We start from the raw sequence: 234,686 nt of genomic DNA on the forward strand, positions 1-234,686 counted from the left end.
AAAGTGATGTGGAGGGATAATACGCGAAAATGAACACTCATCCTCATCTGGTGTTGGGAGCCCCAAAGAAAATCCATTATTAAGAAGGGTATGAATTTGATAGACATGTGTGTTTACAAAATACAAAATATTCTACTTCCTCCATCCGCCTTTCTGCTCAAATTTCTACCTTATTATTAGAATTGGATTCAACGTACAACGCGCCTTATACGGGCCTTATTTTGGGGTGAAAGAGAGAGCTTTTCTCACTTGAGCGCGCAAAGAGACGAGGTGTTGAGCTAAATTGAAACAATACACCTTCCCACACCTCCCCTGCTAAAGGGCCCAACATCCTTAGAAACTCCCTTTGAAACTCCACCCCGTCACACACCCCTTCCTTTACTAAGGGTGGATGATGTAGAAGAGCGGAAAAGTGAATTTGTGTCGCGATCGATACACTTTGAAAAATCCAATCATGTGCAAGAGCTTGTCTCAAGAATCCCTCCATGTCTTCACATTGTCATCCCCACATGGGATGGGGTTCTATGCTTTTATAATAGAATCAAGCTCTGCCTATACCCCTACCTCTCCCCCACTATGTGTACGTGAATGTGGATGAAAATTAATGTAAAACATCTCCCACAGAGTTTATTCAATGGACGTCAATGCATGTCGTGGAAATTGATTTACAAAATACACAAAAGACGAAAAGCTTCGTGTGAAATGCATTTTATGTTCTTCTATATATTTTTTTAATTCAACTTTCCCAGCAATTTCTCATAGAAAACTGTCTCTCCTTCAACACGAAGTTGTGCTCTTAACAGTGTGTACCTCTTGGTTATTTGCTTTCTAAGAATTGTGGAAAGAAGAGCTTTATTTACGAGTAGAATTCTAAGAAATTTGAAAATTTTACAATACATATTGAGAAAAGGAACTAATTCATTTCTCTATGAAAAAAAAATCCTCAATCGAGGATGGAATTAGAAACTTTTTATTTCCTCAGACAAGAATAAAAAAAAATCAGGTAAAGAATTCTAAAATTTAGATCTCTTTTTTCCAACAAATTTTTCCCACTTTAAGCTATAATTCGTCCGTTTTATCCGTACAATTTAGAGCTTTTCTAAAAGTTTTTAAACGGTAAGTTTGTATGAAGAAAACTCAAAGTAGGATTGAAAGAGAAAAAAAGTCTTCTACGCAATCCCCCCGTACGCACAGCAGCAATAAAAGTTAGCCACAACACAACTTGAAGTTTTCTTCATAAAACTTGTGTTTCTTTTAGCGGTAGAAATACCACCATCATCCCCTATATAGTAAAGTATGTGGGAAATAGAAAAAGACGCAAAAGTTTCACTGGATATCACCCCCAAAAGAACATTTCTCGGTGAATGGGGTGGAATGCTGCAGTCCGTGTGAGGAAAAAAAGTTCGACGACGGCGAAAAAAAATTAATGGTTAACAATATATCGGTGAGTTCCTTTTACAAGTGCACTGTGTGGAGAACAAATGGTTTTAAACAAGATAAATGGTGCGTTAAATGGATTCAAAATTGCTTGTAGATCCATACATTGTGTTCCTTCGTGCATTTTAGTCCTACCCACTTTGGCAGATGGGTTAAGAGCTGGTGAAGCATGAAAAATGATTCACAAGTCTCCAAAACTTTTGTCCATTTGAGCGTAATAAAAATCTCATGTCCCTAAAGTGGACCTGAGTGTAGACAAGGACCTTCTAGTTTTTTTCCTCTTGCCCCCTGTACAAAGCACCGAAATTGCATCGATTTCCCAGGAATATTTTTTGGGTGGAAAAGTTTTGGGGGTTTGTATGTCTTTCTCTCGGGAAAATCGGTGAAGTGTGTTTTTCCTCTCTGTCAAAGTCATTCTGTCAATATTTTTGCTGGAGAGATGAAAAAGAAAAAAAAATCTGTCGATTTTGCGTCCCTTTTGGTTGGGAGAAAAATCCATGGGCGACAACACCAAAACACCACCCCATGAAAAACAAAAAAAAAGGCAAAAAGTCACACGATGAAAGCTTTCCCCAGAACATTTGGAGAGAAAGGAGGAAGCTTTTCCGAGGAAAATCTTGTGGAATCAAAACAGATGTTGCATTTTGGGGATACATGATTTACTGATGTGGAAATTGCCCTGATTTCCCTTTTGCCCCCTCCCCATTCCTCCCGAATAGCAAAGATTGATTTTGAATATGTGATTTCCCCAATTTCCCCCACACCTGTTATGCTTTCTCCCATATTCTGGAGCTGTAAATGAGAAGTTATTATTCAATATATCAATTGTTTTTCACATGAATCTGTTTTATTGCAAAATAAAATTATTTTTAAAAGAACTTTTAAAATATGAATCTCATTTACGAACGATGACCTAGTTAATTAATGTTTTCGTGGAATTAATTTGGACAACTATTATGTATCGCATAATGTGGTTCAAAGCACATTGGTCGCTTGTATAGAATATTTAAAATCATACGTGCCGTAGGATGAAACGTTCTCACATATTGCAAATTATTTGTTTGTTTTCCCACTCGGTTTTGCTTCAAAATATCCGGAAGGCATCACATCAAGATGTACAAAATATCCCCAAAATTGCAGAATTAAATTTTAAAAACGTTGAGAGAGTTTAAATAATTACTAACGGCTTTTGCGTTTAAATTAAAAGCTTTACGATTAACATCTGACCTTTATATACTAGCAAATAATTACTAATAATTAAATATATTTTCTTTATAAACTTTAATAATTATTTTTAAGGTTCTTAATATGTTTGACGTTACTTTTCTGACGTTTGAATTTTTTTTTCATTAAGATAATTTCCCAAACAATTACTTATTTCACTTCTCTTCAATTTTTTACAAAAAAAAATTATAGGAAAAACAGACAAAAACATTCATAAAATGTGTCCCAATTACCTTGAAACCACCCCAAACCTAACTTAATGTATACAACACACATCACATTCCCGGAAGCTTTTCTTCTTCCACAATTGCGTGAATGGAGCGAGGGAGGACGATGATGAAACTGATACTTGAGTAAACTGTTTCAATTTTCCACCAAGCCCCCCACACACCCATTTATGGTACCATCAAAATTTCCTTATAATTTATGTGTGAACTGTGCAAATAGTCACAGAGCTTTTGTGCTTTTGTTGACAATACCATTGATGTTTCTCATGTGATACACTCCACACTGATACGATTTAACTCTACCTCGTGTTTTGCAAAACAAGCTGAAAAGCGATATGGGCACACACAACCAATTTCCCATTTAGAGTAAAATGCACATAGTTACCATGTAGGTAGTTCAAAGTCATGATGAAAATGATATCTTTTCCGGGAAAATATCCCTTTGGAAGCATTTTGAATTTATTCTTGGAAATTTCGTAATATCAATATTATGTGTTTTCTATGCTATTTTAGCTTTTCTAACGCTTTCTGTGCTATTTCATAATTTTATTAGGGAAATTTTAAATTATTGTAACAGTAATCTGTGTGATTTAATTCATAATAATAAATTGGAAAGGAGTCTGTTTGCATCTTTTGAGCAAAATAAGCTTTGTAAAGCTCCTGCCTCACCAATCTCACCTAGATGGATACCTACAATTTATTGGTACTTTGTGATATTCTTTTGAATGATTTTTCTTCGTCATTTTGATGGCACATGTATCCATGGGAAAGCGATAGATTCATTTGATGGGTGTGAGGGAAAAGTTTCAAGATACAATTATGCCTATATATGATGGCAATTAGAGGAAATTGTTGGCTTATCTGCAACTCGTAGGGGGGTACTGTTGAAGGGTCTCTCTCCTGTTTCGGGCTCATTAGACACACAAAAGAAACTTCAAGTCAACACCACCCACTCGTCTGCTCGAATGGAAAAACGAGCCTCTGAATACTGATGAGTCAATGAGACGATGAGAGGTGACTTCTTGAGTACTTTCAGCATCTATTTTTGGAGGCACTCCCTATTTGGGCTCTCTCTGGGTGCTCTGAACACCCCGTTTAGGCATTGCTTAATGACCCTCTAATTCTCAAACATGCGGAAAACAAGCTATTAATTAATGAGACGAAAGTAACGAATATTGGAGGAGTTTCACCCGAAAATGTCATTACTTGCTGATCAAGTGTTGGAGAGAATTCCATCAAAAGTGAGCCCCTTTGCTTGTCTCCCCTCTCCCCCATCCCACCATCAAGTTCTTCACCAAACAGAGATTCATCCCTCATTCATCCCCTCAGTGAATTTGAGCTTCTGGGGGAGGGTTTTTCCTTTTGCCCATAGAATGGTAACTCTTAGTCAATTAAGTGGAATATAATCCCATTGATGATGCAAGGAAAAGTCGATTGAGACGTTACGGCAAAATACACCCACACCGCCAATCCATCAACATCACTCATATCTCTATCCAATCCACCACATGGATCCTCAACAAATAGACTAGGAGAGACCATTTTTGGTGGGAAATCAACCACGAAAATGATAACCAATGCGGAGGTGGATGATTGATCTCGCATGAAGAATTTATTTGCAAAATAACATTTCCAAAATATATTGCAAGTCTTCCAACATGTCGATTCAATCGAATTTCCTTGGTATAGCTTTCGAATGGAGCGTCTAATATTCTCGTCCCTTACGCTTCGATGGAGCACGAGAATTCTTTCATAAAAGTTCCTTTTAATATTAGCTGGACGTACAAGGAATTCTTCAATCAATGCACCATGAAAGCTCATCTTAACTTTTCACTTCTAAAGTTTCAAGAATTTTTTTTAAAAAGGTAATTGGAGGAAGAATTTTCAAACTAAGGGTAAAATTCACTGGTCAGACAGTCTTAAGATTCCATAGAAAGGCTTAAGATTTTAAACTAAAGATTTCTAAAAAAAAATCAAGTTTTTTAAAGATTTCATAAGTTTTTCTTTAAGCAAAAATTAGCATTTCTTAAGTTGGACAGAATCGAGCTAAAGGCTTATTTATCGAAGATTTTTCCTGATCGTGCTCTGGCATCTAAATTCGTGAAAAGTTCGAGAAATATTTAGCCCGATTCAGCCTGAAGAATACTTCAAAAACTTTAGGCCTTTCTTAAGAAATTCTTAAGAAAGCTTAAGAAATTTTAACTTTTCCTTCAGAAAATTTCAAAAAATTTATGAAAATTAAAATAAAAACTTAAGAGATTTTAAGACTGACTAGTAAATTTCACCCTAAGAGATGGTGAAAAAAATATAATTTTCCTGTATTATTATTGATTAGAATTAAGCTTTTATTTAGTTTTCAAAACAAATTTTTGTCCTCATTCAGGCTTTTTGTTCCTGCAAAGTTTCCAAAAATGTATTTAAACATCTATTTTATTATTTTCTGCAATTTAATAAGTTTTCTTACATTTTCGAAATCAATAAAAAATTTAAGCATGAATAATGTACAATATTTTTTGTTTTTAAAATCTTTATATACCTAAAACTTTTCCTTTTGAAATATATTTTATTTTAAAAACAATAAAATATAGTATAGAGTACTCACATTAAAACAAATTATTCTCAATGGAACTTTTTGTGCGCATAAAAGGAATAAAACAAAGTACAAAATAAATAGAAAAAGGGATGTGTAAGAGGAGATAAAAAATCATAAAGTGTCTTTGACAGTGCATAGACTGGACAATATGGTGGTTTCATTAAAAATTTTCAACTGAGTTCTCGTTTTTTTTTTGTTTGAAGGTGGAAAGGTAAATGTAAATGTTGTGCGGAAAGGTGAATTTCATTAAAGAGAGCCACAATTGCTCTCGCAAGTTGTAATATTTTATTTATAAATGAGTTTTCCGTACTACTGAGGACTTTTTTCCACATCCACCCCTGTGTTACTTAATGACGAAAATGGTTATTGTGAGGCATATTAAAATGAGAAATTAAATAACAAAGAAGAATTATGCAATGTGCGGAGATGAATTGCTGACATATTTTACTGAATTCTACAAAAAAAAAAAAGATTTTAGGAGTTTTATGTGTAGGAGGAATGTCTCATGTCGAACCTTTTCTACTTAACTTTGTCTATGACCCTTAAGAAGAATTGGATGAAGGAATTTGACTCAAGACTAAAGCTATTTATAGAGAAATATTTCTGAGAAAAAGCTTATTGAATCTTTTCCTCTAAGAAAATATTTTTTAAATAACAAACTCCCAATTGTCGCATTTGAGTCATCTTTTCTTTAAGATTCATGCAGAAGCTTGAGAGATCAGTGCTAAAATTTTAGAGTATAAATATGTACTTTACACTCGATCCCAATTCCTTTAATCTTTTGCATCCATATACCACAGTATTTGCTTTGAGTATTAGATGAGAGAGAATACTGCAAATTTATCACAAGAGATGGAAGTTTCCGAAGCAAATTTCATCTTCCACTCCAGAGAATGACAAGAATATTTGCTGCACCTCGGTGTACCCATTAAAACTTGGATGTTTATTCAAAATTTATATCACCCCCTAAATTCAAAACTTACCCCAAGCGAACTCCTTTCAATTTCATTTTCACTTCAACCAACTTAAGCACTTGAACATAGACATATTTTTGATCCCCAAACGATGAGTCAATCAATTTTCAATTTAACCCCTCGGCTCTCCTCCTAAATTCACTTTGGGACATACAAAGTGGATGAGACACTTTCAACTTGCAACATGAATTTTGTTGCTTTGTAACTTTAGGATTACCTCCAATGTGAATTAATTGATTTATATTCTGTCCTAAAACAATATACATATGAAATGGATGTTGAAGTACGTCAAAGGGTTAAAAGTTTTTTTTTTTGTATAAAAGAATTAAAATTCTGGGAATTTACTTTCATAATGAAAAATTGATACAATAAATAAATGAAAGAAGTTTATTCACTTTTATTGAGGTTATATGAAATAAAATTTTAGAGAGTCAAAAGCATTTAAAAAAAAAACAAAAAAAATCTGTTCTCCTCTAAAATTCACTCATATTCCGAATAATCACAATTATCATAAATATTCTATTGAAAAAAATTAAGCAATAAATCACCCTTCAATTTATCGCATTATAGTTGAGATTCTCTTATGAAGAATTCTCTAAAAAATCGTGAGTAAAGAAAGTTTTCCTGAGAATTTTACAAGAATACATAGCCATGAAAAAACTTCTCTCGCATTTTCATCTCCTCCATGGGGAGAATCCTTATAAAATTTAATTTGATTTATTCTGCAAAATCACGAACAGGGTGAAAAGAGCACTCAATCAATCACATTGGACAAGGCAAATTAAGTTCATTGCTGTCTTCGAGATCATCCACTTTGCCATGTCTGCTGAACTGACGTGTGGCAATAAATGAAATTGGGGGTGTGTGTGGGGAGCAACAATGTTTAGATGAAATGATTAAAATTTCACGATGAAAATTGGCAGAGTGGCTTTTTTCCCTTTGCGCGAGACCATCATAGAGGGTCGTTTCGTGTGAAAAATTCATACATCCAACGCATGAAATTTCCACAAACGGCACACCCACTGCGGGGGTTCAACGTGGTGGGTTTTCCACCCACCCCCTCCTCCCAGCCACATAGTAAAAGAGACGGGAAAATTTCACCCTTAGTCGTGCGCGCTCCTCTTGTGCTGGGGAGTGAAGCTTATTATCTCGAGGAGCGTTATCATTTATCAATTCCGCCATGCTTTTGCCGTCGTGCAGAGTGTAGCATATTGTGATTCTTCACGACAATATAAATCCTTCCTGCATGAGAGTCGTTAACTAAGAAAGTTGCTGTAGTACTTATTTTTCCATGTTATAGCGAAATGTTGCCAATGAGACGATCCACATACATATATACACAAAATTCCTCTGCAGGGTTAGTTCTCTTCATTCTACTCCTCAGTGGTTGAAGGAAAGAAGAAGAAAAAAAGCGCGGGCAAAGAAAACGATACGGCGTGCAAAAGGGATGATATGAACCAACCATCCCTGTAGCTGGAGAGACATGAAGGAAAAATTCTCATTTTGGGTGAAGTCGTAAATTGATGATATGCGATATGATGGAGGAATCGATACGGCGCACTTGGAAATGATTGGAATGGTCACAATGAATGGGGTGGTGGTGAATTGCCATGGCAGATAAATTTCTGATTTCATTGCGTCACCCCTTGGGTCAAAGGGCAAATATTTTGTGGAGCTTTGTGTGTTAGAAATGCGTGGGGGGTGATAGAGTTGCCCCCCAGAGTCATGTACACTAATTCACAGGGTGGAAACTTTTATCTCAAGTACATAACACCCCGGCCCTTTAGTTCCATACATAAGATTGCCCATCGACGGGCAAAAGGGCATCCACCAATTTCATTTTCCCCAATTGGAGTGACACTTTGCGACAAGTTTTATTCTAAAATTCTTCCCCTTTATCTACCACAATAACGTACCCTCATTACATTCCTCTTTGAAGGAAATGTAACCCATTCCTGAGACAACTTCAATTCAATGACCTTTAGAATAGCATCTCAAGAGACGCAATTCAAAGTCATATAAGGGAAGATAGAGAAGAGAAATTGAATTGATGGTTAAAAAAATTTCATTACTATGCAAATATAAACAGAAGATTGCCTGATGATGAAGCTAAATATTTGATTTTAAGATTAAAAATTATTTTTATACGAATTAATATAAATGGCTCTTTTTGGACACCGTAAAACTTATTTTTGTCTTGAATTTAATTTTTTTTTCATAATTAAGATCTTTTAGGCTTTTTAATCGCTTTTCTACTTGAATTTAATTCTTTTTATTCTTAAATTAAATAATTTCAGGCTTAAAATTAGTCCTTTTTCTTCTTGAATTTAGTCCCTTTTCTGCTTGAATTTAGTATTCTTTTTAGGCTTGAATTTAATACTTTTTATTCTTGAATTAGCCCTTTAAGGCTTAAATTTAATTGCTTTTCTGCTTGAATTTAGTATATCTACTAGGCTGGAATTTAATCCTTTTTGGGGTTTGGTACTGATTCTTTTTGAGATTGAAAACTAGATAATTTTTTTTAGACTTGAATTGCGTGCCCTTCAGGCTTGAATTTAGAACTTTTAGGTTTGATTTGAGTCCCTATTATGCTTGAATAAATAATTTTTTAGGCATAAATATAGTCCTTTTCAGGGTTAATTTTAGTAATTTTTAGGCTTGAATTGAGTTTCATAAGCTTTCGCTTCTCATTATAAGCCTTTTCGTGACTAAAAACCAAAAGGGGTTTATCAGCGGAATATTTTTGATCTTTTTTCGCGAATCATTCTTGAAAGAAATTCCCCAAAAAAAATTTTCATTTTAAGCGTTATCAACAATATACCCTGAAAAGCAATCAATACAGAATGTTTAAAAGGAAATTTACTGAGGAATTTTCATAAAGTTTGAACTTGAGAGAAAGGAGGTTGTACAATTTAAATAGAAAATTGCAATTCATGGAATTTATATGTATGTATATGCACGGAGAAGGGGTTGAAGTATCCTCAATGTTCACTTGCATTGCTGAATGACTATTGAAATATGTTTTGTTATGCAGTACAAAGTTTGAGCGCTCCATGGCATCCATTCACATTTTGCCGCGACAAGTGAAAAGTTAGTCCAAAACGTTATATCTGCAACAGATATGAATATTCGTCGTTCCCTTTTGCAAGTTGCAATATGACCACACGGACATGTCCTCCAGTTCAAAGTCTCTCATGAGATTGCACTGTGAGGTCCCATTGTTGTGATACATTGTCAATTGCAACTCCACCATCAAATTGTTTCGAGAATGGTGAAATCTCTGGGGTAGTGGGTAGAAGCATAAGGGCAGCGTAGAGGGAGGTGTACGGAAGCAGAGGAAATATGATGAAAGTATCCCCATCTAAATGATTCTGTCAGGATCCAGCGACTCTCCTCCAAGTTGAATTCAAAATCACTCTCACCATCCTAGAATGTCAACCACCATCCCCATATGACTTTCCCAGGAAATTTAATCATTTCGTGCCTCAGGAGCTTTCGATGCTGTCTCAGCAATGGAATAAAAATATTGATATTCAGAATTATGTTATTGAAAGGAAAAATGCTTCAGTGCAATTAAGTATATGAAAATTTTTTAAAGAAAAATATTTTTCAGATAAAAAATATTCAAAAATTTTAATGAAATTATTTTCTTTTGACTCATAAAAAAATAAGTTTCTGTCATTCTCATTGTGGGTACTCCTGGACTGATTGTAGCAGAAGAAAGAAAGTCATTTATGTGAATCTTTTCATTTTTTTTATGCTTTTCTTTATTTTTCAATGAACTTTCCGTTAAAGTATTGCAATCAGGTTGAATTATTCCCACAAAATAATTATAAATGAAATATAAATGAATAAGAAGAAGAATGTGGATCTTAAAGAAGAGTACTGATTGGCTCATTAATTTAGGCAAAGCATTTTTATTGGCTATACGGAAAGTGTGGAATATAAATGAAATTTCGATGACTTTTACCTCCTTCCTCAGGTCTTTGACACTTAATCTAATAGTTTATTTATTTATCAATGCTTTATGAGTTGGAAAAACATAAATAAAATAACCCGGAGAAATTCAATTGACGATCCAAAGTGCAAAAACGCTTAAGACAATTTTCTCGGATAAAAGTGAAAGTGAATGGTGAGAAATACCCTGAGAGATGTAGCACATGAAAGTTCTTAAGAATGTGTGGATTAAACGCCTAAGTTGATGATTTATGGATGTTTCTTGTTTTGCTAGAGCATTTTGTTTGTTTCCCCGCACGTTATCATCACTACACGTTTTGTTGCTCGCTTTATGTGATTTATAGCCATGGAGACGTGTGAATCTGAAAAATCGACAAAATTTTTCCCCCATCCGATATAGGCTTGCAAAAAGGCCAAAGCACTATTTTTTTTTACCCATACTACCGTAGAAAAAATGCAATATAGAAAGCTTTGCGCGTTTAGCGCATTCTATGAGACAAAAAAAATGAACAAATTAAAGAGAACAAGAAGAATCTTCAACGAAGAATTTCATTAGAAACCAAAATGTGCAATTAAAGGAAATTCTCGTTTGCTCATCAACTCTGAAGTCGGGAAGACTTTAATGAAAACGTTCCATTTGCACTTCAGTCGAATATATATTGTCGATATTGTTAGTTGACTTATCTTTTATCAGCCACAAAGTACAGTGTAATATGTATAGTAAACTGTTTTGAATGCAACAAACCGCAAATAACATAAGAATTTATAATGAAAATAAACTACACGAGAGAAAATTACTTTTCCTGCCATTTTAATAATTTTTAAAAATTAATAAAAGGCAAAAAAGGAGATCATTCATTTTGAGGCTCTGCATTGGAACATACAGGGCAGTCAAAGGGGCGTGGCAAAATCATTACCAAATTTTTTTTGGATAATTCCAAGAGTAATAATTCTTTCTTTTTGATTTTGATTAAATTTCTTTTGATTTTCATTTCTTTCTTTTTTTTTGTTTTCTTGAATGCAGTAAAATGAACCTCAAAAAAAATGAATAAACTCCTTTTTCTCCTTTTAAAATATTTATGTAAATTCTTCATTTGCTTGATGGTATTTGGAATGCTAAGAACGTAGCATTTTCTTAAACACTGCTTACCAAACAAAATTTTTCACCCTATCTTTCAATGATTAAATGAAATTCTACATTTTCCTTTGGTTGGAACATTTTTCAGTGCTGTATGTAGTGTAAGAAATGGATTGAGGTTTTACTTTTTGCGGGGGGTGGAAAAGGGTGAAAATAGCTCATGAGAAGCATTGCGAATTTTCTGCAATGGCGTCTCAACGTTCGTTCTTTACAGCATAATTTATGTCTCTGTGAGCATCAGCTTGCAAAAATGAAGAAAATACTCACGTCTAACATTTTCCGCTTTTTCATCGAGCTCCATTTTTCTCTTCATCTCATTCTAAAGCTCATGCGGGTTGCACCATCCTCGAATTTTGATTCAATTAAGACATTCACCAGAGTTGGTGGGATAGATTGTAAAGCAGAAAAACCAATTGGCGGCGTTGTTGGAGGTTCAATGGGACTTTTCTCCCCATACGGGGAAAAAAGTCGCAAAGAAGAATCGACGATTGACATTTTATTGATTGAAAGGTTCACACAGAGGTACATAGCATCGAAAACTAATTTCACATCGACATCAAAAACGATGATAGAAAATTGGGGAATTTTCGTGAAAGCCCCCATATTGGCTTTACCTTTTGACGCGGATAGTGTGGATATAGCCGCATTGATTAAAAGAACTTTACGTACTTTTGTCAGTTTAATTTTTTTCTCTGCTTTGTCTGTTCTTTCAACGCTTTCAACAAACATTAATCTCTTCGAAATAAAAACTAAAAGTTTCCTTAACCTAATTTTTTGATTTAGCTAAATCTCTTCGCTTTCTTTAGCTAAAAAATATCTCTATTTTTTTCCGAAGAGAATTTTTTTAATTGAGACACAACGCCGCCATCTTAACTAATTTTCTTGAATTTGTATCAAATATTTGTTTTGATCGATAATTTTGCGCTTGAAAACATAAAAAGATACTCATGTGAAACATTGACGCTCATGTTTCACATCTATTGGGTCATACGCTGACGCAAATGCGAAACATTATTTCTCCCTGGAATTAAAAAAAAAATGAAATAAAATAATTTCTTTAAGTTGTCCATGAAGACGTTTTGAGCGATAAATACCTTTTGAGAATATCTAAATAAACATAATGATGAAAACAACAAATATTTCATGTTCTTATGTATTTCATGTGCGCCAAAGGGTTAAACTGAATTCTAAAGAAATAAAAAAAAAAATCTCTAAACCTTCGTGCAAATGCTTCTATTCTCATGAATAAGCAACAACTCAACTTCAGAATTTCCAATAATTCCATGAAAGTTCCAAAGTGCATAAGCTTCATTCGAATCAGAACACGCATTTTTTTGAATAAAATTAGCAACGCATCATACAGAATTCTCTGTAATTCTGCTCTTTATCATGTAAAATGTTAGAATTCCTGCTAACTATTTTAGATCATTAATTAACGAAATATTTCCAATTTATTTACTTCATGAAATATTTACAATAAAGCCCAAAATAAGCATCTTGATGCTCTGGATTAAATCATCTGTAAATATTATTGCAATTTTGCATGTACATACATTAATTGAGAGTTTGCAATTCACTGCAAACCCAACGATATGCATCACTGCAAATTTACTGAGCTTTGATTAAAATCTCGGTGAGAGGGCCATTAATAACTGTGCGAAAGGGGGTGGTACACGGAGCTATTTGCTGCAAAGGTGCAAAACTCCACCAGGTGGGTAACCGCAGAAACATTTGCAACTGTTGTCAAATGAACATGCGGAGATGCTAAAAGTTCGTGCAATAATTCTCGCAAGAAGAAGAAAACTCGGTCTTCTTTGTGGAAAACTCTCTTCTTTGGAATGGTAGTACCTTCGGGGGTGTCTACTGTGCCAAATATTTTCGCCGGTCAACATAGGATTGATTGAAGCATTCATGCATATGCTCTATATACGAATTTAGTGAAGAAATAAGTCAGAGGCGTGGCTTGAAGGAGCTTTAGGGCAAATCTTCCTAGAATTCTTTTCTACAGGAAAATGAAAAGACTTTTTGCATTTATTTCAGTATTTTTGACTCTTAATAATTTTTTTTCGCCCTAATTATATCATGACGTGATATGAAGGAATGTGAATAGTCTCCTTTATTTTATAGTTAAACGTTCTTCAAGCGGTTACCCTTCAAAAAATCTTCGGCACATTGCATCGAATGGGCAATATTTAGCACAAATCACCTTTATTGGAAAACATCTGTAAATTTAAGTACATAGAGTAACACTTCAATGGATTTCGTTGCTCTTTTAGGGGTTTTTGGGGTAATATGTAGCTTTAAAAAGTTTCTTGAGAAAATTGTGCAATTCATTCAAAGTGAAATCATGTGGAAATTCATGGAGAAAACTCTCAACTTCTTTCGAGGTTTTTTTTTTCACTATCAAATTCCCTCCTCAAGAGTAAAAAAAACACCCGCTCGAGGAAATTCAACCCTTTTGCAATCGCATATTCTTTCCAACTAAATAACAGGAGAATTGCTTGGAAAATAGAATGTTGAAAAAGAGGGATATGGGGCAAGAGGTGCGGGGGTCAAAGGGAAAACAAGAGCGAGTCTGCAAAGAAATTAAAGTTGAACATAAAACTATTTCAATTACAGTGACTTTCTTCGCGTGGATCATTTTGCATCATTTCAGCATTTTACTTCGCATTCAGAGACTATGCTATTTTTTGTACAACCCATCCCCTCCCCTTGGCACCCCTTAGAAAAAGAGCACCCAAAAGTTCACAAGAAAAGGACTTAATGGAAAGTTTAAAATGAACTTTCAAATGCCATTTGGTGCATTTTTTTGTGCCCTTCATTCATTTCCATATCGCGCGTTCAGAAGTTTATTAATTGACTTCACAAAGTTAAAAAAAAAAGCTGAATGACATTTTTTTCATGTTTTTAAGGATTGTTTTTACTCATTGAGAAGTTATTTTACCCGTCTCTATTTTTTTTTGTTAAATGCAAGCGCCATTTACTTATTTGAGGAAAATTTAGCGTCGAGCGAGGAAAACTTTTGCATTCACTCTGTGAGGAATACAAAAGATCATGGTGAGTAATTCGCTTCGAATTAATTCAACCATCTATTGCTCCTATTAATTCAATTTGCTTCTATTTGGTTTAATTGTCTTTTTCATTGTTTAACAGAAAATGAAAGAATAAAAACTCTTTTATATAAGTGGAGGTAAATTCAAACTATTCAACTCCAATTTAAGTGATTATTTCGATTATTTTGGAATTGATATTCATGGCATAATTATCACAATTACCATCTCAATCGGATGTAGAAAGCTTTGTCAAATTAATCGAATGAGCTTTGAAAGCTAAACTTTGAGGAAAGTCACAAAGTCTGAAGACAGCAATTAATGCTTGTGAAGATTTGGAGAAATTTCTAGAGATTTTCTGTTTAATTTTCACTAAATCTGTATAATGTTACGGAAACGGATAAAAAATATTAATTTGAATTTACCGCTATAGGAAAGATGGTGAATATGAATGGTGAAAAAAGAAATGTGGGGAAAATTAGAAAAATTGTGTATGAGGAAAATAAGAAGAAAAAAGTGAGTTTTGGTTGTAACAATATCCCCAAATCGTCTTTGTCAGACAGTGTGGTGTCTTTGTTCAAATTCCTGGCATTCCATCACCGGAGATATTGATTTTAAAAGCATAACCATACTTCAGCGTCAAAAGACGCTGTTGCTTGGTTAGGCCTTAAATCTTCTGTTTCTTGATTCAAAGTAGGTACGCATTTCTGGGGTCTCTGCATTAAGGAGAGAGTGGGCATTTATGATTTTCTAATTATTTGTCTACCTGTGTGCTTAAAAAAAAAATTCTACATACCTACACTTTCATTTACAAATTATTTGTATAGAAGTGATTTAAAATTAATTTTATTCTCATGCAGAGTTTTGATGCAAAACAGGTTTTGAATAAAGCCTAGAACTTGAGTACAAGACATTGTAGAATCTGAACAATACCACCTGGTCCTGTATTAAATTCACGGATAATTTATTGTCAATGAATTACCGTGGCTTTTAATTTATTTTACATTTACAGAATGTTATTCAAAATGAAAAGGTAAAGCGAGCACCTGACAAATTCTCTGTGCTACAAACGGTGCATTTGTTTGTGGTTAGAAGTGCTTTTTAGTTGGGGAAGTATTCAGTTAATATGGTTTGTGCAGATGGAACAACCCCAAGTGGTTGTCAACGCATACAAGGGCTCTTCTTTTACCTCCTCCAAGTAGACATAGAGTGAGAGATGAAATTTCTGGACAAGGAAACATTCCAGCCTTTCATGAGTTTATCCACAAAAGGGGTATCCAGCAAAGTGTAGGAGAGGGGTTGTTCCATTTCTCTTCTATGCAAAATATACTTTACATATAACCACCCACTCTCAGATAAATGCACCACACACAAGATGAGTCATCCTCCATGAAGCCACATCCGTTTTAGCATATAAAAGCATTTAGTACAATTTCCTCTGTATATCGCCACAACAAAAGGAATGTAATTCCTTTAATATGCATCCCCCAACTCCTTCGCATCCCATTGTACGATACTTACACCCCTAACACAAATTTTCCTACACCGGATGCACGACATTGTTTGGCGATGAAGATACATTTTGCCAGGAAGCTTTTGAGAGAGCTTTCTTGTTCCTATATAGCACACAAAATAAGTGAGATGCTATCGTTTTCTCTAGTATGTGAGAATACAAATAGTTTATTTAAAACTTTCAAATAGCAATGGAAATAATACATAAATACATCTTCACAGGCACTCTTTAGAGAGGTAAGTAAAAGCTTCTCAAACTAAAATTTCGTTGAGCTTTTTGAGACATTTTTGTTGTTTTAAATTCCGGTGAAAATGAAAAAGCTACACCACTTCTATCTCCTAAAATGAGAAGATATTTTCTGAGGAAATTGAACACATTTTCCTTGGGAAATTTGAACTATTTCACAAGAACTTACGATGTAGAATAAACCAAAAGTAATATGAAGCTTTTGAGAAATAAATTGGAAAGGCTTTTAACTGATTTTAAAGGAATTATTAAAAATTGTTTTCAATTGCTCAGCAAAAAGTCCATTAAGAATGTTGTTAAATAAAAAAAAAGACATTGAAAAAGGATTAAATAACTATAAGGAGTTGAAATTTACAAGTATTGAGTTTACTAAACCATTTTAACGGTTATGGCATTCAAATGAACAATTTTTGATAGTGTTTGTTCAGTTTGAACGTTTGATGTTTATTTCCCATCCTTTTGATGTTTCTTTTCTTACGTTTAACATTCATTTAAACGTAGGGCGCCTCTTCTCTTCCGTCTGACGTTCGTTTTATAGTCGGAAATTTCTGTTGTTACGTTTGATGTTCGTTTTAACGTATCTCGCTTCTTTTCTTATGTTTGACACCCGTTTTAACTTTTGATGTTTTATTTCTTTCGTTTGACATTTCTTTTCTACAAACTGATGCTTCTTTTCCTCGTGTGACATTATTAAACATTTGAAAAACCCTCTTGAAAGTTTGTAAATAAATAAAAAATAATTTCTTTTCACATTTAAAGAAAAACTTAATTTGCCTGAACTCTTTAAGATATTCAGACGCCTAAACATCCTTTCTTAATTTTTATTCGTTCAAAAACCATAAAATATAAAATTTATCTAAAATTCTCCTTTCAAATAATGTAGAATTATATTTTCAAAATAGACAAATAAAGATTTATTTGAATTATTTGAATTATTTATGGTTGTGAACGATAAAATTTCATTAAATGAGAAAATTGTGGTTATACAGAGCAATGTATCCCTGCAGCACCCTCCAGCTGGATCATGCATGAAGCATCCATTCCCTTCCTTTGGAGAGAACAAATAGGGAGAATAGAATGGAAGAAGCTGAAATTATTTTGTGTCAAAATGCACAAAATGGATACAAATCATGAGAATATGTAAAATTTCTCATTGCTAAAATTTCTCTCATACACACACTCCCACCCCTATGCATTCCATATAGCATTTCCCTTCCCATTGCACTCAAAGTTCATCCATAACAGAAAACACTTTGACAAATTGAGCTCTGGTAGCTCCTCCGCCCAACAAAACACCAAAATTGTAATCTACATTGCTACCATTGCCTCCATGTCACACACACACACACACACACACACACCATGCGAAATTCAACCCTTCTACTACAACCCGCCCTTTTAGCTGTGGAAAGCTCAATGTATCAGTCAGAAGTTTCCGGAGAATTCTCAATCTCAAGAGGAGACTTCATCCCCGGACACGTGTGGCACACTCTCATACTAAAATGTGCATTCTGGAGATTGGGTGTACCAGATGGGAATTAAGATGCAAAAGATGCTGCATCGATAAAAACCACGCAACTGTAGCCACAACATAAATATTCATGGTGCAGCATAGAGAAGATAATTTAAGGGACAAGTTACTGTATGCACACAACACATCTAACCACATATTCAGTGTGCAAAAATATCACATCGAGAATGCGAAAAAGCTCTTCAAACTCCAATGAAAAAGCTTCTTTTCTTTGCTCATTTTTTCTTTGAGATTTATTTAATTTTATTATTTCATCGAAAATAGAGAAAGTTTCTACATTCTTTGAAAGACTTTCAGTCATGCAACTCAAACTACATGAAAGATATTTTATTGCAATAAGTTATGAAAGTTACATAAATTGTATGTATATAGTTGTGCTTTGCATTTCTTCTTTGGTTGAAATATTTCAAAATATATATTGTTAAGAAGTTTGTTCATGAATTTATGAAATTATGTATTTTTTTCTTCTGTAGTTCTTCAAACAAAGAGTAAGAGGTGGAAAGCGACTGGTTTTGGCGGAAAGCTCCAAAACTCATGCGAAAGATTAGCTTATATTGATGTAGAAAATTTCTGTAGCGCCTTAAGGGTGAAGATTTTAGAGGATTGGGAATACCTGTTGAAAAGCTAAAATATTTGAATAAAAAGCTTTTGATAATTTAATAATTTGTAGCACAGAAATTTCTTTCCTTCACCTATTTTCAATTTTAAAGGTATTTTAAAAGATTTTTTCTAGATTCGTAGGTTTTTTTTATACGTGAACACACTAAAAAATATTAATGAAATTGAGCCCTTAACAGTGCTTCATAAGAATTTTCCGAATTTCCCTTCTATTAATTTAAATCCCCCAAAGCAATTTCATTATAAATTTATCTTTTATATCCATTTTTAGCTCAATTTCCTATCAATTATCCTCCCCCTGATTGATATCCTGCGGTCTATGGGGATGGCTCCTCGGCACTTGCGGAAAACGCACTTGCGGACTTGGCTGATTTGACGACACTTGCGGACAGAGAAGGCTACCTGGGTACGAAAGGGATTTACCCTAGACATATGCGGACTCCGGAGGGTAGGTAGAATTTTGAGCATCGACAAATTTGCCACTTGCGAACAGTATGCGGCCAGCAAAAGGGGCCTTCTGTATGTGTGTGATCCGAAGGCGCAGTGTGGGTTGTGAAAACTTTAAAAATTAGCTAATCGTTCATTAATTCAAAATTCTTCAAAACGATTTTTCTTTTACGATTTTTAGCTCTCCATGCCCCTGCCCCAAGGGGTGTTTATCTGAATGAAAATCTTCGGATTATTCGCTAAAAATTCGGATGATTCGCCAAGATTCAGATTATTCGCCTAGATTCGATTGATTCGCCAATATTCGGTTTATTTGTTAAGATTCGTCTATATTTTTGATGCACAAATATTACTTTTTAGGCAATAAACTATAGCTTTTAAACATTTCGCGTATTATAGACGTACCTAAATATACCTGTTTAAAGTTTTTAAACTTGGTTTCAAATTTAGAACGATTTTTTAAAAATAAGGGAGGCTCAAATCGTCGTAAAATTCGATTCCCTAAGTTCGGGTTCAAATTGTGCTTAATAGCACACTTTATAAGTCACATATTTGCGTAGTAGAACTGTTTTTTTGGCCTGTAGGCTGTCCAGCTTTTTGTTCTTATAACTATTAGTTTTCAACCAACTATTGAATTTTATAACTATTGAGTTTTGTAACTATGGAGTTTTTCAACTATTGAGTTTTATAACTATTGAGTTTTTATAACTATTGAGTTTTTTAACTATTGAGTTTTTATAACTATGGAGTTTTGTAACTATGGAGTTTTCAGCCAACTATTGAGTTTTATAACTATGGAGTTTTTCAACTATTGAGTTTTCAACCAACTATTGAGTTTTTTAACTATTGAGTTTTTATAACTGTGGAGTTTTGTTACTATGGAGTTTTCAACCAACTATTGAGTTTTTCAACTATTGAGTTTTATAACTATTGAGTTTTTTAACTATTGAGTTTTTATAACTATGGAGTTTTGTAACTATGGAGTTTTCAACCAACTATTGAGTTTTTTAACTATTGAGTTTTTATAACTATTGAGTTTTATAACTATGGAGTTTTTCAACTATTGAGTTTTCAACCAACTATTGAGTTTTTTTAACTATTGAGTTTTTATAACTGTGGAGTTTTGTTACTATGGAGTTTTCAACCAACTATTGAGTTTTTTAACTATTGAGTTTTTATAACTATGGAGTTTTGTAACTATGGAGTTTTCAGCCAACTATTGAGGCACGTTATGATCAAAAGGACTCCGCGAGGTGTTGGACTAAAGGCCTATGTGTGTATATTTGTGTCCATGGCGAGTAAGGCAGTTCATCTCGAAGTCGTGAACAATACATGAAGAGAAGAAGTGTGCCAAAAATTGTATAAAGTAAATTCATTAAAATTGCACAAGTTATTTCCATTAAATTCTGTGTTTTATTAAAAGTTAATTTGGAATTTTCTGCACCGGAAGAAAAGGACAAAATTTTTGATCCTTCAAATCACCAGATAAATTTTCTAATAATTCTGTGTGTCTAATTAAAGGTACGCGGTACGCAAGCCGGCCCAAAGGACCAAGCTCATAATTCATATTTCATTTTCTCATATCTCCCACAAGGTGAGGAAGCATTGTGAGGCATTTTGGAAGCATTGTGAGGCATTGTGGAATCATAAAAAGGGCTAATCAATTTTTATTCCCGTGTCATTGAAGGTAAAATTCCAGATAAATTTTCTAATAATTCTGTGTGTCTAATTAAAGGTACGCGGTACGCAAGCCGGCCCAAGGGACCAAGCTCATAATTCATATTTCATTTTCTCATATCTCCCACAAGGTGAGGAAGCATTGTGAGGCATTTTGGAAGCATTGTGAGGCATTGTGGAAGCATAAAAGGGCTAATCAATTTTTATTCCCGTGTCATTGAAGGTAAAATTCCAAAATGTGTGAGTTTTTATAACTATGGAGTTTTATAACTATTGAGTTTTCAGCCAACTATTGAGTTTTAAAACTATTGAGTTTTTATAACTATTGAGTTTTTTAACTATTGAGTTTTTTAACTAACAGTTATAAGAACAAAAAGCTGGACGGCCTACAGGCCAGAAAAGCAGTTCTACTACGCAAATATGTGACTTGTAAAATGTGCTATTAAGCACAATTTGAACCCGAACTTAGGGAATCGAATTTTACGACGATTTGAGACTCCCTTATTTTTAAAAAATCGTTCTAAATTTGAAACCAAGTTTAAAAACTTCAAACAAATATATTTAGGTACGTCTATAATACGCGAAATGTTTAAAAGCTATAGTTTTTTGCCTAAAAAGTAATATTTGTGCATCAAAAATATAGACGAATCTTAACAAATAAACCGAATATTGGCGAATCAATCGAATCTAGGCGAATAATCTGAATCTTGGCGAATCATCCGAATTTTTAGCGAATAATCCGAAGATTTTCATTCAGATAAACACCCCTTGGGGCAGGGGCATGGAGAGCTAAAAATCGTAAAAGAAAAATCGTTTTGAAGAATTTTGAATTAATGAACGATTAGCTAATTTTTAAAGTTTTCACAACCCACACTGCGCCTTCGGATCACACACATACAGAAGGCCCCTTTTGCTGGCCGCATACTGTTCGCAAGTGGCAAATTTGTCGATGCTCAAAATTCTACCTACCCTCCGGAGTCCGCATATGTCTAGGGTAAATCCCTTTCGTACCCAGGTAGCCTTCTCTGTCCGCAAGTGTCGTCAAAACAGCCAAGTCCGCAAGTGCGTTTTCCGCAAGTGCGTTTTCCGCAAGTGCCGAGGCACCATGGGGATAGGGATTTAAATCTCTCCCTCCTCCAATATAATTTCCTCCATTCAACAAGGAGGGGGGGGGGATGTAAAGCTCTATAAGGAAAAGATATTGACTGCAATCTTTTTCCTATGTTGTGTCTGAATGGAAAATTGATGAAATGCTGACGAAATCATGATTTTCTATTACGATGTCATTTTCGATGACGTGTGCTGGAAAATCGCGAATGTTAACCCCCCTTGAGGGAATATTCTCTCAGCACAGAGATCTCTCTGGGAGTATCATTATCAGTAATCTTGACAGGTCATAAAATTCCAGAAGAACCACTTTATGGCTGCATCCATGGAGCAGAAAAGATTCAAGTTGGGGGACGGAAATTAAAATTTGAGATGAGACAATTTGATTTATTGGTGAGCTTTTGCTACGTGAGCTTTTTCAATGTGAGGGAGAGAATCAAAATCACAGCTAAATTCTTTTAAAGGAAATTCAAAATTTTTCTTTGGGAACATTCGGTCAGGAGAATGTTAAAGGGGATGAATTGATTTAACAGTGTTTTGGGGTAAAGTTTGTCCTTTGAAATTGTTCCTGCATAGACAATCTTCTGCTTCGAATATGGGTTTAGAGATCGTTTGGATATCATCATAATTTTGCAAATAAATCATTTGGCAATTTCCTGTATATTTCGAGCGTATTTTCTCCAATGAAACCACAACTCGACATACTATATAAGGAGATAAATTATTATTCTCTGTGGCCACATCTTTTGCTCTTGTGAAAATTTATTGTCAACAGAGTTTCCAATAATTTGTCAGATGATATCTCAAAATGCGTAAATTCTTCTCGCGTTTTAATATACAATCCACGCATCGTCTCGCATCAAAAAGCAACATTTCATATTAGTTTTGGGGGCGGTGGCAAGAGTTGCGACATGCCACCACTCTGCTGAAAAACTGATATACACCACGACAAAATACAAGATAAATGAATTTACATAAATCTATATCGTGTGGAAGCGAGGGCGAAATAGCAACGACATGTGAAAAAAAAACTTTCATCCACCAGGAGATATTTTTTTATCAGTTCCGGGAAAATTTTCAGCAGCACAGAATATATTTGGAACGTTTATTGTGGGAATATCGATGGTATTTTCCGTAAAAATATTTTCTTTTGATCACTTTTCAACTTCTTTTTTTTATGCGATAAAAATAGTTTGAAAAAATATCAATGTAGTTTATATTGTTTTTTTTTTTGCCATAAATATTGCATATTTCATACAAAAGCTTATTTCTCCACTAAAGCTCAACTGAGCTTTTCTATCTATTCATTTTTTCGGATCTTAAAGCACAATTTATATTATTTTCGTGATCTAAAATTATTTTTGAATTTTTTCTCTGTATATTGTGCTTAATGTTCTTTCATAAAATCAGCTTAGAATGCTTAGAATATATTCTCATACTCTATGGAAAATTTTCTTCTAACTGACCCAATTTTTCCTCGCTTATCTGCACACAAAACAATTTTATTTTTCTCGGAAAAGGGAAATGTTGTGCATCCTTTTTTAGCCTTAAAAAATTATATTTCTTTTTATTTCGTTTACATTAAAATTAAAGAATTTTTCTGCAGAAAACATTGCCTATTTGTGCCATAGAATTGAAGGCCTCTAAAATAAAAATGGGCAATAAAATGTACGAGAGAAGAGGAGACAAATATCACATAGTAACTTCCTTCCAAACCATAAAACAAGGAATGCAGATTCATTCTGATATTACTTTTATTGCTAAATTGTCTCCTTTTTTGACGTCTTTTTTGTGTTAAAGGAAACAAGAAAGGTTAAGGATTCAAGAAGACAAAGTTCTAAAGAAACATTGGAAATAATTATTAAATCCATTTATATGGTCAATTAATTTACATTTGCAATCAAGGCAATATTTGCCATGGTAGATGGAACATAACAATGAGCCTTATGCAACAGTGCATTTGGGTGACTTGAGATGAATCAATGTTGAGCACCCGATTGTATTGCAAAGTGCAAGGCGAGGCGCGGGGGTGGTTTGTGTATGCCTTTGATAATAAATCTGTTTATCAATCGACAGTCACACAGAGAACACATACGGCCGGAATAGTCACGTCAATGACTCGGAACAGGAGGTACAGACAATAGGGGAAGCAATGCATTCCGGATATTAATGTGCAATGTGCATAAATTCACTAATCAAACTAATTATATTCACATTGAACGTGCTCCCTGCACGATTCCGCTTATCTTGTACATGAAGGGCCCTCCTTCAAAGACCCAGCACATCATTTTCATTTACAATCAATTATCTCACCTCAATGTACTCCAGTCATTTGGATTTTCATCACGCCCCCGGTGGCATTTCCACGAAAATTCCACCCACATTTCCACACCTCAAAGGCCTCAAAGGACGATTAAATTGTTATCTATGTAGCACAAATGAAATTATTCAAAAAGTTTCCTCGAGAAAATATCTAAAAGCTCGCCTTTAATCAAATAAAAACACACAGGATATGGATAGAACATTGAAAGCAACAAAACAAGGAGTGGGTGAAGTGGGTTTTCCATCAAAATAAATTTCAACCATTCTCTCCCAAACTTGTCGCAATTTTCTTCGATGGAAAATCACCGAAATATTTCCCCATATATACCCAATCGAAATGGGTGATAAATTTAATGAAGCTGAAAGCCACAAATCTTTGATGAAAATTGCACAGAACTTTTATGATTTCATATAAAAAAAAACCGAAATGTTTGAGCTATTAAATTTTGTACATCCGCTCTGATGTGAACTTTCAGTCACCAACTTCAACATCCACCCACCACCCTCTTTTCAACCCTATTCCATGTAGTCAATGTCGAAACTATTTTGCCTTCTATTGGAACATTATTGGTTTTTGTCAGTGTCTGATGAAAATCTCGGAAAATTTCATCAATAAACGGAAGGAAAACGAACCAAAAGAGATGAAAAAGCTTTCTACACTGATATACAAAGATCTCATATAGATGTATTTGAACAAAATGAGAATCAATTGAATAGTTTAAAAAGAACTATATCAATGGTAAAAAAAGAAACATTTTTTTATGAGAAATTATAAAGACCTGTTTGCTATAAAATTATAAAATTTATAAAAATAGTCAATACAAAGAAGTTTTATAATATTTTGAAAGAATAAAGCTCACTGAAAAGAATTCTTAAACTTTAGCCACATTAGGGAAACTTATAGCCGACTTTCGAAACTGCAATAGCTCTCATTCAAGCCCGGTTTAATTAAAATTATATAAGAATAACAGAAGTTAAGACCAATTTATGATAACAAATGAGGGTTGATGTATTGGCTTAACCCTGGGCTAAATGGCTTGAAAGAATCCCAGCTAAAAACAATAATTTTCACGTTGAATAATTAATTCTTTAATATAACCTACAATTCGCAATTTATAAGATTTTCAAGAATAAGGAATAAAAAGGAATTCTAATATTGAATGAAATGTTGGAACATTTTATTATAAATCATAGCCGAGACACATTATGTGCTATAAAAAAATCTTTTATTTTGATTATCAAATAAAAAAGATAAAAAAAAACATAAGGATCTTAAGATTCTATAATGAATAAAAAAAAACCCTCAAGACAATGAATTCTAATTGTTTAAACATTAAAAACATATCACATTAATATTGTGGTACGTGTCTCGGCTATAAGAACTTTTTTCTATAATGCAAATAAGTTAAATTAAATTAAAAAATGAATAAGATTAGATTATTACGCCCAATAATCCCTTATTATTTGTGGTTAACTTCATGTGCGCAACATTAATGCTAAATTGCAGCATAGATAAAATGCTACAATTGTATTGACCTTTGTGCTCAAATTCCCTCGTTTGCATGATACAAACTATTTACACGGGAGTGATATTGAGTGTGCTTTTGCGGTGGGAAAGCTTCCCAATTGTATGACGATGAAAGCCTCCCCCGCTCCATCATCGTCCGCGCAGCCCACCAAGAGAAGTGCCCCAAACATGCCACTCTGATGCGAAGTTTGGGACGGGGGAAAAAGTATTCATGAATCCATCGTGATTTATGGGTGATTCAACACTGAAAGCAGCATCAATTTGTCATCGTGCAATCATTGATTCATGACGAAAAAGTAGATTGGGCGAGTGTGTTCATAAATAAAACGAACCAATGTTTTTGCCTAAAAGGAAAACATCAAATTACTTTACCCACCATATTTATTTCAGGTAGAATTTTTTCCTTCAATTCCTAAGAAATTCCTACTCGATACGAACATACATATTTGGAACATACGGATACTACCGATAGGATTTTTAATAAATAATATTGTTGAGATAATTAAAAAGTGTCTCGAGATTAAACGGTAGTACAGCATGGAGGAGGTTTTAATATAATATGTAGATTTTATCACACAAGTATTTGTTCACATAAGAGTTATAAGTTCAAAGTTTCATGAAAAATTATTCGAATGAGGAACATTTTGAATTTTTCAAAGACAGAATCCACGAATTCTCTTCATAAAATTTTCATCGAAAGGAGTTTCTCTTAAAGATGATTCTATTCCTTGTCGGTCAAGAGTGTCAAATATCAGAGCTTTTAAAAGTTTTTTAATAAATTTGAAAAGAAATGTGATAATTGCAGTAAAAAAATTTTTCCTTTTTTAGTTTCAAAATCCAACTTTGTAATTATGTTTCCTAGAGCCTAAAGATGAATATAAATTGTTCGAAACGTCGCTGATTGCATAAAAACGTTGCATTTTTCTTGCCCCCTTTTTAACTGCTTTTCCGAGAAATTCTCACCACAAAAGCTCAAACTTTTAAAAGCTTTTGCAAATTTTACAATTGCAAAATATTCCGCAAAATTCACATTTTAAGGAATTTAAGAGAAAAACGGAAAAATTTCAAAATATTCCGTTTAAAGTCAAAATTACATGGGTGGGTGGGAAATGAATGCTGGAGGATATGGTGGCAAAATGACAAAGTATTAAGCAACAATGTTGTCGAAAGCTCGCTCATTTTCACGCATGGTTCACAACTTTACAGCGAAATGGCTCATTTTGGCGTGCCATTTTGGCATGAGGGGCGGTAGAAGATTGAGACCAATAAAATTTTATCTGCAACCCACAAAAGCCTCTTAGCTACGTCATGTGAGTGTGTGGCAAAACTATCAGTGAGAAGCACATGCAGGGTATGGTAGTCTCTGGGTTTTGGTGACGAGGCGCCCCCCCTCCATTTCATTCTCAGGATGAGAAACTGACGCGAGAATTTTATTCAAATAACCAGGCGTCAGAGATTTCTGGGACAATCATAAATTTAAGTGGCACGAGGGGGTGGTGGATTGTGGGAAAAAATATATACGACAGCTGAATGCCATTATTTTGTGTTTCCCGGACTCTGTGCGATATGGCTGGGGGTGGGTGTGGATGGAGTAAAAAGGGTTCCACTGGGAGACACGAAAAGCGAGCGCCACGAGGATGAGATGTCACTTTTTTCCAACTCATATTTTCCACCCCTTTTTTCCAACCCGCCCCTTCTGGGCCTTTTGCACGGGTAAAAGTGCGGAAGGTTGGAGATTGAAAGGTGAGGCGAATTATTTGTGACACTTTTCACCCGATTTGCCCACCTTCCGCGTGAGAGACGCACTACGACGTCCCCAAATGGCGTAGCGAAGGGGAGTGTATCCGTTGCGTTGGAAAAGCTGAAAATGAACATGAGAAGTAGTTTTTCCCATTCTTCTTTCACTCCAACGGCGTCCCCTAATGCGAATTGTATTCGTTAATTAACCACACGGTATACCATTTAATGATATTCTCTCGTGCCATACAACAATTTTCCGTCTGTCGGTCTCGACTGGGGAAGGGGGGAGGGAAGGACGTACTTCTTTGAGTCTTTTCTGTGATATGATTTTAATGGACTCGAATATTTTCTTCCTGCCCCCACACTCGGTGGTATAGCAAAAGAGAGAACACACAAAAAAGGACTCAAGTGGAAAAGTTTGGTACTCTTTTTTCGCCCCCGTTGAACCGCGTACGTGTGGTTAAAGAGGGAAAATGAGTAAAAGGTAGAAATGTGAATAAATTACAAAGAAAAATACCTTTAAAAATTTTGTTCATTAATTTTTTTCTGGTAAAGTAAAACTTTACTTTCAACGGAAGTTTAATCGTGTTCTTTGGACATGAGATGGAGCTTTTTCAGATAGAAATTCGCTTTAAGAAAGTAAATGAAAATTTTAGAGGAAAGAAAATTCAATTACGGTAAAGTTGCCTAATATGGGACTTGTATTTAATAAGTATATTAAATTAATAATAATAATAATTAATGGATTGATCAACTATTGCTCAAATATTGCTCAAATATTGCTCTTCAAATTTTCTATCGATTGATTAATATAATTCTTTCTAGTTCTTTGAATGATAGAAATTTTGAGAAGCAATATTTGGGCAACTGTTGATCAATCCATGATCAATTAAACAATTTCTGTCCAATCATTGATCGATCACTCAATTTTCGGACAATCTTAAATCAATCACTTATTTTTCGCCTACCTTCTGTCATTTTTGTATTGAAGATTTCTAGAAGCTTATAACATTTTCTTCAATATCATCGATTGATCAATATTGACCAAATATTGCTTTTGAAATATTCTATCAATCAAAGAACTAGAAAGAATTCTATCAATCACTGATTGATAGAAAATTTAAAAAGCAATATTTAGTCAATATTTGAACAAAACATGAACAATTTAATGATTAAATTATAATTGACTCAATATTGATAGTATCGTGATTGAGTCAATAAAAATCCACATAAAGCATCAATTATTGAGCCATCATAATTGATCTGATATTGATCAATTAATTGACTGACACAATTGATTTATCAATTATTGGTTAATTATTGATCAATCTGATTGAGCACTTGTTGGCTCAATCAAAATGCACATATACTGGGAACCTTAACAAAAATAAAACCAATTCAATGTGAAAATTCTTGCAGATGTTGAGACAAGAAGAAGATCATTTTGCATATTCTTCAAGCAAAATGGTTTTATTGAAATGAGAATGCTTTATGTAAACTCTACTTAACAGTGAGAAAAGTTCTCACACACCGTGTGATGTTTCCAGGAAAATGTGAAATTGCTCCTGAATTGTGAGCTAGAATGGTTGGGTGAATCGATGTGAATTTTGAGTATTCGTTAGAAATGCGATTTGAATTTATATTGAAAGTGAATAAATGGATGATATATCTCGCAGAAAAGGTGTTATTTATATTCCTTATTCCCCACACCTGGCAGCCAATACCTTCCCACCCCACCACCCATTTTTCCCGCTGACGTGTGTAGTTTGGAAAATGTTATATTGATTTTAACTTTTTTGGTTTATTTTCCTTCATTTTTGTCTGTCTGTGCAAAATAAAATAAAACAAATCTCACACTACTCATAGAACAATCCCACCCCCGACAGAGAGGAAAATATTTTGTTTGATATTTTACATGATAGAATTAGTTGTCCAACTCCCACCCAACATTTTCCTTGTTTACACCATTCAAAGTTGTAGGGTTTTAATTTTAAATAACATAATATAGCACGATAAATTGTTGTTGGAGCGAAAAACATCATATACACTTAATGCATTTTCTACACAACAGCGTGGGAGGGGGTGGTTCTCTTAGCGTGGGTGGGGGATGTAAGTGTATCTGTGGTGAATGCACAATCCCAGCGCATCTTATACTATATACATACACCCTTCATTTGGGCGACCTTAGCCACACAGAGTACAACGTTAGAACCACGTAGAGCCATGGACAAAGCCATATAGCTGGGAATGGGGGGAGGGAAATAAAACAAAAAGAAATAAAAAAGGAGCTCTTCCGTCTTCTCATATAATAACACTCCTTGGCTGAAGCATTAACTTGTATACACACTCCGTTTATGTTCTTACCAAGATGTGAGAATTTCCCCTTACCTTCTTCATGCATTATTACGAGGTATGGGGCGTAAGAAAAAGAAATGTTTTGCAACTTTGACCCTATTTTACTCATTTTACAGCTCCTTCACTGTCATATTTCACTTCCATGCTTGAATGTGACGCAAAATGACACGAAAATTCTTTTTTATGGAGATTACCTCGTAAGAATTCAATTGCAGCACCGCATAACACAGCAAAGAGCCACCAGGGGGGTAAGTTTTACTCCCAAAAACCTTAACTCAAGCACCGTGTAAGGTAATTAATTTATATGGGTGAATTTGTGTGGAGAATAATAACAAGGAAATATAACTAATTGTAAATTAAAATGATATTAAAAACTACAAATTTGCTGAAATTACCGAAATTACAACCAACGTGAATTGAATTTTTTCCACAGAACTTGCAGATAAATTAAAATTAGGAAAAACTTTTTAAAAAAATGAAGCGAAAACATCTCACAAAACTAGACTCAATGTCAGTAAGGACCTTAAAAAAAGAACTGTGAAAGTAAAGTTTATGAACCAAGAAAACATTTGAAAATCGTGAAAATTTGTAAAAAGAAAATCTAGAGCCTATTCTTAAGCGCTTTGTTTAGATAACAATTTTCTAAATTTTGATTTCCCAAAAGTTCAAAATTCAAAAAAAAAAACAATTTTCTTTTAAAAAATCGTTTTTATGTGATTTTTACATGTAAGGCGCCTTTTAATCCTTTCGCAGCTCCACCAATTATAACGTCCGTATGATTTTACATTCAACAGTAGAGATACGTGGCCCAATTCCGACCTCCTAAGGTCCGCGCAGAATGAGAAAAAATGGTATAAAACAAAAAGCAATATTCTTAAATTTGGTACCATGTTAAAGCCCTTTTAATGTTCTTTTGACTCTCATAACTTTCTACATTTAAATGTTTTATCAGTTTTAAATAATAGCGGATTGAAAAAAAGGCATTAAGAGGTCCGAATTGTGCCACGTTCCCCTAAATTCCATCTTAGAACTTGTATGAATTCCACAAGTTTCTTATTTTTCTTGTATAGCTCAAGAAAAATTGCTGATTTCATACAAATATGAACAGATGGAAATTTTGCTTTCAACATATTGCACACTATTGATCCCTTTTAAGGGTTCCCGGAGTTTCCCTATATACTTCTAGGACTCACCTACATATTGGTACCTCCTTACTTGAAAAGCAAATTCAGTTGAAAAAGTTTCCAGGGCAATACACCGAGCAATTCCTCACCTCAAGTGACAGGAGGTGCTGGAAAAAGGTATAAACTATCTGTATCACTATATATAGCATAGCAACATTGTACATAGCATTTTGTTTATACAGCTAAAAGAAGCTGCAATGGGGATTGGATGTAATAAATTCAAGCGAGAGAGTGTGATTGTAATTGGGTATAATAAATTTTTATCAGATTTTCATTTTTTCCACCCCTACTCTCCCGGAAAGTTCTCCCTGTCTGGAGAAAAATTAATGATTGTGACGTGATTGGAACACGCAATGATTTCGCTATACTTATTTCGTTATGAGTGGATGAAATTTCATTTAATAATCCCACCACGCAATAACCTCCTTCAAAAGCTTCGTTGTACGATGCAGCAGTGTCGTTTGGAGAGAGCTTTTTGCTCCACAATGTACCGCCCAGTCCGTGCTTTGGCTAATTACAAAGGGATGTTTGTTTAATTGCTGAGCAGCAACTGTGTCCGCTTGTACAAAAATTTGTGGCAGCTTTCAGTGTGGATGAAAATACTAAAAAAAAACTCCTCCCACGCCCTTTTTTACAAATGACTCTCTATTTCACAAATTGAAGATAATTGTGGGAATTGCTTGGGATACTTCTTAATTGATTCGTTGGCTACATCCGTTGGAACAGATGAAACTCACTCGAAAAAGTTTACCATCCCAAAAAGGAGAATCATTTTCCGCTTTTCACAATTTTTTCTAATTTATTTTCAAGCATCTCCGTTCTTTTTTTTTTGGAAAAGCTCTCGAGTAGTTTTCGCGTGTGTGTGTGGGTGTCGAGTTTGGTTGGAAATTCTGGGGGAAATTTGAACATTTCCGAAACATTTTACCCGGAAAATGTAGTCTCCTGTTTGGAAATTTATTTCAACATTGCCCCTTAAAATTATTTCTCACCCATTTTCCCTCCCAAAGCCAGCTGCTGAGATCGCAAACTTCACCGGAAATGCATCCCCAAAGTATCCCGCATCTTCTCGCCAAAAAGCTCCACGCCAGGCACTATATATAAACATACATGGTGCTATATGAGCTGTGCACTCTTCTTGCAAGATTCACTACGCTCTATTTCCGTGCATAAAGGTTCTTAGGATTTCTCATTGCTTTCTTTCTAGTTTTGTTCAGAGCACTCAATCATTTGGAAAACTATCCTTTTTGCAAGGAGAGATTTCAAGAGAGAAAAAAATGTTGACAATATAGTGTCATCTCCCTGTAATTCTGTCGCAGGAGATTACATTCAAAGAACAGGAAAAATATATCCTTGAAGACTTACATAAATTTCACCAATTTCCTGCTTCAGGAAGACAGTGGAAAACACTCAAAAGAGATTAAAAAAAAACTCTTTTAACAGTAATAACATTGAAAAATACTCTGAATTCTTCTCTAAACTGTCATCTAAGAATTCCATCTACGTCATAATAAATTCTCAAGATATCTTCTAGAAGGGAACTTTCCAAAATTCTCATTGCGTAGAATATCATAAAATATTTGAGATTTTGCAACCCTTCTCTTTATCCCCTTTTGCGCTTTTTCATTTGAATGTATTTCAACAACAACACCCTCATCGCCCTCTTAAGGCACAAACAATCTCTGCGCCGACACACCTGAAAGCTTTCCCAGCAAAATGGTTGGGTGTTTTGCATTTAAAATTCATGACGATATCACAATTTCATTATCATGCCTTATTAGGGCAATTAATCTTAGTTTTCACGACCTATAAAAAGGCTATATAAAAAGTCCGCCTTTTAGAAACTTCCTGCCGACGATGATAAACCCCTTTTCTTTTCTTTTTTTTTAAGCCTTCACCCTGTGCCGGAGAGAAGGGGTATGAGATGATGGAGAAGGTAGCTTTTCTTGAGGGTTAAAAGGTCTTCAGGATTGAGGGGGTGTGTGTGTGTGCGGTATCGTTTAATAAGGGAAATCCACCGGGATTTGAGGGATTATGGAATTTTTGAAATTTTGAGATTCACCCCAATTTGTGTGTGCGACTGATTTTCAACCATCCCCGTCCTGAAACTTCTCTCCACCGTCGGAGAGATCGTCCTTCTCATCACTATGCGGAAATTGTTATGGAAGTCAGTGTCCATAAAAAGGAAATATATTCCCATACCATCCCCTAATGGGATGTGAAAGCATTAAATCTGAACTTGAGAGTCCATTTTTGGAATTAATATATTAAAGACAATACAACGAAGAATACGGGGGAGGATTGTTGAACCAAGAAAAACCTAGAGATATGTCCTGTGATAAAATTGCGGTGGAATCTGCGGGATGAGGGGGGGGGGGAGGTGTGGGTATAAAATGATAAATTAAACATGATTTTCAGTTGGGAGAAATTTGAATTTTTAAAAGGTACTTCTGAATGTGAAGAACGTTTCGTTTATTCATCATTCACGGTCGAGGAGTCAGCCATTCTCTCCCAGTCGTAAGAAAAATTGACTCACCTTGTGGGGGTGTACCGTGTGTGCCACACCACAGAGTTCCAACATCTTCAGGATTTTCCGTGTGGCATATCACCAAAACGAGGGGAACTTCTGGGCTATGTTTCACCCTTCGCGGGAAAACCCCGTTATAAATCACACCTCCAAATCTTTTTCCAACACCGTGAATTTGGTTTGTATTTACCTGCAGAGATTCCCAGAAATTTCCCAGCACCGCAAATAAATTTAATATAACAAAATAAAACTAAATTCACCAGTGGGGCCTCTAACCTCCACACCACGTAATCTATCACGTACACTAAACTTCCCGTATTTGCCTTCTTTCTCATCAAAATGCAAGGAAGCGAAGTAAATGCAGCCAGGCAATTAACATGATGTTCTCCGCAGGTTAAATTAAATTTTAGCGCCATCACTTAAATTACTTAATTAGCAATTTGCACGGAAATTTTGTACCATTTGAGTAACTTTAGTGGGTGATTTTTATAAAGGGTTAAAATGCTTTTAATTAAAAATTTATAATGCTTAATTATGTCTTGATTGATAATTAACATATTTCTACTCTATTTAGTATGTTGCAACTTTATTAATTTTCAATATTTTCAATGTGCATAGAAAGTTTTATAACTGTTTACATTTTATTCATTATTAATCAGTTTTAAAATAGTTTCTGAGTTTCCAACCAAATCAATATACGCGAGGCAAATATAATTTTTTTTAAAAATAACCCTTTCGCGTCCATTAAGTCTATACACTGACCGAGAATTCAATAATTTTTTTTCGCGAATTTAAATAAATTAACCCTTTTGTGTTCACATGAAACATTGAAACATTCGATCTGTTCAACGCGATAATAATTTTGTGAATGCTTTTTAAAAATACATTTTCTTTTGTCTAATTTACGTTTTGTAACTACTACTTCTTCAAAGGAAAACTTTAGATTTTCACTTTAACAACATTTTAATTTTTATTTTCTCTTTCTCACAATTTTAGTCCTTTTCACTACTCAAATTTTATTCACTTTTAATTTTTATAATAATTGACGATTTTCGGGCATCGCGTGGGACAATCACAACTCTGGGGCTTTCAGGCTCTTGGGCCTCCTGTTGCTGCCACTGCTGCTGGTGTTGTTGATGTTGCTGCTGCCGCTACAGCTCAGCGCTGGGCACATACTGAAGTTTTCTCTGTAAATACATAGACAGCACCCGCGGGGCAATTAATATACTTTCTTTTATAAGCGCCCGCGCTGCATATGTAGAGGGGAATTTTTAAAAATTTTCTTTTACCAATTTCAAACGTTACAGTTTTTTCCTCGCATTTCCATATTGGAAAAACAATTAAATTCACTAAAATTCGAGAAAATGAAATGTTTCACGTTTGTGTTAATGTTCCACACAAATGCGAAAGGGTTAAATAGTTTCTTTAAGTTATAAATGCCTTAAATATTCGTAAAAGTTGCAATGAAAAACATTTCGATCAAGAAACGTCCTCTGAGAGCATTTACAGAATAAATTTCATAACACAAAGAACTAATATTTCATACTTTCATACAGATGTGAAAGGGTTAAAGATAAAATTTCAAAAATCTGCAAACAGACTTTCCGTTTTTTTTTCCACTGTGAGATAACTAAGGAAAATCCACAAAAATTTGCCCAAAATTATCAACAATTTAGTCCCTTTAAATTTATGAAACATTCAAGCTAACGTTTCATTCATGTATCACTGAAAATTTTCAATTTCCTCTAGCTTTGATTTTTCAATCCTGAGCTTTCTTTGTTTTTGCTGCTGTGGGCACATTAAAATTCCCCAGCAATTCCCCTTCGTGCCATTTCGTTTGTATTTTATGAAAAATAAATAATAAAATTTCCATATTTGAAACTTATATTTGTTGGCATTTTCATAAAACTTTTCATTTATAAGGATGAGACTATATCGCACTTGTGTGTGTTATGTAAATATTTGAAATTCAAAATTCATCATCTTTTCACAATACTTGCAGCAAGTTCTCTTCATGCGGAATTGTAATTGCAACCCGAAAAGCTCTACGAATGAATTTAATGGGCTCATTCCTCAAAAGTTGTACTGAAAGTGTTAAAGTGGGAATTTTGTGGGGCACTTGCCTTTTATTTTTGTTGCGATGATGCTGTTGCTGTGGCTGCCTGCTGATGATGTTGCCGGGAGGATTCTTCGTCCTTCCGGCTCCTTGGACACTTTTATATTTTTTCTGAAAATAAAGACACACAACGACACGCGCGACCACACAACTTTACAACACGGGGAAGACTCACTCAAGACTGTGGCTGGGGAGTCCGGGAGGTCATGGCACTGCTCATCAACGGCGGAAACGCCGTTGAAGGCGTTTTGGAGAATATTTAAATTTTGCAACCGTAACATACTCCACCAAGCCGACAAAGAAAAAGAAAAAACAATAAAAAGAAAAAGAAAAATCTCTTACCCGTCCTCTATACTACTAACTTAAGAAAAACCAAAACCAAAAATATGAAAGAAAATCTTACTTGGATATGTGTCTATTTAAATAATATTATCTTAATTAATTTTACGGAACATAAAGTTAAATTTTTACTAGTAAATCAAATTAATGAGACTTAAATATAAATTAATCATGTTCAGCAGAATCTTACCATCCGACTTTCTTCCTTGCTCTCAAAAACCCTCGCCAAACCTGTTGTACATCGTCAACCCAAAATTTACACCGCGAAATTGGTACGCAATGGAAACGCCATTTACAATAGTTTTACAATGCTTATGGGTAAAGAGAAAGCCAGAAGGGCAAAGAGAAACCCCATCGACGATTTACGACGCTTCCCAATAACGCAACAATGGCGACTCATCGGTGTCGCAGTCGATAAAGCAAGCCCTTTAAAATCTGACGAGTTATTGTGATCACAAAGTCCAAAGCTTCAAGCTCGATTCATCAGAACATATAATAATTTTTCAAAAATTGCAAATTGTCTCATGATCTACGATTTCTTTATGTTCAACTGCCATAGAAAAAGATAGACGACACATATTGAAATTCATTCTCTCTCCAAGTAAGACTGACCAACTTGCAAATTGCACAAAGGTTGGCCAATTGAGAGGACGAGATTCAGAAATTTCTTACTAGTCTTCTACAAAAAGATCTCATGGACAGTTAAAGTTTTTCACTCGACGAGAAAGTCTCATCTCGAGTTTATGTGGAGTATGATCCCCAATGATGGAACAACATACGGTTGTATTCCCAACATTGAAATGATTTTTTATTTACTTACAAAGAAAATCTATTGATTCTGTCCTTTGAAGTTACCCCTTAAGAAATCGTAAAAGACTATACAAACTTGATCATTCAACTTTTTAATTTTATAGCAAAAGAATTCGGCTTATTAAATATCAAAAATTTAGGTTGCGAATCTCAGCATAATGATTTTAATTGCAAAAATATTTTTTTTAAAAAGTATACATTTATCAACTTTATAGAGGATTATGAAATAAGGAGATTATATACACCCATATCCCCAAAAAGAAAAAAAAAACAGTTAAAAAAAAATATTTTGCCTGTACTCAAGAAAAATAGAGAAAAAGAAACATTTATACATTAACCAGGCTTAATATCTTTACCATGGAAAGTGCCTTTTCTTTTAGTTTGAACATCCTCTAATTCATAAGTTTGACCTTTGCAAGCAATAATTTTACACTTTATCCATGGACAAAATTTAGCTTGTATCCCTTTGGAAGCATCTGACAGAGCAAATGATCTCCGATAGACCGCATCCCCGACATTAAATTTATTAGGACGTGCTCTCAAATTATATCTCTTTCGAGAATTATCATGACTTATTCTTAATCTATTTTTAGCATCGTCCCTTGCTAATTTCAAAGCCTTAAGTCTTTCATCAATGGAGGGTGGATTATTAGCATCTTCGATCGCATATTCCTCACTGTTAACAATCATCTCCTGACCAAAATTTAAGAAATAAGGGGTATACTGAGCAGACTCATGGATAGAGGACCTCATAGCCATACCTATTTCCGCCAAATATTTGGGCCAATCAGAATGCTTCTTTTCGATGTATGCCCTAATTGATGTTATGATTGTTCGATTCGCCCTCTCTGTAGGGTTACTCTGAGGAGAATATGCTGGAGTTAACCACTGCTTTATTCCCAAATCCGCCAAAAAAGACTTGTATGCTGTTGAACTAAAGGCTGGACCGTTGTCGCTAAAAACCACTCGTGGGATGCCAAAAATCGGAAATACGTACGTGGACAAAACTTTAATTACTGTGGTAGTTGTAGCATTTCTTAGTGGATACAGAAGAACAAATTTAGTGCACCTGTCTATGATGACCAACAGTTGACGATATCCCTGAGAACTCTTGGTTAATGGGCCCACAAAATCCATAGCGATATGCTCCCATGGTCGTGAAGCACTCACATGAGATCCCATTGGCGGAGTTAGCGTGATATTTGGAGATTTTACTGCTTTGCACACTTCACATTTCTTAAGATAATTCCTCACATCAGTTCTCATGGACGGCCAATAAAACCTACCGCTTATGCGTCTATAAGTTTTAGCAAATCCAAGATGAGCTGCATTTGGAGAATCGTGATATTTCTGAATAAGATCCTTCACCTCAGAACGACGAACGCAACATTTCCACTTGAAGCTCGTTGTCTTTAATGGACTAACAACTCTACAGTGTTTGAATAAATTGCCGTCTTCTATCTTGAATTCAGGAAACTTATCAGGCTCCTTTTCAACGCCTTGCTTCGTCTCATCGTACCATTTGTCTTCCATCGTCGCTATTGAAGCCACATTTCTAGACAGGGCATCCGGCACTACCAATTCTCGACCAGGTCGGTGGGCAATCTCAAAATCATACTGTTGAAATTCCATGATCCATCTTCCAATACGACCCTTTGCCTCCTTTTGTTTCAAAATATATACCAACGACGAATGATCTGTTTCCAACCGAAACTTCTTATACAAAAGGAAGGGAGCGAACCTGCGTAAGCAAATAAGACAACCGTAAGCTTCTTTCTCAGTCGTATGATAACCCTGTTCAGCGTCAGTAAATTTCTTAGAAACATAACAGATTACCTTCTCTTGACCATCCTCTTCTTGAATCAACATACCTCCAGCACCTACATCACTCGCATCCGACCTAACAATAAAGGGTTTCGAATAATCGGGGAGTTTTAAAATTGGGGCTGTAGTTAGCAATTCCTTTAGCTTACCAAATGCTTCATCCGCCTCTGGAGTCCATATTATTCCTCCAGTTTTTCCTTTTCCTTTTAAAAGATCCGTTAAGGGTTTAGAAAACGTCGCATATGAAGGCAAAAATCGTCGGAACCATCCAATCATTCCCAAAATTTGTCTTAATTGGGTGACGGTACGTGGAACTGGAAGATTGATGATCGCCGAGACCTTAAAATCATTGGTGCCAATACCTTCCGGACTTAAGGTGTATCCAAGATATTCCAATCGATCCGCACAAAATTGAGATTTCTCTACGTTGATAGTTAAGTTGGCCTTACGAAGACGTTCCGAAACTTCCTGCAAAACTTCCAAATGTGATTCAAAATCCATCGTTGCCACAATTATGTCGTCTAGGAAACAAAATACCTTGGGTTCAAGATCCGTGCCAATCACTATATTCATAAGACGCGCCATCGTCATAGGTGAATTCATTAATCCGAAGGGCATCCGCATATAACAATACATCTTCCTCCCCGGAATTGCAAACGCTGTTTTTAATTGCGAATTCTCCTCCAATGGTATTTGTAGAAAGGCGTCACTGAGATCAATCGAACTCAAATACTTAAATGTTTCCAAACGGTTGATTATTCCTTCAATATGTGGTATAGGATATGAATCACGAACAGTCACTTTATTGAGCCAACGTCCATCCAAACATAAACGCACTGCACCGGACTTTTTCACCACAACTTGTACAGGATTAAGCCATGGACTTTCTGGACATTCCCGAAGAACTTTTCTATTCACCAGCCTCTCAATTTCCTTATCCACCAGTGGCATTAAATGGTACGGGACCGGTCTTGCATTACGCCGCACTGGTGCAGAATCTCCTGTGTCAATCTTATGTTGTAACACCTGCGTACATCCGAAGAACTCCGGCGTAGTGACGAGAAATGTATTGATGACCTCATCTAATTTCGCCCTATCTTCCGCACACAATGGTATAAATGACGTAAGAGAGCTTTCCACCTGTAAGGAATTTATCAAGGCTGGCGTAAATCCAAATTTATCCCAAAAATTCATTCCTAGTGTTAATAAATTTCGAATTCCAGGAACAACAAGAACGGTGATTAATTGAGTAATTTCGTTGTATGTAATGGGAATATCTACTGACCCAACACTCCTTTGGCAATTTCCATCGGCGACTGTAATCACTCCTGTAGATGTTCTAGGGATTAATCCTAAATCTGCCAGTAGTTTCTCGGAACCTTCTCCCAACACTGTGCAACTAGCACCGCTATCCATAAGTCCAATGATCTCAATATTAAATATTTTCACCTTTAAATGCGGTCTAGGATCACCTTCAAACTTTTGAAACACCGGAACTTCAATAATTTCATCCACATTTTCTTCACCACACAATATTTGATCCACAGATATAACTTCATTAGGGACACTAACTTCTTCACATTCAATTTCATCACTTTCAAACGTAATATCAATTAAATCATTCACCACACTCACATTATCATTCACATTATTTTCGTGAGGGGAGCTTTCAAAAGCTTCATTTAGTTCTATTAAATTGTTTTCGACTTCGGATGTAGCATTCAATGAGTCGACTGTTCGTTTCCCGAAGCACTACAGTTGGGGCACGTACGGGTTATCACTCCCGGTTTACAGCACTTAAAGCAACATACACGTGGTCGAAACATACATGCACGGATTTTATGCCCAGACTTTTTACAAAATATGCACACTCCACTGGTATTTTCACCTTCATCACCTCGCGAAGATCCTTGCACATTTGTATCACTAGAATCACTCACATTGGCAGAATCACGTGAAGAACTGGCATTCGTTGAATTACTTGCGGCTGAATTTCGACGATTATTCGAGGAACGTTTTGGTATTGCACCACCGTTACCACCGCGAGCACTAGCAGAAATCGCATTCACTTCACGTCGTTCTGTATACGCGTACGATCGGTTGCGTTCCACCAGCTTTAGTTTTTCACAAAGCTCTTCCACACTGTGAATTTCCACAAGTAAAAGTGCATTTCTCAAGCTCGAGTGCAAATTTCGGCGAATTAATCTCACTTTTTCCACTTCTGATAAATCACCTTCTAACTCCTCAAATAAACTCAACATTGCCGCCACAAACACCTCCACATTCTCATTCTGCCCTTGTTTTCTCTCCTCAATTCTTTTGCGCACAGAAAAGTCTGATTCACTATCATAGAAGGCATTTAAAAACCGTACACTGAATTGTTCCCAAGTGCAGTTCAGCAACACATGTGAATATGAATCGTACCACGTCAATGCTCCACCACTCAGCATAAATCTCATGCTCCATTGTACTTCTTCCAGCGAAATTCCTTGTATCATTGCCATCCTTTGAACTTCCTTGAGGAAAATCCGTGCCTTTTTTCCTCTTCTATCTCCTGAAAAGCTCAGATTCCAATCCTTAACATGCAGAGGTTTCAATCGACGACCTCCAACAGAAGAATTCGGAGTGGACTGACGAGGGAGCATAGGGTCCTGTCTCAACATAGGGGGTTCAAAGGAAAGATCTCTTCTGGGACCAACGGAATTTGCTCTCGAAGATGCTATAGGGTGTTCCACAAACGAATTTTGAGCACTGCGTTGTTGAAAATTATCTAATTTTGTACTTAACAAATTCATCATGTTTGCCAAATCTTGAATAATTCCATCGTATCTCTTTAATGCATCGGCATAATTCATTTGATTGCTTGGGGAATGGTTACCCTGTACCTCCAAATGAGGATTAACATTGAGATTATTATTTGAGAAACAAAAAATTGGCTCAACATTCGCAGCAGTTGATGCGCTTGTATATGTGGGTTTTGATGTACCCTTATCATGCACCTCCACCGTCGAATTGGTGGCCATAGAAAAAGTCGCATCACTTTCATTTGGTGGTATTTGAGCACCATTGGATTGGGCAGCGAATAAATTTGGGGATTTTTCATGTGTGAAATTTTGTTTTAAAGCGTTTTTTGCAGCAAGTAACTCTTTTAACACTCTATTTGCACTAATGCGTTTCGGGTCTCTTGCATCAGATGTAAATGTGACTTTATTCTCAATATGTTTTAATTTGGCCAAATAATTATTATATGAGCCCCGAGTCAAAGCATTATTCTTTATATCATCACTGATTTCTTTACACAATTTAATCGCTTGATCACAAACTTCACCAAGATTACCCTCAATAGGTTCAGGCAATCTACCTTCTTGCAATAAAGTAATTAAAAATTCGCGACATTTATCAACTGTCCAATTTGCACAGTCGAAGCCCCTCGCAGTGAGCTCCCAATCCAATTCATCTGGTGCCAAAACTTGCACCATCCAACCCTCCATTTTTCACAAAAATTTTTTTCTACAAGGAAAGGGGAAATAGAAAAAATAAGACAGTGGTCGCTAGTGCCGCTCAAAAAATATCTTCTTCACAAAAACCAAAGGCAAACCGCCCACTCGCCACTCAAAGATAAAAAAAAAATTACGAAAAAAAAAAAATCTTGAAAATCTCATAAAAAGAAAAGAAAATCGCGAATGAGTTTAATTTAAAGTGAAAGCAAATTGAATAAATTTATTTTTAAGAGAAAATGCATCAAAGAAAATCACTGAAATTTTCCCGAAATTTTCAAACACCACGTGTGAGCTTGAAAAAATTGCAAAAAATCACTTAAATTAATCAGAAAAAATTCGAGAAAAATAAATTTAGCGGATTTTATATTGAACTTTAAACTGAACACTAATTAATTTTAATAAAATTAATTTTTTAAGGAAAATTTTAATTTTTAAGTCATGAGAAAAAATCCGCGTGGCGTAGAGCCAAAGTTGGGCGCCAATTTGTTAAAGTGGGAATTTTGTGGGGCACTTGCCTTTTATTTTTGTTGCGATGATGCTGTTGCTGTGGCTGCCTGCTGATGATGTTGCCGGGAGGATTCTTCGTCCTTCCGGCTCCTTGGACACTTTTATATTTTTTCTGAAAATAAAGACACACAACGACACGCGCGACCACACAACTTTACAACACGGGGAAGACTCACTCAAGACTGTGGCTGGGGAGTCCGGGAGGTCATGGCACTGCTCATCAACGGCGGAAACGCCGTTGAAGGCGTTTTGGAGAATATTTAAATTTTGCAACCGTAACAAAAGCTCCCATCTGGATGGGAGGAAGAATGAAAAGTTCTTCAAATAGGGTGTGCAGGAATATTGTGAGGGGTGAGTGCACTTTTGGGGGAATAGAGAGATATTATCTCATGCAGAAATTTCATACATACATATGGAGTAAACATCCCTCCGATAGTATCGGCGTGTTTGTCGTGAGTAAATACAACACTTTCGCACTCTAAGAATGTACATTTTGGGTATAGAGAGAAATATATAATTATGTACTCAAGATGGGAAACTTTTAGCTCAAGTTCCGTTTTGATGGTTTCAGTATACTCCAGGTTTTGGCATTCAGTGTAAGTATGGCAAAGGGAGGGGGTTGTTGGGGGGTTAGGGAGGTTGCCTGTGGCAAAAGGATTGGAAAGTTTTGGCAGAGGTTGAAAGTCGTTAAGTGTAAACTGAGAAAATACATTAGACTGAGGTGGTGCAAGTGTAAGTTTCCGTTAGCAAACACTAAAATCATCAGAATTAAATTATTTTAAACTATTTACCCCCAAACACACTGCAAATTTCACTTAAAATCAAGCAGTATTGCAATTAATTGAATTAATGTCTTTTCCAAATAAAAGTAGATTATATGTCTTTAATTTCATTTAAGAATTAAAAATTGCCGAAAGTGAAGCAATTAAAGTTCAAAAAAATGCTAAATAATTGAACAAAAAATTGCATATAAAAACGTGAAAAGTGCATAAAATTGCACAAATATGGTTAAGTTTTTTCATAACCATGGTATACCTTGAGACGTTCAACTTCAATGTCTGAAAAACATATTAGAATTTCTTGGACCACAACATATTCAAATCCCGCCAAAAAATACAAGAAACGCTCTAACAGCTTAAAATCTATAAAGTACAAAATCGCTCAAAACGACAGAAAGCCTATAAATTGCATAGAATCATTGGAAATTAAAAAAACATTGGAAAAAAATCAAGGAAGCACAAAAAAACTTTTAACAAAACATTAAAATTTCATAAAAATTATCAAAAAAAATCAGCAAACGCTCAATAGTTGAAAATCGACAAAATCGCACAAAAAATGCGAAACAAGTAGAAAAGTTTCAAGAACTTCAATGAAAATTAAGTAAGTAAGAACGTAAGACCTTAAAAAATCGAAAGTTGAGAAAAGTTCTGAGAGAACCTAATGATATTGATTAAAATATTGTGTTACAAAATCTCATTTTTTTTTAACCTTTTTCTACCCCTTAACTTTGAGCTCTTGCATTCATACGCCAACAATGAATTGTAGGGCTTAGAATTTTGGGGCGTTAGACTCACTTAGAATATACTGATAAAAATATTTCATCTAAAACAAAGTTTTCTAATGCTAATTCAGGCTAATTCTACTTTTAATTTCTCAAAGAATTATTCATCAATTTTATGTAGAAAAATAATTTTCTTCAAAACCATATTTAATTGTTCGCGATTTTTCTAATTTTCCTAACATTTTCCAGCCCTAATTGCGAAAAATGCTTGAAATGAATTTAAAATCCGCGAGCTTTTGGCAAAGTTCTCTCTGCCATTCACCCAAAGTATTCACATTGTCACTCAAATGATTCATTGTGTTGGAATTGAAATGTTAGCGTGGAAGTTTTCCACGAAAAAAGCTCCCCTGAAGTGTGAGCTTTCTGCAACAATACAGACCAATCATGGAGTTTTGCTGAAAATTCAATTTATCAATATTTTATTTTGCAAAAGTCTCAAATAAACTCAAGCGACTTCCTGTGTGACTTGATAAATTATTCATTGTAAAATAGGATTTAAATCTGATTGAACGAAGGGGAAAGGGGTGGGGTGGGTGGGTTTGTGCCATGGAAATTAGAGCAACTTTTTGGGGAAAGAGAGAGGGGGTGGGTATACGTAATTAAGGGGTACTTGACACACTTCTCATGACAAGAGTGTATTTGTCGCACCCCAAAGGAATTAATTTGCAGCACAAAATGTTTGTCCAGACACTCAAATGGGTCACACCGAATAAATATTTAACTCGGAGGTACTCCATTTGCAGGAAAGTATCCCAATCAAGAGATGTGTTTACAAACACCATTTTGGAAATGCCCCAACCCTTATTTCTTGCTCTACTCCCCCCGCCCACTATCTTATACATTTAGGGACTATATTTAGGTTTGAGAAGAAAAGAGGAAAAAGACGTGAGAAAATTTCCAAGTCGTTGACAACACATTGAAAGTTTTCTTTACTATCAGACATTCCATAAATCTATTGAGAGTTCTCGCTCATTCCCTCTCTCTTCCACAAATATCACCGCCAAAACTTTCACACAACATCTGCAATTGCACTCTGAACTTTATTGACGAGCCACAGTGGGATCCATACCTTAACTTTCTGAGGGGTAAAATGACTTTTGGAAATTCAACAATGATTATTTTTTGAAAATCTTGAAATTTTTATATCCAAGCGGAAAATCTCAATTTTTCTCTTTTTGTGCTCATAGATTAAAAGTCAGAGGTGTTGTTCTCTCTGAAGGTTTATATTACAATCAATTTCAATAAATTTGATATCATTTTGTATATAATTTATTTTCTTCGGAAAAATCATTTACTGTTACCATTATTTCGATTAATTTATGAGAGAGCGGGGCAAAAAAAGTCACTTAGGGGTTTCGAAAAAGCTCAATATATCATATTTCCTAGCTTAGATAGATCTGAGAATAGGGTTGTAGTGCAAAAAATGTGCTAAAGAAATGAGCTATATACATTTCGCTTTATCTGTTGGGAAAATTTAATAATTTGACCTTTTTTCAAACCCTAAATGACTTTTTTTACTCCACTCTCCTCTATATAAGAGTAAAATTAAAGAAACTTCTGATCATTTAGAAAAATAGTTATAAAAAGGAATTAAATATGTATAGCTGCTTAAACAGGCTTCAAACGGAGCCACGTGTCGTATATTTTTAAGATTTATTTTACTTTAGCAAAATACGAGTTAAATTTACTGTGGAAAAGGGCACAAGAGTTCTCACAGTACACACAGAGAAGTCCCTAAATTCAGATCCAGAGTCCATTGCTCGGAGGAAGTTAAGTTTTACACGCGCTGAAGGTGGTGAAACTTAATCATTTCAGCTGAGTTCCTCAAACACTCATCCCCTTACAGTAGGTACAGGGTGTAGGATAAACGTGGTCAGGGTGCTGAATGTGGTGGAATTTGAAAACGAGTAAATACCGTAAATACCCACTAGGCCATATACATAACATAATATGGAGGTTGAGATACACGAGAAGCCTCCGGGGCATTACTTGATTCAAAATTTTGTATGAAGAGAACAAAGCATCGACGTCCATTGACATGGAAATTATTTGGTAAAAGAAGCATCTCTTCTCTGCACAACCACCCCCCACTCAAAGAATATTTAGATGAGAGATGGGGTATCTTTCTGGCAAAACAAGTGGTCAAAGAGGAGGTTAATTCATATCAACTACAAAGTTGGAGAATTTATTTGAAGAGGAAATCAAATAAATGTTGCCCAAGTGAAAGTTTTTAAGGGAAAATTCAATAATCTCCGTAAGTTAAATATATAGTTTTGTTATATATAGAGAAGTAGATGAAAGTTTGTTAATTTTCTCCACAATATTCCTCTTTGCTTATGAACTTTTCCATAAAAGAGATCATTTTATATTACGGGGCACTTATTTGCCTTTATATGAAAAAGATTTTCCAACAAAGAAATTGATATATTATATATGCAAAAAACATGATGAAGAATAAACTAAAGGGTGGTGTACACAAGAAACTAAGAAAGAGTCTTATGCATAAGACAGAGTAAGTCCCCTAATCAAATTTATCTTTAAGTTATTGTAGGGCATTGCAAAATAAATTAATTAATAAATTAAGACGGTCAATCCATTGATCAATTATTGGTCAATCTCAGGTCAATACTATTTTCTCAATAATTAATTATCTATGCGGATCTATATTTTCTCAATATTGATACTATCAATATTGAGTCAACTACATAAATGTAACTCAATCAATAATTGATCATGGATTGACCAAATACTGTTCTTCAATTTTTGCTCAATTATTGATCAATTATTGCTCAATATTTTCAAAACATACCTAGCAAACAAATTATTGAATCAATAATCATGATTGAACCAAATTGACAACTAATTTAGTCATAATTGAATAATCATCTGATTGATCAATAGATGTTCAACTATGCGGACCTACATTGACTAAATATTAAGCTCAATAATTAATCAATTATTGCGAAAATGTCTTAACTGAAATTTTTTATGCGCTTTCTTTTGATCTGCTCTTTAAACTTGTTATAATTTTCCAAATCATTTTTTTTCCTGAAAAAAATAATTCTGATTTTAACCAATGAAAAAAAAACTTTTGTACATCACATCACTAAATTTATGATACCTTGCATGAGAACATAAATTCAACCCTATAATGTGAATGTCCAACAATCTCTCACACGACATGAGACGAATTCAATTCTCTTCATCGCACATCTTTTGGTATTTTTCATGTGTGGACTCAATTTGAGGATCCACCTCCCGCTTTCTTGTGCCCCTGAAATGTATCAATGTGGGAACAGAAGGCGGATATGATGGCAAAAACATTCTAAATTCTTCGTAATCTTGTGACATATCTGTCCAGCTGGATGATACGTTCCATTTTGGAAGAAAATCATCCCTCCTCTCCTCTTTTTTTGTGTTGCCATATATAGCACAAAGCCACCACATGGGAAGAATTGTGCTTGGGATTCGTATAGTATTTCTTGGAGAAAAGAAGCAGAGATCTTCCAAAGAGAGGAAGCAGGTCTTGTCGGTTGGGGATATTGAATTATGACATTGTTCGCTCCAATGAATTGACTTTCTTCAATCGACTCAACACAAGAACATGGGGGTGGATGCCACTTTCTTCATCCTCTATACTGCACAATTCCCTGTGTTAAACCCTCGCCCTGTGAAAGACGTTATTCAGTTCCCAGTCCTTTCTCAAAAAATTACCTTGCGGAGACATTCACCTGTCGTCCCTCGCTTTTGTGTCGATTTCTAACGACTCCCTTCTTTTTTTTTCACCATGCCAAGCAATAAAATTACTCTCTTAGAATTTTCTTTGCTTTATTATTTACTCTCGAGGAATGCAATAAAAAAATTATAAAAGCTGCAAAAGCTCGCAGAACATTATATTCTCCGGAAGAGCTAACTAATAAAGTACAAGACATGAAAAAAAATTTCTGTATTCTGGGGGAAACTGAGGGATTGCAAAAAAAAAACATCATAGCATTTTGCGTAATATAGATAAGTCTCACAAGACAGAATAATTGACAAGCAAAGATCTTTTCACAAATTCTACTCATTTTGTAGTTTTTTTTTTTTTTGCAGTTTAACTTCTTTTTCACGTCGTATTTTCATTTTTTAAGACAAGATTTGCAATTTAATTTCATTATATAGGTAGGTACCTATATTTTTTTTAAATACTATACAAAAATGATGTAGAAAGTCATTGAAAATTAAATTTTTAGCGTAAATTTTCAGGGAAATTTATATAGAAATTGTACCTAATGGAAAACTCTATTGTTTCTTTTGTTGATTTATCGCATTGAAAAGCATTTCAATGACCCATGAAAATCTTAAAGAAAGATAGAATCAGGAACAAAGAAAAGCATAAAACCCAGTTGACAAAAAAGAATCCAAAAATTTTTTATTCATGTTCAGATATAAGAGATTTAACAAAAAAAATTTTTTTTATGAAATATTTAAATTTTATAATAAAAAAAATGCTTCATATACGGATATTTTATTCACATTTTATGTCTTGTCGAAAAAAAAATGCTTTTATGCTATTGTACATAGTATAACATAGACAATTTTTATTTTTAAATTAAATGATACCAATTATGTGAAAATTAGTAGAAAATATAGAAACAAATTGCAGTAAAATATCGACGAAAAAAATATGACAAAATAAAGTGAGAGAAAAATTTTATTCAAAAAAAAACTCAAAATGCTTTTGCAAGAGGCAAAATGCAGAATGACTCAAATTCCACAAATCAAACTTTTTTCATGTGACATGTCCTTTTTTCAACATTTATTCGGTCAAATTATAAAATGTATCACCAAAAATTCTATTAATATATCAAAATGAATCCAGTATGTACAATTAGAATGATGAAAGCTTTTTCCAGGAAGACTTCAAAATGCTCGGAAAAGTTTCACTTTTTTCCTAATTAAATAAACTACATATATAAAATATATAATTTAGGAATCACTATTTTGAAATAAAAAAAAATGGCAGTGATACTATTACATAGAATTAGGGATGGGGTGGGAACGTGCAGGAGGATAAAGCATATGGAGAGTCTATCCTATGGTGCTGAATGTTTGGCAAAAGTGTCGCTGAACTGGAAAAATGTGTAATTAATTGGTGGACACTTTCATTGGCTTAACGAAGGGTTCAGGCAGCAAATCCCCTGAAAAATAATCAATTCGTCTTGCTGTAGACAAAGATGTTGAGCTTTACGAAAAGGTCTTCTTACATTTGGATTAAGATAGAGTTCAAGGGAAAATTTTTGCAGGCAAATTTTTTTCTATTTCATTCCTTTCCTTTCTTCGAGATATTTTGGTTTATATAACACGAAAGCTCTCCTAAAATAGTGAAGAAATAAATTCTTCTTCACATGCATAAGTTTTTAATGAATGGAAAGCATTTTGAAGTCTCTTTGAGATATTTTCTTATACTTTTTTTTTTAAAGGAAAAGTCATTGAAACAAAAACAACTTAACTCTGTGAGAGCTTTATTCGACTTTATCATGTAAACAACATAATGGAGTGTTTGAATTAATAAAACTGCTTTTTCCTTAATTGCACTTTCATGTTTAATTCATGCAGACAAACTCCCAAAAGTGTGTCTAACACAATTTCAAATGGAAGCATGCCAAAGAAAATAATCCATAAAGTTTTGTTTATGATAACTGAAGTTCTAAAAAAAATCTTCAAATTTCTGATAGAGTTTGGAAATGTTTTTTTTTTATTATTTAAATTTTATTAAAAAATTTATAAAAATTGCTTTTTCATGGCTTATAAGGCCTAATAATAAAACATAAATCTAATTTTTAATGTGTAAAAATTAACTAAAATATCTTCGTTAATCTTTCAGTTAAAAGAAGTTTTAAAAACTTCCAAAAATTTATTAAAATTCCCTTTTACTTTTTGCGTTTATTATACCAAATATGATTGAAATTTTTACGAAGTCTCATTTCAAAATTGTCCAGAAAAGTCAATTATTACCCAAAATTCTCGAATTTACGCGTAAGAAAAATTCTTAAGCTCTTCTTTACACCAAATTTATTCAATTTTTGTGAAGTTAATTTTTTTTTTAAATTTTTATGCACTTAAAGTAAAGAAATTGTCCATCATGGGCTAATCCTGACTAGCCCTTTCTTATTCTTTATAATTTTTCTTATGAAAAAGTTTCTTTAACCCTTTCTTCTGTTTAAATGCCTTTCTTTGATCCCAGTCAAAAAAAAATAGAAAAAAAACTTTAAATATTTCCTTCAAGATAATATATTGTGCATACCTACTACCCTCTTTTGATGCAACTTCTTCCATGAGATTGAAAGCAGCCGGGGAATTTTGTTATTTACCTTATAAACATAAATTGTGTATACATGAAAATATTTACAACATGAGGCACCGCCAGAAAAGCTATGGAAGCAGTAAATTTCAATTATGCAAACTTACCGCTTTGGAACACCTGAAGGAACTTCCTTTAGCAGCACCACGCGTTGTAGCTTTTGCATGAAAATTGCCCACAAATGCAAGTTGATGTGGCTCAGGAGGGCGTGGAAGGGTGGGTTGGGGTGATGGGGGTCAGAAAGTCAATTTCCATTGGCAAGATTGCGGATTTTCTTTGCCACGAAAAATTTAAAAGCACATCCAAAGATGGAATCTCACTACATACATACCATATGTATGCTCTTCTACTCCATCAGGGAGATCTCCCCTGTGGCCGTGCTACCCTTGATACTACCCCATAGCACATACATAGCTTGTTCCTCAACATGGTGACAAATGGCTTTGGCATTGGATGGTGAAGACAAAGAGGAAACAATATTGCTTCTCGCCAATTTGAAAAATCACATCACCACCCCAAACATATATAGCGTTTATTTGGCTAAACATCCCCCCACACCACCGCCCTCCAATCCATTGCAGCGAAATGGAATTTTCTCAGAGAGTTTTCTGCATGCAATAAATTTTATCCAACAGCCATGGCAATAATGCAAACACGGCACTCAAATGGCATTTTAAATCTCTTTCAAATTTCCCCAAATAACTCACAATGTCTTGTGCATGGAGTAAAGTAAAGTGATCCCCGAATGGGGAGCATTTTGTAACATCACTCCCTTAAAATGTATATATTTTGCGAATAACAAACACATCTTTTATTTGCTCGCGGTGGGTGAATGCACAAAACTCTTATCATTGTAAAAACTTCATGTGCGCGCACCCCGAATGATGCAAATCCAAAGCAAATTGCACATGAATATTGTGTGGAATAAAGTTTTCTTTATTGTCCATGGCACGGGGAAAAATTTTAGGGTCTGCAGTATTCAATCCCGGGGGTATTCTGCTCAATCCAAGCTAGAAAGCTCGTAGTTCGTGTATTTGCAGTTGGATGTGTTCCACATTCAATTCCAAAGCTCGTAACGCCAGCCAAGTAGAGGCGTCCATTGCGAGGGTTCGTCCACATGAGAGGACCACCCGAGTCGTACTGTTAAAAATTAAAATAAATTTAAATTTAAAAGTGATCTAAACGTTGAAAACAAAATACTCGTAACGGTCTTATCACATTTAAGCTTTGGATAAGATGGAGTCGAAAGCTCAAGGCTCAAATTGGGCTCTGACGAACATGGAAAGTTTGCAAAATAAATTAACCTCAAGGGCTTTAAAGTTTTTAGCATTCACGTAATCTGGTATTTTTCAATAAAAGGTGCTTATTCGTTTCTATATGGGAAAATTAACATTTCCAGGAAATATTCGGAGAATCAAGAAAGAAAGAAAAAACATCGGCTAAGAAAAACCAGCAAACACTTGCTAAAAACTTTTAAAAAAAATGACATCACTAATTTGATTTATTTCTTTTAATTTATAAAACACTCACGTCAATGTTTCATCATTTAGGTGGTCACTGTGGCCAATTTTACTTTTTAAATAGTCTCAAAATAAAATTTGTTTACTTATTGTGATGTAGGTAATTTCACATACTAGTCGAAAAAAAAATTAAAAAACATTTTCTTTTTGAGAGAAAAGCAAAGTCAACTTTGAGGTTAGAAAATCGGATTCTGTGACGTCAGTCTTTGTATTTTTAATCGTTATAATATGGAGAAAGTTTTTTACACGAGATGTAATAAAATATCGTTTACTCGGCCGAATCACATTTTATAACGGAACAATTAAAAATTATTTATTAGAAACATTTTCTTTAAAACTTCCCTATATTTTGTTAATGAAATAATTTTTTTTCCTTATCCCAAAAATTGATTTAAATTATTTTCATTTAAACGTACTAGATTGGCACATAAGTTAAGAATTTAATGCGCATTTAAAGTTCGATTTGTACCAATCTTTATACGTTAGTTAGTTTCAAATAGATGCAATTCACTTCAACTAATCCAGTGAAAACTTGTAAGCTAAAATGTCTTTTATAGCTTGAAAAAGTAAAGCAATGAAAATCAATGTCTTAAGCAGTGTGGGACTCTTTACGACATTCCACCATCGTGGTGGAGCCAAAAAAAAAGTCAAAATAAAAACTTTTCAAACTTTTCAAAGCACCAAGTTCAAGTTTTATCCAGAACTTCGTCATAAATTAAACTGTAGACGAAAGATAAAAAAAGAGAATATGGTACAGGGAAGTTACTCACCTGGCAGGTATCTCTTCCTGGTGTAAATGTGCACAAATGCGATGCCAGAATATTGGGATTATTGAGCCTCGAAGTGCAAACAGAATTCGCCACAACGTCCAATGTTACCCTCATGAGGCGATTACTTGTCGGCCCACCAAAATCCAACGTTCCCCATCCCGTAGCTTCCACCCGCGCACCCTGTTTTTTGTAGCCCAGAGCAACGGAAAAGATAGAAATCATTTAGTGCAGAATTGCAGAAAAGTCTCTAATTTCATTAATGCACCTCTCCGGTACATTTTGATCGATTTGCTAGGTTTTTTTTTTCCTTTTTTTTCACGATGTGAGAAATGATCAGACTATGATTTCTCGGGTAAAATGGTAATTTATACAGGGCGAGCTTTGCTGGGAGGAAAAGCGTGGAAAAGTGCATTGTACTGAGGTGAGATTTAATTACTAGATGGACTTCGAATGTCCTCATAAGCTATGTATAGTATATAGTACTTTAATGAATTATCTGTTGAAAAAAAAAAGCTTCAGAGAAAGCTCAACAATACCTACCTATTTTTTTAATTTTTTTTTAATAAAAAAGAAATATGTTCAGTTCACAAAAGCTTTAGAGAAAAATTCGTTAATTTAAGACTTTCAAAAAATATATAAAATTTTCCTAGAAAACAACCCCAATTCAATGGTCTGTATTGAACAATTTGGATAGGAAAAAAAAGTTGTCTATGCCAATTGATCCATCGCTAAAGCTCTTCAAAAAATTTTGCTGTGCTGAATAAAAGTTTCACTGTGCGGGGGTGTGTTTGTGAAAGCTTTAGCAGAGAGAGAGCGTGCGATTGAGCGTGGGTTTGTCAATTAACTCACCAGAAAGGTGTTTGTCCGCTGGTCAAAGGGGAGGCAGACTGGCGCCACACCAGGGCTGAAGACAATATTGGTCTGTGGCTGCACCAGGGCGATGTCATTGCGACTGGGATTGGGCGCATAGCTTGGATGAACAATAAATCGTGCGACAGTGAGGAGACGCGTGTGGGGTGTCTCATGCCCAACACTCAAATCATGCTCACCAACAAGGAGTCCAGCATTACGTACAGGAACATTTCTCGTGCAGTGGGCAGCAGTTAGAGCATGTCTGTGAGAAACTGTCGAGTAGGTAGAACATGCGGGAGAAATTTTGAGGAAAAGCATTTGGGAAATGGAAAAGTTTCATATGTAGGTGGGTATAGCTACTAACTTATCGTTGCACCGCAAATCACAGTTCTAATCCGAGAATCCACTAATCCCGCCATCATTGGGAATTCATTTACGCCCGTCTGGGTGCCACCAACAATTCTCGTCTAATTACAAAGTTTTTGTCAGTGAAATTGCAGGAACACCATGCAGGTGATTGGGGGTGAGGGGGAGTGAGAAAGTTTTATTTGTGCACACCTACCGAACGTCTCTGACCACATTGGCATGCCCTTGCTGTGATGGTGCAGAGAAAGCGTCCACCACGAGATGTTCGGGGAGTCCTTAAACCCACAACGAGAGTTCTGCCAAAAGCTTCCTGCGTCACATGGGTATTACCACAGAAGGTATCTGCTCCAGCAAGGGTTGCGAGTCCCTCCCGTGAGATGAGAAGTCGGTCATTCACACAGTTTGTACTCTGAAAATACCCCCAAAAAGTTATCAAAACTAAGGGATAGATTCTAATATAAATCTTTCAAATCTTTCTTCGTCAGTTATAAGATTTTTGGTATTCTGGGAATAATCTTATAAGAATTTGATATTTTTTTTTCTTTAATCGAGTTTTTTTTTTAAGGAAAATTACTTTTCCAGGCATCTTTAAAGTTCTTTGTGGCTGTTTTCTGGAGCAACTAATTCTTTATTTTTTTTTATAGAACGGCAATAGAACGATTTAAAAACTCCATCTGTCAAAATCTTGCAATAAACTTTTAAGGCTTTAGAAAAGAATGAAAAGATTTTCCACAGAATCTACCCCTAAAAGGAATTTATTCAGGTTAGTATGAAGGATGATCCTCTATCGCAGAACAATTTTAACCCATCTCATCTTGTAGAGGAACATAAAAAATAGAAGAATCGCGAGAGAAACTCCCCAATATCCACTGGGATCACATCGAAAAGTGCAGTGAAAGTACATTCCGGGAAAACATAACCTCAATTTGGGAACAACATTTAAATGAATAGGAGGAACTCCATTGTGTTCGACCAGCGTGGCATCGGGACCTCTTGAGCTTCTTTATAACCTTCCCAACCCAATCTGCCTACCCGGATGAAGATTTGAATGATTTTTGCTTCACTTCTGTCTCCACTCCAAGAAGAGAAAAAAAAAACTCAACGACGGGAAGTCCGGAAAGACAGAAGTGAAGCAAAAATCATTCAAATCTTCATCCGGGTAGGCAGGAAAGGTTGGGAAGGTTATAAAGAAGCTCAAGAGGTCCCGATGCCACGCTGGTCGAACACAATGGAGTTCCTCCTATTCATTTAAATGTTGTTCCCAAATTGAGGTTATGTTTTCCCGGAATGTACTTTCACTGCACTTTTCGATGTGATCCCAGTGGATATTGGGGAGTTTCTCTCGCGATTCTTCTATTTTTTATGTTCCCCTACAAGATGAGATGGGTTAAAATTGTTCTGCGATAGAGGATCATCCTTCATACAAGCCTGAATAAACTCCTTTAATTAATTTGCAGAACTATAAAAAAAATTATATATTTAATTCTTCCGCCCACTGAACGGTTTTAATTAATTCAATACAAAAACGTGAAAATTGTAATTCAGAATTAGCTAGAAGGGCTGGAAATTTCATAAAAAATATTAAATTATATGTAACATATAATATTTGATTTGTTTTTGTTTCACAATAATTATTTTATTTAAAAAAAATTGTAATTTACTTAATTCATGATAAATATAATAAAATCCATTGAACCATATTTTAATTATTCAAACTTTATACATTGATTGTGTACATATTATTTATATTTTTAATTTAATTCCCTCAATGTGCTAAAATTCAAAATATAATTAACTCAACTGCAAAACACTGCATTTTCAACCCTGCAGCGGAATACTTTAAATAAGTATTCTGGAAAAAAACAATGTGAAAAAATAACCCATTTTCCGAGAAAAAGAGCTTTCTATGCAAATATTTTTGAGCATAATACGCGGAAGAAAATATTATCGCGAAGATTAAATTCTCAGAAAAAAGAGATTGAAACAAACCAGATTATTTATCGACTTTGGTATATTATTTGAGTAAGACATCTGAAATTTTTATTAATACAAATATTATGTATCACGCAGGTAATTATTGGAATTACCATGTGTAGATAGAATGAGAATTAATCGCAAATTTTGCAATAAATAGAATATTCTTCAATAAGAAAAATTCAAAGACAGAGAACGAGATGATTCATTTAAAAAAAATGAAAACAGTTAACGAAAAAAAACTTTATTAAGTGTCAAATAAATATTCAAAAGCAAAAACCTAAAAAATTTTCCAAATTTTCCTATCAAATAAAATGGAATGAATTTTCTAAAATCATCTTAAAAAATTTACTCTTCATTTGCATCTTTGAATGTTGCGTTAAAAATATATACATATAATACAAAAATAAAAGAAATGAGCAAAATGCTTTAAATAAGATGCGATTAAAGAACATAAAATGCTAAAAAATAATTGCAGAAAAATCCTAGAAAATCTATAAATGTGGAGAACATGTTGATTTAATTTCAAATTATTTTAATCAAAATTTTAATAAATAATTGAATAAATAAATAAATATGTATTGAATGAAATGAATGTATAAATTTCATTTAAAATTTGTGAATTATTCAGACCATTTTTTTAGCTAACAATGGATGAATATTCATTTTAAAAAAAATGTCAATAAATTCCCAATAGTCAGAACAGAATATTCAAAATTATTCGCGAAGGCCACTTTGTGAAAAAGCTTCTCCTGGATAAAAAAAATGTGGAAGAATTTTCATGACAGTTGACCTGAGTTTTTAAGTAAATTAAAATTCTTTAAGCCTCAAAAATTAATCTAGAAGTATCACAACAACACAGAAATGTTAGCTACAGAACATGGACAAAACATTAGTATAATGGGCCTCATTCAGCGACCAAGAAAACGGAAATCTATTAATTTTTTACTGAAATTTCATGATTTCAAGGGAATTTCAAGGATTTCTTGGTCGCTGAATAAGTCCCAATATTTCATGTAGCTCACGATTGGTAGATCAATGATGTTGCACTGAATATGAGCGATCATTCCGGCGGGAGCAATGGCTGTCCATCGGCAATTCTGTGCTCCAGTATATCTATTCGGGAAGCCGGGGGAGAAGACATCATAACTCCTACCGGGAAGAAGGTTCTGCCTGAAATCACATCCCTGCTGACCCCCAACAAGGGTCACAATGACACCCAAAACGACAACTACAAAACAACCAGAAAAAAAAGAATGTAAAATGCATCTCCCTTTTCCAACCCCGCTCAAAAAAAAAATGAGAAAAAGATTCCTCTCGTGTCGATTGCGCGATTTTATTTGCCATTTGGCGCGCCAAAGTGACTCCCAGTTGTAGTGTTCAACACGATATCAAATACCATTATTGTACCATCACCTGATAAGAATTTATTGAAGTGCATTTACCTGCTTGCAAAGTATCTTTCATTTCCTGTGAGACACCTCTCTCGCGGGGTGGGCAACGATGATGATTGAGGGTAACGTTCTTGATGCAAAAAAAAAGAATATCTTTCTTTTCCCAATTTTCTTTTTACCACTTTTCAGTAAGAACCTTCCTTCTCCAACCACTCAACGCGGGATACAACAGAACATGAAAACACTCTCACAGCTTTTTCTTTCGCGCGCATTTCAATCGCAAACGTGTTGTCACACCATTAATTTACTTCTTCTTCGCATGTGATAAGACAATAAATTAATTACAAACACAACTGCCGAAATTATCATGATAATTTTGTGTGCTGAAATTCACAAAATTTGCTCTTCCAAGTCAAAAACACCCAATTGTGAGCTTTTCCCTCCACACAGCCCCGGGGGAGGGTGTTTTTTCATGTGAGATGGAATGAGAAGTATACAGCATAATGTAAGCAACATCCAGCTAAATAAACATCATACATTTGAATGCCAATTGTTGAGCAATTGACGCAATTTCTCTCTGTCAATGGCAGAAATGATAAGAAATTCACGGAACAACTCTCTCTCTGTGTTCTTGACACCCACACACATTTCGTTGCATTTTCCACACACATACTCCTCGCATCCCATTCCTTTCTCCCTTTGAAATGTGCGTGAAAATGTTCACAAACACAAGATAACAAAGGGAAATATAATAGGCAATGTGAAGAGCTTTCCTCTCCTGCTACATAAAGAAGGGCTTCAGTAGGCATTAAGTGAAGGAAAGCTCATGAAAGCTCTATGGAAGAAAGCACAAAGTTTGAGGAGTTTTGGAAGACAAATTGAAATTCATTTTATCTCCATGAAACACATAACTTTTAACACTTCAAAGGATTTTCCTAATAAATGAAAATTTTTGTGTGAAAAACGAAAAAGGAACTTCCAGCTTATTCTTTAAAAGTCCTTCTTTGAAAAGTTATTATAAAGTTTTAAAGTTTTTTTTACCAGGATAGTAAGATGAAAAATTACATAGTTTCCTGCTGCTTCTTCACGCCAAGTATGCATTTCTATTGGATATTATAATTTATGTTTTGAAGTTTTTAATGCTAATCAATAATTCAAGGAAAAATGGTAATTTTATATTCTTTCAAAGAACCTTATAAGTTAGCTAATTATTTCATTATATAACTAGCTAATGAACTAGTTAGCTAACTACAGTCGTGTCTGCGTAGTAGGACCGTCGTCAAAAAAACTTCTCCGCGGTAAAACGGCTTAAGAATAAGGAAAATTGCCTCCAGAGTGGGACAATTAGTATCCTGCTTTTCCAATAGTACTAATTGTCCCACTCTGGAGGCAAATTTCCTTATTCTGAAGCCGTTTTACCGCGGAGAAGTTTTTTTGACGACGGTCCTACTACGCAGACACGACTGTATTTCAATAACTAAGAAAATAACTAAGTTAATTCATCTAACTTATTAGTTGTCTAAATAACTACCTAGTTGATTAGCTAACAAAGAGACTAACTAATTAATTATCTATCTATCTAACTAACTAACTAACTGGAAAGCTATTTTCATAACTTACTAATAATCTAGATAAGTTACAGGCAAAATAACTAATTATCTAGCAAGAAGATTAAATTTTTTCAAATTCTTTTTTTTTATAATGTCACTGAGAGCATGAAAATGAATGAAAAATATTATTTTAGTCGTTACATATAAGTACTTAGTTAATTATTTATCTAGAGCTAGTCAGATAGATCCTACATACTGGATTATCTAGTATCTGACTAGTTCTTGATAAATAATTAACTAAATACTTATAACGACTAAAAAAATTTTTCATTCATTTCTAGGAGATCTGTCACAAAATCAAAAAGAACTTGAAAAATATTTTAAATACCTACATCGAAAAATTTTCAAAAGTCGGAAATCAGTGGGAAAAAATTAAAAGCCACGCCTCCATTGCAAGTCCATAATCTTCTTTTAAAATGCGTCAAGCATATGCTTCAGTGAAGCTACTGAGCAGCAAGAAAAAGCTCAAAATTTGAAAGCTTTGATTTTTTATTGATCCGTCTTCATGCCCAGAAAATATTTTTCAAATGTTTTAATTAAAATTATTATTTTGATGTTGGAATTTCAGGAGCAGTTTCAAGGCCATGTACAGAGCTGCAGTTCGTAGGAAAAGACAGTATTTTCACCGCATGGCATCAAGAGGGCGTCATTGATGGAGCGGCATTGCCAGAAGAACGATGGATTGTAGGATGGGAAGAGTCGTGGGAGTTGATCTATGGTGCAATCAGGTGGAGGCCCATAGCCATCGTGATCTCCATTTCCTCCACCACCACCTCCACCTCCACCGCCACCACCGCCGCCATTACCATTTCCGTTATCAGTACACGGAGGGCACGGGGTGGTCGTTGTTTCCGTTGGACATGGCGGACAGGCGGTTGTTGTTGTTGTAATAGGCGGACAAGGGGGGCATTCGTCTAGTGGGAGGGATCCAACTGATTGAGGATCTCCGAAGAAGACCACAAAAGCCAGCAAAGCCACAAAACCTTTCAAAGTAAAAAAAAAAAGAATTTTATCACGACATTTCGAAGCTTATGCGTATGCTTCATCAGGCACATAATTCTGAGGAATTTTATTTAAATTCAAAACCAAACAACCACAAAAATAACGTTCACTTAATTGATTATTTTAATCACTATCACAAATTATTAAACGAAATAGACGAGGAAAAATTTTCCAAAAATATTCGAAAAGTTTAGCTACAAAACCACCTCACCTTTCATCCTCACTACTTAAGCACCAACCAACAAATAGTGCCTTCTTTCCGGAACTTTTGCCAATTTATACAAAAGCAGTGCAATTAGAATGTCATCGGTCTTCCGCATTGAAAATAAATCTATATCGTCGTCACTCCATCAGATTACAAGAAAATTCAAAGTACTTCTTTTTTCATTAAATAGCGACAAATTCCGAGAATTTCTCCCACGAAATTCAGCATTGAAAGTTCTTCCCAGCATGATGGATGAGCCATGTCGATAAGATATTGGATTTTTTTTGTGTGTATAGATTTTGGTTTTGGGGCGTTTACTTGTGAAAATTGTGAAAAGGTCTTCAACAAATCAGTGCTGAGTTCCAAGAAAACCAAGAAATTGTATAGATATTCGTATTTTCCGTCAAAAATGAGCTTTTTCCACAGAAAATTCTTCTGTGAGGAAATTCCTAAAGATTTTTTTTCCTGGAAAATATTTCAGAACGATTTCCTCTTTAAAGGGAAATTGAACTGAACTAATTAATTAAACAATCTATTGACATTTCTGGCTTTCATATTGAATTGAATTCTTTTTTTTTCCGAGAGGATACAAGAAGTTAGGAGTTTGTTCACTTTTATTTCGCGTTATAATCTCATCAAATCCGCTAAATAAAAGTTTTTAGGTGGACGATAAAATGAAAATTCAAGGAATGTTTCTTAAAGAATACTCAAGAATGTAACAGAACAAAAATGAACAGACTCCTTTGAGCGTAGATTGAAAAATTCGCATGATTTTTTTTTCTTTTCTAATGAATGAATGAATGAATGAATGAATGAATGAATGAATAATGGTTTATTATATCCAAGAGATACATGGTTATCTATAATAGGACTATATATTACATTTTATGTATATAAATTTTAATAGTAAAATTTAAGTAAATAAAAAGTAAAAGTAAAGTTTAAATAAATAGTATAAATTTTAATCTCCAGAAAGAAAGAATAAACTAATTAGGTAATTTCACAATTAGGAATTTCGTTTTAGACTTAAGTTTGAGTATCTAAACAACCCCCAAAATTCAAGTTTTTGCTAAAAATTACATTTAAAAAAAAAGAACAAAGAATTTTCCAACGTTTTTAAAAACATTAAAAGTTAAAGGAAAAATGAAGAAACTATAAAAAAAAAGTATCAGACGTTAGAAAAGATTCGCCAAACGTAATGAAATGTTAAAAGTTGTAAAAGAAACGTTAAACATTGTCTGATTTTTACGATTTTCGTGTTTAAACTTTCCCTATGGAAATTCTAAGCTGCTCCTGTGTTGCTCTTAACAACTAAACTTTATTATAGCCTTTCAACTGAAAAGCTTTGAAATTTCTTTCGGAATCTAATCTTAAAAATTTCCTACATAAATGAAAAGACATGGAAAGTTATTTCTGATCAATTTTTTATTGAGAAGAATAGGCTGTAAGGCAAGAAAAGAAAAATGTAAGTATAAAAGGTATAAAAGAGAAAAATTATTTATATCTCTCCTCTCACTTTTCCTGTATTAATTTGTGTATGGAAAATGCGCAAAATGAGCTCTTATTTTAAACCCCAATTCTTCATTTACTTCAGGCGCTTTTCCTGGCTTTTCCGGAGCTTTTCCAGTAGACAATGCAAACTGAAAAACAAGTATAACTTTTTTTTAAAATCTTCTATTCTCTCTACATTACGAAATTTTTCATTTAGCAGGGATTCTAGGAGTTTCCGGCGGAAAATTTTCACTGATTTTCCAACGGATTTCGTGTCTGTTCAGCTATGCATTTCTACACCGTTGGTCCGATCGCGATGAAATTTGGTACAGAGGCTCCCTATATCAGGCGGTTTCGAGTGGCCGTATTCATTTGCTCCCCGAAGCCTCCCTTTTTAGCGCCCCCATATAAAATTCATGTTTTTTTGACTACTTTTTGAATTTGGCGCCCTTTTTGGTACATTTTGTTGAAGAGAAAATGAGATGGGTGCATTTCACCGCTATCCATCTCCCTCACACATTCAGTTTTTCGTAGTTTTCTCGCGTTTTCCACCGAATTTTCCGGGGAAATTGTGTTTTTTGTGACCAGGAAAACACTTTTGAATTTTTGGCATCAAAAACTCCAAAAGTCACGAAAATCCATTTCCGGGAAAAAAGTGCGTGTAAAATCCCCAACCGTCAAAATTTCTGCCAACCCCTAATTCGACACGAAGGAGCTCCTTGGGGGCCCCGGAGCACCCGTAAGTGCCCAAGGAGTCCCAAAAATGCGGTTTATGCCAACAAATTAAGTGAAAAACAAGGAAATCCCGAATTTTGTCGAAATGCAAAAAAAAAGTTCGTTAAAGTTCAAACTTTATTATTTGAACCAGACACCACAAAACGCAGAGTGAGACGAAAATATTTTTCCTCATGCCATCTCGCTTAATGCTTGGAAAGCCAATGTGTCTCGGATAACTTCCACAGGTTGGAAAGTTCACTGGAAAGCAGACACGTATTTTGACGTTTATTGTGAAATCAAAATAAAATTCATGCTCTATTTTCTCGCGCTTTTTCACCAATTTCCCAAAGGTGTGAAGGAAAATTGTACGTATGAGCGCGAAGGGTGAATGGCGTAGGATCAAATTACAGTGAAGTTTGTAAAATATTTCATTTCTTTCCATTAGAATTGAACGTGTGAAGTTTGCCTGGGTGAGGTCCTGCCAAAGTGGCGCGAAAAGGCGACGGGATGCGTCGATCTCAGGGCTACAGCTACCAACCGCTGCCCCAGAGTGCTCCCTCTACGAGTCACGATGCCCTCGAGGAGGAGAATGAGCGCATGGCGGAGGAGTTGAAGGGAAAAATTGGAGCACTCAAAACCCTCACGATTGACATTGGGAATGAGGTGAGGCATCAGGATCGCCTCCTGGCCGGCATGGATGACGACATGGAGTCTACTTTTGGTGTCCTGAAGAACACCATGGGCCGCGTACTGCGCCTCGGCAAGGGCGGGCATCGAAACTACATGTGCTACATGTTCCTCTTTGTTCTGGGCATCCTCCTGCTCCTCTATGTTGTCCTGAAGTTCAGATGAGGCTCCTCCGCAGCTTGAAATTCCCCCATAGAGGAATAATATGTATATGAAACATTTCCTTCTTTTTTTTGAACCCTCTTCCGGAGGGGGTGGGAGTATTTTAAAGTTTCCTGTTTGAAGCATTTTGGATTGGAAAATAATAAATTGATGGATATTGAAAAGTTTTATGATGTTTCTTTTAATTTTCAGTTTGAAAGACAAATTAGAGGCTGAAAGACTTGAAATTTTGGTTTAAAATAAGATTAAGGGCAAGTTTCCTGCCGACGCTCCTGTAAGGAATTCTTGTCTATAGGCTAACATTGCTAATTAATCAATCCAATCATTTAAGTCTTCTTTCTAATCTTAATAAAGTCCTTTTTCTCTTAAAAAATGAGCCTAATTTCATCAAAATCGATCCATTTAAAAGGAAAATAATTCTTTGAGAACATTTCTTTTATAATTCAAAAAATTCTGAAAAGGGCTCTCAATTGAAAAATCCCAAATAAAAGCCAAGTCTTATGATTTATAAAGCCCATTTTATTAAATATTCTGCATTAAAATTTCTTTACAATTCACAAAATATACATATAAAGCTCCCCCTTAAAGCTATGCGCATTTAATGCTTCGGAATTGTATCGAAAATTGGTAAAGAAATGCAATTCCCATAGTAGAGACATTCATAGATGCCATGCCAGATGCTAAAGGAAGAATCTTCCACGAAATTCTGCATGTGAAGTTGTTGAGCAATATTCAAAAATAACTTTCCTTCATTCATGGCAAATTTATTCCATTTCACATTGAGAAGAGAATCATTCACAGGTGTAGGATTCCTGAAAAAGGAAATTAAAAACAAAGCTAAGTGTCAAAAAAATTAGAAAAGTGAAAGAAAAGGGCAGAAAAACTAAACAAGAGTCCTAAAAGAAAAAAACCACTAAGAATGCTGAAAGTACATTATAAAAAACGTCAAACGTTAGAAAAAAGGATTAGATGTTTGAATAAATGTCAAATCTTGTAAAAGAAATGTCAAAAATTAATCTTCAAACGATAAAAATTACGTCAACCGTTAAAAGAACAACTTCAAACTTCTGAAACGACAAATATTACAAATCATCAAACGTTAGCAAGAGAATCTTATAATTGAAAGAGAAGCGTCAAACGTTAAAGAATATATGAAACGTTAGAAAAAAAACTTCAGGTATTAAAACGAAATTGAAATGTCTAAAGAAGTTAAACCTTAGAAAAGTTTTACCTAGCTTTTGAGACGTCAAACGTTAAAAAGTAATCATATATTGGATCATCTTATATTTCGACAGAATTTTAACCTTAACACTTGGAGGACCCAACATTTGGCACAACGCGGAGGATCAAATTGGTAATAAGTACCAGCTGATAAAATATGCTCAATAATTAATTATTAATCAGTTTAATGAACAAGGATCGAAAGTTTCACTAATTCTCAATCTCCTTCAAGCATTCCTACACCGAATTACTAAATATTTAATTTAGAAAATCGTCACTGAAAAAAAATTACGTAGAATCGATGCAAAATTGCCAATTGAAACGACTTTTTTAGCTACAATTTTACATAATTTATTATTGCGCCTGAATAATCACAAACTTTGATTCTTTAAGTAACTTTTTAATCACTTCCGGCAATAAAATTAGTCCACATTAATGATTTTTACCGAGGAAAAGTGAACAAGAGTACTTTATTTGGGAAATATGGGGAAACATAACCTCAAAACCACGGCAAAAATGTATGGGATTTTGACTGGTACTTATTACCAATTTGATCCTCCGCGTTGGATTCTGACTTTGACCTCAATTATCTTCCAAAGAAAAGACTTTTCTCGAGATTTTCTTTCTGCTATCTTAAAGTAATTAAAATTCCCTACACATAGATGCTAAATTCATCGAGATAAGTCCAATAGATTTTATTCTGTGACAATATTAAGGTTTCAATTGGTACCAATTACCAGTAAAGTCCTCCGAGTGTTAAAAATCCATGTGAAATAAACTGAAATGTATGAAAAAGCAGTCTGCGTAAATATTAGATGACCCAATATTAAAAATTAATGTCAAACGTTTAAAAAGATTTGTCAAATGATATTTTAATCAACAAAAAAATTCAAAACATCTCTTTCAAACGATTTCTGGCTAGGCCTCTGGAAAAATCTAGCGAAGATTTGCTTATAATGTATGAAGAATAAAAATATCCTGCTGAAAATCATCGATGAAGAAATCATGGTGAAGATAAAAAGCTGAAAAATTATGGAAAAAATAGAAAAATTTTAAATAAAGATTTAGCAAAATATTCGCAAAATTATGAGTATTTTCAGAAAACATCTTAAAAGAAATATTCGCGATATTGAGAATGATTCAGTCAAAAAACTCTTATTAAACTTAAAAGATGTTGTAATATTCTGACAGTGTTTTTAAATCGTTCTATTGCCTTTTTATTGCAAGCGAAATAAACGAAATAAATGATTTTTTTCCACAAAACAATCAAAAATATCTCTAAAGATGACTGGAAAAGAAAGTTTTCTTTAAATCCAACAATAAAGAAAGTAAGTATCTTCTAAAAACTTTCACGAAATTCCAAAATTCTTACAACTGATGAATTCAACCCCATTCACGACATTCTAAAAAAATTCTTTAATATAAACTACAATGCCAATAAAATTCACTCTCCAGCTAATCTTTTCAAGCACAACTATCTAACGAAAAGTTATGCCTCTAATGCTTTTTTCTCTCTGTCTTTTTCTAACAAATTTCTAATATTTGTGTAATTAATCTTTTTGCCCCTTTACAAACTTTCTTTTCATCTCAAAAAAAAAAATTTTTTACCTGAATTTAACGAAATTTGACCAGAGTCGCACCATTTGTGTGCCTAAATTTGCATTTTCTTCTGTAATTTCTTTGGCATTGTTGCTGCTTTTGCTTAATCCACCATCATCATTATTTTCCCTGAAGATAAATGGCAAATCATCACCATGGCACTCAGCATTTGGCATTGAGAATTTGTAGAGGAATGTATCGGATTTCGCTGTCTTGGAGTATTCCTCTGCGAATTTCACAACGCCATAAATTAAATCAGCCATCACGAGGATATCCGTTTGATTGGCTTCCGGGAGGGAAAAATTCAAATAATCCATGATGGTGTTGAGTTGCTTTGCATTGGGGTAGGTGTAGTCATACCCCGTGGTGTCCATAAAATTCAAATCGACAAGCTTTAGTGTCTCATGGGATGTGTAGCCAATCATGAGGGGTACATCCATTGGGGGTTTCATTTTCACCACAATCTGCGGAAGTTTCCCCGTTGGGACGAAGCACGGATAGGGCATGCCGAAGAAGGAGATTGTTATCCAAAATGGGAGATTTTTGTACAATTTTGCAGCTGTTAGGATTTCACGGAGGTAGCCTGGGTAGTTGCATGAGATACCCATTTGATTGCATAGTTTCACGAGACATTCCTGCGGGGATGGTGCGTATGCCCAGGGGTTGAGGAAGGATCCACTCATCATTATGGCTGCATGGAAGAGTCCTTCATTTGAGGGGGTGTACAGGTGGTAGGAAACTGCTGCACTTCCTGCACTCCATCCCATAAGGGTGACACGTGTTGCATCCCCACCAAAATGGCCGATGTTGTGTTGAATCCACCGAAGTGCTTCTTGTTGATCCAGCAGCCCAACATTCTCGGGGATTCCTTCGTCCACCCTGTAGAGGAATCCCATTGCCCCAAGGCGATAGTTGAGGGTGACAACTGTGATGTTGCTGGCTACAAATGCATCCGGCACATCAGCATGATCAGTGTAGCCTGATCCGAAGTTAAAGGTACCCCCGTGTATCCACACAAGCACTGCTTTGGGATTTTGTGGATCAATCCATGGTTGTGTGTAGACATTGAGGTAGAGGCAATCATCAGAGCCACCAATTGTTCTCTCCTCAAAATCATACTGCGTACAATTCCCAGCATGTTGAGTGAAATTCCAAAATTTTATCGGATAATCCTCCAAGTTTGCCCCATCGGCTACCTGGAATTCCCGCCATGGTGCAGCTATGGGTCGTGCATAGGGCACCCCGAGGAAGTGGCAGAAGCCACGAGAATAGATCCCCGTTCCCTGAGCTCCATTGTGTGGAATATGAAATTTGCACTCACCCCCACTTGATTGGCATACAACGCAACACCACAGAATTGTGATGATGAGCACTACAACTTGGATTTGCATCACGCGCGACTCTCAAGCTGCAACTGGTGTGTGGATGCTCTGTGTGATGTTTTGCGCGCGCTCTTGAAAATCTCAAGTCAGCTCTGACGGCGGGGTTGCGACCTTACACAACCATCACTTGGGGGGAAGCCGCGGAGAGCTGCGAGTGTGAATTGTGCAAAATGCGACTGCACTGGTGGTGCAATGTCGCGCGTCTCGAACGACATCAACGAAGTCACGAGCAACATCTTCACCACAATCTCCACTCTTCCCGGATCAGGCGGTCAGACGCATCAGAAGACAATGTCCCCGATGAGAAGGAAATCATTGACTCGCGGTGAATTAATCGATTTGAATGCGCTGCCGATAGAGCAGCATAGCAGAAGCATGATGGTGTGGATGTGGATACATAAAATCGCACATAGTTCAATAAATGATGGAATTTAGTTTATGGGATGGTCTTCCTGTTGTCCACAATACCCTTATTAATTGCCCCATATATCCCACATTTTAGATCATTTATTTTCCTCATTTTCCTCATTTTTCTTAGAAGAGTTTTTCATTTATTTTCTCATTGTTTAATTATTTCTTTTATTTTTCTTTTCTTTTTATGCTAAGAACAGGAATTTGTGAAATCTTAAACAATTTTGTTAAAAAAAAAAATTTAAATAAATCATTTTATTATTCAATATTTTCCTAATTTTCCTTATTTTCCTCATTTGCTTTGGAAGAGCTTTATTATTTATTTTCTTTTCGTCAATAAATTATTTTTCATTTTTCTTTTTTTTATGTTAAAAACACAAATCTATAAATTCATTAAAAAAAATGTAAAAAATTAATAAATAAAATATTTTATTTATTTAATATTTTCCTCATTTTCTTTGGAACTTTTCCATTCATTTTCTCTTCATTTAATTATTAATTTTTCACATTTCTTTTTAACCTAAAAACAAGAATTTATGAATTCTTAAAAAAAATGTACAAAATTAATTAAAAAAAAGTTTTATTTATTAATTTTCCAAATATTTTCTTGTATTTTATAATACAAAAGAAACAAATACATTTTCGCGCCTAATCAAAACTGTTTAGAGATGAAAGCATAAGATGTCAACATTAACAGAGAGAGGGAGAGAGAGAGAGAGAGAGATGTCAGAGCGTCGTCTTATGGTTTCCTATTCAATTGGAAATTTAAGTCATCTCCATTTTAAATGCCGCGAATTCCGTACGTTCCTTGAATTTTGTGCGACTTTCTTCACGTTGCTGTGCTTAAGATGGCACAAAGAGATGCCTCTCGCCATGCTGTTCGCCTCATAGAATGTGTGATGGACTCTTTCTTGGTGTTTTGTGTCCCATGGACGTCGGTAGGTCTTTACATGCGATCGCCATTTTGTCGGATTTTGCAGCGTCCTGCGATTGGTTGCTCGGGCATCATCAGCCTCAAATATGAATGGCCCGACCAAGCAAAATGAATGAAAAACGAAGTCACAGCTTCGAACAGGGCATCATAACCACATACCCATAAGTGAAGCTTCGCGCCATTTTTTTCTCTTCTTCTTAACACTTCCCATTAAGACTTCATCTACATTACGCCATTTTTACATACATATGTGTGCACGTTCTGTGATTTCATGGTATGTTAAATTGGAATCTGTGGAATTTGCTCATTGTGACACAATCAAATTCAATATTGATTAGGACAGCAGAACTAGAAGCCACGCTCTTCACCATGCTTTAGTACGCATTCAACAAGTATGGCTACCAATACATACTTTTTGGCGGGAATTTTTAGGTGTGCAAAGGAGAAGGATGGAAAATTGTGACTGGAAATTTTGCGATATGGTTAAAATATTCCCAAATTCTTTCTCTGTCATTTCCATTGTCATCCAAGTGAAATTCCCACATTTCTCACATTTAAACCTTTCAAGATTCCTCGGAATGAACGGGCAGGATAGAAGAGACATCAGCTATTGAAAATACAACATTTCTCCTTCGTACGTACATTCGTTTTGTTTGGGATTTAAAGTGCTTTTGTGGAGCGCTTCTAACGCAGTACACTGCGCCACTAGTGCTCTTCTCAACTTTACGCACCAGGCGTTCAGACTCGGTAAATCCAAGCAAAATGGCCATGATTGTACTTTGTTTAAATAGTATCCGACTTTGGGGTGTTTCTTCTTATTTGGAATCTTTTTGTAATATGGCTTGAGATGGTCTCAATTTTGCTTTCTTTACTCTTTAATTGCCTCCTGACTTCTCCTTGCATCTATTCTCTACCCAATACTGCTGATTGCTTTGGTAAATTGGCAATTGATTGCGTACCTTAACCCTCCGTATACTGTGAGGGGTATGTGACCGACCCCAGAGCTATATTTTTATTAATTACGGCTTAGTTATTAGAGGTATAGAACCAAGTTTCTGAAAATAAGTTCCTTGGTTATCTGAGAAGGTTGTGTAAAAATTTGAGGTCAATCCGATCACCAGAAAAAAAAGTTATTAACAAAAATGTAAGAAGAGGGAATTCAAATATAGGTGTAACGGTCAAATTTATTCCATTTTCTCTTCGCTTTGTCACTCTTTGTCTCTTTCTAGAAGATTCTAACCTCCAAAAACCATTGCAAAAATCATTAAAAAATTCAGTAGGAGTACCAAGGAGTCTATTAAAGCTCAGTTGACAGAATTAATTTGCTTTTATTGCGAAAAATCTATGGGGTCGCTCACCTACCCCAATAGTAATGCGAGTAAGTGTTTTGGTCACAGTATACGAACGGTTAATAAACGAGATGTGAAAGTTTGACAGGATATGAATTGAATGCAGTTTACGCCCTTTTGGTAAGTCTTGCCAACTTTAATATATAGACGAGGTGCTGTAAGTATTTATTAAGTAAAATATCTTTAATTTCTCTTTTCTCTATATAACTACGTCTACCCTCTTTGCTCGCTCACTCCACTACAATCGCTGCAATATTCGACCTCCCTTTTGCTATAGCCTGAAGATTGCTATAAAATTTGACATTAATGTTAAAAACAAGAAGGGCGGAATTTTGAAATTAATATTTCATTTTATTATTGAAACTTTAAATTCTTAACCCTTCGTACGCCATGGAAGATTTTTTTGATCTTGTTTGTGAGCATTGGGTCAAATCACCCAAACTTGCTAATTTTGTCGGATATTTTCCGAACAAACCGCTATGCTAACCTCAAAATGACAACACCAACTACGTCACGTATGTATGGCTTCAAATTGGAGAAAAAATGATTGAAGTTGGAGCTTTCAGCTCCACCACCACTGGGCTCGTGTGGCTTTCAATGAAATCCATTTGAGTGGGGGGAAATACACGCTATCGCGGTGTTATCGCATGTTTTGAAAATAAAACACGCGCCAAATTCTGTAATTGCTCAGCACATTTTTATTTTTCTATTTAATTTTCACATTTTAGAACATTTTTCCCGGGTAAATTTTCTTCACTTCTGCTGTGCTGGTGTAAATTTTGCTATTCAAGAATCCTCTCTTGAAAACCAAGCACGGGTCGTGCTTCAAAACCACCACTGTTCACCATCAAATGCTCCCCGCCCAGCTTTGGGTACAACGCAACGTGTATCCCGACCATACTTCTTCGGTACCTTCTGTGTGACAACGAGGTATCCCAGCATTGCTGGGCTCCCCATCAATATGAAGCATCGAAATGACAAGTATGCGATAAGAAGAATTTCCTCAGCTTGGTATGTGCCAAAACCATCTCGCTCTGGCACTGGCTTCTTTCTGGGCGAAAGCACCACAGCTCATGGCTATGGACGCCTGTTCAGATGCGCGAGTTATTTTCGCCGACGCGAATACTTCGCGGTCGCGATTTGACGGGTTTAATTGCCTCCCTCGCGACAAAATTAGTCATTTCGCGGCTCCATCCACTTGAGAAATTACTGAGAAATCCTTTTCGCGGGGGGATGGATTCCACCACCAAAACACCCATCCTCCATTTTTATTTCAAAATGGGGGTATTCAATCAATGCTACCAACTGTCAGCTACCCTTAAGGGGAAAAATAGAGATTCAGCTCATGGTGCTTGATGAAAAATCTCCATTTTCCTGGCAGTATTGCTCTCTGTGGTCTTACTCCATAGTTCTATGGTTGTTACAGCACCCATAAATGTGAAGAAATAAGTGGAAAGGATAAAAATCTATTAAGGGTTTTTTTTTGACAGTTGGTAACTATGGCGATATGAGGGAAATTATGGCGGCATCACACCCTCTTGTCAGACTATAAAAGCATGGTGTATGATTGCCTGGTCATTAGCGATAATGATGTCCATTAGTTTTGAATTGAAATTGAAGATCATCATCATTTATTGATTGCCATGTTCCCGCGTAAATACCATCCGGCCACTAAATTGGCGTTCTGTGGTCGTTTTGAAAATTTTGTCCCCCGTTGTGTGCCTAACTCCGTGTGGAATTACAATTGTATGGAGTCTCTCCTGTATGATTTTCGCCCGAGAATACGCTCCCAGAGTCGTCATTGATGCGCTGAATGACAATTAAGTTCACCACTACACCAGGCACTCATAAAATCCCGACGAATCCTTAACTGCCAAATGGGCAACATATACGCGGTTAGCCTACGTGCCGAAAACCGCGTAAAATCAACCCCGGTCTGACATTTGAAATCAAAATTTACCAACCAGGCGCACAGAAGTGTCATTTTCGGACATTTTTTTTTACATTTCGAATATAAATATTTAAGCTGAAAGTTTTCTCACTAAAATATATATTTTATTATAGGTTAATTTAGTTAATCTATGTCTCTAAGATGTACCAATGAGACATTCATTAAATTACACTTTGACTTTTTTTTTTTTTAACTTTCTAATGTCTAATCGTCAAATAAAGGGATGGAAGGGACATTTAAATTTCCGCGGGAAATCAAGAAAATATCATTTTCGAACGTACACGCATACATGGGCAAAAAGACAGCTGATTTGACATCTATTTGACACTGACAGAAAATTACTGTCATTGTGTGAGTGTCATCGAGATTTTTTTTATAAAGAGAAAGAAACTTTTGAGCTCCCTTTTTCTGTGTTTTATTCCCTGTAAAAAAAAATCCATAGAGTGCAAAAATAACTAATTAAAGACATTTCAGTGTGGTATCCTCGGAAGCCAAAGATTTTTAAGGTAAAGGACGAATAGTTAGTATAGCTATGTAGTTAATAAATGTGGGGGGAGGGTTGTTGCTCTACTATTGATGCTAGTTTATACATAAAATCTTGATGACTCATGATTTGACCTAACATTGAGTTTTAATTGAAGAAAAAATATCCAATTTTGCAGCATAATGTCGCGAGGATTCAACAATAATTATGGGGCCACAAGTAGTACTCACGTACCCGATGTGGTCTCATTCAGCCCCACGGAATTCATATCATTGTGCGAGAATGTGGCACACAACATTGGGTCCGTCAAGTCCGGGTGGCAGGCACTCGAGAAGACCATCAAGATTATTGGAACACAGAGAGACAATCAACAGACACGGGATAGAGTGTGAGTACATAGAGGACTTATTTTAAATAGGGTAGGATGGCATAATAAAGGTTAACTTTTAACCCTAAGTTTACCACGTATTAATCCTTCAGATCTAGGCCAACTAGATCGCGGATTATTTTCTATTTTCAATTAAATTCAAATTCAAACATTCAAGATCATTTATTTCTTTCAACTTTATATTTTTGAATATTTTTTCGATTCAATCGTTTTCGAAATAAACGAATCATTTATCCTTAAATTAAGAAAAAATATTCTTTTTGCCTTAAAAAAATTCGTTGGAAAAGATTCTGAGTTATTTTTGTACGTTTTCAAGAGTTTAGAATGATTGTAAAATAGAATTTTGTTATTAAGCTGTCCAAAGATTAAAAATCATTCACAATTTTACATTTAATAAACTGATGTAAAATCGTAAAATCTAACTCCAACCTCCCCTAAACTTTGATTTTTCTTTATCACACGTGAATGTTTATGTGATTAAATCAAGGCTAATTACGAAATTATTAATAAAAATGATATCAAACTTTATGACAAATTAATGTTTTTTTTTTGTGATTTAGAAACGCAAAAAAATTAAATTTTTATTTTTTCAATGAAAATTATTTTCTTGATTATTTCATTTTATTTTATGTATTATTTCGCAGAACTTTCCAAAAGGTCGCGTTCTTTGAAAAGAAAAATAAAAATAAATAATTTTCCTCATGTTTCATCCGCTGTCTCGTGAAACAATTTTATGATGTTTCATGTTTAGTGGAACTTCTTTGTTTCTTATGTTTGCGGATTTTTTTTCTTTATGTTTGGAACTGTTTTTCCTAGTTCTGAAAAAAATGAATTCTTCGCATTTATCCATATTGATTTCACGTTTCCCAAAATCCCTGAAACAAATTTTAATTTTTTTCTGTATCTTAACCCTTTCGCATCCTACGTGAAACATAAAAACATTGAAACATGCGCTCTTCTATCGCGATATTTATTCTATGAATGCTCTCAGAGGACATTTTTCAAGAAAAACGTCTTCTTCGACTTCTTTTGCGTGAATTTCATGTATTTCTAACGAGGAAAAACAACTGAATTCATAAAAAATAGGAAAACAAAATGTTTCATATTTGGGTCTACGTATGACCCAAATAACGCAAAAGGGTTAATATATTTTTTTTAACATTTCCTTTATTTTTCTCTCTCGATTTTTTTACAGGCACCAAGTGCAAATGTCAACAAATCAAAAGGTCACAGCTACGAGTAAGGATCTTCAGCGTCTTGCCGCCATTGTGCGTGGTGGGGATAAACAGCAGAAGCTGCAGGTGGAGAAGCTAACGTCGGACTTTAAGATTGTCGTTGAGAAGTATTCAAATAGTCAGCAGCAGATTGCGACAAAAATGAAGGCTTCCCTCCTTATGAATGCCTCCCAAATGGACGACCTGGAGGGTGGTGGCAGTGGTGGTGTGGAGGCGCAACAGCTTCTGCAGGCACAACGGACGCAACAGGCGCAGCTGCAGTTTGAGCAGGAGATCCTCGTTGAGCGTGAGACGCGTGTGCGTGAAATTGAATCCGCTGTGTTGGATGTGAATCAAATAATGCGCGACCTCAATGTTCTGGTGAGTCAGCAGGGTGAGGTGGTGGACACCATTGAGGGGAGCATTGAGAATACGCGGGGGAATGTGGAGGAGGGTACAAGTGAGCTAATGAAGGCGGCTGAGAGTCAGGCAAAGTACCGCAAAAAGGTGCTCATCCTCCTCATAATTGCTGTGATAATAGGCTTAATTGTTACGGGAATCATTGTTGCACGGCTCAAGAGTTAATTTTATTTTTCTTTCCTCTTTTTTTATAATTACTCTTTTTTAAAAAATATATATAATCGTTTTTTTTTGTAATACAATCGCTTCTTTATTTTCCTTCATTGTTCTCCATGGTGAGAGTGTGCGAAAAGAGATAAAATACAAACATAAAAGAAACAAAAAGAGAAAGAAAATTCTTTACATAAACACAATTTTTCTATAAAATGATAAGAAAAAATAAAATTCTTACAAATAGCGAGGGAGCGATGAGAAAACTTAAAATATTATAAAATAATTTATATTTTTATTTGCAAAAAAGAGAAGGAAAGAAAGTTGCATTGTATTTTTTGCGTTTTGTAACAAAATCATTTTCCTTTCTATTGAAAACAAATCATAAAGAAAAAAGTTTTTTTTTTAGAAGAAAAAAAAATGTTCAGAAAAAAAGAAAAAATTCCAAATGAGGAGAAACTCATAAAAATAAAAAAAAACAACATTTAATTATGATAAAAAATGATAATAGGAAGGATAATGAAGTATAATAATTAATTAAAAATGTATTTACGAATATATTTACTCACAATTAAAATATTGATATAGCAAAAGTTTTTTTTTCATTTAATATTTAAATGATTATAAATAATTTCGCAATTAGTGGCGTGGAAGGGCGTTATGTGCGCGTGGGTACGGCTGCGTGCATATTTGGTGGATTCTGGAGCGATTGGCGGCTCTTAATGCGCGTCTGGAGGGTCTGGAGTAATCCACTGAGGACATCATGGTTGGGGATTTTCTTTGCAAAGAGTAGTCGCTTCACGGAGTCATCGTACGTCAAAAGGGCCACCATATTCTGCAGCAGGAAGCCCTGGCAGTACTCCATTAATTTATTTGCATTGTACACCTGCAAAAAAACCAATTAAACATTGATTTGACGCAGAAAATTTTAAGATTTTTTTATAAGCTTAGAAAGATTCATCAAAAAATGAAAATTTTAGTGATTCTTCTGATACTTGGTCAAACTGTTCTTGAGTTCATTAGGCGCGAGGGGGGGGGGTAAAACCCCCAAACCCCCCCCTCCCTCGCTACGCCCCTGAATGACGTCATTATTATGTTTTTCGCGACTTTCAATCCCTTCAATGCATGAAGAGGATCTTCAATGTGATTGAATCCACCGTGATTGAGCATTTGTTGACACAATTAAAATGTTTATTGGCTAATTAAATGCTCTCTTCATGAACTTTATGCTTAATGCGTTGAGAGAACATTTAATTAGCCAGTAAAAAAATTGAATTGGGCCAACATATGCTCAATCATGTTGGAATCAATCAGATTGATTAAATATTGATCAATAATCTTCTAAATTAATTGAATTAGTCAATCGATTAATTAGTTATTGACCGTAAATTGATTAATCTCAGATCAAATCTAATTGCTCAATATTTGATCATTTATGCAACTTAAACTGACTTAATATCGACACTATTTATATGTATATTGAGTCAATTTTAACTCAATCAATTTTTGATCGTGAATTGATCAAATATTTGTCAAATATTGTTCTTCAAAACTCTTCATTACCGGTCGGTCAAATTATGCTCAATTATTGGTCAATCATAAGATTTTTGTCACTGTCACTCATTTTTTTCTATGTGATTTCGGTCAATTAATGATTATAATAGATAGAACACGGGAAAGACCTTATTTTTTTTTTACTTTCTCACTTTATTTATATGTGTGACGTTTCGAGGGCATGGGTTTCTCTCTTCTTCGGGCAATGAAATGGCGGGAAAATAACGTCAAAACAAAAATCTATCAATACACAGAACACAAAGTCTATCGACATCAATTCAATGCAAAATGCAAATAAGTTTTTTCTATTTTTAGTTTTCTCTTTCCTAATAAGCTTCATTAGAAGCTAAATCCACTGTAAAACTTTTTTTAAACAATGAAATTGAGCTATTTATCAGTTCAAACAATGCTCAACTTTTACTCAATCTTCTCTTAATCAGTTGATTGATTGATTGAGTCAACTGATTTTAGTGATTGCTCATTAATTGAGCAATTATTATCTATTAATCAGATTAACCCTTGGATGATTTTGCTGGACAAAGTGGCTAATTCGACTTTTTTCAAGCGCCACAGAATTAAAATCTACTTATCCTTTTGAGAGAAAATCAAGGTTAAAGTTTTGAGGTTAGAAACATCGATCCTCCAAGTGTTAAGGGGGGTCTCTTTTGAGAGCTCGTGAAATTAAATATTTAAATTTTTCTTGGGGTTTTTCTTAAACTCGGTTTTCAAGTGTTGGTGACATTTAAAGACTTATCATTAAAGAGTAAGAAAATCACTTTCCGCCATCTTAGATGCGACGCCATCTTGAGATTTTCCTCAAAACACAAAGGTAGGTTTTTCTCAGGATCTACTGGATGGATTTTGATGGGGTCAAAAGCAAATGAAAGAGGAAATACCAGTGCAAATTTTGATGTACCAGAATTTTGAATTTCCACTCTGGGGCTGAGAAAAGTGGAAAAATGTGACTTTTTTCAGATATTTTTGACTTTTTTCCACTTTTCTCAGCCCCAAAATGGAAATTCAAAATTCTGGTACATGAAAATCTGCACGGGTATGTCTTCTTTCATTTGCTTTTGACCCCATCAAAATCCATCCAGTAGATCCTGAGAAAAACCTACCTTTGTGTTTTAGGGCAGTTCTGCGGAAAAGTCGGAAAATCACAAGATGGCGTCGCACCTAAAATGGCGAAAAGTGATTTTCTTACGCTTCAATAACTAGGCTACAAATGTAACCATCATCGGATATCCAAGTTTAAGAAAAACCCCAAGAAAATGACAACATTAAAAATGTGTAAATTCTAACAGATTTCCCAAGAGACCCCCCTTAAACAAACAATTGGACATTTATCGTCTCAATCAGATTGATCAATAATTGATTATCAATTGAGCAAATTTTCTTTACTGGAATATTCAAATTTATCACATTCGAATTATTCTAACGTTTTTCACATTACGTGTCCAATTTTTTCACTGATTAATACCCCCTTAATGTCCCAAAATCATTTTATCAAACACTTTGTGAATACTCTTCCACCTACCTTTGCGTGAATGTACATCGCCACAACGTTATCAATGTCAATCATTGTTGAGCATTTTGCTTCTGTGTACCGCAGAAGATCGTCCAATTGGAAGAAGCTCGCAGCTGCCATTAGCTCCAAAATATCATCCGGTACAACGTCTAATGTGCTACAACCGCCCGAATAGAGAAACAACATCACCAACTCAAAAATATGGTAGCGAATATCATTTATCTGGACCGTGGGGGTATTCCCTTCAACGAGCTTAGAGCTCAGCATATTCTGGAACCTTGGGGATGCCGTCACCAGAACAATCTTATGGCCATAGAAGATTTTTCCTTCAACTCTGTAAATTCATTTTAATTTTTTTATAAATATCTCAGTGATTTTTAAAGGATGAAATCTCACCTGAATGTAACATCACTCAATTCGGGATTATTGACAAATTTCGGATCGATTCGACTTCCATTCCCAGGTTGCATTACGGGCTCCTTGATGGCTTTTATGGACTCCCAGCCGAAGCATGTGGCAAAAATATCTGCCAGAAGGAGTGTTGTGCCCTCCTTCTACGAAAAAAAATCATTTTTTTTTTAAATATTATCCCAAAATCTTCACAAAAAAAACGTTGAAATTTTAAAAGAAAAAAAAAAAGAAAATCTTACTTTGCTGTAGCGAAAGATATTAAAGAGCAACGGGAGGCATTCTGTGACAAATTGCGAACTGTAGTCATCCGGGCAAACCTGCAGGAAGTCCTGCAAGAGCTGATCAATGACTGCATCGAGACGCAATTCATGTGCCGCTGCAAGGGCATGCATCCAGCAATGAAGTGTCCAAGGAACGCCCAAAGTTCGCAATTCCACTGTGATGTCTGCAAAAACAAAATTAAAAAGTAATTTTCGTGTGAAAACTATTTTTCATTAACACATTTAAGTCTTATTGACGCCCTAAGACGTTTACTTGTATATTCTCATTTTTACGCTGTAAAAAATTGTCTTAAAGCGCTTGCTAAACTCATACCCAGCTTGTAATGATTGTTATACTTTAATTACATTAAATTTTTATAATTAATTAGAGAAAATATGAGGTAATTAAGACAGTTTTTTTTATAAATTTAAATCAGGAGGATTTCTAGAAGTCAGGAAATTTTATCTAAATACTTCATTTTGCTTTATTTTGCCTAGAAATATGAGTTTTCGAGCTCTTACTGAATCCTTCTTTTCTTATAAATATTGATATACAAATGTAGGCCAGCCGGGTAAACAATTTCGACAACTTCAAGAATTTATTACATGTAGTACACAAAAAAGTTCCCAAAGAACATACCGACTCTGAATGTCTCAATAAAATTATTCTGGATTTAAAAAGGAATTTTAGGAATTTATGGACCAGCCGGGTAGTTCTTTTCAAGCTGGCTGTTTTATTACATTTTGCGTAAAATACAATTTTTAGTCTAATAACGATCTACATCTTTTCCTCTTTAACATAAAAAAAATGATTTATTGCAAACTATGGACCAGCCGGGTATTTTTTCGACAGCACTCAGAGTATTTTATTACTTTACACGTAAAATACAATTTTGACGTAAAGTAACGACCCAGAACTTTTCGATAAAAAATTAATATAAAAGAAAAAAATTGTAACAAACTATGAACCAACTGGGTAATTTTATTACACTTGGCGTAAAATACAAATTAAGAGTATAAAAATCTCAAATGTTCTGAAAAGAAAGTCATGATTCATGAATTTATTTTGAACAAACTGTAGACCAGCCGGATTAAACATTATTGACATCATTTTATTACACTTGGCGTAAAAAAATATTTCAGAGTATAATACCGCTCTTTAATGTGATAAAAGAAAATTAAAAAAAAAAACTCACCAAGATGATTATTCTCAGCACTGTGATACATGGCCTCTTGGAGACTCTTAATTTGGGTCTTATTGAGTGCTGGTGCTGCATCAGTCGTGTGATTCCTCTCACCGGCTGTACGTGCTGTACTATCCCCCTCAGCTAGCATCTCCTCGAGCGAGAGAACTTCCCTATTCCCTGGCGATAGGGGGTGTGAGAGCAACTTCCGCAGCGTCACCCTCTGACCATGCGCCGCGGCAACGGATATTGCACTGTAGCACCCACGCTGGGCACTTCCGGAGAAGCACAGGGAGTCCTTTTGCTGCGTCGAGAGGAATGTGTGTGCTCCATGTGCCAGTAGAAGGGCTACAATGTCCAAACATCCAGCCCCACTGGCCACCTGGAGTGGAGTCAGGGTACACTTGTCCTCACTCAGCCTCGCACCACCCTCAACGTGCGCTCCACGTTCAAGCAAAATTCGCACGGCCTGAAAAGCGACATGAAGGGAAAAAATATTCGAAGATTTTGAACGTTCTTCCACTATCGCATTAACTGATAAGACTTGAAAATTGATTGATTGAGATGAATTAAAAAATTAATAAATTGATAAGACGTTAAATGTGATTTAATCTCAAATTATTTGCTTGAGAGAGAAATGATTAGAAAATGATATTGAGCGAAAGGGAGCAGTCGTGGCCGAGCGGTTAAGGCGTCTGACTAGAAATCAGATTCCCTCTGGGAGCGTAGGTTCGAATCCTACCGACTGCGGGTCATTCAATATTTTTTTCTTCGACTATTCCTCTTTGATTGAAGTTTTTTTTTATTTAATTTATTTTTTTTATAATAAGTTTCTCGCGTTCTCAAAAAAAAGTTAAAGATTTTTTTAAATTGATAATTTCAAATAAAATTATTATTCAAATTTTTTTAAATAAATTTATATTTTGAATCAAAAATAATTTGTTATTTCAAACAATTTAAAAAACTTATAAAGAAGTTTTTTCTCCATTTTCCCATATTTTATTGGAAAAATTACCCCATATTGGACTCATTTACCCTACATATTAAAATATCGTGATTTTTCATTTAAATAAAAAAGATTAATTTTACCTGAAAATTCCCTTTGCACGCCGCAAAGGTAACCGCTGTCCAATGCTGCGTTTCCGGATGAATGGCCGGACAGTGACCGGGAACTTCAATATTGGGATCAGCTCCGGTATCGAGGATAGCCTGTAGGGTGGCTTCGTCATTTCTAATGGCGGCAATCATGAGTGGCGTGAGTCCTTGATGATTGAGCGTATCATATCGACTCGATGAGGGCAGCAATGAGCTGGCCTGGAGGAAGAGTTCCGGTCGACCCGTCATGATGAGCCGGAAAGCCAGGGCCAGGGTTGCACGTCGACCACATTCCGTTGGATCTTCCTGCTGTGGTGTGCTGTTGGCACTTCCGGGCACAAGACGCTTCGTGGGTAATTCCTCTTCACCGAGAATTGGTCTCGGTGGGCAGTCAACACCAGGCAGGAGGAGCCGTGCTGCCTGCATAATGTCATCCTTGTCAATTAGCAGGGCATGTCGGTATTCGGCATGACTCGTTGTTACACGCAGCCACTCAACGAGGGGCGGAAGAACAACGTAGGCACGTTCGTAGCACAACTCCTGGACACCATTGGTACCACCTGAGCTTCCCCCGGCTGTGGTTGAGTCACTATGCTCCAGCTGAGAGCAACGCATGAAGTAGAAGAGTGCCTTAAGGGCACCATGAGACAAGCTGACATGATGCAGCTTCTGCTGTGCCCTCAAGACAAGATCCCGCAATTCCTGCAGACTTCCCACGCATGTGGTTAGGAGGCAGGGTTCGAGTGCTTGATTGTGCTGTTGCTGCTGCTGCTGTTGCGTACTATTCACGGATCCAGATCCAATTGACGACTGACTAGCCCATCGGGGCATAGTTAGTGCCCCCGAGGCAATACGCCCGGCATTGAGGTGCGAATAGGGCTGCAGGAGACCCCACAAATCTCCGGAACTTGCAATTGCATGCTCAAGCCCCGTGGCTGTGAGGGGAATTGCCGTATCAGGTGGTAAGCTCTGAATGAGAATCTCCTCGAGGAGATTCTCCATGCCAGCCGTGAGGTAAACAGCTGCATATTCATGCACAAAGCGCCCCAAACGTGCATCCGCCATCCATCGATGGAACCTCCCCACGGGCAATTGCAAACCCGCACGGGAGGATTTGCTCTGTTTCAGTGCCCCATCCCCGGGCACGGCGAACATCGTGGCCGCCCTGAGGCATGCCTTAATGCACGAATCCGCAAGGGCAGGACAGAGGACAATTTTGAACGCCCCCGCAACTTCGTGCTTCGAGCACAGGCCCAGAGCACACGAGAGACGCTGAATTTCCCGCGCAACACGCACAAGAGCACGCTGAAGGAGGTATCCCAACCGCGGAACTGCCTCAATGCTAATCCTCTCAGCATTCTCACGGCATCTCCCAGCACGGATAACACGGAGAATGCAGTGCTGACTCCACGGCGGGTACTGCAGCTCCACAAGACGATTGTGGGAGTCAACCCAGACAAATTCATCAGCACTGGTAACGTTGGTATTCACCGTCTCCAGCGAGGAGTACCGCCCAAGGCGACGTGCTGGCTCTGAACTCTCAGATCCCGCACTCAAACTACTGTACGTGGATGTGCTTGTCTGTGATCGCATTGTTAGCTGCTGAATTGCCTGTTTTATATCCTCCAAGCCACTTCCGCCCCATGGAACTTTAGCCGGTGTTGCTCTATGTCGGGATCTTTGGAAGGGATTTCAAAACAATTCCTCTTAAAGAAAGTTATCAAAAAAAAATCCCTGAAAAGCTTAGAAAACTCAGAAGGAAAACTCACCGAGAGTGATTTGTACTTGCTCTGGATCTCGTACTGCGACTTGTTACCCCAGCCGCTAGTCTATCCTCCGGCAATGGCCCGAGGGTTGCATTGCAATTCCCACCGGGTGAGCTACTTCCATGCCCCGTATCGGACATACTTGCATGTCCCGAGGAGCGATTCTCATCTGATGATGAATGGCACTCAGCCACACGCTGCAAACCACGCAAATCATGAGCATGATGCGTCCGGAGGGCATTTCCCTTTGCCTGCTGTTGCTGTTGATGCTGACTCTGTGCCTGCGTACCCTGCCATTGCTGCTGATTCGCATTCCCGGAAGAGGGGTTTGTGGCTTTAGTTGCCGGACGACTGAGTTGGGGTACTTTGTTGTGACTATCGAGGGCAGAACTCAGCATTGGTGGATGATATTTGACGGGGGTACTCTGAACTGTTAGTTTTGTAGGGCCTACAAGATCAAACATTATTGTTACAAATCTAGGAATTCTAGCAGTTCTAGAAATTCTAGGAAATCTAGGAATTTTCAAAGATCTACAAAACCTAAGAATTCTGATGTTCTTGGAAGTCTAAGAATTCTAAAAGTACTAGAAATTCAAATACTGAAATTCTGTAAAATCTACAAAATCTTGGGGATTTAAAAGTCCCAGGAATTCAAATCTGGAAAATCAAGAATATTATGGAAACCTAGGAATTCTAGAAGGTCATAAAATTCTAGGAAATCTAAGATTTTAGATGATCTAGAAACTTTGGGAATTCCAAAAATTGCAGGAAAACCTAGATTTCTAGAAGTTTTAGTAGGGAATGTAAAAAAAATCTAGGATTTCCAGAAGTTTGAGAAAATATCGGATTCCTATAAGTTTTAGGAAATCTAGGAATTAAAGAAGATCTAGGAACTTAAAACTAGGAATTCTAGGACGTTAGACAATTCTATAAATTCTATGTTTAAGAATCCTTGAAGTTCCAGAAATTCAATTCAAAACAGTTTAGGAAATCTAGGAATTTTCAGAGATCTAGGAAATCCAAGAATTCTATAAGTTTGAGAACTTCAAATCTAGAAATTCGAGAAATTGTAAGAAAACTAAGAATTCCAAAAGTTCTAGGAATTCTAGTTCCAAGAACTTTAGCAATCCCAGAAGCTCATGAAAATTCTACAACTTCTAGGAATTCCAGAGAATCCAAGCTTAAATCCTCAACATCTTACCAGCTAGTGATCTATGAGGAATTGCTTTGCAATTCCCTGATGTCACCTTCCCCGGTCCTGTGTCGCGTTCGGGCACCATAGTGGTCACAACTTTGCTAGCTGCTGCCATTTGAGATTGTCGTGCGGGTCCTGAGATGGCCAGCGTGGTGTCCATGTAGGAATTCCCCCCAACACCATCCTCACGCTTACTTGAGCTGCTGAACTCATTGCTGGCTGGCGTGGAGAGGTCATTGGCAGGAGAAGCTGCAGTCTTTCGGTACTGATCCGCCGTTGGTCGCGAAGCAATCTCCTTCGGGACACGTAGGGCAGGTGATACAATGGCAGGACTCTGTATGGGGACACTGTGTGCTGGGTAGGAGACAGGGGCCGCGCTAGATGATGCAGCACTCCCAGAAGGTCTGAAAAGGAAGCGGCATCATCTTTTCATTTGAACCATTTGAAGAATAAATCGAAAGAAAAACAAAAGACTTCAATGCTATGGAAGAAACGAACCTGATTGATTTTTCAACAAAAATATTTTAGTTTATGTCAATAAATTTAATTTTTTAAACATTTTATTTTAGTTGTGCTTCTTTCTTTGAAAGTGCTTCGATTGGAGCATAACTTTCAAAAACTGTGAAAAATGCTTGACGAAAAATCATAAGGCAAAAAAAATACGAAGAACATAAAAAACATAAGAAACAGAAAAATCCTTAAAAATAAATCAATAATTCAATGCTTAAAATGATAATAAAGTCAAAACGTCGCTAGAAAGCTTAAAAATTTGTCTCAAAGTGGAGTAAGATAGATTTGATTGGATTTATTTCAACACCAATCATGTAGTTTTTATTCAATGAAATGCGCCAAAGTGATTAAAGGTCTTTTGCCATAAGTTTTCCGATATTTCTTGCAATTTTCCCGTACATTACGTAAGAGAAACAAATTTTCATTAACAAAAATTATTTTAAAAAAAAACCTCTTTGCTAATCCCTTGAAAAATTACCTTTTAATTGAGCTTTCCCCGAAAGAAAAATCACCTTTTTTCTCGCTCTAAAATTATGATGACTCTATCCAATGAACTTTTGGAACTTTTTCAGCGTGAGAATCTTTCCTATTTGTCATACAAACATCATTGTGATGCTTGTGCTTCCCATAGCTCTTCTCGAATTGTTAATTTCATTTTGAAAATCATGAATTCGCAATTTTATCTTCATCAAAATCACCAACTTACATTAAATTTTCAATTTTAGCGGAAATAGAGACGATGTTTGAATTATTTTTGAGAGTTTTTTTTACAGCTCGGGCATTCGAGGAATCTTTTTCGTTTTTTTCTTTCTTTCTTTTTTTCATTAAATGAGTTTATTTATTTAAGGGTCTCCTTTCCATTTTGCTCCATTTGAAAGATGAATCTAAAGGACACAGAAGAGATTGCATTGAACGGATATCTTAGAAATATTTTAGAACGGATTAAGAAAATGATTTAAAGGTAAATAGAGGAATGTGGGATAATTTGAGCATTCCATTGATTCTCAGGCTAAAAAAAACGTTAATTTCTCTCTCAAAAATTTGTTGTAACTAAAGATTTGTAGGTTGTTTTTCCTACAAAGGTGTTAAAGATTTTTTAATTGAATAAATGATAAAATTATCCTATGTTTCCATGAACCAGGCTCAATTATCAATTTTTTATTGCAAATGATTTTAAAAAAATATGAGCAGAAAATTAAGAGATTATACTGACCGAAGCTATGAATATATGCTTTATGTCAAAAAAAATTGATAAAGAAATAAAGTAGAAGCATATGCGCATTTTTGATTTGATTTCTTTTACAATCAACTGATCTTTTTCGACTTTTTTTTTGGATTTATCGAAATATGAAATATCCGATTTTTTTTACTTTTCTCAAACATTTTATTTTGAATATTTTTAATGGGTAGAGATATATGAATGAAGCATATGCGTTATAACTTCGAAAAAAATTATTTTTTAACAAAATAAACCAACATATTGTACAAAAAAGGGGTATGTAACTGTCTTTTTTCGTATCTAGAAAATGTTGATGCTATGCATATGCTCTATGCAGTTTATATATTAAAGAGTGAGATAAAATAGATAGGGGCGTGGTCTATTCATTTTCTTGTATAATCATCGTTTCTTAGCTCAGAAAAAAATATTAAAGTTTTCTGGAACATTTTTGAAACTTTAAAAGATTTTCTTTAATGCATCTCAACCACTTTATGAGAAACTCAAAATGAATAAACTCCTTCACTGCACAATCCTTGTAAAATAGTTATCAATTATTTATTTCCATTCACACACAAAGAAACACACAAAAAATGAAATTAATAATAATATAAATTCCTAATAAATGCATCACAATGCGCCACTTCCTTGTATGCATTTTCCACTGATTATGCATTCGCCTAATTAAATGAATTACAACGTGAATTGATGCCTTGTACAGAGTTGGAGTAAATGCCAATTAATTGTGATAAAGTGCAACATATTTATGTTGTGCACCCCTTTGGGAAAATTATTTATGTAAAATGTCTACACAATACCGTGTTCTCCATTCCTGAACGAAGCTCCAGTCGAAGGAATCATCATTGAGGGATTGCACATCGCTCCCGGACGAATTTGTGCTGTTGGCAATACTCTTCACCAGTCTCGTGGCTTCCTCGTAATTTTCTTCTATTTTAATGCTAATCACACCGTTGATGACACTCTCCACGAAAGGCGGAAGCTCACCGCAAGTCTGGTTGCTCGTTGATGGCATTTCCCGCCTTTCATACGTCTTATCGTTGATTTTATCCACTTTATCACTCTTTGGGCACACATTCTCACACACTTTTACCCCACCTGCGTCCCTCTCGCGATTCTTCTCCTCCAGCACGGATTTCAGTTGACGCATCACGTTGCTGGTGTCACCACCACCCCGCACTGGCGGTGGCACCTTCTTCTCATCACCAATTGGAGCTGTTTCCTCAAGGAGGCGACTGGCATGATGAACATCCGGGACGGAGGTCCTTTTCTCATTGCGACGCTTACTGATGGAATCCCCAAAGTAGATGACAACCTTGTGATTCCCACTCGGGTCCTTTTCATGGTTCTCCGTGAGATTTGTCGTACTCCGCACAATTCTCTGCTGATCTTCATCTTTTAGTGGTGCCAAGGAGCTTCGATGGTAGTTGGGGCGATTATCAAACTTCCCCGGGAGTTCGTGGTAGCTACTCGCCTTGGTCATTCGTCCCACCACCGGGGTACGCTGTGGCAATTGCCTGAGGAACGATGAGCGTTTCCGGGCAAAATTTTGACCCATCTCATTGAGTAAGTCCGTGGAGAGGCGTCGTCGTAAGATGAAATTCTCATTATCCACATGAGATGCCTTCTTGTCCATCTTCATTTTGATCTGCTTAAAATCACTCAACTCACGACACAATGTGCACATGCAATCCTTGGAGCAATGCATGATTGCCACGAGAGCACTCACCAAAAAAAAAACCCAACTTAATATTATATATAGCGTAATTATGTATGTAGGTATCAATCCTTATGCACAAGTATAGATAATTATTTTTTTCTTTTAAAATTATTAAATCCAACAACGGAGCACAATGCTTCTATGTAAGCATTTCATGTCTTTGCGGTGCCTCAATTCGCGTCCAACTGATGCCACATGAGCCATGAAAAACCAGAGTAGCCCTCCCACCGGAGGGATTTTTTTCTTCATTTATTTTTACTTCTTCGCGCGCGGGGGCTACACCAATTGTATGATGGTTTGGAACGAAAAATATAAAAGAAGTTTCAAGGCCCCCCCACACACATGAGCTGTAATTTTCCTTTTTTTTTCTTCAATTGAAAACAATGAAAACATTAAAAAGAGTTCTCTCACACCCATCTCCAATGTAACATAGGCATCTGGTTGATGACCAGAAAGGTGCAAGAAGATGGGATCCCAACTGTGTCTACATCCTCTCTTCCACCAGTGTGCTGGAGGTGAGAGTCGCTGAGGATTGAGCTACACTAATTTGCATTTAATATTATACCCTTCAATTCTCATGGCTAATTAAACACAAAACTTTTACAAACATTGATTGAATTTAATTTAATTAAATTTTAGATCTTTAAGCGATGCATTTTTCTCCATTTTATGGCATTTTTTCCTCTTCTCATTTACTTTCAATTTATGCAAAATCAATTAGCTTTTCTTTAGGTTTCTTTGGATGTTTCTTCAATTTTTTTTTGTGGAATCGGCGTAGATTAGATGACAGAAGGGAATCCGGTGAGCGCCAAGTTCTTCTCCCATGGGAAAGAAAAGAAGATTTTCTTGCCCAACGTTTCGCCTCAATGCGAGGCTTCTTCAGGGGGCTAATGGGGAAAATTTTATTGGAAAAATTACAAGGACAATTCTACATAAAACATTTCCCTCACACAATTCTCTCAAAATTTTACAAAATTAACTTACTCAATCTTGTCAAAGAACTTGAACATGAAAAACCGTTAAATCGTTACAAGAAATGAGAGAAACTTAAAAATATATTCAAAGAACCCAAAGAACACATAACTTGAAAACTATGTTGAAGGACACTAGATATATTAAAAAGGAATTATTTAGAACACGAGAAACGCGAAAATTGTTTCGCAGAATACAGAATAAATGAAAATTGTTAAAAAAAAAAACGGAAAAACATAGAAATCTGTTTGAAAATCATAAAAAAAATCGTTTCAGAAAAGTTAAGAAACTTGAAAATCTTACCTCAAAACATGATAAACTTAGAAATCGTTCCACATCATGCAAAAACATTTAGAAAACGTTTTGCAGAGTGGAAAAGAATTGAAAAATGTTCTACACAATTTAGGGAACATGACAAACATCAGAAACCCGGGAAACAAAAGAAACCTAAGAAATGTTTTTTAAAAAAAAAACGAGATATCAGAAACTTGCTTATGAAACGTTAGAAACTAAAAAGCCGACAAAAAGTTTGAAAATTTTTCCTAAGAATAGGATATAGTAAAAAAAAAATGATGTTTCGCAAAACACAAGAAACAACAAAAGATTCAAAGAAATATAAAAAGTTCGAAAATAATTTCTCGAAGCCTGAAAAATCGGAATTTTTCTCTAAAAAAAACATGAAAAACTCAAGATTTTAGCAATAAAAAACGTGAAAAGCTTTCAATTTGTTTCGCAAAACACAAGAAACTAGAAAACCATTAAGAGAAGTGAAGATAGAAGTTCGAGAACTTCTATCTTATTTCACATAAAACGTAAGAAACTAGAAAATGAGCCTAATAAATACGAAAACCTAGATATTCGTTTCGTACAATGGAACACGAGAAACATAAAATCTCTTTAGGTTTTCTTTATAAATTTTAAAATCTACTGCAAGATTTCGGACAATTCCATAATTGTATAGGGCTCCTATTGAGAACCTAAAAAATGAATAAACTCCTTTTCAACTAAATCGTATATCCTCCCCAAGACGTTCTCCCGTAATTAGAGAATAATTTACCGCCTCCTACAGCTCACACCTCCCTGAATTCCAGCATGTTCCGGCCAGTATATTTGTATACGCGCGCGTTAGAAAGTAAAAATGATGAGACTTCCACAGCGTCTGATGCAGTTTTTTTTCTCAAATTGTCTCACATGTGTGCGGTTGAATGGGGAGACACCGTGAGCGATAATAGAAATTCTTATGTTGGCAAAAAATGTTAACAGTGGGAGAAAATTATCACAATTAATGTTTTAAAGGTGGATTAAAAAAAGTTACACACATCGGGGTGAAAAACTCCCACACTTTCATCTCACTTTCAGACAATTATATTTAAATTATGTTATTTCCTCGAGATGCACACGATCATTTTTTTTTCCACCCAAAAGCGCGGGAGTTTACACACAAGAGAATGAATACATGCGGAGAAAATAAACAATGCTGAAATTGAAAATTATAACACCTTGGGTCAATGTCTTGTAAGGAGAAAAAAAGTGAAGATTTTGCGTATTATACCGTAATTCCCTAAAATTGTTCTTTTCTTTTTTAAATTCAATTTTAGGTACCTTTTATGGTGGAAAATAAGCCCATCGTGGTTGTGCAGTTTCACTCAAATTGCAAAATAATTTCTGTCATTTCCAACCAAAGCGAAAAGAGATGCTTTCCGCGGAGTCTTCCAAAGAGATTTTAATTTCAAATTTAATTGGTTGCCTCCTTTGGGCCAGGCAGGAAATGTAAATGTGATTGGAATGTTATGGAAGATCGTGCAAGAGAACAGGTAAAGCTGCAATACGGAAAGATTGGGTAAAAAACAACATAAAATTAAAACATTGATTTTGAGAAGTTGAAAATTGTTTGGAAAATTTTTATAATCCTGATGAAGATAAAATAGGAGCTACGAAACGTCGTATTTAAAGTTTTATTAACCCTCTATCGGATTTTTCATTTTCAATTCAAATTTTACGTTTTTTAACGGTCTTTTTTCAAAATCCGTGTAGGTTTTTAATGATGACTAAACTCCTTTAGCATAATGCTCGATTATTCTTCACCCTGCTGGCTATTTTTCCTTTTCATTCGCATGGTGTGATCTCAATAAGCAGCAAAAAAGCTCGAATGTATCGTGATGCTGCATTGAATTCCAATAAATGATTAAAATCATTTTTGTGTCTGAAATCTGCAATTGTGCAAATTGCAGAGATGCGGTGAATCAAAATAAAGCATCATCAAATGAAAGGGAGAATATATGGAGATTATAGCTCAGCTATTTTTTGCATATTTCTCATAAAGAAGTTCGCTTTTTTTCCCTCCACAATTTCAATGGGAGAAGAAGATTCATCAGAGATACTTTGAATTTTATACAATTGAAGAAGGTGAAAAGTTCATTAGCTTCTGCGGTGTATTTGTGTATGGGAATTTCAATTGACTTTCTCCACCTTTTTCCCAATTGTTCTCACAATATTTGTCTCTCTCACCCAGCATAATCCCATCATCATTTATCCCCTTGGGCAGGTACAAAAAGTCTTCACATTCTGCTAAAGAAAAAAAAAGTCCATTTTACTTCAGCGGAGAATGTTGGCAAAGAATTGGAGCAAATTATTGTGTCTGAAAGGCGCACAATTCAAATGGTGTGTATTGCCATCATTTTGTGTGCCGAAGAACAAGTTAAAAGTGCTTCTAGCGATTAAGAAAAGTGCCTTTTGCCAGCATCTTATGCGGTGATTGTGGTACGGCATTCGTGATGAAAGCCCCCTTCCGAAAAAATGGGCTCAAGATCGATGCTAAATCGAACGAAGAAAAATGATCTTTGTAACTGTTTTAAGGAGAAAGAGTGGCAGCACAGCAACCAAAAAAAGGCATCTTACCACGAATTTATATGAGCATGTAAGAGAGAACTTTTCAGTGGCATAATAGGTTGACTTTTGGGTCAGTGCGCGCCTCGAGATTGCTAAAAGGGGCAGGAATTGGTTGAAAATTACATATATCGCTCATTTATGCGAGAAAATTGCTTTCAGGAAGAGCAAATTTCAGCTCGTAACTCAAGGTCATTCCCATCATGAGGCCCACGAGACGACGTGCCAGAGATCCCCGTATGTGATTTCTTTAAAAAAAAAATAAATTGATTCGTCTTCATTATTTTTGACGATTTCATCAAAAGAAAAAAAAACGAAAAAAGCTCAACATGCAAAGATTCGCAATTCAGATTTTTTTCTTCACAAAATAATAATTGCATGAAATCAAATTATTTTGTTAATTAATTGCGGCAATGAATATTTAATTACAGTCAGGTATTGGTTAACGTCGCATGGGATATACTCTTTCCGCTCATTATTATTAATGGGTGAGAAGAGTACATCCCATGTGACGTTAACCAATACCTGACTGTACATATAGGTGAAGATCAGTGGCGTAGCCAGGGATGGAATTTTTTAAGTTATTTTTAAATTGTAAAAAGAATGTCAAAAGTCTGGAAATAAATGTCTAATGTTACATAGAAACGTCATACGTGTTTACTTTGTCATATTTTAAAATGTAAACATAAAATGATTGAAGAAAAACGTTAAACGTTAGTAAAAGAACGTCAAACCTTTAAAAAAAAGCCAAACGTTAAAGAAATTAAACGCAAAGCGTTAGAAAGGCAATATCAAATAGAAGAAAAACAACGTAAAACGTTAAAAAATGTCAAAAGTAAACAAAGTTATGTCAAACTTGAAAAGAAAAGGAACGTTAAACATTAAAAAACGTTAGAATTGCACAAAAACTTCTCGAAAATTGATCATTTAAATGCAAAACAAGTTAAAATAACTTATTAATTTCAATCTTTGTAAACCTCTTGACTTCTACAACATTCTTTCTAATCTTATTCATTTTAAGGCGTTTCTAAAAAAATGCTTTCTAAAAACAAAACTCCCCAAAATTGATTTCTATGACTACGTTCATAGCGAAGATAGAAGGGAATTTAATATGCAAAATTATTTGAGCAATTGTTGAGCAACAATTTGACCTTTTTACCAACTAATGACAAACATTTGCCTATTTACCAACATTCTTTTTTTTTCAGTGTAGAATTCTTTAAACACGAAACCAAAATTTCTTTAAATTTTTTTAATAGAATTTATTTCTTAATTTTCATCAAATAATTTCTAACGGTGTACTTCCATTAATTCAAAAGAAAATCAATTATTTTCTGTGAGTAAATTCCTTGTTACGTAGTACAAGGAAAATTTTAAACTTTTACAGTTACTATGAAAAGTTTTCTTTCTTCAGATTATTTAATTTAAACTTTTCCAATTTTCACAAAACACCCTTTTATTGAATTTTTCATTACGGGAAAATTGCCTAAAAATGTGATTGAATGAAGAAAATCATCGTCAGTTATCGAAGAGACTTTGTTGGGCTTTCTTATTGATTTAAATTGAATAATAAAGAAAATGCTTGAGGAGTATCATTCGGGTTTAAAGAGAATTCTCTTATTTTTCTTCAGAACTTGGGGCTTGGATTTCCTCCCAAAGCCAAAAAGGAAAGTTTTGATTTTTCTCAAACACTCCCTTTATCCCATTTATGCCATGTATGGTGTTTTCTGTGAATTGTGGCATTTAATCTATCAAATGGAGGATTTTAGTGATTTAATTGACGTTGCATTCTCCATTACATTGGCCATTGGAATGTTTCAGGGTGTTCTCATTTATTTGGTGATTATTGTTGGTAACAGGGGGAAAATAATGGAAATTTTTGAGTTTTTTGAACAACTCATAAAGACTCATGATCCCACAATGAGGGAAATCAGAAGGAGGAATTTTGAAGTTAGCATGAGGACGTCATTTATCTGTGCAAAGTGAGTTTCAATGCAATTTTCTACGCAGAATATGTGACAGAAAATGAACCATTTCAGATACTTCTTGTCTGCAAATTTACTCTCTTGGACAACCATAACAATTTTCAATACAATTCGAACAAATTTCACGGGACCCATGATGTACCACATCCCTGGACTTCCCACCGGAAGTATCTTCTTCTACCCCATCAACATAATTCATCAGACAATAATGTTCTTTCAGGGATATGCAATAATTATGTTCTCAGATGGGTGCCTCGGCACTTGCGGAAAACGCACTTGCGGACTTGGCTGATTTTACGACACTTGCGGACAGAGAAGGCTACCTGGGTACGAAAGGGATTTACCCTAGACATATGCGGACTCCGGAGGGTAGGTGGAATTTTGAGCATCGACAAATTTGCCACTTGCGAACAGTATGCGGCCAGCAAAAGGGGCCTTCTGTATGTGTGTGATCCGAAGGCGCAGTGTGGGTTGTGAAAACTTTAAAAATTAGCTAATCGTTCATTAATTCAAAATTCTTCAAAACGATTTTTCTTTTACGATTTTTAGCTCTCCATGCCCCTGCCCCAAGGGGTGTTTATCTGAATGAAAATCTTCGGATTATTCGCTAAAAATTCGGATGATTCGCCAAGATTCAGATTATTCGCCTAGATTCGATTGATTCGCCAATATTCGGTTTATTTGTTAAGATTCGGTAGATTCGTCTATATTTTTGATGCACAAATATTACTTTTTAGGCAAAAAACTATAGCTTTTAAACATTTCGCGTATTATAGACATACCTAAATATATTTGTTTGAAGTTTTTAAACTTGGTTTCAAATTTAGAACGATTTTTTAAAAATAAGGGAGGCTCAAATCGTCGTAAAATTCGATTCCCTAAGTTCGGGTTCCAATTATGCTTAATAGCACATTTTATAAGTCACATATTTGCGTAGTAGAACTGCTTTTTTGGCCTGTAGGCCGTCCAGCTTTTTGTTGGTCAAGCATACTCATCATTTGTAGGAAAACTTCAAAGATATTCTGTGTTAGGTGGATTATATCAAAAAGTACACAATTGCGAGGAAAATCGTAGTACTATTGGAAAGGTAGGATACTAATTGTCCCACTGCGAAGGCAAAATTCCTCATTCTGAAGCCGTTTTACTGCGGAGAAGTCATTTTGACGAGGGTCCTACCACGAGGTCACGACTGTAGTTAAAAAACTCAATAGTTAAAAAACTCAATAGTTAAAAAACTCAATAGTTATAAAACTCCATAGTTATAAAACTCCATAGTTAAAAAACTCCATAGTTAAAAAACTCAATAGTTGGTTGAAAACTCAATAGTTAAGAGAAAACTCAATAGTTATAAAAACTCAATAGTTGTGAGAAAACTCAATAGTTATAAAAACTCAATAGTTGTGAGAAAACTCAATAGTTGCAAGAAAACTGCGCAGTAAAAAAAAACTCAACAGCTCTTTCCCAACTATTGAGTTTTTTACTGTGGAGTTTTCTCGCAACTATTGAGTTTTCAACCAACTGTTGAGTATTTTTATCTGTGGAGTTTCCTCGCAATTGTGTACTTTTTGATATAATCCACCTAACACAGAATATCTTTGAAGTTTTCCTACAAATGATGAGTATGCTTGACCAACAAAAAGCTGGACGGCCTACAGGCCAAAAAAGCAGTTCTACTACGCAAATATGTGACTTATAAAATGTGCTATTAAGCACAATTGGAACCCGAACTTAGGGAATCGAATTTTACGACGATTTGAGCCTCCCTTATTTTTAAAAAATCGTTCTAAATTTGAAACCAAGTTTAAAAACTTCAAACAAATATATTTAGGTATGTCTACGCGAAATGTTTAAAAGCTATAGTTTTTTGCCTAAAAAGTAATATTTGTGCATCAAAAATATAGACGAATCTACCGAATCTTAACAAAGAAAAATCGTTTTGAAGAATTTTGAATTAATGAACGATTAGCTAATTTTTAAAGTTTTCACAACCCACACTGCGCCTTCGGATCACACACATACAGAAGGCCCCTTTTGCTGGCCGCATACTGTTCGCAAGTGGCAAATTTGTCGATGCTCAAAATTCCACCTACCCTCCGGAGTCCGCATATGTCTAGGGTAAATCCCTTTCGTACCCAGGTAGCCTTCTCTGTCCGCAAGTGTCGTAAAATCAGCCAAGTCCGCAAGTGCGTTTTCCGCAAGTGCCGAGGAGCCCTCAGATGTTACCATTATGATAACAATCATGTGCTGTCAGGCTGAATTGGAAGCTATTGCTGAATTCATTTCGCATCTCAATGACAGTGACCACCCAAAAGAGGATGCTACGGAAGTTCTTAGAAAAATCTACAGCATTCACATGATCCTTTCAGTGTACACGAACAAGATTGCCGGAGCTTTTTGGCACATCTACCTCTACAAACTCCACAATAATGATGTACCTTTGCAGTATGTTTATTGTCTTTCAAACCGAAGAAGAAATACCCTTTGTGGCAGTCATCAGTGTCCTCGTGATGGCTTCAGAGGTATTCATTCTCTGCTTTTTTGGGCAAATTCTCAGCAATAGCTCGGAAAAAATGCAAAATGCCCTCTACATGACCAAATGGTACAAAATGTGTAATAAAAATCAAAAAACTCTCCTCATGCTGATGCTGAGATTCCAGGATCCGGTTAAAATTGAAACTTTTGCCGTTGGAACCATTACAATCTACACTTTTGTTCAGGTTAGACTTGACTAAAAGTTTTTCCTTTTAAATCTTTTACAAAAAAAATCTTTATAATTCTTTCAGATATGTAAAGCATCAATTTCTTATGCTGCATTCTTGTATGCTGTTTTTAAATAAAAGTCTTTTATTCACTCTGCTGGCTGTTGTGAATGGGAAAATGAGTCTTATAATTGATTTGAGACATTTAAAAGTCTATTTTGAGGCCTTTTTCAATCCTTTGCAAATTAAACGTCAAACGTAAAGAAAAGAACGTCAACTGATTAAACAAAAGTCAAACTTTAAAAAATTAATAAACGTTACAAAGGAATAATGTTCAAATTGCTCAAATTAAGGACAAACGGGACAAACGGTGGGAAATAAACTCTAAATGTTCAAAATAAATTTCAAACTAAAAAAAAGAGAACGTGAAATTAAAAAAAAGAAACTTCAAACGTTAGGAATAAATAAATTAAATAAACGTCAAACGTCAGAAAAGAAAACCATCAATTTAAAAGAGAACTTCACACGTAAAGTAGGGACGTCAAGTATACAAATGAACGTAAGGATAAAGCGTTAGGAAATTATGTTCAAATGTTCACAATAAACGTCAAACGTTAGAAAATGAATATCAAAACTTCTTCTTCTTCTTCCGTTTCTTATTTTTAACAGGGCATGACGTCATTTCGACATCCAAACAGCTGGAACATAAAATCAAAAGAGAACATTTAACGTAAAGAAAAGAACGTCAAATGTTCAAATAAACATTAAGAAAAGTCAAGTGTTCAGTCAAACGTTAGGCAATAAACTTTAAATATTCAAACATATAATGTAAAACGTTAGGAAATAAACGTCAATAAAATAGGAAAAGCTGTTTATTCGAATTAAAAAAAAAAATGAATGAAAGGAGGACTTACACATATCGTCGTGGCTTTGGTCGCACGATCTCATGATTAGCATCGGTGATGCAGAGTGGACTGAGGGCACCTGCTAGGTGCTCAACACCAATCCTACCGGGATCCCAGCTGTGTCGTCCAGCTAGACTCCATGCTGTTGGGGGTGTGTTGGTTTGCGGTGTGAGTGGCACAGCAGCCACGAGGGCTGTGGCAGATGATGAGGGCGGTGGAGCTCCCTGATGATGGCCCCCACCCCCATTGGTTGTATGACTCATGAAGGCACTCGCCTTGGCACATGCCGGCCGAACAAAGGAGGTAATGGGGTCATTCCCGGGCCAGACGCGCACCGTGATCGTTTCAGGTCAATCTGCGGGGTAAAAAGGAGACAAAAAGTGTGACAAAGTGATCAAAATCAGAGTGTGGCAGAAAAAAAACGACGAGAGACATCCAGTAAGATCTGTGGGTCAGACACTGTCAACAACAGTTTTTTTTTGGTGTGTGCGCCGCTTCTTTCAGATCACAGAGATGGCGATTGAAGGCATTTAGGCAAAAGATGAAGAATGCTGTGGTGGAGCAAAAATGTTGGATTGATGTGGAATTCACCATGCCGGATATTCCAGTAGTGACTCTCTGTGTTCTTTTTGCCCAATGAAACTCACACATTTCTCTGTCGAAATGATCTTTCCACCGTGATTGTGTCTCTTCACTTCTTCTTAATGCCTTCTTCAACTACACAACAGCATCTTCGCATCAAGAACTTGTTCTCGTACTTTTTTTCTTTCAAGGGGAATCGACTACAATTAATCAATTTTTTTTTGTTATAGGAGAAGCTTTCTGAAAGTTGCCATATATTTATGAGAGAACTTTCTCAAATTGATTGATTCGTGGATAATATTAGAATCGATTTTTGTACATTTAAATTTTTTGTTTATTAATTGTAAATTTTGTATTAAAATTCTAATTGTTCATAATCTTTTTTAAGAACAAAAAATTGTTTTCAATAGAAGTTCGTTTAAAAAAACAAATTTTATTCAAAAATAATTAATAATAAAGATTATTCGTTATAAAATTCCTAAAGAACTTTACTTTTATGATTTTACTTTTATGCTTAAAATTATTTTTTGTTTAAGAAAATAAGCTGTTGAGTTAAATTTTATCCTAACAGACCCTATATAGAAAAAAATTAGATATATTATTAAAAAATATTAAAAAATATAAAAATGACCATTTCCAAGCATCTTACTACAAATAAGCTGAGTGGTAAGAATTTCGGGTTAATTGTGTTAGAAGCTGATTGCTCTCCTTTCACCATCGCGGCGCAAGCTTCCAAAGCATCTCAAGATTTCTCACAATTTAGAGCTGCTTCACAATTTATAATTACTTTTCATTTTTATCTCAATTATAAAATAGTTCTTTTTTTACTTCATCTTCAATGAAAATCGCGAGAGTAAAATTGCAAGAAATTTCTTTCATATTTGGATGATTTTGCCAGACAAGACTGCATGCAAACTTTCAGTGTGGAAGCTTTGGAATTTTTATGTTTTTGCTATTTGGTAGGAAAAAAAAAGATGAAAAAAGGTGGCTAATTGCCGAGTTAAATGAGATAAAGTGTTTGCTTCTGCCAGCATAGCATGGCGAGAACTATGCATAATTGGCTCTTTCAGCTTAATTCACATTGAGCGAGAAATTGCGCCAAATGCTCTTTGGTCAGGTTATAGGGAGGGTGAGGTCGCCCAGATATATACACAACATACATAGTTCGCGCGGTGTGTGCTATGTACAGTACATTATGTATGTTGGAAAGTCGCGATGGCGCGAAGGCTTTCGAAAAGAAGCATTCCTAAGGAGTGACCAAGTGTGTGTCTCCAAAGATTGGCGATTTGCGTGCGAGCAACGGGATTCCATCTCTTGCTGGTCATTGAAATTATGTCTCATACACAACCGCGAAACGTCGTATACTCCGGGAGAGAACCTGTTTAATATTATTTCGTCGCATTCCCCGGGGAGAAGAAAATAATAATAATACGAGAATGAGACACGAATCAAGGTGGAGAGCTTTTAGCTATATATGCTGCAGATTTGAAATAATCTACTCTACATAGCTACGATAAACATAATCATGGAATGAGATTTAAATAAAATTTTTAATGAGAAGCTTAACTTCTTTAGTAAGAAAGATTTAAAAGAAAAAAACTTTTCCCGTTTTATCTGGCGAAAATCCTTAAAAAGAAAGTTTATTCTTCAATGATTTCCTGAGCCCTAATGTAATAATCCTAAATTTCCGCAAATAAATCAAACTTCTTGCTATTTTTTCCCATGCTTAAAATATGCAAAAAATGTTTATGCATGATAGACTCATTTAAAAAGCAACTCACTGATAAAATCCTCCATGCTTGGCTCCATCATAATAGAGAAAAAAATCAAAGCACAATGATTGCAATTTGTGGGCTGGAAAACATGGATTTTTTTTTGCAATAAAAATGCATTTAAGCGGCAAAACTTCACTTTCTTTGCCTTTTTCTTTCTAACAAATAATATCCGCCCACATTCAACACAATTTTTACACAATATTTGTTATTAATTCATCAAAACGTTCCACCCAAATGTAAAACATTTAATTGAAATGCGGATATTTTGTACCCAACAAATACCTTGAGATTTTTTTTACACATTTACCATTTAAGTCTAGCAATTGTTTAACGATATGTTTTAACTGCTTACTTTCAATTTAATATGTTCAATAATAAGGGAAGAAGAGGGTTATGTTGCAACGCTTTTACATAAAATTATTATGAATTTTCTACTCAACAGAGATGTTTTAATTATTTTTATGCTATCTGCAGGAAAATTAAGAATTTATTAACCCTTTATCTAAACATATTAGCTCGGTAACTTTTAGCCCCATCAGGGGGTGAGATGTTTTACTTCCAGAACCGATGTTAAAAAGCTTCTTTTGATCAGATTTTTTGTATTTTTCTAATAGAATTGTCATTAAATTTGGACGATTTTGGAAAAAAAAGAAATGCTGAACCTATTTTTTTAAGGGCAGAAAAGGGTTAACTTCTGTCTTATTTGATAAGATCGAAGATTGGTAAATTAGATTGTTTTTAAGCGCGCGCTGTTTTCCCGGATTTTCTCTTAACACGAAGTTCTAACCTCCAAACTTTGACCTTAATTTTCTCTCAAAAAGAAAATCAAAAAAACAGTGGCCAGCAAAATCCTTCAAGGGTTAAGAACCTTCGGTCACATTCAGGTTAAGAGTATTTTGAGAATTTTTGAAAAAATCGTTATAATGCCGAATATTGAGAACATTCTTATTCATTTTTTTAATCAAGCAAAATAAATTAAATAAAATGTGAATTTCACCATAAGATCCCATGCTCCTCTATTCACACAAGAGCACACAAAATAGCAGCAAAGACAAGGGGCAAAGGAAATTTAAATAATACCGTTGATAAAAAGAGAAAATTAACTTATAATGGTGGGAATTTTTCAAAATAAAATAAAAATAGATTTGCAATTTTCTCTCAGTGCGAAAATCTTCGCATTTTTAATTTTATTTTATACAAAATTAAAACAAATCTCATGCTAAACTCATGATGGGGGAATTGGTGCAAATTTTATGCATAATGGATAAATAAACTGAAAGCAAAAACGTTAACTCTCAAAATTCACTCAAAAACTTGTAACAATCAATCCTCGTGTTAGATCAATATCAAAATCCACTTCAATTTAATTATGACTCCAGACGAAAGGGAAAGTTAGCATAAGAAATATGTATGTATATTCACATTGTCTCGCTTAGAATGGTGTGTGATGGTTTTTTTTAGCATATGCTGTGAGCTCGAGATAAAGGGTAGAAAATGAAAAAGTGAAAGTCAATAAATACTCCGGCATGTTATGTATTAAAGTAAAGTACAAATTCAAATCAATATTGCGTTATTGAAAAGTAAATCACCACGACAAGTGAGTAGTTTTAGCGTATATCTGTGCAAATTTAGACAAACCATTTGCCAATCATTTGTAATTAAATGTGAATTGTGTTCTCGCATTGAAAGTGAACTGATCAAGGAGCAGAAATATATGATTAAACATTTTGTTATTTTTATTAGGTATGTTTGTTTGGAATATTTTGAATATTTTCAAATTTATTACGAATGTTTGAGATATTCTGCAAAGAATTCTTGATCGAAACATTTCCAATTAATTAGTTGAGGCACAAATTCTTCCTCGAAAGAAGGATTTTTTCCAATAGAAAGCGTTTAAACTTCTTTTATGCCCAATATTGCATTGATTATTCAGCTTTGAGCCAAAGCTTTCAGAGCCTTTTTATAGCTTCGAAAAAGCTCTGAGGAAATTGATGAGCAGAAAATTTCATAAAGGAATGATTCAATTTGAATTCTTATTCTTTTACGTCAGGAAAGCAAAAGAAATTCCATTCCAAAGTGACCCATTTGACCCCACTCTATTCTGAATTTCAACTCACACCTATTTGTGGAATTTATCTGAAGAAAAAATACTAATTTTGCAATCTTTTCGCACCATCTAAAGCCACACCTATGTAATATTTTGTGAGAAGACAGAATTTCCGCGTGAATAAGGATATTTTATTTATCACGAGGATGCTCTACATTAATATGGGCGAGGGGACAATGAGACAAGTCGCCATGAGATCAATCTCAGCGGGGTGATTGCATGTGAGAGCGAGAAAAATGAGCATCCACAATGTCAATGTCATCCCGGAGGGCAAATAAATTCCTGAGTCGCCAGAGAAGTTGGCTGATGATGGAGCATTCTCTGCATCTTCGTTTTTCTCGCGCACCGCTAAGTTCTTCTCTTCCTTTTCATGCTTCCTCGTTTCTTTTGAAAAGACATTTTATAAAATCTTTTTTTTTCCACATCTTGCAGCATTTCAATAATTTCCATAGAGGAGGGAGAGAATTTTCCGCAAAAGAATTTCCTCAACTTTTCTAACAAACTTAGAATTTCAGCAGACAAAATTCTTTTTAAACTTAAATAAAATCGCATAAGATGATCTAAAGCTCTCCCATTTGGAGAATTTATTTGATTTTTAAGGAAAAGCAAAAAAAATATTCCATTTTCAGGCGTAATAAATTTAAAAAATAAATGAACAAATCTGTGTTAATATCTCTTTTTGTAAGAAAACAAAAAACAAACATTCCGCACAATTCTTGAGGTTTTTGTCTCTCACAATGAGGTAACACAGACACTACATCAATGTCTTTTCCCTTTGGATTCGGACAATTTTTTATTGCCCCAATACAATGGTGTGATATATTGCCGGAGGAGCCCCAAGAGTTCAATGATTTTTAGTCAGAGCAGCAACTTTTTTCTCTTCTCTCTTAAATTGCTACATTCCTTCATATTGTCGTGCGGGGAGCATAAAAATTTAACGACACATTTCGTAAAAAAGACGTTGGAAGAATTTCATAAAAATTGGATAAAAGTCAACAATTAAAATAAAGGAAAAAAATGATTCAAAAGAATTCTCTCCTTGAGTATTTCAAATCAAATTTTATTCCCATTGTGGAATAATTTTTATTAGATCATCAACGAATCATTCATATTTGAGAATTTTTAATCTCAAAGATAATCTTGAGTGGTATTATTTTCAAAACCTCCAACGGCCGTGACATTAAAGGTCCACGAAAAGCATCAAGTAGAGTTCTTTAGGGGGGTCCGAAAGGGGCAAATAAGGTCAAAGCTTATGCTTTGTTTTATATACATATTCGTAATATTTCCGAATATTTTTTTTTTAAAGATAAAAGTATTTATAAACTAGTCAACCCGAGCCCCCAATCACGTGTGAGCAAACTCCATTTTAAGCTATAGAAGGGGGGCGTATATTAGAGGGGGGGATGAATAATACGGTACCCCAAAAAATTTTTAAAATAAAAATATCCCGTTATCTGACCCTTCAGCAGATAGAAAATGGGGAAAAACAATTTTTCTGTGGGGGCGCTATAAAGGGGGCAGGGGGGCGGAATCCCATATAGCGCTTGCAACTCGTATTGACCCCCTCTACCCCCATACCAAATTTCATCAAGATCGGCCCAGCCGTTTCGGAGGAGTTCATGTGCCACAAACAAACAAACAAACTTTTCAGCTTTATATATTTAAAAAAAATAAAATTTCTTTTCAGGGCGGTGGTCTGTGCAGGGGATGCTATGATAAAGGTGAGAGGTTCGATAGTAAGTGCAAGGAGGTGATGAGAAATCATGCGCAGGAAGAATCTCCGAATGCTCCTCTACAGGGGGCAAAAGGTACCCTGGAGGAGCTTGGAGATACGCTGTTAGTTTATAGAGGCTCTCCTGCATCCCTGTCAACTCAGACTTCCCAGATATCCAGCCAGGAACACTTGCTTCCATCTCAATTGGCTTCACATCCGGAAATGGGAGCTGTTCCGGATTTATCATCGAGTGATTCCATGGAATCAGGCCCACCTGCCAGACTTCGAGATAGATCATCGGAGAGTAATTTCTCATCACTTGAACAGGAAGCGTCTCATCTGGAGGTTGTTGTGCAAATTGAGCAGCAACCCCATGGAGAAAAGAGGCCCTCCGAAACGCCCCAGGAGAGTCTCATGGCAGCCCCGAGGCCCAAGAATCCTCGTCTAAGGGACACATTCAATGATACAGCTGCCAGGAATCTTGTTCAGAATATGCAAGGTAAATCAAAAATTATCCTTTTATGCTCTAATTTTAATTTATTTTCTCTTTTTTTTTAGCAACTATGAATGAGGCAGGATTTACTCCAAATAACCGACCAAGGAACAGTGGAGGATAAAAAGCTCATTCCGGACAATTTCCTATCCTATTGAAACAATCGCTCAATTTATGCTCACGTGTCCTGATCCTCCATTGAAAAGCATACAGGGACGAAATAATTTAGTAATTTTCCATAAAAAAAAAGACTTAAATTGAAATAATTTCTTTATTAAACTTGTGATTTGATTAAGTTCATTTTTCAATTAAACTAATTTTCTAAGTTGATGAAATAAGTAATAAATTAATTTTTGTTATTTTTGTAAAGCTGTTTTAATTAATCTTAGATTTCCCATGACTTTGACGGAATTAATCCTCAGGTATAGACTTCAACTAGTCAACCCGAGCCCCCAATCACGTGTGAGCAAACTCCATTTTAAGCTATAAAAGGGGGGCGTATATTAGTAGGGGGGATGAATAATACGGTACCCCGAAAAATTCTAAAAATAAAAAAATCCCGTTATCTGACCCTTCAGCAGGTAGAAAGTGGGAAAAATTAGTTTTTCTGTGGGGGCGCTACAAAGGGGGGTTGGGGCGGAATCCCATATAGCGCTTGCAACTCGTATTGACCCCCTCTACCCCCATACCAAATTTCATCAAGATCGGCCCAGCCGTTTCGGAGGAGTTCATGTGCCACAGACAGACAGACAAACAAACTTTTCAGCTTTATATATTAAGATTAATCTTCATACATTTAAAATATATTAAATAATATTTTTTTTTAAAAATACTTTGTTGTGAATATTTTAAAAAGAATAAAAAAATAAAATATTCGCATTTTCAAAACTTCAAAAGTGTTCTAAAGAAAATTTTAAATTAATGCTAATGTTCTCGATGAATGTCAATATTAGGATAATTTTCCAATTTTTAGTGTCACTGAAGGACCCCCACTTGGCTTTTAGATGGTTAAATCAATACAGAAGACTTCCTAATTAGGATTTCAAGAACATATCATTTCTCTTTCAATGATATAATCTCACCTTTAAAAAATGAAAAGAAAAAAGAGCTTTTTAGACTCTGAGTGTTTACTATTATTTTTTTATATAATAAATTGGCAATAAATGGTGTAATTTCCGTCATTCTTTTAAGGAAATTCAGTAGCAATTGGCACTCATTTTATTCAACCTACACGCTCACCAAATTCACCATCATTTCCATTTTATTTCCAATCCTTTTTTTTCTGGGAGTAAACTAATTTTGTAAATAGCACCAATATAATGTGAATATCAAATGTCAGCAAATAGCAATAAAAAATAAAATCACGCAGCCTATAGAAATAATTTCATCCAATTAAATAAGTTTTTTTTGGGCAAAATGATTGGTGTAAAAATAAAACGAAGTTTTCTTCATGCAAAACGGATGTGCTGCATCATGAAAAATCTTTAAATAATAAAAATTAAAGAGAAACTTGGATGACTTTCAATGTTTTTGTTGTACCCTTCGTGATTTCATCTTGAGAGTCGTCTCTTATGCAAAGGTTTTTTTTTATTGCAGCAGAGCATTGCAATAAATCGAGGTGATTCGGTTTTTGATGCAATCAAGTAAAATTTTGTGTTTTATTGTGCACCACAAAGGACAAGATGAAAACTTTCACCCACAGCCTAAAGATTGTGCATTAAAATGCAAAAGGTACAAATGAAAAAAAACGACAAAATCCACAAGTTAAAACTCAAAAGAAGCATTGTAAAATGTAGGGGAGAATGGACTAAATGCGAACTTTATTCTTACTTGACTTTAATTTCTTCTCATAATTATATGAAAATTTATTGGAAGATATTTTAATCGTTTTATTATTTAAAAGTTTAGGAGAATGTTCTTGTTTTTTCGTCGAAATCAGCATTACATCAAGAATATTTCAGATAAAATGAAAAAATAATAATATTTAAAATTTAAAAATCCTTATTAACTAATTTCTAAACAAGAATTTGAAAAAAGAATCTTTCATAATATTTGTATTCATAATCTTTGTCTTAAATAGAATCATTCCTAACACGGGCCAATTTAGCTCATCCTCCCGTAAAACAAAAAAAAATTACAGAGTTAATCATGAGAATTGATGGGTGTAAATTTAACATTATTTGCCTCAATGGTCGTCCCATTTGGCATCCAATTAGACTCCAATATAGGGAAAAGATGTTGGGAAAAATATAGTCTTTTAGGCATTATTCACTGCAAATTGTTTTAATACACACAATTTTAGTATTAACCACCACTTCACACTCCTTAATCACATACCATTTTTGTATTTGCGACATGCTGATGTTTCTTTTTTTTTTCTTAAATTCTCTTCCACATCGATTTGCCATTTCAGTGCAATTACAAAAATATCTAATACCCGCAATCGTTTTGTCCGCGCATACAATTTTATGCCATCGTGTGGTGAAGAAGAAAAATGAAGGGAAAAAAAATCAAATAAATAATCAGGTGAATGGATTTTGGTATTTGATTCGTGTGTAGTTTTCTTGATCTTTGCTATGTGATAGATTAGCCACGGACCTCCTTGTAAGAATTCACTTATATTGTTATTAGGCATTTTATTTTATTAATTAGACATAATTAGACAATTTATTGTAAACCTTTGCTAAGAGGTTAGGAAATCTTAGGAATAGTTTATCTTTAATTCTTCAATCAGTTTTAGTATTTTATATAGATGAAAACCAATAATTTTTCCTTAAATTTCCCACAAAATAATATTCTTTAAATTTGTTTTGAATTTTTCTCATCGAAATCAGCGATACGCATCAAGAATATTTCAACTAAGAAAATTAGGAAAATTAGTTCTACAACACAGAAAATTCTAACTAAACTATTTAGAGGATTTTAGGTCAAAGAAATTTAATTTTTTTCTCAAAAAATCACTAAAAGTATTGACCTTACACAACCACTCTCATATTTTCAGTCTAAATTCGTAAAAAATTAATTCTAAAATAAACTAATAAGTTATACTTAAGTTGCCCAAAGCAATTTGCAAAGGATTTTTTCCAAACTATATATTCTTAACTTTCTTAATCAAAATAAATAATTATATTCTAATAGTTTTTCGTCAAAATCAGCAATTACATAAAAAATATATTAATCAAAAATTCTAAAAATTAAAGAAAGTCTTTCTACAAACCAAAAAATAAATCGTTTTGTTGGACTCATTTGTTTATTTAATGAAAATTAATCAATTTCGTAAAATAAATCGTTAAATATTGATCGTTTAAAAAAAATTATTCTAATATTTTTCTGTCGAAATCAGCAATATATCAGGACTATATTTTAATCAAGAAAATCACAAAAAAAATTAATAAAAGTCTAATTCTACAGCACAGAAAATATGTAAGTTATTTATAAGAATTTCTCTCTAGAACTCCCTTCTTATTTATTAAAATCTTTGCAGTATTTTTCCGTCAGAATCAACAATAACAACAAATTCTTTCCCATTATTTGTAATCAAGAGATGTATCATTCACTATCAGACTACGAAAATATCTTTGATATTTTTTTTCTTAATAAATTTAAAAAAAAATTATGTAGATTCTCAGAATCAATAAAACAAGACCATGTATTCTTGAGTCCAGAATACATATATAATTTTTAAAAAATCTTATATTAATTTAAACGTAGAAATTCTAATCCATTGCACAAATATTTCCCTTAAAATTAAAAAAAAATTAAATTTAACATTTTCTTTTGGATTTTTTGAAGTATTTTGCATTGAAAATAGCATCCGCTTTACCTTCGCATTTTGGTCGCATAATTAAGAATCATATTAGCCAATGAGCATTCCCACCTTATTGTGAGCTTCTCTTTGGGGTTCTTCGTGGCACGATGGAGGAATTGGGAGTGAATGCTGTGCTCAAAGAGCAAAAGCCAACCACTATACTCGCTCGTATATGGCTGAAGCACAAAAAGACCACATTCCAATCGGCTATATAACCACACAACCAACATTATTAAATGAGATAAAATAATGTCTTGGAGACTTTCTATTGCACATTGCCAAGAATTGCTTTTTCGGAATGAATATAGTGTAGGTATTATGTACCTACATATATATCGTTATATAATAACCTAAATATTCTTCTCTCGGACTCTCTCCTTTGCATGTTCTCTGCTTTTTTTTCCTTCCTCTACCAAAGGCATCTGCACTAATTGTAGCGTATGTTTTTTTTGCTTTGGTTATCCTTTGTGTGTTTTGATCTTGAGGAATTTGATTTTTTTTTTCATGCCATTCTTGGGGTTTTTTTTTACCTGTGCACCAGGGTTCTTGTCCTCTTGGTAAAAGATGGTTGTTTTGTTGAAGGAATCCCAATCAATTGCAGGTTTTCTGGCTGCTGAAGCTCGGAATTTTTGTTCTTCTACTAATTATAGGTATATATTGGGTATGTCTATGGTGGAATTTAATAGTAAGTATCCATTGCAATTGTGAGGTATTTCATTCCAAACAAAGCACAAAACCACTTGGCACTCTAGGCGTTTTCTTTTTTTTTCACAATCTCTGGGGCATTTCACAATTCATCCCACTTCTCATCCCACCCAGCATTTTTCCCTCAACACATACACGTACCACTTAAGAAAAAATCTTTCAATTTTGAGAATTTTCCTTCGTTTTGAGCACTTTTTCAACAACAAGAAAATGGGAAGAATTCGAAAATTCGGATGCGCCCGTGCTGGGAGGGAAAAAGAACCGCGAAAACTTGATCAATTTTCTTCGATGAGCGAACTAAAGTGGACGACGGTTAGGAAGCAGCATCCAATGGTCCATGACTAACTCGACCGACTCTTGGACGATCGACTTCTTCTTCAATCGCGCGACTCGTTCTCTTCTTTCTCTTCATCCCAAACACCTTCATGCGACCGTGTTTGTCCTCTTGTGGATGCCCGATGCCTGTGTATTTGTTCCTCCTAACCGATCTAAGAAAGAGCAAAATGCGCCTTTCATACGAACCTCTCATTTCTGCGCACACAATTCTTGTCGCGCTCTCTCCCTATGCGGAATCAACAAGTTATCAACGTACAAAAAGAACATAAATAAAATTAAAAATTAAAATACCTTTGGGTAGTACAAGTGTGTGTGTGGAGTGTTTAAAACTTCGTCTTCAATTTACCACCATACCTTTACCTACCACTAATTGCAGCGGGAAACGTTAAATAATTGCAAAGAAATTCAAGTATTTTTTCAACGCTTGTTTTTTTTTTAAATAAATATCGTTTATTTATAATCATTTTTTTTAAATTGAAATGAATGAAAAGAAGTTTTTAAGTATTTGAATTTTATAGGAACTATTCAGCTGGCTTAATACAAGAGCGCTGTTATCAGTTTGATAGCAAATGGAGGTTTGAACTATAAAAAAAATAAAAATTGTTAAAATTTAAGGCCTTTCAAGTTAAATAAAAAAGATCTTTTAACAAAATCAAGCTCAATTTTTCAAGATCTTTATTTATAATAAAAAATATTACACAGAAATACTGCAAAAATATAATTAAATCAAGATTTAGCTACAGAATCAAAATCAATAACTTTATTTTGCATTTTCAATGAACATAAAAATCATTCGAATAATTTTGAACTTTTTTTATTTTAATCTATGTGGTATAAAGCGCCAACCAGGCCAATTTATTGAACAAAAATTGAATATGTAAATCATAAACAATTGCCTATTTCGTTTAGAACTTGAGATTCAGCTACCAAGAAATCCTTGAAATTTCATAATAAATTCTTGAAAGTTCAAAGACTTCTTAGTCGTTGAATAGGACTAAAAATTTAATAAATCATTATCAAACCTATTTCTTTTAGAAATGGTAATAACGGGGTTGATTAATTAAAAATCTTTTACCGTCTTCCCTTAAAATTCGTCAATTTGGAAATTTTGGTATTCTATGAAAAATCTTAAGAGATTTTGACAGTTTGTATCTTTCTTTAATCGTAATTTAGAATGAAAATTCCTTTTCCAGAATTCTTTAAAATTTTGTAGGATTGTTTTCTGGAATAATTAATCCTTTGCTCCTCTTCAACAGAACAAACTGAACGATTTAAAAATGTCAACTGCCAAAATCTCGCAACAATTTTTAACGTAAGAAATTAAATAAAAGATTTTTAACAGAATCCGACCCCTTTATCAATATTATTTCTTTAAAAAAAAATAAAATTAAAATGAAACTGAAAATTTAACAATTTTCAGCATCTTTTGCCCAATAGGAAATATTCAGATTGAAGAAAAAAATCATTTCTCGTGAACCGCTGCAACTATATTCTTGAGATCTCTGCATATATAAGAACACGCACACTCCCCATGTGAAAAGGTAGGTATAATGAGAAAGAGAAGCGCATACGTGCGAAGATTGTATGTTGAGAAAAGTGTTGAGGACACAAGGCGCAGAAGAACAAGAATTGGTAGAGAAGTACACAGCAGAATATAGCCGGAGGCAGAAAGTAATTTTCATGTGTACGTCTGTATATGCATCTATTTATCCCTTCTTGTCTTCCTTTTCACATTATCTTCTTCTTTTAACCATCGATTGGATTGCCCCGTGTGTGCTTTGGTAAGGTAGAGTGGAGAGAAAGGTGAGATTCTAAGAAGAAATAAAAATTATTTATATTAAAACTCTTCAACTCTTCTTCATCACTTGTCTCCTCTCCTTGATGGAATCTCAAGAATTTATTGTGTGTGTAGCTTCAATTTTAAAATATCCATCATCTCTTTTTTTTTATCCACATCATCGTCTTATTTTTTTGGCATCCGCGGGGGACATTGTCTTTGGAATTTAATCGAAAAAAATAAAAACCCAAAACTGATAAGAATTCTGATAAAAAATTAACGAAAATCATCCACCAAAAAAATTCCTATAATCTTCCAAATTGATTGGAAAACATCTTTTTTTATATAACTTTCTGCTGCATTTAAACCGCTACCTCTTGGCACATTTATGTCCAGCATAAAAGCAAAAGAAATATCATGAAAATGCCACGTTAACTCAATAAGAAATCAATTAAAATTGCATGCAGTGATGTGCAAAAAAGAAGGAGGAATTAAAATGTAATGTGGGACAGAAACATTCCAGGCTACATAAGGGTTAAAATAGGGGAGAGTGGCTTTAATCGTATATTTAGTCACTCAAATTAGTTCTAATTGCAGAGTTAAATTAAACTATTTTAATTAATTCAGTAAATTTAATAAAAAGAAAATTAATTTCTTTCACTTTCTTTGAGCTTTATTTTAGAATTTATGTTTCCTTGATATTGGCTTAAGTAGTCGCACAATGTTTAATTTTTATTCGAGCAAATAAGGCGGTTTAATACTTAAATAATTAGTACAAAAACAATTTTTCTAACGAAAAACTTTCATTGAGAAAATCATCGTAAATCAGTCATTGAAGGGTTAAAAGAGGAACCAAAGAAAACTAAACATATGTTTAATTAGAGATTCCAATTAAACCCCCTTTGAGCCTTCGTTTGAACAATTTATAATTTTTAAATGAAAAAAAATTAAAAATTTTCTAGTTTATAACTCTTTTTACCCCATTCTCTCCTTTAGGAATTATTATTCCAAATTTTATACGAAACGTCCTTAAAAATAGCTTCACATGTGCAATTGAATTGAATAAAATCTATTATAAAATAAAATGAATAAAGTCCTTTAACCCTTTCGCGTCCCAATGAAAAATTGAAACATGCGCTCTTTTCTTTCTATAGAAGCAAAACATCTTCTTTGGCTTCTTCTGCGGGAATTAAATTATTTCTTAAGTTGGAAAAATAAAATATTTCAGTCTTGGGTCTGCGTATGAACTCAAAAAACGCGAAAGGGTTAAAAGGATGTTCCAATGGTAATCAATTTTTATTCTAACTGTTTAATATTTGAATGTCCTATCATTAAAAATTTACCTGTCGATTTTTTTTATTTATTTGCATAATAAATTGTAAATTTGCATAATAAATTAATCAAATTTTCACAAAATTCACGATTTTTCTGAAAAAATTGTTTAACCTTTGGAATGCGGAGGCCTTGGTAGTTACGTAGAATGCGAAGGTGGGGTCGTTGAACGACCCCAAAAAGAAGGCCAATTTTCTCCCAAATTATACAACCTGGAGTTGTCGGGTTAGTGCCTATAGATTCCTTATATAGTCCTCTTGCCCCTTGCATCACAAATTCGCCACCCGGAAACACGTAGAAGAAGATATTAGGGAAAAACATTTTTCACTCATTTTTCACGCTTTCTTCGTGAGAAATTTGCCACGAAGTTGACCGCAACCACTATTTTTTTCACTACTTCCCCACATTCCCCTCACTTCCCGCACCGTGATAAATGGCAATATTTCTCGAATATTCCTTATTGTTTTGCACATTTATATGCTTATAATTATGTTTTATGTTGTTTATGTCACTTATTCGCGATAATTCTGACACTGAGAAGGTATGAAAAAGTAAACACAACCCTTCAACCCCCTTCAACCATATGATTTATGATGTGACTAACTTCATTCTAAAAAAATTTCCGCAGCATGGCCGTTACATCAATTTTTGAATTCCCTTCTTCTACATTTTCCTTAATAACTTTTCTTGTGGTAGTCGGATTGAGCTGAAATTTTTACACAACCTCCTCAGATAACCAAGGAACTTATTTCCCAAAGATGGGAATGGTATCTTTTATATTTATGGAGATATAACACGAAATATAGCGCTGGGGTCGTTCAACGACCCCGCTCCGCATTCCAAGGGTTAAGTTCTGTCGTTATTGGCCGTTTTAATTAAATGTGGTCAATTTCCACGAAATACTTTCGTCTCGTTCGTCTCAGTTTCTCATCAACCAATAGCGCCAAAATATGATAATTTTGCAGCGGAAGTTTTTGAAAGCTTAAACACCACCCTGAAGTTTTTGGAGTTGAACATTGGCCATTGAACGTCGACTAAATGAGCTGATGTCCTATTGCCAATTGCAAAACAATTTCTTTTTTGATTTTCTTTTACAATAAAAATGTTGAATATTTAATGTAAATTTCCTTGAAAATATCAAAAAAAGCCATTCGATTGTAAATTAGATGGCCTTCCTAAAGAAATTTTTATTGATAAAACGTTAAAAATTAAAATTTTGATTATTCTGTGAAGTAAAAAATCATTTTTTTTTCATTTTTAAAATAAAATTTAGAAAAATAATTATTTTGAAAATCTTAAACATATACGGCATCGCCTCAATTAGTCGGCGATCTTGACCAAAAACTTCAGGGTGGTTGACAGCTGTCACGAAATCAAATTTCCTCCACATATACGAATTTTGTGTTTTCTCATCAAAATTGCAAAGGGATTGTGTTTCTCTGGGCCAGCAGGAGCCCCTCCGTGCAACGTGTTGTGATCCCTGACTCCGTGGTGTTATACTGCAGGTGGAAAATACAAAGAAATGGGTGAGTGTTTTTCCTGTGCGAGATTATCTTGTGGAGAGGCCGATGATTCAATGTGGGTGGATTTTTCTCACCCTTCCAGGTGGACTTCTCAGCTACTTCCGCGGCCTCCTTGGCTCCCGGGAAATGCGTATCCTCATCCTGGGTCTCGATGGGGCTGGCAAGACAACAATCCTGTACAGACTGCAGGTGGGGGAGGTTGTTACCACAATTCCAACGATAGGCTTTAACGTAGAGCAGGTTACATACAAAAACCTCAAGTTCCAAGTTTGGGATCTCGGTGGACAGACGAGTATTAGGTAAAATATCCTCAGGAGGATGTCCGGAAGGTATGAAAGTTCCTACTAATTGCACACACGTTGTTTTTTAGGCCCTACTGGAGGTGCTACTACAGCAACACAGACGCCATCATCTACGTGGTAGACTCAGCCGACCGAGACAGGATAGGAATATCAAAAGACGAACTCCTGTACATGTTGCGCGAGGACGAACTAGCTGGAGCTATTCTTGTTGTCCTCGCAAATAAGCAAGATATGGATGGGTGCATGAGTGTGGCTGAAGTGCATCAAGCTCTAGGTTTAGATGCACTCAAAAATCGCACGTTCCAAGTAAATACCAACACCGCCCCCACGTTGCATTTCCTCCCCCACTAAATCACGAAAATCTTCTCTCTTTCCCCTCTAACAGATATTCAAGACGTCAGCAAAGAAGGGTGAAGGTCTGGACGCTGCTATGGATTGGCTTTCGACGGCACTCCAATCGAGAAAATAGCCTTCTCCGTAGTCAAAGAGCACACAACAACCCCCATCCTCCCTCCCAAAAAAAAAACATCCCAAACTTTGTTTACGAGTGAAAGCAAGAAAAAAAAAACATTTATAAATTATAATTTAACACAACACTGCTGTCTCTTTTTCGTCGTCTCTGAGCTCCCCAAAAGGAAAAACAAACAAAAAGTGCTGCGAAGGATGCATTTTTCTATATCATAGTGATAGAAAAGGAAGGAGAAAATTATTATTTACAATTTATATAAAGGATGTGTGCAAAATTCCAGGAAGAATTCCTCAATTTTGCTGAATTAAAAATGTCAGAAAAAATGTATTCATATTGTAAAACTATTTGATAAAAAAGAAAATTAAGCTATTGAATAGATGTGAGATGAACAAAAAAGGCGCAAAATTATTTTAATCTATTTGACGAATTTTCAAATTATTCCTTTAAGCTCTTTTGAAAAATCCTTACTTCATTAAAGGAGTCTATTCACCTTTATCCATGTTGTCATGCCATTCAAAGACACACACCAATCAAACAAAAGGAAACATTCAAGTAAAGCTTTTGAGACTTTTCATTTTTCTTTGATATTTCCGGAAGAGAAAACAAATAATTGGCTGAAAAAATGTGAAAGCCACGCCTCTAATATATAAACATGGAGGATCGAGGTTTCTAACCTCAAAAGTTTGACCTTCATTTTCTCAAAAGAAAATATTTTTCCAAGTTTTCTTTCGACGATATTCGAGTAATGAAACCTTCCTATACACAGATGTAGAATTTCGCACGAAATGTTAAATAGATTTTAATTCTGTGGCGATTGAAAAGAGTCGAATTGGCCACATTGGCCAGCAAAATCCTCCAAGGGTTAAATGCATAAAACATATGCATCTTTTGCCTTGGTTGAGTGTTTTTTATAATTTCAAGTTAGGATATTTTGATTCACTTTTTTGAGAGATTTTTAATCAAAAAATCTTTGTTTTAAGATGAACTTTCATGGAACGATGCAATGCAGCATATGCGCGATTCAATTATATAAAAGAAAGACTTTTTAATTTATCTTATGTTGCACCATTTACGAAAAAATGGACTAATAATTACGAAAACTATGCAACAACAAATAGTCCTAAACGTTAAAGATTCAAAGAAATTGATGATTTCGTATTCTTATTTCGTTTCAAAATCTATTAAAATTACCCAAAAAAATTCAATTTTTTTGCCTACCTTGCAGGACGACTAAGCTAGAGATTTTTCCATAATTTTATTGATCATAATCATTTATTAGTTTAGAAACAGTTGAGAAAATTAGGCAAAGATGTTCCGAAAAATGCAAAAGCCACACCTCTATACTTTGCTTTAGTTTATTTTTAAAAACATGAAGCATATGCTTCTATGCTCAGATATGCTTCAGATAAAACACAATGGATTTAATCAATGAAGCATAAGCTCAATGTAGCTATCTATTTGAAACGAAAGACCTCAGATGTGGTTTGGTGGGTTTGGTGTAATTTCTAGATTTTTACTTTCTTCATAATTCTAATGGAAATTAAAAGTCTTTCTCTTTTCTTATAAATCAACTTTTAACAAGATTTTCTTTGTATCGTAAATTAATCTTCAAAAAATGTTATGAAAACCTCAAAATGAAGAAACTCCTTTCAAAATATTAACCATTCGCGCTTATTCTTTTTTTCCTATTAGTGAAGTTATTTCTGGTCAAAATAAGATTCATTATCGGCCAAAAATAAGCTTGAAATTCTAGTTTTAAGACGTTGTCGTTGTTGCAAAGGTTTTTTGTGAGTATGATTTTAACAGAGACAAATATGATTTCAATTTAACTTGAAATCAACGCTTCAATTTATTTTAAATTCTTTAGAATCTTATCAATTTTTACTATTATTAACCCTTTTTAAGTAATGCAAAATTTAATTTTCGTTCCCAAATCTGTAAAATTCGTCTGAAAAACAGACAAAAAATGAAGATTTGGCAACCTAAAAAATAACTTAACCTCTAGGCCGCCAAGCGGGGTCGTTGAACGACCCCAGCCCTATATTTCGTGCTATAACTTAATAAATATAAAAGATACCATTCCCATCTTTTGGAAATAAGTTCTTTGGTTATCTGAGGAGGTTGTGTAAAAATTTCAGCTCAATCCGTCCACCACAAGAAAAGTTATAAAGGAAAATGTAGAAGAAGGGAATTCAAAAATTGGTGTAACGGCCATGCTGCGGAAAATTTCTTAGAATGAAGTTAGTCACATCATAAATCATATGGTTGAAGGGGGTTGAAGGGTTGTGTTTACTTTCTCACTTTACCATCTCAGTGTCAGAATTATCGCGAATAAGTAACATAAACAACATAAAACATAATTAGAAGCATATAAATGTGCAAAACAATAAAGAATATTCGAGAAATATTGCCATTTATCACGGTGCGGGAAGTGAGGGGAATGTGGGGAAATAGTGAAAAAAATAGCAGTTGCGGTCAACTTCGTGGCAAATTTCTCACGAAGAAAGTGTGAAAAATGAGTGAAAAATGTTTTTCCCTAATATCTTCTTCTGCGTGTTTCCGGGTGGCGAATTTCTGATGCAAGGGGCAAGAGGGCTATATAAGGAGTCTAAAGGTAGTGACCCGACAGTTCCCGGTTTTAAAGTTTATGAGAAAATCGACTTCCTTCTTGGGGTCGTTCAACGACCCCACCTTGGCCCTTTAACACTCGGAGGACCGGGCAATTTTCACTTACGCGGAGGATGAAATTGGACAGAATGACCAACGGTTTTTTTTTCAAATATTTCAAGGAAATATGGAAGATTGCATTTGCAAAATAACTATGCGTGCATATTTTATTCAATTAATGGGGGGATTTATTGCGCTTCGCGCAAATTTTGGATAAAAAAATATTATAATGGAAGATTGAAATCGATAGACAATCTGAAATATTGGTTTTTATGGGTGCGCTGAAACCACTTATCAATCTCAAAAGAAAACAATTTATGGAGGCTACCTGAAGGGTTTTTTTTAGATTAATCCTTGTATTTGCTTATTTTAAGTATTGAATTTTCCGGAGTTTTTATGTTAAAAAAAAGTAAACAACACTTTGACATTTGTGCAAAAGAGTATTTCGACGTGCCCGAAGATTATGAACCATATTCCTATCTTTTAACACAGGAGTATGGTTCATAATCTTCGGGCGCGTCGATTTTTTTCGAAAAAAAAACCGTTGGTCACGGTGACCATTTTCATCCTCCGCGTATATTTTCGACTTTGACCTTAATTATCTTTTAACACTCGGAGGACCGGGCAATTTTCACTTACGCGGAGGATGAAATTGGACAGAATGACCAACGGTTTTTTTTTCAAATATTTCAAGGAAATATGGAAGATTGCATTTGCAAAATAACTATGCGTGCATATTTTATTCAATTAATGGGGGGATTTATTGCGCTTCGCGCAAACTTTGGATAAAAAAATATTATAATGGAAGAGTGAAATCGATAGACAATCTGAAATATTGGTTTTTATGGGTGCGCTGAAACCACTTATCAATCTCAAAAGAAAACAATTTATGGAGGCTACCTGAAGGGTTTTTTTTAGATTAATCCTTGTATTTGCTTATTTTAAGTATTGAATTTTCCGGAGTTTTTATGTAAAAAAAAAAGTAAACAACACTTTGACAATTGTGCAAAAGAGTATTTCGACGTGCCCGAAGATTATGAACCATATTCCTATCTTTTAACACAGGAGTATGGTTCATAATCTTCGGGCGCGTCGATTTTTTTCGAAAAAAAAACCGTTGGTCACGGTGACCATTTTCATCCTCCGCGTATATTTTCGACTTTGACCTTAATTATCTTTTAAAAAGCAAAATATTTTCCGGATTTTCTTTAGCCTAACTTAAAGTAATTGAAATTCCCTACACATAGACGTGGTACTTATCACGATAGGTTCAATACATTTTAATCTATGACGATTTAAAAACTCGAAATGGACACGGTGTCCACATAAATCCTCTAAGTGTTAAGGAAGCTCCAAGGTCTTGGCGGCCAGCAGGTTAAAGACTCGTCTGTCTCGTCAGGGTTGAAAGAGTTAAATTAATATGATTTTCTATTGAAATTTAAACTTTCATGACGCAACAAATGGTTGAACATCTTTTAAATGCATCCGTGCGATCTGATGGAGTGATGGAGTCGTTTAGCCACATGTTTTGTGAGTGACCAGCACACAGAAAGCTTGTGGACATGCGGAGGGCATGGCAAAATAAGCTTCTCTTCTTTTTTCTTCTCCTACTAAATCCCACCTCGCAACAGCACGGAATGGAATCACGATCAAAACGATTTATCAGTTGGGAGGCAGGTGAGTTGCTAATGATATTCAAATCAAATCAAAAAATATGTTTGAGGACAAGTTTTCCTCCACTAAGGGGCTCGTCTTATTTTTCTATAATTTATTCTTATGCGAGAAAAACAAGAATTTTGTTTATCCGACTTTGTATGTTGTTGCCTTAATCACACATAAGACATTTTTACGGCTGATCATGTCTCATGCACGTGCATAAGGATTTTTAGGAGGAATCCTGATCCATTTTCCCTGGGATTTGCCCAAGAATCCCTCTTTGGGCTCCCATTAGAATTTTCCCGCCAAATTCAAAGGGTTCAGCATTGAGAAAGTCAAAGAACTTTTCAATATTTCATTACGTGTGGCTACGGAATGCGTTTCAGATGTGATTTCCGCGGCTAATTTATGACCATGGAGTGCGCCACAGATGAGAAACTAGTTTAGTAACTCACAGGTCTGTCGCCAGAGACTATAAAAGCCACAGTCTACGCCAGGAATGATCGTAGTTTATTCTTAAAATCTCTCAGTGGATTATCTCCTCGACCAGTGATTGTGATTTTTAAGTGAATTCTGTGTAGCAATGGTAAGTTTTTCTTTTTCAAATTTATTTTTTCTTGTAGTGTTTCTTGGGTGTAGCAAGCGTGCATAAACTCCTTTTCCTATATATGTACATAGACTACGTACACGGACAAGGGCCCAAAGCCAGATGGAGGAAGATTTCTCTGCTTCGACCATGTGACCTTTTGGGTGGGAAATGCAAAGCAGGCAGCTAGTTTCTACATTACACGCTTCGGCTTTGAACCCCTAGGCTATGCGGGCCTAGAAACTAACTCCCGGAAAGTTGTGAAGCACGCTGTGAAGCAGAATAAAGTGAGTATTCCTTCGAAGAGTGAATAATTGATCTTTTTTTTAATAATAATTTTTGGTCTAAAAAAGCATTTTTTGCAATAAGGGAAAGTGAGGGGTGTGTTAACCCTTTCGTGCCAAGATCTATTGTGGATTATTTTTCAATTTTGCAATTAATATTCCTTTTTATCTAATAAGCTATTTATTTAAAGTTTTATAAAATATTTTTTAAAAATCCGTCTCAATTGTTGCTAAGCTCCAACTTATTATTTTCTGATTTTTTTATAATCACTAAAAAAACATTTTTAACGATCATTAATTAAATCCTAAATTGATCATTAAGGAAGAGGAGGAAGAGAAAACTACAAACGCAAAATCAGTAAAAAGCAGATTATCTAAAAAAAAATTACCTTCATTGAATAATTTGTAGACGGTAAAGGGTAAAAATATTTTTATGATTTTTATTTTAAAAAAATCTTTTATTGACGTAATGACGATATAAATATTAAGCAACGATGAAGTGCATTAAAATTAAATTGAAATCCAAGCAAAAAGTAATGTTTTCCGACGTTTAAGAAAAACTCTGACCAGACAATGAACATTTCAAGTCCAAAGTTGAAAGCTTCAGAAAAAAAAAGATTTTTTTCAATCTGTAAAATAAAAATAAAACTGCAATGAATTTTAAAACTTTATTTGTCTTTCAAAAAAAAAATCTTTCGTTCCACCTTTAAAAAAAGCTTATTCATTAAAATGTAAAATAAATTTTCACTAAAGGAATTTAGTCACTGCCTGTTAGGAAAAATTATTCATTCAAAGATTTAATCGACACATAGTTAAACTTACGCAGAAGACAAGAAATTAATAAGAAATCGTCAAAGAAAGTAGCAGATTCTGATATAAATCTTTTCTTTTCTTACAATTCGTCAATTATAAAATTTTTGGTATTCTGGAAAAAATCTTATAAGATTTTTACATTTTATTTCTTTCTTTAACACTTCAAAGACATAAATTTCTAATCTCAAATTTGGAGTTTAATATTCTATTATAAAGAAAACGTTTTTTTTTAGATTTTCTTTTGGTGAACTTATAGTATTTGAAGTCGCCTACACATAGATGTAGAATTTATCAATATAAGTTATTTAGATTTTAATTTATGACCTCTTAACTGAGTTTAATCCATGGCGGATTTTGCTGGATAAAGTGGTCAATTCGACTTTTTTCAATCACTACTGAATTAAAAAATTCAATTACTTCAAGTTCACTGAAAGAAAATTTGGAAAAAACATTTACTTTTGTGAAAAAATTGAGGTAGTTTTGAGGTTAGAAACCTTGATCCTCCAAGGGTTAAAGAAGTCGAATTGGCAGTGATTACCAGTTTTGTCCTCCAAGTGTTAATTGGGGTTTTGAAGGAAAATTGTTGTTCAAGAACTCTTTAAAGATCTTCCTGCCTCTTTCCAAGAACAACAAATTCTTTGTGTGTCTTTTATAGAATGACAATAGAACGATTCAAAACAAAATCTGTCAAAATCTTACAAGAACTTTTAAGTTGCTATAAAAGAAAAGATTTTTACCAGAATCCACTCCAAACTTTACATTTTCTTCCTAATGGAACTAATTGAGAAAATATAGAAGTTTTGCCCAAAAAATCATCAGTTATTGCTACTTTTATTGTTTTATACGACAAATATGGGAAAAACTGAATAAATGTAAAGAATGACGTCACTATTGTATTTTTTGTCTATTAATGATTTGGCAGTGATTTTTATAAGAAATTTTTAAGTTTACTGGATGAAATTAAACCTTAAGTTCCAATTTAAGATTAAATCGTTCAGATTCATGAATTAAGAGACAAAAAGCACAACAGTTACGTCACTCTAGGCATTTTTTGGGAAAATCTTTACCGGTTTTTACCAGCTGATCCCGAAGGGGAAAATGAGTATTTCCTTGGCGATTGTTTTACTCTTTTTTTATCCGCAACAAGATTAGGGGAATGTGGTCCAATTCCGACCTCCTTCGACCTTTTTTTTTCAATCCGCTATTACTTAAGGGGGGGGTCTCTTGTGAGAGCTGGTGAATTTAAATATTTTTATTTTTCTTGGGGTTTTTCTTAAACTTGGTTTTCCAATATTGGTTACATTTGTAGCCTAATTATTGAAGAGTCAGAAAATCAATTTCCGCCATCTTAGGTGCGACGCCATCTTGTGATTTTCCTCAAAACACAAAGGTAGGTTTTTCTCAGGATCTACTGGATGGATTTTGATGGGGTAAAAAGCAAATGAAAGAGGAAATACCAATGCAGATTTTGAAGTAGCAGAATTTTGAATTTCCACTCTGGGGCTGAGAAAAGTGGAAAAATGTGACAAATGTTCACAAGTTTTTGACATTTTTGCACTTTTCTCCGCCCCAGAAAGGAAATTCAAAATTCCGCTACATCAAAATCTGCATCGGTATTTTCTCTTTCATTTGCCTTTTACCCCATCAAAATCCATCCAGTAGATCCTGAGAAAAACCTACCTTTGTGTTTTAGGGCAGTTCTGTGGAAAAGTCGGAAAATCACAAGATGGCGTCGCACATAAAATGGCGAAAAGTGATTTTCTTACACTTCAATAATTAGGCTTTAAATGTAACCAACATCGAAAAACCATGTTTAAGAAAAACCCCAAAAAATGACAATATTAATGTAAATTCTAACAGTTTTCCCAAGAGACCCCCCTTAAAACCGATAAAACTTTTAATGTAGTAAGTTATGGAAGTAAAAAAACAGCATTAAATGGGCTTTAAAACTATACCAAATTTAAGAATATTGCTTTTTATTTTATATCATTTTTTTCTCATTCTGCGCGGACCTTTGGAGGTCGGAATTGGGCCACGTTCCCCTAACTGAAGCCTTATTATTCTAAATAAGAATTTTTTCCATACCAACAGTGAATAAACTCCTTTCTCTCACCAATTTTTGGAGAATTTCTTTAAAATTACAAACAAAAGAAATTTTCTTGAACTGCCCCCCTTCTTCCTCTTTCAATTCACAATTTAGTGAAAGGAATTATCCCTTTTTAATTGTGCAGATAGTTTTTGTGTTTGTTTCCGCGTACGAGCCCGGCAACACGGAGATTGGGGATCACCTCGTGAAGCACGGCGATGGCACGAAGGATATTGCCTTTGAGGTGGATGATCTTGGGGTGATCATCAAGAGAGCCAAGCAGCGAGGGGCGAAGCTCGTGCGTGACATCTGGGAGGAGGAGGATGAATTCGGGAAGGTTCGTTTTGCCGTTGTGCAAACCTTCGGGGACACAACGCACACCTTTGTGGAGCGCGGGAAGTACCGCGGGATCTTCCTGCCGGGCTTCAAGCCACCCCTTGAGGGCCCAGATCCCCTTGTTAAGCTCCTCCCACCGGTGGGACTGAACTTCATCGATCACACCGTTGGCAATCAACCTGACTTGCAGATGGAGAGTGTTGCTGCGTGGTACGAGAAGACCCTCATGTTCCATCGCTTCTGGTCCGTGGATGATTCACAAATTCACACGGAGTACTCAGCACTGCGCTCAATTGTCATGACAAACTACGAGGAAACCGTGAAGATTCCCATCAATGAACCCGCAAATGGAAAGAAGAAATCCCAAATTCAGGAATATGTGGAATACTACGGAGGTGCTGGAATTCAGCACATTGCCCTCAACACCGATGACATTATCACGGCTATAAGGAATTTGCGTGCACGTGGGTTGAACTTCCTCACCATTCCGGACTCTTATTACGACATCCTAAGGCAACGTCTCAAGGAGAGTAAAGTGCAAATTAAGGAGGATCTCAAAGTTCTGCAGGAATTGCAGATTCTCATTGATTACGACGACAATGGGTACCTGCTGCAGATTTTCAGCAAGAACGTCCAAGATCGCCCAACTGTCTTCATTGAGGTCATCCAGAGACACAATCACAATGTAAGAAAACAATTTTTTCTTGAGATTTCATCAAATTCTTATTCTTTCATTATTTCGTCAATTAAATTCGCTCAATTTTTACAATTTTATTATTAATTCAATTAAGAAAATGGCAACAGAATAATTCAAATTTCTTTCTTCCTTTTAGGGCTTCGGTGCTGGGAACTTTAAATCCCTTTTCGAAGCAATTGAATTGGATCAGGGAAAACGGGGCAATTTGTAAGGCACATAAGGAAAATGGCAAAATAAAGTTAAAGAAAAATAACCCAAAACTCACGAATTTCTCTTGGGGCGCTTCCTGAGGCGATCACTTGGCGAAGGGGGTTGAGTTTTGGCCGTTGGTGGAAATCCTAAATCCCAAAACCCATCCGGAGTGACGAAGGAATGAAGAATTTGGGGATTTTCGGGTTTTTCTCGTGGTTTTTCCGCTTCTTTTGTAGCTTCTTCCTTTTCCTGTGAGTCCTGAATGAGAATTGATTCGTCAGCATTGCAAAGAATTGTTGATTTGTCCTTTGGCGATGGATCAGCACTTTGGTAATTAATCCTATCGCGAAGCTTGAAGGAAGTGCAACGATCTTCCGGAGTTGCATCAATCAATTCCTCACAGAAAGTCTCATCGGCATCCACTCGGCTGAAATTCAGTGTTGTCTGTCGCATTTTTTGCTTCTTCTCTTGCTTTACGGGAGGCACTGTCGGAGTGTGGGAAGGTGTCTTGATGGAATCGAGACGACTGAGGGGCATTGGGGGTTTCTCAAAGGTTAATGCCCTATTAGAGGTGATTGTCTCATTGAGAATATCCTTCTTGGACATCCACCCTGACCCCTTTGTCGTGGACTTTGTTCTCTGTGGCAATTTGGGTACTTTGTCATCCTGATCATCCTCAAACAGATCATCCGAAGATGGAAGTAGATCCCTCATTATTCTGGAATTTCTTAAATTCCATTTGCCAACTGGGGAATTTTCCTTGTCAACTGAATCAGCGGCTGTCTTAAAAGCATCCTCCCAATCGTTATCCGGAAGCACTGCCTGAGTTCCCGGATTGAAGAATTTCTTCGGGGATTTCTCTTGCTTCTCCTTTCGCTCTTTCTTACGATACCTACAAAGATTTCTCTTTATTTAACTTTAGAAAATAATAAAGCATTAGTTTCTTAACATACTTATCAGCTTTCTTGAGGATATCAATCTCATTCTTTGCCGATTCATAAGCCAGGGACATTCGCTGGAGTTTCAATTGAAGATCTATTGCGAGGGAGAAAAAGTGAGGTTAGGGAGATTCTTTTCCCCGCGAGAGCTTTGTTTTCTTACCAAGATGATGCTTCCGTGCTTTCTCCAGGAGATTGTAGAAGCAATCACTCTCATCTTCAATGATTGTATTATCACTTGAACGCTCGCAAAATTCACAAACCATTTTCCTGAATTTTCTTGGCGGACTTTTGCTACGTAGAATGCCATAAAATGAGAAGAAAACTTCCGGACGTTTTTGCTATAAAAAAGTTACCATAAAAACGGGCTTTTCTTGTTTACAATTTTTACTCGAGAATTATTCTCCTATTCAAAGAGATTTTTGAGTAATTTAAAGGTTCAGGAAGTGCAATGAATCAGCCATTCTACTTCGACAATAGACGCCGTAGCCAGGGGAATAATGGTCAATCCCCGCGATCACCCTTCAACAGCCCAAATCAGCAGCAAAGTCCAGGAAGTGGAGACTTTCGTGGATTTAACAGAAGAGGAGGCTACCACCACCGGCACTCCTTTCCCCAGAGTCCCTACAGACAGCATTACTCACCACATGCCTCACGAGGATCACGGGATAGCTTCCGCGGAAGGAATAGCCAGGTAAGGATCTCAAGAATTTAATTCTTCTGGAAGTTTTGTCTCTTCTCTAACCTCTCTAACTTATTTCCGGGCTTTCTTAGAATTTCATGGAGAAGAGGGAAGTTCCCATTAGTAAGTACTTCCATCCCTCAATGCTGGAAGATCCCTGGGCAGCTCTCCTGGGGAAAATTAGTGAATCCAGCGATGGAAGAGCTGGGAAAGATGACAAAGATGCTGAAGAAATTCCAAATGATTCCACGGAAGTTGTTCCAGACGAGCAGGAAGAAGCAGACGAAATGTCCCAATCAATAAGATCAGAAGAAAATGACGAAAATTGTGAAGGAAATGCGGAAAATACGTAATATTTTAATTCCAAAATTGAGAAAAAATAAAGTTTTTGTATTGAGATTTATTTTGGCGCCAAAATTCAAAGTAACGAAAAGCTAGCGAAGGCGGAGCTAACGAGGTCGCCGTTGAAACTATTTGTTGTCTCCCTCGCACTCTTAGTTCTTAATGCAATTTTCACGTATTTTCAGAGTTTTTCCAACTTGGTAAGGTCTAATAGGGTAGAAAAGCAGCCGCAGCATTGTTTAGCGCTGGAAAAACGGAAAATCATGAAAATTCTTTCACAAAAAAATAAGTTTTCTTCCGCTAAACCTTTCAAAGTCGCTGAACATGCGATATCGCATCGTTGCATCAACGATTAAACCCCCCAATGTCACGAAACCTTTCAAAGACATGGCGTTTTATTGATTTTTTGGGATTGCATTTTTGTGTTGTGTTTTTTGCGTTTGTTGAGTAAATTGTTGGCATTTTACTATTCTTTCCACCCACTGGGGCTGCAGACGCGTGTGCTGAGGGACCATTTAAACGGACAATTCGCGAGTGGGGCTCGTGAAATATGTAATTTGTGGGGAAGAATTTTGTTGGAAATTTCTCAGAGCTCGTTCAGGGCGGGGCTGAAGGCATTCTTTTTTCGCATTTTTCAAGTGAATTTCGCACAGTGTGGACGTCCGGAAGGGGACAAGGTGGTAGTTGGGAATATTTGTGACAAGGCAGTTGGTGCAAAATGCAGGCATTCCGGGGAATTTTGGTGGTTTTCTTTGTAATTGGTGAGTGCGAGTGTGTGGGTGGCTCAAGGACGTGTGCACCAGCCACCTGTCAAACATCCGGAAAGCATTAAAGAAAATCTCATTCCGGTGATGCTTGTTTAACCCACAGATTGTGTTTGGGGTCAAATTCAGCCGCATTTGGAGATTCTCCCCATGCAATCAGTCCAGCGGAAGCCCGTGGGAAAGTCCCTCATGCTAACGTGCCGGCCAAATGTGCCAGATGTGAATTTAGTGTCGGATCTTCAGTGGAAAGATGTGCAGAACATGACGATTCTGCCCAAGCCGTAAGTCTCATTAATCTCTCTCTCTTTGTGCTCCCTCCTCCCCCATTTAATTTCACAACATCACTCCTCTTCGTCTCATAAAGCCTCCCCATAAATAGACAGAAAAAAAATTGATTTATTTTGTAAATAAATATTGTCAGGATTGAATATTATCATCCACTGTACGATTCATCCGGGAATCAATTGCCAAAGAAGTAAGTTTATGCGTGATTTCTCATGGTTTGATGCCCTCATCCCCCATTTGTTTGTTTTTATTGCACATCAGAGTAAAAACATCTTTTCTGGACAAGATTCTAATGCTCCTCTCCATAAGAAGCGTGTGCTGTGTTCGCCTTCCCTCTGTCTCTCTTAACAAAGATCAATTAATAAAATTTTCTTCTGCATTTTGTCACCCATCGACTTACCAAGTCATTGAGAACATTTTCATTGCGGATTTGTTTCTTGGAGCATGTTTCCCAATAATTCCCCTCATGCTTCACGCGTAGAACATTGTCCTCCACCTCCCTGCATACTCCCCAACTCCGTAAGACCACTCTGGGAGCCCCCAAGAAGAGAACCTCTCGAGAAAATCGTGCACAGAGACCCAACAGAGACACAAAATACGCGCTTTGCAATCCCAATTGGAAGATTTATCCAACAATCCTTCTTTTCACGAAGAAATGGCAAAAAGAAGGACTTTGTGAAGGATTCAAACTGATAAATTCTCAAGGGGGAGCGCCTCAAAAGCAAGAGAAAGCGTCTGCAAAATTATGTGCGGATGGTCCCCTTTTGTGACGCACGTGAATTGAATTTGTAATATGAGTCATTCCCTTCGTTTCATTCACCACCACCGCGTTATTAAGCATCGGCGGATTATGCTCTGCATTGTTAAAAAAGCAACATTGTTGATTATCTATCTAGTCTTGTTAATACTCTCAATTAATTTAGAAAGAAATAAAAATTATTAAAAATTCTGCAAAAGAAAATTCTTTAATTAAATGGAAAATAAGAAAAAATATTCAATTTCTACTAAAATTGATTTATTTGTATCAGTTGCGGGGCATTAGGAACTATTATATTTTATCGATAAAGTCTTTTATTTAGGGGAGTGTGGGCCAAGTTTGAAATATTTTAACAATCAGATTTTTTGCTTATTAATTTTGTATTCAAAAGTCTAACAAAAATTGATTCAATATAGTGTGCAGCTTTCATTTTCTTTACTGAAACTAACTTAGATCATTTATTTAACAGTTTCTGGTGTCTTAGACCAGATTTTACAGCTTAGACCGGATTTAAGAACTGAATGCATATTTGGATAAATAATAAATTCAGGCTGGCTTAACCCTAAACCCTCAAAAACTAGATTTAAAAAAATCTAACTAGACCTAGGATAAGAAACTTACAATTTGCTTAAGAAACTAGGAACTGGCGTAAAAAATTTAAGCCTAGTTAAACAAAACACTCTGGTCTAGCTTAAGGAACTGAGAACTAGCTTTAAGAAAAAAATTAGGCCTAGCTTAGAATACTTACGCCTTGTTTAAAAAACTTGGAATTTTCTTATGAAACTAATAACTTGTTTTAAAACAAAACTTAGGCCCAACTTAGGTTTGATTATTAATTTCAACGTTCTTTTAATTTAGTGTCCCTATTGAATCTTAAAATTGTTCTAAAATCAAATTTTATTTCACAAGTAAAGGGAATTTGATTTAATTGATGATTATTGAAAGAAAATTCATGAAAATTAATTATTTTTGAACAGCTATAGAGGTTATGAACACTTGAAATCACATAAAGGACGAAATTGGCCAATAGAGCCACTCAAAATGTTATATTTAAAAGGTTCTGTTTGCCCTAATAATTTTAAGAGGAAACGAGATCCTTTTAAGTTGTTTTATATTAAAATTTGCTAAACATTTGGAAAGACGCTTTTCTTATTTATTTTAAGCAGACTATTAATGTAAATTTTACAAGAATATAAAACACAAAAATTATTGCAAATCTACCCTATTCTCCCCTAATTTATTTCAAAATTAAAACATCAAAATATATTGAACAATTTGCAAATAATAAATCTTCCCTCTCTCCCTAAATAAATGAACAATTTTGTTGATATTTCGACGGTAAAAAAAAAAACGAAAATTGGTCGTTAAATCCTAGCCAATAAAATGGGGATTTAATTAAGCCAGCTGAAAGTGAAATAAGCACGAATTTCTCGAATAACTTCCCCATGTTAAGGAATCGTTCTCTTCATTTTCTCATTGTTCCCTCCCCCGTAATAATAGCCATGCAATGTGTTTCTTCATTCGTCCATTTAGAGATAAATAAATCCATCAATTTGTTAGTTTGTTTGGTCTAACAGAGGATGCCAATAAAATGCGAGAAATTCGATTTTTGCTCTTCTTCCTGTTGGAGTATTTATTTATTTCTTCCCTCTTTTGTGGCTTTTCCAAAGGGGCAAAAATGTGAGGTCAAAAGAGTTTTCCGAAGTATTCTAATATTTGCGATATAATCGTTTTTTTTCAAAATATTTCAAATTTTAACGGTTTTTTTCTGCTTTGTTTTCGACATTTTTTGCCCCTTGATGGCCCAAGGTCTTGACCCTTCATTGCCCCTGAGTGAATTCGTTGGAAAAATCGTTGGTTTCCCCTTTTTTTTCACAAAACCAGACCTGGGCAACAACCACCTCCTATGTACACGGAAGTTCTTCCGGGAGACCTAAGTCTAGCCCTACTTATACCCGTTCTAACTGACACAATGGCTGGAACCTACTACTGTACTGCCTCGTATGCAAATACCGAATTAATGGTACAATCGGTACGTATTGAAACGTACTTGGCGATTACGTGGAAGGATGCTCCGGAGAATCAGTATCCTCTCCTGGGGTCAGACTATGTGGTAAAGTGCGAAGTGACAGCACGACCGGCACCGTCGATTGATTGGCTTCGAAATGGGGATCCCATTAAGACGGGTGATCGGTACGTTGTACGTACCCATGGGCTTCTCATACGTAGCGTTGAGGAGGCTGATGATGGTATCTACACGTGTCGTGCAGCTGTTATACAAACTGGGGAACTCGTTGAACGAAATATTCGGGTTGAAGTGCAAATAAAGCCCGAAATCTATGGGCTGGCAAATGTCCTGGAAACAGTTGAGGGGCAACAATTCTCAACATTTTGCAATGCAACGGGGAAACCTGTGCCGGAATTTACGTGGGTTAAGTCAATTGATCAGCGTAATGTGGCAAATGCGGATCGTTTTATTGTTAATTCCATCACGGGGCAAATGAATATCCTTACAGTGGATAAGGATGATTATGGGTATTATACGTGTATTGCGAGAAATGCCGCCGGTGTGGCGGAAGCTAAAACACTGCTAGACGTGGTGATACGACCGAGAATCTATGAATTGTGGAATACAACGGTTGCAGTGAAGGTGGAGGGGCAACTTCTCTGCAAGGCGACAGGACGTCCCCCGCCGCTCATCACATTCCGGTGAGTCATTCAATCAATTTTCTCTTGTTCGCGCGCATCTCTCATGCCACACAGAGTTGGGATTTTCCATAGATTTGCAGAGGAAGGGGGTATTTGATTCTAGAAAGAATGAAACGAAATTCTTTATAAGTTTTTAACGTTTTAATAAATTTTCAGATGATTTTAACTTACTATATGTACTTTAAAATTAAGAAAATTCTCGTAAGAAATTTTCAATAATAAAATAAGAATAAATTCTGAAATTATTTGACTGTGAAAGGAGACTATTCACACCTATTCGCGTCATTAAATGCATTGAAAAATGCATAATAGATAAACGAAATTGGGAAGTCTTGCAGAAGATCAAAAAACAACCAAAAGAAACCATGTAGAATATACTTTTTATTAAATTAAGATCATTTTTTTTTTAGTAAAAGTAGAATAAAGAATGAAGTGTTGAAGACTATTTTTCTTGAGAAAAACAGAATTTAACAATAAAACACGTTGAAAAATAAATTCAAAAAGAAATTACTTGACATTTCTTTACAAACGTTTGTCATTAGTAACTGTTTGACAATTATTTTTTATCCTTTATAATGTTTGTTTTAAGGTTTAACGATTAATTTATAACAACTTGATGTATTTTTTGCATTTGACGTTTCTTTTCTAACCATTTTATGAAACCTTTTAAATGTCTGACACAATTTTTCACGATTTGACGTTTCAAGTTTGATGTTGCTTTTCTAACGTATGACGTTTATTTTAAATGTTAATAGGCGTTTTTTAAAAAAAAAATTAAATTTTTTTTTCTATTTATTATGTTTCACTCAGCATGAAAATAATATTTTATTTTCTTAAATAAATACCCTGAAATTCTCAAAGTTTATGGGTTTTTTTTAGATATCCAAATACACTCCCTAGCATGCCCTTGAACATATAAAACAACGCCCTTTATCTTTCTGTTATTTTTTTTAATTTTAAATGTTTAACGTCTTTCTTTCAATCTTTGATTTTTTGTCTTAAAACAATTGTAAAATACCGTAAATCGGAGCCATGAAGCATATGCTCTATTCGTCTAAAATACGAATAATTTGCAATGGAGGCGTGATTTTGTACTTTCTGCTATATCTATTGCATTTTTATACATTTAATAGTTTTTTTTTTTATTTTTTGTGATCTTTTTTGTTTGATTTCGTCTTTTTTACATAATATTTTTAAAATAATTTTCACGATTCTCATTAATTCTCATCGTCTTAACCTTTTACCAAAGTTACTAAAAATTTGTTTTAAAAATAAATTATAGTTTAAATAAACTAAATGAGAATTTCCGGAAAATCTTCTAGTCATCGTGATCTTTATAAATATAGCTTCAATAAGGTCAAACTCTCAATAATAAAGTCAATTAATGAATTCTAATTAAAATAAATTTCCTTTACGAGATGGAATTATAAATAAGAATTTTTCCAGCAAATATTTGCATTAAAATTCATTTTCTACTCTACTTGTAAAGCGCAAATTGATTAAATTAGTTCAGAATAGGCGAGTGAGTGAGTTAGTGTTGAAAAAAAAGAGGATTTTTCGCGCAGCTGTGTGCCCATAAGAGAGCGCTTTGCGTTGCAGTTGGAGATCGTTTAAAATATCTCTCGCGGGGTTTTTTGCTTGAATTTTATTTTTTAATTAGTCGATGGGGATCGAAGGAGGAATTAGTGCCTGGACCACAGCCAACAGATGATCGTATCGTACTTGAGCAGTCATTTGACGATGAACGCGGCGAATCGAGTGGTACGATGAGAATTTTGGATGTCAATCGTACGGATGATGGGCTGTATGAATGCGTGGCACGCAATAAGGGTGAGAGTGCGTTCAAAGTGGGGCACATTGCGGTGGAATATCCACCCACATTTGACTACATGAAGACCCTACCGCCGATGTTTAGTTGGGAAGAGCGTCCGGTGAATTTGAGTTGCCTCGCCGAGGGTATTCCGAATGCAACAATTGAGTGGCGTCTCAATGAGCGTCTCGTGACGGAGTTGTACGATCGGAATCTCGAGGTACACGGTAGTGGTCCAAGGAGTGATTTGATCGTCACTCCAGTGGACAATCGGTACTACACAGCGTACAAATGCATTGCGAGCAATCGCCTGGGACGTAGTGAGCATATAATGCAGCTGAAATTAGCACGAATCCCCGGGCCGATTCCACAGGCAATTCCACGCATTGTTACCGCGACGAGTATTACATTTGATATTCTGCCACCGCCTGTGGAATTGGGAATGCCCATTACGGCGTATTCGGTGCAGTACATCAAAGAACTCGATCGTGATTGGAATTATGCCTTCAATAGAACCTTCACACCCGATAGTCCGTACATTGTTGAGGGGCTCATGCCGCAAACCACCTACAATTTCCGCTTTGCCGCCCGGAATCTCGTGGGTTTGGGTCAGTGGAGCGCGTACAAGCTCCAGTCGACACCACGACGTTCGGAGCCCGAACCACCGCGGCTCCTTCACAATTCAATTGATGCCTCCGAAGGGGATGATGGGGAAGACCCCATCGTCATGTCACCGTATGCGGATCACTTTGAGGTGCGATGGAGTGTGCCGCCGAACAATGGGGAAGTCATTGATTTCTATCAACTACGATACTGTCCGGTGAGTACTTTTTTTATTTCTCTATTTTATTTGTTTACTTTATTTTAAGGCAGAGTTGGGAATTTTTTGTTCCTTTAGTGTTTTCTAGATGAGATTATTTACTGAAAAAATTAAATTTTTAATATTCGGTAAAAGTTTTCTTTAAAAACTTTAATTTCAATCATTGGAAGTGAAGAAAAAATGTGATAAAGGGGTGAATCGGATCGCTTTTTTTTTTAAAGAAAATTCATAAAAATGAAACAAAATTATTAAAATTCGACGGAAAATAGTGAAATAAAACAATGAGAAGGATTCATAATTGCCTTGTTAGGTTATACATATTTTAAGAAATTTGTTTGAGAAAGTTATATTAGCAGTCGGTGAAAAAAAGCCTTCCTTTCCAGCGACGTTTCGACCTTTTGTTAAATTGTTATGCTCTGTATTCTGTTTATTACGAAAACATTTTATTTAGAAAATAGTATTGCCTGAAGATGACAAAATTTTTTCGAAACGTCATCAGACTTTATTAACCTGTGGCGCCCTGAATAGGGGGACTCTGGTCAACTCCCCCAGTAACCTCAACCCTCGCCTCATGTTAATCTACAGAGCACTTTGAGCTACCAGCCATCCCCGCACAAGGCTGGCGCTACAAACCCTTAGAGGATTTGCTGGCCAAAGTAGCCAATTCGACTTTTTTCAATCGCCTCAGAATTAAAATTTATTTAACATTTCGTGTAGGAAAGTTCCATTTCTTTCGGATTGTAGAAAGAAATCCTGGAAAAATAATTTATTTTAAGAGGAAATGAAGGTGAAACTTTTGAGGAAAGTTCTGCATTTTTACTTACATATTTATAACCTCAAAGTTAAGAAGTAACTGTTAAAATTTAAAATTTGATGAAATAATTCAGCAACTGATAAAATTATTCTAATCTAAGGATTTTTCTCTATCTTCCTCAATTTTAAAAGCTTTGTGGATTTTAAAAATTACATTTGACCCCAAAACAATTGAAAAATCTTTAATAAAAGAAATGTTCGAGAATTTCGAGAAATTGTTTTTAAATCAACCGTTAATACACAAAAAAGAATTTTATTGTTATTTTTTCAGTATGCTTACTTAATGTTTACGATTTACGACCTTTGGCTGGTTCTTAAACAATTTAACATACGACGTTTCGAAGGTCTTATTCCTCTTCATCAGGCTTTAAAAGTATTTTAAAATTTCGTTTTAACTGCTAAAGAACTTCTAGAGATTGCTAAAGGTCATTCCACACTACTCTTGCTAAAATTGGATCCGCTAAATTTTAATGAAGAAGCCTCGAAATTCAAAACAAATAAACCTCATTCATCCATCAAATTATTAAATTTTACATTAAAAAAAAACATTAAAACTTCTTTTTCCATAAAAATCAAATAAATTCGAGTTAAAGGAGATTTTTGGACATTCTATTCATGCAATTAGAAGAATTTTGCTTGAAAAAATTGATTTTTTTTCTTTAGGTACTAAATTCTTGATCATAATCTTATCTATAGAGAAATTGTAAGAAAATCTCTCAACTCTGCTACTCAATCTCATCTCCCCATTTGGATTTGATGAGGCGGACGTGGGTGGTTGTGAAAGCATACATTGGTACCTTATGTACATTTTGGTTGAAAAGGAGAAAAGGGGATATCTCGAGGGACTCAATAAATGATGCAGGAGGAGGTTCATTCCCCCGCTCGTTCTAAAAGTCTATTTTGTGTGTGTTTTGAACCTCATTTTTGCAGGGGGTAAAAGTCAATGGGGAGTGGCATGAGACGGGTGAAATGTGCGTAACACGTGATATTCTTGCAACGGAAACCACAACGTATGACATGAGTGGACTACAAGCGGGAACGTACTACAGGACAGAGTTGAGGGCACACAATGCCATTGGATTCTCAGAGCCGACCAGCTTGATGATTAAGACGGCACGAGGTGAGTTCTCCGCCACGAGGCATTTGGGTACGCTGCTGTATCAATCGAGTCTCGCGTCCGCCGTGGATGTTTCAACATCCGCAGGACATGGGATGCATGCAGTGATCGTCCCATTGTGGATTGTCTTGCTTGTTGCATACAATGTTTTGTTCTCTGTTTAAAATCCAAATTTTTGCAGTAGGATTTTGTACGAATTTTTCTTAATTTTTTCAACAAGCAAACTTTTTTTTTTTACTTGCTCACAGTGATTTTTGCTCTTTTAATTTTTTTTAATAGTGCAGCTAAAAAAAACTCCGCATTTTTGTGTTGTTTCGTAAAAAAAAAGTATTTTCATCAATTTAATCAGAAAAATAAATAAATACTCTCTTGTAATTTTTGTGTTCACGATAGAAGTATAAAATAGACTTTTCTCATTGTTCTGTAGAATTTTTTATAATTTTATGAAATATTATTTTTTATAATTAATTAACTAAAGTTGAAAAATCATCTTCACACCACATACACCACCAGCCATGATCTCTTTATTGTTTCCATTCCATTTAAGAAGAAAAAAAAAAGTATAAAGCATTAATTGAAAGCATCAATTGAGAGATTCACATCCCATGATATAATTCTTTTTTCTCATTAATTAATCAACATGTATCTCACCATACTCAATGAATGAAGTTTAAGCACAAAAATCATTATTCTACAATGTTTTTTCTTCTTCTTCTTTAATAAATTCATCGTACAGTGATGGGTGGCTGAATGAGTTCTCATTCGAAAGAAAATTAAGTAAATTGTGTTGAATTTTTAGTCTTAAAAGTAAAATTAATTCGAATTTGCTCCTTTTACTAAATAGAAAATTTTATTTTGTTAACTTTGAGTGCATAAAAATGTCGTAAAAACTTTAAATTTTCACAAAAATCAAAAAAAATATTCGGTTAGTAGAAGAGTTTTAGACAAGAAGTGTTTATCTGAATGAAAAAAAAAAGATCTGCAAATAAAGGTCTAAAAAGGATCAGATTGACTTGTACTAAATTCAAGCATAAAAGTACTAATTTCAAACTCTAAAAAGTAATTCGATTCTTAGTTCTAAACTAAAAAGGCTCAGATTGAAAAGAAAAAGTGCCCAAAGGTACTAAAATCAAGTATAAAACTACGTAGTAAATTCAAGCCTAAATGGTACTGAATTGAAGTCTAAATAGTACTATATTCAGTCCTAAAAGTACTAAATTCAAGCCGAAAAAAGTAATTTGGTGAGAAACAAATGCCCGAAGTGTACTGAATTCAAGCCTAAATGGTACTAAATTCAATCCCAAAAGTTATAAATTAAATCCGAAAAAAGTAATTAAGTTCTTCGCAGTGCACAGGAGATTAAAGACTACGGGCGCCGTTTTACGTAACGTATAACGTAATTCATTTCTAAGTTCTAATAAGCCTCAGATTGAAGGAAAATTGTCTAAAATGTACTAAATTCCAGCCAAAAAAGCACTAAATTCAATGCTAAATAGTACTAAATTTAAACCGAAAAAGTACTAAATTTAAGACAAAAAAAGATCTGAATTCTAACCGAAAAGAGTAATTTGGCTTTTAGTTCTAAAAATACTCAGATTGAGGAGCAAAAACCGAGAAAGTGCTAAATTCAGTACTAAAAGAACTCAATTCAAGTCTCAAAGGACTAAATTCAAGCCTAAATGATACTAAATTTAAACATAATAGTTTTTTTGGTTTATTTGAATGAAAATAATCGGATTATTCGCCAATATTCGAATGATTTCTCAAAAAAAATTAAAAATTCCGCAGTTAAGCACCTCATCATTTTTAATTAAAGAATGGCTCAGATAGACTAAATTCAAGGCAAAAAAAATCAGAATTTAAACCAAAAAAAGGCACTCAATTCAAACTTTAATAGTTCTAAATTCAAGTTGAAAAAATTATTAAAAGTTTAAAGTTTTAATCGGATTATTTGTTAGAATCTTTCAGTGTTCAGCAGACATATAGACACCCTATTGCTTTAGACCTTCTTACGCGAAATTACAAAATTATTAAGCTAAGAATTGTCTTTTTTAGACAATTTACACAGAGTCAAACTTTAGGAAAATTTCAACAACAAAAATTCCTCAGCTTTTTGGGTAAAATAAGAAAAAAAGGATGGCTCTACATTTATGCCCATCACTGTAATTTATGCATTATAGCTCAAACTTCATTTCCATAAATTTTCTAAAAATATATTGGATGCTGTAGTTGAGAAGAAAAGGAGAAAAACGAGTGAAATTGTAGCTGGATTGTTGCAAAAATATTAATACCATGTCAATGCCAAAATTTTTTTGAGAGCTCTGAATGTTTCAATTTATTTTCTGTGGCTGTAACACAACACTTTCCTCTCTTTTTATTCATTTGTTAGTATTTTTTTACATAATTCTCTTCACTCACAAAATGTGCCTTTTTCCCTCTTTTTTCATTCTCTCTGTCTTTTTTTTCCCTCAACATAAATTAGGAAATTATTTCAACGCACATTCACTGGGTGTTACATATCAATGGTCATCCGCTCTTTTTCACGGATTCATTGTCCAGCTCTCAGTTTACCAACTTTGGCAGCTGTTGTGCACATCCTAAAGTAACAAATAAAGTTAAACTGAACTGAATTGTTGATGGCATGTTGATGCTCTTGAAATTCATCTTGGGGTGTGTGTGTATGTGGTGAAGGTTTAAACAAGAAGATGAAAGAAGGAAAGAAATCCAACAAAAAAAAAATGGGCAAAATGTAGCAATTTATAGTTGCATATGGTGATGTGGAAAATAAGAAAAGGAAAAGATGAAGAAAAACAAGAAGTAGAAAGACACTTGAATCTCATCTCATGTTAAATGAAGAATGTTAAGCGCACTCTAAAGCAGCACAAGAAATTTGAAGGAAGAAAAATGCAAAGATCCCACGAATCTTCGTGGATTTTTTCCTCTCATCAAATAGAATGTACAAATTCATTGAATTTATAGAAATGAAAACATTTAAATTTTTTTTCTTCTTGTTAGGATGTTAAAGAGAAAATAAGAATAGAAGAAATCTTGAGAAAGAGAGAAAAAAATACATCAAGATTTGTTAATGAAAACATGCTAACCAAAAGAAAGTCCTTACAATCAATTTAAACAATTTAAATCAAAATAAATTTGAAGAGAAACAAATAGTTTTCTACAGATATTTAATAAAATTTAATCAATAGATAGAGAAGGAAAAAAAAAACTTCACGTGTGGTGTGAAGAAATAACTCTGAGAATGATTAGAAGAACAGATTTTTCCCATTTCTCGAGCGGATATTGAATGATGTGTTTATAAAACACATGTCTCGAATCTATTGACACGGAAAGTCGATACATTGTGAGAATAAATATTATTCTTTAAGGAAACCACCGACTGCGAAAGAATTTCTTTTCATTTTCACAACAATTTCAATGGGGGGACACTGAAAAAAATTGTAACAGAAACCACACAGAAGATTAGACGACGGGGAAAATAGGAGTTTATTCATTTTTGAGGTCTTTACGATATCTTTAGTGAAAATAAAATAATGGATATTTTTGTGTGTCAAAAGGACATCCAAGAAAAGTCAAATATACTTTCAATAATCCACTGAAGATAGATTAAATGTACGGGTAAGCTGACCAAGCTTACGGGAGCTGTGTTTCTTTCAGTGTACCAATTTTGTGAGAGCAAACTAGAGCGTAAATTAATTTAAATACGCGCAAAGTCGGGAAAAGTTGAAAAGTCATCCCCCAAGAAATCTTTAAAACGCCATATCTCGGGAACGGCTCCATAGATTTTCGAGTTTGAGCTATCGTTGGAAAGGTCTTGACCTCAACTATAATATATTAAAATATGAAGTAAATCGATAATGGCATTTTCGAAATATTCGAGTTCGAAATTTTCGAAAATTTTGATTTTGACTTTAGCACCCCTCGCGGTCATTTCTCGAACTTGCAATGTTCTAGACATTTGTAGGGCTTCATGAAACCTTTCATTTGCACTTGAGTTGATCAAAATCGGACTTGTAGAACCCGAGATATGACATGCCAACTTTGGAAAGCTATATCTCGAGAACGGAGACATAGATTTTCTTCATTTTTGGCATGGAGCTAGATAATATGGTCAGCTATAACATATCAAAAAATGAAGCAAATCGATAATGGCGTTTTCGAGATATTCATCGAAAACTCATCGAAAATTTTGTTTTTGATTTTTGGCCCCCTAGCGGTCACTTTTGAAACTTCGGATGTTCTAGAGAGTTGTAGGGTTTGTTGAGATCTTTCATTTGACCCCGGGTTGATCAAAATCGGTCAAGCCGTTTTCGAGTTATGGTCGATTTTCGATGAAAAATTGTGGCAGCCATATTGGCTAAACGGCTTGACCGATTTTCGAAAATGAGGTATCGTTGGAAAGCTTTTGATGGCCCCTACAACATATCAAAATTTCAGATTTTTCGCTATTACAGGGGCTGAGATATAGCGAAAACAAAATTTTGAGGTTATTCAAAATGGCGGACGGAGGGGAGGGGGGGTGGATTTGACCTCATAATCGGATGTCTTCCAGTCGATATTTAAACTTTGCCGTTTACCGCAAGTCTCTATCTATTACCGTTCTCTTGCAATTTAACGTTGTACTACGGCCGGACGGACGGACGGACGGACGGACGGACGGCCGGAAAAAATCTTATTTTTGGCGCATACGTTTTTTGGAATGTGGGGACCCTAATTCGTGCTCATCCCAAGTTTGAGCCCGATCTGACGACTTTCGATTTTGCTCGGTACACAAAAGCTGTGTCTGAAAGAAACACAGCTAAAAGTTTGGAAAATATTTGTGCAAAAATACGCATAAACCACGCCTCCATTGTAGCTTATTTCGTACGTTTGAAGCATATGCACCAGTGCTTCATTAGTATTTTTTTTTCACAAGAAATAGACAGAAAAAGAAAAGAGTTCATAAAAGATAAGGACTTGGATTACCCAATCAAGGAAATTAACCTAAGGATTAATCGATTAATTGGTAAGAATCATCTTTAACCGTAAATTGGATATAATCGGTCAGTTATCCTGATTTCTTAAAAATCTACGATGAAGTTTGAAGATTATTTGCATAAAAAAAAGATACAGGGTGGCCAGGAAATTAGGGCATGATTTTAACCGCGAATAACTTTTGATTGGATTGAGATATCTGAAAACTTCTGCCGCCAAAAGATGCGTAAACTCAAAAAGTTTTATTTGCTTTTTATTTCAAGTCGGTATCTTAAAAATTGGAGCTGCCAGAGCAAAAAATTCGCCCAGAGTTTTTCGAAAATTCGAATTTAAATTTAACGTATTTAGACTAAAAATCAATTTTTCATCCCAAAACTCACGATTAGTTACGAAAAGAAAAAGCTGGAGACATTAAATATTGATAAATATGAGTTGAAGGAATATTTAAAATTTTGTAGATTTTTTTAGAATTATAAATGAGAAATTCTCCGCAAATATATCCAATGATTTTCAGCACAATTCTCCCAATTTGCTGAAAAGAAAATAATATTTCTCCTTTGCCAAAGATTTATTCAATTCAAACGTGAAATAATCTATTGTATTTCATTTATATATATTTTTAAATAATGTTCTAGGGTAAGTTTTGCAAATTTATTGACTCTTCAAATGTTTTCCGCGGATGTTAACCCTTTAAATGCCAAGTGGGGTCTCTTAACAATCAATAATTTATTACCCACAAATAACCTTTTTCTTTGATCAACGAGAGTTCTTTTGCATTTAATTTATATTTTTTACTCTACAAAAATGCATTTAAAAATATCTTAACTTTTTACGTTTAGTTAAAAATTTTTAATTTGAATTTTTTAAGCAGTAATTTAATTTTCTTTATCATATTTCTTTTCTAAATAATTTCTACAACGATTGTTTTCTTAAAAACTTTCTAGAATTTTTTATTCTAACTTTTAATAAGAATTCAATGGCAATTTCAATGGAAAATTCCTAGAAATATCATAGGAACTTTAAACATTTTTCTAAGGAGGTTTTCCATTGTTTCCTTACTATCTTTTTACTGAAGGAATGAGCATTTTTTTTTAGTTTCTTCTTCAATTCTTGGAAACTATTATAGCACAAAATGCGTCTAAGCTAAAGTATTAAGGAAGCTTTTTAGTTCTTAAATTTGTTTTTGTACAAATCAGCTCAAAAATAATATTTTCTTCTAATAATTCTCAGAGTTTCTTCGGACCATTTTAGGTTATATTTAATAGTGTGCTAAAAAATAAAATTAACCTCTAGGCCGCCAAGCGGGGTCGTTGAACGACCCCAGCCCTATATTTCGTGCTATAACTTAATAAATATAAAAGATACCATTCCCATCTTTTGGAAATAAGTTCTTTGGTTATCTGAGGAGGTTGTGTAAAAATTTCAGCTCAATCCGTCCACCACAAGAAAAGTTATTAAGGAAAATGTAGAAGAAGGGAATTCAAAAATTGGTGTAACGGCCATGCTGCGGAAAATTTCTTAGAATGAAGTTAGTCACATCATAAATCATATGGTTGAAGGGGGTTGAAGGGTTGTGTTTACTTTCTCACTATACCTTCTCAGTGTCAGAATTATCGCGAATAAGTAACATAAACAACATAAAACATAATTAGAAGCATATAAATGTGCAAAACAATAAAGAATATTCGAGAAATATTGCCATTTATCACGGTGCGGGAAGTGAGGGGAATGTGGGGAAGTAGTGAAAAAAAATAGCAGTTGCGGTCAACTTCGTGGCAAATTTCTCACGAAGAAAGTGTGAAAAATGAGTGAAAAATGTTTTTCCCTAATATCTCCTTCTGCGTGTTTCCGGGTGGCGAATTTGTGATGCAAGGGGCAAGAGGACTATATAAGGAGTCTAAAGGTAGTGACCCGACAGTTCCCGGTTGTATGGTTTATGAGAAAATCGACTTCCTTCTTGGGGTCGTTCAACGACCCCACCTTGGCGCTCTAAGGAAGCTCCAAGGTCTTGGCGGCCTGCAGGTTAAATAGCACAAAATACGGACTTGCCTGGACTTTTGTGAAATGAAATTTCGCAAAAGTATTTAATATTTGAATAAGATGAGAAACAATCAAAATTTGTTAGAAATATATTTGAAGCAGCTTATAGAGGGAAGGTAATAAAGAAAAAAAGAATTTATTTTACAACAAAATGCAATATATTAAATCAAAAGGAAAATAAAGAAAAAATTAAATCTACTTAAGAACTACTCAAAGTAAATAAAAATTAGAAATGTTTTACTTAAAATCTCATTGAAAGAAATTATATAGAGTTATTTGTATGACAATAAAATACAAAAAAAAAAACGCAAAATAGTCAGAGAATTTTGGGAAAATTTTGATGAAGAAGAGAGAAGAAGAGGAAAAAAAGTATTTTTAAGTTTATCTTGAACTATAAATAGAATCTCAAGTGTTCTCTTTTGCATATTTTAATTAATTTGAGGGAGGAGATTATATTCGTTACGAGAAAACGATGACATGTGATTATAGATTATGATGATCACATGAAATTTTGAGAGAGAGAAAATATTGTTAATAGTGATGAAAATGATGCGAAAATATGTTGGGACATTGGATGATTTTATTAATAGAAAAAAAAACAGTTGAAATTTGAAGTAAAGATTTGAAAATACTTTGTTTTTTTATTTTCTTTGCTGGGCTTTTCTCAATTTTCCGTTTTCATTAATGATGCTTCCTTCCGTCACAACATTTAAATGCGATTTGGTGTAATGATTTTGTTTTGGTTGGTGGTTTTCATTATTTCTATGCTCAATATTTCTTTCATTTCTTTTGTACCTCTTTGTGTGTGTTTTGTGATTGAAAATATTTTCTGTTTTAATTGAATTTATTTTTGTGACTGTCTCAGTGATTAAATTTCTTTCGTTTTTCTTCACGTCGTGAGAACAAATGGATAGAATTTTATGCTAATGAAAGAATTTTAACCCTTTCGCGTCCTGAATAAAATATAAAATATATTGAAACATTTGATGTTTGAAACATTGCGATATTATTGTACTTTGACATATTTTAAAGGATTCTTTTCAATAAAATCATCTTCTTTGATTCATTCACGGCATAACCACGTTGTAGAAGTGTTGAAATTTACTTCAAATTCAAGAAAAGAGGTCTTTAAGGGCCAGTCAATACGTTGAAACATAATTGAAACATTTTATTTTCTTGAACTTCTAATGAAATAATTATTTCTTTAGCGTGATTATCCACGGAATTTACATAGAAGGGATGAAAAGTAATACGTTTTCACAGAGAAAGCTCCTCGAATTACATCAAAAGAACAAATATCGTAATGAATAGATTAATGTTTCAGTGTTTTTTTTTTTTCAATGTTTCATGCAGGTCGTGAAAGCGTGAAGAGTTTAAGTTAATATTTGAATTAAATGATGCAACACTAAAAAGTGATTTGAATGAAACATATGCTCAAAAGCATTTGCTCAATTAATTAGAAAAGATCGTAGTGATACACTACCGTTTGTAAAAAAAAAAGTTTTCGCGTTTTGTATCCTGTAAGAAGCTCCCTACTCAATCTGTCAGTGAAATCAAACTTTTTCAATTTATTAAGTCTCAATTTTTCAAGAATTTAATTTTTATAATAAGATTTTACGTACACATGAAGCATAATTCACACGCAGCATATGTTTGTCATAATGTAACTCCATGTAGTAGTATCCTAACCTTATTATTAAAATGACTAGTGGAGTCTAGAAAAATTCTTCCTTAAAATTATTTTTTTTTATAAAAATGTTCATGATCTTTCTTAAATTCAAAGACAAAATTAATAATTAAATATTTTGAAATTAACGACAAGTCCACCGTCTTTTACAAAAAAAGAAATAATTCTATCCATTGTTCTCTGAATTTGTGAATTTCCAATAATTTGTTTCCTAATTTTTTTTCTCAATACTTTAAAATTAATTTTCGACATTTAATTCTTCTTTCCTCCTCCAACCCCTCTGCCTAATGAAAATCACGTGGAAATTCAAATCAGGCGGCGATGTTGTGTTACGAAAAGAAGATCCAATTCTAACGTCGGCTGCAATTGTTGGCATAGCTGTGGGTGGGGTATTACTCCTTCTCATCATAATGGACATTCTGTGTTGCCTAATTTGCAATGTTGGCCTCTTTGCGGCCATACGGCAGAGTAGCAAGAAATCCTCTCCATCGCGGGACATTGATGACGACAACAAATTCAGCAGGTTAGTGTTTGCACAAAAGATCAAAGAAAAAGTAAAATTGCATGAATTGGCAAAGAAAACACAATTAATTAACACCGTTAAAAAAATCTTTGTCAAATTATCTGTTCTGTGTCCATCTAACACGAAAAAAAATCAAATTATCACCCTCACGCCTCTTTAGTCTTTATGGGTGGCGTTTCCCGCTTCCTTATTGCAGCAGCAACTTGGTGAAGGAACCATCACCGTCTCCTTTGCCATCGCCATCATCGCTCAAAATGGGACTTACACCACCTAAATTAACACCTTTGTAAGCAAATTCCATAACACAACACATGCAAAAAAAAAGTGAGGGGTTAATAGTACGTTGAGTCACAATTAAGCTAATTGTATTATTTGTGGGGTTTAATAGTAGTTTATCAAACGAATTTACATCGAGAATAATTATTTGATTGATTATCAATAAGGAAATTCAAACAAATTGCAATGTAGGAAATCATTTGAAGTTCAAAGCTAATTTTTTGAATGAGTTTTCTTGCCGAAATTAAGGTCGAAATCAGTAATAAATTAGATATGCTTCAATACGAAAAATCAGTGAAATTTCAGTGGTAGTTTATGAGTAGTTTTGCTATAAGGGATGAACCCAAAATTCATTTCTTTTCGCAAAGAAAATCAAAATAGAGACTGAGGAGCAAAAGCCTAAAAAGTGCTAAATAGTCGAAAAAGTAAAATTCAATTTAGTACTTCATAGGCTTAAATTTAGTAACATCTTTCCATTGTATTCAGTATACTTTTTCAGCTTATTGAAGTTAGTACTTTTTCGGCTTGAATTTACTATTGCTTCGACTAGAGTTTCGTTTCTTTTTATTTTTGAAAATTCAATAAATAAAAGTACTAAATTCAGTCAAAAATATAATAAATTTTACCTGAAAAAGTTTTGAATTCAATAGGAAAAAGTATACTGATTTTAAGCCGAAAAAGTACTAAATTTTAGGCAAATAAGTACTGAATTTAAGCAAGCCTAATAAGTACTAAATTTAATCCTTTTTTTCCCACCCAAACCCTAAGGTCTTCAGGCCAAGAATTCTCTAAGAGTGAAAAACTCCCGTGAGAAACTCCTGAAGGCTTTAGCGCTTTAAAAGAAATGTAAAAACCGGGAAAATCTTACGGGAGTTTATCACGGATGCATGATTTTTCTCAGAGGATCAAGCTCACGTGAAGTTTTCCTCACTTTTTCCCCTGCAAAAAGTCTTCGGGAGTTTATCACGAGAGTTTTTCACTCTAATAGAATACAGCCCCAGGTAAATTTAATCGTAAAACAAGTAAATTCTGGCCGAAAAAGTAGTAAATTCAAATTGAAGAAGTACTAAATTCTAGTTGAAAATGAGAATATTCAGATCTTCGGAAATATTGTGATTATTCACTTAAAAAAAATCAAAATATTCAGCAGATAAAAACCCCAAATTTCGCAAATGTTAACGATAAATTTTATTCTAACAAATGACGATATTTTCAAAGAGAAGATAATTTAAAAATCAATCGATTTTCTCGTCGAAATCAGCATAAAATCAAACATGTTTAACTACGAAAAATCATTGAAATCTCGATGATTTTAATGCTATTATATGATTCGTTTTGCTGAATATTATTAATATAACATCATGATTCAAAAGGATAAATTGTGAAGCTTTGAAAATAATTTTTCTATGTTCTTGCTCGTCGAAATCAGTAGAATATCAGGCATCTAAGTACCGTAGAATATCGCGTATGAAACGTTCTTTCAATTTATCATAATTTTTACATATTGTAAAATCAAATGTCAATAATTTCGTTGCAAAAAAGGAAACATTAAAATTTAAATTGCATTTTATACAATTTTTATTTCGTATAAATCATTACCTAACTTAGCATTTGGGGTAAGAAATGTGTTTTTACGTTGATTTCGGTACAAATATTAAGGATAGAAAATACGACGAAACGATTTTTTCAACCACAAAATTATTTTAAATTCAAACGTTATTTTAATGAATTTTCCTCGTCGAAATCAGCACAAAATCAGACAAATTTCTGTACCATTAACCCCTCGATTTTTCATACAATGTAGTTAACAATATTTCTTACAGATTAATTCATCAAAATTTGCATGAATCTCGCCTATTTTTCTCGCTTTCTTTTTATCTTTTTCTGTTTTTGTTCAATTAAGAATATTCTTGTGTATTATTAATTCTTTTAATTTGCACACAAAGTACCTTTATTGAGTCTTCCCGATGGGGTGCAAAAACGAATAAAAGACGTTAGTTTCTTCATAATTTTCCACAGAGACGACACAGAGAGTCAACCATTGAATAATGCTGCCTCCAATGGTGGCATTAAATTCCAACCGTCTTCCGTGGATTACGACGGCTCCATGACTTACTCACGGAGTGGTGAATTAATTGGGCGCAATTCTTCCGTATAAAAAGGGCTCTTCCGGAAAGTTTTCCGAACATTTTTCTTCTAAAAAAAAAGGCATAGTGCAACGAAATGCAGCTTCAATTAATTATTGTACTTAAGTAAAACGGAAACAGAGAGAATTTTAACCATTTTTATAAATGCTAACTTAATCCTGTGAGAATAACTTAAATGTCCTATCCCCGCAAAGAGAGACGAAGAATGTGGGTTTATTTTCAAATGCAAAATATGCTCAAGGCATGGCAGATGCATCGAAAAGCATCTCATGTCCCAAAAATCAACGAAAAAAATATTAATCAAAGAATTTTTTCTATTTGATAAAAAAAACTTTTACTTGATTTACAAAATAGTTTTTAATTTTTTTAGTTTATATTTTTATTTGTAAAAAAAAATATTGTCTGCGAATAAAAAGTGGAATTTAGAATATTATTGACGAGAATAAGTCAATCATCAGGGGGTATTTAGCTGTGTGAAAAGTATCCGATGTATTCGGGTTTTGTAAGAATTATTCGGAATTAATCAAAATCAAATAGATGAATTTTTCGGATTGTCTGTGAAAAACGTCAGATTTACTCAGAAAAAAATTCGGAATCTGAAGAAATTTTCCGGAATAATCTTTCAATTCAGCATCATTATTCGGGATTGATTAGACAAAAAAATCAATCTAAAATTAATAAATTCTTCGATTTTTGTTGATAAATCAGTATAAAAAAATTAACAATTTTCCGAAATGATATAAATTTCAACAAATATTCGGAATTTAACAATTTAAACTAGGGCTCCAAAAAATCGAACTTTTCGATGCTTCCCATTGTTGAGAAAAAATCGAAGCACTGCAAAAGAACTGCTTCGTAGATTATTCGAATAATCGAAGCATTTTAACACTCGGAGGACTTTACTGGTAATTGCTACCAATTGGAACCTTAAAATCATCACAGAATAAAATATATTGGACCTATCTCGATGAATTTAGCATCAATGTGTAGGGAATTTTAATTACTTTAAGATAGCAGAAAGAAAATCTCGATAAAAGTCTTTTCTTTGGAAGATAATTGAGGTCAAAGTGTGAATCCAACGTGGAGGATTAAATTGGTAATAACTACCAGTAAAAATCCCATACATTTTAGCCATTGTTTTGAGGTTATGTTTCCCCATATTCCCCACATCAAGATCTCTTGTTCGCTTTTCCTCGGTGAAAATCATTAATTTGGACTAATTTTATTGCCGGAAGTGACTAAAAAGTTACTTAAAGAATCAAAGTTAGTGATGATTTAGGCGCAATAATAAATTATGCAAAACTGCAGCTAAAAAAGTCGTTTGAATTGGCAATTTTGCATCGATTCTAGGCAATTTTTTTTCAGTGACGATTTGCTCAATTAAATATTTAGTAATTAGATGCAGGAATGCTTGAAGGAGATCAAGAATTAGTGAAACTTTCGATCCTCGTTCAATAAATTGATTAATAATAAATTATTGAGCATACTTTATCAGCTGGTACTTATTACCAATTTGATCTTCCGCGTTGTGCCAAATGTTGGGTCCTCCAAGTGTTAAAAACGAAGCATTTCTTTTGCAGTGCTTCGAATACGCTTCGATGCTTCGAATCACCGAAGCTTCGATGTTTAGATTGAAAGTCCGTGCCCTAATTTAAACGGCCGATAAATTCATTAGAATACATACTTGGAATATTTTTATTGTTAACTTTGAGTGCACAAAAGCTAGAATAAGAACTTTTTATTTTCATAAAAGTCAAATAGATTCAGTTAAAAGAAGAGTTCTAGAATCTTTTAAGTAAAATTTAAAGAATTTTTGTTGAAAATTAAATTTTTTAGACAATTTAGAAGTCAGTCTTTGTGAAAATTTCAAAAAATTCGAGACATTCTGAGTTTTTTTTTTCATTGATTAACCCAGGTTTTTTTTTGAATTATTGCGATCTTTTTTTTACTTCAAAATTATCTAGAAAATTTAAATGAATAACGACAATTCTTGGAATTTTGTTCAAAAAATTACAAAATTCTTCCTTTAACCGAATTTATTTGACTTTTATGAACTCAATGTCATCAAAGAATATTTTTCTGGTGAACTAATTAAGGGATGGTCACGTTATTTTGGAAACTCGGGGACTTTCAAAAGCGATTTTCAAGCTAATTTTGAAGCCAAAAATTCGAAATTTGCTTGCACTCTTGTTAAATGGCCAAATATTGATGAGATTTCAGTAATTTCGATTTAGAAAATAAATTTTTGTGCTCAAAAAAATTATTTGAAATTCTCACATTTTGGCCATTTTGTTCCTGTAGAGTTTCCAAAATAACGTGACCATCCCTTATATTAAATTGTTTTATTCGGTTCGGATTTTTATTTTCTAAAGGCAACATCTTTAAATAAAATTTATTTTATTAATAAATGGGATGCTATCACTACTGATGATATGTACTTCCAATTTCCCAAATAAATGGTTTTCTGCTACAAAATCAGGAATTATGTTTTTTTAGCCCAAAAATATTGATAATTTCGAATATTCAGCATTTTTCGGAGAATATTTCTAAATATTCTATTTCATAAAAACATAATATTTTCACCAGATAATCACCCCTTGATCTTAAGAGAATTAAAAAAAATGAAAACTAAATGAAAAAATGACTGATTTTTTAAACCTTGATTATTGAGGTGAAATAAAATAGTTGTAGGAGAGGTGTTAGGGAATATTTTTGCCAAATGAACAAAGAGAATCCTAAAAAGAAAAAGAATCGGCGTTGATTGTGTGGAAAATCTGTTCTTTTCCTTTGAACTGCATAAAACTGGTCTAAAATTTATTACTTTTCTACCCCTCTTAGCCAAGACACAATTTGTCTCTGGAAAAGAAGAGAATTTCCACAGAATTGTCCCCAGAAGAGTTTCTATTTATCTCTGTATATTTTATGAGATAAAAAAAATATCCTAAAAAATCAAAAGAAATCACACATTTTCTTAAAATTATTAATTAAATTTAGTTGATAGCATTGTTTTTAGTTTTAAATGAAAAACTGTGAAGAATTTATTGATTACCAACTAATTTTTAAGAATTTAAAGAAAAACATTGAAATGAGCTACAGATTTGTAATTTTCCAGTTATCGTAACTTTTTTTTTTTAGTTTTTAAGTAATGTAATGTTAGTTTTAATTAAAGAAATAAGTTTTCCGTTAGTCACTGCTGTGTTACAACAAAGAATTGTTTCTTCTTCTTTATACAATCAAAACACGAATTTCTGTTATGAAGAAAACATCACCCTCTGTGCTTAAAATCCTTAGCAATTTATATTAAATTATTATTCTATGTACCTTTAACCCCTATGTCATAATTAACTTAATCACGTGCAAGAAATTAAGAGAAAAAAATCAAATTTTTATCGCTTTGTGAAAGAAATTTTTATCGCTTCTCTGCCTATAAAGAAAATTCAATTATTAACACGCTTTTAGTGGGATTTTGTGTGTGGCTTTTCTTAACAAACATTTAAACAAAAAAACAATCTATTTATACCCCAAAATAAATGTCCATCATGCGAGGAAAAATAAACGAAAAGGAAACAAAATATTCCTCATCAATATCGTGCAAGCAAAATTCAATGCAATTTGTGAAAAAAAAGTGAAAAACAAAGACAAAAATGTGCTTTTAAGAAAACATATTTATTATATATACATAGATTTTTATACAAAAAAATATATTATTATACATTTTGTGAAAAAGAACAACAAAAAAAAACGAAAATTAATGTAACTGTCCATTTTTAACTAAAAGGAAAGATGAAAATAAAACTCTTCAATGACGGAGAATAAAAAAAAATGTGAAGAAAGGCTTAATGCAAATGAAAAAAAGTCTTTTAATTATATTATACTTTTTTATTTTCAGAAAATGAAGAAATTGAATTATTTTGATCCCTTTGCAGCATCTAGCAGAGTTTATTGATTCCTGCAATTTTCCAGAAATGTTCTTTTTTAATTTTTTTCTTTTCAAGCTTTCCAGTGAATATTTCCTCCATTCGCGGGAAATTCTCGTGCTAAGCAAAATAAACTTTTAACCCTTTTATGTCAAGGAATTGTTTTTTATTACGGAAACCTCCACCAAGTCTGACTTCAGCATTGATTACAAAAGGTAATTTTTAATCAAAACTTTTGGAAATTTCGCAAAAGAATTTCCAAAAACTTTTCCAATGTTCTCAGTCCTTTCGGGATTTTTTATCTTGAAACATCTGAACAAGACGTTCTATAAAGTCCAAGAGTTTTATATCTTCTTCATTCCCCTCGTTGTCATCTGAAAAATTAATAAATATTTACACTACTAGTTAAAAAAGTTTCCGAACAAGCACAAATGGTGAATTTTCTAGTTACTACAGGGTAGTTAGAAAATTATGGCATGGATTTAGCAAATATGTAATAACTTTCGATTTGTTCAGGCAGAAAATGAAAAAGTAAGAATGCCTCGAAGTATCTTTGCTTTAAATTAAAGTAACATTTGTGGGTCTACGACCTCAGCCATATGATTGAATTTTCAAGTTCAAATGTATTAGCAAAAAATGAAATACCCGTAGATAGTGCTGATAAGCGGCAAATAATTTGAATCTTTGTAACCCAATTTTTAGTCTTTATACAACCTTTGTCATGTGAAGAATAAATGTCTTTTTGTCCAACCTTCATAAAGTGAAGAATAAATGTTGCATTTAAACTGTTCCTCAAGTGAATAAATTTCTAGAACTTTCGTCAATTGAAGTTTTAGTTTGTGATTAATTTCTTTATTTCTCATCAAGTGAGAATATTCTGAATGTGCGAACAGTAGGAATTTTCGTGAATTCATTGTTTCCTCATCGCCACCTTTAAATGTCAAATATTCAAGGACAAAGTGTAATTTCTCAAAGAAGTTGTGCATCAGTCAGTGAAGCATCCACTAGAATCATTTCTTGGTGACTTCCTGGCCAATTTATCCGTCGGAGAACATACCCAAGGAAGTTCTGTAGCGACGTGGAGAGAAATCTTAACCCCAAGGGCGCGAGCCGGATCTCAAGGCTCATTAACATTATATCCTGTCATTCCAGGTATTTATATTGATCATTCAATATCCCTTCTGTGCCCACCATTGGGATGGTTCTAATTCCTTATTCTACGCCTCTACTTGAAGGTAAACCACAACCTTATGCCAGCCATCAGTGCCCACCAGGGGAAAGATTTCTAATTTCTTTTATTTGCCTATCATTCAGAGGTAAACTATTCTCCACGATTGAATTAAGATATTTGAATTTGCGTGAATTTGATGCATTTATATAGGGTCTACGTATGACTCAAAGAACGCGAAAGGGTTAATGAAAAAAGTTGATCTTTTTAATGTATTTTACTTACCTTCAGTTTCTTCGTCATTTTCATCGTTTTCTTCAATATCTTCTTCACATTTTGTTGCAAATGTCACACTTAATCCAATTAATACAAGAAAAAGTAAAATTCCACGCATTTTGACTGGATCACTGATCAAAAAAAACTAATAATATCAAAAAGCTCCCAACCCATTATATTCAGTTCCCAAACAAAGAATGCAAGTACATCGACATCAGATGATCGAGAACAAAAATTTATTTTTATCATCCAGAAAAGCTGTTCAATTGTCTTTATTTGTTTATTGAAAAAAAAAAATAATATTTATTAATTTGGGAATTTATTTTCTTTAATTAATTTTATGTATGTAATGAAATTAAGCTGAAAAAAAAAGAATTGAAACAAATTTTTAAATATCCATGTCATTTTTATTTAAATCATTCTTCAATTTATCGCTACTATTTCATTTTCATTTTACTTTACTTTTTTTTTTAATATTTCCTTTCACATCCTCAATAATATTGAATTCCTTTCTTGAAAGGTTTTTTTCTTTATTCATTTGAATTCTTTTACTTGTTTTCTTTTGGATACAATAAAAAGAGTAAATATTGTGCAGTTTATTAAAATGGTTTGTTTTGCTTTTATTTTTCCTACCGCGTCCGTCGTTCGTATATTTTCTTCTTCTTCTTTTTTTTATTCCACTAAATAACACCTAATTGTGGAAAAAGGGGGAATTTGAGTGTAAAATGTACGTAGTTTTTTTTGCAGTATTTCCTTCCTTCTTTACCTCAAAAACAAAAATTAATCAAAAGAAAAATTCTAAGAGCAGTGCAATCAGTCGTTGAAGGTTTATGTTTATTTTTTTTCTTATAAAAAGAAATGTAGGTAATTATGTATAGTATATATTGCATTTAGTTGAGAGTTTTTCTTAATAAATATATAAGATTTATTTTTCAGAACACAGCGAGTTTTTTTTTCATGTAATTTCTTCTTTATTTCATTTTCATTTTCAAAAAATATTCTGAATTGTTCTAAACAGTATTCAAAACCAACTTTGCACCAAAGCTCCACCTGGTTGGGAACTATAAAGAGTCAAGGAGAGAAGTACAACCAATGAGAGCTCTGCTTTAGTTTGTCAACGTTATTAACCAATCAGAGAGAACTTCTAACCTTCCAATTGCCATGAGGGGCAAAGAGACCCAGAAGGGTCCATAAGGGACCCCAGAGCATAATTTCAAGCTATTGCGCCTTAATTTTGATAGGTGTAGAACCATTCTTTTGGAAATAAATTCCTTGATTATCAGAAAAGATTTTGTATCAAGTTCATCTGACCACAATAACAAAAGTTCTTAACAAAAATATAAAAAATTGGAATTCAAAAATTGACAACTGTCAAAATTAGTTCCTTTAGTTCTCATTTTCATGTATTTTCCCATTTTCTTATACAGGGTGGCCAAGAAATTAGGGCATGATTTTAACCGCGAATAACTTTTGATTGGATTGAGATATCAGAAAACTTCTGCCATCAAAAGGTGCGTAAAATCAAAAAGTTTTATTTGCTTTGTATTTCAAGGTGATATTTCAAAAATTGTAGACGCAATTTACATTTTACTGAACCATTTTAATGTCTAAAATTAAAAAAAAAAGAGGAATTTTTAGCTGTCAAAAAAAAAAAGATTTTTCAAGAAAAATTGCTCATTCCTTCTGCCAGAAAATACCAAAAATTCCATCATAACCTTACTTTTAAAATAAAAATATCATTAAAAAAAATCAGGGCCCTCAGTCGACGACAGCTCAAGCCGCTTGAGCCAGTCGCTAATGCGATTTTTCAAGCCGCAGCCGCCGAGACTTGAAAAATTTTTTTCTAGCCGCAGCCGCCGGAGCTTATACAAAATCAAGCCGCCGCCGCCGTTACAGTGTGCGGCTGGGAGCCCTGCTAAAAATCCATTTAATTTTTTTTTGCAGTGAAATGGACAAAAGTCTTCTTGGAGTTGTTCAGGAAGTCATTAAAAGCTCATTTGACCGAAAGAATTTGTTTATTTTGCAAGAAAAGCAAGGGGTGTTTATCTGGCGAATATTTTGTTTTTTTAAGCGAATCATTCGAATATTTCCGAAGATCTGAATATTGGACTTCAGATGAACATCTTTTGCTAAAAACCGATTAATTTAAAACCGAAAAAATAAAAAAAAAACGTATTTAGGAAATTTTGGTTTGAATTTAGTCTTTTTTGGGTTGAATTTACTACTTTTCGGTTAGAATTTAGTCCTTTTTTAAGCTTTAATGAGTTTTAGCTGTGTTTCTTTCAGACACAGCTTTTGTGTACCGAGCAAAATCGAAAGTCGTCAGATCGGGCTCAAACTTGGGATGAGCACGAATTAGGGTCCCCACATTCCAAAAAACGTATGCGCCAAAAAAATTTTTTTTCCGGCCGGCCGTCCGTCCGTCCGGCCGGCCGGCCGGCCGGCCGGCCGGATCATAAACTTAAATTGCGAGAGAACGGTGATAGATAGAGACTTGCGGTAAACGGCAAAGTTTAAATATCGACCTGAAGAAATCCGAATATGAAGTCAAATTCACCCCCCCACCCCCCCGTCCGCCATTTTGAATAACCTCAAAATTTTGTTTTCGCTATATCTCAGCCGCTGTTATAGCTAGAGGTCTGAAATTTTGATATGTTGTAGGGGCCATCAAGACCTTTCCAACGATACCTCATTTTCGAAAATCGGTCAAGCCGTTTAGTCAATATGGCCGCCACAATTTTTCATCAAAAATCGACCATAACTCGAAAACGGCTTGACCGATTTTGATCAACTCGGGGTCAAATGAAAGATCTCAACAAACCCTACAACTCTCTAGAACGGCCGAAGTTTCAAAAGTGACCGCTAGGGGGCCAAAAATCAAAAACAAAATTTTCGATGAGTTTTCGATGAATATCTCGAAAACGACGACATAATTTTTTTTTATTTTTTCATACGTTGTAGCTGACCATATTATCTAGCTTCATGCCAAAAATGAAGAAAATCTATGGATCCGTTCTCGAGATATAGCCTTCCAAAGTTGGCATGTCATATCTCGGGTTCTACAAGTCCGATCATGATCAACTCAAGCGCAAATGAAAGGTTTCGAGAAACCCTACAAATGTCTAGAACATTGCAACTTCGAGAAATGACCGCAAGAGGCGCTAAAGTCAAAAACAAAGTTTTCGAAAATTTCGAACTCGAATTTTTCGAAAATGGCGACATAATTTTTTTTCATTTTTCGATATGTTATAGCTTACTTCAAGATCTTTCAAACAAAAAAAAATTTACGAAAATCTATGGATCCGTTCTCGAGATATGGCCTTCTAAAGATTTCTTAGGGTATGACTTTTCAACTTTTCCCGACTTTGCCCGTATTTAAATTAATTCGCGTTCTAGTTTTCTCTCACAAAATTGGTACACTGAAAGAAACACAGCTCCCGTAAGCTTGGTCAGCTTACCAGTACATTTTTTAATAAGTTTTGTTCCTCGATCATTGAAATTTTGAGATTGAAAACTAAATATAATATCGGCTTGAATTTAGCCTTTTTTTGGGTTAAATGTACTACTTTCTGGCTTGAATTTACAACTCTTTAGCTTGAATTAACCACTTTTTAAACTTCAATTTTAGTCTTTTTTAGACATTAATTATGTAATATTTTTTAAAGCTTTTTGAGATTTGAGATTGCATTTTTTAGTGTTGAAAACCAAATACTTTTAGGCTTGAATTTACTGCTTTTTGTTCTTTCTAGGCCTAAATTTTATATTCTTAGCTGTGATTCTTTCGAATTTAAGCTTTTATTCCTCAATGCCTAAAAATATTTTTATGCTTCAATTTTAAGCTCTTTTAGGCTTGAATTTAGCATGATTAGGGGTGAAATTACTATTCGGTTTGAATTTAGTTCTTATAAGGTTTGAAATAAATATTTTTTTTAGGCTTCTATTTCTCAATCTAAGCCATTTAGAGTCTAAAAAACAATATTTTGATTTCTCTGGCAAATTATCCGAATATTAGCCAATATTCCGAATATTTCCGAGGTTTCCGAATAATTTAATTCAGATAAACACCCCTTGAAGAAAAGTCTATTCGGGCGGTTACTTACTCCATGGCAAAGTGCGTGAGCAATTTGACCACAGAGCGTACGGAAGGTTAATTCTTCTTCTTATTCATTGATACTTCAACAAGACAGCTGTTAGCTGCAATTCATTTGGCTAATGAACTAAGCTCCTCCCTCGAGCTCTCTAATATAAATCTGGTGGAGCTTAAATGCAAAAATGATTTGAATATGATTCTAAAACACCAAAAAAATCTCCAGAAATTACAAAAAAAAAAATGTTTCCTTTTCATTATATGAGAATATTTTGTAAATTAATAAAATAAAACTGGGTATATTGTAGGTAAAGCATGCGATGTTTGTGTCTTATAGCATTGAATACTTTCTTCCTCTTCGTCTTCATCTTGCGCTTTGGGGCGCCCAAAGAACTAAATTTTAAAATGAGAGACAAAAATAGAGTGCATTTCATTCCATCATTTCCCATTATTTTCACTTTTACGTCATTAATACAATAAAAAATATCAAATAATTAATAATATATAATAAATTGTAAGAGAGACTAGAATAAAAAAAATTTATACAAAGTAAAAAAAAAGGGGAAAAATTCAATGCAAGAGCATTTGCAAAAGCTAATTCTTGCAATTTTCTTTTTCTTCCACAATTTCATAATAAAAGTTGCTTTTCATCTCATTTAATATTTTTTCTTCTTCATTTAACATTTTCTTCATCTAAAAATCACCTAAAGTCACGCCTAATATAAGGGAGAGAGTTTAGAACAAAACAAGAGAGATATAGAAGCTTTCTTTCTTTTCTTTTTTTTTCCCTAGAAGATCTCTTTGTAGCTCTTTTACAGTGAAAAACAAAAAGAATTGGCATTTTGCATTCCATTTCTAATTAATTTTTAGCTTGTTCTTGTTTAGATTAAAATGCTTTCTTCTTCTTCTTTTATTCCTTTAAATTTCTATTCATAGAGACGTATTAATACACAAAATAAAAAAGGAGGGATCACAAGAGTCTATATTCCATAGTTTTTTTTTATGTTTAAATATTCATTATATTTAATATTTTTTCCTCATTATGATTATTACTTTTTTTATGTTTTTTTTTTACTGCGATTTCATGTGTAAAGATTTCATAATTTTTATTATTCATTGAGAAACTTTTTCCCCTCATCTTTCAAGCAGTATCCTCTATATATAAAAAAAGGAATTTTCCTACCTTCTATAGATGCCCTCCATTCCATATATTTCCAACTTTCACACCGAGAGAGAGAGATTGAGATGAAAGAAAACATTATTCTAACTTCGTACAATGATAACAATAATATTTCTTTAGGCTCTCTCATGGTCATGAAAATAAGAATGATTCTGCATTGGATTCTGTTTTTTTTTTAGTTTTTTTTTTACATGTTGTAGGCAACATAGATGGGATCAAGTTGATCAGCAAGGAAGCCATCACGTAGGTGCATCCTCTGCTTCTCACCACGACTATTTATTGGCACAACACCCGGATCCACCACAACTACAACGCCAACAATTAGTTGATGCTCCTCAAGGACCTACAAAAAGAAAGAATTATATAAAAAAGAATTTTTATTAATTAAAAAACTTCAAAATTTTCCATTAAATCCGTGATTGGATTCTAATATAAAACGCCACCTTTCTCTATTGATTTTCCACAATTATTTTTTTTTTAATTTTTGCAATAATTTGTTTCGAAAAAAAATAAGAAAATTAAAATAAGAAGCACAGAAATACTTATAAAAAAAAAGATAAAAAAATCCAAGAAAGGGGATCGATTCTGACAAAGATCTTTTTTTCTCTTATTTCAACTTCGTTGTTAGAATTTTGACAGTTGAAGTTTTAAATCGTTTAATCGTCGTTCTATAAAAGAAAAAAACAAAAGATTTGTTGTTCCAAGAAACAATCAAAAAGATTTGTAAAGAACTCTGACTCAGTATTTTTATTTTTAAAATACGACTAAAGAAAAGAAATAAACTGAAAAACTTCAAAGACCTTTCATAGAATACCCAAAATTCTTATAACTTACAAATCACAATTTTAATATTTTTAACAAAATCAAACCCCATTTTCATTTCTTTCATACAAATAGTGAGCTTTAAGGACTTTGTGGTATTATATGCAAGGGGTGTTTATCTGGCGAATATTTCGGTTTTCTAAGCGAATCATTCGAATATTTCCGAAGATCTGAATATTTGACTTCACATCAACATTTTTTTTCTAAAAACCGATTACGTATTTAGGAAATTTTGGTTTGAATTTAATCCTTTTTTAGGCTTTAATGAGTTTTTTTTATAAGTTTTGTTCCTCGATCATTGAAATTTTGAGATTGAAAATTAAATATAATATCGGCTTGAATTTAGCCTTTTTTGGGTTAAATTTACTACTTTCTGGTTTGAATTTACAACTCTTCGACTTGTATTAACTACTTTTTAAGCTTCAATTTTAGTCTTTTTTTAGACTTTAATTATGTAGTATTTTTTAAAGCTTTTTTAGATTACAGACTGTCTTTTTAGGATTGAAAACCAAATACTTTTAGGCTTGAATTAAGCAAGTTTTGGGTTGAATTTACTACTTTTTGTTTTTTTAGACCTAAACTAAATATTTTTTAAGCTTTTGCTCCTCAATCTGCCTTTTTAGGACTAAAAAAATTTTTTTTGCTTCAATTTAATCTCTTTTAGGTTTGAATTTAGCATGATTAGGGGTGAAATTACTATTCGGTTTGAATTCAGTACTTATGAGGTTTGAAATAAATATTTTTTAGGCTTCTGCTTCTCAATTTGAGCCTCATAGAGGCAAAAAAATCAATATTTTGATTTCCTTGGCAAATCATCTGAATATTAGCGAATAATTGGAATATTGCCGAAGATCCGAATATTTTTATACAGATAAACTCCCCTTGATTATGTGTTAAAGAATTGTAAGATTACACCAGTTTTTAGAACAGAGCCTTAACCACATAGTCGAGACACAATTTTTGCTATAAAAATCAGAATTTTAGAATTAAATTAAAATTTTTGTAAAGACAGTAAATTCAGGGCTTTTTAGAAGACGAAATACTCCTTCCGGAAGCGTCGACAGGAATCCTGTGTCTTAATCCAATCCAATTACAGTTTTGAATAAGAATTTTTGCTTTTTAAATATGACTGAACAAAAGAAATAAAAACAGTCAAAATCTTTAAAGATTCTTCATGAAATACCAAAAAAGATTATAAGTGACAAATTGTTAGAGAAAAGAGAAGATTTTTAACAGAATCGACTCCATTTTCTTTTATAACAATTCGTGAGAATAGAAAGATTTCACTATTCTAAAATATTAGTACTCTTAGAACACAGTTTAGACCACAGACTCGAGCACATTTTTTATCATAAAAGAAAAGACATTTGAATTCGATTGAAATATTTCTTTCTTTTCTAAATTGTAAGAAACTGTTACAATTTCATATGAATTGGAAAGACAAATAAATCCTTCTCTATAATTTTAATGAGTTATTGTCCACAATGCTTTGGTGCACGATGACAGTTGTTCCTTTTCCCTATAAAACAAATGTGTCTACGATCCTATAAAAGTTTTTTTTTTTGCTAGAATACAAGATATCAAATGAGCCATTTAAGACAAAATCGACCTCATTTTGTAAGAAATTCTAATAAAAACTTATCTGCATTGAACATTTTTAATTTTTTAAGATGGAGTAGGTGCTAAAACTTTTATAGTACAAGATGTGTCTCCTCTGTGAGTTCTAAAAGATTAGGTACTAATTTGTTAAACTTATCAAATCCGATAGTTCTTCCACACGAAGTACTAAAAAGATTTCTTAGCAATTTTCGAAGGACAAGAATTTAACAAAAAAAAAAAGAAGATTCTTTTCTGAATCAATAACAATCAATGTTTCTTAGTAAAATATTTTAAATTTCATTATATTCTCTTTCATCAAACTAATTTGCTCTTTGAACTCTCGAAGCTTCATTTTGCAGTTAAAATGTTTTCGATCTTTACGTAGTTTAATTAAAATTTCAAATAAAATCTTACATGAGTTTGATTGAAAATTAAATTGTACGTCATTGTTTAGAAAATAAATTTAGATCTAATAGGTTCATCAATTGCGTAATAGAAACGTATTAAATGTTCATGACTTCTAACAAGATGACATCATAAATGTGAAACAATAATTTATTGTAGCTGTAGTGCATGTTATACGCAATCAGTTTTGTAATTAAATCATTCCTTTGCATATAAAAATGATGACATCAGTAAAAAAAAAGTTATTTCCTCTTTTAATTATTGTGATTCATCCTTGAAAGAAATCCACCTTTAGACCTACAAGTCCAGTATTAGCTTTCCCACTTTAAATGAACTTTTTAGTTGTAATTTCAGCTGTGATTCTTTTTTCATATTTTTTAAATCTTTTTACAAAACTTTAGTCAATGAACCATAACTAGCTCTTAAACAAAATTCTTCTTTTAAATAAAAAAATTAACGTTTTACTATCAGATTCAGATCTTTAAAGACGTAAAAGAAATTATATTGTTTTTCTTCTTAACTTTCAACTGTTTCTCATGATAAAACAGTTAATTGTTCCACGTGCAAAAAACCAACGAGTAAATGGTGAGAAGAAATTTTCAATAAAAAGATTTTATAGAACAATACAATTTTTGCTCTTTGCAATTATTCGACCACCCAACTATAAAAGCATGTAGACAAACCTTCAGAACTTCAGTCTAATTCTGACTTCAGAGCTACCAGAGTTACTTAAATTTGAAAGAATCCTTTTTGAAAGAAATTCAATAACAAAATGAAGGTTCCTAAATATTTGGATAGAGATTTTTTGAGAACAGTGCTTAGGAATGGATTCAATACGACTGATGATTTTGATATTGTGGCAATGAAAGTGGAAATTGGAACATCTCCCGGTGATAACTACACCAGCACCATATACCGCGTCTTCCTGACTTTCGTTGACAGTGGAAATTGCGAGAGAAATATTCAATTTCTCGTGAAACATCTCACAGAACAAGTAGCAACGTTGGTGGATTTTATGGATTTATTTGAAAAAGAAATCATCATGTTGAAGGAAATTGTGCCACGATTGCAGAGGAGAATGAATGGAGCTAAATTTTCAGCGAGGTAAGAATTTATTTTATGGAAAAGTCTTTAATTTGGGAGATTTATAAATTTTGTTTCGTAAAAAAAAGCGCCCTTACGTGTTTTTACGCCGAAAGCCCCCTATTACTTTTCCAAAAGAAGAATTTTACCTTCTGTATGAGAAATTTCACGTTTTATGAGAAATCCTACATTTTAAATAATTTTTAGTACAAAAAAATACTTTTTAGAACTCTTAGTCATGACACATTTCACATTTTTAAGAAAAAATGATATTTTAGCTGTGTTCCAACACTAAAAATAGAGAGGAATATTCTAAATAAAATTCCTGAAAAGAATAAATTTACACATTTAGGGAAAAAGCACAAGAAATTATTTAGGTCTAAAAAAATTAGTACATTTACATCCTCTCTTTTAGCAAAGACACATTTAAATTTTTAAAGAAAAAAAATGATATTTTAATTGAGTTCAAAGATTGAAAACGTAAAAAATAGGAATCTTCTAAGTTCGTAAAAAGAATAAATTAACAACACAAGAAAAACTAAAATATCCCTTGATCTAAAAATTTAGTACATTTAAATCCTCTCTTTTAGCAAAGACACATTTAAGATTTTAAAGGATAAAAATGATATTTTGATTGAGTTCAGAGATTGAAAACGTAAAAATAGGAATATTCTAAGTTCTTTAAAAGAAATAACACGTTTTTGAAGAAAACACAAAAATCCCTTGATCTAAAAATTTAGTACATTAAAAATCTTTTATCTTTTAGCCAAGACACTCTTCGTTTTTTAAAGAAAAATATTTCTTTTGCATTCAGATACTACTACCACTGCCGTCCTGGCCCTCAAACGAAGGTTCTAGCAATGGAAGACCTCAAGGAGCTGCAATATCAAATGGCACAGCGACGAGAAGGTCTTGATTTTGAACATTGCCGCATTGCTCTGCGGAAATTGGGTCAAATGCATGCAGCATCAATGGCACTGGTCGATGAGGATCCCAGCCTTATGGATAAATTCAATTTTGGAATGTTTCACGGTTCTGTAAGCAATCCCGGACAGATACAGCTATGCCTCCCACTTAGCTTCCCCTTGCTGTGTGAAAGGGTTAAAATGTGGAAAGGATTCGAGGGGATTTATCGCAAATTGAATCGAATGAAGGAGAATTTCTGGCCAATGATGTATGAGAGCACATCAAGGAAGCACGATGGCTACAGAGTTCTAACTCACGGTGATTTCTGGACCAATAATTTCCTTTACAAATACAACGAGACCTCGGGAAAACCCATTGATGTACTCTTTGTAAGTTTTTTTTATTGTGAAAATTCCTCAAGAATCCGGAAATTTAAAGATTTTTCATGAAAATTTCATTGTAGGTCGACCTTCAGCATTCCTGCTACACTTCCCCTGCAAATGATCTTCAATACTTTCTCAGTATAAGCCCACAGAATCACGTGCGTGAGCAACATAGAGAAGAACTCGTGCGAATTTACTACGAATCATTCGCAGCAACGCTCTATGAGTTGAATTATAGCAAAATCCCCACATTTGCCCAACTACAGGATGAAATGCGGAAGAAGGAAATGCTTGGCTTCTTCGCGGCGGTCTTTGTCCTCCCAATTGCCCTAATGGAAGAACAATCTTCCCAAGGAAGTGGACTCGATGGACTTATGGACGAAGAGGCACGAAAAGAAATGACGTGGCTCATGATTTCCGGAAAATCCTACACCGAAGCTATTAAACCCATTCTAAAACGTTGTGATAACCTCGGAGTGTTTGACCTCCAACCATATCAAGGTGATTCTAACTACTAACAGTAAGTAAATAAGTTTAATAAGCTCAAAAGTCTCCTAATGCTGTTTACACATCAATTAATTATTTAAAATGGAAATAAAATGTTTAGAACCTTTATAGGGTCCAAAGTTTAGACAACAAAATTAATTCAAAAATTAATTAATTAAATAAATAAAAAACTTTGTAAACAATATATTCAATAAAAATTATTAGATAAGCAAATCTAATGAGAAATTGAAATAAAAATTCTTGGAAGAATTTTTTTTTAAATCCTATATCTGACTTTAAAAAAATAAACTAGGTGACAGACTGACGAAATTACTGAGCAAACAGAAAAAAAATACTTTGAACTTCGAACTGAATCTTTTCTCTTTAGTGTGCCCATTTGTGCTCACGAGTATACTTAAGATTTATTGAAAATCATTAAAGTGGTCAAGAATTGGGTACTACTTAAATTGTAAAGGAGTTTATTCAGGCCAGTATGAAAGATGATCCTCTATCGCAGAACAATTTTAACCCATTCCATCTTGTAGAGGATCAAAAAACATTGAAGAATCGCGAGAGAAACTCCCCAAAATCCACTGGGATCACATCGAAAAGTGCAAATAAAAATTGCAAAAAAATTCAAATATTGCGACGCCATTTGACGTTTTTTTCCCTATAAAAAATGTTTCAAAAGTTTTCTGTAGACTTGTCGCTCATTTTCTGTAGAGTTTTTTTCTAGTCAAAATAAATGTTTATTTTTTCGTTTCTGGAGTGATTTCTACATCTGAATCAGGTGATCCACTGCAAAATGAAGCTGAGGGAGGTTGATAGAACCAGCCCCTTGCAAATCAAAACAAATCTTTTTACATTTTTTTGAGCCTCTTCGGCAGTGAGAATTTTAGCAAATCTGACCGAGTTGAATCCCATCTAGCGCAATATACCTGATTCAGATGTAGAAATCAATATAGTAGTCAGTATCCGGAAACATTCGACGGAGTCATCAAGCAAATCATGACCAGCACGGAAGACATTTCTGAGAGTCGCAGAACTGCCCTCAAAGTTATTCTGGGATTCCTCCTGAAAGTCTCCTTCCGTGAATTGGACGGATTGGAACACTGAGCAAGTCCACAAAATCTTCCTCACTGTCTTCCCATACATCTTCCCCAAGAGCAATGACTTCCTGGAGCTGACAAAAGTGATTCTCAACTCTCATTTTGCCTCTCAGAGATTTTTTCTGCAGAATACCCATGAGGTTTTGCTGGAGATATTGGGACTTCCGGAAGCGAAAGATTTGCTTCGACACATTCAAATTGAATCAATGGGCAGTGAACAGAGATTCTATGCCCTCTCCCTTGTTACATCCGCTCTTGAGGAGGCTGCAATGTCAAGAAAGACATCCGGAAGTCTCTTGAAATTATTCTCAGCAATAAACTCTCAATGAGTTTGTTTTCTCAGTGCTTTGAGAGTATCATTAGATGCACAGACTTCCAAGGAGCAGAAGATTTCACAGATTCAGATGTAGAAATCACTCCAGAAACGAAAAAATAAACATTTATTTTGACTAGAAAAAAACTCTACAGAAAATGAGCGACAAGTCTACAGAAAACTTTTGAAACATTTTTTATAGTGATAAAAACGTCAAATGGCGTCGCAATATTTGAATTTTTTTGCAATTTTTATTTGCACTTTTCGATGTGATCCCAGTGGATTTTGGGGAGTTTCTCTCGCGATTCTTCAATGTTTTTTGATCCTCTACAAGATGGAATGGGTTAAAATTGTTCTGCGATAGAGGATCATCTTTCATACTGGCCTGAATAAACTCCTTTTACCATTTTCCGTCGAAATCATCAATACATCAAGTCTCTTTTAATACGTTTCAATTCCGGGGAAAAACTTCATAAAATTTGACCTTTTTTCTAATTAAAATCGAACAAACTTCTGAATTTTTCAGTGTAAAAAAAAAGAATAATAAAGAGTTTAACGTTTTTTATAATTTGCTTTGAAATATTTCTTATGTGATGCTGATTTCGACTCAAAAATTAAAGAATATTAATTAATTTAACATTTTAATACTTTCATGTCAAAATGAGTCTGATTTATCACTAATTCTGTAGAGAAAAATCAGTCAGATAGCTTAACTATCTTAGTACTAAGTAGATCAAAAAATTAGAATAAGATTTAAACAGTTCTTTAATTGAATTAACTGATATATTTAAATTTTTCAACGTCAAAAAATGCTATAAGTCAAACAGCTTAATTCTGTATCAAGTTCAAATAATTCAAATTCATTTATTCCTAAAATTGTGGGTGCTAGATACAGAATATTTCTATATTCTTTCTAGCTCCCTACATGTGCTTAAATATTACATTTATCACTCTTAAAAAAAAATCTGTTAATTTAACAGAAATAATTGTCAAATATCTTCCATCTATTTATTTCTGTTAAAACTTCGGTCATTTTGTCATTATGTCAATTTTTCTCAAGTACTTCGGTCGTTTTGACCAGTTGAAATGGTGGAAGCTCGTCACTTAATATACTTTGATCTGTTTGATCAATTTCAGTGTTGTTTGTTTGTTATCGATAAACTTTTGTTAAATCAACTGATTTAATTTTCTAAACTATCCTTTCGCTGAATAACTTCTGCTCTTTTGACTGTTTCATTCTGTTATTTTAACACATAGAGGACCGAACACTTTTTTTTACCTACGCGGAGGATCAAAATTGTCACAGTGTCCATCATAATAAAAAGGTCAAATATTAAATGTTTTGTTAATTGTATATCTGCTTATTGAATGAGGATCGAAAGTTTGATTAATTCTTAATCTATTTCAAGTATTATTGTACTCAATTTCTAAATAATTTATCAAAAAAATTAATAATGAAAAACAGTTGCGTAGAATCAATGCAAAATTGCCATTTCAAATCAATTTTTTTGCTACAATTTTGCCGATTTTCCTAATACGTCTGAATAATCACTTCCTTCAGTTCTCTAAGTAACTATCTGATCACTTCCGGCATAAATATGAGTTCACACTAATGATTTTCATCGCAGAAAAGTGAATAAGAGATCCTGATTTGGAAAATACGGGGAAACATAACCTCAAAAAGCTGTCAAAAATGTATGAGAATTTGAATGGCCACTGTGTCCATTATCATCCTCCGCGTATAATTTCGACTTTGACCTTAATTATCTTATAAAAAGAAAGATATTTTCCGGTTTTTCTTTCACCTAACTAAAAGTAATTGAAATTCCCTACACATAGACGTGATAATTATCACGATAGGTCTAATACATTTTAATCTATGACAATTTAAAAAGCCGAAATAGCCACGGTGTCCACAAAAATCCTCCAAGTGTTAACCTGTTGATTTCACTGTTTTGAAAATTTGTCCAAATAACTTTAGTCTTTTTGAATAATTAAATCAACGTTTTTTTTTATCCCTTTACTCTTGTCAACTTCGCTCAAAGCACCAATCAAAGGGGATTTATTTGAATAAAAATCTTCGGATTATTCGTTACGATCCGGATTATTCGTCAAGGTTTGGATTATTCTTCAAAATATGGATTTTTCGTTATTATTCGGATTATTTGTCAGAACGATTAGAACAATTCGTCAAGAAGATTCGGATTAATCATCAAGAAGGTCAGACTATTTATCAAAATACGGATTATTCGTTAAGATTCGGATAATTTGGCAAAATAATCGAAATAATAAGCGAAATATTAATATGGCAACAGTTACAATAACTGAAAGTCAATCATAACGCGTCCAGTTATAAGAGTTGGTGTCCCACAACGTGTAGAAGTTTGTTTATGCGTTATAATGCGATTTGTGAGCAGAAGTAGGCAAAGTTGATTTTTTTTCGTGAAATTCAGTAATTTGATTCATAAAAATGGTCATATCTCTGGTTCTATAACACCTACAGAAACTTCTTGACTAGTTATGGAAAGATCTTAAAATAAGCTAGAATATGGGATAAATTTTGATACTTTTCAAGGTCACCTCTAGAACACAAAATGGCGGCTTTTTGTTTTACCAAAACAGTTTTTCGTATTTTTCGTCCTCAAAAAATGGTTCTAGAGGTTTCTAATGTTCTAGAAAGTTGTAGATAATTGCAAAACCTTTAATTTGATACTAAGATGAGCCAAATCGGACAAGCGGTTCAAGAGATATGGCTCTTAGAACTTTTCAAATTCAAGAATTTTTCAAATGGCTATATCTTCTAAACGGCGACATAGATTTTCTTCATTTTCGGACTGGTGAAAGATATTGAGTCAGGCTACAACATATCAAAATTTAAAAGATTTGCCTAATGGGGATTCGGAGATATTGCCCCTTAAAGTTAGGCAATTTTTGTTTTTGTTTTTAGCGCCTCTTGCGGATATTTTTGAAACTTGAAATGTTCTACGCAGTTGTAGGGCTTCTCAATACCTTTCATTTGATACCAAGATGGTCATAATCGGTCAAGCCATTCTCAAGTTATATCGAAAAAACACTTTTTGATTTAGGCCGCCATATTTGCTAAACCGTTTGACCGATTTTCAAGTATGAATTATCGATGAAAACGTCTCACTGAGCTCTACAACATACTAAAATTTCAGACCTCTAGGCGTAAGAGAAGTGGTTGACGGTAGTTCAAAATGACGGACAGCGGCCATCTTGGATTTTAAAAATGCGAAAAAATGAAATTTTACACCCACATTTCTATAGAAAACTTCAAACCGGAGGTCTCTATCTGTTACCGTTCTCGAGCTATAAGGCAAAGTGTAGCGCACCGGCCGGCAGGCCGGCCGGATCAAAAATTTTCCACCACCATTTTCGTAATGTGGGATGTCTAAAACGTGCTCATACCAAGTTTGAGCCCTATCTGAGGTGGTCGGTTTTTCCGACGATTACAATACTTGGTATGCCACGATTGTGGTATACCAACTAATATTCTGCTAAAATGCCTTTTCACTGCTTAATTTGGTTATTTTAACTAATTTTCTTTTAAGAGTGTTAAATGTGATTTTTATTTCTAAATTCAGTTTTAAGAAAATTTAATAAAGAAGAAGATATTTCAAAACATTCAACTCACCGTATTTGTCACAAGAGGAACCAAATCCAGCGCTTCAGACTCATTCCCATCCAATTCAACGACAACAACGAGGAGATTTGTCCACGTAAAGACAGCACTGGTGGAGTAAAATTATTAAAATTAATTTTTTTTCTACAAAAAATTATTCTTTTAATTTTTTTTTGGGAGGAAAAATACTCACCATTCGGCAATCTTCTTGTGGCACCTCAGTACGGAATTCTCAATGTCAATCGGATGGTAATTCATACCACGCAGTGTAATGACCTCATCGAGTGCCCCAACAACGTAAACTGCATCATGTAGCTCCTGCTCTTGCCCCGCACTTGCGTGTGGAACGTGCGAAAGTTGTGTCTGCCCCTGCGAATGCAGAGATTCGTTGTCACTGTCCCGACTTGCGATACTCGGGGTTGTTTCGTCGAGAATTGAGCCCGCCTGGGAGCATTCGGTGCGCCTGAGGAAGCCCAAATAGCCCGTTCGTGCGTATGTTTCCGTCGTAGCGCCCGTCACGAGTTTCGCATTGAAGTGATCATTGTAATCCGTTTCGTCGCCATAAATTGTGAAATACCCATCGCAATTGTGCGGCGATTGGACCTAAGCAAAACACCCAAAATTGAGAATTTTTTTTTTGCCTGACTGAAAAGAAATTTCCTTCATGACTCACCCAAATTTCACCGAGATGCGAATCCCCGCAGTGACCCTTTGTGTCCGGATTGGCGATAATCACCTTCACTCCCGGCAGGAGTTTTCCGGATTCAATGAGACACAGCGAATTGGGGGCACCACGTTCCACAAGTGCCACCCGATTGTTACGCAATGCCCGCAGATCAACATAAACTTGAGCACTTTCCGCCGAACTTGCCCCCTGAACGCAAATTGCCGGATTCACGCGGCACCCAAAGGATGTCGACACGCAGCGCGTATTGAGCCCCAAAGCTTGGAAAAGTTTGCAAAATTGCTGCGTTAATTGCACCCGTGGCCGTTCTTCGGCCACAACAACGCACGTCCGGACACAGGCTAAATTCACATTGCGCTGCTTTAGTGCCTGGATGGAATTGCTCAGGGCCTTTGTGCACAGCTCAATCACACCGTATGAGCAGAATGTGTCACGCACGCGATACTGCGACAAGGTTGACAGCCATAGACTAGGATTTGCTTCAACCTGAATACAAGAAAATGTTTTTTTTTTATTAAATTTTATTAAGTTAATTTAAAAAAAGGAGTCTATTCATTCTAATTTTTTTGACTCTCTATGAAATCGATTCAAAACCTAACGAGAAAGTTTAAAGAAAAGTCTCTTCTACAGAGAAAATTTATTTGTAAATTACTTCTTTAACACAATTTTCTGAATGTGGATTTAAAGATTTTATTGATGTTAAAAAAATTCATCAAAGTTTTTTTCTTTTTAATTTCTAATGAATAATTAAACGTTCTAAATTCAAATTTAGAATATTAACTGTCATAAGTAAACGACACGGTTGACAGTTAAGATAAAACGTTAGATATTTTATGTTTAGGCGTCTTACGCCAAGAATGATTTACCTTAGAAATTATCTATTAGAATGTCTAACGTTAGAAAATTAAAATCAAAGAATCTAACATTATAAGCTGTATTAAACGTCTAACGTTAGAAGTTTTCAATTTAAATTAAAATTTGACATTAATCCTTCAAAGTTTCAGAAAGGAAATTCAGAATAACTAACGTTAGAATTTAAAAATGACAGTTGAAATAAATTTCCATATAGAGGATTTTGACGTATTTAAAAATTCCCTTCATAAATGTAATTTGTAAATGTAATGTAATGTATAAATGTTATGTAATTTGTAGTATTTGAAATAGAAAATATCTTACGTTAGAAATCATAACACAAAAACATCCAACGTAAGACATTCATCAACGAATATTTAACGTAAATAACTAAAGAGAAAGTATCTAACGTTAGAATTTTTCGTGATGTATTTAAATTAAGAGATTCTTTGACTAATATTTAACGTTAATTTTTTTTAAAAACCTGCCTTTTCACATTAGAAAATTGCAATGTCAAACCTTTGCCAACCTGCCATTTGTGTGGCAAAATGATAATTTTTTAAATAAATATTTCTAGCGATTCTTATTTGTTTTTAATTTTTTAAATAATTTTATTCAGGCAGTTTTTACGCAAGAATATTAATTTCACTTCTAATTTAATAAATAAAAGTCTCAAAATCCAATAAAAGACCATAAAACATATGCATCAGTGCTTCATGCTTCGTTTGTCTAATTTTTATTGCTTTTAAGGTAAAAAAAAGCTTTTAGGCAATTTGTTTTTTTCCTTTTTATAGTTTTTCAGGCCGGGCGTAATTTCGGCATCCACGCAGCTAATTAAAAGTATTTTGAATTTAAAAAAAATTACCAATGAAGCATATGCTTTATATATTGAAATTGAACATGCTGAACAATAGGGGCGTGGTTTTTTCGTTTTTTTTTCAGCAAATCTTTCCCGTTTTTCCCCAAGAAAATTACAATTCTTAATTCTTTCTTTGAGATTCCCTCAAGTAATGAAAAAATCAATAAAAATGAATAGAGTCCTTTAAGAAAAAAAAGGAAAAATGTTTTTTTTTTCTTACCTCATAGGGCGCAATGAGGATTGAATGGTGCCCACTGAAGACACTAATGAGTGTCCACATGGCAAAACCAAGACCACAATAGGGATCAAGGCAGAGTGCAACGTGCCTACTGGGGTAGAGTTCGCAGGCCAACTTGAGGCTAGAGCAGAGGCTACTCAGGGAACGATGTGTTATGATGACACCACTCAATCTCCCGCATGTGGAGACACTAAAGTCCAGGTAGGCCGTTGACTCGATTGTGGCATTAGCAATTGCGGCCAACTTCCTCTTCGGATTGTCATCAATATCGAGAATTGGTGGCCAACTCTTTGGATCAATTGACGTGGCCGCCTCGCGACTCTTGAGCAACTTCACAATACTCTGAATTGAGAGAACAATCACGGACTTGGACACATCAACAATCATCCGGACCGTTGGGAGAGTGGTGATGAGATTCTGCGGATGCGGCGGACGTATTGTGATGGGTACGGCACCCAAGTAGAGGCATCCGTAGAATGCGCAAATGAGATCAACCCCCGGTGGGAAGATCAATGCCACATGATCGCCAGGATTAATCTTACCGCGCTCCTGGAGGAGAGCCCCAATCTTCTCAGCGCGCTTATGGAGTTCCGAGCAGGTGAGTGTCTTTGCGACGGCTCCCTTTGAATTGAGCAATGTGTACAGGACATGATCCGGCGAGGAGTTTGCTCGCCATCGTAGAACAGCCGTTATAAGCTGATGCTGGGGGATTTTTTGTTGTTGTTAAAATTTACTTTTCTTTCAAGGAAGAAGGAGGAGAAGACGATAAAAATACAAACCTTCCTTTCATTGTCATCCGATAGCCCAATATCTCGTCCCTGGGCCACAGCTAGACGATTTCCCTGCACCAAGTTGCCCACCATCACCGACGCGGGGCCCACTGACGTGTCTGTAACACACCCAGATGAACTTCCTGATAGAACTTGTGGTTGCAGAGCGCCTAGCCACATTTCGGGGCATTTTTTTTTCGTATTAATTGGAAGGATTTTTTTTTGGTGTGTTAGCGAGCGATAGATTTGCGATGAAGTTATTTTGCGAGAGGTCAGTAGTATAGGTGTGTCAGTAGGGGGAGGATGAATTTCCAGCAACAACGTTTGTTTAGTGAGTAAACCATCACATTTCACCCCAGAAAATTGCATTTTTTTTTGCAAAATTTGTTGCATTTTTTTGTGTTTTTGTGTGTGTATTTTGCATGGTGTTTAGTATTTTTTTTTTGCAAAATTTGTGTGTTTTGTTTGCAAGAAAAGAAAAGAAGGAAAGAAAAAAAGTAAGGTGAATTTCTTATAAATATTTTTTTTCAACTTTAATTTTCTTTTGAATTTTCCTTTTAACTTCTATGTGATTTTTTTGGAAGGAGAAAGAAAATATAATTTTCAAAATAAAATAAGAATAAATCGTAAAAGAAATTGCCAAAAGTGTGAAAAAAATTCAGCAAGTAGCCAATTATTTCTTTATGGTTAAACTTTCTAATCAAAATCAAAGAAATCAAAAGAAAAAGCTTTGTAAAGGAAAGAAAATCTAAAAAAAAAACGAATAAAATGAAAAATCTAAAAGAGAAAATTGTGAGAACAATAAAGAGAAGAAAATAAGTAGAAAAACTTGGAAGAGTGTGCAACATTTGTATAGCCTGAAAATTTATTTTTTTTATTCAACAAATTCAACTACAAAAAAAATTAAAATTGTGCTTTTCTGTTAATTATAGAACTGTGAGATATTTATCCATTTTTTTTTTACGGAGAGACATTAAAAAAATTAAAGGAGTTTATTCATTTTTAGACTCTTTTTAATCCCATTGGAAAATTAAATAAAATTTTGAAAAGAGTGCAAAAATGTTAAAGAAATATCAAAGAAACTTTTCATTTTCAATTTGAGATCTGCCGGAAAAATTTGAGTGAACTTTTGCTCAAAAATTAAGGATAAACCACGACATGAAGCATATGCTTCTATGGCTTAATTCTTTGAATTTTCAATACATGAATTGAATTTATATAACAGAGACCCAAGAAAACACAATTTGGGCGAATTTCGAGCTAGCAGCCGAGCTTTTCCTTCGAATTGCAGCAACTATTTATTTTAAATTTTTTTTTTAAAGCAGCAGTAGCTTTAAATATTTTTAACCAGGCAACTTTCATTCTTCATTTTTTCTTTAATTTCATAGTTTAGCAGCTGATTAAAAGTTTGAGTCTTAATTCTCATTAACAAAAATTTAAAAAAAAAATCGGTAAAGCCGTTCAATCTTAAAGATCGGTGCAAAGTTGCAATGTTGCATCAATAAAGCACAGATGCATTTGCTTGATGCACAAAAATGCAATTTCAGTTACATTACGGTTGAGGTTTATGGAATTTTTCCAACAAATTTTTCGTATGAAAAAAAATTAATCTATTCTTCTTCTTTTTATTTTTTTTTTATTTTTCATTTGAGCATGATGTCCTTCCGACATCCACACAGCCAATAAATTGAATATTATATTTTTGATTTTCTCAAACGCTTATTGAGGTTTTCCTAAAATTTCTTTGTTGATCATTCGAATTTCATGAGAATCACAAAATGAATAAACTCCTTTTCTTTCAAATAATTACAAAAAATAATTTCTTTGTGAATATATTGTGATAAAATTGTGAATATTACGTGAATATTTTGTGAAGCAATTTACACAAAAACTTTATGTTAAATTATAAACATTTAGAATTAATTTTTATTTACTAAACCATTCTTGTTTAATTAAAAAACTTTAAAAAAATAAGCAAAAGCAATTTTTTTATTTCAATTTTATTACTTGAAAAATTAGCAAACGCCTTCTAAAAATATTCTCTCAAAGAAAAGTTCTTTAAGATTTTTCTTATAAATATTATTCTTTTTGTTTATTAATCTCTGTAAAAATTCTCTAATTAAAAATGGATAAAAAATCTCTCTTTCCCTCTACGTAACACACATCACTACTCTAGAGAAGAGAAAAAATGCTCTCACACAAAAATTATCAAAAACAAAACAAATAAGTTAGTCACAGAGTCATCCGCCATTGAAAGAAAAAATAAATTCTTTTTGTTAAAGAACGAGGAAGAAGGGATTTTATTTTCAGGAATAAATGTATGAATCAGGATGAATATTGAAGGAAAGGAGTTTTTAGTAAATTTTTAAGGGAATTTTCCTCAAATTGGGAGTTTTTTTTCACGCAGAAAAATCTCTTGAAGATTATTCATTACAAATAAATCTTACCTTGATGCATTTCTCGTGGTTTGGGCAAATTCGTGACACACGTGTGCGGACACATGAGCACATTTGCCGGATGCAGAGATCCCTCGAGGAATCGTCGACGAGCCTCACACAAATGGATTCCTCCTGAACAAATAAAAAAGGATTTTTATGTTAAAAACTTTGGAAAATGAAAAGGAAATTCTTTTGAAGGAAATTTTCTCACCTAGCGGAGTTTTTGGCAAATGATTTGGTGGCACGAGTGCAAGGCAGTAAATGCCAACTTGATGGATGGAGTCCACGGCCTGCAGGACCCTCGACATCCACTGGAATGACTCCTCTTCCGAGCAATCGGGTCGTTGCTCCGCAATCACACAAACCCTCTCATCGCGCAGAACTTTAATGCTAAACACGGCAATTCGCCCGCGATAGATGAACCGCATTGGCTCAACAGCGAGAACTGTTGCAATTATATCATCTGCATTGTGCTTCCTCCCCGTGACTGTCATTAAGCCATCGCGTGACCCACACACAAAGACCAATCCACCTGGTCCGAGGAACCCAAGGAGCCCACTACGGACGTACAATTCATCACTGATTGGTTTAACGGGCAATGGCGGTGCTGTTGAGTCCTTTGCTTCGGGTAAATCCTCCGGGAGGGGTTGCACGCGAAAGGCTGAATTTGTGAGACCATCTAGCCCATAGTAGGACGTCCCAGAGGCACCCGAAGTTACACAAATCTCCCCAACTTGGTCTGTTTTGCATAAAACGGGCAAACCCTCGGAACGAACAACGACCATTGTTGCTAAAAGACGAGGAATTCATTTAAATCAAGTCCCAGTGGCTTGGACAAGGTTACCACCTCACATTACATTCTGACCCGGAGATTTTACCTACCCCTTTATTTAAGTTTGACTTAAAAACTCAAGCCTGGTTTTCTTAAGTTTCTTAATAAAGTTAAGCCGCTTATTAAGCCAGGCCTATTTTTGTTAAACCGAATCTTAATCCGTAAGGTCAGACTTTTAAGACGAATTGGGCCTGAGTTCAGCCTGATCTACCCTTTAAACCTTAAAAGCCTGACCTTAAAAAAAACTTAAGTCTAGTCTACAACAAAGGTATTGCTTAAAATAAAAATATTAGGACTGGTTCTTAAAGATCAGTCTTCTTAAAGTCTTCTTTAAAAGTCTTCTTAAAGACTGATCTTTTTTTAAAGAAAACTGTAGTCAAACTTAAAGAAGTTTATTCTGGTTTAGAAAAACTTAAGCCTGACTTAAGAAACAAAGTTAAGCCGTATATTAAGCCAGGTCTATTTTTTTAAGCCGAACCTTAGTCCTTTAGGTCAGACTTTTAAGACGAATTCGGCCTCAGTTCAGCCTGATCTAACCTTGAAACCTTAAAAGCCTGACCTTAAAAAAAAACTTAAGTCTAGTCTACAACAAAGGTCTTGCTTAAAAATATTAGGACTGGTTCTTAAAGATCAGTCTTCTTAAAGAGTCTTCTTTAAAAGTCTTCTTAAAGACTGATCTTTTTTTAAAGAAAACTGTAGTCTAACTTAAAGAAGTTTATTCTGGTTTAGAAAAACTTAAACCTGATTTAAGAAACAAAGTTAAGCCGCTTATTAAGCCAGGCCTATTTTTTAAGCCGAACCTTAGTTCCTTTAGGTCAGACTTTTAAGACGAATTCGGCCTCAGTTCAGCCTGATCTAACCTTGAAACCTTAAAAGCCTGACCTTAAAAAAAAACTTAAGTCTAGTCTACAACAAAGGTCTTGCTTAAAAATATTAGGACTGGTTCTTAAAGATCAGTCTTCTTAAAGAGTCTTCTTTAAAAGTCTTCTTAAAGACTGATCTTTTTTTAAAGAAAACTGTAGTCTAACTTAAAGAAGTTTATTCTGGTTTAGAAAAACTTAAACCTGATTTAAGAAACAAAGTTAAGCCGTATATTAAGCCAGGTCTATTTTTTTAAGCCGAACCTTAGTCCTTTAGGTCAGACTTTTAAGACGAATTCGGCCTCAGTTCAGCCTGATCTAACCTTGAAACCTTAAAAGCCTGACCTTAAAAAAAAACTTAAGTCTAGTCTACAACAAAGGTCTTGCTTAAAAATATTAGGACTGGTTCTTAAAGATCAGTCTTCTTAAAGAGTCTTCTTTAAAAGTCTTCTTAAAGACTGATCTTTTTTTAAAGAAAACTGTAGTCTAACTTAAAGAAGTTTATTCTGGTTTAGAAAAACTTAAACCTGATTTAAGAAACAAAGTTAAGCCGCTTATTAAGCCAGGCCTATTTTTTAAGCCGAACCTTAGTTCCTTTAGGTCAGACTTTTAAGACGAATTCGGCCTCAGTTCAGCCTGATCTAACCTTGAAACCTTAAAAGCCTGACCTTAAAAAAAAACTTAAGTCTAGTCTACAACAAAGGTCTTGCTTAAAAATATTAGGACTGGTTCTTAAAGATCAGTCTTCTTAAAGAGTCTTCTTTAAAAGTCTTCTTAAAGACTGATCTTTTTTTAAAGAAAACTGTAGTCTAACTTAAAGAAGTTTATTCTGGTTTAGAAAAACTTAAACCTGATTTAAGAAACAAAGTTAAGCCGCTTATTAAGCCAGGCCTATTTTTGAAGCGGAACCTTAGTTCCTTTAGGTCAGACTTTTAAGATGAATTCGGCCTCAATTCAGCCTGATCTAACCTTAAAAGCTTGACCAGGTTTAAGTTTAAAAAAAAAACTTAAGTCTAGTCTACAACAAAGGTCTTGCCTAAAAATCTTACGACTGGTTCATAAAGACTGATCTTTTTTTCAAGAAAACTGTAGTCTAACTTAAAGAAGTTTATTCTTGTTTAGAAAACTTAAATCTGACTTAAGACGATTTTCCTTTAGCTAAGAAAATCGAAACTTCCTAAATTACTGAGTCTATTCAATTTCCGATTTTATAGTTTTGCAATACTGCCGAAAATTAAAGCAAAAAAAAATTAAAATCGTATGACCCGGAGAAATTCATCATAAACCCGTTGCCAGAAGATCATATCCCGAAATCCGAAGTCTCTGGGTCAAACTGGTCAAACCCCTAGAGGTGGTAACCTTGGACCATCATCAAGGCAACAGTTTGAACAAAAGGACTTTGTTCTACTTACTTGCCGGCATAACCTGCCCACAATCCTGCAGTGTGAGCGACGTCAGGGAGTCTTCACTGTCAACACGAACAACTCCATGCGATAGAGCCGCCATCGAGAGTACCCCTCGTCCTGTGGTTGCGGATTGACTGAACCCACCCTGAGCTCGTCCAGGTCGCCTTAGGGACACCGTGAATGCCTCCGAACTGCTGGCACACGGACAAATGGCATCCGGGCGCAAGCCTTTCGACTGGAAAACACTGAGAAATTGATCGCAACTCGACAACGACCACGGGTTGGCACCATCAGCCACAAGGAGCATACGCAGTGACGACAACGAAATATCCTTGTGATCCTTCGTCGCTAGGAGTCCCCAATGCAAATCACGACTCTTCACGAGGCAACATGAGGCGCGATACTTCGTTATGAGTTGCATCCACGACGATGGGCGTAGTTTCATGAGGGCATAGGGGATGAAGAGAACGTGCATCCCATTGAGAACAGATGTGAGAACACTGTGCCATAGGCCAACTTCACGCTTAAAATCCAACACACACACCACTGTTTCACCTTCAGTGTAATGGCATGCCATTGTGAGGGCACGAATGTGATTTATCATTGCTTGTCGACTAACCGTGACCCCCATTACGCTACCCTCTTTGTCACTTGTGTACTCAATGTACGCCAATGCATCCTCATTGATGCGAATGTTGTTTATATTGAAATCCTTTGGTGGCTTCGGTAGGTGCTCCGTCACGAACCAATGGAGCCTAGGCCAACCCTTTAGCTTTGCAATTTCTCCCGTTGTGGACTTTGGGAGTCCTTAAAACGGATTTGAATCGTTTGAAAATTTAAAAAAAAGGAGAATAAAAGGAGATTTTTTTCTACAAACCTTTGAGACACGCCTCGGATGTAAGGGCGATCTGGACACCGCAAGAACTCAACAGGAAACCAACTTGCTGAGGCGGTGAATCCGAACTCGACAGAGGCAGCTCGATTGGCAGTGGAACGAGGCCTCTGAACATGCATCCGTACCAGGCTGTGATGAAGCTACAAAAAATGTTTTTTTTTTGTTAAAGAAAACTCCTTTAAATCCTGCCCAAATTCCCCCCAAATTTCTCTTCCTTACTTGAGAGGATCACTGTTGGGATAAACGAGAGCAACACGATCTCCCGGTTTGAGCGTTATCTGCTCCGAACCTTTATTGAAGATCTTCGTTGAGAGTGCATAGGCTATCTTTTGGGCACGTGACATTAGTTTCCCATACGTCAATGTTGTCGTCATCTTCCCATTGGGATCCAGCACCGTAGCCATGGGAGTTTTCGGCGAATTAACCCCATACCGCTGGAGTGCCGCCTCAATGGTACGCGAGAGTCCCGACATGACCACAAGTTGCTCCCCCTGAACGGGTGTCATGGTACTCCCTTCGGGTTTTGGGGCATTGGGATCCTTGGGATTGGCTGCTATCTCCAGCTCAATGTCGTTATCTTCATAAAATTCCGGCAATGGACGCCTCTTGGGGCGCTTCAGTGTGTTCAGGAGTTGCTGAATTTTTGCCGATACCTTCCACCTACCAGCTGTGCTCGTATCCCCGGGTTCTGCATTTGAAACATTAACGTACCTGCTGAAGGAGAAAAATACATAATGTCCTTTTTTGTTTTTTTTTTTTAATTTACAAAATCTGTGATTATTTTTTTCCTGAAATATTTTCTTTAAAAGAATTCTATTATTGCTAAATTTAATTTATTTTCTTCTTATTTATTCGCAAATTACAAGATTTTTCCAGGGCATGAATTCTCTAAGAGTGAAAAACTCCCGTGATAAACTCCTGAAGGATTTAGCGATTTCAAAGAAACGTGAAAACCGAGAAAAACTTACGGGAGTTTATCACGGATGCATTATTTTTCTTAAAGAATAAGCTCACGTGAAGTTTTCCTCACTTTTTCCCCGCAAAAAGCATTCGTGAGTTTATCACGAGAGTTTTTCACTCCTTGAGAATACAGCCCCAGAGAACGTTTATCTGTCGCATATTTTGGTTATTATGGCGATGCTTTCGAATATTTATAAAGATCTGAATATTTTATATCATCACAAACATCCCTTGATAAAAGCCAACTAATAAGAAAACGATTAAAAACCTAAAAAAAACTTTAGCTCTTTGTGGCTTGAGTTTACTACTTTTTAGGCTTTAATTTAGTTCTCTTTAGTCTTCAATTAAATATTTTTAATGTTTTTTTGACATTGAAGACTCTGTCTTTTTAGGGTTGAAAATCAAATATTACTTTTAGGCTTGAATTTAGCACGTTTCGGGTTGATTTTACTACTTTTCGGTTTAAATTTACCACTTATTGTCCTTCCTAAGCTTGACTTAAAATACGTTTTTTAAGCTTTTATTCCTCAATCTCTGCATTTTTTAAGAAAATATTTTAATGCTTAAATTTAATCATTTTTAGGCTTGAATTTAGCATGTTTCGGGTTGATTTTACTATTTGGCTTGAATTTAGTCCTTTTGAGGCATAAATTAAATAATTTTCAGGCTTCTGCCTCTCAATGTCAGCCATTTTGAGACTAAAAACAAATGTTTTGATTTCTTGTATTTTGAAAAAATACAAAAGAAAATAAAACTAAAAGAAAAAAATACTTTTCTCTCAGACTTAAAACAAAAATAATAAATAAAGAAACATGAGAAATCCCCACAAAAAGATTCTAAATGATAAAAGAACAAAATCAGATATTCTCCGCGGAAAAATGTGGAGAAATTACAGAGATTCTCCCGTGGAGAATTCCTTAAAAACTCCACAATAAATCACCGGCGATCAATGTAATATTATGAATTTGGATTTTAATTTATAATTTTTTTTTAATACAAAGAAAAACTTTCCCTCCTCAAGACACCTACCTCGTCACTCGATCTGCTCCACGGCGTGTATTGTTGAATTGCGTAATATCGGGGGCAGCATAGGGGCGTATTTGAAAATCCGCAATGTCAGTCATATCGTAGGAATTCTTCTGGGTCCTGTGAACACTTGCTGGCGGTGATCCTGCACTCGATGTATCCGAGAGTGGTGGCTGTGGCGGTAAGTTTTGTGGTCGCCTCTCTGTGATGTGTGCTGATGATGTTTTATGATGATCGCGACCACCATCACGACCATGTTGATGCGGTGTTGGCAATTTTGCCGCTTCTCTCGGCATATTCCCACTCACATGATCACGTGGCAGGTTGTAGCCATCGCGTTCTGGTGTGGAAATCCTCTCCTCCGGAATACTTCCGTCCTCCGATGATGATTCTACACACACACAAAAGGCAGCATTCGCAGAGGAATAAGAAAAAAAATGGAAAGTTTAGATCCCATGCAGATCATTGATCAATGATCGATCTTTAGTGATCTTTTGCACATTCTTTATCCGCATGATCTTTCATGTCTGCGGCCACACATCAGACCATGATATTTTGAAGCATATTAAACACAAAAGACTTTAATTGTGATATTAAAAAATACTTATATATATTTATTAATAAAAAGGGAAAAAAGAAATCTCAAAGAGACACAGCGCGAGAAAGAAAGAGAGATAAAAGCAATTCTATAATACAACGAAAAAAAAAAGTGATCGAGGATCATGAGAGCGATCATATTTTGTGTTTATTCATTACCTGAATCATCATTGTCACGATCGGGACTACGATTAAGCACAGAACTGCGTTTTGATGGCATTGGTAAGCTAGGCTTTGGTCGATTTTTTAGTGCGGCCAGAGCTTGCTGAACGGCCTCTTGTCTCACTTCTGCGGAATGATTTTAATGATCAAAACAATGAGTGTGATTGTGTTGCAAGATCTCTTTTCTTTTTCTTCAAGATGAGTTTTTTTTTATAACAAATGAATGAATTAAAATATTTTACAAGCAATAAAAATATTTAAAAAAAATGATACTTTAATGAGAATTTTGCGAAATTAGAAAGAAAAAAAAGTGCTCTGAGGTTGTTTAATTTATTGTTGCCTTAACATTAAGTGTGGGAGGAAGTACTTTTGTGATATATTTTTTGCAGTGCTTCTATTTTATGTACAAAATAGTTGCTTTTTTACAAGACACAAGACAAACACTAAACATTTACATTAAATTACATAAAAACATATTTTTTGTTTAGAGAGAAATGTTGTGCAAGAATGTTGATAGAAAATTTACAGACTGTTTGATAAAAGCGAAATTATTTATTTTTTTACATCGTTTAAAATTTGTTTTTGTAGCATAGATTTTTTTTTAATTATGTACAGTGAGCTCCTAAAGTAATTTTTTTAAAAGAAAATACGTTGCTTTTTAATTTTAAAATAAATTTAGGTAACCTTTTTAAGTAGACAAGAGATCATTGATCGTTGTAGGACAAGAAATATCCTAAAGAAATGAGCTACTACATTTCGCTTTAACTATTTGGAAAATATGATATTTTGAGCTTTTTCTTTCTAAACCCTTAAGTGACTTTTTTAACCTCGGTCTCTCCTATACCTAAAAAAGAAAAACGAATTTTCAAAAAATTGCTTTTATCACGATAATTAATTTTTTTTACGGAGCAAAATCCCTTTTATATCTGTCCGCTTTGCCTATTTTAATCTATCTTTCACTTGCCGCCAAATCTGTAATTTTCCCCATCTATTCTTTTTTCACCATTCGAATTCACCATCTTTCTATCCCGCCTCGAGTGCGCGCCAAATTCAAACTAATACTTTCAATCAATTTCCGGAGCATGAGTTTTGAATTTAAAAAATCTTTTTTTTTGTTTGATTTTTTTTTTCCTAAGTTAGGATTTGCCGTATAGAAGAAAATACAAAATGCTTAAAAAGAATTCGAGGTTTGGAAAATACACTATACTAAGTCGAGTTAGTATAGTATATTTTTAACGCATTTTTCGACAGCTTTTGATGTCCTTCATCTTCCCTCAAAAGGACAAATTCGAATATTTGTTCTCTACAAAGTTACAGCGAAAACTGTAAAGAATTTTACATAAGAAGCAATGTAAATCTCAAACTTCAAATCGCTCTCCTGAAAATCAACAAAAATGAGTTAGTATAGTATATTTTCCAACCCTCGAATTCTAAAAATACTTTAAAAGTTTTCGGTAAAAACAAATATGGTAAAGTAACGTACTTACGTTAAATAATTTAAAAAGGTAATAAAACCTTAAAACTATCATTTCTTTTAAGCATTGTAGTAAGTATTCTTTAAGTATTGTATGACGTGATTCACGCAGTTGATTCAGAAGTTATTTGACCACTGAAGATGACACGCAGTGTCGAAAGTTCTGGCAATTCAAATGTTTTAATTGCTGAATTGAATTTACCCGACGCTTTCCGAAGAAAATTCCAAAAATTTTTAAATAATTCTTATCATTTTTAAGGTTAGAATTTACGTAGATTTCAAACAGAAATAACATTATACGATCCAAAAATGTAAAAAGGGTATTTTAGAATTTTTTAGGTAACTGACACAAAAAAGTAAGAAATTGGTATTCAATTTTTTTTAACGTCAATATTTGATATTTAAAAATTCAATAAACAAGCAATATTTTACTTTCAAACTATTTTTGTGGTTATAAAGTGTTTTTGATGTGAGAATTTGGTACAAATTTCGTGTAAATGCCGTTCAAATATTCCCTCAAAAATTTTACTGCGAAGCATCACTGTATTTTCATAAAATAATCTCACCTTTCTCTCAAACAGACTGTAATTGAATTTTTCATACCTTCAATTTTTTTCCTATTGCCTATATCACAAAAAAAACTAATCCACAAAAAAATCGTAAACACACCATAAAGTTCACAGAAAGAAAATTTTCATGCATTAACGAAAATAAAAGAAAACAGGAAAAGAAATTCAAAGTCTGTGCAAATTTGTGGTGGAAAATTAAGAATCTCACGTTAAAAAATCACTCGTGCGCTTCCTCGGAGTCTGAGTTTTTTTTTCTTTAATTTCTGCAGACCTATAAAGTGCGCTCTTGGAATTTTATCTTGGAAACAATCGTGCCTCGTGTGTCCCCATTTTTTTTTTCAGTTTGTCTTGCGCCACATTTTCCTTCCCTATTTCCTCCTCATCTTATCCCGAATTCTTTCTTTCTAATTGCATTGACATATTCTCACAGAGATTTATTTCACAATTAATCTGCCATCAATCAAAAATTGCATTCAATGTGCTGTTTTTAGTGGTTTCATTATGCAATTATTTTTCTTGTAGGTACTCAATGCAACTCCCATTTACTATCGTGTGGTTAAAGAAACTTTTTTTGCCTTTTTTCTTCTTCTAAACATTATTATATGAATTTCTTTTCCACAGAGTCCCTCCTTCCGGGAGGAAGATACTTTGCTATTAAAGTTAAACTTTCACCACAGCACGACATGAACGATAAAAATGCGACACTATGCAGTTAAAATTTTTACAAGCAGCACAATTGCGAAATTCCTTCTTCCCAGAGAGCGGTTAAACTTTTCCAATAAAAAAAAACCTTCCTGCAGTAACCAATATGAAGAAAACTCCGCTAGATTTGTCGCATATCTTCCTACCACGAAGAATCATCTCTTTACATATTTCTAACATCCGCAAGAAGGATTAGAAATTGATTAATTTATAGCGATTAGAAAAAAAAGCAGCATAAAGTGCAATTTAACACGCAAAAAATGGTCTTCTATTTGAAAGATCAGGGTCGTAAGATTTAACAATTTCTATCTTCTCACATTTAAATATACGCCGATGTGTGTAAAACGGTGCTCGCATGAGATTGAGCTACACGAAAGAGATGTTTTATAATGCCAGAAATAAAAATTAAAATGCGTGACGTCTTTTTTTTTCAATCTTCAATCTCATAAAAAGTAAAGCACATATCGTAGCTGAAATCATAATACAAATTGCTATTTGAATACTTTTGTAGGTAAGAAAAAGTCAATGATGAAGAGAAAACTAAAAATTAATTTGTTAAATTGCTATTTTAAAATTCATTTGTAAAAGGAGCTTATTCTTATCTTCGTGGAAAAGTTTTCATTTAAGAAATCAATCAGTATACACGTAATCTTGTTGAGAATTAAAAGAAAAATATAAGAAATCATCATTTGAGAGATTTACAATTTTCTGCTGAGAAAAATCGACAGAGATGTACCCAAAAATGCAAACAATGACGTCATTATTGTGTTTTGTAGTCCCTTTCAATACATGAAGAATTCACGTTGATGTTTCAACGTTGATTTTTGATAATGTCAATATAATGAAACAAATGTTTCATGCATTGAAACATATGAAAAACATACAATAGTAACGTCGTTGTTTGCTTTTTTGGAGAAATCTTTGCTGGCTTTTCCTAGCTGATCTCAGTGAAATTTTGGAAGCTTTGTCGATTTTTTTTTAAATTTTTAAATCGTCATTATTAGATTACACATGTCCTGATTTCCCTTTAAATGGAAAATTTTTCCTTACAATAGTGACTAATCTCCTTTCTTATAGAAAAACAATTAAACTTCTTAATTTTTTCTTATTTAAATTGATGAATATCTGGAATATTTAAATCATTTAAAATATTTTGGGCGTTTCAAAAATATTTCGAATATTTTGAAAATTCTTTGCGCATTATCAAAATGATTCTTATTCCCTAATTTTTTTATTTAGCTCAATTATCATTTCTATAAGAACTCCTCGTTAATACTTTCAAAGCAATTTTTTCTTCTTTTTGTTTCATCTAATTTTCCGGGAGAAGAAAAAGAAATTTCTTTCCGTCTAATTTCCAATTTTATAAACTTGCAAATAGAAGTGCCAAAGAGAAGATGAGAATAATGCTTTAGCATCACGCACATAAGGGGGGTTAATTGATGAGCTGCTGATGATGTGTACTTAATATTTTAATTTCATATGTTAGAATTGATTGGATTTTATCTTTTTACTATAATGGAATCTCTATTACCGCTCGTATAGCGACTCTCTTGTCGCCCCAGACGTCGATTTTTCTTGCCATCCCCGCCCGATTCTGTCTGCTGTTGCTGCTGTCTTCGCTGCTGTGGCTGCCTCGTGGCACTCGATGGTGATTCCCGTGGCGATGATGGCACATTCGATGCTGCCCTACTTTTTATATTTTGCGCTATTTGAGCTAGGATTTGCTGCGGCTTCGCATCACCTTCATGCCCCAAATCTTGATACTGAGACGACTTATATGGGCTGCATCCGCGAAAATTTGGCTTTGTATCCTCCACAATCTTCTCCGTTGGTTGACTTTTCTTTTCCAACACTTTATTATTCATTTTTTATGACGTGTAAATTCGAGCATTGTTACCCCCAGATTGTGTTTGTGATTGATTTATCGCGCGTGATTTCAATGCCATGCAAAAGAAAATTTTACACAAAAACACATGAAACAAAAAAGTTACGTAAAAAAACAATAAAAATATGTAATATTTAATTAAATTAAATTTTGTATTCATTGCAATAAATAAAAATTTGCAATGCAGCAATTTAGAGTAAAAGAAGTTTTTTTTTTTGAGTTTATTAACTGAAGGAAATTTAGAATTGGATTTTTCACACTTATTAATTTTTTATATTTTCAAATTCATACAGAAGGAGTTTATTTACTAATATTTGTTACTGCATTCGAGAATACAGAGTCGAAAAAAAAACTTTAGAGAGGTAAAGAGAAATTTTCAATTTTTACTTGAATTTATTTAATAAAATTTAATTAAAATTTGTCTATAAATACTACAGCCACGTCTATCGTTTCTCTGAATTGCATGAAGCATATGCGTCTGTGCTTCAATTGATTGTCTTTTATTGCTTTTATTGCTTATAGGCGTGCCTTAATTCTTTCACAAAAACTTCTTAAGCTTTTCTTAGAATGTTTCTCATAATAAAAAAAAAATATTTCTTACAAAATGAAAAACAATTAAGGGGGGTCTCTTTTGAGAGCTGGTGAAATTAAATATTTTAATTTTTCTTGGAGTTTTTCTTAAACTCGGTTTTCAAGTGTTGGTGACATTTAAAGACTTAGCATTAAAGAGTAAGAAAATCACTTTCCGCCATCTTAGATGCGACGCCATCTTGAGATTTTCCTCAAAACACAAAGGTAGGTTTTTCTCAGGATCTACTGGATAGATTTTGATGGGGTCAAAAGCAAATGAACGAGGAAATACCAATGCAGATTTTGAAGTAGCAGAATTTTGAATTTCCACTCTGGGGCTGAGAAAAGTGGAAAAATGTGACAAATGTTCACAAGTTTTTGACATTTTTGCACTTTTCTCCGCCCCAGAAAGGAAATTCAAAATTCCGCTACATCAAAATCTGCATTGGTATTTCCTCTTTCATTTGCCTTTTACCCCATCAAAATCCATCCAGTAGATCCTGAGAAAAACCTACCTTTGTGTTTTAGGGCAGTTCTGTGGAAAAGTCGGAAAACCACAAGATGGCGTCGCACATAAAATGGCGAAAAGTGATTTTCTTACACTTCAATAACTACGCTACAAATGTAACCATAATCGGATATCCAAGTTTAAGGAAAACCCCAAGAAAATTACAACATTAAAAATGTGTAAATTCTAACAGATTTCCCAAGAGACCCCCCTTAAACGTGAATAGACTCCTTTTCAATTTTCTTTTTTTTTAGAAAAGAATTTGCAGTAAATTTTAATTCGTGTGATTTACTCGGCATTTTAGCATCGCAATTAGTCTGGGGTTAGACACAAAACATACAAACACACAAAACAAAACAACAAAAAAACGGTTAAGACAGAATTTCCCGAATGACCAATTTTCTCTCTTTTTAGCCAATAACTATGTAGGTTCATTTGCAGAGGATTTTCATCATCAGAGGAGGAATCAAAGTACCGTGTACGATGTAACGTTAGACATGAGCTGGACCTTGTAATCAATTCCGAAAGAGCGTGAAATGCATAATGTAGGTATAACAACAAACAACCCAAAAGATGCTCTTTTTAGCACGCATCGCCGAAGAATTGTGATGGAAAAGAGGCACACAAAACGGGCAGAGAGATGTGAAGTGTGCGATTAAAAATCATCCACCGATTAATTTATTTTAAAGAAAAATTTCTTTAAAAAAAAATAATAAAATTCCCTTTATAAATAATTTCGATAAAGTGCGCTCACATTGTTTTTGCAACACTCTCACTGCGGTGAGATGAATAAATCAAAAAATCACATGCAAATGGTTTGTTGTTTGAATAATATCGCAAAAGGGAGATTTAGGTGTATACTCTCCCGCAAGAGAAAGTGATGATGGTGTATTTCTTGTTTCTATCTCAAGGGCAAAAGATTATTATATTTATTTTTCAATAAATTATCATAAAAATGATTAAATCAATATTAATGTGATTTATTGTTTTGCAAAAACTTTCAATTTTTATAATTTTTTTACACCATATTCACTGAAGCTTGGAAAAAACGACAAATTTTCTCTCTAAGAAAGTTTTTCTTTTCTATTGACACCTCAAATGTGGATTAAATTTATTTGGTTTTTTATTTTAAAGAATGTGTAATAAAATATTGACATGGTGTATAAAAATTTTACCCAACTGACCTATAAACTACTAATAATTTCTCTATTTTATTAAGGCATTTTTTTCCGGGAGCTGTGCTTCTTTAAAGAAAGAATTTCAACCAATATAAATATTCTTTTCAGTAATAATTGGAAAAAAAATTATAAAAAATAGGTGATACAAAATCACCTACATTGTCAGCCGAGTAATTGACAAATTAATTTTTTTTACGCTGTAATAAAATAAAAAAAAAATTCAAATTTCTTTCCTTCTTTTGCGATATTAAAACAGTTTATAAAAAATAAATACGCAAACTTTTCTATTATTCTACACACACAGAAAATCCAAAAATTAAAAATTCTCATAAAAGAAAAAAAAAGGGTGTTGAGGGAAAAATCAAAACCCCATTTAATGTGTAGAACACGCAATAACCTGAATGGTAGCGCTTCTCATTGTGCGTGACACGCCTCTGAGTACGTCTTGTCCGGTTGGCATGATGATGCCCAGATGAGCCACCACCGGATGATTTGTGCTGCCCATGCGACGAAGAGGAATGATGGTGATGGTGGTGACTTGATTGTAGTGAATGAACGTCATCCACATAGCTGTAGCCATCGGCTGAGACAATACCACCCTTTGAGCTGCCACCGCATGGAATTGGCGGTGGTGGCTTCTGTTGTAAATTGTAATACCCATCACCTTGATTGGATTTGTGGTATATTTTACACGTGATTTTGCATTTCACATTACAAGACACATTTGCAGCATTTTTTAGGACGAGAGAGAGAGAGAAAAATAGAAATAAATTGTGTGTGTGTGAAAAATACATCCCTTTTTTTTGATTAGTTTGATTACTCTTCTATAACCAAATTAATAAATCTGCTGAAGAAATGTCGAGCGAGTTGAATGATTCTTTGGTTTTTTAAGGTTCTCTTTAAAATGTTTTTCTTAAAGTTAGGAACTGTCTTAAATATAAAACCCTCAAAATGAATAGACTCCTTCTATAGCTTTTAATAGTAAATTAGCTAAATTATCGCTTTTTTCATCTTGCTCATCATCACTTGAGCATCATATTTAAGGCGTCTCTTATGAATATTGATTGAAGTGCTAATAAGCGAAGAAATGGCGATTCTGAGAATTCTTCCGCAAACACTTAATTCTCTTCTTCGTTTTTTTTCCCTCTTTCACCTCATAATACCAACTAATTGAAATTATTTTTCTTTTCACCGCAAAAAAATCAAATGTAACTGTTGTAGAAATCTTGAGGAATATTTATATATTATAAGTTCTTTAGGAGAACCATGGATGGAATATTGAAATAACATAGTGGTGCTGAAGAAGAATTTTAAGCGGCACATTTTGTGTGCAATCACTGGATTAAATCAGTTTGTTTTTATATTTGAAAAACAAGATACGTAAGACACAATGTTTACGGTTTACCTGACAATTTTACTGAGATTTTTTTTCGTTTATTGAGTAATTAGTTTTTAGAATTAATACCTAATTAACAAAGGAGTCTATTCAGCTTTATATGAGAGCAAGCATGTTTGCATCTGTATACCTTGCCTTCCAAAAACGATCTGTCATTTTTCCCGCCAATTCATTCCTTTTTCCCAACATTCTCTATTTTCACCACTCGAATTCACCACTTCGAGTGCGCGCCAAATTCAAATATTATTTTATTTCATAAGTTTTCCGAACAATTGCCCTGGGCCGAGAAACCAATTTTATCCATTTTAAATGTTTCAAAACATTTGCATTAATGTTTCAACGACAAATTTGTCTCTATGAAACATTAATGCAAATTGTTTTGAAACATTTAAAGGGACAAAATTGGTAATGGCCGCCAATTAGGGGGGCATTTTTTGTGAAGTCTTTGCTGGATTTTTTTTCGATTTTTCCTTTGTGATTTCCGTGGAAAATGAGGAGTTCTTTGACGATTTTTCAGTCTATTCTGATTCTCTACAAGATAATGTGGGTTAGAATTGTTTTCTCGGCATAGGGCAACTCTCATTGATTGAATTCTGTTCCTGAGGTTATTTGGAAGGACCTATCCTAGGAACTTCTTTAAGCTTTAAAGTGCAACAAGACCAAGAAAAAATCCTGTTTTTACATTAAAATTTCCATCAAAAGCAACATTTGAACTTTTACAAAAAAATAATGTTAAATATCTTGAATTCCTCTCATATTACCCAATTTGTTAGAACATAAAACCACGCTACATAGAATCTGCTTACAAATTGTTTGTAATTGAATTCAATTTCAACATGTGGAGGAGCATTTTAGTATGAATCATTTTGTGTAATATTTCCACACACAGCATCCATCTAGTTTGAAATATTTGATCGACTCTCCTCGATTTTTTTTCCTTCATCATCCCAAGAGTTTAATGGGTGCAATTTGTGGTCAATTTGAGAATAAATTTTGAAATGTTATATCTTACACAAAAATTGCTCTCTTTTGCACAAGAACAAAAAAAAAACTAAAGGAAGCCCTCCATAATCATCTTCAATGTGATGAATCGCAATTGTGCAGAAAGATGGTGATTGTTTCAATTATTGCGATATGGGAACAACAAGAATCTACACCTAAACTTAATAATAACGAAAAAAATCTTTGGTTCTATCTGTAGAAGAAGAAAAAGCAGAGATGCACCTCCGAGGCTGCTGGAGAGATTACCATCTTTCATATTTAAAGAGTAAGAGGTTCCTTTGGAGAAGAAAATTCCCTCCTTGTGGAATACCCATCATCATCATTTCGTGGCTAGTTTGCTGTGTAGCGAGCCGATGGGCTCTAGCGGTTATATTAATTGCATTTTGCCTTGGCCACCAACAGAATTCCACACGCGCGTGAACCACATTGGTGATGAAGAGAAAAAAATTGTTTATTTCTTCTGGCATGTCCAAATGGACAAACAAACACCACCACAAACATCAAACTCTCGCTATTTATGCTCATTGTATGTTGGTTACATTAATACGCCCCCTTACAATTGCATCTCATTGCACTTTAGTGTTGCTCTTTTGCAATCATTGCAATATTTCTTTTGTTTTTTTTCATCTCTTCTCCATCAAGTGATGAAATTGATTAGGGTTGCAATTCACTTTGCACGCAGTTTTCATAAAAAAAAATAACTACCTATTTTAATTTTTTATTTCCTTCAACTAAGCAGAACTTTATGCTTTTCTTTATTCTTTAACAGAAAGAAAAGCAAATCTTCTTCACCAACATATTCACCACATATAAATTAATGAGAGTCTTAATTGATTTCTCAAATGCGAGAAAAACAAAGAAATAACTGGAGATTGTTGAGAAGAAAATCTGACAAGAAGATATTAATCATTGATGCTATTTTACAGAACCAAACTGTGACGACCACGCCAAAGAGAGAGATCCCCATTTCTTATCTTTGACGAGCTCTTTTTGGCATTCAAACAACATACTCCGCTGAGATTTATCACAAACATTATCACCATTGATCATCACTCGATAGTGTCACCGTTTGGCGCACTCAAATGTCCTCCAAGTTGCTCGTGTACACGCAAAAGTTATTTTACAAACCTCCACCGACACTAAAAACTTGCACAATAATTATGCAATTCATCTTCTTGTATTCTTTTGCATTTTAAAAGAGTTATTCTCGCCATTTATGGTGTCGGTCTTGAAATCACTTTCAGCAGCCCGTGTGTGTACAAAAGATGTGTCTCTCGGGTTGGAATTTTATGAACAAATGAGGATTTTTTTTTGCTATAAACTTTTCAATTGAAATTGAATTTTTTCTGATATATTAATATGGCACACAAAAGTCAATCCATAAATGCTCTAGGTTAGATTCATCTACATATATTGTGGCTTTTGCTTAGAGAGACATTGATTGTTTTATTTTATAGTAAAAAAAATCTTTATGGTACCCTAGACATCTAACAAAATATCAGTATAAGTTAATTTGTAAGTTCATTGACAGAATGAAAAGTCTCACAGTCAAAAGAACCTCAATGGTTTATTTTATTTTGCAGTTCTATATTTTTCTTTCATTGCCTAATTCAATTTATTTACAAAATACAAGAACTTTTATAGCAAAAAATGTGTCTTGGCTAAAAAAAAATTTTTTTGAGGTAAAATTTCCGTTTTGTTCAAATTTTTTTTTCGAAAAATAGTACAACTTGTAAAAGAGAAGAAAAGAAGATTACGAGAATCAATGGCTTTGATCTACTTTTTGCAGAAAGTTGCAAAGGAAGCATTTAGCGTAACCACACTGTTCTATAATGCATTGAGAAAATTACCGATAGTGCAAGAAAATTATCTTATCACCCCGATTAGTAATTATTGAATAATATTGCGGTGACATCGTCTCTCTATGCGATATATAATTTGAGAGAGCTCCGTAAGATGATGTAAAGTTTACCCATTTATCTGTGCTGTGTGCACGTTATACTCTGAGCAATTATCCATGGTATATAGCTTCGTGAATGCAATGGGAGATGGAAATAAAATTGCAAGAAGCTCAATAGCACCATTTAAAGAAAAACTGGTTAAGGTAACTTCACATTGCAAATTTAACCACGAAGAATCATTCCTCAACTCGACATTTTCTCACTTCTTTGGGTGAAAACCAAAATAAATACATCTGCCACCCAATTAAAGACTTTACACAGAGAAACCATTTTCCCTCACAGACATTCCCCAAAAAAAAATCCACGTGTTACGTAAATAAAATTCAAAACAAGGGCTAAAAGCAATTTTAAGTACATCACGCTGCTCAACATGATGCATTTCATCCAAAGGAAATTATACAGTTGTCTTCAGTTAATGCGATAAGTTTTATAAATTGTACTTAGCATAGCAATTAGCCCTTATTTAGATTATATATTTTTGTTAAAAAACTTTTAAGTTACAACGTTAAAAGAAAATATATTAAAAAATTAATAAATTCTCACCTGGTTGTGTATTTTTTGCCAAATACGGCTGCAGGAGTCTCGTCCTTTTCTTCTCATAACCTTTCTGTGTGATGTCACCTGTAAAGAAAAAGGAAAATAAAAAATTGTAGTAAAAAAATGAATGAAAATAAATCACTTTTAGGTCATTAACACAGCCCATTTGTTTCGCGTACATAAACTTTTGAGAAAAAAAAAAGAGCTCGTTCACGTAATGAGGAAAAAGGCATCAATTAATCATAAAAATTATATATGTGTATGAAAACCGATGCTCTTCAAATAACTGTTGAACATTAAAGGAAAAGAAATATATTAGAAAGAAGAAGAAAAAATCTCCAACAGACTGATTCCGTTTTTCTTTCTTCCTCTTCGCACTGATCTTGTGCAAAGAAGCTTCTTAACAAAATGTTATGCTTTCTCAATTACTAAAAAAGAATTTAAAAAATACTTAAATTTTTAATGTATTCTACTGCCACGAGAGACTCCTTAAAGATATGAGACTTTTGTATTTTCAACATGTAGGTAAATATTTCTTTTTCTTATCTAACATAAAAAGAACGAATAATCTCAATCCACCCACAGTGAATTTAAATGAATATCGCGCGACAGAACATATATGGTTTGTAAATATTTTCGAGTATATACATTTCGCATTTTAAGGGGGTTGTCATTGTTGGATTTTGCGATACCTTTTTCAAAAAATTAAATTAAAAAAAATTTAAATTGATTTCTTTTCTTGAATTTAATTGAACTTCTTTTATATCTTGTTTTATTAAAATTAAATGAGAATTATTTTTTTGAAATTCTGTTTATTTTGTTATTCATTTGCAAAGAGTTATCCGAGTTATCCAAATTATCCAAGTTTGTAAATATTTCTTGTAATAAATCAAAAATACCCGAATATATTAATTTAAAAATTGTAAAAAATAATAAATTCCAGAAAAGTAAAGGAACTTTTTTTTTTGTTATAAAAATGATAAAAACAAAGAAGATATTCATCGAAAAAATATTCCTTTTCAGCTTTAGAAATATAAACATTCCTTTTCCAAGAACCTTTTAAGATAAGAAAAACAAAAAAATTCTCTTTTGTACAAATTCCCAGTCGATATTTTGCCCCCTGGTTACTTTTATCGCTTTAGTTTTGTAAAAGAGAAATAAAGACAACAACATTGAAGTAAAAAAAAAGACCCGCCAACTCAAGAATGTACGTCCAGTCCATAGAGGTCTTCAGTGTACAAGAAATGCTTCTATTTAATCACCCAAATGTGACTAAATAGTTTTTACTGTTTCCCCCGCGCCATTCCTTCTCTTTTCTTTTATTATTTGTTCCTCCTGTCACATTGAAATTTATTCATATCAGAAGCACCAAAATACGAGGTTCACATACTTATTTTTCAAGATATCCCAGACATATTTGTTTGTTTTATTCATTTATTATTATTTTTATCTTAAAGAAATTATATATTATTTTAGGTATTAAAACTATTTGGGAATAAATTTTCTTTAAAAATGTGTTTATTTTAAACGAGTTATCCGAGTTATCTAAATTATCCAAATTATCCAAGATTAAAAGTACCTGATGAAGTAGATCAAAATGTCCGAATATATTGATTTTAAAATTCAAAGAAAATGTCAAAAAGCTACAAAAATTCTACTTAAAAATAAAATATTATTTAAACTAATTTCCTGTATTTTTTTTATTAAAATAATATTGCGTGGGTGCCTGGGAAACCTTGTTTACCGCCACAATTGAGCAAATTACACGTTAACTTACAAAATTATTAATGTTGAACTCATTCAAGGCTGTTTGAGGCCTTTTTTCTCTTAATGTTTTTTCCCTCTCTCTCTCTTTCTAATTCTCTTGACTTTTCTATTGTGATTCATTGTATGCTTTAGCCCCCATGACACTGTGACCGGAGGTAATGCTAACAAAACAACAAGAGAAACAAAATAAGCATAAAAATGCCGATGAAGAGGAATTTATTTAATGAATTTTTTAAACAATTCTCTAAAAGAGTATTGAGTTGTGATTGTTTTGTATGGTAAAATTGCACAGAAGGTAAAATGATGAATGACAAAAACGCCCCCAAAAGCAGGAATTGACCTCTGATTTGTTTCCATTCCACAATAATTGCCACACGCGACACTCTCCCTCATTTATACAAAGAAAAAATAACATCAAGAGAGACTATTATGTACATAAAGATCACCCACGTAAAATACATTTTACTACTAATTAGTCTTATGACATGAATTTTATTGGATAATTTAGTCAACAAATCTCATCTAACAAATCAAAAATTCATTGCGAAATTTTCCATCAAAACTGCATGGGAGATTATATTGAATTGGATGTAAATAAGGGCGAGGTGTTTTTAGCTTTTATAACAAACATACAAAAAAAAACTAAATAAATTCCTTCATGAATCTCAAATAAGTCTTTTGAATTTGATTTGTATTTAAACATTTTCAAACCCACCCAGATTTTATTGTACCTTTACTTATACCACGTAACAATAAAAAATTCTCCATGTGCAGTAAATTGTGCGAAAAAGCCACGTAATCTAAAAGCAATTGAATTGGCAATGAATTTATTGGCATGAAGTTTCACTTTTAATACAAATATTGGGGCTCTTCTTGGTTGCAAAGAGTTTCTCCAACAATATTGATGGTGTTTAAAAAAAAAGAAACAACAAAATGTACAAAACTTGAACTCCATTGATGTCTTTGAACTCAATTCATTTGCGTGTGTTCTTCAAGTGGATTCTTTTAGTGATAAAAATCAAAACCAATAGACTTGGAAAAAATTATTCATTTCCTTTGTTGACACCAATGAATTCACTTTTTTTTCCAGCTGCTCATAATTCATTGAAAAACGATAAAATTCCACGCTTTTTCGCAATTGACTGAAAATTGCAAGGAAATCTGTATGAGTGTGCTGCACACAGTGTGTTCAAAGTTTATTTAGAAAATATTATGACAAATATTTAAGGTGACATCTACAAGTAAAGAAAATAAATAGGTTTGTGGTCATTGGTTGGATGATAAGGAGTTTATTCATTATTAGACTCTTGCAATAACATTGGATTTGTACGCGCCAAATAAGTAAAAAATCGTAGAAGAAAAATTTATTAGTTTTATTCCTTTTCCATAGGAAATAACAGAAAAAAAAACTTTAAAAATCCTCAAACTTTGACCCTAATTTTCTCTCAGAAAAAAAAATGTTTTTCTTAATTTTCTTTCGATGAATCTGAGGTAATTGAATTCCCCTATACAAAGAAATTATTAAAATTTTTAAAATTAAATTTCTTAGAAAGATGTAGAATTTTTCATAATAAATTAGATAGATTTGTTTCTGTGACGCTTTAAAAAAAATAAAATTGGCAATGAGTACCAGTTTTGTCCTCGAGTGTTAAAAAAAAATTTTAATGTAACAAAGTAAGCATTATGCGCTAAAACCAACATCGAAAGTCAGAAAGGAAACGTCAAACGTTAGGAAGGAAACGTAAACTATTGGAAAGAACGTTAAATATTACAAAAAAGCATCAGACGTTAAAACGAACGTTAAATGTTAGAAAATAAACGTCAAACTTCAGAAAGGAAAGATGAAAGAAATGTCAAATTTAGGGAAAATATTCAAAAGTAGTAAAAGAATAGTAAGACATTTAAATTAACGTCAAATGTTAGAATAAAAAACACCAGACGTTAGGCAGGGAACGTCAAATGTTTAAAAGAAACGTCAAAGGAATTTTTCGTGTACGAAGCATATGCTTTATATGATTCATTTGCTTATATTCTTTAGCATTCTGTACATGAATTAAAATACAAACTTCTCCTTTTTGCAGGGCTGGACGTCATTTCGACATCTACACAGCCAATTAAAATTAAAATACATACATATATGAGCCATTAAGCACAGATGCATATGCTTCACGTACAATTACAATAAATTGAGTAAAATTTAAATTTTTATAATTTCGCATCAATAAAAAAGAAAACTCCTCCAAAATGATTTTCTCTCCATGTAATTTAATCTTATTTTGGAATTTCTTTCACAATAGAATTTATCCATACTGTGTACAGATTTGAGAAATAATCTCTCCCCAGGTGACACCTAATGCCAAATATAGCTTGTTGACAAAGAAACCAACTCAAGGTATTTCTACTTTTAGCAATACATTGCATAGAAATGCGTGCAATTTCCACGAGCAAAAATGGAGATTGTTTTTTTTTGCATTCCCCAAGATCTATTGAGAGTTTGGAATTGAACACGTGGATACTCAATTGATAAATATTCATTATTTCTGCATACAAAATATCCATTGAAAATAAACATTCCCAATACCAAAGGATGGGGAGAATTGTTTTGATATGGAACACCAATTGATCTAATTTCTGCATAAAATACAACGACATACACAGTTCTCAAAGAAACTCCATGGCATAATTTCTTTCACATATCGGGGCTTCTTTAGGAGGGAAACTTTGAGGTGCGTTTAAAGAAAACCACAATTGATGGACATATCATTGGTGAATTGTTCGTAATTCTGACCTAAACAAATTAATGGGACAAAAATATCCCTTTAAAACGATAGAAAAGATGTTTAAACAATTGATGAGAAAAGTCACTTCAATGGAATTTTCATGCTGTGCGAGAGAATTCACAAAATTTATCAAAGAGACACCAAGAATGGCAAGATGCGGTGTCTCCCATAAGCCTCTAAAGAATCATCAATTCTTTATGTCTTTTGTTAAATCACCTCGTGCGGCACAATTGATTCTCATACCAATTTTTCTCACGTGAAAAGCCCAATAAAAGTCGGTGGGAAATTCATCAGTTTCTACATCTCATTGTTGATTCTTTCTCTGTTTTTTTTTTGTCGATGCCAAAATATATCAATGAAAAGCTCCCACTAAACTTGAATTGAATATGGGAAGAAATAATCACAAAAAAAATACCAATGAATTTGTTAAAACAGAGGCTGATAATGAAAACTTTGTATGAATAAAAAAAAAGTAGGGAGGAGTCTATTCATTTTTGATCATGTTGTGAGCTCTTTTTTTTTCTAAAGATTCTTACCTAATTTTGTTAAATTATTAGTTCTAAGTGCCCCAAAAATCTTCCTTAGTGTTTCAATCAAGAATTTTTATTTGTTCTCAAGGTTAGAAATCAATTGAAACATCAACGCACATGTTTCATGCATTTTAAGAGAAAATAAGATACAATGGGGGCGTGGCTTTTTTTTAATTTACTCTTTTGGGTCAAATCTTTATCCAAATTTTTCAGGACAGATTTTTGGCTAATTTTTAACAATCTTTTAATCTTATATTATGTCCTTTGATGCCATGGCACGAATGACAATGAATGGAGTCCTTGCTAAAAAGTTAAAGAAAGACCATCAAAATTACGCCCGTTTTTCCACCACAACGTTGCAATTAATCAATTTAACACATTCAAAAAAAAATATCGTTCTTAATGTAGCAGATTTTATCAATCTTCCATTAGAAAATTAAACAAAAATGCATCAGAATAGGGTAGAAAATAAATAAAATGCATCATTTCATACAAAATTTGCATTCAGTGTGAGTAAGTGTTACAAAATGGACATTCTCGTATCATCATCCCTTAGAAGAATCATAAGTTTCTACAGATTCTTTGGAATTTGCATTCAAACCCCTGCAATGACACGAAGAGAGAAATTTTTTGCATTTGGAACATCAATTTTTAGCATATTCTTCGTTATTTGTTTAGCACCTGCTATTTATTTTGTTGCAACACCAATTACAGAGAAAGAAATTCTCAATTATACCCTAAGAATTGGGATAATTATTACGCATATTGCCACGGCAACTGAAACAATTCTAACAAAGGGAAAACAGCTCGAATTTTGGGAACTTCAGAGAAAACTCCGGAATCTCTATAGAAGTAATCAAGATGACTTTGATGAAGCCTACAGGGCGATGGTGGACAATTTTAAGAGAAAAATATGGTTAATTGTCATCATGTACACCTCAATTGAAGCAATTTTACTTGGAATTATGCTAATCATAAGTCACGGTGAACCTACACGGAGTACTAAAATATTCCTCTATGGATGGATTTTAATTTTTTACCCCACAAAAGCTGGAAGAACGCGCCATTTAAGTCACATTACGGCCATTGAAATGCTCAAAAAGCACGTCGAATTCTTCAATAGCACCCTACGGGATATTAAAGTGAAATTGAGAAGCTTAAGCAAGGAAAAGAGTGTGGAAGAATTAAATCTCATCAAATTTCGACACATTTACATTTGGGAATTATGCAGAAATATCAATTCTTCCTTCAAGTGGTCACAATTTGTAAATATCTGTGTGAATTGTTTCCAATTTATCTGCATGTCTTTCTATCTTTACATCCATATAGTGACTAAAAATTTAACGGAATTATTTAGTGAGTTTATGCTATATTAATTTACGCGTTATGATTCCTTACATAAATCTAACATAATCTTCACAAAATCTCTTTAGTAACATTACTCGGAGCCATCCTCTTGCCCAGTACATTTCTAATCTTGCTCATTACATGTGAGAATCTCCAGAGAGAATCTGCAAAATCATATAATTTACTCCAAGATCTCCTTGTTCAAGATTCAAAAATAACTGACCACTTCTTACGAAATTGCGTAAGAAAATTTAAATGATTTTGATTAAAATATTAAATGATTTTTAAACTTTCAGATTGCCGACTTATCACTACAGATGTATCATGAAAAAATTTACATAGGTTTCGGGGGACTTTTTAAGCTTAATCTGGGTTTTATGACAACGGTGAGAATTTTAAGATTTAACAAGAATATATTTTTTTTAATATTTATTTGATTATTTTCTTTGTTTTACAGTTGATTGCAACCACAGCGACTTATCTAGTAATTTGTATTCAATTTTTAAAATCATTTTAAAACAAATCTGGAGTGAGGTTAGGAAGATAATAAAAAATAATAAAATACTTTAAAGAGTGACGTCATACTGATCCAATTTTTATGGCACGTTTTACATTTATTTATAAAAATATTCTATTAAAATCATTGAAATAGATAAAGTTTATTGGTATGCCGTACTATAGCTGTGTAGCAGCACCTTTAGGTTTGACTATTAGCCACGGACTAAGTCCGTGCGCAGGGGGAACCGGATTATAGAATCACTCGTGCAGGTTGTCAAACATCTCCCCCCCGGAAGTTTGATGAAGGAATTCATATTTTAAATAACCTGACAGGAGACTCTATTTTGTGGCTCCAAAACCTGGACGTGCAATTGTAGAATTGTGATTTCGTGTTTATTTATTAGTGCCGTACTAGTGCCATACGATATATATATATTGAAATAGATCCGTTTAGAAGTACATTTTAAATTGCTTCGAGTTTTATCTTTAAAAAAAAAAATAAAATATTTAATTTCAGTTCAACCATAAAAAATTATAAAATATTAAAATAATAGCTCTGATATTGTGTAAAATCTCTTCTACTTATTTGTTTTGAATGGCAATGATTTTTATAAAATTCCGCATTATGGTTGAAACACTTTATGGTAGGTAGCCTAGACACATACCATAAAATTTTGTAGTTTGCTCAAAGTAAATTATTTATAGCCACAGCATTGGTTCTGCAAGGACTACTTCAAGAATAGCATGTAAAATTTAAAAGATTTTTAGAATAAAAAGTTTCTTTCAAGTAAGATTCTTAAAATTTTGAGCTGACACTTATCAAAGTGATTGATATAATATTTAAAATAAAATTTTTTATAGCACCTTAATGTGTCTCGGCTAAAAGTAAAAATATCTTAAACTAAATGTCTTCAAAAATTAAAAAAAAACTTTCAAAATTGAAACTTTTAAGACCTACATTAAATTCTGTAAACAAATAAAAGAAGTAAAGTTAAAAAAAAGTATTAAAAATTGAAAAATTGCGTTTTAACGAGGCACCAGTGTAACACCTTAATTTTCTTCTTAAATTGCAACACCTGACATTTGCAAAACAACCAAACGGTTTGTTCAATACATGAGAATCAAATGAAAAGTTACGAGAAAATTTGTCAAGATGTGGGAATAGAGATTCTGATGGATTCCATAAAGAAAAGAAACCGCAAAGTGATTTTTTTTCGGTAAATTGACCAACTATCGAGAGAATTAACAAGACATTCAATGAAAATCTCCGTTACGTCCCTCAGAGAGACATTCTGTGAGAATTTTCTGCGAAAAAAAACATTATGAAAGAACTTCATTGAGAAGCTTTAGAATGGGTGAATTTTAGACATTTCTCGCAAGATCTTCTAGAACTTCTTTAATTTTTAAATTAAAAAGAATGAAGAAAAACTTACTGTAGTATGTGTATCCATTTTTTCTGAGTGTTGAATGATTCTTCCTTAATTTCTTCTTGGATTTTCTCCGTTTTACCTTCCTCTTTTGATACCTCACACCACATTCACAGAAATCCTCATCATCCAAACAATTCACCGAGTTCTCATCGTCCTCCTCCTCCTCAATGGGATTCCCTTGACCATCACAGATACAGATATTCTCACCCGTGGTACCATCAACCACGCCACATCTAAAACAATACTCACACCCCCCAATGCTATTTGCAATAAACTCATTCTCACTGAATTCATCACTATTCACTTCCTGGCGCATATTGACACGATTGTCCACATCAATGAGATCCTCCTCGTTGTCATTGGACTCTGAGGATCGACGGATTTTGCAGCAGCTCCCACAGCGTATGCCAACGTGGGATTTTTTGCCATTCTGCTGAACTGGCGGGAAGACACTTGCCAGAGAGATTTCTTTGCTGTGTGCCGCGAAGAATTCATCATCTTCCACGGCGCGACGACGCTGGTGCTGCCGATAGAGACGATTTTTTGTCACACGACGCCTTACCTCTGGTGGGAATTGTATTTCTGCGTATGGTACACGCTCGTATAGCCTCTGATTTTGAACTGTATTCGCTGCTGTTGCTTGAAACATGAGTTCTGCGTACTTGAGGTGCTCCTCGAGGTTCCTATCCATCCTTCGGACTTCCTGGAATTGATTGAGACGCGGCGTCCGTCGATTTGTACTACTGGCACTCCCGCCACCTTGACTATTGGCATTCACAGCAGTCGATGGGGGCCTCTTGTCGGGATGCGGAAAGGAGAAATCATTGAAACTCCCCGCATTCACCACCAATGAGTCATCTTGCATTGCTAAATTTGCACATTTTCTCCGAAGGGTTTCATTGCGTGCAATCACATGGGGGGAACAATAGAGATCACGTTCCCCAAAATCCTGATAAAAGTCACTTATTGTCGTCTCATTGATCTTCTTCTTGTGCATATAGTAATTCCGGAGACGTGCTAAATGTTCCTCGTAGAAAATTTCAAGATCATTAATCTCCTGCGTGAAGGTATCCTCATCGTCATCGTCAAAATTGCGACGTCTGTAGAATTCCTTCTTATTCCTACGGCTACAAAACTCCTCGAATTCCCTCAAAAATTGACTATCATACTTTTGCTTCTTCTTCCTGCGTGAGGAATTCCTCTGGACAACCATAACGCGCTTAAAATACCCATCACGACTCACGGAAAGTTTTGGTTTACGCCTCTGCTCTCCTTGACCCTTTTTTGCCTTCTTACTCTTCCGCCGGAAGAGACTTTTGGGCTTTGTTAGCGTCAAGCTGAATCCCGAATCACGTGATGACATTGATTTGAAGGATTCATTCTTATTTGCCGCCTTTGCACCGGAATAATTACCACCACCACCCATATCTTGCGATAAGTCTTCCTGCCCCAAATTCAATTGCTTCCAAATTCGTCCCAAATTCACGGAATAGAGCTCCTTTTGGCGCGTAAATGGATTTGTTTTGATTCTCAATGGATAGGGGATACTGGAATCCGGTGAAATGATTTCACGCTCATCAAAAGGGCTGTCAGTATTGGCAAATGGCTTTGGGTATTCGAGATTAATCTCAAATGTCGTTGAGTACTTCATTGGTTTCACCTCTGTACTCATCTTTGGTGTTTCATCAATTTGTTTCTCAAGTGTACTATTGTCCTCTTCGGAATCCCTCAAGGATTTTCCTGTCTTTAGTGCTCGATAGATTTCAAATGTACTCTTTGCATTATCCTCCCCTTCCTGGCCCTTTGTTCGTTCACATTCCTCCTCCTCACCATCAACATCCAATGCTGAATCCTTGCTGAGTTTCTTCGTTAAATTCTCCCTTGATTCTTCAGCATCAGCTTCTCCAGCGGTAGCAGCTGGAATCTTTATAACAACCCCCCCAGCATCTTGACTACTCTTCACTTTATCCATTCGAAATGTGTGGGAATCAATGATTGGAAGATTCTTTTCGGGTTCATAGATTAAACGCGTCCGGGAGACATTTCCCGCCTTAATGGGGGTTTCACGTGTTACAATCCTCGTTGGTTCGCAATCATCGAAATTTGTCTCAAGATAGACCTTTGGTGGGGCACAGTAGGTTTTAAAGGTGACCAAACTCGGCATCTCCTCGATGGATATTATGGAAGCTGTGGCACGATCCATTTCGGAATCATCTCCATCTGTTAAGCTCTTCACGGTGCATCCCATTGTTTCCATACTCTGTAGCGATCTATCACGATGATGGCCCGATGATGAGTGCCCAGATGATTGATTTGATGAGGTTTCCCGGCCAGAGAGGACAAATGTATTGACATACTTGGAATCATCTCTCCTCCCATCATCCTCTCGCGAATTCTCATCTGCTGCATCTACGACGATTGAATGCAAATGATGCGAAGTCGTTACATTTGACACATTTGTGCACGATTCAATTGTTACTGGGTCACCAGTGGGTCGCCCCTTTTCCTCATCGAGCCTCTTGAGATCGCAGAAAATGGATTCGGTACTATTGAATGCCCTAAAATCCATTTCAACCGTTTGCACCTCAATCTCCCGCGTATTCTTCTTCGCCTCTCCCATCGACAAGATCTCCGTGATCTCCTGCAAGGAAGACTTGTGCGCACCATCCCCACCAAATTGGGGCTGTGCCCGCGGGAAGAAGCCCGCTGTAGCATCCCGATGACCCACCAACGACGTAGCCATCTTCAGTGCAGCCACATCATCGAGTGCAATCACAGACGCTTTTGGTCTCATCTGACCACAATTTCCTCCTCCATTGGCACGCTTATTCCTACCACGGTCCAAGTAACTCTTCCGGATGCTGATGCGTTTGAATGAGTCTGACCTCTTGAAGCTGGCATCGACACCTTTTTCTTTATTCTTACTCTTTTTCGTCTTCAACAAATTCCGTATGGACTCAAATGTGATTGGTTTCATTTTTCTTTTGCACTTTTTTTCTTTCTTAATTCGCACTTTGAGATATTTTTCGTTTTATTCTTATTCTATTCTTGTTTTTTTTTTTCTTTTACTTTGTGCCTTCTCACTCAATTACTCAATCACAGAAGCAGACACTGGAAAATTTAACAAAAATTCTTACCTCACTGCACTTTTTTTTTATAAACTTTGCTTTGATAGAAAAATTCTTGAGAGATTGTCTTGAGATGTTTTTGCCTCCAAAAGTTTGGACCTCCCAGAAATAATTTTTTAGCGGATTTAAATTCTTAGAAGTAAATTTTTTTCTAGTCTGTTGTTTTAGTTTTCTTTTGTAAAGAATTTATTGTGGAAAAGACAAGTTAAGAAGTATATTTAATACATTAAAATTATCTTTTCTGTTTTACAAGAGAAAAATATTATTAAAGTTTTGTTTTACAAAACGAAATGTGTCCTGGCTAAGTGGTCTAAATGGGAAAATTTTTAGACCTGTCAAGTCTTATAATTCTTTTCCATAAAATATTTTAAAATAATACACGAATTGTAAGAGAAATAAATTATTTTCCACTCAATCAATGTACCTTATAATTTATCTAAGAAATGTCTTAAGATTTTTACTTTTAGACCACTTAGCCAGGACACATTTCGCACTTTGAAAAATTGTATGTTTTGCCTGTATAATTTTATTTATTTAAAGATTTTTATTCTATAAATTCTCAAGTGTTTAAGGACTCTAAAATTATATTTTCATAATCCTTAAACTCACGAAAAATATAAGGAAGAATTGATTTAGAATTTCTAGATTTTCCTGCAATTTTCTCAAGGTGTCTTGGCTAAAATTCAAAATCTTACAAAAATGTTTGTAAGCCCAACGAGATGAAAAATGATTTCCTTTCACAAATTCTCTTGGAAAAAAAATTAAATATCTAAAACAATCAAAAAATTCCAAAAATTCACTTTCAAACATTTCTTTTTAGCTCCTATAAAGAATTTCTTTAGCGAACCTTTTTTCTCACTCTCTTTGCTCTCTTTTATCTCTCAAAAATTATGTAAGAAAATTCTCTTAAACAATTAAAAACTACTTCAGCTACCAAATTGTTAATTGCTTCACGCGTGACTGAGAAGAAGGAGAAAAGTCTCATAGGAAGACAATAAAGTCATAAAGAGCCGCATAGAAAAAAGTGAGATTCCACTGCTTTACCTCCGTCCCTCCCCTCTCTTCTCACCTGTGTGAATATTTGGGCTGTTTTTTTCTGTACTATAGAGTGCACTTTTTGAAATGAAGGAGAAAACAAAACACCCACAAAGAGTGGCACGAGCTAATTGTCATCACTTACTCTAATTTCTTTTCCCATAAATGTATAATAATAATTTTCTTCGACAAGTTATTGCTCTGTTTTTGTTGCCCAGAAGTCACTTATTATGGTCATTGTGTTGATAAATTATCTCGCCACAGGGGAGAAATCTTTGTTGGTAATTTTCATTTAAAAATTGCCGTTTTGAATTAGAAATTTATTAAATTTCTCTCTCTTTGATGGTATTTTGTTTTCATTTGTAATTCAATAAAAATTCTAAAACAATTCTTAGTAAAATTGGTATGTGTCTTTGCTATTACAAAAGTGGGGCCACATGTTGTGTTAATAATTAGCTCATTACCTCCATGCTTCGTTAGTATTTCCAATGAATTCTCTTCAGCACTAAAATTCTCTTCAAGGTAAGAAATTAGGTAGATAATATATTAATATTTACTAACGGGATTAAATAATAATTAGGAGAAAAAACATTGAAGAAAGAGAGAACATGCGGAGAATTTAATAAAATTGAATGAATTAATTGACGATAAAATATTATATTGCGGTTGTTTTTTTTTTTTTTCATCAAAGAATGAAAGAAAAAACCGCACTAGATGAAAGTTATAACAAAATTAATAATTAAATTCAAATTGGAATATTAGAATTTAAATTGCTCAATTTCTGACTTTTTTCTTCTTCTTCAATTTTTATATAAAGTGAATTTGATGAAAATCACCAACTATGCATAATGAAGACACACCGATTATATAAAAATGAAGAAGGTAAAAAAATACGAAGAGAGGTGTAAAAAAAAGTCAGAATATCAAATCATTTTTTATGGACTCTTCTACATTCGAACCTATGTACAAAATAAAATAAAAAAAAAAACGTATAAATGAGGAAAAAACAGCAATGTTCAGTTAGATCAACAGGAAACAGAGTGGAAAATATATTTTGTGTAATACCTGGGCATAAATATATTTCTCTAATCTTGATAACGCGAATGAATAAATAGAATAAAAAAAAACTTTTACAGAGGAAATTGAATTAAATGCAAAAATTGTTGAGGAAAATTGTATATATAAAATAGGGCATGTTTCCTCATCATTAAACACCTTAATAAAAGTACTTTAAGTGCAGTTCTTTTGCCCCATAAACGTGCAATAATTCATTGTAAAATCCACATTTTACTTTCAATTGCAAAAATAGGGAAAACTTTGTTTTGAATGCGAAAATTAGGCCCTCCCAGAATGAATAAACTCCTTTTTCTTCCATCAAATATTTAGGTTAATTTCGGGGCATACAAATCTGTTATTTCTTAGGTCAAATGACTTCTTACTGTGAGAGAAAGAATTCTCTCGCCAATTAAGCTCACAACTCCGTTGGATTGATTTTTGTGCTTCATGAAAGATTCTGACATCCATCAGCAAAATCCACAGAAATGGAGAGAAATAAAAAAAAACAGATACCGTGCAAAAGTACCGCGAAAGACGTTTTATAAGAAAACATTTTAATTTGTTCGTATGTATTTTTCGCTAAAAATTTCATTCACGCCATAATTCAACATTATTCCGCATGGTTCAAGCAATATGTTGGTTAAAACCTTTTTTTTTTTGTTGCTAAATCACATCATTTTTCTCTTTTGTGGTGAATCTTCGTTTCTATTTAATCACTTTAAACATTTATTTGTTTACATAAGCAAATGAAATGATTTTGTTTAATTATTTGGCGCCAATTCTTTAGGCCTATTTTACGTACAAAAATCGACAAATAAAAATTTCTTTTTTTTTTGAATTAGTCTCATTTCATTTCCATTTTACCCAAAATCGAAAAACATTTCACATTGCGGGGAAAAAGCGTTCAAAATTGCCAATTGAAAACGATATAATTGGGTGAAATTTTTCTTTTTAGCTGTAAGTACAACAAGGTGGTCAAAAGTAATTTTACCTGCAGATGCAAGTGCGATAGTAATTCAAAAAAATCATCAAGATTATCTTGAGAAAATTAGCGAAATATCTTCATTTTTTGCTTAAAAAAAAAGTTAAAGAGATATGATAAAAATTGAACCAAAACTTTCAAATGTTTCTGTTATTTATTCTTTTTTTTCATTATTACATTCAACTCTTGTGATTACTGCGGAATTGAAAAGAAAAAAAATAATTCGTGGTTCATTGTCTGGGGCATTCACAAATGCTTAAGAAAAAGTCGCGAAAAAAAATCCATTGAGGAATTTTCCAATTAAATTTCTCAGCTCTTCTCAAGCACATGGAGATTGCGAATAAAAGGTTGAATTGATATAAAAATTTTTCTTCATGCTGAATGATATATAAAAAATCATTTTCAGTGAATCTTTCACCATTGTTGTAAATTTAATTGATGTATTTACTTCTTATACATATTTCTCATTTTCATCTACTTCTTTATTTTTTTTTAACTTTAATTTCTTTTACCTTTCCTCACCAATTTGGTATTTGCCACATTTTAAGTACTTACACCGACTTTTTCTATTCTGTCACTGCGCTACTATTTAACAGGGTTATTCACGGTATTTGTTGCTATATTTCATCGTATCAAAGTTAAAAGCAGAAAGCTTTGAGACACAAAGATTTCAAATTTTGCTTTTTTAAAGATTTTTTGCTTAAGACCGCAAATTTTTCTTTGTTCAAAATTACAAAATAAATCGTTTGAGACCCTTAAACCGAAAGATTTAAATTCTGATACCAAAATATTCTTTATTTGAAGATCCAAAGTCAAAATCTTAATATCAAAGACCACAACATCTAAACTTTTAATTTGAGACCGCAAAACCGAAATTTTGCTAGAGACTACAGAATACTAAAATTATTGACCTAGAAATATAAGAATAAATGGTTCTTTATCTAAAAACTCTAAAAATATAAAAGCAAAAGATTTTTCAAGTAAGACAGCAAGAGCAAAAGAATTTTCACTTGAGACCATAAAATGAAATTTTCCGCTTAAGACTCCAAAATCGTATTTTTTTCGTTTAAGATCCTCAAACTGTATTTTTTCATTTAAGACTCTAAAATCTTAATTTTTCGTTTAAAACCCCAAAATCGTAATTTTTTAAGACCCTAAAATCGTAATTTTGTTGTTTAAGACCCTAAAATCTTAATTTTTCTCTTGAGACCCTAAAATCGTAATTTTTCGTTTAAGACACCAAAATCGTAATTTTTCGTTTAAGACCCTAAAACCTAATTTTTTTATTTTGGACCCTAAAATCTAATTTTTCATTTAAGACCCTAAAATCATAATTTTACGTTTAAGACCATAAAGTCATATTTTCTTCATTTAAGACCCCAAGACTGATTCTCTTTTCTTCTTTAACCCATTAAGCTAAACAAATATTCTGAATAACCCTTTAACTGGTGAGAGACAACAAAAGACTTTGAATGAAAACTCTCATTTCGATTAATTAGACTTCATGTGACTGAAAAGCATTTCTTTTCTCCCGTAGTCACACATTTCACTTTTCATGTCACTTTTTTATATTATTTTTATTGCTTGTATGTCTCGTAATGTAAATAAATTGTTATTTAACACTTTGTCACGCAATTTCAGCATTTTATATCACTCAATCAGTATACGTTGTGATAGCGCGCAATTTTCTATGAGCTTTTCAAATGCAAAAGAGATTAATTTTGTGTGTGAGAAAACCTTGAATTTTGTGTCAAAAATGCGTTTGTTTTTATTTTGAGAAAATGTGAAAAATTTGCATAATGTGACGCCTCTTCATCTTTTGGATAATTACCCCCTTAAATTTTATTTTTGCCTATTCTCTTTGTGAGTATACGAAAAAATCAAAGGAAGAATGGCCAAATAGATTCTTTAGAGGCTAATATATTTTATAGCTGATTGATTGTAAAATGTTGTTTGAAAGAATGAAAAAAAAATAGTTATATTTATTTCTAATTGTCTCACAACTGAAACAATCTCCCACAGATTCTTTTATAAACATTTTATTTCTTATTTTCTTATCCACTCTATATTGTTAAGTAGAGTCCACCAGATGAGAGGAGGCACAAAAAAGGCCACGATTATTCATATGATAGCATCGTTTTTGTGCACTACGAAGTCAGAGAGGACGTTTTGAATTTATTGCGAATTGTCTTCAGAAAATTTTCTCAATGTATTGGGACAAGATTGCACAGAAGAGTTCCAAAGGAAAAGAATTGAAGAAAAATAATGTTGGTTTGTGATCTCTAAAAATAATACGCGCCAGATCGAAAGGAGAAATAAAAAGGCTTTTTTTTCTTACTTTTTTTTCATCCTCTCTCATGGAAATATTTCTATATCTTGTTACTTTTTTTCTGCTTCTTTTTGTATACTGTTCTTTCTCCTTCTTCTGGTAATTCTTCGTTTCATCCCATCCCCATGTTCTTGTTCTACCACGGCAAGAGATGGCCACTCTTTTACAACAACAAAAAATCCCGCATGGAAGAGAGACATAATATATATAGAGGAGTTTGTGCAGCATCATTGGTGAAGAAGTAGAACCACAAGACGAGTTTAATGACCATCTCGTGAGGCTCATTTATTGATTTCCATACATATGTACATTCTCAAAAGCTCAAGCTCCCCCTTTTTTGCATTCAAATGCATGTTTTTCTATGCAAACAACACAATATCCTAATGCTAATAAACAACACATTTACTGCAACATACTACCTATTTGTGGATTAAGAAAAAAAAACGAAAATAAAATTTATGTAGGTGTTGGTCAGTTTGCAAAGAAAAATTTAATATATTTTCTTAACCATTTAAACGCTAAGTCTTATCTAAAATATAGAATTCTGCGAAATATGTATTTTTTAACCTCCAAAATTGGCTTTTGCCTTTTCATTACAGACCTGATGAATCAGGGATCTAACATACGAAAATTAAGCAAAAATTTGAATGTATTGACATTGTAAATATCCCAAAGAATTTTCCACTAAACAGGAATAGAAAATCTCTCTCAGAATCTCCATCAAAGCAAAATAAAAGTGCACAGATATTTTCTCATTGAGAAGAAAATTCACTAAGAAAGTCACCATCACAGAACACTCAAGAAAGATTTCTAAGAATCACCTCCAAAAGGGAAATCAATTCACCTTTTCATCTCATATTTTTATGTAATCATGTCTAGAGAGTCTTTAAGCCAGGCTTTAACACAGTTTCACACCAATTTCCATCAAAATATCGTCCAGTCTTTATTAATCTGCACACATTTGGGAAATCTATGGGATAATTTCCAAAAGAAATTCACTAAAAAATAACCACAGAAAGGATATCTTTTTGTGGATTTCCATTGAAATCTTTAAAAAGGCAAAAAAAAAAAGAAGAAATATTTTGCAACAATTGCCAACCATACACATTCACAGTGAACCACTTCTTGGTGGAAGAGCTCCGCGCGACTCAATTCCACTTTACGTTCTTTACATTTTGCCCACCGCGATTGAACTGAAGACACAAAGTGGTCTTTCCACTTTACCAACCATCCACTTCGATATTTAGCCACAAATACATTTGTATCGAAAGCTCCCAGGTGGAAAAGAGATGGAGGTAAAACGCATACCTACATAGATACACACAACACTGTTTTGGCCTCTAGCTTCCAAAAAGTTCAACAACTTGGAGAACTTTGAGATGGGATTTAAGAAGAGATTAAAGCTTATAAATCAAGGATATATCGTCTAGATTGTTGCTCATTTAATATTCTCAACACATCCTGGACCATTAGACACGTCAAAGCGACCAGTACTGACAGTTTTCTAATTTCTATACACCGCTGTAAAAAATCAACAAGTTCTTCTTGTTCAATAATTACCCGGCTGGCATATATTGCATAATTTTCATAAATTGATGAAATTCCGCAGAGCTATAAAAATCCGAAACTATTAACTTGTCCAATAGTTATGTCGATTAAAAATGCGGAGCTTTATGGAACAACCCTGTGGAACATGAGAAACCGAAATAAACTGAAGAACTTCAGAAATTATAATTTATTTTCGTAGAACTTAAACAATCCGAAATATATTCTACGAAACCAGAAAAAAGGGAAAAGTCAGCTTAACGTGAAGAAAAGGCGGAATTTTTATTGAACAACCCTTCTGGTTTCTTATGTTCCGTGAATATAATTTTTTCTCACTTTATTGGACCTTATTCAGCGACCAAGAAACCATTGAAATCTTTGAATTTTGTACTGAAATTTCAAGATTTTAAGTGAATTTCAAGGGTTTCTTAGTCGTTGCAAAAGGCCCAATATATATTTTTTTAATAATTCTTGTTTCGTATTTTTATGCATTTTTTCACGTTTTGAGGAACTTATTTTTGTGTTTCTTGTGTTCCACAAATAAAGTTTTTAATTTGTTGCACTCAACGAAACTTTTAATTGTTTTTTTTTTTGTGTTTCGTCAACTTTTATACGGGTTTCTCATAGATTTTTATGGATTATCGTGTTTCGTAGAACTATATGTTTCGTTACTATTTCTGCGTAGTTTTTTTCTGGTTTCTTGTGTTCCAATAATTTACTTTGTATTGTTTTTGTTTAGTAGATTTTTTCTCTCATTTTCCCATGTTAAATGAATCTAGTTTCTAAGGTTTCACGTAATGCGTTACTTTTTATTGTTTCTTTTGTTCTATGGAAATAGTTTTAAATTTGTTAAGTTCTGTAGAACTGATCTCTGATTATTTGTTTCGATAGAACTATAATTTCGTATTTTTTCACTTTTCTTTTAAGCTCTGTTCGGTTTCTCGTGTTCCATGGACAAAGAGTTTCGTATTTATTAAGTTCTATGATTCATTTTGGAGATTTTAGGTTCCCTAAAAAAGACTTCAATTTCTTTTTTTTAAATGTTCTTGAATTTTTTGAAACAAAATCTTTCCAACAAATTAAAATAGGAAAGCTCTCAATTAACGCCGCGAGGAACTTTTCTCGATGAAGCTCTATTGCTAGAGCACAGCTGCTCTACAGAGATGCATGGAAGAGAGTCAATCGTTAAATTTTCCTCTCTGTAATCACTCAAATGGATCAAATTTCTCTGAAATTCACAATTTTTCACTCATTCTCTCCATTCGCAGAACATCCATCATTTGCCAAGTCATCAATTTGATAAATAATAATTCACATGAGAAGATAATTGATTTGCCAGAAGCTTCTTTATGATGCATTTTCAGCTAAATCACCTTCTATAACGGAAAATCTCATCTCTGCAAAATACATCCCTTTAGCCTCTGCCCTCTTGTTTGCCCCCACTCCTCTGCAGAATCCACCTGTCTGCTGTCAAATACACCATCATTTGATCATCAAATAGCATAAAATACTCCTGCACATTGTATACACATAGTGCAAGCAGCAAAAAATCTATCCTGTAGCACAAAAAAAAAGAAGTAGAACCTAACACATAAGAAGTTTCTCTCGCAAACTCCTCATCCCATATCTTGATCCGGTTTTTGCTCTTTGTCGCGCGACTCTTCGTGCTTTGTCTCGGAAAATTCGCACAAAACCCATCGCGAGCACACTGCAAAATCACGGCGGGAAAAAAACAACGAAGTTTTGCAAAGAAATCATTCATCCGCAAAAATACCACAATTAATTTTGTCAAGAAGCAAAAAGAAAGCGAAATTAAAGCTCTCAGAAAAAATCTTCTTTTGAGCACATCGGCAATTTATTCATAACATTCGTCTATTAATCACTGGACTATCGAGAATTTTGGAGGAGTTTTTATGGACCTAACATACCTATTTCGTCAGTGTGAGAATTTCTTGGAAATCCCCTTTTAGAAAAATAAAATTTTAGAACTCTAAACCTGAAAGTTTTTATTCGAAGAAGGTGATTTGAAGATTTAATTTAATTGAAAATAACAAAATCAAATCTTCAAAAATGGGTTAAAAAAGCCGCCCACCCGATAAAATGTCTGTCAAAGCAAAGCTTTAAGTAAACATAAAATTAAGAAAGTCAGAGTTCTTAAGACATCAACTAGAAGGAATCAAGAAGAATGAATATAATTCAAAATAATAACCACCATGATCCCCGGCAAAGGCGTGCACTGCACACCGGCAATTGCCGGGCAATTTGAAATGGGCAGCAAAAGTTGACGCGCATGAAGATGGGGGAAATGCTGAGGTGGACAGAGATCACGTGGAAATAATTCTAATTCGACATGGACGTTTTGCCCAAGTAAAACTTGTATTATATGGACTCAATTAGAGAGTCTTCCTCGCGATTATCCACTCTTCTCGCATTTCAATCTCCCGTATGGATTCTTTTTACACGAGATTGAGATGAGAGTCTGTGTGCTTCGAAGTTAAGAGATGAAGATGAAAAAAAGGGAGAAGAAATAAAAAAACGAGCCAAGATGAAATACATTGGAGGAAAAAATTGAGATCTCAAGACATTCCATCTGTTACCATTCTTAATTCTCTTCTTTCAGAAAAACTGGTTTTACTTTCCTTCAATGTCAGCCTCCTATATGAGAGACTTCTATCGTTATCTTGCATTGCATTATACATTTAATCCCTCTTGGTGATGGCTTTCTTTCACATCACAACATGCAGCTTCACATGAGAAAATAAATTAAGAAAAAATGAGAACTTTGTCAATCAAACTTGGAATAAGAATTCTTTCTTAAAAGGCCTTACCCATTGATGATACGCATTGCAGTTTAAAATGCAAAAGCCAAATACCTTTTGAAACACCATTTTGCACCCAACTTTTTGAGTTATTCAACAAATCCGCAGCATCACCCTACACTGTCCGAGAGCATTTTGCAAGAATGTAGACTTATATATTATTTTCTTTGATGGCGCTACTAAAAATAGCAACAAATTGCAATGGAACCTGTTTTTGAACCATCAGGTGGGTGGAGGAGATGTTAAAAACTATATCCCTCAGACGTAGACAACACAAACACTTACCATCTTATTGATTAAACTTCTTGCCGGAGAGAAATAAAATTCTTACAGACATTTTGAAGTTCTTTCGCGCGTATTGCCTTGTCTTCATCATTAGCACGAAGCCAAAGGATTGAAAGAATGATTCTTACCTGTAATGAGAAGAAAAAAATATTTTGGTTTAATTTTAGCATTATTTAAACAATATTAAAATAGGTAAGTACTCTTAAAAATAATTCAGCGAAAATACGCAAAAAAGACGTAATTCAATATGTCAAATAATCTGTCAAAGAACTGTCAGTTATTTAATTTTAAATCTATTAAAATCAATTTTAGCAGATTAAACTACTAAAAATAATTATGTAAAATACAATCTAATTAAGTCAAATTTCATCCTTTTAAATAATGAAATATATTTATCATACAATACAATCAGTCAATCAACATTATGAATATTTTTTGCAATTTCGAATTAGCGAAATCTTATTTTGATACTTTGAACTGATTAATTTGTTTAGCACGCGAAAACTTATTTTACAGATTAAATATTCTGAATTATTTTTCAGACATTCAACGAACGAAACATAATTTTAATTATTTCAAAGAATAATTTGTCAGAAATAAATCAGCGAAAGTTTACTTTGACTGTTTTAAAAAGTTCAATATTTTTCACAGTTTTAATATACTAAAACCTTTTTGAAGCGATCGAGATTTATTTATATTCAAACTGTCAAAACTTCATTTTGAATATTCTGAATATTGAATTATAGAAAGAATTATCACAGATTCAATATACGAAAGATTTGCTTTGATTATTTAAATCGATTATTTCTCACAAATTAAATAAGCAAACCCCGTAATGAAATTTTAAATTGGTTTAATATTTTTCTCTACCTGTTTTGAAATTTTTAGCTTCTACTGTCATTAATAAAAAGATCTTTTTGATTAATTAGCCATCTGCAAAATAATTGATTGAATTATTTTATTTTCCTTTGACTAATTCATTCTTATTAATTTCCCTTTTTACTGATTAACTTTCCTTCATTTTCACTGAATTGATTCAATGATTTATTTTATTCTGTCTGTTTTTACTCAAGTATTTCTTATGGTGATAAAATCACAATTTCATCAATAAAAGTAAATAGAAAATCAAATATTCTGATTGAATTATTTTTCCTAAAAAATGTCACTTTCAGCTCCACCTCGCATAAGAAAATCTCCCCTACGATATGCAAAAGAACAACATAACAAATTATAAATTTCAAATTGAATTTCAAATGAAGTTTTATGAGATCAAAAGAGGTGATAATTGAATTTCCTGATTCATTCTCTGGTGAGACATTGCCTTTTATTCTTCCACAAGAAGTGGAGGATCTTTTCCCACGTGTACACAACAAATCCACATATACGATTAATGTCTCTCATGTTGAACATTTCACCTCTGAAAGGGGGTTAAAAATGGGCAGATGAGAATTATCTGTGTGTGTTGTCTATTGGTGGTAAATGTTAGCCCCCCAAGTCCAGTGTATTGTCTATATCTTGCTGAGAAAATCATTAAAATTCCCTTCTGAAGAAAAGTCCCCCCTCTATGTGTGCCCACAATTGTCTCTGGCGAGAATTTTATTTCCTCCTTAAGGGGTACTTGAGAGGAAAATTTATGCTCTATCGAGACATTTTATTGCTTTCCAGTTTGATCGATGATTTATTAAGTAATGACTTGCCTTAAATCTTTCACCATCGTGATTGTCTTTTTATCCCCATTTGTGTTTTAGAGAGAAGATTGAAAAAAAAATCAACGATGAAATATATTCAAAAGATTTATTTTAAATTATATTCTCAAGTGTTGAAATTACATTTTTAGTGGGGCTTTTTTTAAACACATCGTAAAATAAAGCGAGTGTGGATTGTCCCATCAAACCTGAACCAAGCTGTGTAGATGGTTCTACTAGCTTAAGATGTTAAAGGAGGAAATTAACAGCTTTTCATCAACCAATTGTCTTTCAAAGAAATACGATTCTTCTTTAAGAATAATTTTATTCTAACCAAAGAATATGCTAAAATATCCCTTCAAATGGAAAATAAATTAAAACGTCGATTCTTAAATGTAAAAAAAAGCTCTCTCAGCGAAAGTATAACGTTGAGCAATCCTCACCCATGGCATTCACAAGTCTCTCTCTCTCCCATCTTTTTGAGAGAGACTTTCTTCACTTCTATATGTTGATGCAGAATATGATCAAGCGCAACATAAAATTGTAATCTCAAACCAGATATAAATCTTTCAATAGGACATTTATTAGTTCAACCGCAAGAGAGAGCCGCCATACGATTTTTCATTCAAAATAAAACCTAATTGTAAAATTGTGCAATAGACGAGAATTTTCAAATTGAAAGCAAATTAATTTGCAATTAAACATTTTGCTGCAATCCCACTCTCATTCCTCGAGAGTTTGCACTTCTCACTTTTTTTTTGCAGCATATTTATTTATTGGCGGTGTGCTCTGTGTGAAATATATTGTCCAATTTATCGTACACTCAGACTATCTTTGCATATATTTTAAAGGAGTTTATGCATTTTGGGGGCTACTTTGCAGATTATTGAAAGATTGTTTTGAAACAAAACCAAGAGGGTTGTAAAAGATTTAAAAAAAAGAAACAGCTATTTTTTTGATTCTCCATTGCGATTAGTTGGAAAAGTCTCTTGGAAAGTGTAATGTTAAGTCTTCAGCTCTCCATACACACACATACATGCTACAGAAAGTATTACCAAAGCCACGCCCACATTGTATTTAGTTCTTGTTTTAAAAAGCATAAAACATATGCTTAAGTGTTTTATCATGTACTTTTAAATCTTTCAAGATGAAATTCCCAGATTGAAGCACTGAAGCATATGCTTTATGTAGTAAAAAAGATAATGAGGTACAATGAGGGCGTGGTTTAGGTGTTTTCCGGAAAATCTTTATAGACTCATCAATTATTTTTTTAATTGCTTCTAAATGATCTTCTATTGTTTTTATTGTTACGATGAATGATAATAGTTTATAGCACGGATGCTTTACGTGTATTTTAAAGATAAAATGAACTACAATAAGGGCATGGCATTTGAAGTTCCAAGCGAATCTCTGGAGAATTTTCTCAACAATTCTCATTAAAAGACAGAAAATTAAATTTTTAGTCAAAAAAAAATGTTTTATTTTATGCAGTAAAATGAATAAACTCCTTTAAAACTACACACATACTTCACAGTATGTTGTATAGTACCCTGTAATCGAATAAAATTGCTGATCGTGTCTGAAGATCACTTTTTTATAGCACCGTATAGAGGTGCAAAGATACATTTTATACATCATCGGTGTTGAGTAGAAAAAAAAAGCCCACAAAACACAAAAGCTTGCCCAACCTTTTGCCAGAGGTGGGTTGACATGCGGTGTACTTCATTTACGTGAGACGCACTCATACCGCGAAATTTTTTTTAATGGAAATTTCGTGCTTTACAATAAAAAAGAGTTCTCCGCAAAATTGCTCACATTTTTAGAGATATAAAATGGAAAAAAAATAATCCATTTTGCGTTGTGCACCTTTTCTTGCACGTATTTGACGTCACAAAGGTCGGATATTGACCCCATCGCCGCAGTGCTTGACACTCTCATCGCGTCTTTTTTCGATGCCATCCAATTCAAATGCTTCGCTCTCCCATCCATGCGGCGAAAAAGCCACGACATAGCACAAAAGCCCTTCCTTTTTACAGTTAAAAGCATTTTTCAGCGATATGCTCTTTCTTGTTGAATATATCACCATCATTGCGCTTCTTCCTTCTTCCACAACACCACACAGGCGCACACACACCTCGTGAAAGAAAATATATTATACAACAATTGCTCCGGTGATTACATTTTCAATCTAAAACCCATCCCAGGTAGAAAAAAAAGGTGACCAATAGAAGTATAAAAAAAAAGAGCGGAGAAAAAAAAAACACTGAAATATGATACGTTAATCCATATAGACACGCTCCCAATGAAGAGAGAGAGCGATGCTATTTGAAAGGGAATTAAGTCATACAGCGTGGCAATGAAGAAAAGTCATCTTTGGGCAAATTGGATAAGAGTCTTCAACATCTTACAAGACCCTTTCACGACCATTCGATTAATGGGTGATCCAAATGGAAGAAAATTCCTTTTCAATTCAAAATTTTTCTTCTATATTTGCAAGTAATTCTCATTTAAATCTCTTAAAGATTATCCAGTTGATTTGTTGAGGTCGCGAAAGGGTTAATTTTTATTCACTTCAATTTACTCACTCTGTGCTATCAACGAAATGTTTCTCTTGCATTTAACTTGGATAAGTTACACGGTGTGTGTCTCGGCTATTCTTTGAAACATTGCGAAAGTTTTCACTGTTTTATGTTATTTTTTCTGCAATTTCTCTCACATTTTCCCCTTAATTTTCCGAATTAAAATTGGTTTTTCATGGTTAAGAAGACAATGTCGCAGCGAATTTATACAGCTATAAAAATTGAAGCTTAAACAAAGCCTAATTCGAATTCAAAACATTTTTAAAAATTCCGTTAAAAAATCAACGAATCTTTCCCACCGCAGAAATGTCTCGGAAAAGCAGGAAAAGTCAGAAAACTTGAGAAAGAACGAATGAAATTAAAAACCAAAGTAGATGCAGATTTTTTTAATATAAATATTTCATTTCTAACGTGAAGATTAGTTTCTTAACCCATTCCTGTCTGCTCTTACTTATTACTTTTAAGCTTTTTTAGTGAAATATTCAGTGAAAAAGTCAAGTGAATTTGTATGAATTTGAATTTAAATAACGCGTTGGGTGATCAACTGGGTTCCGAGGTGGCGACACAGCTTTTAGCTCTGCCACTTTGATCCCGAGTTCCTTCTACATTCTGTTTGTAAAAAATTGAAATATTTTGTAAATTTATGTATGTATGAGGAATAAGGTGAATAAATATACTCTAAAAAAAAAAAAATAATTGCTCTTAAATCATTGAAAATTTGTGTAGGAATCGCATTATAACGCAAAGAAAATTAATCCCAATTAAAAAAATATTTTTTTCTAAATTTTCTTTGTTCTTTGAAAATAATTTCCACAAACTTTTCCCAAAATCTATCTTAATAGATTTTTTTTTGCAATAAATGGAAAGGTTACTTAAAGTGATTTATGACGTCACTTTTTGCATTTTTGCGCAAATTTTTGATTTAGAACTGAAAATGAAAATCTTTTCGATGATCTTTAATTGTTTAATGTTTTTCTACAATATTTTACATTTCCTGAAAGTTTCCTCGAATAAGGGAGGTCCATGTAAAAATGAATAAACTCCTTTCAGTAATGAGTTAAACTTTTCTATATAATTTAATCAAATACAGATACCCCCATAATTGTGAGACAGCTAAACGAGGAAAATATTGTATTTAAATTTTCCCATTAAGTACCATTCTTGCCCACACACATCCACACAACTCTTTGCAAAACAATTAACCTCAAGAAACCTTTAAAAAGTGACTTGTGTGGAAATCATTGACTTTATGTCCTTGAAATGAATTTTCTGTATTAAATCCAACAATTTTATTTAAGCGTCATTGCAACGTTACACTTTCTTCCAAACCCATTCGTTGTGATATTAAGTAATTTTTCTCGTGTAATTGCAAAGGTGTTTCTTTCCTGGAAATTCAACACAAAAGACTCCGACACTTGTGTCTTTTTGTGACTCATAAAAGTCTCTCAGTCAGCACAATGAACAATAATAGAGTCGGTGTTTTCAAGTGAGGGAGAAAAAATTGATTTTTATTGAATAGACCAAAGAATTTAACCTACTTCTCCCTCACTATATGTCTCCCTGTGCTATTGAGAAAACATTTGTAAGCATCTTCTCATTTCTTTTTTTATTGCCAAGCACTTTACTTCAAATACAACAATTTTCCCTTCACGTGTGCTTTTTCTTCTTTTCTCTTCTTTTTTTTTTTGTACGATTGCACCCATATCTTCTGTGGAATTTGCATCATTTTCCATCCATTCCTATATACTATATGTTTGTAGCGTATAGAATATGGAAGAAGATATGAAACCAACTGTTTGCTGACCCACTTCCCAAATCCCAAACACAAAACATATCACAATAAATGGGGCGCCAATAATCTCCAATGATTTTCTATTATTCAGGACTTCTCTTCACAATAAAGTGCATTGAATGCAAGAAAAATCAAGCCAAATATCGTATTCCAATTTGTTTTATTTTACTCTTTTTTTTTGAAGTTGCATTTTCCTGCATTCACTGCACTTTTCCCCCCAAGTTCTCTTTCATCGAATACAACATGAGTTTTCCCGCAAACCAGAGAGAGGTCAGCAAATGCACAAAAATGTCCATGATGTGCTTTTATGGGCAATATGATGCTCATATGTATTTAATTTTATTTGTGAAACAAGAGAAGTCTAGGTAAGATAAGTGTTGTGGTTTAAAATAGGGAAAAATGGGGCCATTTAGTCAGTAGTTTTATTCTCTAGTCCAATTTGAATAAATAATCTATCAAAATGTAAGAATTATCTTATAGAATAAAATTATTGTCTGTTTTAGGACTTTACGTACATTTCTTTCTGTTTATAAATTCACGTTTATTTTTTTTTAAATTTATTATATACATAGTTTTAACTGTTCTTACTAAATACATTTCTAAAGAATTTTTAAATCTTTGACTATAGTTTTTTTTTTTTGGGTAAAACGCCAATCAATAAGTAAAATCAAAAGGAACATTTGGAAAGGCTCAGAAATATATAAAATCATGTAGAAAATTTTTTTTGTAGGTATTTTATTCAAGGGTTGTTTATCTGAATGAAAATATACGAATCATTCACTCAAAGAAATTTAAAGAGCTAAAATGTTGGGAAGACCAGAGTTAAATAAAAAAGTCACTGAAGGGTTTAGAAAAAGCTCAAAATATCATATTTCCCAAATAGATAGAGCGAAATGTATAGCTCATTTCTTTAGGAAAGTTACTGCCCTACAACTCTTTCTCAGATCATTTTGTTCTATCTAGCTAGGAAATATGGTATTTTAAGCTTTTTCCAAACCATTTAGTGACTTTATTAGCCCCGGTCCCCCCGTGCTCCATTCAAGCCTCAAGTGCTCAATTCAAGCCTAAGAAGTTCTAAATTTCAGCCTAAGAAGTTCTAAATTCAACATGAAAAATATTACTCAAAGTTCGGTTCTAAAAAGGCTCTGATTGGAGAGAAGAAAAAGTTTAAATAAGTACTAAATTTAGGCCTAATTCAAGCCTAAAAATATTTAATTCAAGCTGAAAAACTATTATTCGGTGGAATCGGCAATAAAAACGGAATATTCGGCAAATAAACGACCCTTGATTTAGTTAAAAGTACATTTTTCTACCCAAAAATAGCTTGAAACTTCTCAAAATCTTCTGTCCAATTGAAGTCAGGATAAAGAAATAATTGCGACATCCCTGAACCTATATAAAGGAAGAATTTCTCTCTGTGTACCTTTCCCTACATTTTCTTAAAAGTAACTTGATCCAATTCCCTGACAAGCGTATTAATAAAAGCAACCAAAACCACCAGACGTGCCTAAAAATTCTCACATTTAACGTTGTTTTCTGTTATTTTCTTGTCGATAAAAAGTGTAAATACTGCAGAAAAACATAAATACTCATGGGTTGTGACATAAAACAATAATATTGCATAATTTCCCCCATGTGCAATTTTTCAGCCTTCACCTTCATTGTTTTCTTCATTTCTTTTCTCTCTCTTTCTTTCTCGCTATTTTTCTCCTCTGTGGGAAAATGCAAAAATTTATTCCCAGATACTCGCGCACAGAATATAAATATAGAAATTTCAAGAATTTCTTTACGTATTTCGTTTGTATGAGTGTATTGAAGAGAAAAAAAAACGAAGTTTACACATTTACTAAAATTTGTCTTTGAGTATCAACGAGAAAATCATGAAAATCTCTATAATTTGATTGTTTTCTTGTGCACGTGTGTGTGTGTTTACTAATGCAAAGATAGATGTTGGCGGATGTCGAAATAAAACTTCCGGAATTGAATTTTCTTAAAGTGAACAAGTCAAGTTAAACAAATATTTTTCTTTCTTCTCTTTTTTTTTCAACCTGAGCCTAGTTGGTATAAATGGAGCTTTTCTTCCCAAATAATCTATACAGAAATAAAGAATCTCTCTCTCTTATTGGTTAAGCATTTTTATTTCAATTCTATGTTTGTTTTGAGTAAACTCTTCTTCTCAATTTGAAGTACTTTTTAGGTGGTTCTCATGTGAGATTTTCCTCTCATGCCTTGTATCATCGCGATAGGAAATACAAAATCAACATGCATGGAAATTGATTGGAAAGTGAAGCTACAGCGTATTACCCAGATATTATTGAATTGGAAAATCAATTTGATTACTTGCAGGAAAATTTTATCAGTCGCTTCACATAGATTGAAATATGTACTCTGTGCTGATAAATTTTATAAATAAACTAAAAATAACTTTATTGAACGAATACTTGATGAAAATCTCCATTTTCAATATTTTTATTTACTTTTTCAATGTCAATTAGTAAAAAAATAAATTAATTAAAATCAATTCACTTCAAGCAGAAGATTGATAGACTCTCAAACACTAGAATGCCCTCACGTCAAATTATCCCGAAAGCCCTCAATTATTTCTTTGAAATAATAATTAATATTGTAATTATAAAAATTATTTAATGAAAAATCTTTGAATTTTTTGGGTACTTTATAGAAATATTTCCCTTCTTTTTTTTCAATTAAAAATCATCTCGCTTGTGAGATAATAAAAGTCAATATGTTACAGAGCGCAGCTTCCAATTTATGTTTGCACAAATGAAAATCTATTTCTGGATTCGTGTTATTGGAGAAATTGGGTGAATGATGATATAAAATGCAATATTCTTCATATTTCTTTTTCCATTCATTCTTCCAACTAAAGTGAATAGTAATGTTTGCGCGGAGGACGAAGAGAAGGACGCAATTTTGTGCTTGTGAAAAATGATTTAAAAATTAAAAAGTAAAGTTAATCAAATGACTGTTACTTCGTCAAATATGGAAAATTTGAATAAAGCAATATTGGATACTTTTCAAATATTTCCCAATAACCAAATGAATCTGTCATGTCCATGAAAAATTAATTTTTCTCCTGACATATTGGAAAAAATTGATACGTTTTGTGGTTGAATCCTTTCACAGGTTTTTTTTTTCAATTAATCCGTTTTTGATGACAATTTTTCAAATATATTTTCGTCATTCGAAACTCCCTGACAACTTTGAAGCTATGGCTATGGAGCTTGTAGAAATCACTGTGAAGTGACGTTGAGTTAAAAAAAAGAGCTATGTGCGAGAGGGAATTGAATTAAATTAACGAGTTTAAAATTGAATTAGATCATGTTGAATGAAAATTTCGTGCTTGCACCGTGCCATGGGAAGCAATATGAATTAAATTAGTCAGACAAAATTGAATGAAATTCTTGGAAAATTTAAACACTATTTTCCCCGGAAGGGTAATTGGAAAGCAAATAGTAGAAGAAACATATTTAATTAATTTTAACATATTTAATTAATTTTCTTTAAAATTTATAAAAGTACGTAACAATATTAATTTCAAGTGATTAATTATAAACTTGAACGTACAAAGAATTTTTAGTCGATCTTACGTTATTTTCCTTTACACAAAAAAAACTCCACTAGAGGGCTTTCACACTACATTAGCGCCATCTATCTGCAAACAACTATCATCTAAAAATACATTTTAGATGTGAACTGAAGTGATTCAATAAAAAAGCTGAAGATACTTCATTTTTGGGGTCTTTTTCCTTCGTATTCTTCGTTTTCAATATCCTGTCTCTGAAAGTACTCCCCATGAGCATTTCCTCCCAATTGAATGCTTTTAGCTTCTCTTCACGAAAGTGCCTTTCTCCTTGCAAGAAACCTTTTATTTTCCTTCCTCTTCTGTTTTTTTTTTTTCAGGGAGTCACAAAATGGTTCCAAATCACCCTTCTCATCCCACTTAATTGATGGTCTTCCCTCATCAAGTGTAAGTGAAAATTATCTAGTGTTTGAATTTAGTTGATTACAAGTTAGTGAAAATTCAGCAGTGTGTGTGGATTTGTTCAACATTTGTGTGGTTTTCACAATTTATCATCCCCACACACCATGTATTTGCATGTGTGGAGACGAGATATTTAGATGGTACGAGTTGGGTGTGCTAAATTATGACGATTGTAAATTGCAGATGGAATGAAATTGCACTAAATTGGTGTATATGTGTAGCTTCTGCATTTTCTCGTCGTCATTTTAATACGCAACCATTGATTTTCAGTGGAAATTTTCAAAGAATAAGGGATGCTACATAGCACATACATAAGTGATTGATTAACATCGTGAATTCATTATAAAATGCAAAATCATCACTAATTTAGATTGATGGTGGCAAAGTGATTACATTAAATTAATGAGGCATTAACCCTCCTATAAAAGCGAAGAGTTTTAGTGGGTAGATGGCGCTTTGTAGCAGCAAAGCCCTCTGGTGGAGATTTTTTTCTCAATAAAAATAACGCAAGATGGCATTAAATTCACAATTAAAAAGAAACGAATAAATAAAAGTTCATATACGGCAAAATATTCTTGTTTTTGCTCCTGCCACAACTGCATTGCAATCAATCGGCTTGAGATGACAAAGAGAAGACAACAAGTGAATCATCTCCACGCACATATTTCGAGTAGCATGGATGGAGAAAAATAAAGTATCAGTAGATGACACACAAAATAAAAAAAACTCGCCAAGACTGCGTTCAATGCACTCCGCAACGAGCTACACACACAAAGTGAAAAATGGTGAAAAGGGAATTTGAGAGACTCTGTGTGCAACTGAAGACTTGACATTGATTTTGATTGTTTTCAACTTTGTCCCCATGATGGATCTTCATCCGCGAGCAATTACACCGTCATCATGTCGCGAAGAAAATAGCTACAAGCGACAAATTCATGACAGATTTTCCAGGAGAAAATGCCTTTCCCTCAGGGTTTGTTTTTGTAAATGTCACATTGACAAGGGGAGAAACACGTGTCAAAAATGACAGGAAATAAATAGTTATGTCAACGGTTGTCAGTTTGAATTTTTGAAATTCTTTCTGTTTATTTATTAATTTCTTAAAAGAGGAATCTGACCTTTTTTCCTAATTTTCTTCAGGTTAAAACAATTTTTTTTTCTATAAAATAATATAGATAATAATCATCCTATTCACCCTCTTAGGAGAAAATTAAGTCAGTGTGTTCAACATAATTTTGACAAATGAAAAGAAGCTTTCATGAGAATTTTATTAATTCGCCAACATCTAGAGAAACTTCTTGGCAGAATGACAAAAGGGGAAATGATGGAAAAACCTTTAACATGGTCTCTTGCTTCTTATTGCATGCTAATTAAGCCCTTCGGGGTGGGTGTGGACAATTCCCAAGCAAATGATACAGACCATGGCCCCACGACGGAGCACTAATGAAGAGATTTTTCACCTGATGACTAAACCCCGTGTGCGAGACATTTCAATTAGCAGCGAAAGTGCCAACAAAAAGTCCTTTGTTTACGCATCTCTAAAAACTCTCAACCAACTCCACCGTAACGCCAGATAGTGTGACACAAATTTAATCAAATAAGATAAACTTAATTGATTTTCTTGGCACATTTATAGAATTAATTTCATAGCAAAACATTTTAAATTAAATTCTAACTCATACATTTTGAAAAAGTTTTTCGATTAAATGCAAAAAGAAAAGAAAACACAATGAGAATATTAAGAATTGTTTAAGAATACAAATGACAATTTTATGTAAATCCTTTAGTCAATAAATTCAGCTCATTTTATTCCCCCCCAAAAGCTGAATATGAGATTTTTAATTTTTGCCAAGAGATTTTTCCTTCAATATAAAATTATTTTATACAACTGCAGATTTTTTTTCTACAAAAATGTAATTTTTTTATTCAATTTAAATTCAGGGCACAAGGAGAGATTTTTGCCAATATTGATTTAAATTGGATGAAGAGAGAGAAAAAAATCACGATAAAATAGGTTAATTTGATAAAGTTTATGCCAACCATCGTTTTAATCAGATTGATTTTTCATTTGCAATATATGGTAATAACTTCCCATCGCCACACCCAATTTTTCCTGCTATTTGCTCATTAGCTTTGGGCAACAGCAGGTGTTCCAGGTCCGGGATTTCCCATACTCCGTGCTCCGAGCTTCAAAAGCTTTTATTGGAAAATCAAAAAAAAACTTGATGTGGTGCAGTGGGTAAAAGCGCGCGCCATGACTCCAATTAATTGATTCTGCTTTAGTTCAATCAAACCACCTATATAAACATTCCTGCGGATTGAGCTGAACTTTTACATTCGAAATTGCAACTTTTGAGAGTTTTTTTTGCATTTTTTACGTTTGGATTTTTTCCCAAAGTTTCAAACTTTTTTTTTCTAACGGGTGACCTTTGAGAAAAATTTCTTGAGCCTTTGGGACATGTGAAGTTTTGTTGTTGTTGAAGTTTTATGTATTGACAATCTGTCTATATTACATCAAAAGCTTCTTTTCTTATGTAAAAACCTTTTTCCAAAGATTAAATTATTTCTTTAAAAAAAGTTTCAGGTTTTACAGACAATTCATCTCAGCATTTATAACGTTTAATGTTTTTCTTCCTAACGTAAGAAAATCTCAAAGGTATAATGGTAATTCCTTTACCTATTTGTGCTTTCTTGAATTTTCTAACGTTCGGTCTCATTTTTAAATCTTTTATGTGTAATTTTAAACAAATCATTTATCTTTAGAAGAAGTTTTCAACGTAAGAAAAGAAGCTTTAGCTTAATTATTGAAGTGAAACAACACGTAACAATAAAAAAAAAGAAAAAGACACGTTAGGTAAAGACACTTTTAGACATCACCTGAAGACATTTCTAGTTTCTTTTCTAACATTTAAAATATCAAAATTCAACGTTTGAGAATTTTCCTTATGTATTCCTAATATTGAAAGTTTTTTTTTTAAGTTTTATGTCTTGAAAAATTCATGAATTCAGCTCTAAATTCATTCAAAACTTAGAGCTTTTGATAGTTTGTTTATACTTCTAACGTTGAAGATTTTTTGTAATGTTTAAAATAACTTTCCTTAACGCTTTTTATAAATTCTCTGGTCTAGTTTTATTTGTAAATTTTTAACGATTAAAGATCTTTCTGTAACGTTTAATACTCCTTATAAATTCCTTACATTTTACATTCTCTCAATGTTTAAATTCTATCTGTAATTCTTATAACAATTTTTCTTTCTTTTAGATTTTCTAACGTTAAATATTATCTAAAATTAAACTAAGAGACCTTTATATCGATTTTTACATTCCCCTGAGTTTCTAACGTTAGACACGACAAGAATACTGAAAATCTCAATCTCTCACATTTTCGTGGATTATTGTATCACTAAAGATCCTCCTCGACGATTAAACTCCTATCGAAAATTTTGCCAAATTCTAATAATAATTTTTCTCTATATAATCTAATTTTAGGACACTCTCTGTGAGATTTTTTATCGAATACATTTCTTTCTAATGCTTTCGCCGTCTTCAAAAAAAAAAAACCTCGAACGTCACCGAGATCAATTTATTTTCTCACTGCTAGAAAATCCCTGTCTACATCATTACTTACGGGTTTAAACTGATAGAAATCAAACATGATGAGCTTGCAGGGAAAATTACAAATTATCCAGCAAATTACATAAAAATCTCTTGTAAATCTCTGAGCGAGAAAATCCTCTTGGAGGTGTATGGAGAAAATGAAGAGATGGAGTGAAAAAGAAAAAGAAACACCCTCTCAACATAACAAAAGAGTTCTCGCTGGAGGTGCTGCATGGTGAAAAAAAGACCTTGTTTGTGTATGCGAGAAATAAATAGAGAGTGGATTTTCAACTGCTTCATGAACGTGACATCACCGCGAGAGTGATTAAAATGTATAGACTCAGCGTTTATATCATCATTAGTCGCTATATGCCATACATTCAGGGGGGTTCTACCTAGCAGAAAGTATTCAATTTTATACTTTGCAACGCACACAGAAAAAAGACAACAAGCCGGTAAATTTAACCGACACGTGAAATGTCACAGCTCTTAAATTTCCCATAGGAAAGACCTTCCTCCAGGTGCAAATATGGACACTTCCCCTTCTTTTTCTTCTCTCTACACTTTATCGAGCCCACATTTTTTTTTTTTTATAAACCCTCAATATTCCCTCCCCGTGTAAAAATATTCCTCAATCAATTGAGTGCCTTTGAGTAATTCTTACAAAAGGAAACTTTATATATTTTTTTCTTCTCCTTCCTTAACCATTGCAATTAAAGAATTCACCTCTTCTTCTTTTTTTGCAAGATGCTTCAGTGGTAAATTTCTCATTCATTTTCCTACCCAGACACAACACACACACACACTCACACATTGTGCCTTGTTGAAACATTTAAAATCCAGCAAAAGAGGGAAAAAAAGGTTAGTTATGGAGAATAAAAAAAATCCGCAAAATGTGAATGACTCATGCAATAAACTCCATAGAGCTGTGAACCGTTTATATACTACATGGTAGGTACATTTATACCTCAAACCAGCAAAGTAACAAAAGATATTGAGGAATTTAGCACAGAGAGCCAAGATCGGTGGGATCAGAAAGTCACCCCATAATAGCTCATATAAGAGAAGGAATCCGCCGCAGGAAATGCCAAGAAATAAAGAAAAAAACAATAAAAAGGTCTAATTTTTAAAATGGATTTTTAATCGCCTTCAGCAGGAGAATGAAGTCATCGACTATCCCACGTTTTTTTATAAAAAGAATTAAGACCCAAAAAAAAAATTCCAAGCAATATCTATTTGTTTTGATAAATTGATTTTTGGAATTAGGTTATTTTTAAACTTCCTCTAAAAAGGAGATTATTCATTTTGTGCAGGGGGTAGACAAAGCCCTTTTTTACCCGAACACAGCAAATAATGGCGGACGGTTTGCAGAGAAATTAAAGGAAGAAAATGACGTCACTTTATTTCCAAAAAGTGCATCAAAATTTTTAAAATCAGTTTTAGTGCATTAATCTTCGTGAGACACCCCTCAAAAGCTATCAATCGATAGAATATTAAATTATCTATCCAGTGGTGGTGGATTTTTTCAGATTGAAGCATTTTCCTGGGTGTCTCAGCGAGTGAGCAGTGAATTCCTATGGAAATAGAGTTTTTGTCTACCCCCTGATTTTGTGTTTTTCTTAATATTATTCAAAGATAATATTTAAAAAAAAAAATGTAAAATTAATTAAAGAAACATTCAATAGATTTAAAAATAGCTAAATTTTCCATGGAGAACATTTTAGAAAATTATTAAAGAATGCAAAAAAAGAAAAACTACGCCCTTTTGTACTTTGCTTTCCAGGGGCGTAGTTCGAAATCAATTCAAGAAATGTTTTTTTTTACATTTTTTTAAGAAATAAATTTGAAGACATTGAAAATAGATTAAGAAACAACTTTAGAGTTGAGATTAATATCAATTGAGACTGTTGCATTCGAATTAACAGCTAACTATTAACACCTGACATTTATTTTCTAACGTTTGATTTTTTTTCTAAATTGACATTCTCTTAAATTTTTTATTACTTCTTTACTAACGGCTGACGATTCATTTCTAATGTTTGATTAATCTTTTTTTACATTTGCATTCTTTCTTCTATCTTTGGATGTTTTTTTCTAATTTTTTTTTGTTTATTTAAGTTTGACATTCATTTTTGACATTTAACGCATTATTTCAAACATCTGACACTTATTGTCAAACGTTTGATGTTTCTTTTCTAACATTCGATTTTTTTTTACATATTTGCCTCTACGTTGGACGTTTCTTAAGCTTTATTTTTCATTTTCAACGTTTAACATTTCTCTTCTAACCTACGAAATTTCACTGTTAACGTAAGATATTTCTATTCTAACGTTCGGCATTTTTTTTGTTTCCCTTTCTACGTTTCTTAAGCTTGATGATTCTCTTCTAACGTTTGATGTTTTTCTTTTTAACGTTTGATGTTTCTTTTCTATTATTTGATGTTCCTTTTTTTAATTTTTTACATGTTTCCTAACATTTGATATTTCTTAACTCTTTTAAAAATCTTGTTCTAATCATTTATAATGTATGAGAGTCTGTTAAGATTTTTTTTAATTTCTAATAATAAGAAAATTATTAACAAGGAATATTTTAAGAAATATTTATAATATAATTTTTTTTAGAAACTGTATTCGTGAAAAATAAAGACTCTTTGAGTTCCTTTGAATGTTATTTTTTTACCCCAGAAGAATTATTTATTTAGCAAGGTACAGAAATATTTTCAATATTTCATGAGAGCATGAAAATAAATAAACTCCTTCAAAGAAAATATTGTAGATGGAAAAGTTATTTAATACCTGAAAAACCTTTTTTTCTCTCTTTTCACTGATACTTGAATTCAATATTTCTTTCTGAGGAAATTAATGTCAAATTTATTTCCGGAACCAGTGTGGTGTTTTGTGAGTACGATGCTCACCTTTCTACACAACGTCAGCTGTTCCATCGCGCACAAAGAGAACCAATAAAGATGGAATTTTTTTTATATTAACAATCGCACTAATTGAAGATGGAATATTTATAGAATTCTCTCATCTGCTTGCTTGTTTTCTCCATTATATTATTTAATCTGTCGTGACTCGTTGATAAGAAACATCTGCCTTTCTCAAATACTTCTTCAAGGCCCATGGTGTGCGCTTATTTTTCTTTCTTCATTTTTCCGTCAAATTTCCATTGGTATTTTCAATGGGAGAATAACTATAATAAAGTGAAATATATTTGCCCAAAAATTCTCTGCCACGAAGGCAATCAATATTGATTTTTTTGCCTATACCTCGTGCATGAGAAAAATGCATTTTTCAGCGATACATCATACATTTATAGCCCACAAAATGCTGCCGAGAGAAGCGGGAAAAATGAATGAGTTTATAATCCTCTGCGGATTTGACTGGGAAATGCGCTTTTTTTTTTCACATCGTGTCTTTTGGTGAAAGAGTGAGTAAATAATTTTAGCTTCATGGCCTTTTCACCAGAATCAACTGAGGTGTGCGCGTTTGTTTGAAAAAGTCACAAAAATGTACAATTTTGTGATATTAATTTCGTAGAATGCTCACTGAGGTCTTTGGATTATGATTTTTTCCATCCATTCAGTGATATGTCGTGAGGAATTTTATCAGGAATGAATGAAGGAAAAAATCAACAAAAATTTGATTAGCAAAAAAATTATCAATGAAATCGCAAAAGGGATTAACGCATCGCGGATAGATAGACGCCTTAAATTACTCATTTATTCTATTTTTATACGTTTGACAACTGCCCGGCTGACCATTTTCTTTTAATAATTACAATCATTCTTTTCGTCAGTATTAAATTTAAATTTGGTTTCTGTAATAATAATTGTTTAGTTAAAAAAGAAATGAGAAAAAATGCAAGTTTTGTAGGTATTTTGAACATTTTAATAATGAAGAAAGATCTTCAGCAAACTGTAGTCTAGCCGGGTAATTCTTTTCATCACGACTATTCGTTACACGTCGTGTAATAAAATAATTTTAGGACTTTCATTCGGTGTTAAACATCTCAAATAATTGAATTAATAATCAACTTTTAATAAAATGAATGTCAATAGGAATAGAAAGAATAGAATCTAGAATTAAAAATCATACATTTTTTGTACGCGTAGGTAATACTTTTTACGTAGAAACATCTGCCCACTGTGTTAGAAAACTATAGTCCAGCCGGGTGAACAATTTCTGGGCAATCTTTTAGTTATTAACGTGTTAAGTAATTAAATATATGCTTGAATAATATTTTGACAAATGAATGTCAATAAAATTGAAAAGAACATAATTTGAGATTAAAAGTCATGGAATTCTTTAAATATTTTGTTTAAAAATTTAAGGTAAGAAACTATTGAGTATTTAATAACAAGCGCAGCATATTTTTTATACAGATATCTGCCAACTGTGTTAGAAAACTATTACCCAGCCGGGTACAATTTCTCGACGCGACTTAATATTTATTACACGTCGTGTAAAAAAATATTTTCAGCGGATTCTTCTGGTCTTTAACGTGTTAAAAAGTTAAAAGTCATAAATTTTTGGTGCTTAATCGACCTTTTTTGCAAATAAGTTTTAATTTAAATATTTTCTCTACATACAGAAGGATTATTTTCAAATCTTTCAAATAAAAGCCGAAAGGTTAAGCCTTTTGGCTGAGCTAAAGTTTGAGCATTTACCGAATTTTTACAATCAAACCATCGTAATTTTTCTTCAGTTACAACGTACATAATTTTCCCCAACCCAAAATCACAAAAAAATAAATTCTTTTCACTCACATGAAAGCCAATGTGAGATTAATGAGTGTGATTAGTGTACAACACACGAAATGTAATTTTATTGTATAGCGCGCTTCTTTTTTTTTACCTACGACGAGCAATTTCGATCATTTTTGCTTCACAGAGAGGTCTCTCTTCTGCACAAAAATCCGCAAAAACAGCTTTCTCACCTGGCGCGCACAACTTTATGATTGATTTTGTGTGGAGCAAAAGAAGGTGAAGTGAAGAAAAAAATCTCACACACATCTAAAACAATCCCAGAAAACCAATTGACTTTCTCCTCCAAACACCCCGATAAGCTTCCAAAATAAATAAAATCATTCAATGCCTTATCAATGCTCCTTTTGACCGGACAATACTATGCGGCAGTGGCTATTTTTGGGTGGGAGTGTGTTGAGGGCAAAGAATGTTTAGAGTGTGGATTGAATGTGTGACACAATGGAAAAAAAGTGTCAATTGGTTAATTGCTATAAATTGGTATCAATGGGAGATGTTTAGTTAAATTTGCATTTAAGAATAAACTATGAGCTGAATTCCTAAATTAATTGACAAGTATATTTTTAATTTGAAAAATAGTTGAATTTTTTCCCCTCAAACTTGATCTATATTTTGTTATTTGGAATACAAAAATGTCGGTGAAAGTGGTAAAGGCAGTAAATATGGTAAAAGAGCGAAAATTATATAAGTAGGTATTGTAGAGTTTTGTTGATATATTTAAACAAAAATAAATAAATAAAATTGAATAAAAAAACAAAATATTTATGATTTCTTTTTAAATATTTATTTTACTAAAAAGCCCTTTAGTGGTAAAAAATTAGACATTTTTAACCAAATTGGTAAATGACATACAAGTCATAACTAACGAAAATTCTCTCAAAATAATTTTTTACATTTGCTGAATTTTCATAAATTAATTTTTTTTTAAAAAAAATAATAAAAAAAATGTTATATTTTACCAGAAAGTTACCAATTAGTTATACATATACCAATATTACAGTATTTTTTCTTACAACAAAATTTTTTTAAATACAAAAAATATATTTTCAGTTTATAACCTTAAATTCAAATTAAACTTAAAAACAAATTTTATTATAATTTAATGTCTTTTAAGTATATTTTAAGTAATTTACAAAAGCTATTGGTAAATGCTGGTAATTCAATTTTTGTAATTTTTAGTCTAAAAAAGACTATGATAGTAAAAAAAAAAATTTTACCAAGTATACCAACCAAAAAAAAATCTGTCATCCATCTGTTAAAAAACATTTTTTTTATCAAATTAAATTTTATAATGAGATTATTGGTAACTAACCAAAAAATTACCAAATTTACCATTAAAAAAAATCTCACATTTCTCAATTTCCATTTAAGTAATTTTTATTTTTAATATACTGGTTATTAAAAAAACAAAAAAAAAAAACAAAGGATTTAGGTTATTGGTAATATTTACTCTACCTTTACCGCTTTTTACCAAGTTTTATAATTTTACCAATTTACCACATTTGCCAACATTTTTTTTTTCTAACTAAATTAATTTTCTTTTATCATCAGAATTAATTTTCCAATCAGAAAATTCCAAAACTGCCTATTTTTGGGTCCTGCCGAGCATTTTCTCAGTCTCCTATCTAATATCCTTCCGTGACGTAAATCACATTATTTGCGTGATTTGCGTATTTAATTACAAATTAGGAAACATCCAAAATAGATTCTTTAAGGCCATAGGGCATCCGAAACCCATTCCCTTTGGTAAAAATTGGTAAAAAAAGGAATTTTTTTCCCTGGAAAATGCATTAAAATTTTCCTGGAAAAGGCTGCACAAGTACGTGGAAGGAGGCATTTCGCCGGGGATTTTTGTGGTGTCAGTGTGATGCTCCTGGCAAATTATTGATCCGTCTCACTTGCTCCCCGGCATTTTCTCTTCTCAACCCACCCCCTTCACTCCCTGCCCAAACGTCCCACCCCAAAGCCCCATCAATCCATTCCCGGCACTCTTGCAGCCATCCCTGGGGAATTTTATCACAGCCTCAACTCACCTTCTGATAGTTCCAAATCCAATTCAGCTAGTTTCTCACGGACTTCCTCCGGAAGTGTTGCAAAGTCCACGAAATCCGACATTTTGCTCCTCCTTCCTCGGTGCAGTCACAAAAAAATGAAAAGTTTCTTTCGCTGGTCGTCTTCTCCTTTTCAATTCACCTCAATTTCCTCTTGAGGAATCTCCTCACAACACTTCCTGATCACTTCCTGCACCCCAAAATGGGGTGATTTCACTCAATAAATGGGAATTTTCACGGAGATTTCTGCGTGTTTTGGTTGATTGGCGGAGACACAAAGTCACGAAGAAAAAAAAGGACAAACCCAGACACAATATTTCCTCAAATTCACGGAAAACCCGGAAAATCCATCACATCCTTCACCACAGAACACAACAGCCCTCCACTGGGAGCACTTTTACATCCATTTGGTGCGAATTTACTTCCTCAATGGGGGTGAAAATTGCCTTTTTTCCCCGACTTGTGCACAAGAACCGTCCATTGCACGCAAAGATCTCTTATTTGTAAATACGGCGCTCGCGGATGCAGTGAACGCGAAGGTAAAATGTCAAACTACGCGCAACGGGCCGTTATACAACGTTCGCCGAATAACGCGATGAATTAGCGATTTGTTTTAAATCTGCCACAATAACGGTCATAACGGTTATAAAGATGGCGCGGTACAGCAATTATGAGATTTTCTGCAAAATCTCGCGGGTAAAACAGAGATAAAACATTGGGGATGAAGTTTTGTCAATTTTTATGCAAAATTTAATAAGGTGAAACTTCTTGAAATTAATTCTGAACAAAATTGTGGGTAATTTGAAAATGGCGTCTTTGTACCGCGGAAGAAATAATTCGTTTTCTAGGATTTGTCTCTGAATTGAGAGGTTCTAGCTCAGTTCTAACCTAAAACAGCGATAAACTTACTTAGAACGTAAACAAAACGAAGATACAATTTAGAATTTGCTCAACTTGCTTCAAGTGAAACAAGAAATTCCTGCTTTGCTATCTTAAGCCATTCACGTTATTTGGGTCATACGTCGACCCAAACGACCTAATCGTGAATCGTTAAATTTCTCTGAATTTTAATGAATATAATAGTTTATCCAGGTTCGAAATGCATTAAATTCAAGCAAAATATGCCAAAGAAGATGTTCTGACTGAGAAGCGTCCTCTGAGAGTATCCATAGAATAAATATTCTGATAAAAACGATAAAAAATAACATGTTTCAATGTTTGTGTTTCAAGTGGACGCGAAAAGGTTAAAAAATCAAATCGAAATTGTAGAAAACAAAGGAAAGCTTTTACCATCAAACGAAAATAAGCAATAGAAATGGACACTGTGGCCACTTTCGGCGATTTGAAATTATAAATTAAGAGATATTTAATAAATCTATATAGTTTTTCTCGACGTTTGCATCAATATTTTAAAATCCGAGTTTTTCATCGTTAGTGCAAACTCCTTATCCGAAT

At 34.0% G+C, this 234,686-nt stretch overlaps 14 protein-coding genes and 1 non-coding gene across 27 annotated transcripts; 9 read left to right on the top strand and 6 right to left on the bottom strand.

The window, feature by feature from the left end:
- Positions 1 to 38,046: 38,046 nt before the first annotated feature.
- On the bottom strand, positions 38,047 to 41,972 carry LOC129795926 (uncharacterized). Of its 2 annotated transcripts, none has more exons than XM_055837477.1 (3): positions 39,767 to 41,972; positions 39,019 to 39,621; positions 38,047 to 38,949 (listed from the first exon to the last, which is right to left on the bottom strand). In XM_055837477.1, the coding sequence occupies exon 1, from the start codon at positions 41,970 to 41,972 to the stop codon at positions 40,203 to 40,205; it is 1,770 nt and encodes a 589-aa protein (XP_055693452.1). In that variant the 3' UTR covers positions 38,047 to 38,949; positions 39,019 to 39,621; positions 39,767 to 40,202. The 2 variants fall into 2 exon arrangements, with proteins under 2 accessions (XP_055693452.1, XP_055693453.1); XM_055837478.1 differs by having other exon boundaries at positions 38,047 to 38,957.
- A 9,335-nt stretch (positions 41,973 to 51,307) lies between these two features.
- Positions 51,308 to 57,499, bottom strand: LOC129795928 (venom serine protease-like). Its single transcript, XM_055837481.1, has 7 exons — positions 57,320 to 57,499; positions 56,900 to 57,105; positions 54,097 to 54,309; positions 53,899 to 54,001; positions 53,532 to 53,806; positions 52,683 to 52,862; positions 51,308 to 51,532 (listed from the first exon to the last, which is right to left on the bottom strand). Exons 1-7 carry the CDS (start codon positions 57,339 to 57,341, stop codon positions 51,356 to 51,358), a joined length of 1,176 nt encoding a protein of 391 aa, XP_055693456.1. The 5' UTR covers positions 57,342 to 57,499; the 3' UTR covers positions 51,308 to 51,355.
- Positions 57,500 to 62,541: 5,042 nt separating this feature from the next.
- LOC129795929 (BET1 homolog) lies at positions 62,542 to 63,309 on the top strand. Its single transcript, XM_055837482.1, has 2 exons — positions 62,542 to 62,658; positions 62,739 to 63,309. Exon 2 carries the CDS (start codon positions 62,801 to 62,803, stop codon positions 63,143 to 63,145), a length of 345 nt encoding a protein of 114 aa, XP_055693457.1. The 5' UTR covers positions 62,542 to 62,658; positions 62,739 to 62,800; the 3' UTR covers positions 63,146 to 63,309.
- Positions 63,310 to 63,640: 331 nt separating this feature from the next.
- On the bottom strand, positions 63,641 to 67,504 carry LOC129795927 (para-nitrobenzyl esterase-like). Its single transcript, XM_055837479.1, has 2 exons — positions 65,972 to 67,504; positions 63,641 to 63,954 (listed from the first exon to the last, which is right to left on the bottom strand). The coding sequence occupies exons 1-2, from the start codon at positions 67,351 to 67,353 to the stop codon at positions 63,741 to 63,743; spliced, it is 1,596 nt and encodes a 531-aa protein (XP_055693454.1). The 5' UTR covers positions 67,354 to 67,504; the 3' UTR covers positions 63,641 to 63,740.
- A 4,822-nt stretch (positions 67,505 to 72,326) lies between these two features.
- LOC129795931 (syntaxin-12) lies at positions 72,327 to 75,238 on the top strand. The gene is made up of 3 exons (XM_055837484.1): positions 72,327 to 72,495; positions 72,652 to 72,861; positions 74,057 to 75,238. Exons 2-3 carry the CDS (start codon positions 72,656 to 72,658, stop codon positions 74,658 to 74,660), a joined length of 810 nt encoding a protein of 269 aa, XP_055693459.1. The 5' UTR covers positions 72,327 to 72,495; positions 72,652 to 72,655; the 3' UTR covers positions 74,661 to 75,238.
- Positions 74,720 to 108,109, bottom strand: LOC129795930 (ankyrin repeat and BTB/POZ domain-containing protein 2). The gene is made up of 10 exons (XM_055837483.1): positions 107,559 to 108,109; positions 96,559 to 96,904; positions 83,645 to 84,042; positions 82,447 to 82,891; positions 80,672 to 82,355; positions 79,595 to 80,051; positions 78,378 to 78,583; positions 78,124 to 78,281; positions 77,737 to 78,061; positions 74,720 to 75,531 (listed from the first exon to the last, which is right to left on the bottom strand). The coding sequence occupies exons 2-10, from the start codon at positions 96,810 to 96,812 to the stop codon at positions 75,304 to 75,306; spliced, it is 4,155 nt and encodes a 1,384-aa protein (XP_055693458.1). The 5' UTR covers positions 96,813 to 96,904; positions 107,559 to 108,109; the 3' UTR covers positions 74,720 to 75,303.
- Trnas-aga (transfer RNA serine (anticodon AGA)) lies at positions 80,251 to 80,332 on the top strand. The gene has a single exon. It is a non-coding gene; the product is annotated as a tRNA-Ser (tRNA).
- Positions 96,811 to 103,421, top strand: LOC129794485 (uncharacterized). Its single transcript, XM_055835236.1, has 3 exons — positions 96,811 to 96,852; positions 102,701 to 103,226; positions 103,286 to 103,421. The coding sequence occupies exons 1-3, from the start codon at positions 96,811 to 96,813 to the stop codon at positions 103,342 to 103,344; spliced, it is 627 nt and encodes a 208-aa protein (XP_055691211.1). The 3' UTR covers positions 103,345 to 103,421.
- A 4,405-nt stretch (positions 108,110 to 112,514) lies between the features above and the next one.
- On the top strand, positions 112,515 to 113,597 carry LOC129795932 (ADP-ribosylation factor-like protein 1). Its single transcript, XM_055837485.1, has 4 exons — positions 112,515 to 112,704; positions 112,784 to 113,000; positions 113,072 to 113,309; positions 113,389 to 113,597. The coding sequence occupies exons 1-4, from the start codon at positions 112,701 to 112,703 to the stop codon at positions 113,470 to 113,472; spliced, it is 543 nt and encodes a 180-aa protein (XP_055693460.1). The 5' UTR covers positions 112,515 to 112,700; the 3' UTR covers positions 113,473 to 113,597.
- Positions 113,598 to 118,270: 4,673 nt separating this feature from the next.
- On the top strand, positions 118,271 to 122,857 carry LOC129795933 (4-hydroxyphenylpyruvate dioxygenase). The gene is made up of 4 exons (XM_055837486.1): positions 118,271 to 118,381; positions 118,474 to 118,668; positions 121,710 to 122,585; positions 122,734 to 122,857. The coding sequence occupies exons 1-4, from the start codon at positions 118,379 to 118,381 to the stop codon at positions 122,806 to 122,808; spliced, it is 1,149 nt and encodes a 382-aa protein (XP_055693461.1). The 5' UTR covers positions 118,271 to 118,378; the 3' UTR covers positions 122,809 to 122,857.
- Positions 122,585 to 124,043, bottom strand: LOC129795934 (uncharacterized). Its single transcript, XM_055837487.1, has 3 exons — positions 123,891 to 124,043; positions 123,743 to 123,824; positions 122,585 to 123,681 (listed from the first exon to the last, which is right to left on the bottom strand). The coding sequence occupies exons 1-3, from the start codon at positions 123,991 to 123,993 to the stop codon at positions 122,859 to 122,861; spliced, it is 1,008 nt and encodes a 335-aa protein (XP_055693462.1). The 5' UTR covers positions 123,994 to 124,043; the 3' UTR covers positions 122,585 to 122,858.
- A 135-nt stretch (positions 124,044 to 124,178) lies between these two features.
- Positions 124,179 to 124,812, top strand: LOC129795935 (M-phase-specific PLK1-interacting protein-like). The gene is made up of 2 exons (XM_055837489.1): positions 124,179 to 124,421; positions 124,502 to 124,812. Exons 1-2 carry the CDS (start codon positions 124,179 to 124,181, stop codon positions 124,760 to 124,762), a joined length of 504 nt encoding a protein of 167 aa, XP_055693464.1. The 3' UTR covers positions 124,763 to 124,812.
- Positions 124,813 to 125,114: 302 nt separating this feature from the next.
- Positions 125,115 to 145,921, top strand: LOC129795936 (fasciclin-2). Of its 8 annotated transcripts, none has more exons than XM_055837490.1 (8): positions 125,135 to 125,512; positions 125,622 to 125,796; positions 125,937 to 125,990; positions 128,442 to 129,266; positions 130,927 to 131,896; positions 133,640 to 133,829; positions 142,858 to 143,065; positions 145,340 to 145,921. In XM_055837490.1, exons 1-8 carry the CDS (start codon positions 125,470 to 125,472, stop codon positions 145,497 to 145,499), a joined length of 2,625 nt encoding a protein of 874 aa, XP_055693465.1. In that variant the 5' UTR covers positions 125,135 to 125,469; the 3' UTR covers positions 145,500 to 145,921. The 8 variants fall into 8 exon arrangements, with proteins under 8 accessions (XP_055693468.1, XP_055693471.1, XP_055693465.1 ...); XM_055837491.1 differs by having other exon boundaries at positions 145,361 to 145,921; XM_055837497.1 differs by lacking the exon at positions 125,937 to 125,990 and adding an exon at positions 143,226 to 143,351 and having other exon boundaries at positions 145,361 to 145,921.
- A 5,379-nt stretch (positions 145,922 to 151,300) lies between these two features.
- LOC129795937 (disco-interacting protein 2) lies at positions 151,301 to 233,744 on the bottom strand. 5 transcript variants are annotated; one of them, XM_055837498.1, is made up of 17 exons: positions 233,214 to 233,744; positions 191,234 to 191,311; positions 186,729 to 186,995; positions 183,722 to 184,042; positions 179,443 to 179,571; positions 178,690 to 179,077; positions 176,920 to 177,411; positions 176,683 to 176,840; positions 175,812 to 176,612; positions 172,919 to 173,497; positions 172,717 to 172,839; positions 170,279 to 170,439; positions 169,482 to 170,201; positions 167,539 to 168,036; positions 167,059 to 167,468; positions 166,878 to 166,974; positions 151,301 to 156,459 (listed from the first exon to the last, which is right to left on the bottom strand). In XM_055837498.1, the coding sequence occupies exons 1-17, from the start codon at positions 233,293 to 233,295 to the stop codon at positions 156,304 to 156,306; spliced, it is 5,460 nt and encodes a 1,819-aa protein (XP_055693473.1). In that variant the 5' UTR covers positions 233,296 to 233,744; the 3' UTR covers positions 151,301 to 156,303. The 5 variants fall into 5 exon arrangements, with proteins under 5 accessions (XP_055693473.1, XP_055693477.1, XP_055693474.1 ...); XM_055837502.1 differs by lacking the exon at positions 233,214 to 233,744 and adding an exon at positions 199,591 to 212,880 and having other exon boundaries at positions 191,234 to 191,313; XM_055837499.1 differs by lacking the exon at positions 186,729 to 186,995.
- On the top strand, positions 159,627 to 162,034 carry LOC129795938 (uncharacterized). The gene is made up of 3 exons (XM_055837503.1): positions 159,627 to 160,046; positions 160,840 to 161,320; positions 161,395 to 162,034. The coding sequence occupies exons 1-3, from the start codon at positions 159,715 to 159,717 to the stop codon at positions 161,830 to 161,832; spliced, it is 1,251 nt and encodes a 416-aa protein (XP_055693478.1). The 5' UTR covers positions 159,627 to 159,714; the 3' UTR covers positions 161,833 to 162,034.
- Positions 233,745 to 234,686: the final 942 nt, after the last annotated feature.

The sequence above is a fragment of the Lutzomyia longipalpis genome, chromosome 4 (genome assembly GCF_024334085.1).
Source record: "Lutzomyia longipalpis isolate SR_M1_2022 chromosome 4, ASM2433408v1".
NCBI classification, from domain to species: domain Eukaryota; kingdom Metazoa; phylum Arthropoda; class Insecta; order Diptera; family Psychodidae; genus Lutzomyia; species Lutzomyia longipalpis.

Excerpts from the sequence above, each read along its gene's own strand:
- LOC129795931 (XM_055837484.1), top strand. The coding sequence starts at position 72,656 with ATGTCGCGAGGATTCAACAATAATTATGGGGCCACAAGTAGTACTCAC. Across the intron at positions 72,862-74,056 it reads CAACAGACACGGGATAGAGT|GCACCAAGTGCAAATGTCAA; the intron begins GTGAGTACATAG and ends ATTTTTTTACAG.
- LOC129795927 (XM_055837479.1), bottom strand. The coding sequence starts at position 67,353 with ATGCAAATCCAAGTTGTAGTGCTCATCATCACAATTCTGTGGTGTTGC. Across the intron at positions 63,955-65,971 it reads TCAAATTTCGTTAAATTCAG|GAATCCTACACCTGTGAATG; the intron begins GTAAAAAATTTT and ends TTCCTTTTTCAG.
- LOC129795933 (XM_055837486.1), top strand. Across the intron at positions 118,669-121,709 it reads ACGCTGTGAAGCAGAATAAA|ATAGTTTTTGTGTTTGTTTC; the intron begins GTGAGTATTCCT and ends TTAATTGTGCAG. Across the intron at positions 122,586-122,733 it reads TCCAGAGACACAATCACAAT|GGCTTCGGTGCTGGGAACTT; the intron begins GTAAGAAAACAA and ends TCTTCCTTTTAG.
- LOC129795929 (XM_055837482.1), top strand. The coding sequence starts at position 62,801 with ATGCGTCGATCTCAGGGCTACAGCTACCAACCGCTGCCCCAGAGTGCT.
- LOC129795938 (XM_055837503.1), top strand. The coding sequence starts at position 159,715 with ATGAAGGTTCCTAAATATTTGGATAGAGATTTTTTGAGAACAGTGCTT. Across the intron at positions 160,047-160,839 it reads GGAGCTAAATTTTCAGCGAG|ATACTACTACCACTGCCGTC; the intron begins GTAAGAATTTAT and ends TTTTGCATTCAG. Across the intron at positions 161,321-161,394 it reads AACCCATTGATGTACTCTTT|GTCGACCTTCAGCATTCCTG; the intron begins GTAAGTTTTTTT and ends ATTTCATTGTAG.
- LOC129795930 (XM_055837483.1), bottom strand. The coding sequence starts at position 96,812 with ATGAGTCATACAACCAATGGGGGTGGGGGCCATCATCAGGGAGCTCCA. Across the intron at positions 84,043-96,558 it reads CCAAAGCCACGACGATATGT|ACCTTCTGGGAGTGCTGCAT; the intron begins GTAAGTCCTCCT and ends CTTCCTTTTCAG. Across the intron at positions 75,532-77,736 it reads CGATGTACATTCACGCAAAG|GTGTACAATGCAAATAAATT; the intron begins GTAGGTGGAAGA and ends GTTTTTTTGCAG.
- LOC129795928 (XM_055837481.1), bottom strand. The coding sequence starts at position 57,341 with ATGAAAGATACTTTGCAAGCAG. Across the intron at positions 52,863-53,531 it reads AGCGGACAAACACCTTTCTG|GGTGCGCGGGTGGAAGCTAC; the intron begins GTGAGTTAATTG and ends TACAAAAAACAG. Across the intron at positions 51,533-52,682 it reads CAGGAAGAGATACCTGCCAG|TACGACTCGGGTGGTCCTCT; the intron begins GTGAGTAACTTC and ends AATTTTTAACAG.
- LOC129795937 (XM_055837502.1), bottom strand. The coding sequence starts at position 202,556 with ATGAAACCAATCACATTTGAGTCCATACGGAATTTGTTGAAGACGAAA. Across the intron at positions 168,037-169,481 it reads TCCTCATTGCGCCCTATGAG|GTTGAAGCAAATCCTAGTCT; the intron begins GTAAGAAAAAAA and ends TCTTGTATTCAG. Across the intron at positions 156,460-166,877 it reads TTCCTCTTGTGACAAATACG|GTCCTTGAGGAGCATCAACT; the intron begins GTGAGTTGAATG and ends TTCTTTTTGTAG.
- LOC129795934 (XM_055837487.1), bottom strand. The coding sequence starts at position 123,993 with ATGGTTTGTGAATTTTGCGAGCGTTCAAGTGATAATACAATCATTGAA. Across the intron at positions 123,825-123,890 it reads AGCACGGAAGCATCATCTTG|ATCTTCAATTGAAACTCCAG; the intron begins GTAAGAAAACAA and ends CCCTCGCAATAG. Across the intron at positions 123,682-123,742 it reads ATCCTCAAGAAAGCTGATAA|GTATCGTAAGAAAGAGCGAA; the intron begins GTATGTTAAGAA and ends AAATCTTTGTAG.
- LOC129795926 (XM_055837477.1), bottom strand. The coding sequence starts at position 41,972 with ATGGAGGGTTGGATGGTGCAAGTTTTGGCACCAGATGAATTGGATTGG.
- LOC129795932 (XM_055837485.1), top strand. Across the intron at positions 113,001-113,071 it reads GGTGGACAGACGAGTATTAG|GCCCTACTGGAGGTGCTACT; the intron begins GTAAAATATCCT and ends GTTGTTTTTTAG. Across the intron at positions 113,310-113,388 it reads TCAAAAATCGCACGTTCCAA|ATATTCAAGACGTCAGCAAA; the intron begins GTAAATACCAAC and ends CCCCTCTAACAG.
- LOC129795935 (XM_055837489.1), top strand. The coding sequence starts at position 124,179 with ATGAATCAGCCATTCTACTTCGACAATAGACGCCGTAGCCAGGGGAAT. Across the intron at positions 124,422-124,501 it reads TCCGCGGAAGGAATAGCCAG|AATTTCATGGAGAAGAGGGA; the intron begins GTAAGGATCTCA and ends GGGCTTTCTTAG.
- LOC129795936 (XM_055837497.1), top strand. The coding sequence starts at position 125,470 with ATGCAGGCATTCCGGGGAATTTTGGTGGTTTTCTTTGTAATTG. Across the intron at positions 129,267-130,926 it reads CCGCCGCTCATCACATTCCG|TCGATGGGGATCGAAGGAGG; the intron begins GTGAGTCATTCA and ends TTTTTTAATTAG. Across the intron at positions 133,830-142,857 it reads GATGATTAAGACGGCACGAG|GCGGCGATGTTGTGTTACGA; the intron begins GTGAGTTCTCCG and ends AATTCAAATCAG.
- LOC129794485 (XM_055835236.1), top strand. The coding sequence starts at position 96,811 with ATGAAGGCACTCGCCTTGGCACATGCCGGCCGAACAAAGGAG. Across the intron at positions 96,853-102,700 it reads ATGCCGGCCGAACAAAGGAG|GGCGGTGGTCTGTGCAGGGG; the intron begins GTAATGGGGTCA and ends ATTTCTTTTCAG. Across the intron at positions 103,227-103,285 it reads TCTTGTTCAGAATATGCAAG|CAACTATGAATGAGGCAGGA; the intron begins GTAAATCAAAAA and ends CTTTTTTTTTAG.